Here is a 288358-nt window from a genome sequence, read left to right on the forward strand (position 1 = left end):
TTATACTATTGGGTTGCTTGCTGTTGCTAGACCAAAAATCAAAACACATGATTAAAATAACACAATAGACAAAAGAGGGGTGTTTCGAGTTAAAAGTTTCTAAGGTCCTAGCTTTGTCAGGGAAGTGGTAAAAATGCTTCAGGATATACCTAACCTATTCTAGCCTGATGTCTGTCTTTCTTTTTTTTTTTTCTTTTTGAGTCACACCTGGCGATGCACAGGGGTTACTCCTGGCTCTGCACTCTGGAATTACTCCTGACGGTGCTCAAGGGACCATATGGGATGCTGGGGATCGAACCCGGGTCAGCCGCGTGCAAGGCAAACGCCCTACCCGCTGTGCTATCACTCCAGCCCCCTGATGTCTGTCTTTCAAAAAAAGTAGAAAAAGTATTGTAGTTTGGATTTTTTTCTTTAACTAAGAGCTTATTTTTATTGTATTTTAGGTAATAGGGTTACAATAGAGTTCATTGTGATACCAGATCTTAAGTCACTTAGCATAATAAAATTGTAACTTTATTTGAATTATAACATTATATATAACCTATTTACATATTTACCTTTCTTTCACACATCATTCTCAGAATAAATACACTAATAGACAGTCAGTTGATTATAAATGTTCAACAATTATGGATTTCTTCAAAATTCTGAAAAAGGTCTGGCAGGTTTAGTGATAGAATATATATATGCATGCCAGTGTGTGAAGCCTTGCTTTGATCTATGGCACCACAAAAATCAATAAATTAATCTGAATAGAAAGCAGAACAGACAGATTGAAACTGGCCAAATACCACCCAGGACCACAGTATTTAGACAGAGGAAAGAATGATAATGAATTCAAACAAAAAACTCTACACATAGTTTTAAAAGTAGGGAAGTTTAGAGCATTTTTCTTCATTGTTCTTAACATACATCTTTGAAACAATCTATGAAAAGACTTCCCTTCTGCTTTCCACCCTTCAGTTTTCCATATTAGGCCTGTATTCTTGAAGACTTAGCCAAGAATTTAGCTAAGTCTTGGCCAAATTGCATTTCCGTGGGAGGGAAATGAAGAGATGGAAGGCCCCTCTTGGTGACGTTTGGTTCTTAATGCCAGGGAAGATTAGTTTGGTATTTGGCCCTGACACTGTGCTGTTAGGGCCTGCAGTGTTGGGGCAGGTGACATGTGGTACCAGGGATTCTGCTGGGGGCCTCTCACATGCAAGCCATGTGCTCTAAGCCTTTAAGCTATCTCCTTGGCCTCCAAATCTTTATTTTCTTTTTCCCACCCCAATTTCTGCCTATAAAATAAGTTAGGAAACTTCTCTATCATGGTTTGGGGCAGAGATTATATACCGTTTGGAAGCCCTGAGTCTAAATATTTACTTGGTCTCTCCAAAATCACAACTAGTCTATCACAACTTCCTACTTAGTCTATGAAATTAGTAGAAAATTAAAACAAAAATTGTATGTACTAAAAGTGATGATTATTCTCTTGGTTGGAAGGACTTAAGTATTCAATTACATTTTGTGTCTTTGAGTTTTTCATCTTGCCTATCTATAATATTTTGAATATTCTGACTGGGCATTTTTCCATAGTCACATCCACCTTCTTTGAACCTCGGCTTTCATTCTATAAATTATAAATAAAGATGTTCTTAGTCATTGCAATGGGTGAGCCAAAACTTTGAAATCTTTTTTTTAAGTGAGGAAGATCAAAGTTTTATGAGAAAACAACTGCAAAAATATAACAAAATATCTGTGGCAGTAGAGCATCCTGTCTCATAAATCCAGGATCAGGAAAGTTTTCATCAGTCTCCTTCCCTTTCTGTAAAACTTAGAATTTAGAGGAATTAAAGATGAGGGAAAAGAAAGCCACCTTCCCATTTCTGGGATGACCTAGCTCCTCAACTTGCAGTGACATTTCTGAGGACAACTGAGAGAAATACGTCAAGATTACTAATGAAAAAGTCTTTTGGATCTGAACTTCGTTAGGGGGTAAATACTTCTTTCCCTCTCTTGAGATGCCATCTGAAGAGGAAGTGGCTCTGTTACAGTGGAAGTGGGAGAGGCAGGCACCCCTAAATTTACTATATGGTGGTACCTGATGGCAATCTGAATGGTCCTAATTTTAAAATCAGTCAGATTCTGGTACCTCGTTGAAATAGGGCACAGGCAACCAGACGGCAAAAACAGCTAAAATGGTGGTGGTGGTGGTGGTGGTGATGGGAATACTGAATATATATAAACAGGGGTGAGGAATTGCTGGAATTAACAAATATCTCAGGCCTCTCTGGCTGCTCCTCAGAGGAGGGATAACTTTTTTTTTTTAATTGAGTCACCGTGAGAACAGTTACAGGGCTTTTAGGATCGAGTCTGTCATACTATGCTCAAACACCCATCCCTTCACCAGTGCACATATTCCACCACCAAAAAACCCAGCATACTCCCCCCTCCCAGTCACCCTCTGCCGGTGTGGCAGATGATTTTCACTTTACTCTTTCCTTACTTTGATTACATTCAATTTTCGACAGGAAACTCACTATCATTATTTGGAGTTTTTCCTCCAACAGTCAGACCTGTCGGAATGGCATCATTAGATTGTATGTTTTCTATTGTTGGTAACAAAGAGCATATGATGTTGCACGGTTGCGAAAGCGGCTGCCCAGTTTTGGAATTCTGGTATTAAGTCCAGAGGTATTTCTGCCAGGAGCCGCTGCATTCTGAAATTGGTTTCTATGGGGCTGGGGTCATGGCTATTCAGGAACAGAGGAGCTGTCCATGGGTGACCGCTCGGGGTCTCATTTGGGCAGGAGGCAGGGCCGGTTCTGCCTAGCGGAGGGATAACTTTTGATTATTAAAGTTAAAGGAATAAATTGAGAAGACTGGGGCTGGAGCTGTAGTACAGCAGGTAGGGTGTTTTCTGGGGTTCGATCCCCACCATCCCATATGGTCCCCCGAGCACCACCGGGAATAATTCCTGAGTGCAGAGCCAGATTCCTGTGCATCACCAGATATGCAAAAAAATAAAATAAATTGGAAAGTCTCTGTTCTGCCTAAAATCTGCTCTGGGAGTCTCTAGAGTGTGCCAACACTCTCTATGATTAAATGAAACACAAATATAGGGGATCCTCTCATTTGAAAAAACAAGCTAATATCGCACATTGATCATCAAACAAATGCCATATCTGAACACACATCTAATTCCTTTGTCTTATTTTCCAGTTAGCTCGGAAATTGTATGAGTGTCTTTTCCTCTAAGATCCAAAGGTAGATCTAGGAATTTATCTTACAGATATACTTACATATGCATGAATAAATGGGTACAAACTTCTTTTTGCTGCATTGTAAGAGTGAAAAGACAAATCAGGGCGGGACCATAGTTTCAAGGGCTGGAGCACATGCATGGTAGATATGGGGGTGTCAGGGGGTATGGTGACCCCTTGAGCCATTGTTTGACCTCTAAACTCTGGCGTAGAGAATGCTCCAATAGTTAAAAAAAAATTTTGAGAGTAATCTAATGTCCGTGTCTAGTTCTTTTATTTAAATGCCACTCCACGGGGCTGGAGTGATAGCACAGCGGGTAGGGCGTTTGCCTTGCACGCGGCCGACCCGGGTTCAAATCCCAGCATCCCATATGGTCCCCTGAGCACCGCCAGGGGTAATTCCTGAGTGCATGAGCGAGGAATGATCCCTGTGCATTGCCGGGTGTGACCCAAAAAGCAAAATAAATAAATAAATAAATGCCACACCACAATGGAATACTAGGTAGTTGTAATGCCAAAACAAGGCTCAAGAGTGATTAATACTGATAAACAAGGGGGGATGGGGCTGGAGTGATAGAACAGTGGGGGAGGGTGTTTGCCTTGCACGTGGCCAGCCAGGGCTCGATCCTCAGCATCCCATATGGTCCCCCGAGCACGCCAGGAGTAATTCCTAATTGCAGAGCCAGGAGTAACCCCTGAGCATTGCTGGGTGTAACCCAAAATGCAAAAAAAAAAAAGAAAAGAAAAAAGAGAAAAAAAAGAAACAAGGGGGCGGGAGCAATACTATAGCGGGTAGGGCATTTGCCTTGCACACTGCCAACCCGGGTTCAATCCCGGGCATCCCTTATGGTCCCCCAAGCACCACCAGGCATAATTCCCGAGCACAGAGCCAGGAGTAACCCCTGAGCATCGCTGGGTGTTACCCAAAATGAAAAATAAATAAAAAATAAATAAACAAATAAATAAAAGAAACAGTTAGAAACCAAACCCGGCGTTGAACAAACCCCAGGCCTTCGTGTACTGTACTATTCATTGAATAGGAACCGGAAACGAAGCTGGGGTGGGGTGGAGGCGGAGGGAGCGCTTCCGGTTGGCAGTTCCCTGTGCCAAGAGCTGTGCGCCATGGGCCGCACGACCAAGGACAAACGGGACATCTACTACCGCCTGGCGAAGGAGAAGGGCTGGCGGGCGCGCAGTGCCTTCAAGCTGCTGCAGCTGGACGAGGAGTTCCAGTTATTCCAGGGCGTGAGCAGGGCCGTGGACCTGTGTGCGGCGCCGGGAAGCTGGAGCCAGGTGCTGAGCCGCAAGCTCGGAGCCCCGGGCGTGGGCCACGTGGTGGCCGTGGACGTTCAGGCCATGGCCCCGGTGCCGGGCGTGCTACAGATCCAAGGGGACATTACCCAGATGGCCACAGCCCAGGAGATCATCCAGCACTTCCAGGGCTGCCCCGCTGACCTCGTGGTGTGCGACGGGGCCCCGGATGTCACCGGCCTCCGCGACGTGGATGAGTTCCTGCAGGCCCAGCTCCTCCTGGCCGCGCTCAGCATCGCCACGCACGTCTTAAAGCCCGGCGGCTGCTTCGTGGCCAAGGTCTTCCGAGGCCGGGATGCGACGCTGCTGCACAGCCAGCTGCGCGTCTTCTTTCCCAGCGTGGTCTGGGCCAAGCCCAGGAGCAGCCGCCCGTCCAGCATCGAAGCCTTCGTGGTCTGTAAGCATTACGAGCCCCCGCCGGGCCTCTTGCTGGATCTGACCACTCCTCCGCCCTGCCTTTCCTCCAGCCAGTTAAGCGGGCCTAGCCGCATCCTTGTGCCATTTGTTACCTGTGGGGACCTGAGCCCCTATGATTTGGGCCCAGGTGACCCCCAAGATTTGGGGGCTTGCTCCGAGCACGAGCACAGCTCGGCCACACAGCAGCTCTGCTCACCGAGGGCTGCACGGTGAAGGAGGGCAGGCGGTCATGCAGATGGCTCCTCCAGGCTGGCCCCCCACAGCGGGCACATTAACCCAGCCCCCCTCCCCCTCCCCCCCACTTCTCCACATCTTGCCAACCTTGGAGGTGGAAGACAGTGAAATGAATTTGTTTAACCTAACACATTAAATAAGCGATCAGAAGCTGTTGGCACTCAGAAAAGTGAGATTTTGTATGGATTTTTTTTGGGGGGGTGGGGCTTTGGAGTTTTGGGGGTCACACCCTTTGGTGCTCAGGGCTTACTCCTGACTCTACACTTAGGGATCACTCCTAGTAGGGCTCGGGGGACCATACGTGATGCTGGGACTCGAACTGGGGTGCTAGGCAAGCATCTTACTCACTCTACATCGTTCCTACCCATGAACTTGTTTCAAGTATTAAACTCATCATGTGGTCCAGACATCCCAGCTCTGAGTAGGAACCTGCAATGACTATCACAGAATGTCTGAGCTACAGGAATTGCTGAGTGAGGTCTTCCCTCTTCTCTCATTATGTCCAGGATTTTCACCGCTAGTAGAAATTATTCACCTGGATGAGAACTTGACTCAGGAAAATATTACATCTTTATGCTTACTAATACAACTAAAATTTAGTTTTTCCTCAACAATGTGAATTATAGCAAAAATTCACACAGAAAAGTAATATATTTTCTTGTACATTTATAAAATATTTCATGAAGAAATACAAAGAATTGGGGACCTTATTACATGATTTGTATTTGCTTGTCCTTAGTTCAGAAATATAACAGACAAGGACAAATTTTAAAGAAATAATACAATTCAAACTAGGAGTGAATATCTCTTTCAAACCTGTAGGTGGGTTATAAGTTAAACAATGGATTAGTGCATTGGAATAAATGTAAATTTAGGCATGTGAATTTAGCCATGTAAATTGCAAAGATGACTATATATTGACTTTTTTTAAAGCTTAACTTGCGTTTGAGTAGTCAGTTTCTAGTTAGAGAAATGAAAGTTTCCAGTAAATAAAATAAAAGCTCTAGGTATTGAAATATGTATCGATTGTCATTGTGAGTAGTGCTTTATATCCTTCCCTGGCAGGGGGGGCACCATGGTCATAAAGGTGATTTTCCCAGGGTGAGGCACTCCCACGAATGTGCTAATTCCTGAGGTTCCTCTGCATGTGGGAAGCTCTACTGCATAGTTGGTGGTAGTGGAGGACTGTGTTTGCATTTTCCCCTGAATTTAAAAAAAAAGAGAAAGCTAAAGAAGGTTTGGGGAAATTTAGATCTATACTAAGTTCCTCCCTGTATGGGGAGTTGCTTTTCCTTTTTCCTCTACTTTCCAATAAACTTTTCTACTTTCTTTAAAAATAAAAATAAAAATTTGGAGGGTAGGGTGTTTCCCATGTGTGTGGAAGATCTAGGTTCAATCCTGGCATTCCATGTGGTCCCCTGTGCCCTACCAGGAATGATCCCCTGAGCACAGAGCCAGGAGTAAGTCCTGAGCACTGCCAGATGTGGCCCTACAAACAACAACAACAACAATTTTTTTTTTAAAGTTTTGAGCCAAAGAGATAGCACAGAGATTAAGGAGCTTGCCTTACAAGCACTGACCCTTGTTTGATCCCACAACTGAACCCTGAGTACCACGATTTCTCTGAGCACTTCCTGGTATGGACCAGCTGCCCAAGTACCCACAAACCTGCATGCTTTCATTTATTAAGAAACTCCTCATTGAGAACCTCCTCTGTTCCAGGAGTGATTTGAAAACAAAGAGAGCAGGGAGTGGACATACTCCTGGTTTTTTTTTTTTGGGGGGGGGGTCAAGGGGAGAAAAGGGTCCCACAACTGGCGGTACTCGGGCCTTACAACCTCCCTGCTGTACTATCTCTCCAGCCCCTCCTGTTCTTTTGAGAGTCTCTGCTGGCAGAGCAAACACAGTGATCAGCAAGCAATAAGGGGGTGGGGGGGGGTTATCATTCTAATTGTTGTGGGAGCCACATCTTGTGGTGCTTGGGGCTCATCAGGGTCACACTCAGCTGTGCTGGGAGAGAGGGGAGCCCTACAGTATGGAAGAGTAAACTCAGGGAGCCACATCAGCCCAAGAAGATATTGTTGTTTATTTATTTGTATTATTGTATGTATATGTGTGTTTGTTGCTGGAGATTCAACAACAAAAAGTGAATTTATGAGGGGGGCTGGGGTGGGTGGTGGGGATGGCAGACGACATTGAGATATTGGTGTAAGGACATTGACCACTCTGATACAGTGTTGGAAAGTTAAATGCCTGAAACTTTATTATTAAAAGGAATCGTCTCAATATGTAAATTAAAAGTGAAGGGAGAATTGTGATAGTTGTAAGTGCTTGTGCTGGAGAGGTAGCACAACAGTTTAAGCACATAGTTTGCATGTGGGAGGCCTAGGTTGATCCCTGGCACCGTATAATCCACCAAGCACTGCCAGGAGCAGTGCAGGTATGGCTCCAAAAGCTCCCCTGCTCCAAGAAACATTTAAAAAAAAAAGTAATAGTGCCGAAAAGAAAATAAATCAGCATTTAAGAGAATAGAGTAGCTAGTGTAAGAGTGTATTTTTTTTTCTGAGTTAAATTCTTGTGACAAACAAAATGTACCAAGCATATATAATAAGACCCTCTGTGCTGAGCATCATTTGGGGACACTGGGCATAAAGCCGTGTAGAGAGAAGACACAGCTTTGCTTTCAAGTAATCAAATCAATACATAAAATGCAAAGTCAGATTTCTCACAATGTCCCAGAGAAGATGGGGAATTACTAACATAGTATGTTCTACATGTCAAGTGACAGCCAGATTGCAGCCACTATACATTCTTCCGGGAGGATTTCTGATAAACTCTTTTTCTTTTCTTTTCTTTTTTTTTTTATAAACTCTTTTAACAAAGAAATCTTAGGGTGCTGAAGAGATAGTACAGTGGATAGGGCACTTGCTTTGCACATGACTAACCTGGGTTCAATCCCCAACACTGCCAGGAATGATCCCTGAGCCCAGAGTGAGGAGTAACTAACACCTGAGCACCTCTAGGTGTGGCCCCCAAACACAAACAAAATCTTAGGAAAACAGATCTTATAAAACCATGATAGCAGTAATAATAAGTGAATTTTCAAGTCCACAGTTTGTCGTGATTTCTTTTCACATTTTAAATATTCACTTTTATAATTAATGATTTCTAATTATACTTTTTATATTTAAAGAATTTTTATTGAAGTAGCATAGTTTACAGTGGTATTGCAATGATTGTTGCATACTTGCAGAGCTGCTACACCAATCCCTCTACTTGTGTGACAAAATCTTCCTCCACCATTATTGCCCCCCCTCCGCCCCCGCCACTCCCCAGTCCCCTTAGCCCCTCAGTTCCCAGTGATATTGATCATGTCTCAGGGTTTGTTTCTATTGGGAATTCTCTAATCCCTCCTTTATTGTTGTTGTTTTTGGGTCACAGCTAGTGGGGCCTTAGAATTTACTCCTGGTTGTGCATTCAGGATTCAGCATTCAGGGATCACTCCTGGCAGTGCTCAGGTGACCATATGGAATGCCAGGGATCAAACCCAGGTTAGCCACATGCAAGGCAAATACCCTACTCACTATATTATCACTCCAGCCCCATGCATACATTTGTTTCTGAAAGAAACCCTTTTCCCCAGATTCTATCAGTGTCAGATCCCACATTTATATTAACTCAACCTGGATGTGTCCATAAGATATCAAGTGGTAATAAATTTTATGAAGAAAAATAAATTGGAGGCCCAAGTTAAGTAGAGAAGGTAGGGCACTTGCCTTGCATGCACTGATGCAGGTTCAATCCCCAAACCCACATATGGTCAGTCCCCCGAGCCTGCCAGAAGTGATCTCTAAGCACAGAGCCAGGCGTAAGCCCTGAGCACAGCTGCGTGTGGCCCCAGAGCAAAAATAATAATAAAGAAAAATAAAGCAGGATGACGAAGACAGGGATGAGTGTGAAGCTCATACTTTCTATTTTTTTCTGATTTGGTTTTATTGCATCGTTGTATGCATGGGATTAATGGTGGTCTCCAAGATTTGACCATTTATCTCGAGGGTCAGCAATTGGAGGGCTATGTTGGAGACACCTCTACAGCTGGGTTCATAGTGCAGTGCCACTTGTGTGCCTTGACTTGGACAAAAGGCCATGGTTATGATCACTGGGGGAGCCTGAATTTTCAGCAGTTTGACATCTCTGTGGGGCTCAGTCTTGAGGCAGTGGTGTCCAGCATAGGCATGGCGACAGCTGTTGGGGTGTGAGTGTGGATTGGCCTGCTCCCCCTCCAGAAATCACCCCCGTGGCCTCAGCCTGGGACCTGAGTACCTGAGAAATTTTTGCGATAACTTAATCTCTTTTGAGATTTAACTAGGAGCCTCTAGAGCAGGGCCTGTAGATGAGCTTACATGGCAGTGTTGGTGGTGATGGGACGTGGATGTGGCTGCTGGGCCTCCGGAAGTGTAAGGGGTGGGGGGGGGGCAAAGGGGGTACTTTTGCTTTTTGGGTCACACCCGGCGATGCACAGGGGTTACTTCTGGCTCTGCACTCAGGAATTACTCCTGGCTGTGCTCAGAGGACCATATGGGATGCTGGGAATCAAACCCGGGTCAGCCACTTGCAAGGCAAACGCCCTACCAGCTGTGCTATTGCTCCAGCCCCAATATAGATAGGTGGTGGCCAGCATTGGCCTCTCAGAGAGGATGACATTTGTACCAAAGTCCAAAGGAAGGACTATCACCTTGGAAACAAAGTACAAAGGCCTGAGGCATGTATGCTACTGTGAGTGCTTTTGTACACTTACAATCCAAAAGATATTTTTTCCAAGCTTAAATTATTATAAATGCATGTGTTCATTAAGCAATTTACGGAGAAATGCAAGGGGGTACCTTTTCATTAAAACAAGTTTGTTTGCTTTTTTTCAGAGAAATCTGGAGTTTAGAGTTACAGAAAGTCTACAGGCTGACCCATGTCCACTCTTGCTCCTCCAAGTATGAAACTCCTAAAAATCCTAAAAAAATCATTCATTGAGTTCTATTTCTGTCCACTGCCTTTTCTAACATTCTGACTCTTAAGAATCAGAACAAACTCTTTTGTATCTTCAGTGAATGTCCCAACAGTTGCTTTGTCCAGAGACTAAGGAGGAAGAATCCTTTGAGTTGTTAATTCTTGGCTCTGTTTTTAAAGTAAACACATCCATTTAATGAAAACACACTGTGCACTGAGTGCTATTTTAAGGCAAACAGCAGAGAAGGGAGAGATGGGGGAGCAGACCAAGAGAGATCAAAAGGTTATTAAACAACCTGGAATTAATCATAATAAGCTTTATTAAAAATTTCAAACCAGTGTTTCCTGTTTTTTTTTCCTGTCCACCTTCTTTAAAGATGGTCATTAGAGAGAGGTCTGAGGAATTTAATAGACTCTGATCTAATTTTCTAAGGCCAGAAGCAAGCAGTTTTCTTTCAAGTTCTATTTTCTTTCTTTTGTTTTTGTTTTTGGGCTACACAGAGCGATGCTCAGGAGTTACTCCTGACTCTGCACTCGGGGATCACTCCTGGTGCCTCGGGGACTGTGTAGGATGCTGGGGCTAGAACCTGGGTTGGCTGCATGAAAGGCAAGAGTCCTGCCTGCTGTACTATCTTTTCAGCTCCTCTTGGGTTCAATTTTATAGAAAAGCTTCTTAATGCTCTTTTAAGCTTGTCCATGAAAAAAAAAAAAAGCCAGGAAGATGAAATGGAGAACTCTTTAACAGAAAATGGGAACTTATCTAACTGTGGCTATCACAAGAATTTCAAAGTTCAGAACCTAGAAGTTGGGCCTGGATGGGATGGCTCATTGAGACTCAGGATGGTCAGCTTCTGTGGCAGCTTAAATTTTTTCCAAGCTGATGTAACTTGGGCACAGAAAAGGCAGGGAGACTCTCATCTGATGCTTCTTTGACTTGCTGAATATCCTGTTGTAGGATCAAGATGAGATCAAAGGCAAAATGCATGTCTTGACTGCATAAGACCTGGACTTGTTCCTTTGCACCACACACACACACACACACACACACACACACACACACACACAAATTTTGTTGTTACAAAAGTCTGACCTTGAGACTGGTCAGGCCTTGAGCTGGTGAGGCTCCTGTCTTGTGTGCAGCCAACCGAGGTACAGTCTTAAGTGGACCTCAAGCCTCACCCCAAATGATGCCTGAGCAGAGTCAGGAGAAAGCCCTGAATACCACGGGGTGTGTTGGTGTACAACATCTCACAATCTCAGGCCTAGCTAGGCTTTGATGTAAAAATTGTTTTTCTGTTACTGTTACTGTAATTGACTTTGTTTTCCTTTATGTAACTGACTTTGATACTGTTTCTGTTGACTAAGTTAATTTGCATATTCTGCCTATGTGGCTGAATATTATTGGTTAGAAAGCTGAACAGGCTGCTCTGGGTCACAACACCAGAGATAGTGTGTGATCCTCCTTAAATTATTTCTTTTGCATGCATATCTCAATGCCTCAGGTCGCCTAACTAAACCTTACTGCAACAGGTTGTGTCCAAACAAAACTCAAAAATCCGGGGCTGTGGAGCAATAGCACAGCGGGTAGGGCATTTGCCTTGCATGCGGCAGACCCAGGTTCAATTCCCAGCATCCCATATGGTCCCCCGATGCACCGCCAGGAGTAATTCCTGAGTGCAGAGCCAGGAGTAACCCCTGAGCATCGCTGGGTGTGACCCAAAAAGGAAAAAAATACAACTCAAAAAACCTAGTCTTAACCTTACTTTTCTTACAGGAACAGCCCATTTCTTTGTTCCACTTCAGAGGAAACCTCTGAAAAGAAGTGTAAATCCTTCTGTTTCCAGTTCCTTACTTACTGTTCGTCATTTCAAGTCATCTCAGAACTTCAGCCCTACCACACAACTGGAACTACCATGATTGAATGACCTCTGACTCTCTGGTAGCCCAGGACTATAGCACTTTCCTGACTCTGAACTGAAAATTTTAGGAAGGGAATTTTTAGCAAATTACTATTTGGCTTCCCCTCTAATCATAAAATATTTACCTTTTCTTTCTTCCACTGTTTTGTTCTGTTTTTAACCACACCCAGCCGTGCTAAGGGCTTACTCTTGATTCTGCCCGGGAATCACTCGTGGTGGGCTTGGGGAAATGTATAGAGAACCTTATGGGGTGCCACGGATTAAATTCTGATGTACCAGACACAAGGCAAGTGCCCTATCTGCTGGACTATCGTTTCCGCCTCTTTTCTCGCACTTTTCAAAAGTTTCTCCACAATTAAGATTCCAATGATTCATTCTGAGGTAATGACTCGTGCCACACCCAAACCTCCGGCTGACCCCTTGCTTCAGTATTGCCTTACTTCTCACTGCAGGTATAGATGTGATAGAAAGTATTTTTTTTTTTAGTGTTGATTAGAAAGAATAGAGTTTAATATGTTGTCGGCCTCTGTGCTCCACTGGCTGAAAGTCCACTGGTCCTATTCAGAAGTTTTAGGAGACAGTTACTATCTGAGATAATGCTGCTTAGTGTCTTGGGACTGTTGGACTTGTCCTAGGGAGCCTAATCTTACAACTTGTAGCAAACTAACTGATTACTCTTGGAGATTGTTTGGAAACTCATTATTCTAAGAATTGTTAGGGAGGGGGGGGAAAAGTAAGCAGTTATCTCACTTTTCCTCTATGAACTGTACATGCAGGAAAGCAAGGTGTGAATGTGCTAAACTTAATAATAATAATAATAATTCCAGGAATTAAGGATATGAAGTAGTACATATGTTTAGCATGTGCAAAGCCGTGGCATGGCATGACTTGCAACACTTCTGTGTAGTTTTCACAATAATAAAGAGTTGCAGATAGTGAATGCAAAGGAAATAAGAGATTTTCACTGTTTTGTTGTCTTTAGAAATAATGGTTCTTTGAAATGATTGTCAATAGCTGTTAAAATTGCTAGATAAGAGGCTAATGGTGAGATTAACAATGGTGGATCAGGCTGACAGCACTTTAATATATTTTTATATACCAAAAGACAGACAGACATTATAGCCTCTTGCTGTGAGGCAGTAAGAACACAGCATCACTTAAGAAGTGTTCCTCAGTTACCACAAGGGTGTGGGAGTGGAGAGTAGTTAAGATAGAGGAAGGTCCATTATTACAACATCAGTTGGAAATGATTACTCTGGACAAGAACTGAATGTTAAAAGTAGGTAAAGGTAAATACATGATAACCTTTCAGCATCTGTATTGCAAACCATAATGCCTAAAATGAGAGAGGAAAAAGAGAGAGAAAAGATGGGTGCCTGACATAAAGGCCCGATGGGGTTGGGGGTGATTTCAGGGGAGGGAGGGAAATTGGGGACATTGGTGCTGGGAAATTACATTGATGAAGAGATAGGTGTTGGAACATTATGTGACTGAAACCCAATCATGAACAGTCTTATAATGCTCCATCTCAATAAAATTAAAAATTAATATTATAAAAAATATTCCTCCCTGGACATCTAACTTGAATATGATTAAACTTCTGGATATAATTTTCAGTTTAATAATCACATAAATGAAATATGTATGTGAATAACACTTGGATCCTCATTACATACAGAAATCATAAAAATATTTATGAAATATTCTTTATGTGATGCCTGGGTTCAAAACCTTGGGCTTCATATCTGTGAGGCATAAATTGTATCACTGAGTATGTACTGGGTCTAAAATTGAATAATTTTTGTCAGAATTTTATTTTGTCATCCAAGACCAAGAATTTGTCCTAGCTGGATCACTCCCATAGGATTTTTCACTTATCCTCCCCATTTGTGCATTAGAGGCATTCTCCCAGTAGAAGGCGCTGTTGTCAAAGAACAGTTAAATTGGAGATATTCCCAAAAGCAGCTTTCCTCTTCAGTTTTCCTGGGAGACCTCTGCATGACAGCAAATTTCTTAAAGTAACTTTGCTTCTGTAATGATTTTCCACCGTTTTGCATTCAAATTTGTGAGGGCCAGTGTTTCTTTCAGAATCTTCCAGAACATAATGTAGCCTTATCAATTCCCCCACCCCTCTCTTCTCCTTAGAGTAAGTGTCTAGGCTCCTTTTTTTTTTTTTTCTTTTTGGGTCACACCCGGCAATGCTGAAGGGTTAATCTTGGCTCCTCTGCACTCAGGAATTACTCCTGGTGGTGCTGGGGGAACCATATGGGATGACAGGGATTGAATCTGGGTTGCAAACACCCTACCCGCTGTACTATTGCTCCGGCCCAAGGCTCTTTTAAATATATACCTGTCTTACATGAGCAAGTGCTTTAAGTTCCAAGTTATTTGATATTATTATTGTTGAAATTAGCCTACTACTACCAGCTTTATTGTGTATTCCGAGCAGACTCATCAGATTCCTGGGGCATGGTGCTAAATCCAATTTGGGGACACTGAAAAAAAAAAGTTTATTTCAGTAGCTTTTTTTTCTCTCTCTCTCTCTGGGTCCACCTAGTGATGCTCAGGGGTTACTCCTGGCTCCGCACTCAGGAATTACCTTGAGTAGCGTTCAGGGGACCATATGGGATGCCAGGGATCCAACCCAGGTTGGCCACTGTCACTGTCACTGTCATCCCGTTGTTCATTGATTTGTTCGAGCGGGCACCAGTAACATCTCCATTGTGAGATTTATTGTTACTGTTTTTGCCATGTCGAAAACACCACGGGTAGCTTGCCAGGCTCTGCCGTGCAGGCGAGATACTCTTGGTAGCTTGCCAGGCTCTCCGAGAGGGGCAAAGGAATCGAACACAGGTTGGCCGCGTGCAAGGCGAAGGCCCTACCGCTGTGCTATCGCTCCAGCCCGGCCACATGCAAGGCAAATTTCCTATCCACTGTACTATCACTTCAGCCTTGGGAGGGGGTGGGGGGGAAACACTCTTTAAGAAAAAGAATACCCAACTATTAATATAAAGTTAGATAGGAAAAGGGAATATCTATTTAGAATAAATCATAACAAAGCAAAATACAAAAATCAGAGTTTTCAGGGAAAAAGTAACATTTACATTAAAGAATAGCATATTGGGGTCAGAGTGATAGTACAGCAGTTCAAGCACTTGCCTTACATGCGGCCAGCCGGGGCTCAATTCCCAGCACTACATATGGTCCCCGAGCACAACTAGGAGTGATCCCTGAGTGCAGAGCCGTAGTAAGCCCTGAGCACCACTGGTGTGGCCCCCAAACAAAACAATAAAAACAGCATCTTCTGTTCTCTTCCCCCGCTTCCCTTTATTGTTGAAATGTGTGGGGTTCACATGGTCAGTGGAATGTACCACCAGGGAACCCAGACATCAGAGCATCCTGGTCACATTTGGGCATATGTGCAGTACCAGGGATCAAAATCATGCTGAAGGGGCTGGAGTGATAGCACAGCGGGTAGGGCATTTGCCTTGCACGTAGCCAACCTAGGTTCGATTCCCAGCATCCCATATGGTCCCCTGAGCACGGCCAGGAATAATTCCTGAGTGCATGAGCCAGAAATAACCCTGTGCATCGTCAGGTGTGAGCCAAAACCAAAATATAAAAAATAAAAAAAATAAAAACTTTTGGGCTATACTTCCCTTCCTTTTGAGCTGGGTGCACACCTATTGGTGCTTGGAGGACCCAGGAGGTGCTGGGGATCAGAGTTGAAGATCCTGCATGTATAATATGTTCTCCAACCTTTTGAACTCTAGCTGGCCACAATTTACTTCTTTCTTTTTTGGGGGGAGAGTCACACCCAGCAATGCACAGGGGTTATTCCTGGCTCTGCAGTCAGGAATTACTCCTGGTGGTGCTCAGAGGACCGTATAGGATGCTGGGAATCGAACCCGGGTAGGCCGCATGCAAGGCAAATGCCCTACCCACTGTGCTATTGCTCCAGCTCACACAATTTACTTCTTGAAGTAAAAATAATTTTTGGACCAGATATAGTACAGCATAAAAGGTACTTTCCTTGAGCTTCATTATTGCTCAGGTTTTTGGGTTTTTTTTGTTTGTTTTTTGTTTATTTTTGCAGGGAAGGTTTTGGGCCACACTGGCTGTGCTCAGGGCTTACTCTACTTACCTTACGTGCAGTACTCTCTATCTAGGGCCCCTCCTTTTTTCCTTTGCTCATTGTTATTGTTGATACTGTTGTGGCAATGATGGGAAATATACTGGGAACTGTACACAGCCAGCTGCAGTGCTCATACATCATGAGCTACGGTGCTCACCAGAGGTCTCATATGAGCTTGTGTTGCTCCCATGCTCTGCTATGGTGCTCAGTGAGGTTTGCCCTCTGAGTTGTAGTGTTTTCCCAGTGCTGTCCAAGATTCATAATCTTGGTGGAGGCACACAGATTGTGGTTGTGGTGCTCACCAGGGGATGCTGTGGGGCTCACATACATGCTCACCAACAATAATGAAGCTTGAAAGGGGTAGGGAATATAAATCACTGTATCACTGTCATCCTGTTGTTCATCAATTTGCTCAAGCAGGCACCAGTAGCATCTCCATTCGTCCCGGCCCTGAGATTTTAGCAGCCTCTCCTTACTCATCTTGCCCAATGATTGGAGGCTCTTTCAGGGTCAGGGAAATGAGACTATTATTGTTACTGTATTTGGCACATCGAATACGCCACGGGGAGTTTGCCAGGCTCTTTGGGGAATACAAATAAATACATGAATATAAAAGGTATTTTTTAAAGAGTAACAGGAGATAGAGACATCAAAATCCAGAAGTCCACATTCAGGAATAATTGTGAAGTTGAGGAGAGGTGGGAGTCAAGAGAAGTCATAGACTCAGTAGGGAAGGTATGAGTCCTAGTCTGCTTGACCCACTTCGGTCTCTCTGAGAAGAGCCTGGAAGGTAGGACAGGATTCTGTCTGGAGCCCCAACTTCCAGCCTTACAAGGCTGCAGGTAAGCTGTACTGAAGGTCCACCTGATCTACACTGAATGGAAATTGGCCCCTAACACCTAAGTTTTGGGGGAGCCGTGACCTCAGGCTGGAGCGAGGGATTGCTGAAAAGGAAAAGGAAACTCAGTACTGATTTTAATCCAAGTTTTCCAGGTTCTCAGATTCCCCTTCTATATCCCCAGAAAAGGATTTTAGAGAGAAATGCATATTGAAAAGCAGTTTTATAATTTTGTTTAGCCCCCTCTCCCCCCCCACCCACACACACACAAACACCCTATCAGTTATCTCTCTGGCCCTTCCATTCCTTTTCTAGCATGTTTAGTACTCTATGACAAGGTCTATTGGCTCAACTCAAACCTGCAGGATTTGGAGCAGTTCTCACAGTAAAATCTGTTGGACCATTACTTTTTTTTTTTTTTTTTTTTTTTTTGCATTTAGAGGCCCTCCCAGTGGTCCCTAGACTGGAATGCGGCCACTCAGAAATACTTGACCTGGTGGTGCAGGCCTGAGAGTATGGTGCTAGTGCCTGGTGATAAGGTGCTGTTTGGCCCCAGAGTGCAAAGAGCCACCAATCACTTGTACCTAGCTGTGTGAAGAGAGTGGGAAGGCATGTCGTGCTCTGGAGCAAATCCCCGGGACTTTCAAACACAATGTCTGTACTGCAGCCCTCTCAGCCATCGCCTGGCTCTGTTAGACTTTCTTGAGTTTAAAGCTTCACTTGATTATCTGTGTCTAACAGTCACTGAGACTTTTACTTTGGTTCACAGAGCCTCAGTAATGCACATCTTAAAGTTTTTAACAAGTCATTCTTTGATATTGTTGTAAATCAACACATAACAGAGAATATTTTAATGTTTTGTGCTATATAGTTGGGCTGGAGCGATAGCACAGCGGGTAGGGCATTTGCCTTACACGCGGCTGACCTGGGTTCGATTACTTTGCCCCTCTCAGAGAGCCCGGCAAGCTACCGAGAGTATCTCACTCCCATGGCAGAGTCTGGCAAGTTACTTGTGGCATATCTGATATGCCAAAAACAGTAACAACAAGTCTCACATGGAGATGTTACTGGTACCCGCTTGAGCAAGTCGATGAGCAACGGTATGACAGCGACAGTGCTATACAGTTATGCTATGGGAAAGATAGCAATATAAGAGTCTCCTTTGTGCTTTAATCAAGTAATCAAAACTTTGTGCAGTATTTACTCCCTCCTTTCTTCTCTTCAATGCTGATTACTCTCTGGGGTTAAGGAAAAAAAAAACCCTGAGGCATACACCTTGACATGTGAAACCCCTTCCTAGGGCTGTATCATTGATAGATGGTTTGGCTTTAAACCATCTGGATCAAGAATAGTAGCCCTGTTTTCCTGTTGTTCATCAATTTGCTTGAGTGGGCACCAGTAATATCTTCATTGTGAGACTTGTTGTTACTATTTTTGGCATATCAATATGCCACAGGTAGTTTGCCAGGCTCTGCCATGCGGGTGGGATACTCTCGGTAGCTTCCAGGCTCCCTGAGATGGACAGAGGAATTGAACCAGGGTTGGCATTGTGCAAGGCAAACACCCTACGCACTGTGCTATCGCTCCAGTGATAAACCATTAATATATTTTTGTTAACAGCTAAGGATTCCAAGACCTCAGCTGGAAACAATGGGTCAGTGGACAGATGTGCAAGAGAACCCTTCGAACATTTCTTTTTTTTTTCTTTTTGGGTCACACCCCGAGATGCTCAGGGGTCACTCCTGGCTCTGCACTCAGGAACTACCCCTGGCCATGCTCAGGGGACCATATGGGATGCTGGGAATCGAACCCGGGTCGGCCGTGTGCAAGGCAAACGCCCTACCCGCTGTACTATCACTCCAGCCCCCTTCATGAACATTTCTGAAACACTTCAAAACCCTTCAGAAACCCAAGAGAAAAAAAAAAAGCACGTGAAACTGAGAGCCTCACTATGAAAAACTGAAAAATTATCTAAATGACAAGACAAACAGGAAAAAAACACCCAAAGCAAAAAACAACCATGAAAAAAAAATGAATCGCAGTAATTAAGTACCAGATACCAATAACTATTCTAAATGTGAATGATGTGAGCTTATTGACCAAAAGACAGAATGGCTGTACAGATTCAAAAGGCAGGCTCCAGTGATATTATGCATGCAATAAACTCACATTTTATGTTAAGACAAACATAAGTTCATAATGAAAGGCTGGACTAAAGTATTTAAGCCAAAAAATGCAGGTAATGCAATAATAGATAAAAAGTGGTGTATATCATTGATGGAATATTACTCAGCTCCAAAAAAGGCATAATGTTATGCATTTTCAGGTAACAAGAATGAAACTGCAGATAACTAGGCTAACTAAAACAGCAGAAATGGAAGACAAAAAAGAAGAGAATACAATACCAAAACATTTTATTTCTATATCAAAAACAGTAACAACAAATCTCACAATGGAGACATTACTGGTGCCCACTTGAGCAAATTGATGAGCAACAGGATGACAGTGATACACTGAGTGATATGAAATATAGATAACCACAGCAAATGAACAGGCAAAGCACAAGAAAAATAACTGTTAAAAATAAAAATATAACTGTTACCAGAGAGGAAAGAGAAGGAGGATGAAAGAATAGAAGGATCATTTTAACAGAGTGAAGCAGAACTTTGGCTATGGGATGGTGACATGTACAAATATTTAAGAAGTACGAAACTGTATTCCTTAAGTATTTCAAGCTAACAATCCGAGTGCCCTAAAACAGATGACTGGCTAAAGAAACTTTGGTACATTGGGGCTGGAGTGATAGCACAGCGGGTAGGGTGTTTGCCTTGCACTCGGCCAACCTGGGTTCGATTCCCAGCATCCCATATAGTCCCTTGAGCACTGCCAGGAGTAATTCCTGAGTGCAGAGTCAGGAGTAACCCCTGAGCATCGCCGGGTGTGACACAAAAAGAAAAAAAAGAAAAAAAAAGAAACTTTGGTACATCTACACAATGGAATACTATGCAGCTGTTAGGAGAGATGAAGTCATGAAATTTGCTTATAAATGGATACACATGGAGAGTATCATGCTAAGTGAAATGAGTCTGAAAGAGAGGGACAGACATAGAGGGACTGCATTCATTTGTGGAATATAAAATAACATCACATGAGGCTGACACTCAAGGACAGTAGATACAAGGGCCAGGGGGATTGCCCCATAGCTGGAACACTGCTTCATAAGCAGAGGAGAGAAGGCAGGTGGAATAGAGAAGGGATCACTAAGAAAATGATGGCTGGAAGAACCAGCTGGGATGGGAGATGTGTGCTGAAAGTAGATAATGGACCAAACATGATGACCTCTCAGTGTCTGTGTTGCAAGCCATAATGCCCAAAAGTAGAGAGAGAGTATGGGGAATATTGTCTGCCATATAGGCAGGGGGAGGGTGGGAAAGGGGGGGTATACCCGGGATATTGGTGGTGAAGAATGTGCACTGGTGGAGGGATGGGTGTTTGATCATTGTGTAATTGTAACCCAAACATGAAAGCTTGTAACTATCTCACGGTGATTCAATAAAATTTAGAAATTTTTTTAAAAAACAGTATTTCAAGCTAATCACTTGTATCACTTGCCATCCCAATGCTCATTGATTTGCTTGAGCGGGTTCCAGTAACGTCTCCATTAATCCCTGCTGTGAGCTAGCATAGCCCAATGGAGTCTGCTTGCTCCAAGAACACAAAGAGCCTCAAACCGTTCATTCAGGATCCTTCTTTTTTTTTTTTTGGCTTTTTGGGTCACACCGGCATTGCGCAGGGGTTACTCCTGGCTCTGCACTCAGGAATTACCCCTGGCGGTGCTCAGGGGACAATATGGGATGCTGGGAATCGAACCCGGATTGATCATGTACAATGCAAACACCTTACACTCTGTGCTATTGCTCCAGCCCCTCATTCAGAGTCTTGACGAAGAAGTCTGACCATCTCATAGGTGGGCGGCCAGACATTCTTTTGATATCCCATGGAATCCTGTCAATAATGACTCTCGTCCAGTGGTCGTCTACAAATCACATTACGTGTCTGGCTCATCTGATTTTCAACGCCTTGACAAATGAGACAGCGCCCCTGATTCTCCGTCATCGACGGAGTTCAGAACTCCGGATTCCTTCTCTTACTTCTCTCACTATGGTATTCCAAGCACAGCTCTTTTAATTCCTCTTTGGGAGACCCGAATAGTGTTCTTATCCTGTTTTCATAGGGCCCAGGTCTCTGAAGTGTATGTAAGTGCAGGAAGAATGGTGGAGTCGAAAATATGTGCCCAGAGCCGGAGGTTCTTCATCCTTTTAACCACTTCTTTGACACTCTTGAAGGAGTTCCATGCTGCTCTCTTCCTCCTGCGCAGTTCCGGTGCCAAGTCTTTCTTCATGTTGAGTTCTCAACCCAGGTACACATAGTTGCTGCATTCGAAGATGTTTGTTCCATTGAGACATCAGGGACTAGTTCATTTTTCATGAACATCGTTTTGCTGAGATTCAGCTGCAGTCTGACCTTTCCAGACTCATGGTCGAAGTCAGCCAGCTTTTGTGCCACTTGACTAATGTTTGGTGTTATTAGAATATTGTCATCAGTGATGCAGAGGTGGTGTAGTTGCGATCATCTATCTTCACTCCCATTCCTTCCCATTACAGTCATCACATGACGTTCTCGAGGGTGGCACTGAAGAGTTTCGGTGAAATGGTATTGCCCTGCCGAAACCCCTCTCTTTATGTCGATGATTACTTCCTTGTAGAATGGTGAGATCCTGGTGGTGAATCCATAATACAGCTCAGGGAGGATCCTGATGTAATGAGCTTGAACACCCTGTTTGGCTAGGGCTTCGATTACCACTTCAGTCCCAACAGAATCAAAGGCCTTCTTTAAATCAATGAACGTTAGACAAAGTGGCATCTTGAACTCTCACGAAACCTCAATGAGCTTGGTCACCGTGTGGATATGGCAGATCATGCTGAATCCCTTTTGGAACTCAGCTTGCTCGCATGGTTGTTTTTCATTTAGTGTTCTGCCAATCCTATTAAGGATGACTTGAGTGAACAACTTGTAGACGATGGACAACAGGCAGATTGGGCAATAGTTGCCGATGTTGTGGATGTCTCCCTTCTTGTACAACAGAACGGTCTTGCTGGTTTTCCATTAGGATGAAAACTTGCATTCAGACAGGTAGTGTGGGAAGAGCTGAGCCAGTGTATTGATGAGTACTGGCGGCAGATTCTTCAGGTGTTCATTCTGACCTTGTCTGGACTGGGTGCTGTATGCTTCTTTACAGACGAAATGGCATGTTGGGTTTCAGGAGGGAGAATGCTGGGAACAACATATCCATCCTGTGGAATTTGGTATGTGGGCAGGTGGATGTGGCTATCAAAAAGATCTGAGTAGAAGTTGTGGATAACCTTTTCCATTGACCTTCTGGAAGATGTGATAAATTTATCAGGACGTCGGAGGGCTGTCACCTTGGTCTTATAGTGGTGAAAGACAGGCGGGTGTTGCAAATACTTTTCCCGGCTTCTGCCACATCGGCCAACACTGCTGCTCTTCTGTCTTTGGGGGTCTCCCTTTACTGCTTCTCTGCACAGCTTTGTGAGCTTGGACATTAGCTTGTGATTGCCTGAGGCTCGTGCCAAACCATGTTGGCGAATGAGCTAGAGAGTTTTCGAAGACAGGAATATTTTTGTGGCTTTCTCTCTCTTGGTGTTTCTTGCACAGTCATGGAGGTGCTGAACCAGTCAATCGTATTCCTCGTTGATGTTGTCAACGATGGCATCTTCCCATATTGCCGCAATAGTGCCAAAGATCTCCCAGTTGGTGGTCATTCTGGGAATTCTCTTCTTAAACTCTGCAGCCCTTTCTCCCTGCTCCGTGAAGTAGAATTTCGCACGAAGGAGACAGTGATCTGATCCCGTTTGGGATTTTGGGACAGAAGCAATATTGGTTAGGCAAAACTGTCGATTGAATATGATGTGGTCAATTTCACTGTGTAACTGTCCACCGGGAGACTCCCATGTCAAACATTTAGATTCCGCCTTTGGGAACTGCGAGTTACCATGGATGGTCTTGGTTGACATGATGAACTCAATCTCTCACCCTTTTGATTCCATTGTAGGCCATGGGTCCCGATGTGGAGTTCTTCGGCCGACCTTCTAGGTCCTATCTTGGCATTAAAATCATCGACAATGACCTTGTAGAAGGTGTGGTCTTCTTTATAGAACTTTTCCAGTTCCATGTAGAACTTCTCAATTTCTTCTTTTTTGTAGTTGCATATTGGTGCATAGACGACGAAGATAGAAACTGCTGGCAATGAGCCGCATCTATTCAAATGTAAGCGTCCAATTCGGGTTTTTAGGTATTCGAATGACTCAATGCTCATGGCCAAGTTCGTGTTGAGGAGAACACCGACACCACTGATGCCTCTGTCGCATATTCCAAAGAACAGTTCTTCTCCAAGTGTTTGGCGTGTTTGTCAGCATGCAGATTGTTACAATATGCCACCTGCATGGCAGAGCCTGGCAAGCTACCAGTGGTGATATGCCAAAAACAGTAACAAAAATGGGCCTCATTTCAAGATAATGGTAAACAATAAAGTCAGATTAAAAAAATAAATTTCTTTAAGTAAGTGAAATTATCTGCATAAGGTATACCAACAAGAAAGGGCACTAACAGAGATAATAGGTTTCAGCACTCCAGGAAGTTTAAATCTTTTAAAATCGTGGCTTTTGTTTTAATTAATAGATATGGTTTCTCTTGCTAGGCACACATCCTTGAAAAGTACATGTTGCCCACAACAACTAAATAAAGTAGGCAATATTCATCCCTGGCACCATTTTATGAGGAACGGAAAAGTTGAGTAACTTGCCAAAGGTTACAGAGTGCATAGGCAGGAAAGCCGTTATTTGAACAGTTTAACTTCAGATTGTTTCTCAACCCCAAGATCCCAGGAACTGATTTTTAATTTCACTTTTTCCATTTTTTTAAGAACTACCAGAACATTCTTTAGAGATAAAGTTGTCTGTTTTGAGTGTCTTAAAAAGCAGATAGAAAAGCCAAACACTTCCTCTGCGTGGAAAGCCAAGAACCGCGGGTAGACAAAGACAGCTAGAATCCGTTGGACCTGTTTGTCCCTGAGCACCTACAGCACACGGCAGCAAAGTGGCATTATTATGGGAGAAGGCCCTCCGGGCAGCGCTGGGGTCCAGCCAGGGTAGCCCCCTGACGTGCTTAGAGAGCACCAAGTCAGCTTGAAAAGGCCTCCAGGTCGAGCCCAAGACAGGCACGCGCCGCAGCCCTCGCGTTGCCCGGAGAGCGCCGCTCTCAGCCAATCCCCTCCGAGCGAGGGCGGGACTCCCCGGGCCCTGAGAACCCGACCGGTGCGCATGCCCGGGGCTCCGCGCCGGCGCCCACAGAGTCCCGCCGAGGCCACGCCCACCGGCGCCGCGAGGGCTGTCGGGACGGCCCCGGTCTTTCCGCGCTTGAGGCTGGCCAGCGGCGCTGGGGAAGCCAAATCGTTGCCGTCGCCGTTAGCGTGCCCCTGGCGCGGGACTGGGCCCCGGAAGGTGAGCAACTGCTGGCGGCCGGCGAGAAGATGGTGTAAAATGGGCCTTCCCGGCAGGGTGCGCGGAGGCGCGTTCGCTTCCCTGCTGCTTCTCTCCGGCCGTGGCTGCCGCTGGACTCCCTCACGTTCGGGGCGAGCACCGCGTGGGCCGCGGCCGGAGGCGGCGCGCGGGGCCCGGGAGCCGCGGGCGGCGCGGGGCGGCGCGGGGCGGCGCGGGGCCGGCCTCCAGCGCAGGAGGCTGCAGCTGGGGGCGGGAGCTGGGAAGCTTCCCGCACGTGGCCGAGGCCCGGCGAGCCAGTGGTTGGTTTGGGACTTCCGTGGCGGCGGCGGGAGGGACGGAGGGGCTTCGGGGTGGGGGAGGCTCTGGAACTGAGGCTGCGGCAGACTCACGGCGTGTGGAGGTTTCTTCGCTCCACGACTTTCCATTGTCGCCCCGAGCGCGTGGACCCGTCTTGCGTGAGCTCCTGAGGAGAGGGGGCGCGGGTTCGACACCCGAAGGCTTTTTAACTTGGAGCCTGTGGGCAGGGGGATCCCCACCCGGAGGCCCAAGAATCCCGCTTTCTCCCCGCCGCGGGCGATCCTGGGCGATCCTTGAAGTCTTCGTTCGCTCGTGGCGAGGCCGCGTGTGAGCACGTTTCTTCAAAGGTGTGCATACTATTTCGCTGCCAAGTTGGGGGATCGTCTGAGGAAATGGGGTTCCGGATTTTCTCCCTGGAGAAGTCTGAGAGGGCTGCAGTAGTGTTTTGTTTGTTTGCCTTTCTCGCGGTTCGCTCTATGTGAGGGATCCAGGACCTCAGCGGGGTACATTTTTACCGAAGACGTTCTGGAAGTGTTCAGTGTCCATCCGAATGACTGGCACAGCGATTACAGACGCTGTCTCCAGAGCGTGCCAGTGGTAGTTAAATCGAGGAGCAGGTCACCCGGATACCGTCTTCAAACACGTTTAGGGCGTGTTTGACCTGCAGGTTGAGGGGCGCTTCCCTGGACCAGTCATTTGCAGTCTTTTTTTTTTTTTTTTTTTTTTTTTGCTTTTTGGGGTCACACCCGGCAATGTTCAGGGTTACTCCTGGCTCTGCACTCAGGAATCATCCCTGGCGGTGCTCAGGGGACCATATGGGATGCTGGGAATCGAACCTGGGTCGGCTGCGTGCAAGGCAAATGCCCTACCCGCTGTGCTATCGCTCCAGCCCCAGTCATTTGCAGTCTTAAGATTTGGTGTTTGACCTCTTTCTAGTAAACCAGGGGACCCCCGCCCCCCTGTTCTCCCCTGCAATGTCCCGGTCAGTGATGTGAAGGACACTTGTAAGGCTTCGGGCGATGTGAGTAGAATTCCCACTTCGAGTACCCCAAGGTACTCAATTGATCGTTTTCATATTTTCCTTAACACGCAGCTTCTCAGCCAACCCTGACTGAACCACTTGAATTTTTGTCACCCTAAAGTTAGGATATTTCTCTGATAAGTTTCTGGGGGAGGGCGAGCTATAGTACAGTGGGTAGGGCGTTTGTTTGCCTGGCACGGGTCTGACTCGGCATCCCATATGGTCCCCGAGCACCGCCAGGGGTGGTCCCGGGCACAGAGCCAGGAGTGAGTCCTGAGCACCGCCGTGTGTGGCCCCCCAAAAACGAACAGAAAAGTTTCTGTAAATAGACTGTTGCTGATTTTAAAAGAAATGGGACCCGAGATCCCTTGTGCTGTGCTGACAGATGATTTTCCTTTAAAAGCGGTAGTAGTTGATAATTGGCATGTTTCCACGCAGTTTTCTTTACCTGTTAAATGAAGAGAAACACTGATTTTGTTGAAGATAGAACAGTGGGTTCTGTCTGGAACAGTGAGTTTACTGAAGTGGATGTGGATTATCTTATCAGTTTTTATCACTTAGTCCAAAGTTGTTTTTTTCTTCTTGTTTAGAGTTACGAAGAGTAGTTGAACTTGTAAAGTTAATTCTTTTAAGAAAAACAGTGGGATATTGGTTGGAAAAAAAAGTGTTTTTGGTCTCGTGTTTATGTGAAAGAAGAATAACCTCTTTTTGCCAATTTGGGGGAAATTTACAGATAGCCCACAATGGCTGAAAATGGTGATAATGAAAAAATGGCTGCCCTGGAAGCCAAAATCTGTCATCAGATTGAGGTATGTTTCTTGTGCTGCTAACTGCAAAAAAATGCTCCTTCAAAGGGAATTTAATTTAGGGCCTGAAAACAAATACAAAGACCAGCTAGTGAGTATTTTTGTCTACTTAATGGACATTTGTTTGTTTTTGAATTTTGGAATTAGATGAATGTAGTATTTGGTTTTATATTAGTATTAATATAGTTAAATTAGTATAGTATGTGCTTTTACATTTTAATAATTGCAAGGACTGTAAACATTTCAAAAAATTTTTTTATCTTTTAAATTTGTTGCTATTTTGATTTTGGGGTCACACCAAGCTGTGCTGCTTCCTCTGTGCACAGGGATCACTCTTGGTGATGCTGTCCTGCTGTGGATCAAATCCAGTCACCAGTGTTTGCACAGCAAGCTCTTTACCATTCTGCCTGTTAAATTTTTTTTTAATACATGAGGTGGGGATGGTATTCATGAAGTATTGTCTTCATGAAGTGATTATGAGGTTTTCATTAGTTAATAAATATAAAACATTTAGACTGGGATTTTTAGCTCCTTAGTAAAGTGTATACTCTATATGCAGGCTCTGGGTTCCCTTCCTGCTATAACACAAAAGGTAAAATTTCCAGAAGGATCCACTTGATTTGGGGGAAAAAAAAAAGCCCTGTGTTGGCCTTGGATATGGCCAACCAAGGTTGAATCCTGGGCACCCTTTATGGAGTAACCCAAGACCAAATGAGTTGGCCAAGAGTAAGCACTGATCACTGGGTGTGACACCACTCCCCCCAAATTATACTATATAATTTTGGAAGTCCTAGTAGTCCCCCCCTTTTTAAAAATTGGGGTCCATTCCCATGCCACATGGAAGACATGTATTATACTGTTTGAGTTACATCCTCAGTCCCCTTGTAGTTTTATGTCCACTTTTAAACAGTGCGGTAGTTACAGCATTGATGAGTTGGGGGAAATCTCAGCGGATGTTGAAGGCATTTAAATGTTATTGCAGAACTTGGATTCCTGTACTTTATGTAGCAAAGTCTTAAAAACTGAGATGCTGAGCACCTAAATCTTTCCCATTCCTTGCTGCTTCGTGCTGGCATGGGGACAGATGGTGCTATAGTACAAGCAGAGGAAATCCAGATGGGTTGTTTCCACTTGTCTTGGGACCTGTCTCTACAACTCTGCCACACTTCAAAAGAAAAAAAAAATGCTATATTTAAGTTGAAGGTCTGCAGTGTCAATAATGACTGCTTGGAGAGCTTACCCCTTTATTTTTTGGTCATTACTGAGAAACTTGAGATAGGTTTTAAAAATCTTTTTGCTTTGTTTTTGCAACTTGTTGAACCAGAGCTGTTCTTTTTACAGTTGTACCTCTGGGCTGGAGAGAGTGAAGGCTGTAAGGCACTTACCTTTAATATGACTATTGGCAGTGATTCTGGTCCAATTAGGTCACCTAAGTACAGACCCAGGAATAGCCCCTGAACACCTCTGGATGTGACCCAAAAACAAAAAGTTGTACTTCGACCATTTAAAATTTTCTGTTAGAGGGCTGGAGCGATAGCACAGCGGGTAGGGCGTTTGCCTTGCACGCAGTCGACCTGGGTTCGATTCCCAGCATCCCATATGGTCACCTGAGCACCGCCAGGAGTGATTCCTGAGTGCAGAGCCAGGAGTAACCCCTGTGCATCACCAGGTGTGACCCAAAAAGCAAAAAAAAAAAAAAAAAAAAAAATTTCTGTTAGAACTTTTTGTGTTCATTTCTTTATAGTTATGAAGAAACCTTAACATTCTATGTTTAAAACAATACAAGGAGAAATAGAAAAGGTTAAGAAAGTCCCTCCCACAATCTGTTACCTTTCAGATCTTTCCTTGTTGAGATAATGATACCCTTTCAAACTTTCGGCAAAGATTGTACCAACAGAATGGGATGCACTTTGGGGAGTCAAGTTTTAGTTATCAATAGTTTATTCAATCCCTTTTTTGATATATAGGCTATTTTCATTTCTTTAGTTTTGATAGTTCTGTGATGTCATAGAACTTTATACATCTTGATAAAAATTTTAATTAAGATAAAATTTCCAAGTTTATTAGCCTAAATAGTTTGCTTTTGAGGGTTGGAGGCCATACCAAGATGTACTCCTGGCTCTGTATTCAGGGATTACTCCTGGCTGTGCTTGGGGAATCTCTGTACTATATCTCTGGTCTCAGAGCTACAACTTTGAACTCTGAAAGGTTTGCGTATTTGAAAACATTTTATGATTTGCTGACCTGAGTCTACTCAGGCCACTAGAAGGTATTGAGATTAAATTTTGTATGTTCATAATAAATTTCTAAACTCAACAATTTTTTCCCTTGACCCTTTATCAAGTTTTCAGTTGTGCACCCCTCCCCTCTTCTCCCTCTTTATAGGAATGCCTAATAAGCCTTTTTGTTTGTCTTTTTTTTCTTTTTGGGTCACACCCAGCAATGCTCAGGGGTTACTCCTGGCTCTGCACTCAGGAATTACTCCTGGTGTTGCTTGGGCGACCATATGGGATGCTGGGAATCAAACCCAGGTCGGCCACGTGCAAGGCAAACGCCTTACCCGCTATGCTATCGCTCCAGCCCCTGTCTTTTACTTTTTGTGTTGCCTTTGGTATCCTGGTTATTAGACCTGAATTTTCATATTTTTTCTCCTTTACTTGTACACTGAGAAAATGACTGTGCTTTGATAAAATGTTCATTTTCCTTTTTTTCCAGTTTAATAATTCTATTATTGCACTGATTTGAACCTAGGCTTTTCATGTGCTAAAGTTTTGTTTCTATGTTTTAACGTTTTCTGGACTTATTGCCATAAGTTAATTATATTACTTTAGTAATCTTTATGGGGGGCTTCTCTTTGTAATATGTATTATTGAGCGTTTAGGAGAAAATGTTTGTTGCCTCTTATATTTTTTAAAGAATAGAATTTTTTTAAAGGTAGAATGATCCATTATTCCACAGTGCTCTGAAACATATTGTGATTACCTTCTAGTATTATTTCGGTGACTTCAATTTGCCTCGGGACAAATTTTTAAAGGAACAAATCAAACTAGATGAAGGCTGGGTCCCTTTGGAGATAATGATAAAATTCAACAGGTAAAAAACCTCTCAAAAAATAATCTTCAGGTTTCTTATCAATAGCAGTGCTGCTTAGTCTTACGGTGCTTTTGTGTACTTAGGTTAAATCGTCTAACAACAGATTTTAATGTAATAGTTGAAGCATTGAGCAAATCTAAGGCAGAACTCATGGAAATAAGTGAAGACAAAACTAAAATCCGAAGATCGCCAAACAAACCCCTCCCTGAAGTAACTGATGAATATAAAAATGATGTGAAAAACAGATCTGTTTACATTGTAAGTAGGCCTATAATACATTTAATTTTATCTCACATTTACTTAGAAAGAATATAAGAGTAGAGTGAATAAGGGTGTAGGAATTCAATTTTGCTATTTACCTTGTATTCTCGGACAGTGTTCTTAAGCTTTATGAAAAGGCTATTGTATTTGTTAGAGAAATGTTGGAAATTAAATGAAATCCCATTCAATATTGATAAAACTTTATGCATATTTTGAGCACCCAGTACATACCATCTATTCTTTGTTGCCAATAGCCAAACTTGATAACATTTTTTTTCTAAAGTTTTTTGGGTACTGGGGAGATCCCCTGGCAGCTCCAGGGCACCATGCAGTGCAAACCGTGTGCTCTGATGATTGAACTATCTCCCCACAATTTTCTTGGTAGGCAATTTTCTTGGTAGGCAATTTTCTTGGTAGACTTCATTCAGAAAAATTTCAATAAACAAAAGAATAATTAATCTGTACTGTTATTCAACAGTTATATACACATTAGAATGGTTTTAATCTCAGTCCTCATTGGATTATATTTTGAAGTGATGCCCAGATCAATGATTTTACTTTCATTGACTTGGAAAACAGTAGATTTTAACTAGAAAACTCGAGAGAGGTGTGTATGGCTTCATTTCAAGTGAGACAAATACAAATATTTCTGGGAATCAGTTTTCTGAAAAGTTATTTGTATCTGTCCTTCTCTTTATAGAAAGGTTTCCCAACTGACGCAACCCTTGATGACATAAAAGAATGGTTAGAAAGTAAAGGTCAAGTACTAAATATTCAAATGAGAAGAACATTACATAAAGCATTTAAGGTATGGTATATGACCTTATGTATTTTTTCGAGTTGAACAATTAGATGTGACCTTAAAGAAATCTTTTCTACCTTTTTAAATAGGGATCAATATTTGCTGTGTTTGATTGCATTGAATCTGCCAAGAAGTTTGTTGAGATGCCTGGCCAGAAATACAAAGATACAGACCTGCTAATACTTTTCAAGTAAGTTTTTAGCTGGTATTCTGGCCAGTTTTATGAAATTCATAATAAATTTTATTTCTGTTCTCATAAATTTAACCTCCACATGTTATGTCTTTTAGGGAAGATTACTTTGCCAAAAAAAATGAAGAAAGAAAGCAAAATAAAGTAGAAGCCAAATTACGAGCTAAACAGTAAGTACGTGGAGGTAATCATAATGTTTAGTTCATAGAGTTAGTGGTTTTGGTAAGTAGAGCTCTTGGCTGACTAGCAGGAAGAACTTCTTTTCTACCAGTAAAATGCTGAAATCTTAAGTTGCTTTGGTAATTGGGACTGTATTGTGTTTGTACTGGTATTCGGCAATAAGAAAACCGTAGGTTCTGGCTTCGATTAAGTATTTTAACCTAACATCATGATCAAGAATAAGTATTACTATTAATTTTCTTGCATAGTAATGTTCTTACTACTTTTTTTGTAGAGAGCAAGAAGAAAAACAAAAGTTAGCAGAAAATGCTGAGATGGTAAGTTTATATTATAGAAATTTAAGAAATCTATAATTTGGAGTGGGGATATAGTTCAGTGGTAGAACCTCACTGCCTTGTAATGTGAGAGATCCTGGGTTTGACCCTCTTATTGTAAAAAATGTATTTGCATGTAAGGCTATGAGGCCCTCAGTTTGATCCTAGCACAAAAACAAAAAAAATCCCATAGGACTTATATATAGTTATGTTGGAGAATAAAAAGTGGAGATATTTTAAAACTAATGTTAGATAAATTGTGTATAGTGAAATCAGACGCCATTGTGGAGCAAAGGAAAATGCACCCTAAAAATCTTTTTAGGGGGCCAGAGAGATAGTATACTGGGCAGGTAGGGTATTTACCTTGCTTGCATGGGCTTACCTTAGGGTCAGTCCCCAGTATATCCCTGAGCACTGTCAGGTATAGCCCCAAAATTTAAAATGCTACTCAACATTTTAATTTTCTAGGTTTTTTTCTTGTATAAATTAGAGTGGTAGTTGCTTTTAAGAAACTGACTATCTTGTGTATTCTATAGAAATCTCTTGAAGAAAAGATTGGATGCTTGCTGAAATTTTCAGGGGATTTGGATGATCAGACCTGTAGAGAAGATTTGCATATTCTTTTCTCAAATCATGGTGAAATAAAATGGATAGACTTTGTCAGAGGCGCAAAAGAGGTTTGGAGACAATTCATATGCTTTTTTTTTTTTTTTTAGCAATCGTTCAGATAAACCTTAGAACCTTAACTCTTAGAAAATAAAACAAAGAAATCAATGTTGCTATTTAATAGAAAACTTTTCTACTTAATAATTTACTTTTCACTTCATTATTGCTGTCATTGAATGTGATTACTGTGAGTTGTTGTGAATAACAATGACTGAAAGTTTTATAAGTTTCTTATATTCAGCAAATTTGAGATTTGTAATGGCATGGAAGATTTGCAGAATAGAAAAATCGCTTTTGAGCAAAGAAATGACCTGTGTCATAAAACTTAAAGTTGTGACTCTGAATTTTGTCTTTGGTGTAGGGAATAATTCTATTTAAGGAAAAAGCTAAAGATGCACTGGATAAAGCCAAAGATGCAAATAATGGTAATCTACAATTAAGGAACAAAGAAGTGACATGGGAAGTTCTTGGAGGAGATGTGGAGAGAGAAGCACTGAAAAAAATCATAGAAGATCAGCAAGAATCCCTAAATAAATGGAAATCAAAAGGTCATTTGCTCTAACTTTTCTTTGAAAACTTGGTTAAATTGCCTTATTTGCTAGTGTGAAAAAAAAGTTTGAAAACTGACAGAATTTAAAGTATTTCTTTTTTTCTTCTTCTTTTTGGGTCACACCTGGCAATGCACAGGGGTTACTCCCGGCTCATGCACTCAGGAATTACTTCTGGTGGTGCTCGGGGGGGATCATATGGCATGCTGGGAATCTAACCTGGGTGGGTCGAGTGCAAGGCAAATGTCCTACCCTCTGTGCTATCGCTCCTGTCCCACAGAATTTAAAGTATCTCTTAATCTTGTCTTTCTAGGTCGAAGATTTAAAGGAAAGGGGAAGGGAAATAAAGCCCAAGCTGGGTCTGCTAAAGGAAAAGTACAGTTTCAGGGCAAGAAAACTAAATTTGACAGTGATGATGAACGTGATGAAAATGGTGCAACTGGTAAGTTTTTTTCTGCGTCCTTTGGAACTTAGGTGAAATTAGTTTTTGAGAGAGAATAGGATGATTTCTTAATTATGTATAAATGATCCCAGGTTGTTGATACATAATTACATTGAATTTTAATTGATACTACAAATGATATGGATATAAGGACATCTGGAAAATAATTTCAGGGATAAGAATGTCTTTGAAGGGAAAGCCTTTTTTTTTTTTAATTGTCTTTTGTTTTGTTTGGTGCCATACCCAGCAATAATCAGGGTTTAATCCTGACTGCTCAGAGATCACTCCTGGTGAGGACTAAATTCTAGTTGGATGTGTGCAAGGGAAGCGTCTTACTATCCTGACACTCCACTCCAGCCCTGCTTTTGATTAATTTAATGCAAATGTTGTTCCTCTATAGGACCGGCAAAAAGAGCAAGAGAAGACACAGACAAAGATGAACCTGCATCAAAACAAAAGAAGACAGAAAATGGCGCTGGGGACCAGTAGTTTTAATAACCAAAAATTTTAAAAATCACTTTTATTAGTAATTATGTGGCTTCTGTTTAAAGACTTTTAGAAAGAAAACCGAATTAAGTCCACTTCAATGTCCACCTGTAAGAAAAAAAAATTGTTCAACTCTTTCGTTATCTAAATTTTTTAATGTATAGTTCTGTTTGTGTTATTTCTGTATTCAAATATCAAAAGATTCACTAAATTGCTTTTGTAATATGAAAATTACTACAAACTAATAAAAATATATACTGTATAAAAAGAACCAAAAATTAAGTTTTCTTTTTGTGCCCAAAGCACTTGGTAAAGTATTTGTAAAATAGAAGTACTGAGTTAATTACAGGCATACCTGTTTTTATTGCACAGAACAGTATTGCAGTTGCGGGTTTTACAAATTGGAGGTTTGTGTCAATTTGCATTACATGTAATTAAAGAGTGGGTTTTTTTCAGCCACAAGGCACCTATAGAAGCATAGTGTAAATGTAACTTTCATATGCATTGTTAAAAATGTGACACTATCTTTAAGTTGTTCCTGCTTGTATTCTCCTGGGCTGTTGACTTCCTGTATTTACTAGGACAACTTATTAGCACTAAAAATGCTTATTGGAACTTTTGATACTGAATTGTAGCAAAGACAGAAATGAAGACTTACTGATTTTTTTTTATGAAATTTGTATGATGCTGGCAAGTCATATCGAAGCTCTGTAAAACAAAACCATCTAAATTATATTTCCAAATATTTACCACTCTAAATATACACAGACTTTCTAAGTTAAGGCCTTACTAAGTGCTAGTAAGTTGAACATTTAGGATCTGTTACTTGACTCTACCAAGAATTGACTGGATAGATAACCCATGATCAGCCACTAAGAAAAATTGTTTGGCTTTAGTAATGGTGGTAAATAGCTAGTTATTTTCCTTTTAACCTCTCAAATGAAAATCCAGTTTTAATATTTTTTTCTAAACCGTGCTATCACTCCAGCCCAGGGCGTTTGCCTTGCACACAGACGACCCAGGTTTGATTTCTTCACTCCTCTCGGAGAGCCCGGCAAGCTACCGAGAATATCGTCCCCAAGATTCGATATGCCAAAAATAGTAACAAGAAGTCTCACAATGGGGGCTAGAGCAATAGCACAGCGGGTAGGGCGTTTGCCTTGCACTCGGCCGACCCAGGTTCAATCCCAGCATCCCATGTGGTCCCCTTTGCACTGCCAGGAGTGGTTCCTGAGTGCAGAGCCAGGTGTGACCCAAAAAGCAAAAAGAAGTCTCACAATGGAGACCTTACTGGTGCTCGCTTGAGCAAATCAAGCAATAGGATGACAGTGGCTGAAGAGATAGTATAGGAGTTAAGGCCACTGGGTGATAGCCCAGTCCTTTTATGCACACAGCTGGATAAGTAATGCTGAGTATAGTATTGTCTGGATGAGCCCTAGTGTCTCTGGGTCTGAGCACTGAGAGTAACTCCATATGTGGCATCTGATCTAGGCACAGCTAAGAGGAATTGTGCTCCTGACTTAGACCCCATGTCTCCCCCCAAAAATGTAATAGGGTTTCCCAAACTTAGTGATCGATTTTAGAGGGATGGAAAAGGAATCTATCCTTTGTGTTTTGTAAAGTAATGTTTTGTTTTGTTTTTTAGGCCACGTCTGGAAATGCTCAGGGGTTACTCCTGGCTCTGCACTCCCAGGAATTACTCATGGTAGTTTTCGGGGTACCATATGGGATGCTGGAGATCAAATCCTGGTCAGCAGTGCGCAAGGCAAATCTATATGCTGTACTATCTAGCCCCAAGTGATTTCTTTTTTATTTGAACAAGGCAATAGAAAAACCGATTCTAACCCACTAAACAGGTTTTGGTTTTTGTTTTGTTTTTTTCTGGTGTGGGGGGGCACACCCAGCTGTACTGAGGACCTACTCCTGGCTGGGTTCACTCATCACTCCTCCTGGCAGAGCTCAGGGACCATATATAGTATCAGGGTTGGCTGCTTACAAGGCAGGCTCTTTTCCCACTGTACTCTCTGGCCCCTGCTTTCAAATTTTAATGTGTAACTTCACTCTTGGATCAAAATCTTGTTGAAATAAAGTGTCTAATAAGTAGGTATAACTAGAACCTGAAATTCTGCAAGTCTTTTGAAGGTGTGAATGATGAGCTGAGACCATATCTGGAGAAGCTAAGCTGACCAGAATACTATCGGTACTGTTTTGAGGTATCCCAAGTTATGTATTACAATACATTTAACTACAGAATAACAATACTGATACAATGCCAAGGTTCATAGATCTTTAACACATTAGTTAATGATGTGATAAAATCTCAGTGCATAAACATGGTCAGTTTATTAAATTGTAAAAATACCCTATTGCACTATTGCAGGCATTTCAAAATTACTTGAATTATACGCCTTTCCTATTTTGATGTTTGTGAATATCACCTGACTTACTAATAAAAATGTATCAAAAATGATTTAGTGTGGATGATTATACCTATCCCACTAAAAGAAAAGCTTAATAGTTTTGTTTCAGGAATATGTAGAATATTACCATGGTAATTCAGGCATAATGTATTTTCTATACATGGGTTTTAAATTAAATCTAACGAACTTGAATTCCAAACTTAAATTGCTGTGATGTTATACTGGGTTCTGTTGAACTAAGAGGAATCACTTGGTAGTTATTAAAAATGTCCAGTATGGGTAGAATGTCAGGGTTAAGGTATTTGCCTTGCATGCAGCTACCCCAGTTTGGTCCCCAGCACTACCAGGAGTATGACCAGTGAGCAGTACTGAGCTGGAGGGTAAAAAAAAAATTTTTCAGAGGGCAGCGATAGCACATTTTCCTTGCACATGGCTAACCCAAGTTTGATCCCTAGAACCCCTCATGGTCCCCTGAGCACTACTGGGTGTGGTCCCAAGACCAAAAAAGTATGTATATATTGGGACTGTCTGAAATATTGTCTACCTACCTTTATTCCATTTCCAACCCATTATGAGCCATGCATGTTTTGCCATACTGAATGTTCTATCTTAGTATCTGAAGGAAAAAAAGTGTGGCTAATGCATGTTGGTCTTACTACATTAAAGTTATGTTTTGTGGTGTGGTAAACTTAAGGGTCTTACCTGCAATAATGTCTATCTTGATTTTCCATTCTGCAGCTTTCTTTTGAATATGCTGAATATAAACAACATATTAATGTGAGCGGTTTTAAAAATATCCAGGGCCAGAGTGATTGTACAGTAGAAAAGGTGCTTGCTTGTCTTGCATATAGCCAACCTGAGTTCAATCCCAAATTATTTGTTTTTCCTTTTTCGGGGGGCCACATCCAACAGTGTTCAGAGCTCATTCATGGTTCTGCCCAGGGGTCACTGCTGGTGGGGCTAAGGGAAATCAAGGTGGGGCTGGAGATTGAACCTGGGTATGTCATGTGCAAGACAAGCACTATATCCCTCACTGTATTAGCACTCTAGCCCCTCACAAGAAATTCTTGAAACACTTTCGTAAGGGGCTGGAGAGATTGCTCAAAGGGCTGCAGCACATGCTTTTGTGTATGGGAGGTCTGGGTTCAAACCCTGCACTGTGAAATGAACACTGGAGTGGGGAAGGGGGGCTGTTAGGGGTAGGGGACAACCCCAAAGCAGGGCAGGCTATAGTTCCAAAGCCACAAAACAAGTCTGTCATGAATTTAAAACTAAATGATAATTTTGTGATAATCTGAATTTACCTCTCTAGTTGACGATTTGTGTAAAGAATATACTGCATTTTTTGCCATTTCCAACGCAGTCTTCAGAAAAGCCATATCAGTTCCTGTTATGAGTAAAAGTTACCTGTTATTGGATATTAACCCTAAGTGTTTTAGGCTTTATCAGTGTATTGTTCCTTTTCCTCCCTCCAGAGAAGTTTATAGTGCTCTTACGAGCACCCCTAGTCCCTGGTTATCGTTAACCTTAACCTTTCCTTTGTGTTAGTTACTAAGTCAAACCTGGTGACTCTGGACCTTGTAGTGAATTACCTGCTTTCCTATTTCCCTTTTCGTATAGAGCAATGTTCTTTGCTTAAACATAGAAAGACCGGGCTGGAGCGATAGCACAGCGGGTAGGGCGTTTGCCTTGTACTCGGCCGACCCGGGTTTGATTCCCAGCATCCCATATGGTCCCCTGAGCACCGCCAGGAGTAATTCCTGAGTGCAGAGCCAGGAATAACCCCTGTGCACAGCTGGGTGTGACCCAAAAAGCAAAAAAAAAATAATAATAAATAAAAATAAAAATAAACATAGAAAGACCATTAATGCTATGCTCCTAATATTTGGGAGTTAATTGACTGAAATATATCTACTCCTTGGCATCTGTCATAATTACTTGACTCAGGCTTTGGTTGCCGCAGTTCCTAACTCCCCAAAAAGGCAGGTCCTCACTGTGAGTCTTGGATGGACCCGGGACGAGTGGCGAAATTACTATGGTATCAAAATGGGACAGTCTAGAAGCATAAAAGCACGGTTTTAATGTAAGCAGTTATGACTTAAGAGGACCCCCACTGGGAAGGAAAAGCTAAATCCGCTTGAGGTCAGGGTATGTGGGAGGAAAACTGAATTGGGGTGTGAGTGGTGCTGCAACTCTGTATGCCTAAAACTCAACTATGAATAACTAAGTCATGGTACTTTAAATAAAATAAAAATTAAATAAAAATATATATTAGAAGACTAATATCCACAGCCAGGGGAAACGGGCTACGATTGGTCAGTGGTTGGAATCAACCACAAGTATGTGTGGGGTGGAGGGTAAGATAGAGAAGGGAACTGTATGACAATAATAGCTGGAAAGAATCATGTTGAATAAGAACAGAGCAAAAGTAGGTAAAGGGATATTCCTAGTAACCTTTCAGTATCTGTATTGCAAACCACAATGCTGAGAAGGAGAGAGAGAGAGTGGGGGGGATGGGAGGAGGGAGAGAGAGAGAAGAAAAGTGCCAGTCAGAGGTAAGCTGGGTGGGGGAATAGGGGGTGGTGGGAGGGAACCTGGGGACACTGGTGCTGGGAAATGTACACTGGCGGATGGATGGGTGTTGGAACACTGTATGACTGAAACCTAATCATGAACAGTTTTGTGTCTCTCAGTGAATCAACTAAAAAAATTTCTTTTAAATGTTTGCAGATACAATACAAAAATGATTTTTTTTATTTCAAAATTTAAAATGGCATATTCAATATGCCAAAAACAGTAACAAGAAGTCTCACAATGGAGACGTTATTGGTGCCCGCTCGAGCAAACCGATGAACAACTGGATGATAGTGAAACTGCTTAAATTTCAAAAAGGAATAGAGCTTCCCTATGACCCAACAATACTACTTTTTTTTTTATTTTATTTTTGCTTTTTGGGTCACACCTGGCGATGCACAGGGGTTACTTCTGGCTCTGCACTCAGGAATTGCTCCTGGCGGTATTCAGGGAACCATACGGGATGCTAGGAATCTAACGTCCTACTCGCTGTGCTATTGCTCCAGCCCCAACAATACTACTTCTTGGCATCTACTCCAAGAGTACAAAAACTTTAATTTGAAGAGATAATATGCACACATAATATTAATTGCAGTGCTAAGTACAATAGCTGGAATACAAAAATTCAAATGTCCAATGACAGATGAATAAAAAAGTTACAGTATACATAATGAAATATTACACAGTTAACAGAATAGACTAAATCTTACAATTGCAGCAACTTGGATAGAACTGGCACTATGCTAAGAGAAATAAATCTAAGGGAGAAAGAAAATATTGGATCATCTCACTCATCTACATACAGAGAAGCAATATAAGGGGATAAACACTAATGCATGATGACAAACTCCTTGCATTATAAAACTGAACCAAGGAGTGAGGGGTCAAGGAAGAGACAGACTCAAAGTGAGTGACATAAGGATAGTGGTGGAGGGTCTTGGGCTCTGTAGTGGTAGTGAAGGTACAGAAATCAAAACTGGAAATGTGGGGTCAGCAAGATACTACAGGGCTTAAAGTTCATGTGCCTTGCTTGCAGCTAAACTCAGTCCAATGCCCAACACTGCAGGTGGTCCCCAGAGCACTGTCGAGTCATTCCTGAGTACAGGGCCAGGAATAGTCCTTGAGTACCACCAGGTACAGCTCAAACAAATAAAACTACATCAGTATAATCATAAATGTTACACTACTATAACCATGTAACCTGCAGAAAAAATTTCATTAAAAAATCCATTGGGGTAAACGGGCTAATCTCATGCTTTGCATGCAGCAATCCTAATTTGATCCTGAGTGGGGCATGGTCCAGTCTCCTGAACATCCACGCTGGATATGCACCCCCCCCCAAATAAAATCACCTAGTCAGAATACTAATCAAAAAAAATAAAATTTGCTTTTTAAAAAATATACCAGTGCACTCGATCCTTATTACTAACCTTTATTATTCTTGGTTCCAAAGGGAGGATTCATAATTACTGTATCAAATGACTTAGACATTCTGTTAGATAATGAGCACATATCACACTGAATCATGTCAACATTTGTTAACTCAAACTCTTCCAGATTCCTATTAAATATTTCCAGTGCATCTTCATCTATGTCAAATCCAACACATAACCTGTAAATACAACAAATCACAAAGAATGAATTAATTATTGCTATGTAAATATACAACAATAACGAAGTCCATAAATTTTGTTCCTCCTGTAGTGGGAAGGAACAAACCCAGGACCTCATGCAAAGTATGTGCTCCACCACTGAGCTACTTCTCTAGTCCCACATAACTTTAAAACCCAGTTGGCAAAATAAAAATTAGTGCTACCATTCAAAAGCATGGCTTACCACCCTGGCAAGGGTTAGAAACGCAAGTCTATATAAGAGACAAGCAACTGCCACTGTTGCTGTCTTTTGTTTTGCCCATCCAAAATGTACTCAGATTCTTGCTCCTGTCATCTTATACTGGGAGTCCCATGAACATCACTCAATTGTTCCTATCTATATTTATTATCATGCCATTCCCATACCCAAACAGTATACACTGATCACCTACCCCGCTCCTAACATTGCAGCTCCGATGCTAAGCACTCCACAACCACATCCTAGATCTGCAACCATCTTATTTTCAATGTCATCAAATGTATTATGGATTGTATAGAGCATACACGCTACAAGATCAAAAGACATTAGGGAGTAAGTTGATGACTAAAATCCAATTTGTGCAAATGATTAAAAACAACTGTATTATTTCTCTCAAATAGACATCCAGGTGATGAAAACAGTAACACCTTAAAGTATAACCTGCAGTGTAGTAATAGACAACCCCCCACCCCCATCCCAAGAAGGGTAACAGCACTAGTCTGTTACCCAAAACCTAGTCTGCGGACAATGCCAAGAATACCAAAACCTCGAAAGATAAAATGAGAATAAGATTAAGAAAATCTCATATATACCCTTTGCTATACACGCGTATCATCATTTTCTTTTGACACTGAAATTTTTCATGAAATAATGGCAAAAGTGAGAACTGAAATGCATCTTTATCTTCATATAGACGCTACTTGGCATTTGTTAAGACTAAGTCCTTTGGCTACCAACTCTAGTTGGTATTCATTTCCAGGGTAGAATACACAGTTTGGGAATCTTTAGAATGGCAATTTAGTACAACAGGAAATCGATCCTTACTAAATTAGTATTTCCTAAGCTTCTAGGCATTGGAAACGCAGTGTGAACAAGATCACCAAGAATTTCGTCCTCCGGGATTTCAATGCCAACGAATGAAACAAAGTCATCAAAGGAGACACCTATGCTGAGAGGTGTGCAGGAAACCAGTCAGACAGTACTGAGAGTCTGAGCTGTCAAGGACTGCCTCGGACGTGGTAAGTCATCTTCCAGATGATCTTTGTAGAACTGGAGAGGGAGAGAAAGTGCGCTAGCTCCTAAGCTAAGCAGGGCTTGATCCCTCAGCCGCCCTACCTGCAATATGCGGCCGGGTAGGATACTGTTCTAGTAGCAGCTTGGGCTTTTCGAATCCATCTACTTGTTGCAGGCGACTCTCTAGCTCCTTAAGCTTTAATTTCTTCATTCTTTTCCAACCCCCAGGGAAGTGTGACCTCGCGGATCTCAGCGGTACAGGATCTGCAAAGAAATCTATGGAAACTGGCTTTTCCCCGCCTCTCCTTTTGCAGCGTCGGGTACGGGACACAGAGACACAGAGGACCTAGAACCTAGGGGCCCTTAGTCCCGGGACGGAGGTACGCGGCGCGGGGCTCCGGTGCACGGATGCTGGGCGCGGGGACGCCGGACCAGCCGAGCTCCCGGAAACGCGCAAGGCCGCTCGCGACACCCCCCTCGGCCGGAAGCGCCGCCACGCACGTGTCCGTCGCCCAGCGGTCCCGCGTCCCAGTGCAACTGCGGCCTCCCGCAAACAGTTCCGCGGCAAACCTAAGTGCTTTTTTTGTCTCCCCGCCACCCCACCCCCGCGACCCATCGGGGTCTGGCCCCAAGGAGAGCCCGCCCCGAGCTGGCCCCCTGCCCTCGCGGGCGCACTTTCATCCTCTACCTTTTCCTGAACTACCTGCAGGCTCTCGAAGAGACCGGAAAAAAGGAAGAGGGTCAAAATGATGGTGGAAGCCATTGTCACTTGTTATGGCCCTTCCTGCCTGCTGCCTCTCGAGGCTGTCCACAGGAGTAACCATCTCCACTCACTTTTTCTTGTTCATCTGCTTGCACTCCTTTATTAATCAATTTTGTTTTCCTTCTTTGGTCACTTTGGTCGCTAGCCTCAAATCACAGGGTGGTGATGCCAGAGAATCTCTTAAGAAGAGAGTTTTTAAAAAAATGTTGAAAAGAAAGAAAGCGTACATAAAGGGACAAAAATTTAGGAAATAGAATAAATGTGAACAATTCAGTGGCTACAAAGATGGACATGTGGCTCAATCATAGAGCCTCAGAGCCCGGGTTTAGCGAGTTTGAGGCTCTGGGTTCAGCCATGAAATCAGAAAAAAAAAAAAAAAAGTCCAGAAACATGACTATGTAAAGAGGAGTGAGAATATTTGGTTCTAGGTAAGTCTGGGGACAGTTTCTTTTTGTTTGTTTCTGGGGGCCACACCCGGTGGTGCTCAGGGGTAATTCCTGGCTCTGCACTCAGGAATCCTTTCTGTGGTTTGCTTGGGGAACCATATTGGGTGCTAGAAATCAAGTCTGGGTGGGCTGGCTGCAAGGCCAGCATCCTATCCACTGAACTATCTCACTGGCCCTGGGCATTTTTTTTTCTTGATGATGAATAATTTAACAAATCCCTTCAGATCTTTAAAATAAGCTCAATTGGATTGCTACTTAATACAACATGTATTATTGTATCACTGTCATCCCTTTGCTCATTGATTTGCTCTAGCGGATGCCATTAACATCTCCATTTCTCCCTGTGGCATTCAGGGTCAGAGGAATGAGGCCCATTATTGTTGTTGTTTTTGGCATGTCGAATATGCCAGGGGTAGCTTGCCAGGCTCTGCCGTGTGAGATTCTGCATTGCTCTCTTCCGGGAGCTTTGTTTTATAATCTCTGCATCTTGACTGTTGATGAGATTATATGAAGCTGGGGGCAGTTTGTGGGTGTGGCTGCCAAGCTACTGGAAAACTAGGGATCTGGGTGGAGGAGGCCTAATCACTATCCAAGTAGGCTTAGATCTCAATCATGGGTCCCACATACCTGGGTTCCTCTGTGGAGACTCATCCGAGGTGTGGGGAGTAGCCTTGAGCATGGTTGTGGCTGAGTTCTGGAGGTTTTCAGCTGCCGGTGCTCTGCTTGGGGCGAGGTAGGAAACTCAACCTACCCCCCTTTGAGGGGGGCCCGGGTGAAGATAGCCTGGTGAGGGGGCAGGAGGTTCTGCCAACACAACATAAGAACTGAGGAAATAGCTTAAAGGGCTGGATGATGCTAGAATCTTGGTTCCAATCCTATCACTGAAGAGAGTGACATTCCCCACCACAAAAACATGCTTCTCTGCCCTAGCACACGGTGGCCCCCCAAATAAACAACAAACAAAACCCCACACCCCAAAAAAACTGCAAAGTAAATACATATGTAATTAAATTTATTTGCAAATTTGTGCCCCTTCTTTTTTTGTAGCAGGTTTTAAATTTATTACTTAAATTTTTCTCTTATTAGGGATTTTTTTTGGAGGGGTGGCTGGAGAGGGACACATCAGTTGGTGCTCAGGGCTATTCCTGGCTCTGTGACCCCTGGTGGGGATAATGGTAATAAATGTAGTGCTAGGGATTCAAACTTGCGCAGCTGCATGCAAGGCGAGTGCCTTACCCCTATGCTATCTCTCTGGTTCCTCATAGTAGTTAGGTAGTTTGTTGATCAATCCAAATTTTGGTGTGGAATTGCTGTCATCATAGGAGAAAATAAATACAAGTCTTCCCAAATCAACCACCTTGGCTTCACCCCAAATGCGTCTTTTCTTTTGTGGTTAGTGCTTTTTCTGTACTGTAAAAACTATTCACGAGTAGGGGATGTGCCTTAATGGTAGAGTGCCTTGCCTTGCATGTATGTAGTCCTGGATTCAACACCTGGCACACACAACAACAACAACAACAACAACAACAACAACAACAAAGCATCCCTCTAACTACAACAAAGAACAAAATTAGTAATAATTTTTGGGCTGGCATGTTAGTTGCAATGGGTAAGGCATTTGTCTTGCATGGGGCCAACCTGGGTTCAATTCCCAGCATCCCATTTGTCACCCTGACATATTGAGTAAATTACCAGGAGTAATTTCTGAGTGCAGAGACAGAAAAAAAAAACCTGAGCACTGCTGAGGGTGGCCCCAAAACAAAACCAAATAGCTGTTAAGACAGGGGCTGAATACTACAGCAGGTAAGGCAGTGGTCTTGCATGTAGCCAATCAGGATTTGATCCCGGGCATTGCATTTGGTCCCCTGAGCCCTGTCAGGAGTGATCCCAGAACAAAGAGCCAGGAGTAAGCCCTGAGCACATACTTGTGCTTTCAAATAGTTGTAAGAATAGTTACAATATATTTGTAGATCATTATATAATCTAGAATATGTTTCCAGCAGTCTATAAACTTTATCAGTTTTGTATCCTTTGTAAGTGGTGCTCTTTGGAGTTTGGCCAGACTAGGCCAAGTCATGAGCTACTTTTGTTCACAATGCTATCTTCAGCTCTTGTAAAAAGAAACTAGTAAGTACTCAACATTTTTTTTTAATTTTGTGTGGAATGCAGTGATAATCATTGGGTCTTTAGTAGAGATGCGTATAAGAGAACATTCCTATGGTTTGAAAAAAGAAGGAGCAGGGTGGACAGATGAGTTAAAAAGCTGGGACCCATGCTTCATATGTACAAACTCCAGCTCTGATCCCTGGCACTCTATGGTGTCTCAAGTACTCTTCACTGTCCTCCCACCCACCTAAATTCTGAGTTGGAAGTGGCCCCCTAAACAATGCTGGTTGTGGACCCCAAGTTGAAACAAAAAAAAAGAAAGAAAATAGAATAAAGTATGTATGTGTGTATGTGGGGGGACAAATAAGAGCAGTTGGAAGTGTTATTAAATGAAGAAAAAAACAAGAAAAGTCGAATAGACCAATCTGTAGAGGAGCTAATATAGGTCAGGTCTTTAATGAACAGTCATGCTACCCTCCCCCCAAAGTATTTTAAGGCATGACTTGAGAAACTTACTAAAAATGTTCTTGCTTGAATACTAAACAAATTAGAGGATCACACTAAGTATACTTGCAAGGTCTTGAAAGACTCAGTTATTAAAAAAGGGAGGACAGGAAGGAGTAGAGAAAAGTAGAAAGACAGGCACACACAGGAACTGCTAATACTTCTCTCCGAGGGCTTTCTTAGGCCATGGAATGAAGGATATCATTGCTACTTGTAAAATAGGGTAATAATGACCTTTCAGAGTTGTTTTGAATGGTAAATGTGATCATTTGGCAGAGTTCCTTGCTCAGAGTATTTGTTATGGTTTAACTTTCAATAGTGGCTAGAGCTGCTGAACTTGCTATGCACTTATGAAAAATCTGGTGTATATTTGAAAACCAGGTAGAACTGTAGAAGGTGAAGTTACAGACATTTTGTATGTTTATATTCCCAGCAGCTATCCTGTCCTGTCCCTTCTGGTAATAAGAGTGGCGTGGATTATCAGCTGAGTCAGTTGGCATTTCCCCAGGGTTTTAAGTGGATCTAGCTGAGAAGGGACCTGTTTTCTCTTTTGTAAAGGTGTGGAAATGTTCCCCAGAGTTGGAGTAAAGGGAGACCCTATGTACAGAAGCTGTTGCTGACAATAGAGATAATGGTCACTGTATCCAGGTTCCTTTTCTCTCATTTATGTGATCTGTCACTCAGGGGTCTTCAATCACTGGAGCAGCATGGTCCATAGCTGTCGGAAGATTGAAAAACACTGTTTCTATATGGTTCTTTTTTACTTAGACTAGTTTTTTCTTTTTTTTTTTTTGTATCGAGAGAGTCCAGATAAATACAAAAACCAACTTTGGATTATTAACATAAATTCTCTGTTAAGGACCTCTAATTTTGAAAGCAAGTATGTTATCATTGACAATTTTTGCCTTTTCTGTGAAGTTTAATTTAATTTGGAAGGGGAACTTATAAGTGTCTCTTATAAAAGAATGTTGATTCTCCTCCACATTAGTCAGTATTGGGAATCTCTTAGATATTTATTTACTTGTTTACTTTTTAGGCTACAGCTGTCATACTCACAGGGATCACTCCTTGTGAGGCTCCAGGGACCATATGTGGTGTCGGGATTGAACCCTGTCCAGAAATGTGCAAGGCAAGTGTCCTACACATTGTACACTTTCTCTTGCACAAAGCTCATAGTTTTTTTTTTCCCTTTTTTCTTTTTCGGTCACATCCAGCAATGCTCAGAGGTTACTCCTGGCTTTACACTCAGGAATTACTCTTGGCAGTGCTTGGGGACCATATGGGATGCTGGGAATTGAACACGGGTCAGCTGCGTGCAAGGCAAATGCCTTACCCGCCATGCTATTGCTCCAGCTCCATAAAGCTCTTAGTATTTTAGATATTTTGTAGATATTTAGATTATTTTGTAGCTTTTTTTTAAGCAATATGTTGCATTATTTTATTTAGTATCTTCAGGATAATAACATTAGCACATGTAACTGATTCCTTAAGAGGTAAAAAAAATTCAACTGAATTTCAATGACTTTCTTCATAGAAATATCACTATTGATATTCAGCATGACACCGCAGACACAGTTTAGTGACAAAGAGCTAATTTAAAGAGTTTTTACACTACTCTAACACATGAAAGAGTAAGATGTCATACTTCTGGATCTAAATGATAGAATAGATGTAATAGAAGAGGCAAATTGTTGAGAGCCTATAATATGTACTTAGATTAGTTAACTTTGGCAATGCTGGAAATCGTATGCAGGGTCTCATACATATGTGGCAGTGCTCTACTATTAGCTATTGATGCCCTGTCTCATTGATTTTATTTAGTTATTTTTCAGTTTTGGGACAGTACCCAGTGGTGCTCAGGGGTGCTCAGTGGCTCTGTCTTCAGGAGTGAATCCTGGCAGTGCTTGGAAGACCACATGCGGTGCCAGGGATCAAAACCCCAGTTAGCATGTACAAGGTCAGTGCCTTATCCATTGTACTATCTCTTCAATTTTGACATGAAGTTTTCAGAGTTTATCTTTTTTGCATTACAGATAAGTACTGTGTTCCTTTTTATTGTTAATTTTATGAACATACCAAATGTATGCAGTGCCAGGGATTCAAATGTGGGCAGCTACATGCAAGTCAAGTGCCTTTCCCCTGTACAGTCTCTCTGGGGCTACCCCTGGTAGTAGCTCAGGGCCTAGGCCTGGGTAAAACTCTTGTGTCTGAACCTGGGACTTTGGCATCCAAAGCATGCCTTCAGCCCTTTGAAACATGTACATTGTACTCTTTTATGCATTTTAAAAATTGGATTATTTATATTCTTATTGCTGGTTATTTTTAATGATCCTGATTTTGAAAGGTCTGATATTCTCATGAGCAGAGTAGGTAAGAAATGTGACAAGCATCCTGTTTTCTGTACATGTATTGTAAATGTCCATGCAGTTAAACACAAGGTGTGGTATTAAACATTTTTTTTTTGTTGTTGTTACAGAACAAAAGAGCCACTGGTAGAATTTTGTAGAATTTTAAGAGTATGTGGAATTGTGATAAAGATTACATTTGGCAACACCAGCAGACATCATCATGGTCATCTCCCCAGTAGAGTGGTGGGGAGAGGGCACTGGTCATTCCCTCCACTGCCTTAACCCATAGACACTTATAGGTGAACACACACTGCTTAGCAAACACATGCTATTTATACTCTAGCTTGAAATGTTCCTGGATTTTATCGGGTTTATATTTGCTCATTTATACCAAACAATTACATGGCTGTAGAATGTTTTACTAGAGGGCAAGGATACGCGAAATAGAGTTTCCTTCAGATTCTGTTAATTTACAACATTGTGTTTGGAAAACTCTTATTCTACTTCCTTGAATTGTTCCTACTACAGTTCCTCCCCCATTCTTAGTTGTCCTCTGGCAAGTGTCCCAAAGTTATCTTCATAATACACATAGCTCTTTGGAAGTGAATGATGGAAACGAAATAAGCACTCATTTTTTAGTTTCCTTACTTTCAGGGTTTACTCCTGACTCTGTACTTAGGGATCATTCCTGGCGGTGCTCAGAGACCATAGAAATGCTGGGTATTAAACCCAGGTCGACTGCATGCAAAACGAACACCCTAACTGCTGTACTCTCTTCCGCCCCACGCTTTTTAGCTTTAGATGAATCGTTGATGATAATCCTCCCGCCCCCTATCTTTTGGGCGAAGGGGGAGGCGGGGAGGTGGGGGGCACACCTGGCAAAGTTCAGGGCTTATTCCTGGCTCTGTGCTCTGGGATCACTCCTGGCAGGCTCCAAGGATCATATGAGCTTCTGGAGCGTGAAGCTGGGTCCTCTGGCAAAACAGGCTCCATACCGGTGGTGTTATCTTTCCAGCCTCTGATGATAATCTCTTTCAAGATTCAGATTTTGCTAGATGATGTTGTATAACCTGTAGGGATTTTGATTCTTGAGGCTTGAGATGGTGTCTGGGGATATTTATGAATAGAGCTTTAGCAAATTTTTAGGATCAGGCAAGTTGAAGCAGCCCTGGTATAGAAAGAGCAGGGTTTTGGAGTCAGATGTTCCTGGTTTCTAGTAAAACTTCATTGATTGCCAGCTTTACCTTTTGGAGCACATAAATTACCCTGTGAGTGCTATAATAATAGTATTTAAGTGCAAGAACGATTCACACTCTTGTTGAGAGGATAAAAAATTAACATGCATAAAGAACAGGACCCAAAATAAATATGCACCAACATTTTAGTTATTATAATTATGTTCCGTTTATTCAGATTAATGTCACATTACTTATTGATAATAACAAGCACTCATTCTTTGCTTTCAAGATCTTACTAATTAGTAGTGGTATGGAAATGAGATTTGTAAAACAAAGGCAATAAGTTAATATCATAAATAAATTCAGAGCCATTTATTTTTACAGAAAGTAAATCACTTGGGCAGGGTATTGTTAGAACAGGGTTGTGGGGTAGCCTGTAGGGTGGAGTAGGGTGGATGAGAAACAATAAAGACCCGGGAGCAGGAAATGATAAAGCTTCAGAAAGCAATGGTTCCGTTCATACAGAGACTTTGACTAGTAGTAGTAGTAAAGGAGGGGAAGATAGGTAGGCTTTTGAGAGAATTAGGCATTTAAGTTTTATTTCTACTAAAGATTTTGACCTGGAGAATGAAAGAGGGTACTTTAATCTTCTAAAAATGATGTACTTTAGGAGATTAATCTGAGAGGAAGAATTGATTCAGGGAGAAAAGTTGGAGGTTGTCGCAATAATGGTAACTAGTAATCAAGGCTTTCCTAACAGTGGGAACCTACATCTCAAAAAGACTTGCAGACGCTTAAAGTACTTGTAAAATCTGTTTAATTCCTATAGTCCAGGGGAATAAAAAAAAAATTGTGCCTGTGCAAGATTTTCTGTAAATCGCCCAGATCAAAATAAGTAAAAGAATAAATAAACGAATAGACAGCGAGATAAACAAGCGGATTTCGGACCGTCCCTTATTTCAAGAGGTCTCAAATTTGGCCTTGAGATGGGAGGAGGGGAAGCCCTGGGAAGCCTTCCAGGCGCCGAGAGGAGGGGCGCGGGGGGCCCCCAGCAGCCCGAGGGGGCGTAGGGCTAGGGGCGGGGATGCGGGAGGAGGTGCGCCGCAGCTCGGGATATCGCGAGAGTTGGGCGGGCCGAGCCGTCGCAGCAGTCAATTCCCCCACCTTCCCGGGAGGACCGCCGGCCCTGGACTCCTCCAAATTCTGAGCTCTCATCATGGCGGCGGCGGCGGCGGCGGCGGCCACGGCGGCCGTCGGGGGGCCGCAGCCGCCCCCAGCCGAGCTGCCGGCGCCCGGGCTGGTCCTGGACAAGGCGGCCACCGCCGCGCACCTGAAGGCGGCCCTCAGCCGGCCGGACAACCGGGCAGGTGCGGAGGAGCTGCAGGCGCTGCTGGAGCGGGTGCTGAGAGGCGGGCGGCCGGGGGCCGCGGCGGCGGCGGCGACGGCGGCGGCGGCGGCGGCGGCGGCGGCGGACGGCGACGAGGCCCCGGGGGCGGGCGGCGGCGGCGGCGGCGGCCCGGGGGCGGCCGAGGAGGAGGCCCTGGAGTGGTGTAAGTGCCTTCTGGCGGGCGGCGGCGGCTACGAGGAGTTCTGCGCCGCCGTGCGGGCCTACGACCCCGCGGCGCTCTGCGGCCTGGTCTGGACAGCCAACTTCGTGGCCTACCGCTGCCGGACGTGCGGCATCTCCCCGTGCATGTCGCTGTGCGCCGAGTGCTTCCACCAGGGCGACCACACCGGCCACGACTTCAACATGTTCCGCAGCCAGGCCGGGGGCGCCTGCGACTGCGGGGACAGCAACGTGATGCGGGAGAGTGGGTGAGTGGAACCCTGCACGCCCCCCCTCCCTCCCCGCCCCTGACCCAGCAACCCCCCCCCCCCACGCCCTTAACCCAGCCCGGGGTGGGGGTCAGCGCGGGCGAGCACGCCCGGGGTGGGGGTGACACCCGAGGAGGCCCGGAGAGCGGTGGCTGGGAGCCGGCCCCGAGCTGTCAAGGGAAGGCCGTGGGGGAGGGTGCAGCCACATGGGGATGGAGGTGACGGAGCTGTCAGTGGGGGAAAGGGGGTGGGGAGAGCGCGGAGCCTGGGGAGGGAAGGCGGCTGTGCATTTCTTTTTTTTTTTTTTTCCGGGGACACCGGGGCGAGTGAGTGGTAGCGGTGGGGGAGGGGGAGGGGAAGCGGTGCGTGTGGGTGAAGGGGAGGGTGGAGGAGGGGATGCAGCGGGGACCACGGCGTCGAGCTGTCAGTCGTGCACTCGTCGGGAGGGCTGTGCAGCTCGCCCGGTCCTGGGGGAAGAAATGGACGTGGGGGAGTGTTGCCGGGGAGCGGGGATGGTGTTGGGGTTGAGAGCAGGGCTGAGGTGGTCTTTGCAATTGTCGGGAAGGGCTGGTGGCGGAGGTGGGGTGTGTGTGGGGGGCGGGGGAGGAAGGACCACTGAACAGTCTGGAAGGAGCCCCTGGAGCTGAAGGGGCTTGCGGGAGGAGGGGAGGGGAGGGGCCTGCAGGAAAAGCTACTGTGGCGCTGTCAGTGGAGTATTTGGCTTGCTGGAATGGCCTTGGGAGAGCCGGGCTCCTGAGCAGTCGCTTAGAGAATAGCCCCCAGAGCAGAAGCACAACCAAAGCGCCCAGTTGCAAGGACACTTGAGTCTTGAGTCCGTGACTAATATGTGAACATGTATCTGAAAGTCGACTCTCAACAACTGCTTTTTTTTTTTTTTCTTCCCCTAGGCAGGATGTACCAGGGTTGTTGGGACTGAGTACAACAGACATTTCAGAGGTTGCAGTGAATTTCCGAGTTGATATGTAGTGTCTTGGCTTGAGACACGATGTCAGTGTCAGGCAAAGTACTGGGAAAAGAATAAACTGGATTTTTGGCTGGGCCATAGTTGAAATAGTTATGTGAGCAAATCCAGTTTTTCCAAGATTTTCAGTGTTCAGGTATTAAAATTAATGTTAGAATATAATCTCTTTAAAGATGGTCACTGTTTTCCTCTTGGAGTACTTGGAGCTTATTGTTCTTTCAAGATGTTTGTATGTACTAGGTGCAAGCAAGACTCCTAGGAAGTTAAACATGATAAAGACACTCAGAACCTACCCCCTATGCTTACACTAGAGTAGCAAATGGTAGTTTGGGAGCTAAAAGAGACTCCTAGAGAGCAAAAGAAAAGAGATCTAGATAGGTATTTTGAGCTTGTTGATAATAAGAATAGCTATAGAAATAGTTAACATTTTGGAACTTAAAAATATATGCCTGACACGTACAATTTTTAAAAATTCAATAATTTGGATAGATAAGATATTTATATAGCTAAAAAAGCCATCTATCTAGTTTCTTCCAACCATTATTTCTCATAGTACAAAAATAAACAGGGATGAACATGTTCAGTTACTCTTGCTTAACAAATGTTTCAAGGTTGGAATATATATTCCACAGTGGTTCCAGTAGACAGTGCCTACCTAATTGTATTGTAGGCTACTCTAGGATCGTGTACTTATACTCACACATCGGCCCATTGATGAAATTGTCTAATAAAAAGTCTGTACAAATGATGTATCTCTGTATTTTTATTTTTCAGTCTTTTCATGGGAAAGGTTACATAGCATATGTATTGTTTACACATCTTGCATTTTCACTAAGAGGTCTGTCTAGGTCAGTAAACCAAAATACTAATTCTATTTACAAAACAATAACAAAACCCAAAACTGCTGTACAATGTTCATGTCATGAATTTTCTGTTTTAATTTTAATCATTGGGCGAGTTCAGGGATCGATAGTGCAGTTCATGTAGGAGTCCTGAACTAGGCCCCCGGCATCTCATGGTATCTTCCAAAAGCATGTCTGGAACAGTGCTTCTCCAGCACCAAAGATAAAAATCCACAGGTAACACAAAAAAGTTGTTCAGGTTTACACAAATAGTAAAGTAGGGATGCTGGTTACACACCACTTCTATTGCATTGTTATTGATGCTTCTATTTAATGCTGTATTTTGTCTTTAATAATAAAATATATACATATGTGTGTCGATATATATATTTTTGGTGTGTTACAGTGTTTTGTGTACATATATATGCACCGTTCTTAGTTTTGTATGTTTCTTTTCTATTTTGGGCTATACCTGGTGGTCCTTAGGGCTTATTTTAGGCTCTGTGCTCAGGAATCACTTCTGGCAAGTTCACAGGGAGTTTATGGGGTGCTGGCATTGAACCTGGATGGCTACATACAAAGCAAATGCCCTACCTGCTGTACTATTGCTCTACTCCTGCCTTCTTTTTTCTTTTCTTTTAAACACCTTTTTAAAAACAGGAATTTTAAAACAGGAATTTCAGAACTGAATATCCTCTACTGATATTTAGACACTTTTTGTTGCTGAAGTGCCAGAGATGGAAAGGTGTCCTTGCATGTGAGGCCTGTCCTTGACCTTTGTTTTTTTTTTTTTTTTTTGCTTTTTGGGTCACACCCAGCGATGCTCAGGGGTTACTCCTGGCTTTGCACTCAGGAATTACTCCTGGCAGTGCTTGGGGGACCATATGGGATGCCGGGGATCGAACCCGGGTCAGCCGCGTGCAAGGCAAACGCCCTACCCGCTGTGCTATCGCTCCGGCCCCTGTCCTTGACCTTTGATCTCCATCCACCCCAGCCCTACTTTGTAGGAAGGTTTACTCACACTAGCATTTTTTTAAAAAGTAGAAAATATATTGATATATATATGTAATATATATTAATTATACTCAGTTTTGGAATACAGTGGTAATTACCAGATTCATCTAGATGAGATGCAAGTCTGTCTCTAATTTTGATGCTTCAATACCAGAGTGGATATATATCTGAGAGTTGGATTGAGGATATTCGTACAGGTATAGGGCATCTGCATTATAGGTAGTCCAGATCCTAATTGCCTTTACATTTGACTTTACTCACATTTTGTAGATAATTATTTTCCTGAAGACTGGAAACTTATGTGATTTGATAGTAATTAAAGGTAGTGGCTTTTATCTGAAGTATAGTGCTAATGCCTGTGTATGATAGGAGTGTCTTATCTGATATCAGAAAGGCAAGACTGAATAAAAGTAATGTGATCATGTGATTATTATGAAATTTTTTATAACTCTTTGGATTCGATAGTTATAATGATACTGGGTTACACGGCTATTTGTTGCCTTGAGATACCAATGTTGGCCATCAGTGTACACATTACAAGACTGCCTCTGGAATTGTTTTTTTTTTTCTATAACTAGTTGTATAATCTCTTTATAACCTTTTATAACATCTTTGTAGTTAGCCAATTATAGTAGTATTCAAGGTGGGCAAGGCTGGACAACCCTGGCAGGGACACAAAACATGTTTTTTCAGTTACTGATGTTTCTTCAAATTACATCAGGTTAGTAGAGTTAAAGATGTAGTGATTTAGGGGTTTGCTATTCTAGTTATATTATAAGTTTGTAGATCTCAGTGGTCAAGAAATTTTAAATATTTCACTTTTCTCTGTCTTTATAGAAGAAATCCTCCTATGCCTAAGTGAGTATGATAGTATATGAATTGAAGTGGGGATGGATAGAAGATCTTTCAGAATGTGTATTACTATTTGACCTTCAAATTTATAATTAGAGAAGTTTATATTTTTATTTTTGTGTGCACAGTCAGAAGTATTGAAGGGTTATTTCTGAGTCTGTGTTCAAGAGTGACCATAGGGAGTGCTTGGTTGACCATATGTGGTGCCAGGGACATAAATTGGGGTCATCTGGGTGCAAGGAGGTCACAGAACTATTTTTTTTTTTTTTTGCTTTTTGGGTCACACCCAGTGATGCTTAGGGGCTACTCCTGGCTTTGCACTCAGGAATTACTCCTGGCAGTGCTGGGGGGACCATATGGGATGCCGGGGATCGAACCCGGGTCGGCCGCGTGCAAGGCAAACGCCCTACCCGCTGTGCTATCGCTCCGGCCCCCACAGAACTATTTTTGTTGGATAATATTGTTATAATAAATACAGTGATTTTAGCAGGTTTACAAAACAAGGGAAGGAAACAACTTATAATTCATTTGTTTTATTGTTGTAAGCCCTATGGTGCTTAGGGCTTACAGACCCGTGACTCTCTGCTCAGGGATCACTCTTGGCAGTGCTCAGGGGACCATGTAGGATGCCAGGAATTGAACCTGGGTAGGCTGCATGCAAGGCAGGTACGCTGCCCATTGTACTATCACTCTGACCCCTTTCACCCCCAGTTTTTGTGGCCAATAACATACTTGGTTCTTGGTATGACTAGAAATAATTTTCAGGTCTGGGATGGCAGACTGCAGAGCTTGTAGATTTGTGCTCAGTGGCATACCAGGGATTTGAACTCATGATTACATTTGCAAGACACGTCTCTTTCTCTGGGCCCCTGTTGTGTTTTTGGGCCACACCCAGCAGTACTTAGGGACTACTTGTGGCTCTGTGCCTCTGATTCCTTGCAGTGATCAGGGGACCAAATGTGATGTCAGGGATCCAACGAGGTCTGGCTGCATGCAAACCCCTGTACTATGTCTCTGGCCCCTCACAGTTATTTCTTAATGTCCTTTACATATCTAATGAGTATTCAGCTTTTTCCAGTTGTTTCATAGATGACTTTTTAAACTCCCTCCGCCCCTTTCTTTGTCGTGATTCTCCTCATGGTCATTTCTGTGACTGTTGATTTGATGGACTTGTACTTACGTCTAGCTGTGGTGTTCACGCATTTAGCTGTGGGGGTCACGCATCAGGTGTGGTGCTGCAGCTCTGCAGAGGTGCTCACCAAGGTTTATGCTTCTTTAATTGCAGTTTATGCTTTTTTTCTGGGGAATGCACTCCTAGTTGAGGTGCACAAGGTATGGTTGTGGTTCATGGAGGGCAGTTGTTGCCACTGCTGTGCTCACACATGTGTTTGCCAGGAGTCACACTTCTGGTTATGACACTTGTCCATCTCTTTAATTGTGGTGAATGCTGGGAGTCGTAACCCCCTCCTTTTTTTTTTTTTTTTTTTTCTTTTTGGGTCATACCCAGTGATGCACAGGGTTACTTCTGGCTCTGCACTCAGGAATTACACCTGGCAGTGCTGGGAACATGGGATGCTGGGGATCGAACCTAGGTCTGCAGCGTGCAAGGCAATCATCCTACCCACAGTGCTATCGCTCCAGCCCCCTGTTGTACCCCTCTTTGTGTTGCTTACACACACCTGACTGTGGTGTGGCCATGGCCTGTACACATGGGACGCTGGAGATTTGAACTTGTGACCATGCTTATAAGGCAGGCATTTTGAGACACTGGTCATTCCCTGGGACTCATTAATATTTCTTTTTGCTCAGGGATTATTCCTACTCTGCACTCAGGAATTACTCCTGGCGGTGCTTGAGACCATATGGGACGCCAGGATTGGGACCTGAGTCGGTCATGTGCAAATGGCTTACTTCCTGTACTGTTGGTCTGGCCCCTCTTTCCTTTTTTTTTTTTTTTGGGTGATGGTGGGGGAGGTTGTGGGGCTACACCCAGTGATGCTAAAGAGCTATTTTGGCTCTGTGATCATTCCTGGTGGTGTCTGGGGGACTCTGCAGTGCTGGGACCCAAACACAGGGCCCCACAGGGCCCTTTACATGCAAAGCATGTGCTGCAGCCTTTTGTGCTATCTCCCCTGCTAACACTGCCTTTTAAAGACAGAATTTTCAGTTTTGGCAAAGTTTATTTTATTCATGTATTTTCATTTGGATTCTGTCTTTGGTATTAGGTTCTAGGTCACTGTCACTGTCATCCCGTTGCTCATCGATTTGTTCAAGCGGGCACCAGTAACGTCTCTCATTGTGAGACTTGTTGTTACTGTTTTTGGCATATCCAAAAATATGCCAAAGCAATAGCACAGCGGTTGGAGCGATAGCACAGCTGTTGGTCTTCCGCCTTTCACGCGGCCAACCTGAGTTCAATTCCTCCGCCCCTCTCAGAGAGCCCGGCAAGCTACTGAGAGTATTGAGCCTGCGCGGCAGAGCCTGGCAAGCTACCCGTGCATATTGGATATTGGATATTGGTATTAGTTAGCAGTAAGAAATATTTACCTAACTCAACACTAAGATTTTCTCCTTGAAAGGTTTATAGGTTTAGATCTCCTGAAGGCTTTTTAAAATAGATTTAATTTTATTTTGTTGTTTGTTTTTTTGCTTTTTGGGTCACACCTGGCGATGCACAGGGGTTACTCCTGGCTCTGCACTTAGGAATTACCCCTGGCGGTGCTCAGGGGACCATATGGGATGCTGGGATTAGAACCCGGGTCGGCCGCGTGCAAGGCAAACGCCCTATTCGCTGTGCTATTGCTCCAGCCCCATGCTTTAATTTTAAATAGATTACGTTTTATTGTAATTTATTTTATTGTAATTGTACAATTTAAATACAATCTATTTAAAATTGATTTTTATAAATGTGTTTGCCTAAAAATTCAGGATTCAACTAAAAAGGTGAAAAGTAATACCTGGAGATTTAGCTCAGTGGTAGGGCACTTGCTTTATAAGTGTGAGACTCTGGGTTTGATTATTGGCACTGGAAAAGAAAAAAAAAGAAAAAAATGTTTTATTTTAGACCAAAGAATTGAAATTTGGGATATATAGATTCAGGTTGGAAAGCTAAAATCTACCCCCAAGTAGGGATAATTAGAGTTTTTATGACAGTTAAGAGGAGGGTAAGCAAGGTGGTAAAAGAAAAGAGTTGATTAGTGTCAGTAAGGCTTAAATTTTCACTCTCTGTATAATTGGTTGTTGATTTGATGGAAAGGATGAAAAGGTAATTGATCCTGTTCTTTGAATAAAAGTTCATAATCCTCAGTTTTCAAACCTTTTTTTAAAAGACAGTTTTTAGAAACAATTGCTTTTGATTGGGAAAATAACCCAGAGGACTAGTGTGCATGTGATGGGCCCAGGTTTTGATCCCCAGTTTAGATGAGACAGGCAGTACAGTTTTCACTCATGATCTATTTTGTCATTTAAAATGTCTTCTCAGAAATCAGCATTTTAATGTATGCCATGAAGTACAGATTAAAGTTCATGGTTTTGTATATAGATACCCGCTTGTGGAAAACTTCTGTTTTTTTCATTGAGCAAACATTTGCACCTTTGGTGAAAATTAGTTCATATATGTGAATTTGGTTCTGGATATTCTTTATGCCAGTACCTATTTGTCTTCATTTCTGAAGCTTTATGGTACACTTTGAAACTTGATAGTGTTAGCTTTCTAATTTTATTTTTACATTAAAATTATTATTGCTATACCTTTGTATGTCTATGTGAATTTTATTTTATTTTATTTCAGTTTTTTTACTTTAAAAATTTTTTAAAAAATTTTATTGAATCACCGTGAGATAGTTACAAGCTTTCATATTTGGGTTACATTCTCACAATGATCAAACACCCATCCCTCCACCATTGCGCATTTCCCACCACCAATATTGGGTATATCCCCCCACCCCTGCTCACCCTCCCCCTGCCTGCAGACAGTATTCCCCATACTCTCTACTTTTGGGCATTATGGCTTCCAATACAGACACTGGGAGGTCATCATGTTTGGACCATTATCTACTTTCGGGATGCATTTCTCATCCCAGCTGGTTCCTCCAGCCATCATTTTCTTAGTGATCCCTTCTCTGATTCATCTGCCTTCTCCCCTCTGCTCATGAAGCAGTCTTCCAGCTATGGGGCATTCCCCACCGTGAGAACAGTTACAAAGCTTTCAGGTTTAAGTTTCAGTCATACAATGAACAAACACCCATTCCTTTACCAGTGCACATGTCTCACCACCAAGAACCCCAGTATACTCCCTATCCCACCCACCCCCAACTTGCCTGTGTGGCAGATGATTTTCACTTTACTCTCTCTTTACTTTGATTACATTCAATGTTTCAATAGAAAACCCATTATTATTATTTGGAATTTACCCCCAACAATCAGACCTGCTGAAAAGGCATCATTTGATAATTTGTTTTCTATTGCTGATAATGAAGAGCATATGGTTTTGGATTTCTGGTATTTTAGTAATTAAGTTCAGAGGGATTTCTGCCAGAAGCTGCTTCGTTCCAAAATTGGTTTGTGTGCCTTTGGGATCCTGGCCGTTCAGGAGCAGAGGAACTGTTCATGGGCGGCCGCTTGGGGTCTCGTTTGGATGGGGAGCAGTGCCAGTTCTGCCCCTGCATCCTGAGATTCCGCACGCACCCAGTCACTGCAAACTCATACCTCTGTCCAGTAGGCTCTGAAAGATGGCAGTCACCATGCTGCCGCTGAAGGGAGAAGGCAGAAGGGACAATGCCCTTTACCCCCACCCACTCCCTGCACAGGGCCATAGCTTAGTTCACAGTCTAGAAGCATTTCTGCCAGAAGCCGCTTTGTTCCAAAATTGGTTTTTGTGCCTCTGGGATCCTGGCCGTTCGGGAGCTGAGGAGCCATTTGTGAGCAGCTGCTTGGGGTCTCGTCTGGGCGGGTGAATTTTATTTTATTTAAATCTTGTTTTTCTTTTGGGGCTTGAGTGATAGCACAGCTGGTAGAGTGTTTGCCTTGCACGTGGCCAACCTGGGTTCCATTCCCAGCATCTCATATGGTCCCCTGAGCACCGCCAAGAGTGATTCCTGAGTGCAAAGCCAGGAGTAACCCCTGAGCATCACCGGATGTGACTCAAGAAGCAAAAACCAAACCAAACCAAACCAAACCAAACAAAAACAAAAATCAAATAAAAATCCCAAAACCAAAAAACTTTTTTTTGGTGTGTGGGCCACCCTGGTGGTGCTCAGGGTTTACTCTTGGCTCTGCACTTAGGGATCACTCCTGGGGGGCTCAGGACCATGTGTGGTGCTGGGTATCCATGTGCAAGACATGCAACCTCACTGTACTATCTCCAGCTCCTCTATGTGAATTTTAGAATCTCTCTTTCTATAAAAAAAACCTGCTGGAACTTTGATTGGGTTTGAGTTGAATCTGTAGATTGATTTGGGTAATTGTCATCTTAAAGTTACTAAATCTTCCAACATATGTGGTAAATCTATTCATTTATTTAGGTCATCCTCAGTTTTTTTCAGCAGTGCATATAGTTTTCAGTCCATAGATGTTGCATATTTGTTTATGCTGTTAAAAAGAAATGCCTCTTCTTTCCCATTTAATAAAATTATTAGTAAACCTATGAATGATAAGTAACTTGATAACTTATCAAAACCATAATACAATGTATGTATTTTGGTAAATACTAGTTATGTTTTGGCATTTATACTGTCATTTTGTATGTGTGTGTGTGTGTGCATGTGCATGTGTGTTTGCTTTCTTTGAAGCTTGAATAATTTTTTTCTTATTTTTGCTGTCATGATCTAGTGTAAATATAATGACTTAGTCATTTGAATTCTAGATTAAAAGGTGAGAGGAAGGAATTACTTATGAATGCTTGGGAAAATGGTGCTGCCATTCATTAGCCAAAATAAGGAACCCAGGAAGGGAATGGGTTAGTATCTGTATGTATTTTTTTAATCTCTGAAAGTAATCTAGTCTGTTTTGGTAACTATATTACTCAATTTACTGTTAGCCACCTCATAATTAAGATGTGCAGGATTTTATAAACTTGATCTTTAGCACTTCCTGAGATGTTAATGTTTCTTATTCTGATAATGGTGAGGCTTTGCTTTAAGGTTATTTGAAGTAATATTTAGCTAGCTAGTGGATGTCTATTGTCTGATGCCTAAGGGTCTTCAGCTCCATAGCCATCCATGCTCAGGAAGTCTTATACTGGGGATTGAACTCAGGTTGCATCCTAACCACTGTACTGTCTTCCAGACTTAGATATTTTTTCACGTTTCAAATTAAAATGCACAAGGAAAGTATATAAAATGTAAATGTATAGATAATAGACCTGCTCATCTTGTTTGTTTCTGCTTATTGTGTTTCCTTATAGTTTGTAGACCTTTAAGAGAATTTTTTTAGAATATTAGTCATTTCACTGGGGGCATCCCATTTACACGTGGCTCACTGGGCTGGATAATTCAATGCTAGACCCTGGCAGTGTGGTGCAGCTTAGACGTAGTGATTCTGGGGACCACTGCAGTGTAGTGGTCGGGGTTACCAGCGGTGCTGGAGGGAGGTTGCCATATTGTGTTGGGGATCAGATATATAAAATACGTGCTTCTGACAACTGTGCTGTCTCCCAGACCTTGATCCTAAACACCAAGGTCTTACACATACTAGGCATGTGCTTTTACAACCCTTGAGCCACATCATTGACTTTGAGCTATTTGCCTTTAAGCTTTGGATCTATAATTATTTGTTATTTTAATAATTTAATGCATTATATTTCTTTTGATTTTCAAGTCATTGTATTCTATATGTATTCTGTAAATGAAGTTAGAAACTTATGTTATATATCTTTTTCACACTGGGGGCTCTTTCAGAGTCAGGAGAATGAGATCCAGCTTGTTACTAGATTTAGCATATGAATGCACCATGGGAAGCTTGCAAGGCTGTCCCATGTGGGCAGGAAACTCTCAGAAGCTTGCCAGTTTCTTCCAGAGAAGTAGGCTACAAGATATATAAAAATTTATATATATATATATATATATATGTTTAAGCTATACTCTGTGATGCTCAGGGGTTCCTCCTGACTCTGCACTCAGAAGTTACTCCTGATGGTGCTGGGGGACCATATGGGATCCTGGGGATTGAACCTGGGTCAGTGGCATACAAGGCAAGCAAGCACCTTAACTGCTGTACTTTCTCTCCTGCTCCTCTAAAATTATTCTAGGCAAACACAATTATAAAATAAAGAAGAGAGATGGTGGGAATTGATGAAAAGAAAGTCAAAAAAGGATGGGAAAACACAAAGATTGAAGATGCAATGACAGACAAAACAGCTAAACAAAGGCAGAAAGAGGATTGGCCAAAGGCAGCATGCATAATTTTCTTAGACGCTTTCTCCATAGGAGAGTAACGAATTCAAAGAGCTGGGGAAGATACCTGTGGGAGAGATAGTTTCGGGAATAAGATGCTTGCCTTCATACAGCCCACTCAGGTTTATCCCCAGCGTTATATATGGTCCCTGAGCTCTACCAGCAGTTACCCCAGAGCACAGAGTCAGGAATAAGCCCTGAGCTTTCTGGGAGTGCCCCCAAAACAAAGAGCTGTCGAACAGAGTGAAGAGCAAGTTGAACAGTTTTGATTTGTTACAAGGAGTAAAAAATTTAACCTGGGATTTAAATAACAGCAAAATGGTCTAAGCAACCCAGATACTGGAGTTATAAAAGTGTATCAGATTGTTAAAATTAAGTCAAATACCAAAGAGCTAAACTTAGTGAACTAGTTTAAATAAATGTAGGACTGTATAGTATGAATATAACATACTATAAATTAGTCAAATATGATTTTTCTATTTCAGGTTAGCACAGTGTGGGAGCCTAAAACATCTTAGAGAGCAAGTTCTTTTTTACTGACAAAAATAAAGCCTGAATTAATCTAGCAGAACACAAAATAATTTCAAAAAATTATTAATTTAAGAACAATCAAGAACCCACCAATAATCTCAGATTTTCAAATTTTTTTTTTTTTAATAAGAGCTACCAGTTACTTAGGCCTATGTATAGAAGGGTCTTGATCTCACAGAGCTACCTTCTGTTGGGTAGGAACAGGGAGAGGTACAGGAGAGAGAAGGACAGAGATGAGAGTCCATCCATTATATCATATGTAGATTAGTGCAGGGGAATCTACCCTTCAGCATGAGCCTAAGAGTTGATCCCTGTATGGCCACAACAAAAAGTACAATCTCTGGCTTATACCAGCTAAGGGTGTGCAAATACCACCATCAAAGTGTGATAGCACTGCAACAAAGTGTGCAACCCTGGCATGCACTGTGTGGACTGCACAAATACAGTATCCAAAGTACCATGACCTGACAAACCTGGTAGCCAAGTTTATGACCCCCAATCTGTTGCAGTAACAATAATGAAGGGGAGGGGCCGGAGCGATAGCACAGTGGGTAGGGCGTTTGCCTTGCACACAGCCGACCCGGGTTCGATCCCCGGCATCCCATATGGTCCCCCAAGCACTGCCAGGAGCAATTCCTGAGTCAAAGCCAGGAGTAACCCCTGAGCATCACTGGGTGTGACCCAAAAAGAAAAAAAAAAAAAAGAAACAATAATGAAGGGGAGAAGAGAAGTAAACTTTTTGTTTTATTGTTGTTTTTAGGCCAGCAGTGTCAGGGCTTACACCTGGCTCTGTGCTCAGGGATCACTTCAAGCAGGTTCAGGGGGGCATTAGGAGGTGCTAGGGATCCAACCTGAGTGGGCCACATATGTACAGATGCCCTACCCATGGTACTATCACTCCAGCTACCACCATTTTAAAAAAACAAATATGAGCAGTAAAGGCAGTAAAGGGCGAACAGTACTGAATTATACTGCCAGCAAGCTTTTTGAAAAATAATACAGGGCCAGAGAGATATTGTAGCAAGTAAGGTATGTGTCTTGTAGGTTCCATCTCCAGCATCTCATACGATCCCAGAGCACTGCCGGAAATGATCCCGGAGTGCCAGAGCCAGGAATAACCTCTAAACATTTCCAGATGTGGCCCCCAAATAAGAAAATAATAAATAGGTTTCAGTCCAGGTGGAGGAGCTGTATCAGCAGCACATCTCTGTATGTATTAGTGGCTGATGAGAGACCTCTTTTCGCTCCTGCTCCATCTGAGGCAGGCCTCAGGGTGTGGGATGTGCTGCTTCTCTATGGAGAGAATTCACGTGGATATTGGCCGCAGGCTTCCTTAGGCTCAGGAAAAACTGAAGAGGAACCCTTCTCCATGAATTGGGCATAGAGAGTCACACCAAATAGACAAGCGGCTCCTGGAGCAACAACCTACTTTCCTGGGGAGGTGACCAGAACTCAGGTGCCAGGACCTTACCTGTGGGTTACAATCCCTTCTTTTTTTTGGGGGGGGGGGGGGGTTACAATCCCTTCTACCCTGAGAGGTGAGCTGCAGAATCCTGAAGCTTCCTGGAAAGGGGTACCAGAGAGGGCGGCAAGAATGAGTACCCAGGAAAGGTCACAGGTCGTCTCGAGACCAGCAGTGCCTCCACCTCAAGCCCAGTGAGCAAGGCTTCCTCAGAGAAGCCATGAAGAGTGAAGAGTCACACAGTTCAGTCAGTAGCTCATTTTCTGAGCAGATAGTAAAATAAGCCAGCTAATCAATATGAATAAAAGAACTTGTAAGAAAATACTTTGAGACCATGATTTTTATAAAGGGTATTTAATAGAATGGCTCCTTTAAATAGGATTTGTCCAGAAAGGCATTTCTGAAGAGGTGATATTCAGTTGACGGTCCAAGTGTCAAGGAACTTTGGCATACAAAATTTAATGTCTAAAGCAGATGTCAAGAAGCCTGACAAATGTAACTGCATTTAAAAGAGTAGTAAAGATCACTCTTCCAAGGCTGTAAATGTGACTCACTGGTAACAGCTCATATCTTGTATGTGATAGGCCCTGGGTTCAGTTCCTCAGACAACCACCAAGACAAACAAACAAAAACTTGTTCACAAGTAAATAAAGTAAATAGGATGAGAAAGGTGCGCTCTCTCTCTCTCTCTCTCTGTTTTAATTGAGTCACTGTGAGATACAGTTACAAAGCTTTTATGTTTGAGTTTCAGTCATACAGTGATCGAACACCCAACCCTCCACCAGTGCACATTTTCCACCACCAAAATCCCCAGTATTTCCCCCCCCCCCCATTCTAACCCTTCCCCTGCCTGTGTGGCAGGCAATTTCCCCCATACACTCTCTCTGCTTTGGCTACATTGGATATTTCGACACCAGTCTCACCACCACTCAAACCTGCCGGAAAGGCAATGCTAGACAGTTTGTTTTGTATTGCTTGTCCAGGAAATTCTGTGTTGTTCTCTTCCGGGAGCTTTAGTCTCTGGGTCTTGGCCACTGATGAGATTATATGGTGCCAGGGGCAGTTTGTGGGTGTGACTGCCAAGTTTCTGGAAAACTGGGACCTGGGGGGGAGGAAACCCAGTCCTGATCCAAGTGGGCTTGGAGATCTCAGTCACGGGTTCCCGCATATCTGGGTTTTCCTGCCAGTCTGTTCTCTGGTGAGGTTCATCCCGTTTTGGGTGAGGCTTGTCCAAGCATGTGGAGAGTGGCTTTGGGCATGGCGGTGGTTGGGTTCTGGAGGTTTTCGGCTGCCAAGGTTCTGTTTGGAGCAGGGAGGGGAATTCAACCCGCCCCCTTCCGAGGTGCATTGGTGAAGACAGCCTGGTGTGGGGTCAGGACATCTGCCGCTCTCTTCTCTGGGAGCTTTAGTTTATAGTCTCTGGGTCTTGGCCATTGATGAGATTACATGGCGCCAGGGGCAGTTTGTGGGTGTGACTGCCAAGCTACTGAAAACTGGGAACATGGGGGAGGAGGCCCAGTCCTGATCCAAGTGAGCCTGGGGCTCTCAATCATGGGTTCCCGCCTACATTTGCACTACAGGCCCTAACTGCATCTTTTGATCTCTTTTGAGATTTATGGGTCTCTGAAATAAGGCCAGTAAATGAGTTTATATAGCTGAGCTAGAGGTGGTTTATGGGTGTGTCTCCCACATACCTAACTTTTGGCCATTTAATTTCTTGGTAAATTTGACCCCGAGGTCAAATATATTGAGGTATAGCCAAAGGCACAGCAGCAATTTTTGGGGTATCTGGAAGTCTGAAGGCACCATCAGACTGCTGATGCATTCGCCCCACAGGTACTGACCTGCTGGCAGCACCATACCCCCTTTAGTAGATTTTCAAAGAGGTTTATAAACCAAAAGAAGGTCAAGAATTAATGCAGAAAGGCTAGAGATAGGCCCTTGTCTTGCATGCAACCGATCTGGGTTCCATCCCCTAACACCTTATGTAGTTCCCCTGATCCTTGCCAAGAGTGATCCCTGAACTCAGAGCCAGGAATAACACTGAGCACTGCTGGGTGTGGCTCAAGAGCAATAACAGCAAAAAGAATTAATATGGAATGCTATGGTAATGTAAAGAATATGTTGTATTATAATTAAAGCAGGCATGCAAACCAATGCACTAGAGTTGAAAGTATAGAGATATAGTCACAAATATGGAATGTTAATTTATAACCATGGAGCCAAGAGCATAAGAGAGAGAAATAAAGTCTCTTAAACAAAATGATACTGGGAAAACTGAAAAGCTACAAGCGAAGGAGTGAAATTATATCACTGTCTCACTTCATGCACAAAAATTAACTCAAAATGAATTGAGACTTGGATGTGAGACCTGAACTATGAATATGTCTAAGAAAACAGGCAAACACTCCTTATACTGGCTTCTGTGTTGACTTTGGGACTTTGACTCTCTGAGCTTATAGGTCTAATAGGGCTAGTAAACATGCTTAATGTGCCTTTGTTTGATCCCTGGCTCCTTGTGGTCACCTGAGCACCACAGGGAATGACCCCCAAGCTCTGCCAGGTGTTTCCCAAAAATCAAAATCAAACCAAATCAAAAACAATAAAAAGACCCCTTGCTGGTGGCAAAAAATAATCACAAGTATACATTTGACAAAGGGTAATATTCAATTTGAACACTTCACAAAACAGAACAAGAAAAGAAATAAACCTATTCCAAAGTGGTAAAAACAGCTGAACAGACATCTGTATACCAAAGAAGACATACAGGTAGTTAACAGCAACATGAAAATAATCACTTAGTATCAGGAAAAGGCAAATCAAAATAGGAATGAGATAGTACTCTAGGTCAGTGAGAATAGTCCATAGCAGGGTTCTTTTGGGGGGCGAAGGGGACCCCATGTGACAATGCTCAGGGTTTAGTCCTGGTTCTGTGCTTAAGGATCACTCTGGGTGGGTCTCAGAGAGTAATATGTGGACCAAGGGATTGAACTTTGTTGGTTATATTCAGTGCAAGCACTGTGCCTACTGTGCTCTCTATGGGGCTGTATCAGGACTTTTTTTTTTTTTTTAATTTTTTATTGAGTCACCATGTGGAAAGTTACAAAGTTTTCAGGTTTAAATCTCAGTTATACAATGCTCGAATACCCATCCCTTCACCAGTGCTCATATTCCACCACCAAGAATCCCAGTATAGCTCCACCCCGCCCCCTGTATCAGGACTTTTTAACTTTACCAACTTGCTACTCCTTTTTGTCTGAGAAAATTTTATGCAATTCTGGATACATAGCTGTGCATGATAAGTATATGAATCTAATGTTTACTAATACTCATCCCTAAGGAAATTTATCTTAAAATGATTCCTATGTTGATTTGCATGATCCTTGAGTGGGGTTGTCATCCACAGTTTAAGAAGCCAACATCTATATGAAAAAGACCAGAACTGCAGGTGCTGGAATGGCTGTGGAAATAGGAAACCCTTCTTCTACTGTTGCTTCTGATGTAAATTGGTGAAGCCTCTGTGGTAAACAGCATGCTAGTTAAAAGTATAAGTGAACCTACTGGACGCACAGATCCAAAAGCTTAAAGAGCCTGGTATCCTTTAACCTAGACATAGCAGGAATTCATGGATTATGCAGTAACACTAGCAAGACCAATTGGAGAGACCAGAGCGATAGTACAGTGGGTAGGGTGCTTGCCTTGCATGCAGCTGACCCAGGTTTGATCCCTGGTATCCCATATGGTCCCCCTGAGCACCACTTGGAGTAATTCCTGAGCATCGCCAGGTGTGGCCCAAAAACATACAAACAAAAATAAATGAATATTAGGATTAAAGGTTCTCTGGATGATTGCTGCTGACCAGAAAGTTAGGAAAACAAAAAAGCTTATTTATCCATAAAGAAGTGCCCAGCACAGTTTCATTGGTGATGAATCTGGCAACAGGGAAGTATCTTAATGAACACACCATGTGGGTCTTTGGCCCTATTGATGGAACAACTATGTACATGGATTTCATTTTGTAGCTGTTTCAGTTGGCTTTTTTATAAATAAAAAGATGGAATTTGGACCTATATTCAGTTATGTGGAGAAGATGTTTACTGGCAGGAAAGTAAAGCCACCTATTTTGATGGGAGAGGAGGAAGGCATATCTGATAGTGTCCAGGGAGCACTCATGGTGGAAAGGCACTCCTATTTGTTTTGTTTTTGGGCCACATCGGCAATGTTCAGGAGTTACTTTTGGCTCTGCACTCAGGAATTCTCAGGAATTACTCCTGGTAGTGCTGGGCCATGTGTGTATGTGTGTGTGTGTGTGTGTGTGTGTGTTGCCAGGGATTGAAGCTGGGTCTCCCCATGCAAGGCGAACAAACATCCTACATGCTGTGCTATTGCTCCTTGTTCTGGTACTAAAATGGTTCTTTTTTTTTTTTTTTTTTATGAAAAGGCCCCATTGCATTCCAATTCACGGGATTTGAGGTCTTGGAATAGAAGCTGAATGAAGCTGTATATATGTGTCTTTGTGGATCCCTGTGAAATGGGCATTCACTGCTGGACTTGGAAGGACCTGGCATTATTGTTACTGAAGCTGGTGGAGTGCTGATGGATGTTACAGGTGGACCATTTGACTTCCAAGAATGATTGCTGCAAATAGTAAAGCAATAGTAAGGATCACTGTATCATATATCACTGTCATCCGTTGTTCATTGATTGGCTCAAGCCAGCACCAGTAATGTTTCCATTAGTCTCTGTCACGTGCTACTGTAGCTTGATGGCAAATTGGGAGCTCTTTCAGGATCACGGGAATGAGGACCTGATTGAGGACTGTCGTTATTACTGTTTTTGGCATATTGAGTATGCCATGGGTAGCTTGCCAGGCTCTGCCGTGGCAGAGGATACTCTTGGTACCAGGATACTCTTGGTAGCTTGCTGGCTCTCTGAGAGGGACGGAGGCTTTTGGGGCGGCCTCTAATCACCTTTACAGGTGTTACCAGCCTACCGAATGTAAGCTTTTGGTCGACTGGCATGTTGTAACAATTTGCACACTGACAGACACGTACCTGCCTGTGTCTCTGGGCAGCACCTGGGACATTTGCGACCTCAGGTTGATTTCCTTGAGATTGATGGAGTGTGCCCGAAGATTGTTGAACAGCTGGCAGAGCAGGACCCTATCTTGGAGGGTCTGTGCCAGGTTGAACACGTGCGCCGAGTCCCAGGTCACCCGGTGGTTGGCTGACAGCACCCCACAGTGGATGAGCCACCACGTGCACTGCTGCCACGGCTCTATGTCCAGCAGCACTGTGACTCCGCCAGGCGGGGGCAGGTGGCGACGCCGCCGCTGTGGTTTCTCTGTGTCCCGCTGATGCCATTCTGTCTGAATCTTGCAAAACAGCGGGCGGTGTTTATCAGGAATCATATGTAGTGTTCCAGCATGCATCGAGTTCCATGCCTGGTGTTCTGAGCCTTGTGTTGTCTAAGGCCAGATGGTGAGCTGGGTTTGGCAGAATGCGAAGGGTTTGGATGTTGTCAGCGCCATCTTGCCTCCAGTCAGATATGTTGTGGTAATTATGGAAAATGAGTAGGGAGTGTCTTGTGATGTGTCGTGTGGCTATGCAGTTAAGGATACGCTCACTCATACGTGAAGTTCGGCCAGGCCTGAGCATGTGGAAAGCAGCCTGGAGCATGGTGGTGGTTGGGTTGTGGAGGTCGGCTGCCAGGGCTGGGTCCCTTGGGGTGGGGAGGGCTCTCATAGGAAGGATAGCTAAGGAAATTCCTGATACCTTTTCAAAGAGACAGTGTATATTAATTATAATAGCATCTCATCTTCACAATTGTTTCTCAGATTTGCTGAAATACTGATGATGTTACAAAATCTGTACATCTGTTTCAGATGTATAATATGATTGGTTTAAATGATCATAGATATCTAGATTTAGAAGTTGCAACTTCTGTATTTTACTGAGACTAGGTGTGTAAGAATAGATGAAATGTTTGTTTCATTGTTTTAAAAATGTTGGATGTAAGAGTCACTTTCGGGAATACATAGGCAGTTTATGAGAGGTATAACAACTGAAATAGTAGATTAATAATTTAGGGTTCACTGAGTTTAGTGAACCTCTAGAATGTTTTTAATCTTTTTAATTTAGAAACGTAACCTTATTGGGGGCGCTGGGAATGGTATTTGGGCCATACATGGTGCTGCTCAGTGGCTACTCCTGACTATGCTTAGGGATTGCTTCCAGTAGTGCTTGGAGGGAACCATGTGGTGCCAAAAACTGAACCATTAAAAACATTTTCTATTGTTTTTGGACCGTCCCCAGTATGTTCAGGATTTAGTCCTGGCTTTGAGGTCAGGTATCATTCCTGGTGGGGCCCGGGGAACCATATTGGGTGCCTGAGATCAAACCCAGGTTGGTCATGTGCAAGGCAAGCACCCTACCGGCTATACTATTTCTCCAACCAAGAATTTTTTTGGTCATATTTGCTTCATTTTCTCTTTTCTTCTTTCTGTTACATGTTTAAAGCAAATTCCAGATATGTTATCTCACCCTGGCTTGCTTCAGTATTCATCTTAAAAATATGAATTATTTTTTTCTTTGGGGTTGGAGAGATGGTACAGTGGGTTGAATTCTTATCTTGGAGATCAACTGAGGTTTGATCTCCAGCATTCCAGATGGTCCCCTAAGCACCACCATGAGTAATTTCTGAGTGCAGAGCCAGGAATAAGATCTCAGGTTTGTTGGGTGTGGCTCTAAAGCAAACAAAACACCTAAAAAACCACAAAAATAAACAAAGAGACAAAATAAAAGAACCTAAGCTTTTCATTATGCAGAAAAAAAAAACACATAAAAGCATTGAGCACAGTGGTCCAGCTAATAGGATCTTTTATTAGGGGGAAAAATCATTAAGTGATATTTTAAGTTTAGAGATCATTTAAAACTACAATCTTATCATTTTCTTAAAGCAATGAAAAAAATGCACATTCTTAGTAAATAATCCTTTTTTACTTAGCGGCTTATAAAAGGGTGGAAAGAGTAAAGTTGTACTTGATAATAATAAATTGCAGCTCCTGGAAAATGGCTTAATGGTTTAAGGTGTTTGTCTAGTGTGACACTGTGAATATAAGCCTTGGTTCTGGCCACCAGGGTGGCCACAGGGGGAGGTGATTCTGACTTGCTTTGCTGTTTGGGCTTCCCAGGGAAAGGGAAGTAGTAAATTGCAATTGAAAATTGTAAATTCTGTTAGGAGATTTCTGTTTTATTCTTTTTGAATCTTAAGTTGTATATTCTTTCATTAGGAAGAAATACGCCTCAGCACCATTTCGGATGTAAAGTTTGATTTAACCTATGTTTTTAATTTGGTGTTTAAGAATTTTAAAGAAGTCGTACATTGACTTTGGTATTGGCCCACATTCTATTTAGAGATTTTGTAAATTAATATGTTCTTGGCAGATTAGAAGCATTGTTAATTTTTTTCTCCTTTTTGTATTACAGGTTTTGCAAAAGACATCAAATTAAATCAAGTTCAAATATTCCCTGTGTCCCCAAAGACTTACTGATGATGTCTGAATTTGTTCTTCCAAGGTTTATTCTTTGTCTTATTCAGTACTTAAGAGAAGGCTATAATGAACCAGGTATGTTTAATTAACTCTTTGTTACTATACTTTCTAAGTTCCCAATACAAAGTTTAGCATTAATGAGATGAATTTTCAGTCACTTTAAAGAATAATTGTTTTGGGGCCCAACTGGTAGTGCACAGAGAGCACTTCTAGCTTAGTGCTCTGGGGTCTCTCTTGGTGTTGTTCAGGGAACTACATGATGGTGGGAATCAGATCTAGGCCTCCTCAATACAAGGCATGCACTCCAGCCCATTGAGCTATTTCTCTTACCCCTCAGATTCTGTTCTTAAAGCATGACTATGAAATAATAGGAATTAAAGGCCAATGTCATAATCTTATAGAGGTTTTATTTGAGACACAATTTGGCCATTTCTGTTCTGGTTTTGTAATTTTTTTTTTTTTAAATCAGGCTTATTTGTCTTTTATAGATGAAGAAATACTCATTTTATTGGCTCAAAGTTCTTATGTTTGCAATGTTGTTATACTATAACAATTTAGAATGCTTGGAAATGTTTAAATTTAAGTTATCTCTTTAGAAGAGAAACTACCATTTTAATTTTTTCAGTAATGTCTATTATAATTTTTCTCTATAATTTATTATGAAAGGGTTATATTACTCATTTCCACATTACTGATAAAATGCAGGGGTATAAGCATATGTTAATATTTAAAAGAGAAAAGAAACATGCAGGTAGGGCGTTTGCCTTGCACGCAGCTGATCCAGGTTTGATTCCTCCGTCCCTCTCGGAGAGCCCGGCAATCTACCGAGAGTATCCCACCCGCACAGCAGAAGCCTGGCAAGCTCCCTGTGGCATATTCGATAAGCTAAAAACAGTAACAAGTCTCACAGTGGAGATGTTACTGGTGCCCGCTTGAGCAAATCGATGAACAATGGGACTACAGTGCTACAGTTACAGTTGTGATCAATATACCTTAGTTAAATATTTTGATTTAGACATATCTAAGATTCTCAGTCTATGAATTAGAGGTATCAGTGATAAGAGACAAGTTTATTTACTCTTTTCCAGTGTCTTTTACCATTCTAATGATACTACATTTTATCAAGAGACTTTCATTTATTTATTATTTATGTTTTAAAAATTTAGACAGTAGGATTTGCAAAGTTTTTTGTAATGGAGTTTCAGCATACAGTGTTCCCACCTCCAACCTTTACTTTCAGAGCATTTAATCTAATACTACAAATAATCTTAAATTCAATTATGAAACTATGGCATACTTTTTTAATCTTCCAGTTATTTCTTATTAGAATAGAGGGAATATTATATAACACTTCATCATTTCTAAATATCATGTTATCTTATTTTGGGTAGATGCTTCCTTATTTCTATAATTTAAGGAAAATATAATCTTTACTGAAAACTTACTCCATTGAGTACATACCTTACAAAACAAAGATTATTTTGATTTAATTCCCAAATAATCTCTCTTTGGAATGAAGAAACCAGAGACAAGTATGTTGAATCTGCCCTCCATATCAGTTCTCCTATACTAGTTAATAGACTCTTGTGGTATTTTTATTATGTATTACATGTGTCTTATGTTAGAAAACGTATTTATAGGAATAATTTATTATGAGAACCAAAAACACTTGCCAATAGTTTAATTAAAGAGTAATTTATACAGAAGCATGTATATGTGTGTGTGTGTAATTTTCTTTTTCCCTTTGGGAAAATTTAGCAGTTTAAAAGTTGTATAGGCCCATTATTTTGACAATTATTTGTCGCCATATCTGAAAACATAAATGAATGAAAGTACTTTTTTCCTCATAAGATAATTTCATAAATTATCATATGTTGAATATGAATTTCATAAACGTTTCTTCTATTACCACTTAAAACATTAATTTCTTATGTCTGTGCAAAAAAGAAAATACTGCATCTATCTGTTTAGAGATTTTTTTTTTCTTTTTGAGTCACACCTGGTGATGCACAGGGGTTACTCCTGGCTCTGCACTTAGGAATTACTCCTGGTGGTGCTCAGGGGACCATATGGGATGCTGCGAATCAAACCCGGGTTGGCCACGTGCAAGGCAAACGCCCTACCCGCTGTGCTATCACTCCAGCCCCTGTTTAGAGAGATTTTAAAGATGAAATAATCAAATTCATGATAATGGGACCACATAGATTTTTCGGTTTTATAGTTGTCTTGAAATTCCTTTCTTCCATTTTATATTTCTTAGCCATGTGTGAACTCAAGTCAGCACTTGGAAATCATAAAGTTTTTCTTTTTTTGCAGAGTGCCATCAAGAACAAATATTATTTAAATACATGCTATTACTACATTAGTCATTTGGGGAGAATATACAGTACTAGCTGTCTGCTCTCTGCTTTGAAAGTAGAGTTTTCATTTGGATCCCAGAACTTTTTTTCCCCAGTAGAACTTTAGAATGTAAATCACAGATTGTCTCTGAACAAGCTATATGTTCTTTATTATTATTATTATTATTTTCTAAATTTTATTGAATCACTGTGAGATAGTTACAAGCTTTTATGTTTGGGTTACAATTACACAATGATCAAACACCCATCCCCCCACCAGTGCACATTCCCCACCACCAATATCCCTGGTATACCCTCCCTTTTTCACCCTCCCCCTGCCTCCATGGCAGACAATATTGCCCATACTCTCTCTACTTTTGGGCATTATAGCTTGCAACAGACACTGAGAGGCCATCATGTTTGGTCCATTATCTACTTTTGGCATGCATCTCCCATCCCAACTGATTCCTCCAGCCATCATTATTTTAGTGATCCCTTCTCTATTCCATCTGCTTTCTCCCCTCCGCTCATGAAGCAGTCTTCCAGCTATGGGGCAAACCCCTGGCCCTTGTATCTACTGTCCTTGGGTGTCAGCCTCATGTGATATTATTTTATACTACACAAATGAGCAAGCTGTATGTTCTTTAGAGGTAGAATTTATGGTTTAGTTTTGCTTAGCCCCAAAGTATAGAGGTTCCTAACTTATTTTCCTACCACCCCCATTTTCAGGGAAATAAAAATCTAAGTGCCACCCCCACCCGATCTAATTTAAGCAGACAAACAGGAAATGTTCCCCCAGTTTCACCAGGGGCAAAATCTCTGCCCCTTTCTCCCCTTTTCCCCTGTGCCCCAAATTTCTAGTACCCCCCCCCCCCAGGGAGCAGTATCACCCACTTTGGAAAACAGTGATGTAATAGATGCTGAATAAATGTTGAATAAATTTAATACCTTCTTCCTGGGTACATGAGTCCACTATTAATTCCCTTATTAAGCTAGGCTGAGCTCTAAATCTCCCTGTTCACGTTTACTTTTTAACCTTAGTTTCCCTAAAACATCCTTTCCTATTAATTTTCTTGCATTTGTTGCTGAAATCTTTTCTTTCTCCAAGACTCTGCTAAGTGTATCTTGCTTAGTAATTATAAATTACTTTAGGTTCATGTTTAGAAAACAGTCCTGTCTCCATTTTTCCTTCCCTCCTTACCTTATTTTTTCTGTCCCTTCCTCTAGTTTTCCCTTGCTTCCTCTCTCTGGGCTCTTTACTCAGAGACCGGTGACACTGTGGGGACCACTTGGGATCAAACCCAGTCTTCTGCATGTAAAGAATGTGCTCAGTCTTTTAAGCTCTTTCCTTGCCCCTCTAAAACAGTTATTTTTCAGTTCAGTTCATTTGACCTCCGGCTAACATAAGCCTGTATTTTTGGAATATGACAGAGTATGTGTTATTTCTTACACAGGTTTAAATTTAGAACTGGCATATTTTGTGTAATATTTTGACAATACTTTTGCTATATTTGAATTCTCTTTTATTTTAGGGAGATTGAATCTTTTATACTTATAAATCTTAATGTCTAGGGCCTTTAACATACATACTTCTTAACAAATTAAATGCTTAATACCCTGTGAAGTCATTTTTCCCCTTCAGCCTTTTCTCAGAAGAAGAAATTCTTTAGGAGATCTTCCTGGCTTAGTGATAGACAGATACCTATATATTTTTTCTCATTCTCTTTCAAGATAGATGCCTGTATTTTAAATTGTTCTTTTATTAATTTTTTTGATGATTAAAGATCACCATATAAGTCGTTTATAATTTTTGCTTTTTTTGGGGGGGGGTCACTCGGCGTCACACAGGGGTTACTCCTGGCTCATGCACTCAGGAATCACTCCTAGTAGCGCTCAAGGGACCATATGGGATGCTGGGAATCGAACCCGGGTTAGCCGTATGCAAGGCAAACACCCTACCCACTTGTGCTATCACTCCATCTCCCTATAATTTTGAAGTAAAAATAGTGTTATTCTTTATTTTAAAAAGTTAATTATATATTTATTTTGTCTTTTTGTTTTTAAATTTAAAGCTGCTGAAGGATCATCAGAAAAAGATCTTAACAAAGTGCTTCAGCATTTGGAACCTCAAATTTCCTTTTTAGAAGATCTGACAAAAATGGGTGGGGCAATGCGCTCTGTACTTACTCAGGTTTTGACAAGCCAGCAAAATTACAAAGATCTGACTTCTGGTAAGTAAAATGTTAGATACAAACTTAAATTCTACTATCATTACTGTTATATAAGAAAGTATCCTGTTTTTGGTGTTGGGGGGAGGTGTCTCATCGGTCAGTGCTTGGGGCTTACTCCTGGCCCTGTGCTCAGGGATCATCCCTGGTGGGTGTGACTATGGTAGGGGGACCATATGGGGTGTCAGGGATTGAACCTAGGTCATCTGCGTGCAAGGTAAGCACTTACTGCTGTATTATCTCTCTGGTCCCTCAAAGTATGCATTTGAAAACTTATAAGTAAAATACGCAGTCTTTTTTGTTTTGTTTTGGGGCCATATCCAACACTCAAAGCTTGCTCCTGGCTCTGAGCTTAGGGCCACATTTCTAGCAGTGCTTGGGGTACCATTTAGGATGCAAAGTATCCAGCCTGGGTTGGCCACATGCAAGACAAATGCCCAGTATTATACTATCTTTCTTAATCCCATTTTTCTTTTTAGTAGAATTCTAAAAGTTAAAAGGTATTAATGGTATTTATTTTATAGATGAGCCCCAGAAAAATGAACTAACCTCTTGAAAAAAAATCTTATCGCTAACTTATTGGGAATTGAGACTAAAGTCCTGATCTTCAGGCTTTTGATGTGACATACTCATAATTATATACTACTTCTGCATCTCCAAAACAGTAGCAAAATTCACTTCTGTCTTCATTTTTAGTATTTAAACTTTTGGATTCTTTGGTCTAATGTTTTAAAATAAGATATAATTTAAGTTATAAAGCTTCAGTAGTTAATCACTGTTACCTCAATTAAAACAAAACATATATACACCATATAAAAACCAAAGGGGAAATAAGTATATTTTTACATGATATACTGTTATATAAAATACTTTGGCTTTTATACATTTGTCTTGGCTGAAAGTTTTATAATATCAGTTATTAAAAATCTTGTAGTAAACAGCATTCTTTTTTTTTATTTTTTTTATTTATTTTTAATTAGTGAGTCACAGTGAAGGTACGTTACAGATTCACACATTTTTGTGCTTGTTTTACCCTCATGCAATGTTTGAGAGCCCATCCCTCCACCAGTGTCCATTCTCCACCACTTATGAACCCAGTATCCCTCCCACCCCCCATCCCATCCCCCCCACCCCACTCCACCTCTGTGGCAGAGCATTCCAACTTGTTCTCTCTCTCTCCTTTTGGGTGTTGTGGTTTGCAATAGGGGTATTGAGTGGCCATCGTGTTCAGTCTCTAGTCTGCTTTCAGTGTGCATCTCCCTCCCCGCTCGGGATTTCCAATCACATTTTACTTGATGTTAACTGCATTCTTTTTGCTGTCCCAGGAATAGTATTCTTTGAAAATTGATTTTAGCTTGTTTCCTTAGAGTAATGAAACTTTCGTGTATTTTGCTAGCCATTTATTTTTTGGAGATTTTATTTTCTGACTTTCTGCAACATACACTTATTAAGCAGCCCTTATGTGCATGGCTTTGGTTTAGACACTAGAAGTAGGGGTAGGGAAGATAAAGAATAAACCATGTAAGTATTTCTGTCTCTGTCCTTAAACATTGTATGGTTAGGGGTTAGAGAGATAGTACGGGCAGGAAAGCCACTTGAATTGCTTGGTACCAACCTGGCTTCAGTCCGCAGTATGTGCTGTATGGTTTAAAATATATCCGAGAAAGATATATTTTAAATGTTTTGTGTTGTAGGTTATATTATTTTAGAAGTGGTGTACATCCTGTGATGGTTAATGCCTAGATAGTAGAAAACTTCTCTGAAGATATTTTATATTATTTTTTTAATAGGGATCCTCCTCAATTAAGACATTCACCTAAAATAAAATATGTGTATAAATTAGTTATACACAGATATTGCTTAATTAATATTTTGAATGGATTTTTGAAATTTAAAATTTGTTCTAAATATTAGGTATTGGAGAAAATACTTGTGCAAAGAAAAATCAAGAGAAGTACCTTATAGCTTTGAAGAGCTCTGGACTGACATATCCCGAGGATAAACTTGTATATACTATACAGGAGTCATCTGCTGGCACTAGCACTCTTTCAGTTCAAGGTGAGTCTAATAGTAAGTTAGAGCAGCAGTAGCTTTTGTTTATTGAAAAGAACCCTCAATCTTTACACACTTATATAGGGGAAACTTATTGTGTCATTCTTTGTAAGTAAAAATAATAAACTTAGAAGCAAGAAGGAATACATTTGTCAAAGAAGATAATGAAATTTTCTTAAATAAAACTTGGCTATTCATTATGGCTTTAGTTATAACTTATTAAAAATCTAATGGTCGCTATTTTAGTATAGCCTGAAACTTTAGTTGCTTAAACCACAGTTTAAAAAGAAAATAGCTCTTTGAAATACAGTTTGTGGTGATTAAAATCTTGCTTTTCACTAGAGACTTATTAGAATAAAAATCCATTAGGTACAGATTTATTGAAGATAAATGTTCAACTCTATCAAGATGACTGTGAGAGTGAGGCATCTTACATAACAAAATAATAAGTTGAAAATACCTCAAAAAAATTTTAGTAAAGTAAAGCAATCTAACAACTCTGAGGGACAACTTTTTTTTTTTCTTCCCAAAGGTTTTGCAGGTGCAGCAGGAGCATTGGCACAATTAGAATCTTCAGATGAGGTGAGATTTTAAATTAAAACCTAAAAATTTTTAGAACAGAATAGATGTGTGGATGTAGTTACCTAGTTTAAATTCCTTCGTTGTATACAAAGATATGGAAGTCCAGAGTGGAATAATTTAGCCAGGATTACATAAATTTTTAGCAACAAGGACTATAACAAATCTTAAATTTTTGTTATTGTTGCTGGCTTTTTTGGCCACGTTAATGGTGCTCAGATCTTATTCATGACTCTGTGCACAGGGATCCCTCCTGGTGGTGCTCAGGGAGCACCACTATACAGTACTTGGAATCAAACCTAGACTAAAGCAGATGTCTTAGTATTAACTCTGGCCACCAAATTAAAAATTTTTGTTTATGATTTATTTTTCTTTTCATATTTAAAGACTGCAACATTTTGATTAGATTAGTTTTTGATTGAGATTCAGCCTAGAATTGTATCCCCCAAGTTGTCCAAAGTATTGTCTTAAGTTGGATGAAATCATTATTAAAACTCTCTAGATCTATAGTAATTTATTAAACGAATATGAAATGTATAGTTTCTAATCTAATAATAAAGTTATACCTTTTATGTCAAGGCTTTTGTTTTTAAAGTTTGGGCCACACCTGATGATCTTTAGGACTTACTCCTGGCCCTGTGCTCAGAGTTTACTCCTGGCAGACTCAGGAGACCAGATGGGGTACTGGGGACTGAACCTTGGTCTGCTGTGTGCAAGGCAAGTATGTTACCTGCTGTGCTCTCTCTCCAGGCCTGACAAGAATTATTTTTGAAAAAGCAATGTATTGAGAGACCAGAGAGATAATACAGTAAGACACTTGCTTGCACTTGGCCAACCTGGGTTTGATCCCTGGCACCCCATACAGTTCCCCAAACTCCACTAGGAGTAAGCCCAGAGCATCACGGTGTGTGGCCCCCAGACTTAACAAACCAAAAACATGAAGCCTTAAAATTCATAGTCTGGCTTCACTTCTAATCACTTCTTGGTTATTAGATATTAATACTATCTCTCTAATTTGTTTCTTCACTTATGAGAATAGTAATGATGCTAGGGAGGAGGTTCAGATGGTAGAGCCATGCTTGGTACCAAAAAGCACTGGGTATAACTCTTTTTTTTTTTTTCTTTTTTGGGTCACACCCGGCGATGCACAGGGGTCACTCCTGGCTCTGCACTCAGGAATTACCCCTGGCGCTGCTCAGGGGACCATATGGGATGCTGGGAATCGAACCCGGGTTGGCCTCGTGCAAGGCAAACGTCCTACCCGCTGTGCTATCATTCCAGCCCCACTGGGTATAACTCTTAACTAAACAAAAGAGATGGCTGTACATTCTTTTTCTCAGGCTTGTTGTGAGGGGTTCCTGAAGTACAGTTTTTTTTTTGTTTGTTTGTTTGTTTTGGGCATCACATGGCTGTGCTCCAGGCTCACTCCTGGTGGTGCTTGGGGGACTATATAGGGTGCCAGGGAACAAACCCAGATCAGTCATGTTCAAGATAAGCACCTTATCTGCTGTACTGTCTCTGGCCCCATGAAATATAGTTTTTGATTAAAAAGTATTACATGGGCCAGAGAGATACAGGGGTTAAGGCTCTTTCTTTGCACATGGCTGACTCTGGTTCAGTCCCTGGCACTGCATAGGGTCCCATGAGTGCTGTCATGAATGATCTCTGAGCACTGAATCAGGGATAAGCCTGCTCAGTGTGGTCTCAAAGCTAAAAGAAAAAAAATCGCAAAATTTCATCTATCATTAATGATACAATTACATCACTTTCATTATTTAGAAGATATTTAGTCACTTTTTATGTAGGAGCCTGCGGATTCTGTAGAAACTAATTATGATTGTTTTCAATATCAGATTTCTTGAATGAAGGATGATACGTATTTAGTCTGTATTGAAGTTTCGTAAAAATATCTAGACAGAGCTTGAACACAGGTTTGAAAAACAAAGTCAAACTGTTCTGTTGAATAATTGAAGATAGAGAGGAAATACAGAAAAGCTCAACAAATACTGAAATTCATTTTTGCATTTTTATAGAGATTAAAACATTATGAAATGCTTATGAGATGCCTAAGAGATGTCTTTGCCATGGTAATTTGGCTTTCAAGCAGAATAATTTTTGTCTTTTATACAGCGCTCTCCCCTGCCCCCTCTTCCCTCTCGCCCTCTTGTAGGCTCCTGGCTGCTCAGAGCTTACGTCTGTCTTTGTGCTCAGGGATCACTACTGGCAGTGCTTAGGTGGGACTATATAAATAGAACCTGGTAGGCTGCATGCAAGGCAAGTGCCCTGCCTACTGTACTATCATGCCAGCCCTTTGACTCTCATTTTAAAAAATTTGTATCATCTTCTTTCATATATTAAAAATAGAATAAAAGAAAAATTGTCCATAATTAATAATCTGATAAGTTGAAATGCTACAATGAAAGCTCTAGGATGTGTATAATTCTAGAACTTAAGCTTCTCACTGTTTTTTGAAATAGCTATTTGAATTGATATTTATGCAGAAATAATATTTTCATTCTTTAAGTGTAATAATAAAAATCTTTATAAAGTAGGAATTATGAGTAATTTGAAAATTAACTAAGAGTAATTTTAAAAGGAAATAACTAACTTAAAAATTCCACGTTAATCTTCTCTAGGAAGTTCTTCCTAAGTACGTACTTTGGATAAATCTGTCTGCATGGTATTATGAGAGCACATATTGGCAAGCCACATGCTGAAGTCTGATACTTAATAGTATTCACTGTATTATTTGCAATTCTCACTAATTTTCAAGGTCTCATGATGGGCAGGAATACTGCTTTATTAATTTTTTTCTGTACTTGCATATAAAGCTTTAACCCTTGCAGTGTTTATCTTAAATTTTTTTCTCAAGTATAATAGTTACTATTATACTATTATACTATGTGTATAATATAGTATAAGATAAAGAATAAGATAAAGAAATCAAGATAAAGAAAGCTTATATTTACAGTCATAAGTTTTGGGGCCGGAAGTACAGTGGGTACAGTAGTACAAATGGGTGTGGGGGGGCACTTGCCTTGCATTCTACCTACCCATTTTTGGTCCCATATGATGCCCTGAGCACTGCCAGAAGTGATCCCTGACTCAGAGCAAGGAGTAAGCCCTGAGCACTACTGTGGCTGCCTCCTCCTCCTCCCCAAAATAAAAATAGATCTTAAGTTTGTTTTAAATTTTAACCCCCTTCCCTCTTTTCTTCTCTCTTATTGAGAGGTCTGAATTGCACATTCAGTTGTGGTGCTTGCATATACACTTCGATGTGGTGTGTTGGAGATTGCACACTTGTGGTGCTGGAGGTCACACCAGCAGTGCCCCCTATCACTCTTGGAGATCTGTATCATTGCCGGGGTAGTACCAACTCATGGCTGCAAGGCAAATGCTGTACCATTGAGACACAGCCTTGTGTATTTTAAAATTTTATTATTTGAATCACTGAAGCAGTGCTCAGGGACCTGGGGCCACTTCAGTGACATTTAGCCTGAGTTGCTGGGGAGCTATCGAGGTCTTCTGGTGGTGCTTGGGGAATTGAACCCAGGGCCTCTGCATGCCAACATTGCTGTAGTCCTTTGAGCTATCTCCCTGAGCCATCCAACCATACAGGGTTGTTATTTTTGGTTGATTTTGTTTTATGTTTAAAGCTTTGGGCCAGGGAAATAACAGACTGGAGTGCATGCTTTGCTTGTAGGGGGTCTGAATTTAATTTGGGGTACTGCATAATCCCTAGTAATCCCTGAACACCGCTGATGTAGCCTGCCCCCAGCCTCCAATGAAACAAAAATCCCCGGTGTACTGGGAAATAAATTGTCATTTGAAATGTCAATTTTTAGCATTTATAGTATTTTCATAAATCCTTTATGAATTCTGTATATTTTAATATAATTTACAAGTGAAAGTTTTCTTTCTGCAAAATCACTTAAAATTATATAATCTTGATACTTTAAGATTTATGGGCTGGAGTGATGATAGCACAATGGCAGGGCGTTTGCCTTGCACGCTGCCGACCCGTGTTCGATTCCTCCGCCCCTCTCGGAGAGCCTGGCAAGCTACTGAGAGTATGGAGCCTGCACGGCAGAGCCTGGCAAGCTACCCGTGTGTATTGGATATGCCAAAAACAGTAACAATAAGTCTCTCAATGAGAGACGTTACTGGTGCCTGCTCGAACAAATCGATGAGCAAACGGGATGACAGTGACAGTGACGGCAGAGTCTAGCAAGCTACCCTTGGCGTATTCAACATGCCAAAAACAGTGACAACAAGTCTCACAATGGTGACGTTACAGGTGCCTGCTCGAGCAAATTAATGAGCAAATTGATGAGCAGCGGAATGACTTTCAGATTTATATTTCATATTTTTATCAAATTGTCCATTGGATTGAAAATTTAAAAACTAGGGACTAAAGAGATATACAGGGGGCCGGAGCGATAGCACAGCGGGTAGGGCGTTTGCCTTGCACGCGGCCGACCCGGGTTCGATCCCCGACATCCCATATGGTTCCCCAAGCACCGCCAGGAGTAATTCCTGAGTACAAAGCCAGGAGTAACCCCTGAGCATTGTTGGGTGTGACCCAAAAAGCAAAAAAAAAAAAAAAAAGATAGACAGGGGTTAAGGCATTTGCTTGCCTGGCAGGTCCTGTTTTAATCCCTGATATCACATATAGAACCTCAGACACCTCCAGGAGTGATTAATCACAGAGCTATTACATGAGGAAATATCTTAATGATGCTTATATATTGTAATTTTAATTAAGATTATGCAAACACCTTGAGGTGTGGCCTAGAACAATAAAGTCTGTAGTTTTACATTTGTATTATATGTTAAAATCTTTATATTATTTTTAGCATACCTTGCATTAAGCATCCAATGGTCTTTCTAACAAATTCTACTATATTTTCATGAATTGAATTTGATGTATTGGTATATAGAAAGCTTAATTCCCCAGCACATTACACACACACATACACACACACACACACCCCACACACACCCCACACACATATACGTACACACATGTATGCGCACACACACATCACACAGGCGCGCGCACACATATGCACGTGCCCATGCATGCATGTACACACGCACATCGCACACACACATGCATGCTCACACGAACATCACGCACACGCACACACCAGAGATTTTTGAATTGCTTTGGAGACTTTATACTTTTTTTTTTTTTTTTAAATTTATTTATTTTTAATTAGAGATTCACCGTGAGGGTACAGTTACAGATTTATACATTTTTGTGCTCATACTTCCCTCATACAAAGTTTGGGAACCCATCCCTTCACCAGTGCCCATTCTCCACCACCCGTAAACCCAGTGTCCCTCCCACCCTCCCCAATCCCATCTCCCCCCCACCCCACCCTGCCACTGTGGCAAGGCATTCCCTTCTGTTTTCTCTCTCTAATTAGCTGTTGTGGTTTGCAATAAAGGTGTTGAGTGGCCGCTGTGCTCAGTCTCTAGCCCTCATTCAGCCCGCAACTCCCTTCCCCCACATGGCCTTCGACTACAATGTAGTTGGTGATCGCTTCTCTGAGTTGACCTTTCCCCGGAACGTGAGGCCAGTCTCGAAGCCATGGAGTCAACCTCCTGGTACTTATTTCTACAGTTCTTGGGTGTTAGTCTCCCACTCTGTTATTCTATATACCATAGATGAGTGCAATCTTTCTATGTCTGTCTCTCTCTTTCTGACTCATTTCACTCAGCATGAAACTTTTCATGCCCATCCACTTGACTACAAAATTGGAGACTTTATACTTTAACTATATTGTAACAGTACCATATTTTATGTAGAGTGCTAGTATATTAGGAGGGATGATTGTTTTGAATGTATTGGTGGATGATGGAGCTTTTGAATATCTAGTAGAAGTAATTTTCAGAGGCATTGAAATAATTGCTTTTTTTTATTCTTTTGTTCCATCTCTTAATTTCTCTCAGTCATTTGTTTGAGTAATTTCTGTGCATAGCATGTTTTATAGAATTTTTTTATTAATTACAGTTATCAGTGTGAATAAAATGTATTGAGTACTTTTTAAAAGTGACAGCCTAGGGAAGAAAGGGGAAAAAAGAAAAAGTAAATGACATTTCTTAAGTGCTAATTTTAGCACCTTTTTTTTTGTGTGTGTGTGTGTGTGTGTGATAGCGTAAAAATTTACATTTAGAGCAAATAACATATGTTAAAAGGGAAGTTAGGGCCAGAGTGAATGTACAGTGGATTGGGTACTTGCCTTGTACTCTGCGTGGATCAAACCCAGTTACCCCACATGTATACCCTGAACCGATCAGAAGTTATCACTCAGTGCTAGAGCTAGAAGTAAGCCCTGAGCAGTGCTCAGTGTAATTCAAGAACAAAAAAACAACAAAAAAGAGGAGTTCGGAGTCTCTGATATTTAAGTCATCTCTTTTTTTAAAAAAGAAAAACATTCTTTAGTTTATTTAAAAGTGACTTTTCGGGCTGGAGAAACAGTAGAGCAGGTAGGGTGCTTTTCCTGCATGTGACCGATCCAGGTTGGATATCTGGCATCCCTTATAGTTCCTTGAGCACCGCCAGGAGTAATTCCTGAGTGCAGAGGTCAGGAGTAACCCCTGGGCATTGCTGAATGTGGCCCTAAAACAAAAAATAAAAAAGGGTAACACTTATAGCTTATATATTATGCTTTTTTATTATTTATTTTATTATTATTATTATTATTTGCTTTTTGGGGTCACATGCAGCACTGTTCAGGGGTGACTCCTGGCTCAGCACTCAGGAATTACTCCTGGGGTCCATATGAGATGCCGGGGATCGAACCTGGGTCGGCTGCATGCAAGGCAAGCACCCTATCCGCTGAACTATCGCTTCAGCCTTTATTATTATTTTTTCAAATTGAATCACTGTGAGATAGATCCTTACAAAGCTGTTCATGATTAGGTTTCAGTTATGTAGTGTTCCAACCCATCTCTCCACCAATGTATACTTCCAAGTACCAGTGTCTCCAATTTCCCCCCATTACCCTTCATATATTATGCTTTTTTTTTTTTTTTAAGCTTTTTGGGTCACACGCGGCAGTGCTCAGGAGTTACTCCTGGCACTGCACTCAGGAATTCTTTCTGGTGTTGCTTGGGGGACCATATGGGATGCTGGGAATCAAACCTGGGTCGGCCATGTGCAAGGCAAATGCCCTACCCGCTGTGCCATTGCTTCAGCTCCTGTTATGCTTTCTAATGGAAATAAATACCAAGTCATTTGGGCATTTTAAAAAAAACTTAAAAATTTGAACTAGAGTCGTTTAGCTGGATGTGCACTGAGATGATCTCTATTTTCGTTTTTATTTTAGAGAAACAGCTTTTGATAAGGCAGATCTGTCTGAATTTGCATCTTATATTTCTGTACTTTAAAGTTAAATTCTGGTATATTGTTTTTGGTTCTCTTCTTTTTTTCCCCCTGAGTTAGACCTAGTGTCTAACATGGTTAGACAGTAACTGCTCAGGGTCTACTCTAGATTCTGTGCTTAGAGGTTACTCCTGGCAGTGCCAGGGGACCAGAAGTAAACTCTGAGCACAGAAGGTGTGGCTCAGAACTAAAAACAAATGAAAAAGTTTTACCTTTTTAAGATAAAAGAAATATATTAAACTTCTACAGTATTGATTGCAGTTTAAGGAATAAAATATTGAATTTCACAGTATTGTTATAAAATTATTCTAGCTTTTAACTTCTTGGAATCTGTATCCTATTCCCTCCCTCCCTCCTTCCCTCCCTTCCTCCTCCCTGTCTTCCTCTTTCCCTTCCTACTTCCCTCCCCTCCTTTCCTTCCATAATACTCTTGACTCTGCACTCAGGAATTATTCTTGGAGGTTCTGGGGGAATATACGAGATGCTGGGGATTGAACCTGGGTCAGCAGCATGCAGGGCAAGCTCCTTAACACCTGTACTGTCTCTCTGGCCTTGATACTCTTTTTTTATTCCTTTTTTGGTTTTGTTTTCATTTTTGGATCACATTGAGTGGTGCTCAGGACATACTCCTGGCTCCGGGTTTAGGGATCACTCCTGGAGGACCATAGTAGGGATGGGCCTGGTTGGCTGTATGTAAAGCAAGAGTTCTACCTGCTGTACTGACTCTTGAGCCCATTTGAATATTTATTTTTTTGCGGGGGCGGCACACCCAGTAATGTCCAGGGGTTACTCTGGCTCTGTACTCAGGAATTACTCCTGGCGGTGCCCCCAAAACTGAATGGGATGTTGGGGACTAAACCCTGTTGGCTGCTTGAAAGGCAAGTGTTTTACCAACTACTTTTTCTTAGGCCCCCACATCCCCTTTTTATTTCTTATTTGTTAGTGAGAAACATTGTATTAAGAACAGTGCCCCATATAGAAAAAATGATAATCATACATAGGAAGCAAGCTAACCAATTTTTGTGTCACTTATTTAGAGAAAATATGTCAGAATTCGCTTTCTCACTTCAGAATGAGTGACAATGTTAGTATTTTAAATATGCAGTGCATTTCTATTTCTTGAAGCATTTTTACAGTTTTTTAAATTGCTTAGAACTATATGCTGTAATTTGATAAAGAATGGAATTGTTAAGAGAAGAAAGTAGATAAAGGGAGAAGAGAAAGAGTATGGTAGAAGAGTACAAAATACAGATTCTGTTGAACAGATGCCTATTTTGTATTCAAAAATTCCCTTCAGAGCCAGAGAGCTGCTTGGCAGACTGAGTGCATGCTTTGTCTGCAGGAGGCCTGTGTTGGGTCACTGCTTGGGCTCCGAGCACTGCCAGGTGTGGACAACCTCTCCTAATATTCGCTGCCCCCCCCCCCCCCCATTTTCTTTTTTCTTGATGTTTTTATTGCCCTGTGAACATTTTTTGGGGGGCAATAATAGGTGCAAATGGTGTGTTTGTTTGCTTTTAGTTAAAATTTATATTTGAAGCTTTATGAGAGCTGGATATCCCCTTTGGATTAGAGTTTTTACATGATTTCCCTACAAGCTCATGGGTTGTTTTGACAAGCCCTCTTCATGATTTTATTTTTATAATCTAACAGATTATAAGAAAATGGGGCAAGAGTAAAGATAGCTTAGTTACTATTACATAAAATAACACCCCAAAACCCCAAGTTAGTCTTTAAAATTGTGTAAAAACAAAAGAGAGGAGGTACCAGCGGGGCTCTATCTCTCCCGCTGCCGGCGTTCTGTAGTCTCTAGCCGCTTCCCCCACCCCAGGGAGGTTGATGGCGATGATGAGGCAGGCGAAGGAAGGAAGAAGGCCAAACTGGTTGCTCGATCAGTTTTTTTCATTCTTTCTCTCTGCTTCTCTCTCCTGGTTCTTGATCTCTCTCTGGATCTTCCTCTATGCCTGTCTCTCTGTGTCTGTCTCTCTGCGTCTGTCTCTGCGTCTGTCTCTCTGTGTCTTCTGTGTCTTGTGTCTTCTTCCTCTGTCTCCCTTGTCCTCTTTCTCCCCCCAAGTGCCCCACAGTCTTAGTTTATATAGCAAACTACAAGTGTGGTGACACAAAGGTGGGTTTAACATCAACAAATCAACAAAGAAGGGTAAGACCATATTCTTGAGGAGATTAACAAAATCTCATCTAAGGAAATCTCATCTAAGAAGATCTGCTCAAGGGTGGGGGTCCAAACAAGGGTGTGTCAGGGTGTGAGCTAGTAATCTGCTTAAATAGTTATAGTAAATCAACTTCTAATATTTCTAGCAATGTCATTCTGTATGAGCACAGTAAGAGATATAAAGTTTGGTTTTTCCTGAGGACATCTCCAGACCACAGTCCTCAGGCCAGGTTAATCTTCCTAACCCCAGCAGGATCCAAATCTCATCGTTACTTTTGGATCATGACAGCATTGTTCATGATCATGCCCTCAACTTATAGTTGAGTATTGTGGCCCTTTGGCCTGGCCTATCTCCATGGCAGGGTAGCACATAACTCACCGCTTGCCCTGGATCCGTCCTGTCCCTCGTCGGGACCCTGTTTTTTGGGTGTTAGGAACTTGAAAGCAGATGCCCAGGAGTAAATATTATTGGAGTCAATCAACTCCCAAGTTACAAGCACAATATTGTCTTCCTGTGTCCATACAGAAAGGACATTGCTTTAAGGTAAACTATGTTCCCTAAGGCAAGGGTAAAAGGACAAACCCCATGTTATCCTACAAAAATCAGAAGAGACTTAGAAATAATATACCACTTTATTTTAAATGTGAAGAAATATAGTTGAAACTGTAATAGCAGAAGGATTTCTTTTTGCAGAGTTTTATCTGAAGGAGTGCAAGTGTTGAATGGTCTACTTAATGTTGCTTATATGAGTTGTGTAGATATTTTCCCCACTCTCCCTGGAGTAAAGGGACATCATGTACTCAGCAGTGCTATTTATACACCAAGCATTCTTCATACTACTGCTTACTTTTTTTTTTGTTTAGCTCAAATGAAATAAGAGTAGAAAATGTGTTGATGAAACAAGAAAGAGAAGCAAATTTTTTCTTGATTTTTAAAAGAAATTTAGTCTTTTTTTCCTCCAAGTTTACTACAGACCACCAGATAGTATAGTTCAAATGAAAATTATTTTTAGTGTTATAAGTATATAGCTTGTTAGGGTTTTTTGAAAGACAAAACAATTTAACAATTTTTTTTTAACAAAATTTTTTAAGGAAAGATTATTTTCATTGTGATCATTATATATCTGTGTGTGTGTAATGATCAGACAATTTATCTCTTAGTCATAAGACTTTGATGAACTTAACTATTATTAACAGAAGTGAAATTAATTTATTTTTGAATTTTGGACCATACCTGGTGATGCTCAGGGGTTACTCTTGGCTCTACACTCAGGAATCACTCCTGGTGATGTTTAAGGAACCATTTGGGATGACTGGAATGGAACCTAAATTGGCTTCATGCAGGAAAGCGCTTTACCCACTGTACTGTCTCTCTGAGCCCTAGCATAGTGAAATAATTTTAAACATCCTTCCCTTAAAATTGTGAAACTATTATTAATCTTCCTTGTTTATTTCTAATTTTATTTCCTGCATACTCTTAAATAATTGAGAAATAATCATTTGGCACATTAAGTAGGGTGTAGATCATTATTCTTATCTTTATTTAAGATATTCCAAATGATTACTTGTAACTACAAGTCATTTATCAAAACTTAAAGCAAAAACAGTTACTGAAATTGAAGAGTTGTTTTTCATAAATGAGTAGGTAAAAGAAAACAGCCAAATTTTGTTTTGGGAGGTATAAGGTTTAATTGTAATTTGTTACATAAATTACATTAATGGTTGGTTAAAAGTAGAGATGAAAAACGTATATTGGAAGGCCTTTGAAATATCTGATTTCTTTTCTGTCTCAGCAATTGATTTTACAGCTTCTTCATAGACACTTCCAGGGGTAAGGAGCTATCTAGTTTCCTTAGCAGTTTGTGCCTTTGATATATGTACTTGTTAGGAAGGTGTTTTTTTCACCCTGTTTGATATTGGGGATTGAATTCTGATATGTGCTCGAGGCATGCTGTGCCTTCGTTAGGGCCCAGCATTTTCTGTTAGCCTTTTAATAGCTGTGTCAGACTGTTGGCAGGAGCTCCAGGAGTCAAATGAATTGGCAGTTTCTTGTTTTGATTTTTCGGTTTTAAACCCACCCCTCAAACTTAGAGCAGACATGTAGAACTTCTTTGTGCTTATGATATTTTAAGGTTATTTAAGGAAAAAAAGCCAAACAGCAACCCATAGGCTTATATTTATAAGCTAGGAAAATTTTATTTTTGCATTTTGTGGTGTTTGAGTTTTTCATTAGAACACAAATAAAAATCTTTGCACTTTATTTTGAACTAAATTAGTTTTTTTTAGGCAATATGAAGAGAGGGTAAGGGAAGGAGAGAGGGAAAAAAAGAGGAGAGAGGGAACAGAAACGATAATATAGTGGGTGGGATAGGTATGATTTTTGCCTTGCACGCGGCTGACCTGGGATCATCCCTGGTGTCACGTATGTTCTCTTGAGCACTGTCAGGAGTAATTCCTGAGTGCAGAAGCAAGAGTAACCCCTAAGCATTCCCTGGTGTAGCTAAAAAGAAACAAACAAATGACAAGAGGAGAGGAGAAATGAGAGAGAGGGTGGTGTGCAAGAGAGGATACTGGTTCTCCTGAGGAGAACCCCATGAAGTGAAAGAAAGAAATTACATATCCGCAGTTGGAATGTGGGCTTTTCTAGGTGGGGGGAATAATTGGGGTATTCCATAAAATCAAAAAGGAATGACAGGTCCCAAGTTGAGATGTAGGTGACTACACACTGTAGATGTGCCTAAAGCCTCTTGTATTTTAATGCCAAATACTTTCATTATATTGGGGAGAGATAGTACAGTGGGTAGGGCATTTGCCTTGCACATGGCCGACCGGAATTGGATCCTCAGCATCCCATATGTCCCTCGAGCACTGCCAGGAGTAATTCCTGAGTGCAGAGCCAGGAATAACCCCTGAGCATTGCTGGGCGTGACCCAAAAAGCAAAAAACAAAAAAGACTTTCATTATATGCTGTATAATATGTGAATGCATATGGATGGTTATGTATATACACACATATATACATGTACACATATACATACATATATATAATTTTTTGGTTTTGGTTTTGGGACCACATATGGTAGGGCTTGGGGGCAGGCTGCAGGCTCAGTGTCACTCCTGGCAATACCTAGGGCTTCCATGTGCACATCATGCAATCCAGCTCTTTGAGCTATCTCCCTGGCCCCTCATTATGTATTTTTAATAAAAATAGCATCACAAAGATGTGTTGAGGGCTAGAGGGAGAGTATGGAGGTTAAGTCACTTCCTTGCATAGATCCACAACAGTAGTTTGAATCCCAACACTTAATATGTTCCTCAACCTTGTGAACCACTGAGTATGGTCCCTGATCACTCCCAAGTGTAAGCCTCCACTTTCTCTCTGCAACCCCCCTAAACTGCCCCCACTCTCTATCTTAAGACCAGGATTGTAGTTCAGTGGTAGAGTATATGCTTCATGTAAATAAGACCTTGGGGTTCCCGGTGACTCAGAAAAAATTTTTTTTAAATAATTTTTTTTCTGGGTCAGATAGTACAATAGGTAGGGCACTTACCTTGGAAGCGGTTGACCTGGGTTTGATTTTTGGTATTACATATGGCCCCTGCCAGGTGTGATTCCTGAACTCAAGGAATAAGCCCTGAGAATTGCTGGGTATGGCTCAAAAACCATATTCTTACTAAAACACTGTGATTTATACAGTTATTTGTCAGAGTTGTTTCAGGCATACAGTGTTCCAAAACCAATTCTACCAATTCTACCAATTCTACCAGTTATACATCCTTTTGCCAGTGTCCCCAGGTTCCCTCTCATCCCCTAAGCCTGCCCTCTTGGCAGGCATGTAACATGTTTTTCATATTACTTGCTCCAATAAAACTTCGGGAATGGCAAATGGAATTAGCATGAAAGGAAATGAATAGAAGTCAGTTTGTGATGATTGATTACTAAGACATTTTAATTAATAGAAATAAGATGTTAATTCATTGTTGAAAACTGTATAAAATCCCTTCACAAGGGATGGGTGTTTGAGCATTGTATAACTGAGATTTTAACCTGAACGCTTTGTAACTTTCCACATGGTGACTTAATAAAAGAATTAAAAAAAAAAATCCCTTCACAACTAGTAAGGGCAATCATGCACTGTTAGTGAGTGCCATATTCATTGCCACAAGTTAGGAAGTTTATCATGTCCTTCAGAGCAGCACTTTTTTTTTTTCCTTTTGGGCCGCACCCGGCATTGCGCAGGAGTTACTCCTGGCTCACGCACTTAGGAATTACTCCTGCCGGTGCTCAGGGGACCATATGGATTCTGGGAATTGAACCCGGGTCAGTCGCGTGCAAGGCAAACACCCTACCCGCTGTGCTATCACTCCAGTCCCCAGAGCAGCACTTTTGACGCTTCCTGCAAAACTGATTTCAGGGCGATGAATTCCCTAACCTATTGCCTTTGCATGAGGTGCTGTATTGTATCTTCAAATCTAAATGATATTCTTGCTGGTTAGAGTGTTCTTGGTGAGATGCTCATTTCATTGAAGTTTAGTGTTTTACTCTTCTATATTCTGCTGACTTGCAGAGTTTCATTTGATAAATCTATAAATCTTATGGGCTTTCATTTGTATGTAAGTTCCTTTTTCTTGATCTTGCTCCTTTTAGTATTCATCTCTGTCTTTATATTTTTTTATCATTTTGAATACAGTGTATCTTGGAGTTTTCTTAATTGGATCTATTTTCACTGAGACTTTTTGGGCCTCTTGGATTTGGTGCCTACAATCCTCATGGAAATTCTTACAACTATTGTCTCTTTATGACATTTGCCTTCCTGTTCTTCACGGACTCTAATGCTTCTTGGACTCACCCTATCATTCCCTGGTATCATTTCTTTTCAGAGTATTTTCCAACTTTTGCTGTATCCTAGTGGTTTCCTCTTTTTTATCTTGGAGTCTTTTGATCTTTTGTTCAGCTTTTGTTATTCTGCTATTCAGAACTTCTGTTGACCTTGTTTTCTATCAAATACTATGTTCTTCATTTCTGTCATTTCTGATTGTAGTAGTTTTAAATTTAGACTCATACTTTCTTGGACTTTGCCAACTACCTCTGTTATCGTTTAAACTCGCTTAAAATCTGTCTTCATTACTGTCCCTAGAGACATTGTTTTAGGATTTACTGGTATTGTTTATGTCTTCAGTGATACTGTTTTCACACACTAAGCTTGGTAGATTTCTGTATGTTTTCCCTCTTGGTTTTCTAGTGTTCTTACTGTGCTGGAGTTGAGTCTGTGTAGTAGACCCCCTGGAATATGCTGAGGAATTAAGCTGCTTAAACTGAGGTTGCCATTTTCACCAAATGACAGAAAGAATAACTGAGCAGTGTGTAATCTGTTGAGTAGATTTGTTGCTTGACCACTTCTGTGGCTGCATATTTCAAGAACTGTGGTGTGGGCCTATTTATATGGCTCAGATTAGGTGTGGAGGCTGAGCTGAGGCTAGCAGGGAGCTAGCCGAAAGGGAAGAGAAAAAAATTGTATTTTTTAAATACAGAAAATGCATAAAGGTAAACATGTTGATTAATAATGTGAAGCATATTTATGTTACATATAATGTAATTTATGCTCATATAAAATATATATGTATAGATATAAAGTGCTCATTTTTTCCCCTCCAGGATGATCAGGATGAGAGTCAAGATGTGGGCAAGAGAAAAAGAGTCAAACTAAGCAGTGGCACCAAAGGTATTTATATTTTGTTTTCTCTTTGCATAAATGGCTCCTGAAATGCTTAATCTCTGAAGCATTAATACTTAATCTTAAATTATTATATTTAATGATGGAGAAAATATTGTTGGGAAGTGATTGTGGGGACCACAATGAAAGTAAAGCTCTTACTAGTCAGATTTCGTTTATCGTTTTCTTCATAAAATGTACGTTAACACATTTGAACCAGAAAAAAATGCTAAGTTCATTAATTAAAAATTTTTTTTTGAATCCCATGTTTTTTTGTTGTAAAGTTTCAGTGATTTAAAAAAAATATAGACTGGAGTATGTAATTTCTTTTTTTTTTTTTTTTTAGACTGGGAGTATGTAATTTCTAAAGCCAAATGAAAGACAAGCAAGGGACAGATAGGAGAGGGGATACATGAACTAGAATAAATAACACTTAAATGTGATATGGTTTCAGTCAGGACTCAGTCCATATTAACTCTGAAGGAATATTAGTAATAAAAATGGGTATCACTGTATCACTGTATCACTGTCTGTCGATTTACTCAAGAGGGCACCAGTAATCTCTCTATTACACTTAGTCCTGAGATTTTAGCAGCCTCTCTTTACTCGTCTTTCCCAATGATTGGAGGCTCTTTCAGGGTCAGGGGAATGAGACCTATTGTTACTGTTTTTGGCATATCCGAATACACCACAGGTAGCTTGCCAGGCTCTGCCATGTGGGCGGGATACTCTTGGTAGCTTGCCGGGCTCTCCGAGAGGTATGTTTATATCTGTTACTGTATTTTGTATATGAATACACCCCTGGGAGCTGTCAGACTCTCCCAAGTGGGCAATAGACTCTTGGTAGCTTCTCAGGTCCTCTAAGAGGGAGAACTAGGCTATTAGATGTCGAGCAGCTGCATAGTGGATGTTGGCTGTTGATGGGATTACATGGCGTCGGTGGGGGTGGGGGTGGGTGTGGGGGGGGTGCAGTCTCTGGGTGTGACTGGGATCTGGGTGGAAAAGGCCTAGTCCCTATCCGAGCAGCCTTGGAGATCTCGGCCCCAGGTCCTGCACACCTGGATTCCTCTGCCAGCTCCACCATGTGTGAGGATCGTTCTGAACTTGTGGAGAGTGACCACAAGTGGGCCTATTTATATGGCTCAGATTAGGTGTGGAGGCTTAATAAAAGAATTATTGAGTTGTCCTTTGTATGAACATGGCTGTATTCTGCATGTTGGTACAGGTGATACTGTATTTCCACGTCTTTCATCTTATTCTAGTCTCAGCACTGTCAGTGAGGGGATCCAGGGAAATGGCTTCAGGGGCTGGAGCACATGACTGGCATGTGATTGTCTGATCTGGTTGTTGGTGCTGCTTGGTTCCCTCAGCAACACTGGGATGTCCCTGGTCGCCCCCAGTACAGCTGAACAAATAGCACTGGGCTGAGTAACTCCTCTTCCCTCTGTCCCCGCCTCCCTATACCCCCTCCCCTGTTACTGAATTAATCCATTCACTGCTAACATGTTCTCTTGATACTCAGAGTTCAAGACAATATGATTCTAGTAGAATTTTATAGTTTATTTTTTTCTTCTGGTGCCAGAATATTGAATCCAGGGCCTCACGCTTGTGAGACATATGGTCTACCACGAATCGTATTCCTGGTCCACCTGTAGTTCATTTCTATGAAAAGAATTAGAGATAAGAAAAGAGATAGCCAGCTGTTAAAGGTAGTTTATCATATACCCTTTTGAAACCTTTCTTGACTGAGTTTGAAAAGGGGGCAAAGATGATCAGGATACACTTTTGTCTTCTATCTTGGAAAGAAGCTTCCAACAGATGATTTTAAACCCCTTGGAATATATTTATTCAAAAGGGGCATCCATTTTCTGTCTGAGCTTGAAGAGGCATCTTGAGTTTTGTGTAAGGATACATATTCTAGCATGTTTTATAGCACTGTAGCACATATTCTAGCATGTTCTATAGTACTGTAGCACTGTCATCCTGTTATTCACTAATTTGCTCGAATGGGCACCAGTAACATCTCCATTGTGAGACTTGTTGTTACTGTTTTTGGCATATCGAATATGCCACAGGTAGCTTGCCAGGCTCTGCCGTGTGGGTGGGATACTCTCAGTAGCTTGCCGGGTTCTCTGAGAGGGATGGAAGAATCGAACCCGGATCGGCTGCATGCAAGACAAATGCCCTACCGCTGTGCTATCGCATTTTCAAATTTAAAAAATCTTCACAAAACGTAAATGTATATCAGAGTAAGCACTGTGTAATTATTTCCTGTTTGACAATAGTTATCTTAATTATGAAGGGTGATTTGTAAAGGATGATTGAATCTTATGAAAAAAAAAAAAGTAGGGGCCCGGAGAGAAATTATTGGACTATTACCCTAATTTGATTGCTGATATCATGTACTATTTCTATATTCTCTCTTTGTCCCCTCAATTTTTGAGTTAAGTAATTAAATCAACTTAAATAATTACATTATAACTTTTTCTTATGCAGATCAATCCATAATGGATGTTTTGAAACATAAAAGTTTCCTAGAAGAACTATTATTTTGGACTATAAAGTATGAATTTCCCCAGAAGATGGTAACTTTCTTACTCAACATGCTTCCAGATCAAGAGTATAAGGTATCTAAATTTTTTTCTTTCTTTCTGAATTTTGCTCTTCTTTCTTTTCCTTGATAAATATTTCTTAGCTATAGCTTATTGTAGTGCATTGTCTTGGTGTTAACACTGTGAAAGACCTTTAGCTTTCTCTGTTCCCAACACTGGGAGCTGCATAATGATCTTAAAAGGTCTGAGGGTTGCCTTTCTTTGTGGGACATGGTTCCATGGTAATTCCTTGTGTTTTAGTTTCTGTTTTTGGGCCACATGGGCCATGCTCAGGGGTTACTCTTGGCTTTGCACTCTGGAATTACTCTTGGAGGTACTTGAAGGATCAAATCAATTGGTGCTTCAGAGACCAGATTGAATTGAATCTGTGATTTAATAAAAAAATAAATAAAAGAAATACATCATGAGTTGGAACATCATTAGGCATATGTACTGGAGTTCATTTTAATTTTTATATTTTGGATTTGGGGTTATACCCAGCTGTGTTTAGGGCTTACTCGTGGCTCTGTGCTTAAGGATCACTTTTCTGGAGTTTAAACTTCATAAAGGTTCACCCAGTACCATACATTGTATAGTATTGGAAAAAGGTCATTTATACTGAATCCCTATTGACTGCGGTGAAGGCAAGCACCCTACCCACTGTACTATCTCTCCAGTCTTTGTAGAAATTCTTTTTTTTTTTTTTTTGCATCATACCTGGTAATGCACAGGGGTTACTCCTGGCTTTGCACTCGGGAATCAAACCTGGTGGTACTCAGGGGACCATATGGGATGCTGGGAATCAAACCTGGGTTGGCCGTGTGCAAGGCAAACGCCCTATCTGCTGTGTTATTACTCCAGCCCCTTCATAGAAATTCTTGAGGACATAATTGTACACATAAATACGTAATTACAAATTGTAAGTTCTCTTAAGGAGAGGTACAGTGTGGGATGAAAATGTTCAGTGAAGGCAAGTGTATTCAGATTGTGGAATTAAAGGATTGGAAAAGCCTTGGGTAAGTATCTGGTGGCCATTACATTAATGTGTAATTACTGAGTTATGTACATACGTAAAAACATAAATCTCTTAGGGTGTGAACCTAGCTGTTACCATTGTGAGTTTATGACAAAATGATCTAGTTTGTTTCTTCCTACTTGCTTAGAATATAAGAGGAAATATACCTGTTACAATACAGAGCATTGATTATATTTCACTGCATACTTGCTGCCACTACATAATTGTTGCACCCTAATTATAAGCAATACCATTACTGTATTGCTTATAATATGTATTGCTTATAAAAAACAAAACAGAAATCTTCAAATAATGGTTACACTTTTCCCAACCCCCATTTTTGGGTGGCGGGGGAGCTGGGCACACCCTGGGATGTTCAGGACTTTTACTCTCTGCTCAGGGATCACTTCTGGTGGGATTCAGGAGATCATATGGGGTGCTGGGGATTACCAGGACCCATTTGCTGTATTATCTCTCCAGCTTATGTACTCCCCTTTTTTTAAAAAAAAGTGAAAAAAAAAGACAAAATCTGTGATGAATTATTATGCAGTAAAATATAATAGATTTGTGGTCTTTTTTTTTTTTTTTTTTGCTTTTTGGGCCACATCCAGAGATGCACAGGGGTTACTCCTGGCTCATGCACTCAGAAATTACTCCTGGCGGTGCTTGGAGGACCATATGGGATGCTGGGAATTGAACCCAGGTTGGCCACGTGCAAGGCAGACGCCCTGCCCGCTGTGCTATTGCTCCAGGCCCTGTGGTCATTTTTCAGATTAAATAGAAGATATTTTTTTTTTCTACTGTTTTGCTTTTTGGACCAAAAACATCTGCCACCATTCAGGGAATCTTCCTGGTTCTGTGCTTAGGACATTTCCTGGTAGTGCTGGGGATTGGACCAGTGGCTGCATGCACAGTAAGCACTAAATGTATGGTATCTTTGACCTCTGGAAGTTACTTGTTTTGGGGTAATCACATCTATTTGTTCGGTTATATTAACACCTCTGATAATTTTTAGATCAGACCTTAGATTTCTATTTTTAATTTGTTCATTTATTTCCCTTCCCTTTCCTTTGTTTTCGTGATGACTGAGGCCCACACTTGGTTGTCCTGCTCTGTAGTGAATACACTCTTAAGTTGTGATATCAGGTACTGCTTCGTTACAGTGCTTGCCAGAAGCCTCACACTTTGGAGTTGTGGTACTCACACTCTTTGTTGTGGGATCTGGGAGTCCAAACAATGGAGCCCTGGGATTTTCCCCAGGTGTGTGGGATGGTGCCTGGGATTCACTAAAGGACCACTGGCCTCAGACACAGATGCTCTTTCCATTGAGCTAGCCTTGAGCCCTGGATTTTGGGTAAGGTGCTTTGTCTTGAATGCAGCCAACCAAAGTTCAGTATCCCGCCAGGAGTGATCCCTGAGTATGGAGCCAGGAGCAAACTATGAACATTGCTGGGTGTGACTCCAGCCTCTCTCCTACCCCTTTCCAATAAAATAACAAAGAGACAAAGAAAAGAAAAGAATCTGGAGAGAGAGATAGTACAACAGATAAAGCACTTAACTTGCCTTGCATATGGCTCACCTAGTTCAGTCCCTACCATCACATATGGTTCCCTGTACTCTGCCAGGAGTCATCCAAGAGAAAAGAATCAGGAGAAAGCCGTGAGCACATCGAGGTATGGGCCAAAAGCAATGAAAACAATAAATTATGGAGCACAGAACAAAGATACATTCTATGACATTCATAAACTGATATATTTAAAAGCAAAGTGAAAAATTACTTTTAAGTCATGGTATTTGTAATTGTTTTAAAGCTTAACTGTCTGATTTTTTTAATTAACCATAACAAGTATTTTACTAATGCTAATTAAAATGATAATATTTTGCTAATGCTAATAAAAGGAAAAATATGATTTAAGACTACTCTAGAACTGGGGAGATGGCAGAAAGGTCAGCTCTGGTCACAGGAACACCAGTTTGATTTCTGGCATTGAATGATTCCCTAATCTTTGTTGGTTGTGGCCCCAGTGGTGGCCCCTGAGATCTGTCAAGATGATCCTGGAGGTCCCTGGCACCACAGGGTCTGAACAGTGTCTCATCTCTGGATTTAGGATTGAAGCTCTGGTCCAGTTGGCTGAATGTGGCCGGGAGTGGCTCCTGGGCTTCCTGAAGCACTGCTTGAGAGATCCCCCTCGCTCCCAGCACCATCACAGGAAAAAGTCTGCTCACATCATTGACATTAGCTTTTCAGTTTCTTTGGACATTATTTTGCTCTTAAGAGTGGCTTGAAAATGTTTATTGAGTGTATTGGAAAATGTGTTATGAAACTGAAAATTAAACTGACATGCTTTCTTTCTTTCTATTTAAAAACTTTCACAGGTTGCTTTTACGAAAACTTTTGTTCAGCATTATGCTTTTATTATGAAAACATTGAAGAAAAGTCATGAATCTGATACAATGTCTAACAGGATTGTGCATATTAGTGTTCAGTTGTTTAGCAATGAAGAGCTAGCCAGACAAGTAACAGAAGAATGTCAGCTGCTAGATATTATGGTCACTGTGCTCTTATACATGATGGAAAGTTGCCTTATTAAAAGTGAGCTCCAAGGTAAAATCAGAATTAATTTTCACTAGTTTTATTGCTAGAATACTTTGTGCAACTAGTTCAAAAATCCTTCTTAGGTACTTAATAAAATAGCTTTATTATAAAATACTGCTTTTAGAAGAAATATTTGAAAGTTTTATTTAAAGAAAAACTCGAATATCTAATTTTATTTCCCACAGATAACACTTTGGGATATTTCTTTTCTATATTTTCAGTGATATTAGTAGAGTATATTTACAGGTACATATACATACTTAAAAATAATGTTTCCCTACTCCACATATTAAGAACATGTATTTTTTAGTGATTTCAGTAGTTTCTTTTTTGACATGTTTCTATTTTTTTTTTTCTTTTTGCATCACACCCGGCGATGCACAGGGGTCATTCCTGGCTCTCACTCAGGGGACCATATGGGATGCTGGGAATTGAACCTGGGTCGGCCATGTGCAAGGCAAACACCCTACCCGCTGTGCTATCGCTCCAGCCCCCAATATGTTTCTCTCTTTTTTTTAAATAACATTAGTCTGAGCCATTGTTATAATTCTTTATTTGACATTAATTTTGGGCTGTCTGTTTCTGTTTTAGATGAAGAAAATAGTTTACATGTGGTAGTGAACTGTGGAGAAGCATTATTGAAGAATAACACTTACTGGCCTCTTGTTAGTGACTTTATTAATATCCTTTCTCATCAAAGTGTGGCAAAGAGATTTTTGGAGGATCATGGTTTATTAGTTACATGGATGAACTTTGTATCTTTCTTTCAAGGTATGGATTTTACTTAATTTTTTAAATTAAAACATTTCCAAATTGCCTGGTGCTAAGTGATTAAATGCTAGTGAAAAGATAAAAGCATATTCTTCGGTTGCATGTGTAATGCTTTATTTTAGTTAAGTTATTAGTACCTTCTATTTTTTTCTGAAACTATACCAGGGACTTACGAAAAATGTTAAATTATTAAAAGGAAAACACATAATGCTACCTCTAAAGCATTAAATCTGGGGGCTGGAATGATAGTACAGTTGGTAGGACACTTGTTTTGCATGCAGCTGACTCGGGTTCAATCCCTGGCACCCCATATGGTCTCCTGAGCACCACCAAAAGTGATTTTTGAGCACAGAGCTTGGAATAAGCTCTAAGCATTGCTGGGTGTGGCCAAATAAAAAAATTCCACAAAAAGCATTAAGTCTGTTAAATTAGAAAATTCTAAGCTATCTTCTAAGAAGGGTTCGTAAAATTGTTTTGTTTCAACTAGCATAAATTATTACTGTATCACTGTCACTGTCATCCCATTGCTAATCAATTTGCTCAAACAGGCACCAGTAACATCTCCATTGTGAGACTTGTTACTGTTTTTGGCATTTTGAATACACCATGGGTAGCTTGCCAGGCTCTGCCGTGTGGATGGGATATTCTCGGTAGCTTGCTGGGCTCTCCTAGAGGGACGGAAGAATCTAACCCAGGTTGGCCTCGTGCAAGGCAAATGCCCGACCCGCTGTACTATTGCTCCAGCCCATTTTTGTTATAAAGTGGAAAAAGACCGTCAAGCCTAGGGATAGGAGGCAATGGAAAAAGGTGAAGGTACAGGGGGAAAAGAGAAGATGGGTGAGAGAGTAAGAACAGTCAGCAGGCTGCCAAGTACGCAGAGCAAAGTCCCGTAGACACCTAGTTCCCAAGGCTGGTGGAGGAAAGGTAAGGACAGAAAGAAAACAAAGGTGTTTTGTTCTGAAGGCTTTATTTAGCTCAGGAATGGGGGTAAACCACAATTTATTTAGTGGGAGATAAAGGAGACTGTTGGGGAGGAAGATCTCAGTAAGAGAGCATGAGGGGCAAGAAGGGGAAAGGAGAGAAACAAGTGCACTGGTCAGAGCATAAATTAAAAATTTGAATTTCTTATTTAGTATGCTTAATTAGATTATCTGTTACCATGTCATCCCGTTGCTCATCGATTTGCTCGAGTGGGCACCAGTAACTTCTCCATTGTGAAACTCGTTGTTACTGTTTTTGGCATATCGAATACACCATGGGTAGCTTGCCAGGCTCTGCCGTGTGGGTAAGATACTCTTGGTAGCTTGCTGGGCTCTCTGAGGGGGCGGAGGAATCGAACCCGGGTTGGCTGCGTGCAGGGCAAACGCCCTACCACTGTGCTATCGCTCCAGCCCAAGAATTCATAAAATTTCTAAGAAACACTAGATGTAACAATTTCTGAAAGGACTAGCTCACTGTATTTTTAATAGTTAAACTATTTCTATGGAGATTGTATAATTTTATGAAATTTGTTTGCATGAAAACGTGTTTGAGGCTAGAAAGTGTTTATTTTTTATGTGAATAGTTGCTTTTATTTTGCAAGATTTATGTCTGCTTTAATTTTTCAAGGTATGAACTTAAACAAGCGAGAGCTAAATGAGCATGTGGAATTTGAGTCTCAGACCTACTACGCTGCCTTTGCTGCTGAACTTGAGGCCTGCGCACAGCCAATGTGGGGACTCTTATCGCATTGTAAAGTCAGGGTATGTTCTTGTTAATTCTGTAGTTTTACTGAATTTTAAAATGATTAAGAGAAAGAATTGTATAAACATTGATTTGTTTACTCACATATAGTAATGGTCAGTACTTACATTTGAATTCAGCTCTGTGAAACCTGACCAAGACATATTCTTAGGCACTTTATCTTTTCAGGTCTTTCTAGTCTTATATTGAAAATAGTTGTTGAAGCTTTAAAAATCTCCCTCCCCATTCATCTTGATTGTTTCATTCTACTCATTGCTTGTTCCCTCATGCTGCTTGTCTTTCAAGGGACTGAGAATAGTTCTTACCAACGTTTATATTGTTAATATTCTAAGCACTATAGTAGTATACATTTCATATGATTTCCAGTTGCTTAGAAAAGAATCTAAGATTAGTTTAGCATCAGTGTAACTTCTTAGGATTTTGTAAGAATGTGCTCACTTATAATTTCATTTAGTTTTGTCTTTTCTATATGAATATAAATATTTTAATTTTGCATTTTAAATTGATCTGAAGACTCCCCAGAAGCCTTAGACAGTTTTGGGAAAGGAATTCCCTGACCCTGGACTAAAGTCTTGACTAAAATTGTGTTTTTTGAATGAAATGGAAAAGGGACCATGAAGGCTGCTCTTTCAGGGCTTTTATAAAGCTCTCTTTCATATACTTTTTAAATGTATATGTTCCTTGAAGCTGTTACTTTATTTTATTTTTTATGTCTTCAGCTGTTCTCGACCTGCAAATGATTCACAACTTTGTTGTAGTCTAGCCAGGTTCTAATTTTTAACAGCCATCGTTATTTATATAAATCTTCTTAGAGGTATATAAATTTTTCTCAGGTAATTAACTTAAAAAAATCTCGCATATACATTCTATCGCCTCCCTGTCACTTAATTATGGGTTGTATAATACAGCTATCTAATAAAGATAACTTTCTCCCCTTGTCCAGCCAGTTTTGTCTAACCTATAATCAGATACCAAGAATTACTTCTTCCATTCTGGACATGTCTCCCTGCCACTTGTTTCTTTTACCTTTATATATCCCCTTATATTAAAAAAAATCTGGGTTATTACTATGATTTTTTTTGTGTGTGTGTATTTTTTATTTATATATTTGCTATTTATAAAAAAAGTTTTTATTAGTGAATCACCGTGAGTACAGTTACAGACTTACAAACTTTCGTGCTTGCGTTTCAGTCATATAATGGTCGAGTGCCTGTCCTTCCACCAGTGCCCATTTTCCACCACCAGTGGTCCCAGTATCCTTCCCACCACCCCCATTCCGTCCCCTCCACCTCACCCCGCCTCTGTGGCAGGGCATTCCCTTTTGCTCTCTCTCTCTCTCTCTCTCTCTCTCTCTCTCTCTCTCTCTCTCTCTTTCCCCCCTTTTGGATGTTGTGGTTTGCAGTAGAGGTATTAAGGGCCATATTGTTCAGTCTATAGTCTACTTTCAGCCCTCATTTCCCATCCTGAGTGGGCCCTCCTAGCACCCTTTACTTGGTGGTCCCTTCTCTATCTGAGCTGCCTTTCCCCCAGCATTCGAGGCCAGCTTCTAAGCTGTGAAGTAATTCTCTTGGTATTTATCTCTACTATTCTTGGGTGTTAGTCTCCCATTGTGTTACTTTATATTCCACAAATGAGTGCAATCTTTCTACATCTGTCCCTCTCTTTCTGACTCATTTCACTTAATATTATTATTAGCTTTTTTTTCTGTCTTTAGATTATACCTAGTCTGATCTGTTCCAATACATGTTTTCTAAACCTCATACCAAATCTCTTCTTTGCTTAAAAATCGTTTGGATTCTTGGGCCATGGAGATAGCTGACAGGGTTGTTTGTTCCTTGTACACAGAAAGTCTGGGTTGGATCCCACACACCACCTGGTCCCCTGAGCATTGCTAGATGTGACCCTTCCAATCCCACCCTTCTAGTGCTTTCCAAGAGTAGCTGATTCCCCAAAAAACAAGCAAAAAAAAAAAAATCTAATTTCTATCTTCAGAATAGGACCGGTTTCTTTCTTTCTTTTTTTTTTTTTTTAACAATTTTTTAGCCATTTCACCCAATTTTAACCCATCCTATATGAAACACACTTTATAAAAATTAATTTGTACAAATTCTATTCCCTGTCTTTCTTCTTCTTTTTTTTTTTTTTTTGCTTTTTGGGTCACACCCAGCAATGCACAGAGGTTACTCCTGGCTTTGCACTCAGGAATTACTCCTGGCGGTGCTTGGGGAACCATATGCAATGCCGGGGATCGAACCCGGGTCGGCCGCGTGCAAGGCAAACGCCCTACCCGCTGTGCTATCGCTCCGGCCCTAAGAATAGGACCGGTTTCTTATAGAGACATTAGATTCTTAAGAACTTGTTTTTAATTCTCATTATTCATTTTTTGATATTCACTGTACTTCCATGCTTTTTAAAGTATTACATAGGAAATAGCAGGAATTAACATGAAAATGATGATTATGTGATCTGATGATATTGTAGAATCAGAGAAGGTCTTTCCAAGGAAACAATAGAAGGAAACGGCTATATGAAGAATATAAGTGGGGTTAGTGGTGGTGATAAGTGAGATTGGAGTAGCCTACCTCCAGTGGGAAAGTGATCCTTACTAGGAATTTTTCACAGAGCTCATAGACTAGAAAGGCCAAAGCAGTAGGCCAGATAAGTTAGGTAACCTCTGGTTTAGAGATCAGAATTAGTTTTAGTAGTTTGAGATACCTGAAATCCCTATGTGGAAACAATGAATGGGTATTTGCATATATGAGCCTTATGTTCAAAAAGAAAAGTCTGGAATAAGTTTATAAATAATATTTGTAAGTTTATAAATTTTATACCCTTGGAAATGTAGGTGGTATTTATCACTAGGAGATGAAATAATATTAAGAATGATGAGAACAGAAATGGACTCTTAAGATTGATATACTTAATTTCCAAAGGGGGGGGGAGAAAAATCAGTATATATGCAATACTTATAAGACCAACACCTGGAATTATTCAGGAGGATGGTGGGTATGGTGTTGGATATGGTAGGATGTTGATATGAAAAAGTCAACAGGATTTTTCTGGTGATTATAAGATGCCTTTCAGTTACAATGAAAAATTGCTTCTAGGTAGTACTTTTTGTCTTCCAGCTTTGAAGGCCAGCATTTCAATGTGTTATAGTTTCCTTAAGAGAAGAGAACAGAGAGAAAACAGGCTCTTTCTGTCCTGGTATCATCTCAGAGAATAGTTTCTCAGTTAAAGGACCATGAACCCTATATAAGATGCTCTCTTGATGAACACTTACCCCTTCCCACTTTTTGGTTTTGAGACCACTCTGGGCCGTCCTCAGGACTTATTCCTGACTCTGCGCTTAGGGGTCATTCCTAGCAGTGCTCAGGCAACTATATATGTTCTTGGAGTTTAAACTAGGGCTGGTTGCATGCAAGGCAGCACCTTGATCCTGTACTACTCTCCATCCCTGTACTATTCGACATTTTTTGTCCTCATAGCATCTCTGCTAAGGTAGATAGTATCATCCTTTTCTTTCTGAGGGGGTAGGTAATTTGCTCTAATTCACACAGCTACAAGTGGAAGTTGAGTTTGAAAACAGATCCTTCTGTTTCTGAACCAGTGTACTTTGCTGCTTTTATGTAATTCTCTCTGTCTCTCTGTCTTTACTGCCACCCTTCTGGATTTACCTCAGGGGCCTCACACATTGCAAGGCTTGCATTCTACTACTGAGCCACCTTCCAGGCCCTTTTAATCAACTCTTAGACAAGAAAACCTAAAAATTGTTGGCAGTTTTTTCTTATTTCATAAATTTAAACAAGAAGAAAGGTTTATTTAAAGAAAAGTTATATTTTCTAATTATAAAAATATACGATTAGAAGGCAAAGCGGAAAGCTGTGATAGCTTTATTTCTTTGTATATTTTTCCCAAATGCCACTTGGTTATTGAAAACATGCACAGCTAATCAAGCAATATTAATTCAGTAGTGTATGAATTAAATAAAGGTTGGCACATTTTTAGCATGATAACTCATTTTTTCCCCTCTGCTGAATAGAACTAAGCTATAAAATCTCCATCTAGTGGGAGGTTTTGATTACTGCAGACTTGTCAGAAATTGAGCCTGACTCTCTTTAGAGTATGTCACTGTTAGTGAGTGCTAGGTTGACATAAAGCACTTTGCATACGTTTTCCTTTTATGCTTTTAATGGTACTAGGAGGTGGTTGTATTTTACCCAGTTTTTATTTTATTTGGAGAAACCGAGACTCAAAATTTAAGTAATTTGCTCGATTATAAAACTAATAAGTAGTTAGAATGCATGTTGATTTTATTTATTTTTTTTGAGATGGGAGGAGGTGTTAATGGTAGAAGATGGGGGAGAGAGGGTCTAAATATTGCTATTTTTAAAAGCTGAATTAAGAGGTCAGAGAGATAGCTCAGAGGGGTGGAATTTATGCTTTGCATGCATGAGACCTGCAACTGTCACCTCATAACTCTCCTCCTGGTTGGTGTGGCTGTGGTGGCGTCTAGCACTATGGATCTAAGCAGGACTGGAGAACTGAGCCATCGGGCTTACCCGGCCAGGCCAAATATTGTGAGGGTAGCTTCTGGACCCCTAGGCATAACGAGGATGTTTCCACTCCTCCCCCATAAGTTATATTTTGTGAAACTGCCAGTTTTTCAAAGATAAAATTTTCAAATTGTCTTCTTTCAAAGAACTCAGAGTACCAGGGCATTTTTATATAGTTATGTATAGTGTTTCACAGATAAATATATATATGTATGTATATATATATTATATAGTACAGGGGATTGAATTCAGGTCCCCCTTTCACATATAAAGCAATGTTCTATCATTGAGTCACTTTTGGCCCTAATTAATTATTTTTCAGAAAGCATGTATTAAATTTATACTGTTGTCAGAAATACATAAGGGTCCTTACTTCTTACCTGCCATTTTAGTCTGGTTATGACATTATCTATGGTAATTAAAAATTGCCGTTCAGTTTTCTTCAGAAAGATACAGGGAATAGGGGCTGGAACAATAGCACAGTGGGTAGGGCATTTGCCTTGCACGCGGCCGACCCAGGTTCGATTCCCAGCCCATAGGGTCCCCTGAGCACCGCCAGGGGTGATTCCTGAGTGCAGAGCCAGGAGTAACCTCTGTGCATTGCTGGGTGTGACCCAAAAAGCAAAAAAAAAAAAAAAAAAAAAGAAAGACAGGGAATAGAATTTGTACAAATTAATTTTTATAAAGTGTGTTTCATATAGGATGGGTTAAAATTGGGTGAAATGGTTAGCAGGGAAACTAGAGAAGTGATAGTTGGATTGTATAGTAGGAGAAAGATGGAAATAGAAATGAAACTATGCAGTAATGTCCAGAAAAAAATTAATTAACAAGATTGTAGACTAAGCAGGAAGAAGAAATCAACAAGTATGAGAGATTCAGTCTTCTTTAAAGGACTATGGCAATTTATGTATGATATATTTATACATTTAAACTGATGAGTTTAATCTGTTGGGCATTGATACTACTTGTACTTTTTTTTTTCTTTCTTTTTTTTTAATTGAATCACCGTGAGATACAGTTACAAAGCTTTCGTGTTTGAGTTTCAGTCATAAATAATCAAACATCCATCCTTCCATCAGTGCATATTCTCCACCACCAGTGTCCCCAGTATACTGCCCCTTTTCACCCCTCCCCCTGCCTCTGTGGCAGACAATTTCCTTCATACTCCTCTTTACTTTTGGGCATTATAGTTTGCAGTACAGATACTGAGAGGATATCACGTTCGATCCTTTATTTACTTTTAGCACACATCTCCCATCCCGAATAATTCCTTCAGCCATCACTGTCTTAGTGATCCATTCTCTATTCTAGCTGCCTTCTCCCCCAGCTCATGAGACAGACTTCCAACTATGTGGCAGTATTACTGTCTACTGTCCTTGGGTGTTTCATATTATGTTATTTTATATCCCACAAATGAGTGCAGTCCTATGTCTGTCCCTCACTTTCTGACTCATTTCACTTAGCATGATACTCTCCATGTCCATCCACATATAAGCAAATTTCATGACTTTATCTCTCCTAAGAGCTGCATAGTATTCCATTGTGTAGATGCACCAAAGTTTCCATAACCAGTCGTCTGTTCTCGGGCACTCAGATTGTTTCCAGATTCTGGCTATTGTGAACGGTGCTGCAATGAGCATACAGGTGCACATGTCATTTCTACTGTGCTTTTTTGTACCCTCAGCTACCTGTACTTTTATTATACATTGATTCCTCCCTCCCCCAACATTTTAACTTTCCTTGAGATAAAACCTATATATCATAAAATCACCACTTTATGATAATCATCATTTTAAAGTATACAATTCAGTAGTTTATATTTATAAAGTTGTGTTACTCATAATTTCTTAATTCTAGAACACTCCATTACCCTCTCAAAGAAATTTCATATGTCTCAATTCTTTCTGTTTTGTTTTGTTTTGGGGTCACTTTGGCAATGTTCAGGGCTTACTCCTGGCTCTGCACTCAGGAATCATCGTTGGTGGTACTTGGGGAATTCTATGGAATGCCGGGATCAAACCTGGGTCAGCTACCTGCAATCAAATGCTCTACTGGCTGTACTATCACTTTGGCCCCCTTGTTTTTCCTAGTTCTTATGTTCCCCTCTGGAAAACCCTGCTTTTCCTCTGTCTCTGTGAATTTACCTAATCTAGACATTTCATGTCAGTGGAATCACATGGTATGTGATCTTATGTGTCTGTATTTTTCATTTCACTATGTTTTTATGGCTCAGTACTGTTGTAGCATATATTGTTACTTCATTTCTCTCTTACTAAATAATCCATTTTATTGTCCTTTATTTCTGAACAATAGATACATTCTGAAAAATGCTTCATTAGCTGGTTTTGTAATTGTGTAAGTGTATAATAATAGACGATAGCTTAGTTTATTTATAGGGATCACTATTGTATATATGATTCAGTATTCACTATAGGGACATATGGAACATGGCTGTTAGCACATTTCATTTGTTCATTTGTGGTGTGATTGTATTTTGGCTACTGTGAATAATGTCACTGTGAATATATGTATACTTTTGGTGTGAACATAAATTTTCAGTTTTCCTGTAAAAGTGAAATTTATTTAACTTTAACTCGAAAATGACTGTATAATTTTACATTAGCTACCAGAAGTGTGGGAGTTCTAATTTTCTCATATGCTTGCAAATAATGTTTTTTGCATCTTAAAGGTTGTATCTATACTAGTAGGTTTAAAGTGGTATTGTAGCTTTGATTTGCATTTTTCAAAGACTTAGGGTTGGGATTCTTTTCATATGCTTATTAACCATTTGTGGATTGTTTTTGGAGAAATTTCTGTTTAAATTCTTTGCTACTTTTTGGGTATCCCAGGGGGGCAAAGGTTGTGGAGCCATATTTGGTATTGCTTAGGGCCTACTCCTGGTAGAGCCAGAGATCAGACACCAGTGGGTTGGCCACATGCAATCTCACTGGCTCTGCATTTTTTAAAAAAGAGGCTATAATATATTTTTCATTTAACTTAATATTTATCTATTTTGTTCATCCACTTCTCTATAAAACATGTTTTATTCCACATGCCCCCATTTAAGTGCTAATATTTCTAAAATTTTTTTGTAAGCTAATATAGTCACAGGGTTCTATGACTACATAAGTACTAAAGAGTACTTATGTTGACCTACATTTTTAGTACCCATAATGTAAAAGTTATCACTTCAGCCAGTTTTAGGTATGGAATCTAATAACATTTAATACATAGATAATCTAATCTGTTAAATAAATAATGGTGGTATTTGCATATTAAATACCACTATTATCTATTTAATACATTATCTATTTCCAGAACATTTTCATCTCACCCCTTCCCACTCCTGATAAAATCAGTTCTGTACCTGTTGAATGGTAATATTAAGGAACATAAAATATTTTTTTAATCTCATTCAGGGGAATACAGTTTACATCACATAAAATTATTTTAGCTTATATTCATTTTTAGAAATATTCAGAACATACCATGTTCTTTAGTTTTCATAGTTGTTGGTCTGTTACTACTTGTGGAGGATAATTTCTTCAAAAAGCAGATAGGTATTTTAAAACTGTTATAAATAAACAGTTGAAAATGGCATATATATAACTGTAAAACTTATATGACTTATTATTTTAGGAAACTCAAGAATATACTCGAAATGTTGTGAGATATTGCCTTGAAGCTCTTCAGGACTGGTTTGATGCTATCAACTTCGTTGATGAGGTATGTATGTTTTAAGTAAGTATAAAAACATTTAAGAGAGGTGTTAGATTTTATTTAACACAGAAAATCTATTTTCCTGGGACAAGAGAAAGAAGTTAGAAGAAACAAAATACTATTAGCACTACATAAAAGGCAAGAGCGTTAACACTTGTAGTTTATCTCCAGCCTAGTACTTAGAGAAGATTTGGGAGACCAGTTCTTTGTCATTTAGGAAATTCCACAGTGCATTAATCATGTTTGAATATTTCCTAAAGAAGGGTTTAATTCCTTTTTTTTTTTTTTTTTTTTTTTTTTTACTAAATATGTTATGTCTCAGTATTTCTCAGGTGAAAATTTCATTTGAAGAAAAGTGACAGTGCAATTGTGAATAGAATAGAGGAGATTAATGGGAAGAATATCACAACTTAATGGTCAGTGTTCTTCTATGGGCTTGAGCAATAGTGGTTGTTATTAAAGGTGAACTGAGCGGAGCTGCCACAAGACATGCTCTGTATGAAATATACAAAAAATTGCTTTCAGTTGGTCAGCAACAGAAACCCCTTTTATTCATGTCAAAACATTGGGTCAAAATGTCTTACGCAGAAGGAGACATGTGTCAGATAATTTTAATCCCCATTTGTTTTCTGAACCTTGATGGAATGATGGAACTCTTCATTTATAGAGGTGGAAGGAGGACTTGCATTTATGTATTTTGATTTCTTTGAAAAAATTCTGATGCAAATGGTGAAAAGTTGGAAATACAAAAAACATTCTTTCTTTGAACTATTTGAGAGTTAAACTGTTGACTTGATGTCCATTAGCAACAAATACTAGTGTGTTTTCTAAACACAGATCATTGCCTTTTGTAACAAGACACAACTCTAAAAATTAGTAAATTAACAGTAGATTATCAGTATATGCTCCTTAGAATTGTTCACATCTTAGAAATTAGAAATTATCCGTGATGCCCTTTATTCCGAATCAAGTTGTGCGTGGTTATCGAGTCTCAGCTCTCCTCTGGAGCAGTTTCTTTTCTTTCCTTGTCTTTCAGCACAATAATTTTGAAGAGTACACTCAATGAATTTGTAGAATTTCCTTCAAACTTGTGTTTGTTTCATGAGTAGATTCAAATTTCATTTCGTCTCTTTCACTGGAATATAGGAACATATTACAGGAATGGTAGTGCAGTCTTCATTCTCCTGGTACCACAGGACTTAGTTTAGTTTCTCTAACAGGAAGATACCTGACCTTCATTATCCTAAACATAGTCAATATCTGCCCATTTCTCCACATATGTATTTATATCATATTCTTTTTTTTGGGTGGGGGGCACATCTGGTGGTGCTCAGGGGCTACTCCTGGCAGGCTCAGGAGACAACATATGGTGCTAGGGATTGAATTCAAGTGGCCATGTGCAAGGCAATCCTTCTACCCACTATATTCTCTCTCTAGCTTTTATCATATTCTTTATATAGCCAATATCCTTATTGACCGGTACTTTTAAATTTCTTGGTTCTTTTGGAGGGGGTGTTCTTTGGTTACTGTTTTCTTAATACTGTCATCAACTGCCTGTTAATTACCTTTTTACAAACCAGGTAATTTAGCCATAGAGAGGGTAAATAAAGTTTTACTGTGGATATTTGAACTTATATAATACTGTCACAGGAAACTGAGGGAGATTCTGATTTAAGTAGTGTAGAATATATTACAAAAATAATAACAGGGAAAGTTTATTTTTTAATTGTAGTGTGGCAAAATACATATATTTATCATCTTAATCATTTTCAGCTTATAGTTTAGTTTGCTAAGTGTATTCACATTGTTTTGTATTCTGTCTTTGGAACCTTTTGTTTTGTGAACTGTATCTCTCCCCAGTAAAATTTCTTTTTCCCCTCCTCCCCATTAAACCTTAACACCACCATTATACTTTTAGATTTTTTTTTTGTCTTTTTAATATCTTGCACACTTTATACACTATTTGTCTTTTTTTTTTGTGACTGATATATTTTACTTATAACATCCGTAAGGTTCAATTATGTTGTAACATGTGTCAGAAATTTCTTTAAAGGGTAAACAAGCTTTTAGAATAATTTTTTGTAGAGGTGTATTTACATATTAAGAAACTTATTCTACTTTGTTTTGTACAAAAGTAAATCCAGAGATTGTGATCGCACTTTTTCTAACTCTACAGGATTATTTTATAGCAGTTATTGGAAAGTTCTGGTTAATTTTTTTTTAATAAGAATTTTATTTTAGGGGCTGGAGCAATAGCACAGCGGGGAGGGCGTTTGCCTTGCACAAGGCCGACCCGGGTTCGATTCCCAGCATCCCATATGGTCCCCTGAGCACGGCCAGGGGTAATTCCTGAGTGCAGAGCCAGGAGTAACCCCTGTGCATCGCCAGGTGTGACCCAAAAAAGCAAAAAAAAAAAAAAAAAAGAATTTTATTTTATTGAATCACCATGTGGAAAATTACAATGCTTTCAGGCTTAAGTCTCAGTTATACAATGCTGAAACAATCATCCCTTCACCAGTGCCCATATCCCACCACCAAAACAAACAAACAAACAAACAAAAAACACAGTACACCTCCCATCCCGGCTCCCCCGCCCCCCGCATTGTAACTGATAAGTTTCACTTTAATTTCTGTTTACTTTGGTTACATTCAATATTTCAACACAAACCTCATTATTATTGTTAGGAGTACCCCACTAGAATCAGACCTGTTGTGAAGAAAAATGAGGTCGCACGGCCTCATTTCTGTACTTTAACAACTAAGTCCAGGGAGATTTCTTCCAGCTTGCAATTGGATCATTGCAAGCTTGTAAACCCCATCTGTGGTCGTCATAATATGGCGGTCACCACGCCCTTCATCCCTGGAAAGGAAGAGGCAAGAGAGAGAAATACCTTTCCCCTCCTGGGCAGGCATGGGGCCACAGCTTAGTTCTCAGACTGGAGACATTCTGCGAGGAGCTGCCCATGCCGAAAGTAGTTTAGCCGGGTCTGGATTCACGCTCTTGCAGCTGCGGAGAGGCCACACACATGTGCAACCCCTGGGATCACATCTTGGCGGCCTTGGTTAATTTTTTAAAATTCCCTACCCCTCCTCCTTTTTCTTCTTTGTTGATCTTGCAATGAAGGGTGATGGGGTGGTTGCACCACACACCTGGCTCTGGAGGTCACATCATTTTGCTGTGCTCACATACCTGGCTTCAGTTTCACCAAGGTTTCATTCCTTTAGTTGTGGTGCTTGGGCAACATATTCTCCAGGGTCACATTCTTTAATTGAGGCACACAATTGTGATGCTTGTTGGGGGGCATCACTGTGATGCTCACAGAAACTTGCTAGGAATCACACATCCCGGCTGCAGCACTTGCATATCTTTTTAGTTTGTGGTGCTTACTCACACCTGTTTGCATTGTGACTGGAATCACTTTTGGTACTGGGGAGCACAGGCTGCTAAGGTCACGCTAGGTTGCATGTGGACACTTGTAAAAAGTCACAAGGGGCGGTGCGCGTGTGCACAGAAGGAAGGGGGAGACGCAGTGATGCGTGGTGTCGTTGTTGGCACTCGGGCCAGATCTCTCTCACACGCACCGCTCTCGTCTGGTATACCGCTCTCGTCTGGTGTTCGCGAGACACTGTGTATGGACTGGATCGGGACGGCTCCTCCTTGTGCTCTGCTTCTGTGTGTGCTACTGTACTCTCTTCTGTCTGTCTCTCTGTCTCTGTCTCTGTAGTCTCTCCTCTGGTCTCATCTGACCTCTCTCTGTCTCTGCCTCTGTGTCTTCTTCTGTGTTTCTCCTTTGCTTCTGTGCCTTCCTGTGTGTCTTCTGTGTCTTTTCTTGTGTTGTCTTCTTCTGTCTGTCTCTTGTCTCTTTCTTCTGTCTCCTGTTTCTCCTTCTTCTGTCTCTTCTGTCTTCTTCTTCTGTCTCTCATCAGTGCCCCTGTTTTCTCCTTCAGTCTCAGTTTATATAGCAAATTACACAGGGTGGTGACACAAAGGTGGGTTGAACATTAACAAATCAACAAAGAAGGGTAAGACCATTTCTCGAGGAGATTATCAAAATCTCATCTAAGGAAATCTCATCTAAGGAGATCCACTCAAGGGTGGGGGTCCAAACAATGGTGCGTCAGGGTGTGAGCTAGTAATCTGCTTAAATAGTTATAGCAAATCTACTTCTAATATTTCTAGCAATGTCATTCTGTATGAGCACAGTAAGAGATATATCAGACTTAAAGTTTGGTTCTTCCTGAGGACATTCACTATATATTCCAGACCACAGTCCTCAGGCCAGGTTAGTCTTCCTAACCCCAGTTAGTCTTCCTAACTACTAGTCTCGTCATTACTTTTGGATCATGACAGCATTTTTCTATGACCATGCTCTCAACTTATAGTTGAGTATTGTGGCGCTTTGGCCTGGCCCATTTCGATGCCAGGGTAGCTCACAGCTTGCCCTGGGTCCATTCTGTCCCTCGTTGGGACCCTGCTTTTGGTGTGCTAGGAACTAAGGGCAACTGAGTTGAGAAAGCAGATGCCCAGGAGTAAATATTATTGGAGTCAGTCAGCTCCCAAGTTAAAAAGCATAATATTAACTGTCTTCCTGTGTCCGTATAGAAAGGACATTGCTCTAAGGTAAACTAAGTTCCCTGTGGCAAGGCTAAAAGGACAAACCCCATGTTATCCTACAGACACTGGGAATTTTAACTTGTGACCGCTTGATTTTAAGGCAGGTGCTCTGAGGCACTGTGCTATTCCTCTGGGCCCTGGATAAAAAAGAAACATTGCAATTTTTTTTTGTTTGTTTTTGGGGACCACACATGGCAGGTTGGGGGCTACTCCTGGCTCTGTAGTGGGTGGTAGCTACCAGCTGTGCTCAGGGGACCATGCGGTGCTGGGACAGAACCTTGGGCCTCCTGGCGTGCACTCAGCCTGTGGAGCTCTCTTTGGCTCTGAGTAAAAATTTTTAAATAGAAAAAACTTCACTAAAATTTATAAAAGCATCAAAAGTCAGTATCTTTTAATTTTTCATCCTTCTTAAAGGACAATTATGGCACAATTTTCCCTTTATAGTGATAGCTTAACTCATGGATTCATAGGTTTAAACAGAGTTTTGTAATAAATTCATAAGGTGCCAGTGGTCCTTTACATATTCTGTCCTGTTTCCCTATGGATGAAGGGTGTGTCTTTGCTTATGATTTGGGGAGCAGCTCACGCTGCTTGTGAAGGAACTTAGCCAAGATCTTCACTTATTCCTTACTTTAGGGCTACTGGCAGTTTTTCACCAACAATTAATGTAACAGTGGAGTCCAGACTAGCCCCTTAGTTGTTTTTTGTTAACTTTAGGAAGTTATTTAGGTTTGCTAAGATTGAATTCCTAATTTATAAAGTGGAGACCTTAATTATTCCTATTTCAGCGGATTCTACTAGGATTAAAGGAATAAAGCTCTTAGCTTGGTGATTTAGCTCATAGTAAGTGCTTAGTGAACGTTAGCTATTCTTATTGCTATGTCCTGTTTGGATGCATGCATATGAAGATTCCCAACTGTTCTACTTTAAAGAGAAGTCTGTTTCATCTCTTATTGTGTAAAAATGCTTCAGAGGATTTAAAGTTGAGTAGTATACAATTTCTACTTTCAAGGAACTTGTATTTTTGGTGTTTAAAAGTGTATATTTAGTGATTAAAAAGAACTTTATGTTCTAAAAATGCAAGGGTTTTTTTGTGTTGTTTTTGGCCACATCCAGTGTTGCTTAGGGCTTACTTATGGCTCTTCACTCAGAGATCACTCCTGGAGGTTCTCAGGTGACCATACAGGGTTTCAGAGATCAAACTTGGGTCGGCCATGTGCAAAGAAAGCACTCTACCTGTTGTACTGTTGCTCTCGTAGCATTTAAGAAAAAAAAAAAAGCTTCAAAAGCTTCAGTTAAAACATTTGAAATAAAATCTGGGTGAAAGTATGTGTTTAGAATTTTAAAGCCTTTGAACTTCTGTAAACATTCTTTGACTTTGAATTATTTTCTTTTTTCTTTAGCCAGCACCTAACCAAGTTACTTTTCATTTGCCACTACATCGTTACTATGCTATGTTTTTGAGTAAGGTAAGACTGTCATCAAATATTTGATTTTTATTTTCACATTGGGAATTAAGTATTGAAATATTAAATAATCATTTTATAAATAAGTATTGAAGTAACCTCTTTAATCATAATTTTTAGGCTGTGAAATGTCAAGACTTGGATTTGGATACCGTTATACCAGATCAGGAAATGTTAATGAAGCTAATGATTCACCCACTCCAAATTCAAGTATGTATTTTAGTTTTTAAAAAGTTTTGAATTAATTTCCTTGGTTGAATGATTCTTCTGTATTTTATTTGTATGCCCTAATCATTCTCATTCTACCTAGTGTTGCAAAACATTTTAATTTTGGTTTTGGGGCCTCACTTATCCATACTCAAGGATCATTTCTGGGCAAGGCTTCTGGGACCTTATGGGTTGCTGGGGATTGAACCCTGGTTGATGCCCTACCTGCCATACTGTTGCTCCGGCTCCACATGTTTTAAAACTTGGATTTAAATTAAGTACTTATATTTTTGCCAGGTTATATTTAGGTAGCTTTTGTTTTGTGAGGTTTACATTTAGTTATAATTTACTGAGGATTTGTTTCACTGTTACTTATAGAGGAGTTTTAGCACTACAGCATTGTTTTGGCTCAACTTTAAACCGGGTGCTACTACCACTATTTTATATGTACATTGTTTGGAGTAATGTATGTACTTGTGATTTTCAGTTTCCCAGTTACATTCATTGATCAGTTTGCTTTGTTTATTCCTGTGTTTTTTAAAATTTTATTTTATTTTATTGAATCACTGTGAGATATAGTTATAAGCTTTCATGTTTCAGTTATAATCACAAAATGATCAGACACCCATCCCTCCACCAGTGCACATTCCCCATCACCAATATCCCCAGTATACATATACCCCCCTTTTCTACCCTTCCACTGTCTCCATGGCAGACAGTATTTCCCATACTCTCTGTCTACTTTTGGGCATTATGTTTTATAATACAGATACTGAGATGTTACCATGTTTGGTCCTTTTTCTGCTTTAAGCACACATCCTGACTGATTCCTCCAACCATCATTTTTAGTGATTCCTTCTCTATTCCAGCTGCCTTCCTCCTGCCCACTCTCTCCCACCGCCACTCATGAGGCAGGCTTCCAACTATGGAGCAATCCTCCTGGACCTTGTATCTACTGTCCTTGGGTGTCAGTTTCATGTTATGTTATTTTATACTCCATTTAAAAGGAATTGCATTTGTCTTTTTTTTTTTTTTTTTTTTTTCTTTTTTGGGTCACACCCGGCAATGCACAGGGGTCACTCCTGGCTCATGCACTCAGGAATTACCCTTGGCGGTGCTCAGGGGACTATATGGGATGCTGGGATTCGAACCCGGGTCGGCCGCGTGCAAGGCAAACGCCCTACCCGCTGTGCTATCACTCCAGCCCCTGCATTTGTCTTTTGCAATTAAAAAAAATTGCATTTGTCTTTTGTTTGAGTAGGAAAAAGTTGTCAGTGATTTTTTTCAGGAACTATTTCTGTAAAAATTGTTGAAAATGTATCCAGAAATTATCATGGAAAACAACTTATGTATAAACTGTATAAGGAGAAACTAGAGGCTGTGTAAAATGAACATTTTAATACATTTATGAATGTGTATTTGTTGTGGCTGGAGCAATAGCACAGCGGGTAGGGCATTTACCTTGCACGCAGCCGACCTGGGTTCGATTCCCAGCATCCCATATGGTCCCCTGAGCACCACCAGGAGTAATTCCTGAGTGCATGAACCAGGAGTAACCCTTGTGCATTGCCGGGTGTGACCCAAAGAGAAAAAAAAATGTATATTTGTATTGACTGTTTTTTAGGGGAACCACAGGCAGTGGTGCTCAGAAGACCATGTGGCGCTGGGCAGCAGAGGCAGCTCCTTCCGCATACAGAGCTTGTGTTCCTCTCCTTAAGTTCTCTGGCTCTGCACTGGATATTTTAAACTAACATTAGCTAGAATGTCTGGTTTATACGAGGGTTAAGTTACAACTTTTTTTTTTTCCTTTTGGAGGGGGTATGCATATCTGGCAGTGCTCATGGCTTATTTCTGGCTCCGTACTCAGGGATCACTTCTGGTGGGTTTCGGGCTTCTGGGAACTGAATCCTGGTCTGCCACATGCAAGACTAGCACCTTACCCACTGTACTCTCATTCTGGCCCCAGGTTATAAAATATCCATGAAATAATTTTTCAATATAATGTAGTTTTATAAACTTGTTTAAATGTCTTATTCTTTGTCTAATTTGCTTAATTTCTATTTCACTAGGCGAGTCTTGCGGAAATCCACAGCAATATGTGGGTGAGAAATGGCCTGCAAATCAAAGGACAAGCCATGACTTATGTCCAGTCTCATTTCTGTAATTCTATGATTGACCCTGACATTTACCTATTACAGGTAAGTGATCTTGAGAGTGCAGATGGTGCACTTTAGATGTGTTTCATTTGTGTTTATAGGATTGATTAAATGACGCAGGGAATATTGAAAAATAAAGGATTGTTTTTGTCTTTTAAAGGTTTGTGCTTCTAGACTTGACCCAGATTACTTTATTTCATCTGTCTTTGAAAGGTAAAAATACATTTATTAAGATACCTATTAGGAAGTACATGGAGTTTATGATAACTTTGTTTCAACTTAAAAATTTGTCTTGAATATTCTTATTATAGATTTAAGGTAGTGGATTTGTTGACAATGGCTTCACAACATCAAAACACAGTGCTTGATGCCGAGCATGAGAGATCCATGTTAGAAGGCGCTCTTACATTTCTTGTGATTCTTTTGAGTCTTCGTTTACATTTAGGTAAAAACCACTAGTACTACTTGGATATTAACCACTTTAATACTTGGGTATTAACTATTCTCCCCCACCCCTCCTGGTCCCTGTGGTAACTATTACATGTAAGGCAATTTGATAACACAAATGTACTTTAGAAGTGTGTCATTAATGCCAGTATGATTTTAATTTATAGATCTGACTAACAGTTATTAGTCTACAGAGCAAAGGAAAGATTGTATATACTTAAACATTGTTTCAAACTCTTGGTAATGTACAGTTTTGCTTTTCAGACTATCTTGAAAAAAACCTACTTAAGAGAATGGCAGATAGTAAGATAAACTGCAGTTCTGCTTAGGCATTGTATTATTTTCTCATTAATATTTGAAGCATATCATATTTTGGGTAAAAGCAGCATAGCAAATCTGTGCTAGGTTGTTTCTGTATATTTTACATATGTACGTATTAATTCTGTTGTCATTCTTTTAGGAATGTCTGATGATGAGATTCTCAGGGCAGAGATGGTAGCCCAGCTCTGTATGAATGATAGGACGCATAGTTCATTGCTGGACCTTATATCCTTTTAAAGGCTTTATTTTCTGTTAGTTGGGGGAATGAAATGATGATTTTTACAGATTAAAGTTTTACCGATTTCTAAATTAAATTATTTTTTGAAATTGAAAAGCGGTGTAGAAAATAATTCTAGGTGTTTCTAATTGTTTCTAAATTGTCTCTTACAACTCCTTGCTAGACCTTGGTTAGACCTCAGGGCTGATGTTGCTGGGCACCTCATGGTCTGGCCTAGTGTTAGTGAAAGGAAGTTGTATGCTCTGTATATGGCAACTATGTCTGTTGTAGTTCTGTAGTTCTGGTAAAAATGGAGAGGTATATTATAATTATTATAATTATTCTGATCAAGTTTTAAACAGTCTGAAGATTTTTTCCTTAGAACTTGATCTTTAAAAAGTCCTAAATGGTCAAGTTACTTTTAAAATAATAAACTTTAAAAACTTCTGATTTTTTGGTATAGGACTGAGCATAGCTTGAACACTATTTTCTTTTTTTTCTTTTTTCAGTTTTTGGGCCACACCCACTGATGCTCAGGTTACTCCTGGCTCTGCACTCAGGAATTACTCCTGGCGGTGCTTGAGAGACCATATGGGATGGTGGGATCAAACCTGGGTTGGCTCTGTGCAAGGCAAACGCCTTATCCATTGTACTATCTCTCCAGCCCCATGAACACTATTTTCTTTTTTAATTAGTGAATCACTGTGAGGTACATTACAGACTTACAAACTTTTGTGCTTGCATTTCAGTCATACACTGATCGCGTATCCATCCCTCCACCTGTGACCGTTTTCCAGCACCAGTGATCTCAGCATCCTTCCCACCACCCCTACCCCTTCACCCCCACCCCACCCTGCCTCTGTGGCAGGGCATCCCTTCTGCTCTCTTTCTCCTTTTGGGTGTTGTGGTTTGTAATAGAGGTACTAAGTGGCCATCATGTTCAGTCTATAGTCTACTTTCAGGATGCATCTCCCATCCCAAGTGGATCCTCCTAGCATCATTTTCTTGGTGATCCCTTCTCTAACTGAACTGCCTTTTTCCCCAGTATGTGAGGCTGGCTTCTAAGCTGTGGAGTAATCCTCCTGGTACTTATCTCTACTATTCTTGGGTGTTGGTGCCCCATTCTGTTACTTTATATTTCACAAATGAGTGCAATCTTTCTATGTCTGCCCCTCTCTGTCTGACTCATTTCACATGATACTTCACATGATACTCATTTAACATGATACTTTCCATGTTGATCCACCTATATGCAAATTTCATGACTTCATCGTTTCTAACGGCTGCATAGTATTCCATTATGTAGATGTACCAAAGTTTCTTTAGCCAGTCATCTCTTCTCGGGCACTCGGGTTTTTTCCAGATTCTGGCTATTGTAAACAGTGCTTCAATGAACATATAAGTGCAGATGTTGTGTCTACTCTTCTCTTTTTGCATCTCCGGGATATATTACCAGAAGTGGTATTGCTGGGCCAAATGGGAGCTCAGTTTCTAATTTTTTGAGAATTGTCCATATTGTTTTCCAAAAGGACTGAACCATTCGGCATTCTCACCAGCAGTGAAGGAGAGTCCCCTTCTCCCCACATCTACGCCAACACCAGTTGCTTTTGTTCCATCAACACTATTTTCAAAGTTACTACTAATGAAATTTCAGACAAAGATCATGTTATTTTGTGTGAAAGTTTAACTATGACAATTTATTTTGTGATATGATGTTATTATATATTTATATGCTAACATATTTATAATACATAATATTTATATTACGGGTAATTGACTACAGTTTTGTAAAATGATTCCTTTCGGAATGCCTGTTTGATTTCAATACCTTGGAGATTTTTATATGCATTATCAATTTGATTTTGTTTGGTGATTTCATTCAGTCATAATATATGGTGTATAGGTATTGTAATAACAGAAGCATTCTTTGTAACTTTGTATTGAAAAAGAATTATATGCTTTAATTTGTAACAAATGGGAATGAATTGTAGTGTTTAGTGGTATTTTTTAATTTGTATGTAGTCTTTCTTTTTTTCTTGAATATTTTGTGTTTTGTAAAATCAGTTTTTGTTCATAAAATCTTGGCTAATTATTAGCATATTCTCTAACTTTTAAGAGGAAGTAAAATGTCAAATACCAAATTTGCAAAATGATAAAAATGGACGTAATTTAAAAAATATTTCTTTTCTATTTCCTCAAGTTTGGTTTTGGGGAAAATGTACTTGGGAACTTCTATTAGCATCCAATGTTTAGATTTGAAATACTATAAAAGTAGTGAAATATTTTTGTTGAACTGTTAAATAACCTTCTTGTGGTCAACTTTATATAATAATTACTATTTGAACAAAAAACAAAATCTAGAGTACTTCGATAAAATTATAGGACTGGCTTTTGATCACTGAAATAATTTTTTCTTGACACCTATATCATATTCCAGAAAATCCAAATCCCAAAAGTGGCATTATTCCAGGCAGTTATAGCTTTGAATCAGTACTGTCAGCTGTAGCTGATTTTAAGGCTCCTGTTTTTGAACCTGGGGGTTCTATGCAACAAGGCATGTATTCTCCCAAAGGTAAGTTTGTATAGACACACACACACACACACACACACACACACACACACACACACACACACACACACACATTGGTTTTTGGGCTACACTTGGCAGTGCTTAGGGGTTACTACTGGTGCTCCGTGTTGGTATTGCACTCGGGTATTTTTTAGTCAGCTATTATTCCTGGCAGTGCTCAGGGGACCATATAGGATGCTAGGGACTGAACCCAGGTTGACCTTGTGCAAGATAAACATTCTACTCACTGTAATTTTTCTCTGGTTCTATAAACAGTTTTTAAAAAACACAATTTTTTTTAAGAATTATTGTTTATGCTGAAAGAAAATTGTTCTTATTTATTCAGCTTTGCTAGCCTGACTTTTAGATTTATGTCTTCACTGTCATCCTGTTGCTCATCGATTTGTTTGAGTGGGCACCAGTAACGTCTCTCATTGAGAGACTTATTGTTACTGTTTTTGGCATATCCAATACAGGTAGCTTGCCAGGGTCTGCCATGCGGGCTCTATACTCTCAGTAGCTTGCCGGGCTCTCCGAAAGGGGCGGAGGAATCGAACACGGGTCGGCTGTGTGAAAGGCGAAAGCCCAACCGCTGTGCTATCGCTCCAGCCCAGATTTATGTCTTATTATGGAGAATAGTGGTATTATACCAACTTGTTAAAACAATTATTATTATTATTTTTTGCTTTTTGGGTCACACCCGGTGATGCACAGGGGTTATTTCTGTACTCCTGGCTCACGCACTCAGGAATTACTCCTGGAGGTGCTTGGGGGACCATATGGGATGCTGGGAATTGAACCCGTGTCCGCCGAGTGCAAGGCAAATGCCCTACCCACTGTGCCATCATTCCAGCCCCCAAACAATTATGATTTTATGTTATACAGGTGATTTTAAATTAGAAAATGAAGTTTGCGTATGAACTCATTAATTTTTAAAGTGATTGAACAATAAACTGGAAATTTATAGTATATAAGCTTCAATTTTGTTTTACTATGTGTTTGCACTCTACATTTAATTTCCAAATAGGACTCCCCCTGCAAATCTTAACTTTAAATAGTTAAAATTATAATCTCTAAATTGTGCTGGTAATATAGCTTATGTTTTCTATGTAAATACATATAAAACTAACTAAAAATGTGGGGGTGGAGTAAGGGGGGTAGTTCCACTCCTTATTATGCTTGGCCTGCTGGTGAGGGCTGAAAGTTGAGAGCTTAAGCCCTGAGTAACTTGGGGCTGAACCTTTCAGTCCTGGGGTGGGTGCTTGCAGGTGTTGGGATTGTGCTGGGGGCCTTGCACATACTAGGCATGTGGCTTTTACTTGAGCCATCTCCCTGGCTCCCTTTAAAAGTGATTTTTCATTTTTATTAAGATAAAAATTTTGAGCAAGCTGTTGACTCTTTTAGCTTTTATTGTTATAAATGATAACCTGATCTGTACTTTAAAGTTGTAAGTAGCATGCAATGTGTTAGAGGCAAAATAGAACAGAATAAACCTCATCTGGAAATTTTCAGGAAGTTAACAACGGCAGCAAGATTACTTTAGAATCTTGATTGGAATGTATTCTATTAAAGAAAAGATAGAGGATAGATCATTTTGTATCCAAAATCTAGATGAACTTTGAAATGAAAATAGCAGGCTGGTGCAGTGCAGTGTTGATCAGAGTATAATATTGAGATGTACTTGGTCAGACTTACTTTCAGTCCTCATTAAAAACACAGGTTCTTATGTCTCAAATCTAATTTGCTCCCATCCAGATCTCTGGGGACAGATTTTCAGAATCTACTTTTTATTTATTTTTATTTTTTTATTTAAAAAATTTTTTTTTATTTCCCAGCCCCGCACCCCTGGAATCTACTTTTTAAATAAGCTTGATTTGCGTAGTTACCATGCACAGTAAATACTGAAACACTGAACTGGATCACTGAGCATTGGAATCATGAAATTACGGGTCATTTAAATACAGTACTGAGTTAAATTTGTTGTTTGATAGTGAGAAAGTTATTTTTTTTTTAATTTTTGGATTTATATGTAAAGTGAGGAAGTTGGAATAGATGAGTGATTTTAAGCTTTTTAACAAGAAGTTGAAATAGGGCCCGAGAGATAGTAAGGCGGGTAAGAGACTTGCTTTGCATGCGACCAGCCAAGTTAGATCCCTGGCACTGCTCATGGTTCTCTGAGACCGCCCAGTGTGATTCCTGAGCACAGGGTCAGGAAAAGGTAAGCCTTGAGCACTTACGGTTATGGCCCAAAAAGCTGAACAAAAAATAAAGTTGAAATAAACCTTGAATTTTGGGGGAACTAAAATGAATCTGTTATAAGAAACAATAAGAGCAACCTTACTCCTGGTAAAGTGGGTGTAGGAGGTAGATAGACATTGTTACTAGGCTCTTTTGCCATCTCCTTGCTCCTAAAGTAATCCCTGCTATACCCCCATGAAAATCCAGCTTTGTAGAATACTGACTGCTTGAAGCCCGCTGGATTAAAAAACTAAAGTTTATTCCATTGCCACAGTTTTATAATTCTGATAAAAGCATTGGTGTTTTAATTGTACAATTGAATAAGTTTGGGCTGGAGCGATAGCACAGTGGTAGGGCATTCGCCTTTCACACAGCCGACCCGGGTTCGATTCCTCTGCCCCTTTCGGAGAGCCCGGCAAGCTACCAAGAGTATCTCGCCCGCATGGCAGAGCCTGGCAAGCTACCCATGGCGTATTGGATATGCCAAAGCAGTAACAGTAAGTCTCACATTGAGAGGTGTTACTGGTGCCCGCTCGAACAAATCGATGAACAGCGGGATGACAGTGACAGTGACAGTGAAATGAATAAGTTTAAAGTGACTAGCAGAAAATAATTAGAATAATAAAGATCTTTGAGAGGATCTGTCAAGCTTAGAGGATAATTTAAGTTAAATAGCATGCACATTTAAGATGATTAACCTGTGACATTAAAAAGGGCATAACTGTTATAGCTTATTATGCCAAGAATTTGATTATAATAATGTACAGGACTACCAATTTTTCAAGTGTTATGAATTCTCTTGAAATGCAGTGGGGAAAACTTAATTTAGGAAGAAGATACTTTTAAAGAAGTGGTTTCTAAAATTAGTACCCCTTAAGCTAAGTTACAGATTTTCGCTATATCTAAACACTATCTCTACTTTGATATACTTATTATTTTATGTTTTCTTTATGTTTTTTTTTTTTTTTTTTTTTTTGCCACAGTTGGTTGTGCTTAGGGGCTATTTGTGCTCTGTGCTTGGGGAGTTGCTCCTGGCTGTGCTCAGGGAGCCTTGCAGTGCCTGTGATTGAAGCCGTGCGTGCAGAGCACTCTCTAGCCCATTGAGTTCTCTTCAGTCCTATTTTACATTTTCTGAGTGGAATCCACTTTTTAAACTTCCTGTCATTCTAAGCTTATTGGTGAAGTCCTGGACTTTGTTTATAAAAACATACACATTAAAGTTATTATTAAAATTAAAGGCACTGGGTCCATGGAGCTGCTTCAAAGAATCCGAGTTTGTGCTTTGCATGTGGGAGCCCTGGGGTTGATCCCTGGCACCATTTGGCCCCCTGAGCACCATCCAGAATGACCTCCCAAGCACTATGCTGAACAGTAGCCACTGAGCACAGCCAGCTGTGTCCATTATTGGGGGCAGGGTGAGGGGAGAGTGAAAGCTCAGCACATTTATTGCTTAAAATCATCTTGCATTCTACTAATTATATACCTGCTATGCATAGTAGTTTTTTAGGAGATGCTAAGAGATGAATGATTTATGATTCATTTTTGAAAAATAGCAAGATACTTTGTGAGCAAAAGGCTATAAATAAGACGTAATAGCATATTAACTCTTTTTTTGTTTTGGGTCATACCCTGCTACACTTGTGCCAGGGATTGAATCTGACTCAGCCTGATGCAAAGCAAGCTGCCCTATTCACTGTAGCCCCTAACTTTTAAGTTAGTTTTTATTTGAAATAGCACTGCAGCACTGTTGTAACACTGTTGTCCTGCTGTTCATCGATTTGCTCGAGTGGGCACCAGTAACGTCTCTATTGTGAGACTTGTTGCTGTTTTTGGCATATCGAATATGCCACAGGTAGCTTGCCAGGCTCTGTTGTGCGGGCGAGATACTCTTGGTAGCTTGCCGGGCTCTCCAAGAGGGATGGAGGAATTGAACTCAGGTCAGCCATGTGCAAGGCAAACACCCTACCCACTGTGCTATCGCTCCAGTCCTTATTTGAAATAAAGTGTTTTTATTTTTGAAAATGTTAAAAATTCTTAACTTTCTTACTTTGTAGGTGGTTTGTTTCTCTTTTTTTGGTTTTTGTTTCATACCCGGGGCCATCTGGGATTCTAGGGATTGAACCTGGGTTGACTGTGTATAGGGCAAATGCCTTAGCCGCTGAACTATTGCCCTGGCCCCTCTAATTGGTAGCACTGTAGCACTTGTTGTCCTGTTGTTATTGATTTGCTCAAGCACTCACCAGTAGCGTCTCCATTGTGAGACGTTACAGAATATGCCACGGGTAGCTTGCCAGGCTCTGCCGTGCGGGCGGCATACTCTCAGTAGCTTGTCAGGCTCTCCTAGAGGGACGGAGGAATTGAACCCGGGTTGTCCTCGTGCAAGGGAAATGCCCTACTCACTGTGCTGTCGCTCTAGGAACAACTGGTACTTTTACAAAAGAACTTCAGTTGAACAAAAATTTTTGTGAAGCATTATGACATTATAAAACTTTTTTTGGTTAGTGCTTGCTGAATTTAGAACATTTTTAATAATGACATTAATATTTTTTTACTTAGAAAGCTAGCCAAAACCTGAAGCTTATTAAGGCAGTAGTAGAGTGAAAGAAAACACTCCCATGATTTACAATATACTTAAGCATAAATAGTGATTAGAGATTGATTTTATTTCTGAGAAACAAGTGTTCTGTTTCTACTTTCTTTTGTAATAGCTGAAGTCTGGAATCAGGAGTTTGACCCTGTCATGGTCATTCTTCGAACAGTTTACCGCAGAGATGTGCAGTCTGCAATGGACAGATATACAGCATTGTAAGTTTGTTACATTGATTAGTATAGTAATAGCTATTGTGTGTTTACCTAGAAAAATTTAAATAATTCTCTGATTAAACTGTGTGCTCTTTCAAGGAGAAAATACTGATTTTGCATTAAAAAGGACATCTGGCTGAGCTTTGTGTTTTTCAAGTTTGAATCAGAATTTGATGTTAATTCTTGTCAAAAATAGATTCTATAATACATGATCACAAATATCAATGAAAAACTTACGTGTTTTCCATTTTTTGAGCTTGGTTTTCTGGAGTTCTACTTTCAGACCACTAGAGGAGGCCAAAAGTAAAGAGAATGAATTGTTTGACATCAGATAATCATTATCTACATCAAAATGTGGTCAGATTGTTATGTTCTTTTATAGCTGGGAAACATTCAAAACAAATTCATTTTTAAATAAATATTTAGCAATGTAATAGTAGTTTAAAATGTTGATCACTGTAGGAAAAAATGTTCTGACGGTTATCTTGTTTTATGAAAAATTCCTTTGGATATTCTTGTAGAATATTTTTTGTTTTGTTTTTTTTTTTTTGCTTTTTGGGTCACACCTGGCAATGCACAGGGGTTACTCCTGGCTCTACACTCAGGAATTACCCCTGGCGGTGCTCAGGGGACCATATGGGATGCTGGGATTCGAACCCGGGTTGGCCGCGTGCAAGGCAAACGCCCTACCCGCTGTGCTATCACTCCAGCCCCTCTTGTAGAATATTTTTAATGGATTTTTTTTAATACAGTTTCAAGTCTTACTAGTAAATAAATATTCCTGAGTATCATTAGATGGAATTTATTTGTGTTTTTCCAAATTAAATTGAATATTATACAGACATGTTTAGATAATGCAAGTTAGAATAGTGCAGATGTCTTTGATCATGAGAAAATAGTGCAGATCATTATTAAGTATAAATATAGAATATAGATACTGGATGAACTTGAAACATCTGTTTTTGACAAGACAAAGCAACAGTGATTTGCTAAATCACTGTTTATCAGTGATTTATAAAATAAATCCATTATTATAAAATAAATCCTATAAAATCCACCATAGAAATAGCAGAGAAATTTATGATAAAAAGTTTTAGTATTTTCTTCCTACCTTTCTTTTTTTTTTTTTTGCTTTTTGGGTCACACCCAGCGATGCTCAGGGGTTACTCCTGGCTTTGCACTCAGGAATGACTCCTGGCGGTGCTTGGGGGACCATATGGGATGCCGGGGATCGAACCCGGGTCGGCGAACCCGGGTCGGCCGAGTGCAAGGCAAACGCCTTACCCGCTGTGCTATCGCTCCGGCCCCTCTTCCTACCTTTCTAACCCCAACAAGGAAAACAAAAAAAAAAAATCTAGGTCAGCTGTCAGCAGCTCTCTTTATTTTTTTCTTTAAAACCATTCAGGAAAATACTCTAAGGTTCTTCTTTCTTACCACACTCTTCGTGTGCTTTTCATGTGGCTTTGTAATTTTTTGGTTTTTAGTAGACTTTAATTGGAGTCTAACGACCTGACTGAAGATACATATTTAAAAAAAAATCTCATTACTCTTTTTTGTTCCTATTATTGTGATGACTGGAGGTCATACACACTTGGTTTGGAGTTAGCATGTGCTCTGCAGTTTGCACTCTTTATTTGTGGTGCTTGAACACATTCTGGCTGCAGTACTTGCCAGAGATTGTATGCATTATTAAAAATTGCTTTTGTCAAGGTATCGTAGTTTACAATAGTATTAAATCACTTTAATATTTGCAGTTCAATTCCAGTCCTCCCACCAGTGTCGAGAGCACTATGGCACCTCCCATGGCCCCTCAGCCTCCTCAGTTCTCAGTTTGTTGCTCATGTCTCAGGCTTGGTTTCCATTGCTGATTGTCTGATCCCTTCTTTTGTTTCCTTATATTCATCATGTAAGCAAGATCATCCCGTATTGGTGTTTGTCTTTTACTTCTGACTTAAACTCACCTACCATGACCTCCAATTTCTTTCTTTCTTTTTAATTTATTTTTAATTTTAAAAAAATTTTTCATAAAGTTGTTCACAATAATGGATTACATTCAATATTTTGACACCAGTCCCAGCACCATCACACCTTCCCACCACCACTCAAACCTGCTGAAAAGGCAGATGTGAGATAATTTATTTTTATTGCCTGCTATGAATAACATAGCATGTCATGTAACCACCGGAGCGTCCATGTGTGCACTCCCAGAAATCTAAAATTTTAGATAATTAGGGTCTGGAGAAATCTCTGCAGTGAGCTGCTTGGTTCCGAGATTCTTTTCTGTGTCTCTGGATCGTGGCCGTTAATGATTTTAACTAGTCGCCGGACATAACATCCAAGGTTCCAGGGGTCAGGAAGATGGAAAGGGCCGGCCAATCCCCTATCCCATAAGGCTTGGAGTTTGCCAGCACTAACCCTGAGTACTTGGGCTTTTCATTGGATTCTAGAAGATGGTTGCCGCTGGAATTCCTAGAGCGCAGTTGGAGGGACAATGCCTCCTCCAGTCTTAGGCATCCCGGTGAAATTGGCCTGTTGCAAGGTCCAGAGGCATCTCTGCTGCGAGCTGCTAGGTTTTAAGATTCTTTTGTATGTCTCTGACCTCCAATTTCATCCAGGCTGCAGCACACTGCAAAATTTTCTCTTTTCTCACAGCTGCATAGTATTTCATTCTGTATGTATCACTATTTCTTTATTCACTCATCTTTGAATGATGAGTTGGGAACTTGGGTTGTTTCCAGATGTTAGCTATTGTAATTAGTGCTCTAATGGTCCTGGGTGAATGTATATTCTATGGATTACGTTTTTTGTGTTTTTGGGGTAGATGCCCAAGAGTAGAATCGATGTATCATGATGGAAGTTCTGCTTATAGTTTTTTTTAAATTTAAGGCTCCAAACCATTTTGTATAGATGCCAAATCAGGCCACAGTCCTACCAGCAGTAAGAATTCCTTTTTTACCACATCCAGCACTGTTACCAGACTGTGATGTAGATGACTCTCACGGGTGTGGGGCAATATCTGTCATTTTGATTGGTTGTACACTTTAGTTGCAGTATTTGCACACACCTGTTACTGATGTGTTGGAAATCACACACTTTTGTGGTGTCGGGAATCCTAAACAGCTGAGCTACCACAACTATGCTTGGTGCACATGGAAGGTGCCATCTTAACACTTCAAGATTTATGCTTAAATCTTAAAATCTTAAAAGTTCAAAATTTATGCTTGCCAGGCATGTGTGTTGGCCACTGAGTCCCCTCAGTTCTTCCTAGAGCATAACTGGACAGATAATCATAAACTAAAGGGATTATTGATCATTTTCTCTATTTTTATTTTTTTTTTAGTTTTAAGAGACAGTGACTTAAATTAATTTCACTGAATTTAATTTTTTTGGATTGTCCCTTTGGATTTTTTTGGATTGTCCCTTTGAGCACACGGTGATGCTCAGGGCTTACTCCTGACTCTGGTCAGGATCACTCCTGGCAGGCCCAGGGGACTGAGCATGAGAGATGCCAGTGATCAAACCCATGTTGTACACAAGCAAAGCAAGTACCCTACAGCTAGCTATACTATCTATCACTCTATCACTCTGGCTCCTGAATTATCACTCTGCCCCAGGATGTAAGATTTTTTTGTTTGTTTGTTTGGGGGCACAGCCAATGACATTCAGGGCTCTGCACTCAGGAATTATTCCTGGCTGAGCCTGGGGGACCAAATGGGATGCTGGGATCAAACCCAATCAGCCACATGCAAGGCAAGCTCCCTACGCACTGTACTGTCTCTCTAGCCCCAAGTGATTCTTTTCTGTTTGCAACAAGGGAATAGAAAAACCTCTTGAAGACTAATGGTCAAAAGTGTTTGGACAGATAAAACATACTATCCCCTCAAAATCTAGCTTTGCAGTAGGTACCTGCTATGTAGGCAGTCAGTAATTTCTAAATGACCAAAAGATAAATTTCTTCAACTTTTTGTGTGGAGAATTTAAGTGTAATTAAGCAACTTAGTCTGATGTAATTTTTAGAGGTTTAGGTTAATGCTGGTAATGTCCTTCAGGATCTTTTGGGGTGTTTTTATGTTTATCTTTTGCCATGTCAGGGGTTGAACCTTGGTCTCCTGCATGCAAGGCAAGAAGTTTACCATTGAGCCACATCCCTGGCCAGTCCTTCAAGATCTCTTACCCATGTTCTATAGAAGTGGAGGGCCTTCTGGAGAAGATTTGGGCAATAAAAAGAGGAGGCCTTAGAGAATGGACACCACCTACCCTGTTTCCTGCAGTCATTATCAGATACACTGAATGAACATGGTGACTCGTAACAGAAAATGAAAAAAAGACAATAGTAACAAGGCTGAGTGATAGTATAATTGGTAGGGCGCTTGCTTTGCAAGTGGCTGACCTGGGTTCAATTCCCAGCACCACATATGATCCCCAAAGCCTGTGAGGTGTGATCCCTGAGCTCAGCCAGGAGTAAGCCCTGAGTATCTGTGGGTGTGGCCCAAAAAAACAAAATAAAACAAACAACAAAGCAAACCAATAGCATAGTTTAGGCCATTTCTAAAAAGACAAATGAGATTTTTTTTTTAAAACAGGGTATCTGTTTTATATTCAACAGCAAAGTAAGATTTTTGTGCTATAATTGTTTTTTCTCTTATTTCCCATCTCTCAATTTTGGAAGGCAGCTATGCAAACCTCTATACCACCAACGTGATGGTTCCCATCTCTCATTTTTGAAGGTTAATGGTTGCTGCCCTGTGTTTGAAATTTTGATGTATTAGTTTATATATATCATTTTTTTCTCAAACTAGTCAATTATTAGATGTCAGTTTAAGTCACTTATTTTTTTGTCATATAACTTTTCATTTGCATTATTCCATTAATACTTTGAAAAGGGCAGTCAAAATGATGTATTACCTGTTCCTTTGAACAAATATATAACCTTTATTTCAGAACATTTCATTATTCTAGGTGTTTTATTTTTAGAGGCTAGCTCTTAAAGAAAACAAAAGTACAAAATAAAACTAAAAATGCTTTTATTGAAAATAAAATAGAATAGTTGACATCTTATCCATCATGAGCTGTTTAGGTTGTTTGAAACTTAAACATATCTAACCACTATAATATTATATTAGAAGCCAGTTTGGTTTTTAATGAGAGAATTTTATGGTATTCTCTTCTTTTTCAAGGCAGTCTCTCAAGTAGTGCTGAGGGGGCCTAAGGACCATCCCTGGGAGCCCTTGGCCTGAAGGCTCTCTTGGACCTCGCTCACTTGTGTCCCTACTCAGACTGAAGGTGCTCATGGCCAGCAGGGTCACGTCCAGGAGTACTTGCAGTGCTGTATGGCACAGTGCTGGACCCAGGCCACCTGAATGCAGGCCTTTGACATCTTCCTTTCCCAATGATAATTTTTTAAAAGTCCTCCCCCCCAGCCCCCCACCCATAAAGTCTATCTGCTACTTTCTAGTTGATTTTTCTATTATTTTAAGACTCTAGAGTCTGTTATAGTGGCACTTTTTAGATCTAGTTCTGGCTGCTTGCAATTAAACATTCAGTGCATTAATGGAGCATCTTGACTCTGAACTTAAATGTAGGGTGATTTGAGTGGGGAGAGATTTGTTGAGAAGCTTTTTGTTTCTTTAGAAGTTTCTTTTGGTCTGGTCAGATTAATATTTAAAGATCGTCGTTTTCAGTTGTTGCTCAGAGGTAATGTTCTGTGTGCCTTTTCCCCCTATAAACTGAATTAAAAATGCATGTGATGACTTTCTGGTTAATTTTTTAATTGCAGTATCATCCTTTACAATAGTATTGAAGATATTTTATAGTTGCAATATTGCGATGCCAGTTCATGCATGACATTTCAAGATCCCTCCACCATTATCCCACTGTCCCTCTACCGGCCTTCTTCCTCTAGCCTCCTCAGTGCCAGTTCTGTAGATCTTGTGTCAGGGTTTATTTCCACTGGAATTGTCTGATCCCATTCTTTGTATTTGCATGAGTGAGATCATATTTTCTTTTGTGGTTTTTTGGTTTGTGGGCCACATGCAGTGGTGCTCAGGGCTTACTTGTGGTTCTGTGCTCAGGGATCACTCCTGTTTATTTATTTAGTTTAGTTTAGTTTAGTTTTAGTTCATTTATTTATTTAGTTTAGTGGCAGAAATGGCCACACTCCAGGCCGCTTTCTGGACACATTATAAGACACTTCCAACCCATTTTTCATAATTACCACACCATATTTGATGGAGTTCAGAGAGCAGGCAGCAAAACATAGAATAATATATATACATACATATATATAAATATATATATGTACATATCACTGTCATCCCGTTGCTCATTGATTTACTCGGACGGGCATTAGTAATGGCTCCATTGTGAGACTTGTTGTTACTGTTTTTGGCATATCGAATATGCCACGGGTAGCTCGCCAGGCTCTGCCGTGTGGGCGAGATACTCAGTAGCTTGCTGGGCTCTCCGAGAAGGGCGGAGGATCGAATCCGGGTTGGCTGTGTGCAAGGCAAACGCCCTACCCACTGTGCTATTGCTCCAGCCCCAATTTCTCTTTTATGAGTATAGGTATGCATTAAAATGATATATTATTTTGCCTTATTTACCTTGTCGTACTATTGAAATGGAAGAATTTTTAGGTTATTTTGTTCAACTGTTTCAACTGAAAATTTCTTTGTTTACTATTTGATTTTTTTTATTTTAAATTTTTTTCTACTTTTTAAAACATTTTCTTTTTCATATGTCTAATTTTTAGGTTGGAGCAATAGCACAGCGGGTAGGGCATTTGCCTTGCACACAGCTGACCCGGGTTCGATTTCTCTGTCCCTCTCGGAAAGCCCGGCAAGCTACTGAGAGTATCCTGCCCACACAAGCAGAGCCTGGCAAGCTACCCATTGGTGCATTCTATATGCCAAAAACAGTAGCAACAAGTCTCACAATGGAGATGTTACTGGTTCGACGCTCGAACAAATCTATGAATAGTGGGACGACAGTGCTACAGTGCTACCTCTCTGTGTCATTTTTTTCTCATATATAGGAAATAATAAATTATTGTGGAGAAAATAGTGCTCTGTTTGGCATTTTTAAACAATTTGATTAAAAAAATAAGTACTGCATAGAAAAGTGTAATAAAATTAGTTGTTACAAATCACAGTTTAATTTCAAGCCTGTCATCTAATTTTAGTGTATTTTATTTTCACAGTTTAAAGCAAACTGGGAAATTCCCCGGAAATCCCTGGCCTCCCTATAAGAAAAGAACACCACTCCATCCCAGCTATAAAGGTCTCATGAGACTTTTACACTGTAAAACTTTACACATTGTGCTGTTCACTCTGCTTTACAAGGTATGTAGTAATTTGAATGAAAAGACTCAGATGAAAATTTTTTTTCATAATTTTCAAAAGATAATATTTATATGTAAAAGTACCGCTTTTAAAGCTAATTGTATCTATGCAATAAAAATAAGAATATTATGTAAATTGGAAATATCAGAATAATACACTATTCTTTTTGGAAAAAGTCATCATCAGTTTCAGATAGGAATTTTCATTAATGACTTATAGAAAGAAGCAATTGAATTCTTGTGGAACTAGAGGAGAAATGGAATGAACAACCGACCAAAATACTACAAAATCTACTTAAATGACAAAATTAAGATGTTATCATGAGGGTCATTGACAGTGCCATGAGGGCAGTAGCTTTTAGTTTTAGGATTATTATCTTGGTTTTCTCCCTCTGACTAGTAATGTGACTTAGAGAGATTTAATTGGATCCCTATGTGGCAGCATTAAGGACTTGATTTTATTAAATATCTTAGAAACTCATAACCTCAGGGATTGGTGAGATTTATAGCGAGTAGGGTGCTTACTTTGCATGCAGCCATGCCTGGTTTGATCCACATTATCCCATATTATCCCTCCAGCACTGCCAAGAGTGATCCCTGTATGCCAGCCAGAAGTTACCCCTGAGTATTACCAAGTGTGACCGAAAAACAAAAAAACAGAAGAAAGAAAGAAACTCAAAATAGGACACTTTGTTCTCCCCTTGAAATTGTTTTATTTTTAGGGTATTTTCATTCTCACTTGTCTGTTTGGCTAACATTAATTGCCTGTTTAGAAGTTGCATACATACTATTGTAAAATGTGTGCGTAGATATATAAATATGCTAAAAAGGTATGTTATATAATAGATGAGTTAGAAGACCATATACTGTACTTAAGTTATACAGATAAAATAAACAATAGATACAAATACAACTTGATACAAAGATAATTTAATATTTCTTCCTAGCTAAGTTTGAATATTTACAATAAATGAAAATCATTTGTAAGGCAGATTTTCGGTAGCACTTTTTTTCTAAAATTTTATTCTAAAATTTACTTAAAATATAAATCTAGTTAGGTGGGCATTTATTTTAGTCTTTTTTTAATATTTTCTGTTAAGTGAATATTTTAGCATTTTTTTGTACTATCCTTTTCAGCATTATTTTATGACCAATTTCTCTATTTACTTATAAAAGTTATCTCTGTTGAGATTTTTGACACATGTTTCACACAAAGAAAATTCCTATCTTTATTTTCATTAGTTACTAAGATGATACTCAGCAAAAATATTTAAATCACTCTTCTTTCTTCATTTACAAAGTAAGATAGGGGCTTGAATTTCATTCTTGGACACTAGCATTAAACTGTTAGCCCTGACCCGGGAGCACTGCTTGGGCAGCCTCATCCTCCCTTCATACCTTTTCCCCCCCAAGTAGCATGTATTTTTCCTTAATAAAAGTGTATTTGTATTTCTTTTGTTTTCTGAGGGGGCCACATCGGTGTTTCTTATGGGACCACGGGAGATCTCTCTTCTGTTGAGACTTGGCCAACTCAGCGATTCTCTGCAAGGGCCCAAGGAAGCAGTGCTGGGAAGGCACTGAGGTGTGGGGATCACCGCCACCGGCAGTGCTTGGAGGCACATGTCGTGCTGGAAACTGAACTTATTATGTGCCTGATTGTTGAACTATCTTGACTGCCCCTTTTTAATTTCATATTTAGTTTCAATTAATTTAATTTTTTTGCTTGAGATTCTATGGTTTATAATACTATTAATAATTTGTCATGCACATGTATTTATTTTTTGATAAACTAAAAAATCAGATTATTTTTTAAATAAACACTGCCTTAATTTTAGAAAAAAATCTTTGTGAATAAAAATTGTTACTATTCTTGGGGCCGGAGTGATAGCACAGCGGGTAGGGCGTTTGCCTTGCACGCGGCCGACCTGGGTTCGATCCCCGGCATCCCATATGTTCCCCCAAGCACCGCCAGGAGTAATTCCTGAGTGAAAAGCCAGGAGTAACCCCTGTGCATTGCTGGGTGTGACCCAAAAAGCAAAAAAATAAAAAAAAAAAATTGTTACTATTCTTGTGCTCACTTCGGCAGCACATATACTAAAAATTGTTACTATTCTTATTTTTGTTTCTGAGTTTTATTTTTTAATTATTACTATTTTTATTATTATTGTTATTATTATTATCATTGCTTTTTTGGGTCACACCCAGGAGTGCTCAGGGGTTACTCCTGCCTCTGCACTCAGGAATTTCTCCTGGCAGTGCTGGGGGGGACTCTGTGAATTCCAGGGATCAAACCTGGGTTGGCCGAAGGCAAGGCAAATGCTCTGTCCACTGAACTAATCGTTCCAGCTCCAGTTGTTGAGTTTTAAAGGTTAAGTGGTGTTCAGATGGTTAATCTGAGTACTTTTATAGTAAATGATAGGTAAATGATGTATGATTTAATAATCAAATGCTGAAAATTATTTTGGTTTTCAGTTCATATCTTCTTAACCATTTGTTTAATATTGTCAAAAGAAAAGCAGTCATTTGTCACAAACTTACAACATGATTTTTTATTGAATTTTAAATTATTTAAATTTTTATTGAGGCATCATAATTTCTCATAATATTAAAGTCAGTATTTTATAGTTGCAGACTAGTTGACATATTTATAACACCCAGTCCAGAGTGACCTTTTCCCGCATTCATTGTTAGAGTGGTAAAATCTCAACTTTATTATAGCTCTCCTCAATAGAAAAACTTTAATCACATTTAACAAACTTTCTAAAAATCAATTTTAAGTAGTCATGTAATGTCCTGCCATATATAGTGCTTAAAAAAAAAGCTGCGTTAATACAGGAGTCTGTAGTGAGGTGAGTTGGCTTAAATGACAGAGCATGCACCGAGTATGTGCCAAGGTACTCAGTTCACATTCCTCACGCTACCCCATTCCCCAGGGTTGGTTCTGGTGGCCCCTGAGTACCACACTGTTGGACTGAGCACTCAGCTGTCAGGTATCTCTAGGAAAGGCCCCTGTACATATAAAAAGTTAATATAGGTTATATTAAAGGAAAAAATAATCAATAAAACCTTTTTTGAGTAAAAGCCTATTTAAAGCTGCCAATTTAAATGTGACCAGTATTAAGTCAAATTTCATTTGAATTATAATGATGACAATGAGAAGTCTAAATTATGACAATGAGAAGTCTAAAATCTGTGTTCTGGGTTGAGTCACATACCAAGCTACTGACTGACTGAACCTTTGTTTACTCTTTGTAAAGTTGTGGACTAGAAAGAATCACCTCAACACCTGTCAGCCTTCAGTTATCTCCGGTGGCTATTCCTACTTCTCACACCATCTCCAATCACTTTTATACTGTCGAACATAAATGCTAGACTCTGAACTAAGCAAATTATAGATAATAACTTACATAATAATCAGAGTAATTCTGAACCAGTGTTCATTTTTTTAGGTCAGAAAACTGAGATCAGGGCCTGGAGACATAGCTCAAAGGGCTGGGTGCATGGTTTGTTTACAGGAGGCCTCAGGTTGAAGTCTAGTACTACACCAGGCACTGATCCAGAACTAATCTCTGAGCACTGCTGAGCATTGCACCGGACCCCCCAGTAAACAGAAAACCAGAACTAGAGTCTGTTGCTCAAGTTCAAATAGCTGTAGCTATTATGGACAGAATTTGTATTAAAAATTAGTTTTAAAAATGGAAAGTTTGTGTTTCTCTCTGCTGTACCCCTCAGAAACGAATGGAAAAGCCCTCTGTGCTGTCAAAACAAACACAAAAAAGTCCACGAATTGAGTCTTTATTCTTGAGTCACAATAGATTAGGTCTTAAATCTTTGCTATCTTCCTCGAACCTTTGTCCAGTTTTTGTGAGGCTCAGCTTCTGTGATCCTCTTTCCCCACTACCTGCAGCTGACAGTGCCACGTCCTCCAGAATCTCCAGAGTTCCATCATTTGGCCAGGTGGCATTATTATTATTGTTACTTTGTGAATGCCACACTCTGTAGTATCAGAGGCTTGGGAATTAGAGGGCCACGTGGCATTGGGGATCAAATCAGGCCTCCAGCATACAAAGCATGCACTCTACCCCTTGAACCACGTATCAGGCTGGCTTTTTTTTTTTTTTTTAATACATTTTGGGTCACACCCAGCAATGCTCAGGGGTTACTTGTCGAGGTGCTTGGGGGACCATATGGGATACTGGGTATCGAATCTGGGTCGACTACATGTAAGGCAAACGCCCTACCTGCTGTACCCGCTCCAGCCTCTCAGGCTAGCTTTTTGGTAATACCTACCAAACTAGGTGATTTCATTTGATAAATTAGGTGTCATCTGTTTAGTAATGTCTCGTATCATGCATATTTTGGTGGGGTGGAGCTCAGAAGTTGTATTCAGGATGTCTGAGGGCCCCACTGGTGATTCTTGACCAGGTATTTATCAGTTCTGGTGAATCCCAGCACTACTGGACCTGAGGAGCACCACTGCTTTGAGGTCTTTGAACTGTCTGGCTTAGTTGGCCGGGTACCACCGGGAGAGGCCCCAGACTTCCTGAGCGTTGTGTGGGAGGCCCTCCTGAAAAAAAATAGTACATTATAGGGCAGTCTTCAGATGGAACCCAGGTTTTGGTTTTAGTTTATCTTTGTACTGAGATCTAGCTTGACTTACATGATTTTGTGCTACATACTTAGAATTTTATATGATATTAAAATATAAATTTAAATATATTACTGTTATTTTACTATAGCATTTAAATGTTTTGGATATCTAAAATAAAATATATTTTATGAAAACATTTATGAGCTTCTTTTTGTTTTTTTGAAGATTTTGATGGATCACCAAAATCTGTCAGAACATGTACTCTGCATGGTTTTATATCTGATTGAGTTAGGACTTGAAAATTCAGCTGAAGAAGAATCAAATGAAGAAGTAAGTAGTGTCTTATTTTTAAATATTAAAGTTATGATATGCCGTAATAAAGGTAGGGTGTTATTTTGTTTTATTTTTGGGGGGCCATGTCCAGCAGTATTCAGGATTTACAGGCCTTGTATGTGACTGACCTGGCATAATATACTTTCCCCTGAGCACATCTAAGTATAGCCCCCCAAAACAAAAGCCAAAGCCCCCCCAAAATTCCTTAATCAGATTTTTGGTTGATGATTCAGATATTCTTATACAGTTAGTTCAAATTAGTGTTTTCTTACTGAAATTTGAGGTATTACTAATGAAAAATGTTAATATAGAGTTGTGTTTATTCCTAGATTGAAAAATGTGTTTATATGAAAAATTTAACCAAATTTCATTTAGTTAAGTGAAATATTGTTAGTATTAAGAAACATTTCTGTATTAGGGTTTGAATTTGCTATTTTCATTTTTTTATAATTTATAAATGAAACTAAGGGATTTAGAAATTAACATTCAATAGATGATTATTTGGACTTGTCTTATCTTCATTGTACTTTAGATCTGGCTTGACAAGTTTTGATAATTATTTTGTATGCATTTTAGGTGCCTGTGTGTGGACCAGAACGTTGCCATGACAGTTGGTTTCCTGGTAGTAACTTAGTATCAAACATGCGCCACTTTATAAACTATGTTAGAGTGAGAGTTCCAGACACTGCTCCGGAAGTAAAGAGAGACTCCCCTCCAAGTACCAGCGCCGATAGTATGGCTGCCTCTCAAGTAAGTATAACAGAGAGAAATTACAAATAGAGAAAAAAAGCACATTGTGATGAGATACATAGCTTAAATCATCTTCTAATATCCAGAACAAAAGTGATTGTGATTATAGATAACTTTAAATTGTCTTTTATTTCCTCTGATACATCTACCCAACTTCTGCCTCACCAGTCTTTTTCCTTTAATCTGCCAGAGTTCACGACGGCCTAAAGTTCTTCAAAGAGAGGTAGATGTATTATGACATTTGCATTAACTCGCAATATGACTTTAACTGGAAAAGGGGCAAACAATGAAGTACTTGTGTGTGTGCTCAATTAATATGTTAAAAAGTTTATGTGTGTGATTTTGTATATGGTAATTTAGATTTTAAACAAAATTTGTATTATTGAAATTATGTTAATACTCATTATTTAATGGTAGGTTTTAAAAAATTGGTGTTAGAAAAATTTTTGGTCAGTTATAAGCGACACATTTGGGTATGTTTACATTTAGCATTGTTACTAACATTTTGAAAAGGAATGACAGTTCTTTAAATCAAAATAAATATAATCTTTAATCCTGGCAGCATGCCTATTTATAATTTTTTGCTTCCATGGCAAATAATTATGAAAAAATAAGCCCACAAATATTTTCTACTCCGTATTTGCATATTTGAATTCATTTTGAAAAATCAGCTCTCATTGCATGTAGCTTAATTAACTAATTTTTAAAAAGGAGAAGTGAAATCTTGGAATAACTATCAAGTAGCTATAGCTAATAAGCCTCTTTTATTTTTATTTTGTTGGCCACACTCAGCAGTGCTCAGGGGTTAGTCCTGGTTTTTCACTCAGGAATTATTCCTGGCAGTGCTTGGGAGGAAGACCATGGGATGGCAGGGATTAAACCCAGGCCGGCCATGCACAAGGCAGATGCCCTACTGCTATATTATTGCTCTGACTCCAGGCTTTTTTAATTTTTGCAGTTTAGTTTCGTGTGTGTGTGAATAGAGAATGTTGAATTTTCCATTTGTAGGCACACCTTTTGTCTTTGACAGTTTGCTTGCTGTGAATATCCTCAACAGTTTTGATTAAAATGTTGTAACCTCTGTAAGGGGCAGATTTTCCTCTAATGCTGCTATACAGTACTTTGAAAAGCAGATTGACTGTTTAAAAACAGTATGTAAAAAAATTAGCTCATAAAGTTCAACTGGTACTAAGTTACCTTTTCTATTCTTTAAAATTTAATGAAATGCAGATGGGGATGTGGAGCATGTTTTGTATGCATGAGGCTCTGGGTTAAATGCCTTGGGCCCACCCCCCAAATTACCTAAGGGACATGGCTCAAAGGCCTGACACACATGTTTTACATACCGGAGGTCCTGATGTGATTCTTTGGCACTACATGGTCCCCTGAGCAGAGCCAGGAGTAGCTCCTGCGCACTACCAGGAGTGTTCCCTGCCCCCCTATAAAAAAGCTATTTAGAATATAAATTACTGAGGAAAAGAACCTGTTTCAAATTTGTTATGAAGTAACAACTCAGTTTGATTTATTTTCATCTTTTGTTTTAGTAAATTTAAGCATTAGTGTTGGAAATAATTTTCAAAACTTTGCTTATTCTTAAAAACAAGTGAATTAATTCAGATTTATTGACATTGAAAACATTAATTTATAATTTTCTTAAATAGAAAACATAGTAGCTTCCCATAAGAGATGAGATGTATTGTTAATACATCTTCAATAGAATAGTTTATCATCCTTTAAACTGATGAGTAACTTAATCTTTTAAAAACATGACTGTATGTACTCCTCATATTTTGTCTCTCACTGTTGTTTTGGGACTGAGTGAGACTAAGTATATTTGGAAAGGGAGATAAAGACACATTTAAAGTGTAAATGTATTGAATAAATAATTAAATAGAATCTTTGAACATCCCACTTATAAAATGTACTACTAATATTTGATGTTGAATAACTTATTTGGATTTTTCTTTCTTTTTTTAATGGTAGAATTCTGGCACAGCCCAAGTTTTCAGCTTAGTAGCAGAGCGTAGAAAGAAGTTTCAAGAGATCATCAATCGCAGTAGCACTGAAGCTAATCAGGTGGTTCGTCCCAAATCTTCAAGTAAATGGTCTGCTCCTGGCTCAGCTCCACAGTTAACTACAGCCATTTTGGAAATTAAAGAAAGCATATTGTCTCTGCTAATTAAACTTCACCACAAACTCTCAGGAAAACAGAACTCCTATTATCCTCCTTGGCTTGATGACATAGAAATTTTAATCCAACCAGAAAGTCCCAAATACAGTCATGGAGATGGTATAACTGCAGTAGAAAGAATTTTATTAAAATCTGCATTGCAAAGCAGAATGAATAAACGCATCATTGAAGAGATATGTAGAAAAGTGACCCCTCCTGTACCACCCAAAAAAATCACTGCTGCAGAGAAGAAAACATTGGACAAAGAAGAAAGGTAGTTTATGTATTTGTAGTGTTTTCAACTTGTATGATACAGTTGTGAATTTGCTTTTTTCCTCCCTGTTTTTGGCCACCTGAGACCAATCACCTATATTTGTTGCCTATATAGAATGCTTGAGTTAATTATAGCTTGAGAGGAACAGATTTTCTAATCCCAACATTATATTTACTGCTCTAAACTTGGGGAAAAAATGCCTATTAAAACCATGGGGGTTGGATAATTCCTCTGCTATTTAAAATTATTTCTTTATTTATGTGTACATTGATAGGTCTTCCCAAGGAGTTTCCGAGGGTCCAGGGGTACTCTGATGCTGTAACTTGGCCTGGATGTGGGAATGTGAAGAGTCAGTGTTTAGGCCTGGTGATGAGCTGGGGACTTCTGACTCTCTCAGCAATGCTCATAGTTTTATGGTGCTGGGTTTTAACTTGAATCACAGTGAGACAGTTACCAGTTACCAAGTTGTTCGTGATTGGATTTCAGTCATATAATGTTCCAACACCCATCCCTTCACCAGTGTACATTTTCCACCACCAATGTCCCCAGTTTCCCTCTCGTCTCCCCGTACCTCTCCACCTGCCTTTATGCCCTGTGACAGGTACTTTCATCTTTTCTCTCTTCCTTTTCCTTTTCCCCTTCTCCTCCCCCTCCCCTTCCACTTCTCCTCTCCCTCTCTCCATTCCCTGTTTTTTTGATTATAAGTCAGGTACTTTTCTAGACATAGAATATAGAGCTTTTGGAAAAAAAAATCAAATAATTGAATTAAAAGTATCAATGTGCCACAGCAAAATAATGCTCATATTTAAACCACAACCTCTAGTTTATTTTTATTTATTTATTTTGTATGTTTGGAGTCAGGGATTGAACCCAACATCTCACTCTTGGAAAGGTACTTTCCCATTTATTGGGAAAACAAAAATTTACATTCGTCAAAGTTGAATTTTTCTTCCTTACTAAGAATAAAATGTGTGTTTGTGATAACACTTAAAATGATATTTTAAAAGCAGTATATTCTCTTTAAAATAATTAGTTATTTTGTATTTGCCTGTTTAATATAAAATTTGGTCTTTGAAAGTGCCAGCTTTATTGAGGTATAATTGGTGTAAAATATAAGATATTTAAAGTATATTCTCTGACAGTACAATAAATATGTACAAATTGTGAGGGAGTCTTTAATAATAAGATAATGAATACATCCCTCATCTCACATTTTCACTTTTTGTGTTTTCTTTGTTTTGGTTTCGTTTTTGGTGTGTGTGTGTGTGTGAGAGAGAGAGAGAGAGAGAGAGAGAGAGACAGACAGACAGACAGACAGACAGATACAGAGACAGACAGAGAGAGAATTTATGTTTGAAATAGGTCACTCACAGATGTGAAGTGACAGCATTCTGATTTTCTGATTTGTATTTCCCTTATTTTCTTGTGCACGTGGCATTTGTATGTGTCCGTTAAAATCTTTTATTTAAAATCTTGTATATATATATTTTTTAGGTAGTAGCAATGATATTAAAGTTACTAAACCCTAAGTCCTACCATCCCGTAGTGGCCATGACCCTCCACCACTCTCTCTATTCTAGTCTGATCTTCTCTCCCTCCCTGTTGTCTCTTGCCTCTTCCCCCTTTCTACCTTGAACCCTTTTCTCCATTTTTTTGTTTTGGTGGGGGGACGGAGGACAGGGTTGCTTGTTTCTTGTTTTTGTGCTGCTCAGGGGGTACTCCTGGCTCCCTGCTTGGAGTCTCTCCTAGTGGTGCTTTGGGGACTATGTGCTGTTTTGGATCAAACTGAGGTCAACTACCTGCACAGCCAGCACCTTAACTCCCTAGGCAGTCACATCTTAGGTGACATTTAAGGAAATAGAAAATAAGTTGCCCTCAGATGAGTGTTCCTGAAAGATAGTAGGTAAATTTTAGGCACATCTGGTCTTACCACTTTATTTATTTTTAATTTAGACGACAAAAGGCTAGAGAGAGACAGCAGAAATTGCTTGCAGAGTTTGCTTCACGACAGAAAAGCTTCATGGAAACTGCCATGGATGTTGGTAAGTCAGATTTAATAGTATATACCTCTCATAATTATAATTACTACCTTAGGCATGACCTAGTCTAATCTTAAATTAGTTTTCACCTTTGTACACACAATATCTATTTTTTATTTAAATGGCTTATGGAAAACCAGGCCTTTATTGTTGACAGTGCATTCAGTTGTTGAGTAGTACAGTAATTAGAAAGTACTTACTGATGGTAGCAGTGAGTCACTGTCACTCTCGCTGTCCTTTAGATTCACGACGTTTACCAATATGTAGTGACTTACTCAGATGTTTTCCTTTAAATTATCCTAAAATTCTTAAAATAGTTTTAAAATATTTTCAACAACTTCTGTCACTCAAAATCTGGAACACGTTCTTACTTCCATCAAGAAACAAGAGTTTGTGCAGTGAGAGCTATTGATACTTTCCTGTATAATGAGAGATTGCTACAAATAATCTTTTACAAACATTAAAGACTCAGGTAATTTCTATTTTTGGTTATTCCGGATTATACCTCTCCTTACTGCTACTTGTGTTTAGTGAATTTTATTCTTTAAGATAAACTGCTAACAACAGTAAGCTAAAGTCACGTATCTATTTACATATAAACACACAGGTACTTTCTACCGTATATATAGTTTTGTACACTTTTGTTTGCATAAGCACTCATTATCCAGGAGGTGTGGAGAGGGCATTGGTTGAGATTCAGCCTAGTAACTCTGGAGTCTATGTTCAGTATGTAATTTTGAGGTTAAAAAAATTAAATTAATGGTTATTATGTTTCTTTAATATTGGTGGTTTTCTCATAAGAAAGATAAAAAGTTATGGTTCATTGACCAAATAATGAGATATCATCATTTACAATAGTATTTTTGTTTAGGCATAGCGTCACTGCATTGCACTTCGCAGCAGTACCCCCAGGAGTCTGGAGATGTGTCTTTTCTTTGGAGATATATCAGCTCTTCTTCCCATATATACATATATTTTTGGATGGGTTTATTTTTCCATTTTTGAGTCTGAAGAGGGCATGATATATCTTGGATATTAGTCCTTTGCCAGGAGTGTAGTTTGCAAATATTTCTCTCCCATGCAGTAGGGCTTCTTATTTTAGGCTTAGTTTCTTAGTACAGAAACTTTTTATTTGAAGCAGTGCATTTGTTTCTTTTTGCTTTACACTCTTTGCTGATGGAGTTGAATCATTGAAAATGCTTAAGAAGTCAGTATCATGGGAAGAGTTCTGCCTCACTTAGTTTGTGGATTCCAGTCTAATATCAAGGTCTTTAATCTCTTGAATTGACTCTTGTGTGTGGTGTGAAGTAATGTTCCCAGTTTTTTTGGCTAATCAGATCCTAGCAGCGTTTATCAAAGAGGCTTTTTTTCCCCCCCGTCCACTTTCCCTTTTGGATCTTTTGTCATAAATTAACTGTTCTTACATCTGGGTTCTCACTTCTATTTCTTTGGTATTGGCTTTTATTTCTGTACCATACAGTTTTGATTTACTTTAGCTTGGTAGTGTGTTAAGGAATGTAGTGCCTTCCATCTTCTTAATTTTTTCTTTTTTGTTTTTTTTTCTTTTTTTTGTTTTGTTTTGGGGTCACACCCAGTGACGCTTAGGGGTTACTCCTGGCTCTGCACTCAGGAATTACTCTTGGCGATGCTCGGGGGGCCGTATGGGATGCGGGGGATTGAACCCAGGTCAGCCGCATGCAAGGCAGATGCCCTACTCACTGTTGGTCCTCGCTACTTATTTCTTACATCCATTTATAGTGGTTTGGGTTTAGTCCCTGAAACTACAAAAAAAAAAATGCTATCTGTAAATTACAGTGGGTTCAGTTTATTGCTTGCTGTTAATGATAATTTGAGATTTACTATTATTTTCTAAAATATGCTTTATAATAATACATGACCACATGTGAATGACATATGTTAATGACTATATTGATATTGTTAAGATATAATTACTGGAATTGAAAGTAAAGGTGAAATTGTTCCCTTTTAATCTCATTGCTCTTTCTTTCCGAGAACTACCCTGTTAATAGAAATTTTCCTTTTGAGGGGCTGAAGCGATAGTACAGCAGGCAAGGCTGTACATGGCTGACCCCGGCATCCCATATGTTACCCCAAGCTCTCCAGGATTAGTTTCTGAGTGCAGAGCCAGGAGTAAGCCTGAGCACCGCTGGGTGTGTCCAAAAACAAAAACAAAAAAGAGAAAGTTTTTTGAGGTACTTAAAGAAAGTTAAAACAAATCTCCTGCTTTTTCCCTTCAATTATTTATTTTAAAGTTTTCTCTTTGATACAATGTTATTGCCTCTGTTTTGGTTTTCCTTTTATATGTGAATGTTACCATCAGAAGCATATTTAGTCATATTAAAGAGATTCATTATATTCATTTATATTCTCTATTTGTAGTTTCCATCTAACTTTTCCAGAGGATTTTGTTTTAATGAGTTACATTTTTCCCTACTAGTATTGAAGTTCAATATTATTTATACTTGATTTTTGGGTCACATTTTCATAAAATGTTTTGTTCTTTAAGATTAAAGAACTGTAATTTCCCCCCCTCAGATTCTCCTGAGAATGAGCTTCCTATGGAGATTACTACAGCAGAACCACAGGTTTCTGAGGCAGTCTATGATTGTGTTATTTGTGGACAGAGCGGCCCCTCTTCTGAAGACCGGCCTACGGGATTGGTTGTATTGTTACAAGCATCTTCAGGTAAGATCAGAACAGTAATTTCAGTGGGAATATATATTTTTTTCTTTTAAAATATTTCCATTAAGGCATCATGAATTATGAAGTTATTCAGAATTTCAGTCATACTGTGTTCCAGTACCAGTTCTACCACCAGTGTCTACTTTCCTCTACCAATATGCCCTGATTCCCTCCTACAATCACTCCACACTGAGGAACATTCTGTTGTATTTTATTTTGTTAATTGTTTTGGTCACACCTGGCGATGCTCAGGTATTACTTGTAACTCTGCACTTGGGAGTTACTCAGGTATATATGGTGCGCAGGGGACCATATAGGACGCTGGGGATCGAACCTGGGTCAGCACCATGCAGGGCAAGTGTCGCCCCAGTCCAGAACATTTTATTTTTAATTTCATTTTTTTTTAGTTAAAAAATTATGATTTGGGGCCACACCTGGCTCTGCTCAAGGTAATTCCTGACTCTGTGCTCAGAGAACACTCCTGGTTGGGCTTTGGGGACTGAAAATAGTGTCAGGAATTGAATCTGGGTTGATTGCATGTAAGGCAAGTACCCAAGTACCTTACCTGGTATACTATCTCTCTGGCTCCTTTCAGTGGGGGAACATTTTTTTTTTTTTTTTTTTTGCTTTTTGGGTCACACCCGGCATTGCACAGGGGTTACCTCCTGTCTTTGCACTCAGGAGTTACTCCTGGCGGTGCTCAGGGGACCATATGGGATGCTGGGAATCGAACCCGGGTCGGCCTCGTGCAAGGCAAACGCCCTACCCGCTGTGCTATTGCTCCAGCCCCAGTGGGGGAACATTTTAAAGACAAAAGTTTATCCAAAATAGTTCAATAAATATAAGTAAAAAGTTAACTTTTATTTTATAGGTAGGACTGCATAGATTTAAATAACAAGGATCGATTAGGTCTATATAACAAAGGTATGTTGAGGAGGTAGCAGCTCCCAAGTGATATTCAGGAGGTTCAGGGACTCTGTGATGCTGGGAATCTAACTGGCATGGAATACTATCTCCTGTCCTGGTATATGGTTAAATCTTACTTTTTTGGACATGAGTGTTGTAAGAAATTCTTAAAAGAAAGGTCTCTTTATTATTACAGCACATGGTCCCTCAAGCAATGCTGGACTAATGCACACATACCCAGCACCCTCCCGTCATCCACTGCATAGAACTGAACTAGCCCCTGAGCACTGCTGGGTGTGATACTAAAATCTGGAAGCATTTTAGTCCAGAAATATTGCCAACTTAAACATTTCATTATATATTATTTTATATAATTGAAGTATTTTAGTTATGTAAGGAGATAGCTTTGCCCTCATTTCTTTAGTTACTAGACATTCTTTCTTTTAAAATTTTATCTTAGGCACTCTACTTTACAGTACTGTTAAAGATGGCTTTTCATACGTACAGTGTCACAGTACCACACCCTCCATCACACCGAGTGTTTGGCCAAGTGTGTGGCCCCAGGTCATCCAGATACTACAGCATGGGAGAAAGGGGGAAGAAAGATGGTCATTGTTCCCACCAAAAAAGATCCCCCCATCCCCCATCATTCAGAAATCTCTGGCTGTTTCCTTTTTACCCCTTTACATACCCATTGACCTCTTCCTACCTGCTACTGTGTGCTTGCTTTTGTTTCGGGGGCTGTATGTGATGGCTCTGGGGAAGTTCTGGCTTTGTGATTGGGTTCACTCCCAGTGGTGCTGGGGTTTGAATTCAGGCCTTCTGCATGCAAACCTGGCTCTTGTTCCTTTGCGCTATCTCTCTGATCCAGTCTGCCTTTTTCTCATTTTTGATTTTGATTTCTCATTTTCCTCTGTTCTCTCTCGCTCTCTCTCTTTTTTTTGGGGGGGGTTTGATATGGGAAATTTTTACCATGTAGAAGAAACCCTGTCCCTGTCATTCTTCAACTGTGATTAACTTCACTTTTTTTTTGCCTGAATCAATGAGTGTTTTTGCTGTCATCATTTTTCTTTTCAATACTTAAATTCAGCCGATTAGATGTTCTTTAAATCTTAATGACCTGCCTTATCAGTGTTTGTTCCTTCTTGCTTCTTTATTACACTTGTACTTTTCTCTATCCAGTATTCAGTTTTTTCTCCAAGATGTTTTCATTTTGTGAGAAGTTGTGTAAAAACACAGAAAAGAAAAGACGGGACTGGGGGGCCACTCGGGGCATAGCACCTCGCACACAGGGCAGCGGTGCTCTGTCTCTCCCGCCGCCCGTATTCGGTAGTCTCTAGCCGCTTCCCCCTCCCCGGAGAGGTTGATGGTGATGATGAGGCAGGTGAAGGAAGAATTGGAGGCCAGGCTGGTTGGTCTCAGTTGCAGTTTATTCCATTCCCATCTCCATTCTCCTCTGATTCTCCGGCTTCTCCTTGCCCCATGCTACTTCACTCTCCTTCTCCTCTGGATCTGGATCTCGATCTGGCTTCTCCAGATCTGGCTCTGGGACTGGCCCCCAGCCCACTCTTTCAGCCTAGTTAAATCCCCCAGCATGAGGAGTTGGGGCTTACACATAGATGTGGTCACAATCAATAGGGGTAAAATTTTTTCCTTCAGGGGATGCTTGTTCTAGGACAGATTCTCTTTCAGCAGGACACCCACCCAAGAGCAGAATCCCATTGGTGTGTTTCTCCTCTCCTTGTCCAACTAACATATAAGTAATCATAATATTAACCATTTTGTATGGGCATAGCAAGAGATGCATTAAGCTTATAGAATTGCTTTCCTGGAATCATCTCGATCTCAGATTACAGTGGTCAGGCTAGATTAGTCTTTCCTGTGCCTAGCAGGGTCCTAGTCTCGTCGTTGCTTTTTGGATCATGACATGACATGTCCATGACCAAGCTCTTAACATATAGTTAAGCATTAGGCACTTTGGCCAGGCTCATCTCAATGCCAGGGTAGCACATAACTCACTGCTTGCCCTGGGTCCATCCCGTCCCTTGTCGGGACACTGCTTTTAGGGGTGCTAGAAAGTAAGGGCAGCTGAGGCTTAAGTCGAGAAAGCAGATGCCCGGGAGTGAATAATATTCGAAGCCAATTAAACCCCATGTTACCAAAGCATATTAACAACTGTCTTTCTTTGTCCATACAAAAAGGACATTGCTCTAAAGTAAACTATTCAAAAAACATAAGGAGAGGAGAAAAGGCAATATTAACTTAGAAGTCCACTGTCCTAGCAAGCTCTGACCTTACAAATTAACAGAGTGATTAGGGGAAAAGCTGATTAACTAGTTGGGGAAGAGAGCATAGAAGTGACTACATATAGACAAAGGAGTGGGAGTGACTCAGGAGCACCTTGATGGGCATGACCGATATACCTAAGCTCCTAGTGGCAAGGGGAGCAGGACATACCAATGTAGTCTAGAATTGTTTAGAATTATTACCAGATAAGCACAAACTCTGTGGCAAGGGAGAAAGGACAAATCGATGATATCCTACAAGAAGTAACATATTTATAAATGAGATTCATTACTACTGCAAACTTAGTTTTTATGGTTTTTTTCAGGACACAGTTTGGGTGTTCCTATTCTCTTTCCCTGTCCTCCCCTTCCCATATATATTCATAGTTTAACGTTTTTAGTTTTGTTGCCTCTCCTGGTGATACTTAGGGTTATTCCTGGCTTTGCACTCAGGAATCACACCTGGTGGGGTTTGGAGGACCATATAGGATGTTGGGGATGGAACCCAAGTTGGCTGTATGTAAGGCAAGTGCCTAACTGCTGTACTATCTCTCTGGCCCTGTTATTTAAAAAAACAAATACCATATATGAAGCTCAGTATACCTGCAGAAGAGAAATAGAACACTACTTCTTTTTTTTCAGTTCATCAAATGTTTTCTAATAGTAGACCAGTAAGTATTGCTTGTGGTGATTCACTCTGCATTGATGAATAATAGGTCTATATGTTGGTCATTCAATGAGCTCTTATCTCTGTTGTTAATGTAGTTTTGGGGCAATGCCGTGACAACACTGAACCAAAAAATTTGCCTATCACTGAAGAGGAACAGATTTACCCTTGGGATACATGTGCAGCAGTTCATGATGTGAGGCTTTCATTATTACAGCGTTATTTTAAAGATGTAAGTATACTTTTTTGCGTAGTAGTATATTTGTTTGTGAAATTGGTGACTATATTCCTTCAGAGTTTCATTTTATATGCTTTTCTTCTACCAAACGTATGACTTAGAATCTGAACATTTATGTTTAAAAAAGGACTTGATATATGAGTACTAAAGGATTGGAATTGTTGGTATGAGGGTAACTCATGGTAGAAGGCATGCTTTGTATGTGTGAGGACTGGGATTGATCCTGACACTACCTCTACATTCCTACCCCCAAAAACCCTTTTAAAGAAAGGAAATGTTAATAAATAAAAATTTTAATTTTTAACTGTTCTTTGTTTTAAATGTTCTTTTTTGAAGGGGCAAGGATTGAATTAAATATAATTATTTATAAATACATATAGTAAAAAAATTATGAAGAATTTTGCTTTTTTTTTTTTTTACTTTAAGGTATACGTTAAAATGACCAGTTTGATGTTTTAAACTTTAAAGTTAGGACAGACTTAATTCTTAGCTTTTATTCTGGCTTTATGAATTTGGTTGACTTTTTTTCTCAACTCTAGGGAAAACTCTGGTACCTGAGCACTTAAGGTACCAGAAATCCTGGAAGATTCACTATTTATCTAAATAAATACCAGCAGCATTGTTAACTTCTTTATAAAAGTTACTAAGTTAATTTAGTATACCTGAGCAGATTATCAGATGGAGTTTCCTTTTACCTTTTTTTTTGATCTGGATCTGTTATAACTTGAAATAGGTAGACATATCATAATTTAAAATATAATGAAAAGGAGCATTATTTTTAGTTAGCTATGTGGATAATTATTTTGATAGATTTCCAAGTATAATTTTTCTATTGCCTATAATACTCTCATTTAATTAAAGGAAACTAGTAGGTTGGGTAGACAGAATGCTTAATTAAAACAAACAGTAAGTATAGTGAAGAGTCTGATGTAGTTGTGATGTGAAGAGTCAGAGTGGAGTGTGAATCAGAGGTCTGGACTGAGGAGAAGGTTTCTGGTTAACTCTGAAGAGACAGTTCAGAGCTGTGGTGAAGTAGGTATCGAGCAGGGGCTGGGCAGATAATATAGCAGTGAAGGCACTTGCCTTGCATGTAGTTAAACGGGGTTCAGTCCCCGGCACTCCATATGATCCTTGGCCTAAAAGCAAAAACAAAGCAAAACTAAAATACGCAAAACAAAACCAAAAAATTATAATAAAAAAGGAGGTTAAATGTTCAGACTGGAAACATAAAGAGATCAAGAGAACTAGAGTTTGGTATTAATTCTGCTATTTCTTAGCAATGAGAGCTTGGCTATCTAAATTCCCTAAGACTCAATTTCTTCATCTATAAACTAGGACCCATCATGTTCTATCATAGTCTTTCTCATAGTAACTTACCAGATGAGACTTTTTAAAAACCACTGTGCTCATAGTTCATATAATACATTGTGATTTGCATGTATAATTCACCATTATTTTCATCATTTTTGTAATTATGTTATAATATAATCATATTATAGATGTGGTATTTTTAATATTTACTTTTTTCCATGTGGGAGAACTTAAAATTAGGTTTCTATACTATAGTTTGGGTAAAGTTAGTGAGGATCATTCTTTCATATATCTTTAGAGATCTTAGCATACAGTTCACTGTCAGTGTCATCCCCATTGCTCATCAGTTTGCTTGGTGGGCACCAGTAATATCTCCATTGTGTGACTTGTTACTGTTTTTGGCATCTTGAGTATGCCACGGGTAGCTTGCCAGGCTTTGCCGTGCAGGTGAGATACTCTCGGTAGCTTGCCAGACTCTCCAAGAGGGACGGAGGAATTGAACCTGGGTTGGCTGTGTGCAAGGCAAATGCCCTACCCGCTGTGCTATCTCTCCAGCCCAGTAGAAAGTTATGATTATTTTATATTTGGGTTGTTTTTTGTTTTCAGGCCACACCTGGCAGTGCTCAGGGCTCACTCTTGGCTCTGCTTAGGGATCACTCGTGGTAGGCATGGGATAGAACCCGGGCCTGTCACCCAGGCCTGTTGCATGCAAGGCAAGCACCTGACCTGCTTCACTGTCTCTTGGGCCTGAAATTATGGTTATTGGTAAAGAAATCTATGTATTTGTACGTGTATATGTATACACATAACACATATATACTTTCATGATTATTTCTTTATTCTTGAAGGTTCTTTGAAATTTTTTAGTCTTCCTATATATATTTACACTTAGATATATTTTACTTTATTAATCAGAGATCATTAACTATTCATTTAGAAGAAAATGACATAATTATGCTATTTTGCTTTCATAGATGTTATTATCTAAGTTTATTTTCTTACCATAAAGCTGATTTTAATTTTATCATTTTAACTTACTTGAGAGGTGATAAGTAAAGATGAAGACTAAAGTCAAATAGAAAAAAATATGACTTAAGGGCCAGGAATGTGGCTCAGCATTAAAGCACATACCTCTATGTGTGAGGACTTGTGTTCTGTCCCTAACATAGCACATACTCACGCACACCTTGCTTCAACCAAAATATAACCTAGACATAAGACTAAAATAATTTTGAGAAGGAGATCTCATAAAGAAGGGAGAAAAACGGGTATCTTTTTGCTGTCAGGTTATTCATTTCTAGGAAGAAAACCTTGTAAAAAGCCAAAAGTCTGAGCTTGAATAAACCTGTTGTGTTTCTGTACTGGTTATAGGATTTTAATCCTATATTAATGTAGCATACTTTCATAGTGGTTATTTTATGTATATATATGGTCTGTTCCCTGGACTGTTTTCTAGGACCATTTTCTTTTATAGTCCCCTCAGAGAGTAAGTAGTTCATATTTAGGGATTTCTTCCTAAATTGTTCTGCCACAGAGCATGAATTTTTTTTTTTTTATTTTCTTTTTGGATCACATCCAGCAATGCACAGGGGTTACTCCTGGCTCATGCACTCAGGAATTGCTTGTGGCAGTGCTCGGGGGACCATATGGGATACTGGGAATTGAACGTGGGTCAGCCGTGTGCTAGGCAAATGCCCTACCCATTGTGCTATTGTTCCAGCCCCGAGTATTAATTTTAGAGCCAGATAATATAGAGCAGAGGAGTTAACATTCAGAGATACTGATAGTGATTATAGAATTAAAATTTTGATTTCCTACGACCTGACATAGAAAATTTAGATCTTATAATACCATATTCCTCAATCTGAAGTATTATGCAGATCAGTGCTGGTCCACTGGAAGTTCCTGCTGGTCCACCAAAATTTCCCAGCAGTCATGTAGTGACTAAGTAGCAGCAGATATTGCACTATCTAAAAGTTAAAATTTTATTATTGTGGATTTAATAAACACTATTTACATTGAGTTTGGCCTCCAAAATATTTTTTCTGTTTTCTGTGGTCCACGGGTGTTAAAAATTTGAAGAATTCTAGTATTAGTATATTTACTACTGAAACTGGTAGTATTTTTTATCTCTGTCTCTGTCTTTCTGTCTCTGTCTCTGTCTCTCTCTCTCGACAGAGACAGAGAGAGTTACATAGATGGAGGGGAGTGGGGCGGGAGTGACCTGAATTTTGGTATCAGGTTTGAGTTTGAACCTCCAGCTCTACTTCTGCTGAGTATTATCACTCTTGATAACCTTTCCATTTTATTTTGTTAACCAAATAAACAGCACTAACTATGTGATGTTTTTAAACATGGAAGTTTCTGCTGACTCAGTAATAAGCACTCTGCATGGTGGTGGACGCACAGTTTACAGAGTTGAAGTCTTCCGAACACAGTCTTACACTAGGACTGTTTGTTCTCCTGCTTCCTTCCCCAACCCCCCAGTTGATTAAAATAAAACATCTAACAGTTACATAGATGACTTAGTATTCTTAGTCCTAAGAGATAACTACTTTCATTAAAAAGAAAAATTAATTACATTTTAATAAAACATTGCCAAAGACCAACAATTCTAAATGATCCAGTACTAAAATCTGGTTCTGCTTCAAATGACTCCAAAACATAAAATAGAGATGAGAAGGCCCCCTGTTGTTTTCTTATTTGTCGCAGTAGAAGCAAGCTCTCCTGCTGGGAGGATTTGGTTTGTGCTGCTGCACATCTTTAAGTCAGCTAAGAAGGATTCTACACTGTGTTAATATTTCCCTCTTCCAGATGCTTATCAAGAAGTCTTGATTTAACATTGGAGTTTTGTTTGCTGTTAAAGAAATTTGGTCATCTTGTAATTTGTTAATTTCTTTCCAATGTAAGAATAATAATTTGTTCACTTGGAATGTCTCTCAGGCCTTTGGTCTTGTGCCATCAATCCTTAACTTGGGCATAATGTTGCTCTGGTTTTGTCATCTACCTGCTACAGACCCTAGATAGGGAAGTTCTGGCCCAGATTATATTTGATAATGGCCAAATGAAAATTCAAAGAAGGTTACTTGTCTATAGGTCGAAGGGAAGAAATTGATAGGAAAGAGAAAGTTGAAAATACAAGAGAAAGATGAGGTGAAAGTAACTTAAAAATTTATATCTTTTTGGACCATGGCTGTTCAGGCTTACTCCTGGCTCTGTAGGGATCATTCCAAGAGAACATACTTGCGGACCATATGCAGTGCTTGGAATCAAACCTGGCTTGTGCATGTCAGGCAGACATATTACTTGCTATACTCTTCTCTCTGGCCCTGAAAATAACAATTTTTGGCCACACTCTGCAAGATTCAGGGGTTACTCCTGGCTCTGCACTCAGGAATTACTCCTGGTGCAAGGCAAGTGTGCTACATGCTGTACTATTGCTCTGGCCCTCTGAAACTAACATTTAAAACATTTCATAAGGGTGTGTGATTTGCTTATAATGTGGATCCCCTTTTTATTGTATGTTATATTTAACCCTTGCAACCATTCAGGCAACTTTTAGAATTTTCCTTACAATTAAATTGGAGAGAGGAAATTTGTTATCAAGTAAACCAATTAAAAAACTTTAATAACAAATGATACAGTGAATGTTATAGTGAGAATAGTATGGTGAGAATGAAGAGAGATCACAATCCTGAGTTATTTAGGACACAAAATCTGGGAATAGATACTACTGTGTGAAGGAAAAGGTGTGAAATAGAACAACTCTTAGCTTTCTAATTTAGTGACTCAATAAACTGGGAGTCTACAACAAATATAAAAGAATTATTGGGGAAATGAAAAGTTTTTGATACTGATTTGTTTTTGTGGTGGGGGGAGGTATCTCATGGATTTCTTATTTTTTTGCTTTTTGGTTCACACCCGGCAAGTCTCATGGATTACTCCTGGCTCTACACTCAGGAATTATTCCTGGTGGTGCTCGGGGGACCATATGGGATGCTGGGAATTGAACCTAGTTTGGCTGCGTTCAAGTCAAATGCCCTACCCGATGTGCTATCACTCCAGCCCGTCATAGGGATTTCTGATGGCAGCTGAGCATTTATTTCTGTCACGTCAGTTGGAGAATAGTTAAAAATACTGTTTAATCACTAATGAGAACCAGTTTTGATGAGAGGAGAATTTTATTTTTTTTAGAAGAGAATTTTATTCTTTAATTATTTAATTGAGATACTGGAATTTACAATACTGTTAATCACACTTCTCATGCATACATCATTGCCACACCAGACCCGGTCACCAGAGAGCCCGCTCCTCTCCACCCTCACATCCTGCGTGGAAGCTCAGCTGGATGAACAAAATCTACAGTTTCAAAGACTTTTGACCGTCTATTGTTCTATTGCTATATTTCCCCCCCGCCCCCCCCCCCCACACACATATAGGGGATCTCTCTCTCTCTGTCTCTCTTTCTGTCTCTTTCCCCACCTCTCTCTCCTTCTCTCTTTCTCTGTCTCTCCCCCTTTCTTTCGTCTCCCCACCCCACACACAGATGAATAGAGCGAATCTCCCGGAATTCCACAGACTTGTAAACCAAAAATATTGTTTTCAAAAGCTAAATCATGTTTCTAGAATTACATACATTTAAAGAATATTTAAATTAGTGCCAGAGCACTAATACAGTGTGTGTTTGTGTGTGTGTGTGTGTGTGTGTGTGTGTGTGTGTGTGTGTGTGTGTGTGTGTGGAGGGAAGCACTTGCCTTGCACACAGCCAACCTGAATTCAATCCTTGGCAACCCAAGTTCCCCGAGCTCGCCAGAAGTGATCCCTGATTGCAGAGCCTGTAGTCAGCCCTGAGCACCACCAGGAGTGGCCCCAAACTAAACCCAAAACCAAAATGAACATTATGGATAATTTTGTGCAAAGAGAATCCTGAGAAGTATAATTATTAAAGGAGCAGGTGAAGATAGACAAGTGTTAAAAGAAGGTCTGAACCAAATAACTTGAGATATTAGAGGCAAGTTGGTGATGCTGTGGTGTGGAAACAGTGTGTAACTGAAAAGTATAATTAGCATGCTCTAAATCACATTACTTCAATAAAAATGGTAAAAAATAATGGCCCCCGTGCTCATTGAAACCTGTTCTTGAGCAAAGCCTCCAGTGTTCCTGGAATAGCTGCTGATTTTGTTGTTTCACTGATTTCTCTAATAAAAGGTTTATGCAAAAGAAGGGGGGGGAAGGAAAAAGGAAACCAAGATAGTAGTATGGAAAGGAGAGGGCAGCATTCATTTTCAGAAGGAAGCATCAGATAATGCAGAGATTAAGTATCTCATAGAAGAGGCATTATAGTCAAGTGTAATATAATGTATCGTGAATATTTAGAAAATAATATTTAGAAAATAATACATATTTTATGAAATGGGAAAACAGTAATAATTACATTTTTATTTTTTGATTCTTGAGTGCTAAATCATCGTGTCATTATAAGTCCAGAGATGATTCTTAGAGCTGTTTTTAGACGTTGTTTTATACCACAAAAGCATAAACCTTATATTAGTATAGCAGTTACAGTGCAGAGCTTATGTGAACATATTTAAATACATTTATACTTTTTTAAAATTAATTTTATTTTGTCTTTTTTTTTTTTTAAGAGTTCGTGTCTCTTAGCAGTATCAATTGGCTGGGAAGGAGGTGTTTATGTCCAAACATGTGGTCATACGTTGCATATAGATTGTCATAAATCTTACATGGAATCATTACGGGTAAGTTGATTGAATGTTTTTGAAGATCTATGTATTTTTCCATATAGTAAGTATTTTAATTGTGTATGAATGCCAATTCATTTTGAGTGAATTTTGACTACCACCTGAACTATCTGGTCACCCAGTTCCCCTTTTTTTCTTTTCTCATCTCCTTTTCCTTCATTATTTGGCTATAATTTTAGGCTTTGCAACTCTGGCTCTATAAAGTATTAAATTTGAATATCTTTTTTTTTTTTTTTTGCTGTTTGGGTCACACCCAGCGATGCTCAGGGGTTACTCCTGGCTTTGCACTCAGGAATTACTCCTGGCAGTGCTTGGGGGACCATATGGGATGCCAGGGATTGAACCTGGCTCGGCCTCTTGCAAGGCAAATGCCCTACCCGCTGTGCTATCGCTTTGGCCCCAAATTTGAATATCTTGCTGTTGATAATGTCATCATCTTATCTGATTATTCTTCAGATTTTTCTTTTTGTTTTTGAGCCATACCTGGCAGTACTCAGGGCTTACTCCTGGCACTGGGCTCAGGGATCACTCCTGGCAGGGCTCAAGGGGCCATATGAGAGGCCAGTGATTGAACCCTGCTTGTCCCCCAAATTTTTGTTCTCATTAATATGATTTGCATTGACAGTAAGAATTTTCATGCTGATCTCTCTTTTTATTTTTTCCTCGTGTATTATCTGTTTAGGGGGGTGTGGGAGCCACGTCCAGGCAGTACTCAGGGGTAACTCCTGGTTCTGTATTTGGGGATCGTATGGGATGCCAGGTATTGGACCCAGGTCAGCTGCATGTAAGGCAAGTGCCCTACCTACTGTACTATCGCTCTTGCCCTGCATTATCTCTTTTCTAACCTCACTTTCTTGTCCAATGGCTGTTCTGTTCTTAATACCAGTTGTTTAATTCTCCTGTCTTCTTTTTTTTTCATTTTTTAAAAAAATTTTATTTATTTTTTAATTAATTAATTTTTGCTTTTTGGGTCACACCTGGCTATGCACAGGGGTTACTCCTGGCTCTGCACTCAGGAATCACTCCTGGCGGTGCTCAGGGGATCATATGGGATGCTGGGAATCGAACCCGGGTCAGCCGCATGCAAGGCAAACGCCCTACCCTCTGTGCTATTGCTCTAGCCCCTTAATTTATTTTTTAATTGAGTCACTGTGAGAACAGTTACAGGGCTTTTAGGATCCAGTCTCAGTCATACTATGCTCAAACACCCATCCCATCACCAGTGCACATGTTCCACCACCAAGAACCCCAGCATACCCCCCTCCCACTCTCCTTCTGCCTGTGTGGCAGATGATTTTCACTTTACTCTCTCCTTACTTGGATTACATTCAGTTTTCGACAGAAAACTCACTATCATTATTTGGAGTTTTTCCCCCAACAGTCAGACCTGTTGGAATGACATCATTAGATCGTATATTTTCTATTGTCAATAAGAAAGAGCAGATGATGTTGCACGGTTGCGAAAGCGGCCACCCAGTTTGGGGATTCTGATATTAAGTCCAGAGGTATTTGTGCCAGCAGCCGCTGCATTCCGTTATTGGTTTGTGTGCCTCTGGGATCATGGCTGTTCAGGAGTGGAGGAGCTGTTCATGGGTGACCACTCGGGGTCTCATTTGGGCAGGAGGCAGGGCCGGTTCTACCCCCCCCCCCACCCCCCCATCGCAAGATTCCTCATGCAGTCCATCACTGCAAGTTCCTACCTCTCTGTCCAGTTGGTTCTGAACGGTGGTGGTTGCCATGCTGCCGCAAAGGGGAAAAGGCCAAGGGACGGAAACCCTTCCCCTTTCCGGGCTGCACGAGGACATAGCTTAGTTCAGAGTCCAGGAGTATATCTGCCAGCAGCTGCTGCATTCTGAGATTGGTTTCTGTGCCTCTGGGATAATGGACTTTTTGTATATCAGGAAAGGTTGCGCGGCTGTGTAAGTGTAAGCGGCCGTGTGGTTTGGAGATGTCCCAGTCCCGCATACCGGAGCCGTGTTAGTAGAAGCTCAGTGTTGCTTCAGTGTCGCTGGGGCTCCATCTGGGGAAGGCATGCTGACTGTACCTTCTCCGTCTGGCATCCCAGTGTTGTTGGCCCGGTCTGGGGTCCGGAGCACTCTCTGGCTTGTGCTGCCTGCTGGAATGGCCCGGATTTTCACTGTTGGTTATGGCAAGTAAGTCTCCCATCTTTGATTTTAGACCCAGGCAGCCAGAACTACAAGAATATGCTTAAAACGAAACAAACTGCTACTTTCACAAATTCATGGTTTGCTTTAATAGTACCATAGGCATGACTATGGACTGTAGATGTTAGCAATTCACTTGCCTGTCTTTGATTAGGTCCCTCTTTCACTCTTCTCAGCAACTGTTCTAAAATTGCATTTCCATTCCAGACTTTTTCCTTAAACCCCAAAACTCCTTTCCTCTCAAATTCTGTGTCTTCTTTTCTATGTCACCAAGAAAAAAACATGGCTGTCTTGTACTACCTTAGGTTCCTGCCTTGCTTTACTTACCTGTGACAAATGACTCTCCCTACCTTAATTTGCAGCTTTCTGGGTTATTAATTCTTCTGTTTAGGGACTCTTTTTTGTTGTTGTTGTTCTAATATTTCTTTCTCTTTATCATTTCAGAGACTTACTTTAGTAAATTCTTCCATCTTTATCTCCATTTTTTTCCCCAGCCTCTTTTTTTTTCCAGTTCCTAAAGACACTCAAGTGTCTGCCATTCAGAATTTCTCATTGAATTCTCCAAAACTATTCTAGAGCTGGCGATAGGACTCAGTTAGCGAGCACATACATGGCCTCCCTGAATACCACTAGAAGTGATCTTCATAGAATTAAAAAATAGTTGTGGTCTAAGATTCCTAACTTAGAAGCATTCAGTTTCCCCCATTATTATTCCTACTTATAATTTTTATATATACCTTAGTCTTTCTCTTGACTATGCAATTGCTTTATTAGTCTCTTTGCTGTAAGTCTGATTTATTCACCACATTAACCTTTCTGAAATGTAAATTTTATTACATATGTCTTTGACTTAAACTCCTTAACTGATTTCTTCCCGATGGGATAAAATTAATTCTTCTCTGAATGGCATTTAAGGCATTCTGTATTCTGCACTTGCCTGTTGCTTTGACTTTATCTTTATTAATGCGTAACTCTCAGTTAAATATTAGTAAACTACATTACTTTTTTTAACATACTTTGCATTTTAATACTTCAGTTCATTATTTATTCAACAAATATTTGATCAGTGCCTTCAGTTTTCCAGATACTCTGATATTAGGACTACATCAATGAATAAGATAGTTCTTTTCCTCAATAAGTTTACTATAAATTGATTGAGGCAAAGAAAGTAATACACAGTAAGTGCTTATATTATTAGATTTACACAGATGTCTTACTGGAATATCTCCCAAGTGCAGAATATTTTATGAAGTAAAGTTGCTTTAGTGATGTGGCATAAAACTGGAGATATAACCAAGGATCATACTGTAAGGGATCATGTGATATCAGGAATTTTGTCTTGAGACAGATTCCTTAGAGAATTTTAAAAACCAGTGAAAATGAAAGCTTAAGAAATGACATTCTTCATTGACTTTTAAATTTAAGCAAAGAAATAACATTCTCAGAGAAGTATTGTTACTTCTAGAGAATAAAGAACTTCTATACTCTAGAAGTTGTGTAGGGAAGTGGTCTTCAGCCACCAGTCCAAACATAGGCTATTGCTGGTCTGCAGCAATAGAAAGGTTGAAAACCACTGGTCTGCCTCCTTGGTTATCATGCCAGTCTGCACTGGTGTGCAGGACAGTCTGGTCTACAGATATAAAAGACTGAAGAAGCTAGTGTCAACTGCAGAGGATTGATACCGAATTGCAGGAGAGTAATAATCAATGTGGTTGTCATTTTAGAGCTAAGAGATGGTAGTAGCTTGCACTTAATCTTTGCCAGGGTGATGGAGAAGTTTAGCATTTGAAGTACATATAGAAGAGCCTTGTAGAGCTGGTGAGAGAGTGCGTATTGAGCATAATGGGGAAGAGGGAAATAAGAAAATGATGGTGATCATGAAAGATTTTTAGTGGCCACAAAGTCTCACAGTAAGCAGATCACACTGGTTCTTGTGTGGTTGGGAGACCAGTTAGGGGAAGGTAGCAAAAAAATCTCAAGAAGGTAGAACTTCTCTTATTAGTTATCTGTGTGCATTTATTAATTAGCAATGTGTGGTGGGAGAAGACAGAAAATGAAGAAGCTTCCAGGACACTATTCTTTCTGAAGGAACTTTAAATACCTAGAATGACAGGATAGTTGAAGGCACTTGACTAGGAGGTGCTTTGGAAAAAACATTTTTGAATTAGGTGAGAGCATGGTTCATATCTGTTGGAGAAAAAATGCTAGGGGAGTACTCAGGGCTTAGTTGATATTGGAAACCATTTTTAGCAAATGCTTATTTCAGTTTCCTCAAACAGCTCTCAGAGTACAGATTTGGAGAAGTTTTGCACCAGATTAATTTCAGATAAAAGTTTTATTAGGTGTATATTATAGAAGAACATGGGTCTGTGGATAAAGAGTGTTTGCTTGGAAGATTTTGAAATAGTGTGTAGGCGTTGGTGTGTAGGCAGGCTGGGAAAGGTTTGATAAACTGGTACATACTGTAGGAGTTTCAGAGATGGGATTTAGAAATGAAAATGTAAGATGGTTTAGAATGTTTTCAGATATGGATGGCAATGGGTCATTAACAGGACAAGAGTATTATGACACACAGGTGCCGGAGCAGAGTCCCAAGCCAGAGGAGCTGATGAGGTCAAGGTGCTGACACACTGGTAAATATATAGGAGGACATCATGATTTGTAATGGTGAGAAAACTCATATAGATACCAAAGTCTAGAGATGTGGGGGATGGATGACAGAAAAAAGGAAGGAAAAGGATGATATGATATTACTAATTGAGGTGAGCCACAGAGAGAGCATACTGCAATAGTCTTGATCTTGAACCAGCTAGAGGTGAACACTGAATATTGAGGTGTGAGTGATACAGGAAAAATTATTTGATAAACTGTAACATATAATTGAGAGATTTCGTTACAGGTTTTTATTATATATATGTATTTTATATACATATATATATGAGAGACGCCTTTTAAAATATAGTTCATTTCTTTACTATAGATTGTGAAACAAGTTTTAAGGTTTCATGTCATATTATCATCTCTGTTTGTTTCATCTTTCAGAATGACCAGGTTCTTCAGGGCTTCTCAGTGGACAAAGGAGAATTCACATGTCCTCTCTGTAGGCAGTTTGCTAACAGTGTTCTTCCATGTTATCCTGGGAGCAGTATGGAAAACAACCTCTGGCAACGTCCCAGCAACAAAAGCATGCAAGACCTCATAAAGGAAGTGAAGGAGCTGCAAGGACGGCCGGGAGCTTTCCCAGTAAGCACCAGTGTAAGGCAGAAATATCCTAGTTAATTCAGCTTTCCTTCCCAGCTTTCTTTTTTGTTCTAAGCTACTCTGAAGTGTAATTCATTTAGGGAAATTACTTTTAGAGATTTTTCTCTTCTGTTGTGGTTATAAGCAAATTGAGAGTAATAGAACAAGTTATTACCATTATTACCAAAGGCTATACTTAATGTAAATGAATATAGTTATAATAAATACTTCTGTATCATGAAATCCTATAATCTTTAGGGTGTTGAATTATTTTAAAACAAAGTCAAACAAATTATACATATATATATACTTTGAAACATAAAACAATCTAATCATTTAAAAATATATCCCTTAGGAACATTTAGGAATTTTGCGACAATATATTAATACATGTAAACACACACATACTTTATGTAGCACTGTAGCACTGTGGTCTCGTTGTTCATTGATTTGCTCGAGTGGGCACCAGTAACGTCTCCATTGTGAGACTTGTTACTGTTTTTGGTATATTGATTACGCCACGAGTAGCTTGCCAGGTTCTGCCATGTGGGCCGGATACTCTGAGTAGCTTGCCGGGCTCTCTGAGAGGGATGGAGGAATCGAACCCGGGTCGGCCTCATGCAAGGCAAACGCCCTACTCGCTGTGGTATCGCTCCAGTCCACATACTTTGTGTATATGGAATTTTTTATTTAAACACACGTGCGTGTCCATGTGTATCAGATAAAGTATTGTATTATATAATTGATTAAACTGATAACTGTGTCAGTCTGTCTTAAAGTGTGAATTGTTATAAGTCAATTCATTATAAGTCAAAAAATAACCCAGTCAATTCATTATAAGTCAAAAAATAACCCAGAGCTTTCCTTATCCAGTAAAATTTTGTTTTTTAAAAACTTAAATGTTTCATTTTCATTACAGATTTATAATATAGTCCCTGCAAAAGAGTGATGGCTATATCATGGCAGGGGGATAGGAGGGGAATTTCAGTTTGGTGGGGAGTGGGGCAGGGAATGACAAGTGGGCAGTCTGGTGGAGGATGCGGTGCTGGACTATTTTGTTTATGAAATTCTACCATTAACCATGTTGTAAATCATGGTACCCCTAATAAAATAAAAAGTGATAGCTGTGTCTGGTTTATTCAGTACACTGATGGAAACTATGAATAGTTGGCTTTTGAAACACTAATTTGTAGTTTAAGCCTAAGCAGAATGATTCATCTTCTGGCAGTTTCTTTTCTCGGTTGAAGACCAATTAAAGAATCCATGTGTCGCTTTTTCTTTTGTTATCCCTATCTGTTGAAAAATGTATAAAGAGACATTGATATTAGTCTTTGAAAAATAAAAGTCAGAAAACTTCTAAAATATTTTTATGACACCTATTCATTTGCTTAGGATTAAATTGGCTATTTCATGGATGATTATAATTTAGTCACAATATAGAATTGGGATAAAAGTTTTCTACAACTGGAGAAAATATTTATTTGTCTATTATATCTTTGTGCACTAAATATAGCTGATAGCTAATGTATATCTGTTTTGACTTTTTTAATTGTCTAGTGTCCTCAAATATTGCAGTAATAGATTGTTATTGGAGAAAATGAATATAAACTTTCTATATTTTTCAGTCAGAAACCAATTTAAGTAAAGAAATGGAATCTGTAATGAAAGATATAAAAAATACCACTCAGAAGAAATACAGAGACTATAGCAAGACTCCAGGCTCACCAGACAATGACTTTCTCTTTATGTATTCTGTTGCAAGGTAGGTATATATTGTATATGCTTTCATTAAGTAATTACTTAACAGTTGGTTTTATTTTTCCATTTATATTTATTTGATGAAAGGATGTATACCACTCTTAATGTCGATTGAAATTATAACTAGTGGAACCTTCTAGAAGCATTTTAAATGTAAATAGTTTTCCTTTATCTTCTGAGGTTTTAAGTTGAGTGATATTTTAGAATATTTTTAATGATTAGTGTATCTGGAGAAGATACATTATTAACATTTGGGACAGATATATCCTCCAAAGCATGTGAATTTTGCATATAAAAGATATGTGTTATTAAAAATTGTGTTCAGGTGTTCAGTGATATGTGTTCAAGTTCTGAGAAGTAAATTGTAGCATGTTAAGTACTTTATAGAAGAGCACTTTATAGTAAAATAAGAACTTGTTTGTTTTAAACTAGTGAAAGGTCTAATCATATTCTAGAAGACTCAAAGCTGTTTAGAAAATCAGATAAGAAAGAGGAAGCTGGAGATCAGGCATGTTCTAAGTCTCTCAGTAACTAGCAAGGGGCTCAAGAAATAGAAGTAAAGACTTCTCATCTTTCAGGTAGGACCAATCTAACCAGCTGAGTGTTCATAACCTCAGAAATAGTTCCAAACAGATGTTTTGTAAAACTTAGTTGAATGAATATATATATTACTATAAAAGGAATAAGTTAGAGGAGAAGTCGGCATATCGAGAAGTTACAAACACATTCTGTAGCAAAGATATTGTAGATTATTTGTGTGTGTGTGTGTGTGTGTGTGTGTGTGTGTGTGTGTGCGCGCGCGTGTGTGCGTGTGCGCACGCGTGCTCATGCTTGCTTTTGGGGAGTATTTTATTCAAGTAATACTGTAATAAGTAAGATTAGAGAGATAATGTGGTTTTAAAATTATATAGCAGGTTAGTGTCAGAGTATGACTACTGTTCACATCTGTGGTTATCTAGACTTCTTTCAGTTATTGTCTTCCTTTTATCTTCGTCTGAGTTCACCTTTACAGGTCAGTTACACATGCAGCTCATCATTGCTGTACTCTGTCCATTCCCAGAATAAAGAGTAATACAAGGGAAGTGAACTCTGTGTAGTCTTTAGAACCCAGGAAAATAGAGCTAAACTTAGAAAAATTGCAGGAAGCAAATTACAGGAAGCTCAGGATAATGAAACATTAGTCCTTGGTCTGAGAATGAAAATGCTGATCATGGATTGATGTAAAAGAATTTAATGAATTGGGAAGTAAATTTCTGGTTTGTATGTTTCTAGACTATTGTTATTTATCCAGAATACCTTGGAGGATGATATAGCAATTAACATTTTTGTCTCTAGGGTGCTACCAGTTATTGCATTCTACAATAGAATACACTGTATGTAAAAGCTAAATTGAATGTGGTTCAGATTTGACAAGGTTTCAAGATTTTACAAAACTTCTGTAGTTGTTTTATAGGCTGTTGGGATAAATGTAGGAATTCGGTATGCTCTGTATAAAATTATGTTTTATGTAATATATGTGTATGCTTAATTATACTTAGTATATATACATGTATACACACATGCATATATGCATTTATGTCTCTTATGTATATATACTTTTGACTTCATTAGGTGTGACCTTCTAAGGAAATCCTGGTCAGATGGAGATAATCTAGATATTGAATTTTGCTACTGTTTGATACATATTTTGATTCAAATTCTGTTTATTGTTAAACTTAGATTCCTATTTATTGAGTTAAATATGTAAATAACATTAAAGCATGCTATAATAATTGGAGACTTTTTGAACCAACACATTTTTAGTTTTGACAAATTATTGGTAGATAAAGAATATTAATTTTTGTATTTGGAGAAGAAGTAAGATAAATTCTCTTCTGCTCTTGTCTTTGTCTGATCCCTGTTAAACTTTGAAGCAGCAAAGTAATGATTATGAAAGTGAAATACACCTCATTACCCTTTATTTCTATTGTCTAGGCTGGTAAAATTCTCAGTTAGATTGCATGTCTTTTCTAAGTTTTACTTTGTCATTAACAAGAAAATAAGTAAGGCATGCAGAGGTAGCTCAAAGGGCCAGAGTTGCTTTGCATGCAGGAGCCCTGGGTTACTAACACCACAGTACCATTATTTCCTCAGTACTGGTGCAGAAATAGCCTCCTCTAATCCAAACCCTCGCCCTGCTGGGTGTCACCAAAACAAAATGAAACAATAGTTGCCCCAGAAATTAATAAAAAATATTAAGTAAAGGAGAAAAGTATATTGTGTTGTATTTGTATTGCATGTAATTGTTTCAGGGTAGGAAAACAGGCCTTCTTAATTATATATATATAAGATACGAAGAATTATAGACTTGATTATTTTTAATGCTTAAGAGACACATTAAAATACATGATACTAAACATTTTTAAATATTCAAGCAAAATATTTAGAAATGAACTTTGAATCATTTAAATTTTGAGTTATATGTATGGTTATTAAATATGCTGGAACATGTAAATTTATTTTTATTTAGCCAAATTAATTTTTTAATTAGTGAGTCACAGTGAGGGTACAGTTACAGATTCACACATTTTCGTGCTTGTTTTTCCCTCATGCAATGTTTAAGAGCCCATCCCTCCACCAGTGTCCATTTTCTACCACCCATGAACCCAATATCCCTCCCACCCCCCCAGTCCCATCCCCCCACCCCACCCCGCCTCTGTAGCGGGGCATTCCAATTTTAGCCTAAGTAATTTTAAGTGGAACCCAACTTTAGGATTTTAGGGCTGAGTTTCTCCCAGCTGAGTAAGTAGTTTTATCTGGTCTTTGGGGAGCTTAAACTTTTTTGATGTTTTGAAACAAAATATTTCTGGTAGCTTTTAAGCTGTTACCCTTACCTTTAATAATTGTTTTATAACCTTTTTTGTTGTTTTACTACATATATGTCTTTGTTTTTAATTTTATTCACATGGTGAAGTCTTGGAGAACTTTTTGAGGACGGGAAAGAAGAGATTGTTGGAGTGATACCTTATTTTTGTTGAATTAAAATTAATCACTATATTCAAGTTTTAGTGCATCAAAAACTTTCTATTGAAAGTTGAAAGTATTAGTTTAAAATTAAATATATAAAGTTCAACTTGGGTGGAAAAGCTATTTATTTTAATATTAGTTCATTTTTTATTATCGAAACAAAGAATGACAATAATTTTACTAATCAGTTTTATTTCCCAAGAATTTTGGAGCCAAATTATATGTAGCCTAGAGATATTATTAAGTAACATTTGATTTATTTGTAGTAAGGACCATCAAAATGAAAGAAAATAACATGAGTAACAGACTTAGATGAAGAGACATTCTTGAATTATAAGACATATTTGACAGGCTTTTTTTGGTTTGCTTTTGGTGGTACTAGTGATAAAACCTAGGACCTTGCACATGCAAAGGAATCACTCTGCCACAGTTACATCCCTGCCCTCAACTCAAGACACTGTCAAATCTCGCTTTGTTGTGCTTATATTTCTAGTTGCATTATAAATATAAACATTATAAACTTGTTTTAAATAAAAGGAATATTTGCTAAAATACTAAATTAGGAATATTTTTAAAGCATTCTTTCATAAAACTAATAATTTGCCCTTTGGGTGGTTTACTATTGGGTTTAAAATAATAGGATGCTCAGCAAAAGAAGAAAGAATAAGCTTCAGGGACTAAAGATAATCTCAATCATTGGTTGCACATCCAGACAGAGAGGTCTTCAGTTCTTAATTATGTTTTAAGCACTTTAACTAGTTCTCATCAGGGGTTTAGAAGGCTTATTGGAAATGATTCCAGTTCTTCAGGAATTAAAATTTTAGTTTGAGAGGAAAAATAAATAATATATATTAATCTGTATAAAAGATAGTTTGCTTAATTAAAAAATAGCATAGAACTTCAAAAAGGGAGATGAGTAAAGCGAAATACAGAAAATATAAGGTAGTGCTTCTTTCCCCTCCCAAGCCAGCTCTTAACTCCCAGAGCAGACTCAGTTAAGCCAAGTCTTGTACAACGGAGCTTCTTAAACTTTTTTTCCCTCGCTATCCCTTTTTGCCCAGGGATTTTTCACATGACCCTGGAGATACAGATTATAAAATTGGAGTGATTATAAAATCAAGAAAACATTTATTAATATTAAATCATGGATAAAGTTGTTTTAAAACAAAATTTTAAAAAGTTACTTCAAATAAGGTCAGACCAGAGTTTAAGAAGCAACACTGTGGTATGGACCAAGATTTTTTTTTTTTCCTTCGTAGAGAAACTGCAGAATTCTCAAATTGAGTTAAGTGGTAGGCTCAGGACTTGAACCCATGCTACACCAGTAGGTGTGTGTGCACCTTTCAAATTACAGATCTAAAACTAAAGCTAGTGCCAAGGGTGAGGGGAGGAAGAAAAGAAGGGAAAGCAGAGCTTGCATAAAGAAGCTAGAGCCCAGTAACAGGATTTATATCCAGGTGGCCATGATGATAGATTTTAGCAACCTATGAATTATTCTTTCAGTGTAGAATATTTCACAGTTTTTTTTCCCTTCCAAACTAATCTGAGTGTACTTTGCTAGAAGACATAGAAAGGAGTTTATTTTCCTTGAGGACAAAAAGACACTTTTTTTTCTTCTTGTATTATCCCTTCTGGAAGATAGAAATAGAATACTGTGCTGTGATTTTTTTATTTTTAACCTGGGGGAAGATTGCATATGGCCCATTTGCAAGTTTTCTCCAGCAATTCTCAAATTGAAGGCCGAATTTTGATATAAATAAAGAAGAAGTCAATAGTTAGGGCTTCAAAAATGATTTTTAAGATCTGATTTTTAAGATGCTAGATACTATTTCCTGATTCTAAACCTTTGGAGAGGTAGTTTTAGCTTTTTTTTTTTCTTTAACTTGGAAAAATTGTTGTATAGGAGATCTTCCAACCAAACTCTGAAAAAATTACTTTTAGTAGTCCTCTTTAATGTATTCTTTAAAACTCCTGGTAACACGTTTGTCATCCTTTAACGTATCTTATTTGATAAAGGAATAGCAGAGTTGTTCTTGTATTTTTACGAATTATGCTAAATAAAAGATGACGTTCTGATTCTGACATTTGTTTGTAAGAATTGACAGTGTTTTCTGGTTGGTGCTTTAAAAAGTACTGTCTAGGAAATCTTAGTTTTTATAAGAGAATATAGCCATTAATTTTTTTCTACAGATTAGGCAACAGAAGATTTGTGAAAACAAAATGTATTGATATCATTTATATTCCCTTGATGAAGGAACACATGCTGGTCTCCGCTCGCTTTCTGTCCACTAATATGAAATCCTTGTCCCTGCTTCCTTGCTGGTAGGTTTTTAGAAGTTCAGTGAGCAATGCAAATTGCCTGAAGGGTGGAAAATTCCCTTGTCACACAGATGCCCTTATCAGCAGCAACCAGATGGAGTTCTGAGCAGGAACATTATCAATGTTAAATTGCTTCTCCCCCCCAGAGTAGAGAGGATTAAAAGCATTCCTTTAGAAATGGATGGCAAACATACAGATTTAGGAATATTAATATTTTTAAGTTTGCATTTGTAAGTGAATGTAATATATGAAAATAGCATTTCAAAATATTTTGTGTCCATTTGATACGAAAAGCAGTTCAAAATGTTTTAAATTTTTTAAAAAGGGTAATATTCTTTCTTTAATTGACTTGCAAATAATAAGTTTGAAATTTTGCCTTTTTTTAAGACCTGCACAGTTAGTGTGATATGCATATCTTGAATATAAACTAGCTTAATTCAGTTTTAGTTGTGGCAAATAAGGTGTGTTTAAATTTGATACTATTTTTAAATACAGTTTAAATGATCACAGGATTTTTGTTATTTGGGCAAAATTGATTGGCTGTTTTGCTGTTCTTATTTTTGAGTGAATCTTCATCAGTTGATAAAGTGTCAGTTTACTAATTGCTATTCTATAAATTAGCGATTACTGAATATATTATATTTTGAGAGCTATATTAAATGGTACATTGATGTTTAGCAATGTCAATACACAATGCATTTTCATCAAATTGTAATTTTAAAAATCCATAAAAATTGCTGTTAATTGCATGTGTTTTTCATAGTCACTTCAGTGTTAAGTGATTTTGATTGCTAGTATTGGTTTCTAGATACCATCGAAGCTCTAATGAGTGATAACCATTTCTTCAAAAAAATTGGTATGCCCTTGTATTACATATAACTATTCAGTTGCAAGGTATTAGAATACAACTTCTTTTTATCATATGATGGTTTGTGAAATATGGTACATTTTCCCCCAAGTCTGAGATTTTAAATATTTGCCAACAGTCTAAATTTAGCAACAGATATACTGCAATATGTGTGATGTTTTTCAGGAATAGATACATGAATAATAATAGGAAAACGTCTATGTTTATTTTAATATTTGATAGAGTATGATTATTACTGACACTGTATAAACTTTTAAATAATAAAGTTTTTCAACCTTATTATTTAGGATGATCAAACAATAAAATCAAAGTATCACTTCAGCTTAATGATAAACTGAGGTAATTTTAATGCTTTCTTACAGAACCAATTTGGAACTTGAATTAATTCACCGAGGAGGCAATTTATGTTCAGGTGGTGCAAGCACATCTGGAAAAAGATCTTGTTTAAGTAAGTGTTAAACAATGCTAATTCAATTTTGAAAATGATAATTCATTTAAAATTCTAAAAATTATATCATTTATGAAAGTATATGCATATAATGTAGTCTTTTGTTGTGCTTTCAAATTACTTTCTGTCAGTTTTGATAGTGATTAAATATTTTATATGGTCATTCTTGTACTTAGAAGAATCATATAATCATATATTTTGTTCTTTATGCTCTGATAACTTGGTAAATGTCGTACTAATTAATTGAACTTACACTGGTTCAAAATTAAGATATGTTATAATTATTAAAATAATCGTTAAATTTAAATTCTTTTAAATGATTTTTCAGGGGTTGGAATTTAAGGAAATCTTATAAGGACAGTTTGTGTTACCTATAGTTTCATATATATTATATATAGCTGCTATTTATGAAGTTATTTATATTTTGATGTGAAAATTAAAATAGTAGATGTTTACTTTTTTAATGGATATTCCTTATTTTGTAAAATGAAAATCTTTCCCCAATATGCTTTATCTGGGTATATTTGAGAGAAATACAGTTTGGAACTTAAAGTAGATTTTTTCATATGCTTGATTTGATGCTATCATTGCCTAGTCATTGTTTGTATGTTTATTCAGAAGTAGTGAATGGTAGAATTAGTGTTATTTAAAGTTATGGAGATCTGATTTTTGATCCCAGATCACTGGGGTTAAAAATCTTAATATGATTGGTAAGAAAATGAAAATTGTTTGAAACAAATAATGAAGTCTTTTGAAAAAAATGTTCTCTTAAATGCTAAAAGCCTTAATGATTATGAAAAATTATCACTCCATAGTGGGATTTTCAAATTACATTATTACATGTATATATAATATGACTTCGAAACAAAGACTGAACTATTGGGCGAGGAAGATAGTTCAAAGGCTGGAACCCAGTCATGCTGGAGTTCCAAGTTCCACTCTCCCGCCCACCCACCCACCACCAGCACTGCACCTCTGGGAACCATCCTTGGACACTATGGAGCTGGGATTATTCCTTGAGCGTTGTCAGGAGGAGCTCAAAAGACAAAAGCTATCAATAACAAAAACCAACACTGGGAAGTTTCTTTTTTTTGTAAAAAATTTTTTTTATTACAACACTGATTTACCAAGTTGTTCATGATACAGTTATATCAGGTATTAAACAGTTCCAGTACCAGTCTGACCACATGTGTGTCCTTCCCTCCACAGTGTCCCGGGTTTCCTACCCATCACCCTAGACTGCCCCCTAGTAGGCACAAATAATCTACTTTATATTGTTTTGTTTCAGCACAAAGGCAAATGGAATGATCAAAACGTAGATCAATGAGTTAATTTGTGATCATTGTTATATCTCACAGTGATGTTATTAAAGTCATTGTCTGAGGATCTATTGTGCTGGTTGGTGCTAGTTGAGCTTCTGCAGCACTGAAGTTTCTTACATAAAAATAGCAAACTATAATGATTGATTTTTTTAGCTTTTATATAATTAGTATTTAATTGTTTATTCATTGTTTACCATAATATTTATGGACGCAGCTTTTTTAGTGTATATTGTATATATTAAAAATATATATCTATATCTAATACATAGCATAAAATGTTTTACATATATAAGACAATCTGATTTACGATCATGAAATCCCATTGATTGTCGAGTGGCTCGAGTGGTCTCAGTAACCTCTACATTCATCCTGTCCCTGAGATTTTAGAAGCCTCTAAGGGCTTCAAGGTCAGGGAATGAGATTCAGCTGGTTACTGGCTTTGGCATATAGATAGACCATGGGAAGCTTGCGAGGCTGTCCCATGTGGGCAGGAAGCTCTCAGTAGCTTGCGAGTTTCTCCCAGAGGGAAAGGTAGGTTATAAGATAATCTCGAGGCCGCAGAGCGGCCACACACTTCTGGCAGCTTGCTTTTAAGTCTCTGGATGTTGGCCGTTGATGGGATTACACACACCTGGGTTCTTCTGTCAGTACCTTCATGTGTGAGGCCTGTCCGAACCTGTGGAGAGGGGCCTTGAGCATGGCTGACTATGTTCTGGTTGTCTTTGGCTGCCGGGAGCTCTGCTCGGGACAGGGAGGGAAGCTGGAGCCCATCCCCTCCGAGGGGGCCCCCGGGAAGACAGCGAGGAGTGCGAGCAAGAGACTCTCTGATTGTTATAGCTAAATTAAATGCTAGAACACAAACAGTGGTGTTTCATAAAATGTTAGAGCTAGGGGCTAGAGCAATAGTATAGCAGGTAGGGCATTTGCCTTGCATGTGACCGACCCTGGATGATCTCTAGCATCCTATGGTCCCTCAGGCACTTCCAGGAGTAATGCCTGAGTGCAGAGCCAGGAGTAACCCCTGAGCTCTCCAGGTAAGACCCCAAAAGCAAAAAAATAAATAAATAAATAAAATTCAGTATATTATTATTTTCATCTTCTAACAAAACTAAAGGTATCATTAAAATGTTCTATCTTTTCCCCTAGAATATTTTTCACTATCCTTTTTCCTCATGTCAGTATTTTTCCTTCCTCAGTCATTGTTCTGTTACCTATTAAATTGCTTATTTTTAAAATACTCTTTCCTGTAATACTTTGTATAATGAAATAATGCTCTTCTGATGAAGCAAATGATAAAGGAAAGTTTTATTTTTAATACTTTTTAAATACATCACAGTTTTGGAATAGTGTTAAGTCACAATTTCTTGATGACAGTTATGTAGGAAACAACAATAACTTTTGTCTAAACAGCTGTAGTAATATTTGATAATTATATACATAAATATAAACACAAAGAGACACAAGGCCTGAGTGATGGGAAGAATAATGTTCTTAGAAGAATAATGTTCCCACATCTACAGAATCAAAATGTTACTGGTCAAACTTTTTTTTTTTTAATGTAGGAGTACTGTAATTTATTCAGCCATTGATAAAGCTGATTGAATTGGACATGAACTCCACATTACTTAAATTTTTTTTTTTTTAAATTGGATATCTGTGAGATAGCCCATTACAAAACTGTTTATAACTGGGTTTCAGTCATACAATGATCCAGGACCCTTTCCTCCACCAGTGTACATTTCCCACCACCAATGTACTCCATTTCCCCACCACGACCCCCCAACCCCAACCCTATCCCCTACCCCTACCCCTATCCCCTACCCCCAGTTGGAATGGGCTTCCTCCCCCCAATTCATGGAAGCACCTCTTCTCAGTACTCATGGAAGCACTGGCTGTCACCCCATGAACCAACTCCAGCGGCACCCTGTAAGCTCTACTACTGGCCTTGCTTCAGAGACCCATAGATAAGTCTCAAAAGAGATCAAAAGCCATTTTTCTTTTTCTCTCTCTTCTTTTCCTTTTACGCATTATGGTTTGCAATACAGGTGCTAAGAAGTCATGGTGTTTGTTTAGGGCATTCAGTATTATTATCGGGATGATAAAGCTGGAGTACCTTTTCAATTGGGTGGCAGCTTTGGAGTGTGGATAAGACTGCTGAGGCTTCCGGAAGTACAGGGAGGTGGGGGGGAGGTAGCCCACCCCAACCCTGAGAAAGCCTGGAGATTTCAGTCACAAAACCTGCATACCAGAATTTTCAACAGATTGTATCTTGCCCCATCCTGCCTGGGGCATGGAAGCGATTTTGGATTGTGTAAGCAAGTGCTGCCAAGGGCTAGGCTTGGGTGGGCCACCAGGCCAACCTGCTCCTCTCCTATTTACCCCAGTCTCTTCAGTCATGTGCAGGTCCTAGATTACCTGTGGCCTTTGATCTCTTTCGAGATTTATCAGTGGGTCTCTGTTTGTAACTTTAAAAATATTATTATAGGTACTCCTCGTTAATAAATTAATAAATGCACAATATTTAATACAAGAGGTATTTTTATTACCAAATAAATTTTAGGATTCATTCCCACTGATAGGTCTTAGAGACCTTAGTTTTGTAACAAAACAAGGTGAATTTTATAAACAAAGTGAAAAATGCTGTTATTTGCCCAACTTTAAGTTTCCTGTTGAGGTTATGTGTAATTATAAGATTTGACTTTGAAAGGTAGATATATCATTAGATATGTTATTATTCTTCAGTTCTAATTGAAGATAATGACAAAGACTTGTTATATACTAAACGCTTTAGAAGATGTTCTAGAATTATAATATCAATTACCTTTTTTTTAGGAATGGAAAGATATGTGTGTAGAAATGAATAATAAAAACCCCAAGGAAATGTGGAATGGGAAAAATAACTAGCAAGAAGCAAATTTCACATTCTGTTTGTAGCTTTTTCTATAAACCGTTGGATGTCCTAGCAAGATGCTTCCTATATCCCTACCTATTTTCTGATTTGTAGAGTGAGCAACTTTTAGATAATAGAAGAATTTTCCAACATTTACATTTCTGTAATTATAGTAGAGGTTAGGAAAATAGGCTTATTGCAGATCCATTTTTTTTTTAATTGAATCACCATGTGGAAATTTACAATGCTTTTAGGCTTAAGTCTCAGTTATACAATGCTGAAACAACCATCCCTTCACCAGTGCACATATTCCACCACCAAAAAAACCCCAGTATACCTCCCATTCCCCTCCCTCACCTGTGTAACTGATAAACTTCACTTTACTTTCTCTTTACTTTGGTTACATTCAATATTTCAACAAAAAACTCACTATTATTGTTAGGAGTTCCCCACTAGAGTCAGACCTGCTGTGAAGAGATACGAGGTTTTGGATTTCTGTATTTTAGCAACTAAGTCCAGGGAAATTTCTTCTAGAAATTGGATCATTGCAAGCTTGTATCTCTCATTAGTGGTCCTCATAATATGGTGGTTGGTTGCCATGCCGCTCCCCCAGCCCCCCATCCCCGAAAGGAAAAGGTGAGAGAGAAAAACCTTTCCCCTCCTGGGCAGGCATGGGCCACAGCTTAGTTCTCAGTCTGGAGACATTCTGCAAGGAGCTGCCAGTACCAAAAGTAGTTTAGCTGGCCTCTGGAATCATGCTCGTGCAGCTGCGGTGAGGCCACACACGTGCGGCCCCTGGGATCACATCTCCGAGGAGAGCAGGGCCGGTGCCGCCCCCAGATCCATTTCTATACTGACCACAGATGCAATACAAAACAAGTTACTGATAGCAACTTTTGTGCTTTTTGAAGACATCAGATAAATTTCAGGGTAATGGACTTTCATTTTGAAAGGAGGTATTTTATTCAGTAAGCATCTACATGAAAAGAATGTAAAACTTCTTGCCTTGCCATTTGGCTTAATCTTGATATTTCCCTGTAGGAGAATTAGTTTTGGTCCTGGAGCGATAGTACAGCACGAAGGGTGCTTGCTTTGTATACAGCATCCCATATGGTCCCCCAAGCATCGCTAGGAGTAATTTCTGAGTTTAGAGCCAGGAGTAACCCCCTGAGCATCACTGAGTGTGCTCCCAAAACACTACAAACAGAAGAATAATATCAGGATCTATAGAGATAGGAGAAATAGTACAGTAGGTAGGGTGCTTGCCTTCCACATGATTGATCTGGGTTTAATTCCTGGAATCTCATTTGTCTCCTGGGCATCACTAGAAGTAATTCCTGTGTGTAGAGCCAGGAGTAACCCCTTAGCATTTCCAGGTGTGGCCTAAAAAATTAGTTTTATTTATTTAAATTAATAAATTTGACCAAACAAAGAAGAATTAGTTTTATTTATTTAAATTAATTTTTTTGGGGGGTGGGCAGGCCTGGTGATGCTAAAGGTTTACTCCTGTCATTGCTCTGGGATCACTCTAGGCAGTGCTCAGGGAACTGTATACGGTTCTAGGAATGGTCCAAGGTCACCTGTGTAATGTAAATATCCTACCCTCTGTACTATATTTCTAGCCCTATTTATTTTTAAATGTATTTTGGGGTTCTGGAGCTTTAGTATAGTAGGTAGGGCTGCCCTGCACGTATCTGACTTGGATTCGATCTCTGGCACCCCATATGATATCCTGAGCCTTATAAGGAGTGATCCCTGAGCGCAGAGCTAGGAGTAAGCCCTCAGCATCATTGGGTATGGCCATTATCCCTTCCCAATATTCTTTTTTTATTTTTGCATTCCCTTTGTCTTTGCTGCAGTGTCTAGGGTTTGGACACTGGTTTTGGCACCAGGGCACACATATTTAATTGGGGTACTTGCACGCACTTGATTGTGTGTGCCAGAGGTCATACACTTACTTTGGCATAGCCCTGGGAATGCCACCAGGAATTGTACTCAGCATTGTATGTGAGGTGGTGTCAGGTATCAAACTTGTGACCTCATAATGCAAGTCAGGTATTCTACCATTGAGCCACTACACTGGCCTTGACTTGTTTGTTTTTTGGGTACACCTAGTAGTGCGCAGGGCTTATTTCTGGCTTTGCACTCAAAGAACAACTCTTTGTGTCTCTTGGGGACCATATAGAGTGCTGGGTATTGGACTTGGGTTGGCTGTGTGCAAGGGAAGCACCACACTTGCTGTACTATTTCTCCAGCCCCATACCTCGTGTGTGTGCATGTGTTTTTTGTTTTTTAATACCTTTGACACTTTAGAATTTTTAAAATGTGCACTTAAAACAATCTGTTAGATTTTTTAAAATTTATTATTATTATTCTTAAAACAACCACATGTTTCTTAGCTTTAAAAAGTTGCCTTATTTCAGTGTTATCAGTGAAACCATGTTATTGGAAATAATGAAAACTTGAGAAGCAGTTTAAAACCAGGGTTAACAATGTTACCTACCTGGTAGAATTTTTATACAATGAATTTTGATCTATATAAAGTGATTTTGCTTTTTTTGGGGGGGGTTGGGAGGGTTGGGGGGCAGAGCACACTTGGCGATGCTCTGCTCAGTGCTTGGGGACAGTTTCTAGTTGTGCCTGGGGGGCCCATGTGCATCAGGAGGTGCCTATTGAGTAGTCTCTGCAGATCCTGTCAAGTGATTATTAACATAATATTTGACATGCAGTATGTATTCTACTGGTGTGCACCATTAATAGGATAAAGTTGAGAGTATTTAAACTGTGTATTGACCTATAGACAGGAGTTGAAGGTGGGATAAAGCAATTAGATTCTTCGTTTGGCATAGGAAGATGAGATTGAAGTTGACAGAAATGTATTTAGTACAGAGTATTTGGGTTTAGCTCCTCTTACTTTCCCTGCCTCACTGAGTAGAATACTGCTTTTCTAATCTTACCACCTTTTCTGTATCTTAGAATAGCTTCCCAAACAGTAACAACAATGTTTCCTGTTTTTCCTCCTCTGCTCCCATCCCCACAAGAATCAAACTGGTAAACATCAGTGCAGCAAAGTTTTAGCTTTCATTAGCTTATAAAATCACTGACAACAATGTTTGTGTACTTTGGCTTTCATTTTTAAAAATCAATTTAAGTCATATCAAGAAGTGTTTCCTGACTTTCTAGAAAATGACTTTTGATTGACCAATACTTGGGCTATATGTAGCAGACTAATCCAATCAAATTCTTTTAACTTATGCCAAAAAGGACATTTACATGAAAGCAAAACAGGATTCTGTTGAGTAATTTAAAATTCTTAAATGAAAGTTTTTCTTCTAAATGCCGTGAATAGAATTTTGTTGGAAGCTTTAATTGGTAGACTATTTTTGTGGTATAGATAAAAGGAATGAAAATAAAATAGTTCTAAATGAGATTTTTGTTTTATTTTTCTCATTTTGAATTAAAAAAAATGTTAAAGTCAATTCAATTTAAAGAGGACTTAGGGATAAATATTTGGCAGAGAGAGAACTTTACCTAATGATTATTTGTATGAATGCTGTTGTCTGTATGAGCCAGACTAGTGTATTAAAGGTGATAACAAATTCTGTTTAAATGGAAACCATAATTTTGGGTAGCAAAACCTGGCAAGGTTGAAGCATAAAATGGAGAAAGAGCATGTTTGTGAGAAGACTTGAAAAGTTATTTTTTTATCAAGTTTAGAGCATAAGTGCAGTCTAGATTCTAGCAGAAATATCTATCTGTATTTCAGAGTTTGCCATAAAAGAAAACATAAAGTTGGTCATTCTTAAACTTGGTGAATTGTAAATATAACATGAAGCATTTTATGATAAAATTTTGTCAGAATTTTGTTCTGGAAGAATCATGTGAACTTTTTGATTACTCTTTTCTTTATTTAGATCAACTCTTCCATGTATTAGCCTTGCACATGCGGCTTTATAGCATTGATTCTGAGTATAATCCGTGGAGAAAACTTACACAGTTAGTAGAAGAGATGAACTCACAGTAAGTACTGAAAGATTAAAATTCACTAAAGTATTTTTGAAAAATATTTTAAGTATAAGCATAGGATTGAAATTCCTTCTTTAAAAATTTTTTTTATTAGAGAATCACTGTGATGTACACTTACAAACTTATGAACTTTTGTGTTTGCATTTCACTCATACAGTGATCGTTTACCCATCCCTCCACCAGTGCCCATTCACCTCCACCAATGATCCCAGTATCCCTCTCACCACCCCCACCCTATCCCCCACCACCCCACCCTGCCTCTGTGGCAGGGCATTCCCTTTTGTTCTCTCTCCTTTGGGGTGTTGTAGTTTGCAATAGAGGTATTGAGTGGCCTTCATGTTCGGTCTGTAGTCCACTTTCAGTTCGCATCTTCCAACCTGAATGGGTCTTCCCAACATCCTCTACTTGGTGTTCCCTTCTCTATCTGAGCTGCCTTTTCCCCCAGCATGTGAGGCCAGTTTCCAAGCGGTGGGGGCAGATCTCCTGGTCCTTATCTCTACTACTCTTGGGTGTTAGTCTCCCACTCTGTTATTTTATATTCCACAGATGAGTGTGATCTTTCTATGTCTGTCTCTCTCTTTCTGACTCATTTCACTTAACATGATACTTTTCATGTTGATCCACTTATATGCAAATTTCATGACTTCATCTTTTCTAACAACTACATAGTATTCCATTGTGTAGATGTACCAAAGTTTCTTTAACCAGTCGTCTGTTTTTGGGCACTCCGTTTTTCCCCCCAGATTTTGGCTATTGTAAACAGTGCTGAAGTGAACATCTGCATAGAAATGCAGATGTCATTTCTACTATACCTTTTTGCCTCTCTGGGATATATTCCCAGGAGTGGTATTGCTGGGTCAAATGGGAGCTCAATTTCTAATTTTTTGAGAATCGTATAGGATTGAAATTCTTTATGAATCTATTTTTTCTTGTGAAACATAGAAATATTTAGTGAAAATGACAAGTTTACTAGCAATCTCTGTGGACTCTTGTCATAGTTCAGTATTTCAGATGTAGCAATATAGTGATTAAAATATACTTTTTCTAAGAATTATTTCCTGGGCAATAATACAGCAGGTAGGGCACTTGCCTTGCACATGGCAGACCTGGGTTTGATCTCTGGCACCGCATGTTCCCCAATCACCACCAGTAATGTTCCCTGGAGCCAAGAGTAATCCCTTAGCACCAATGGGTCTAATTCAAAACTAAAGATAAAATATTTGTTTTCTAAATGTTTTTTAGAATGGAAAACTTCTCCATATGAACTATTTGGTTGCCCTGAAATATAGTTATACAGGATGAATGCTTGAATACTGCCATTTATAAATTTTCAAAGAAATGAATTGATGCCTTCACTGTTGTTAGAAGTGGCCATTAAGTTATGGTTATTTATTTTATGTTCTCATGTATTTGTATGTATTGAATTTTTAATTTCATTTTAGTTGTTCTTTTTAGTGAACATTAATCTCTTTTAGGTTAGTGGGATTCCTTGTAAGTTGGTGCTGTCCTCTGACATTTTCCGCATAGCTTTTGGGTATCTCTGCTTTCTGCCGTAACAAATTAATGCAAATTAATTTTGTACATTTCCTACTCTATACCCTGAATTAACCATTTACCCATATAGTTATATTTTTTTAAAACTCAAATATTTGTTTTACATTATAACAAATCTGATGATAAAGATTCACTTTTTAAAGAAATAGAAATCTGAGAATTACTGGTGGTCACTGGTTAATATATCACTGCTGCACATTCTTTTTTTTTTAAATTTTTTATTAGTGAATCACTGTGATGTACACTTACAAACTTAAAAACTTTCGTGTTTGCATTTCACTCATATAGTGATCGCTTATCCATCCCTCCACCAGTGCCCATTCTCCTCCACCAAAGTTCTCAGTACCCCTCCCACCATCCCCACCCCATCCCCCACTACCCCACCCTGCCTCTGTGGCAGGGCATTCCCTTTTGTTCTCTCTCCTTTTAGGTGTTGTAGTTTGCAATAGAGGAATTGAGTGGCCTTCATATTCGGTCTATGGTCTACTTTCAGCATGCATTTTTCAACCCGAGTGGGTCCTCCCAACATCCTCTACTTGGTGTTCCCTTCTCTATCTGAGCTGCCTTTCCCCCCAGCATGTGAGGCCAGTTTCCAAGCTGTGGGGCAGACCTCCTGGTCCTTATCTCTACTACTCTTGGGTGTTAGTCTCCCACTCTGTTACTTTATATTCCACAGATAAGTTCAATCTTTAATGGGAAAGGATATTTAGAAATCATAGTCTGAGTGCTAAATGGGTACACTGAATTATAAGAAAGTTGTGTAGATCATTTCACTAGACAGAATTAGGGACTTTTGGAGGTTTGTTTGTTCATTTGTTTTTTGCTTTTGGGTTGAGTCATACCCAGCAGTGCTCGGGGATTACTCTTGGCTCTGCACTCAGTAGTTAGTCCTGGTAGTGCTCATAGGACCATATGGGATGCTGGGATAAAACCCAGTTGGCCCTGTTTAAGACAAACACCCTACCTGCTCTACTATCCTTTGGCCCCAGGAAGTACTTTTTAAAAGGAGGATAAGATCTTCAATTTTAGTTATTCAGCATAAGATCGCAAGGTTATGTTTTTCCATTACTTTTATTTTTCTGGTGTTGCCATTTTTAGTACGGTGCTGGGGAGGGGCCACTCCTGGCCTTTCTGGGGGCAGGAAGGACAGGGGCCACAATGGGTGGTGTTGAGGGAGGCATCTACCAAGGCCCTACACCCAGCGGAGATCTTTAACACAGGAGTTGTCAGAATTGCCTCAGTCAGTGCTAGTGACATTGGGATTTGAACTCAGAGCTATATGCTTGCCAGGAAAGTGCTTTAGGCCACCAAGCATCTTCTGGGCCTCATTGCATTAAAAAAGATATTACTTGATTGAGGACCTCACAAATGTGAGGCATGTCCTCTACTGCTGAGCACAGATCCCTGACCCTTGATTTGACTTTACCACATGATTAATGATGTTAAATATTTTTTCTTGTTCCCGTTAGCTGAACGATTCTACATGATTTAAAATATTAAATCCTACTTTGTCAGAGTTAAATTTGTTCCCCAGTATTAAAATGTTTTCTTTAAATTTTATAATGACTTTTAAAAAGCTTTTAAACTTTTTAATATAAGCCCACAGAGATCCTACAGGGATTAAGGTTCTTGCCTTGGGTGCAGCCAGCGCCACCTTAGTCCCCGGCACTGCTTATGGTGAACACTGCCAGGAGTATTCCCGAGCAGCTGAACATCCTGTACCCCGCCAGGAGAGATCCCTGAGTACACAGTCAGGAGAAAGCCCCGAGTGTGGCTCCAAACTATCAGTAAATAAAATAAAAGTCTTATGTAAACAAATTCTTTTTTTCCCTGATTATTTTCATACTCTGAATATCTACCTATTCCAGGCAAGATCCGATGCTTACATTTATCACCACTATATAAAATCAAAGCTAACATTTCCTGGGGCCCAAGAGATACTACAGGGATTGAGGCCTTGTGCATGGCTGACCCCAGTTAGATCCCTGTATATGGTCTCCCTGAGCACAGCCAAAGTCAGGAGTAAGTCCTGAGCATAGCTGGGTGTGGCCCAGAAATCAAACCAAAACATTTTTCTGTTGTTTACTTTAATAAAACCTAACTTTTTCTATGTAATATTTTTATATTTGGGGAGCAAAGAAAATAGTCTGAGAGATTATATTTTTGACAAGATATTTGTCCCCTTTTCAGTTTTTCTCAGTTGCTCTTGATAGTGATTTCTGTTCCATATACATATAAGTGAAATGAAAACTGAATTAGGTTATACAATACTGTCTAAAGTGATTTTGTTTCTTTCTTTTAGACTGGGAAATGAAGAACAGCAACCTGAAGTTCCAATTCTTTATCATGATGTTACATCCCTTTTGCTCATCCAGATCTTAATGATGCCTCAGCCCTTACGGAAAGGTATGTCCTTTATCATTATTCTTCGGTTATATGGAATATTTAAATAAGCATTCAGGAATTGTTGACATAGATTGACACAGCATTCAGTCTGATGGTAGATCGTTTTTATCTATTCCTAGTAAATATCAGTCATAAATATCTAAAGAAGAGGACAATGAAATAATTGTTTTTTGTTTTTCCTTTGAGATGCAGCTTTATAGTAAAAAATCAGATGCTGATATGGTTGATTACCCTGAGAATCTTTGTTAAAAAAGAGTAACAAGAGGCCAGAGAGATAGTACAGGAGATCAGGTGTTTGCCTTGCATGTGACTGTGCCCAGTTAGATCCGTGGCACTGCATATGGTCACCCAAACTGCCAGGAGTGACCTTTGAACATAGAGCCAGAAGTAAGCCTTGAGCACAGCTGAGTGTGACCCCCAAACAGCAACATCATCATCATCATTGGGTTGGGGTGATAGCTCAAAGGGACTAGGGAGCATGCTTTGCATTCTGGCATGCTCTCCAGTACCATGTGGTTTAATTCCTAGTACCACATGGCCCCCCAGGCTTCTCTAGGTATAACCCAGGTGGCCTCTGGCACTCTTGGATTGGCCCTGGTAGTTCCAGTCCTGTTGGATCCCATCAGCACCACACTGCCAGGCATGAGTATTGAACCCTCTGGCCCAGTTGGTTGGGCTGACTGAGAATCCTTGGAGTGGCCCTATGCTTCCTGATCATTGCTTGGGAGCCCTCCCTCCCCCATCTTCCCCCTATCCCCCCACCAGATGATATTCATATAGAGATGTGAATATAGACCAAAGTGTCAACCTAAATTCCTTTAGTCTATTTACATGTGTACTTTTTCGTTTGGGGGCCACACTGAGTGGTGCTCGGGGCTTACTACTGCCTCCCTGGTCAGGGATGACTCTTAGCAGGGCTCAGGGTACCGTACATGGTGTCCGGGATCGAACCTAAGTAGACCGGGCAAGGCTAGTTCCCTACCTGATGTACTGTCACTCCAGCCCCAACATGAGTACATATTTTTGACATAGTAATAGTTATTCAAAATGTGTTGTCTTACCCTTTTTTGTTTGTTTTGGGGCCACGTCCAGCAGTGCTCAGGGTTTGCTTCTGGCTCTGCACTCTGAAAATGATCCCAGAGAACAGCTCAGAGCACCATCAGCTGTTTGAATTAAATAAAATAGAAGTAATCTTTAGACTCTGAGATTAGTTAGTGGTTATCCAAAAGGAAGAGGGGAAAGGTAAATTAGAACAGAGAGCAAATTGTATGGTAGATAGAATTGGACTTATATACATGTATTGACGTTCAGTGATACACACATGAAACATTATAATGTTAAAATGCAGTGTTACTTCAGTAAAGTAAATTTTATTCGGAGTACCAAAAATATTGGGGCTTCTATTTTTAATTGGACCTTATATATTATATTACATATTACATTATATCATGTTACGGTGTATTTATACTGTTATTTTAAGATAAATATTATATTAGAGGTAGATGAAATATTAGTGCTAAATATGCAGATATTGTTGTAAATACCTGATGTTCAGTAAAGGGATTTGCTGAGGTAATAAGGTGTTTCAAGGTGGAATGGCATTAGCACTCTGGTCTTCTAAAACAGCACGCTTTTTACTGTGACAAATGCGTCTTATTTACTTAATTCTGAATAAAGCTACTTTGTTTTCACAATTCAGGTTTGTTGGGTTGCAAGTATAATTTATTATCTTATTTAGTGTTGGGAAAAAAATCAATTACATTTGCCTAAAGAAGGCATACTTTTGAAATTACCTTGAGTATACAGTATTTATATTTGAAATAAATAATGCTCTTCTCTTTCTCTTGTAGATCACTTCACTTGTATCGTGAAGGTGCTTTTCACCCTGCTCTACACACAAGCTCTTACGGCACTTTCGATTAAATGCACTGAGGATGATCGGTCAGCCTGGAAACACAAGGGAGCTCTCAAAAAGGTTAGTGTTTCATTTTGTTTTGTTTTAAATTGAGGCACTGTGATTTACAGAGTTTTCATAATTGAAGTTCAGTCATACACTGTTCTGACACCAGTCCCTTCACCGGTGTACTTCCCTCTACCAGCAATCTGCCCAGTTTCCCTCCTACTCTCAAGCCTACCTCTATGGCAGGTATTTTCTTGCTTCCTTCCCTCCCTTCCTCCCCACTTCCCTTCTTTCTTCCCTTCCTCTGTGGTTTAATGTTATTGATAGGATTTATGTATAACACTTTACCACCTTTCAGCACCCCCTTTTCCTCCAGAGTGACCCATTTCCTTCCACCATTGTTGTTGTAGTCCCTTACCCACTACTCCTTCCAACCCTCCAAGTGGCAGGCTTCTTTCTGAAGACCAGTTCTCATGTTCTTTATTTCTATTGCCTTTGGGCGTTTGTTATTCCCCTGACATATTTCTTCATATCCCTCATATAAGAGATCATTCAAAGTGTGGCCCTCTGACTCATGGAGAGTATTCATTCAGCATGATGCTCTCCATATCCATCCATGTAGCAATAAGCTGCACGGTTTTGTCTTTTTATGGCACAGTAGTATTCCAGTGTGTGTATGTACCATAGTTTCTTTATTCAGTTACCTGTTCTTGGGCACTCCATATGACTCAGCAATTCCACTTCTTGGAATACACTTCACAAACCCAAAGGTTAGTGTCTTGTCTGAATTTGTCATGTTATAATTTGGTGATTTCATTTAGTTTGTGAGATGAGTGAGAGTAAGATGTTTGAAAGACTGAACAACATTGTAATTGGAAATGGAGCTTCAAGCTAAATAAAATATTTTCCTTATACATTTTATGAGGTCTTCTTATTCCTTATCCCATTGAATTTGGGACTGTTTTGATTTGATTTTGCTGCTCTTACAAGAGTTGTGCCAATACTGGGATCAAGTAAAAAGAAAGTCTCCAGACATACTTTTTTTCACTTCTCTGCTTTTCTTCCAATCTTTTTCTAATAAGTTTTTTGGTTAGAGGACTTTCTGTTAAGAGTCTTTTATAACCAAAATTTCTTAGTTTGTGTTCCTTTCCTGTGGTTTTCTTTGTTTTATTCCCCAGTAAAGGATCATTGCATATGTTTTGTCACCCCCACGAAGTTTAAGAATCACTATAATTTAGATGGAGCATGTGTTGCATCACTCAGCTGTGATCCTTTTGCTGACTTAATTCACACACCTTTGACATCTCTCCCAAAGTCCTCTCCTGATCTCATTTCTAGATTTTTTATTCATTGGATTCAGAAATACTCTTGAACTCTACAGCCTACTCTGGTTTATTGCAAAACATGCTTCCCCAAGACTTCTTCTGTATGTAATTTAATTATTTTCTTCTTAAATTTTATTTTTATTTTTGAGCAATTTTTTGAGTAATATTAATGTGTATGCTTTAGGCACACAATTGTTATGCACCATTACCAGCACCAAAGTGCCATTATTTTTCCACCACTGTCCATTCCCAGAATCTGCTCTATCTGCTCACAGAGTCTTTGTCTGCGACTCCTTCTCCCATCTCACTTCTGTTGACAGAGTCTAAGAGTTTGATTTCATTGACTGTTGTCTGTTCCCTTGATTTGTCCACTTGTGATTGACATCATCTGGTATTTGTTTTCCTCCTTCTGACTTACTTCATTTAACAGGACACTGTAGTTTGATCTATGTTGTAACAAAAATACAAGATTTCATCCTTTCTTATAACTGAGTAGTATTCTATTATGTATGTAAACTGTAACTTTATCTAATTACCTGTTAGGCACTTGATTTGGTATCATACTTTTCTGATGAGAAGAGTTTTTGATATAAAGTGCTTAATACTACATTTCATTTGATTTTCTGTTCTGATAGATTACCTAACGAGTGTTACTGCCTGGTAAAGAAATGTTGATAGTACTTATTAATAATGATTTAAAATGACTTGCTTAGTTAATGGAGGAAAGTATTTTTTCTTGAAATACTTTTCTGTTACACTTTTAAATCTGTTCAAAAAATGTATGTTTAATTTAAAAAGTTTTTGATCAATAATGCTACATTGATTATAATTGTGATATCTATGGTGGTATTTTGAATTTAGATGAATTTTTTCAAATCAGCTTATCCCTGACTATATTTTGTTCAAGTAAATTTTGTCAACTTAAGAACTATTCTGATTCAGTTTCACAAGCAAGCATTGCTTTTATATTCAGTGGTACATACATCCTTCCAAGTTATATATAATGTATACATCATGTCTGATAAGCGATCATCCTGCTAATTAGTCTAGAGAGGGTCACAAGATGTATGGAAAATAGCTTTCAAGTCAGGGTCCTTTTTGTAGTTTTGAATCAAGAATTGATCATATCACATGACTTGAACGTGGTAGGGAGGGGAGGTGCAATTGATGCAATTGATTATCAAAAGAGATATGTCCAGGCAAATTCCAAGACCAACATTTCTTTTTTTTATTTGCAAAAGTTTAATGACCATGACTATATGCCAATACTGAAATATAATTTACTTGAGTTCTTAATAGTCATTGGAGATGACTAATGTGTTGTTAGAATGATTTTTTAAATTAATTAATTAATTTATATTTTGTAATGGATCTGGATCTGTGAGGTGCAGTTACAGACTTACAAACTTTCATGGTTACGTTTTAGTCATACAATGCTCAGCACCCATCCCTCCACTAGTGCCCATTCTCCACCACCAATGATCCCAGGGTGCCCTCCCCACCCCCACTTCATCCCCCTCCCCCCTCCCTGCTTCTGTGGCAAGGCATACCCTTTTGCGCTCTCTCTCTCTCTCTCTCTCTCTCTCTCTCTCTCTCTCTCTCTCTCTCTCTCTCATTTTGGGTTTTATGGTTTGCAATAGAGGTATTGAGTGACAAGACCAAAATTAAAAAATAAATTTTTTTATTATAACACTGTGATTTACCAGACTGTTCATAATACAGTTATTTCAGGCATTAAATTATCCAACACCAATCACCACCTATGTGCCCTTCTCTCCACCAATAACTCCAGTTTCCCACATAACCACCTTAGCCTGCCTCCTTGAGGTACAAATAAATCTACTTCACACTATTTGTTACAATTCAAAGGCAAGTGAAGTATCAAAACTTTGATTAAGAAGAGTCAATTTGGGGCTGGAGTCAATTTGTACATCGGGTAGGGTGTTTGCAGCATCCCATATGGTCCTCCGAGCACTGCCAGGGGTGATTCCTGAGTGCAGAGCCAGGAGTAACCCCTGTGCATTGCCAGGTATGACCCAAAAAGAAAAAAAAAAAGAGTCAATTTGAGATAACTGTTATATCTCACAATGATGTTACTGAAGTTATTGTCTGAGGATTTACTGGACTGGTTGGTGCTAGTTGAGCCTTCTGTGTTACTGTTTAGACTCACTAACTTTGGTGGGCCTCTGTGCAACTTTCCAGTCAGATATGCTGCAATCCTACTGGGCAGAAGGTACTATGGAATTTTGACTGCTGCTGGGCTATGCGGTTTAGTAACTGTACTATTTGGTGACTTTGAAATTTTGATGAGGTTCAGTTACAGATCTAGGCCTTTTTTTTTTTTTTTTGGTCAGAGGGTATAGGGTATGGCTTCGGGTTGTTGAGCCTTCAGGCAGAAAGGGGAACCTGCCTGCCCCATTCTTAGAAGGCCCCAGAGTTCTCAGCTTGGATCAGTCTACCTGGGAAGATTCTGCAGTATCACGTTCCTTAGGAGATAGGATGCTGGGCAGTTTCTCTGGTGGCAAGATGGTAGGTATGAGTCGGGGTGGAAAGGGGTCCAAGATAAAAATTTCTAACATCAATTTGTTGCTCAAGTTCTTACTGGGAAAGAAGTGATAACGTGCAAAATAGAGAACACAGTTTTTGACATTTTAGAATTTATAGCCTAGTTGGAGAGACCGAAACACCATGAGAGCAAGTGAGGGAGTACAGAAAGATCAAATACTATCAAATAAACTCAGTGGTTTGGACTACTAATGTGTAAAATATCAAGACAAAGTTACAATCCATGGGGCTGGAGCGATAGCACGGTGGATAGGACGTTTGCCTTGCATGCGGCCGACCCAGGTTCGATTCCCAGCATCCCATATGGTGTCCTGAGCACAGCCAGGAATGATTCCTGAGTGCATGAGCCAGGAGTAACCCCTGTGCATCGCCGGGTGTGACCCAAAAAGCAAAAAAAAAATAAAGTTACAATCCATGTTTGCTCGATTCTTATATTTTACAACTTAAAAGGGAGAACTGTACTGAAGAGGTAGCTCAGAGGGCTGGATGAAGGTCTCGTGCACTCAAGGCCCCAGGTTTGATCTCAGCACCACATGCCTCCCTCCAACACCAGCTGTGGCTCTGGTGTCCCCCTGTACTACCAGTCAAGTTCCTAAAGCTCCCGACCATCAGGACTGCACTGCCAGGCTTAGTTGCTCTGGAAGAGCCTCCCAGACGCCGGGAATTACAGAGGAGCCCCCGTCACCCAAATATTTTAAAATTAAAATAAAAAGTAGGGTTAATGGGTAGAATAAAAACATCATAATTAATCGATTACTTTATCTCAGTTTATACTTTATTGTAATATATAGCAACCTCTAATATCTCAGTTTATACAAAAAGAGACATTTCTTTATGTGTAAGGATTGTGTTGAAATAAATTTTACAAATAACTGTTACTTTTCTTTTTCTATAAAAAATATGGCTGCTAAACCTAATTAAATTGCATATTTATGTAATTATCTATAAAATTATTAATCAGTATATTGACTTCTTTTAACATTTGAATGTTAATTAATCATATTTAAGGAATTTGGAAAATTGTAAAAAAAAATCATGACCCATATGTTCTTCTATTTCATGTATAAGTTTTTTTAATCACAATAGTGATTTGATTGTGTATATCCTTTTGGTGGCTTTTTTAACGTTATATTATAAACATTTTCATTTAGCTCAAATTTGTCATACTCATTGTCTATAAAATATTGTGCTAATATATCTTAACTTAGGTTCTATTGATCATTTCTGTTTTTGCAGTTACTATGTACTCCATTGAATGTATTGGTCATATATCTAATATTTTTCTTTTGGATTATTTCTCTTCAGGAAAAATTTTCTGGAGTGAAGATTACATGGTCAAAGGATATTTGCTTATTTTGATTTGTGCTTCCTTACTTAAGAAAAATTTAATCTGCTGATATCTGTTTTTGTTTTAGAGCCAGATCTTATAGTGCAGCTACTAACTTGGCACTTGGGGGTCACTCCTTTGGTGCGTGACGAGGGTGATGTAGAGTGAGGGATTGAACCTGGGTTCCTGTGTCTAAAGCATTGGGCTCTAACCCATTGTGTTATCTCTGTGGTCCCCTAAATGTTGTCTTTTAAAATTCTTATTTCATTTTATTCTGTTTTAGGGTCAGTGGTTTAAAAACTGTTATTAGTCGGGTGTCATACATGAAATTTTCCAGCACCACACCCTCCACCCACCCAAGTGTCTATGTCCATCTACCATTGTCCCAGTAAGCTATCTTTTTAAAGAAGTATTTGAATAGTTTCAGTTACCGTACATAAGTTCATTATAAATTAAGAGAAATACTATTGTATACAGATTTGGGGAATTGACATTTATATATTTGAAAATAAAAGTGTAATATTATACTGTGTTCATTAAAAAGTGCTCTTTCAAATGTACATTTTTTTATGACTGGTGAAACATATATTTTAATTTTTCCAGAATATGTGTGATGCAGAAAAGTCTCATGAAGTGTTGTTGAGTTTCGTAATAACCGAATTGTCAAAAGGAAAGTTATATAATGAAGAAGGAACTCAGGAATGTGCAATGGTATGTTCTCTTTAAAAACTGAATACAATGGTTATTTAGTGGTTATTTAGGAAAAAATTTATTTAGTGGTTATTTAGTGGTTATTTAGGAAAAAATACTTATATATTATCTTAATTGTGAACATAAAGTTTAAGCTATTATAGAATAAATTATTCAGATTTTCTTTTTCTTTTTCACTTTAGGTTAGTCCTATTGCTTGGTCTCCTGAATCCATGGAAAAATATTTACAGGATTTCTGCTTACCTTTCCTCAGAATCACCAGCCTTCTTCAGCACCACCTTTTTGGAGAGGATTTACCTAGCTGCCAGGTATAATTTGGAGTAGAAAGTAATATCTATACTTTTATAATTAAAAAAACTGTTGAAGGAAAGGGACAGATGCAGGACTTCATTCATTTGTGGGATGAATGAATTTCATACTGGTTTATAACTGGTTTATAAATCAGTATCCAAGGCCAGGGAAATCGGGCCAGGAAGACTGGTGAGTGGTGTGGAAAATGGAGGGTAGTTAACATAAAGGTGGGTCCATTTTGACAATTCTAGTTGGAAGTAATCACTGTGGACAAGAACTGAGTGTGGAAAGCAGGTAAAGGGATATAGTTGATAACTTTTCAGCATCTGTATTGCAAACCATAATGCTTAATGAGAGAGAAAGAGAGTGAGAGAAGAGAGGTACCTGCCATAGAGGCAGGCTGGAATGGTGGGGTGGCAAGGGGTGGAAGGGAAACTAGGGACTCTGGTGCTGGGAAATTACACTGGTGGAGGGATGGGTGTTGGAACATTGTGTGACTGAAATACAATCATGAACAATTATGTGATGCTCTATCTTATGGTGATTTAATTAAAAAAAATACTCATACTCAATATTTAAAAAAAAAACACACAGAAAAATAGCTTAGACTATGGTTACCAGAGGTGAAGTTGGGGAATTGAAGAAGCGATCAAAAGGTACAAGCTTCCAGCTGTATGATGAATAAGTACTTGGCTGTAACATGATGACTAGAGCTAACATTCCTGAATGATACATGGGAAAGCTAAGAAGAAATTTTGGTTGTATCATAGAGAGATACAACCCAGCCCCGGCAGCCGACCTCCACTACCCTACCGCTGCCACTCTCCAGGCCGCTTTCCACACGCTCAGGCCGAGCCTCACGCATGAGTGAACATATTTCTGGACCACAACACATCATCATAAAGGGAAATATATATATGCCTCTTGGAGAGCCTGGCAAGCTACTGAGAGTACCCCGCCTGTACGGAAGAGCCTAGCAAGCTCCTCGCGACATATTCGATATGCCAAATACAGTAACAATAACAGGTCTCATTCCCCTGACCCTGAAAGAGCCTCCATATGGCACCTTTGGGAAGGACGAGTAAGGAGAGGCTGCTAAAATCTCAGGGCTGGGACGAATGGAGACGTTACTGGTGCCCGCTCTAATCATAGAGAGATGCTGTTTTTGTTTTTTAACATGCAGTCAGCCGATTTCTTTTTTAAAAATTTTTTAAAGTTTTTAAAATTTTCAAAACTTTGGGCTCTTCTATCATGCTCGAGCGGCAGCCGCGCCAAAAGGGACGCACACGTGGGTCAAGTGGGTTTAAGTATCCGCGGTGGGCGGAGGTCACCGCCCCCCCGCCCCCCTGAGGTCTCCTGCGCGTCCCTTTTCAGCTGACTCGGCGTCTTCATTTTGTGCTCAAAAAGCGGTGGAACCTGTGCCGTGCTCAGGAGGAAGGGGTTGAGAGAGAGAGGTTAAAAAAATTGGGGAATGCCCGGCTTCCACTGTCGCAGCCCGGCGTAAGGTCTCAGTTCCCATTCTGGAATTATTTCAGTGGGCTGCTGGAGTCCAAGGGCACTCTTTTGGGCTCTTCTATCATGCTCGAGCGGCCGCCACGCCAAAAGGGCAATTTTCAAAAATTTGGGGCTGGAGGGGTGGAGCAATAGCACAGCGGGTAGGGTGTTTGCCTTGCACGCAGCCAACCCAGGTTTGATTCCCAGCATCCCATATGGTCCCCCAGCACCGCCAGGAGTAATTCTTGAGTGCATGAGCCAGGAGTAACCCCTGTGCATTGCTGGGTGTGACCCAAAAACAAACAAACAAAAAAAATTGGGGGCTGGAGTGATAGCACAGCGGGTAGGGCATTTGCCTTGCACGCAGCCGACCCGGGTTCAAATCCCAGCATCTCATATGGTCCCCTGAGCACTGCCAGGAGTAATTCCTGAGTGCAGAGCCAGGAGTAACCCCTGTGCATTGCCGGGTGTGACCCAAAAAGAAATAAAAAAGGTTTTTTAAAAATTTTATTGAATCACCGTGAGATAGTTACAAGCTTTCATGTTTGGGTTACAATCTCACAATGATCAAACACCCATCCCTCACCAGTGCACATTCTCCACCACCAATATCCCGGGTATACCCTCCTTTTCCACCCTCCCCCTGCCTCCATGGCAGACAATATTCCCCATATTCTCTCTTTGGAGCATTATGACTTGCAACACAGACACTGAGAGGTCATCATGTTTGGTTCATTATCTACTTTCGGCATGCATCTCCCATCCCAACTGGTTCCTCCAGCCATCATTTTCTTAGTGATCCCTTCTCTTTTCCATCTGCCTTCTCCCCTCCGCTCATGAAGCAGTCCTCGAGCTATGGGGCAATCCTCCTGGCCCTTGTCTCTACTGTCCTTGGGTGTCATCCTCAGTAATCATAGAAAGATGTTTTCCCTCTCTTTGTTTAATCACATAAGTATCAGTAGATGTTAACTGAATATTGTGGTAATCACTTCAAAACATATAAAATAAAATCATCTTTCTATGCCTTAAAAAAACTATTGTTAGTATAATACTTGTATCTGTGTATACAACTGTCATACATATTTGTGTTAGTCTAAGTCACTGGGCATTTAAAATATTTACTATTGTTAGGTCAAGAATTTTGTAGTTAAGTGGATGGGCATGAAAAGTTTCATGCTGAGTGAAATGAGTCAGAAAGAGAGAGACAGACATAGAAAGATTGCACTCATCTATGGTATATAGAATAACAGAGTGGGAGACTAACACCCAAGAACTGTAGAAATAAGTACCAGGAGGTTGACTCCATGGCTTCGAGGCTGGCCTCACGTTCCGGGGAAAGGTCAACTCAGAGAAGCGATCACCAACTACATTGTAGTCGAAGGCCATGTGGGGGAAGGGAGTTGTGGGCTGAATGAGGGCTAGAGACTGAGCACAGCGGCCACTCAACACCTTTATTGCAAACCACAACAGCTAATTAGAGAGAGAAAACAGAAGGGAATGCCTTGCCACAGTGGCAGGGTGGGGTGGGGGGGACATGGGATTGGGGAGGGTGGGAGGGACACTGGGTTTACGGGTGGTGGAGAATGGGCACTGGTGAAGGGATGGGTTCCCGAACTTTGTATGAGGGAAGTATAAGCACAAAAGTGTATAAATCTGTAACTGTACCCTCACGGTGATTCTCTAATTAAAAATAAATAAATTAAAAAAAATAAAAAAATAAAATAAAATATTTACTATTGTTAAATTTTTGTATTTGTTAGCCTCCATCCACTTTACACTATTACTAACATTTGATATTTGAGTATTCTTGTATTTGTAATGGTTAGTACATGAACAGCAAGGTCATGGTATTCATAATGTGAATTATCACTATTTGGCATATTTATCACTGTCTACTTTCAGCATTTCTTTTTGTTTATTTTTGTTTTGGTGTCACACTTGGCTGTGCTCAGGACTTATTCCTGGCGCTATACTCAGGTCACTCCTGGTAGTGCTCCTAGGACTGTATGGGATGCACCAAGCCTGGGTTGGCCCCATACAAGCCAAGTGCAACGCAAGGCAAGTCTTACACACTTGCCCTGGCTCTGCACTCAGGGGTCACTTCTGGTGGTGTTCCTGGGGATCATATGTGGTGCCTGGGATCAAATCCATGTCAAGTGTATGCAAGGCCAGTGCCTTATGTGCCACGAAGCATCTTTTTGAAGGTTACAATAGTTAAAGACCTTGTTGTTTGACGTAATGATGGAATTTATGTGTTTTTTGAATAGCAAGATGTTTGATTTTATATGTATCTTATATTTTATTTTTACGTATTACCCAGTTATATTCAAAGTTGGGTAAAAAATTATCATTGATTTAATCTGTTTCATAAAACTATAGTTCAGTGTAATTAGGCAAGAGGTAGGAAATCAGAATGTAGTAAACCAAACTATGCCTGTAAAATTATGATCCTGACATATCCGTCATTCAGTTTCCAGGGAATTTGATGTCAGAATTAAGATGTTTATGATAGTAATGGTTTTTCACCCCTAGTATATTAGAATCAAGTAGTTAAATTTATCATCTCTTAAGTAATTAATCATTAAACAGTTTTAATTCTTTACTTTATCACTTAATTCAAGATAATTTCTGCACATTTGTCCCTCAAAAAAAGGTAGAAATACATAAAAGCAACTATCTCGATATCTGTAGCACTGTAGCACTGTCATTTCATTATTCATCGATTTTCTCGAGCGGGCACCAGTAACATCTCCATTGTGAAGCTTGTTGTTACTGTTTTCGGCATATCGAATACGCCCTGGGTAGCTTGGCAGGTTCTGCCGTGTGGGTGGGATACTCTTTGGTAGCTTGCCGGCTCTCTGAGAGGGATGGAAGAATTGCACCTGGGTCGGCCGCATGCAAGGCAAATGCCTTACCTGCTGTGCTATCGCTCCAGTCCATCTAGATATCTACCTTATAAAATAGAAATAGTGCAAATTGGACTCAAATCAAGTGAAAGAAAGAAAATTACAAAAATAAGAACAGAAATCAATGGAATGGTGATTGAGAAACAGTATAGAAAATCAATGAATCCAAAATCTGATTCTATATAGTGATCAATCAGATGGATAAGTGTAAAATTGAGATGCTCAGCTGGGGTGAGAGAAATAATTGATCTGTTGATAGTTGATTCAAGTAGGAAAACTGGAAGTTAAACCTGTGATCTGTTACTGTTTTGGTATAGGCAGGACTAAATGGAACTGGTAGTCTATGGTCAAGTTAAGTGATATCACGGAAGGTTGCTCTAGGAAGCTGAAATTGGAAAGATGATATGAATTAAGTTGTCTGACAGGGAAAAGTGAAAATATCAGCCATCTAAGTGGTTCACTTTAATAAGTGTTTGTGACACGAACATATTCCCTTTAATATCATCTTTAGAATATACTTGGATCACTGATTTCAGTTCTAACATTACTAAATTGAATTTTGGATTACTTGACACTTAGATCCCTTGAGTTTTATAAAATTCTATCCCCTTTTTAAAATAGACTTTATTTCATATTTATTTAGGGTCTAGGCATATTTTTAGCATTGTCTCGAGAATTTTTTTAATTCCATACTGACAGCCTATGTGTTTCAATTTTTTTTTTATTATATTTCTTCTGCCCCAGGTTAACATTCACTTTAATAGGTTTTTTTGTTTGTTTTTGGTTCATACCTGGCAGTGCTTAGGGCTTACTCATGACTTTATACCCAGGGATCACTCCTGCTGGTACTCTTGGGACCATATGGGATGCCAGGGTTCAAACCTGGGTTGGTCCATGCAAGGCAAGTGCCTTAATTGCTATACTATCTCTCAGGCTCTTCACTTTCATTGTGTTGCTTGGTTCTATGTACTGTATTCACAAGATATGTAACAACACTATTAAAAAATTAATAGTGTAAAAGAAACTTATAAGTACTTAAGAAACTTACACTTAGAAGTTTCTAAGTACTATGGTACTTAAAAGTTAAATTTAAATGAGAAATATTACAGGGGAATTTGGATATATCAGCTTGAAAAACTTCCCCTATTTCTCCTTTTCTTTTTCCTACCTGCTCTCTTCCATCCGTCCTCCCACCTCCTTCACTTTAATTGACTGGGTTAAGAAGGTTTTCTTACTGTCTATAAGTAAGGAGAATAAACCTTAAAATATCTGTATTTGAGAAAATGTATTGAAAACTTATTATTTCTTGTTTAAAAGGAAGAAGAAGAATTTTCAGTTCTTTCCAGCTGCCTGGGACTCTTGCCAACATTTTACCAAACAGAGCATCCATTCATCAGTGCCTCCTGTCTGGATTGGCCAGTATCAGCATTTGATATTATATCTCAGTGGTGTTGTGAGATAAATTCTTTTACTGAAAGACATGCAGAGCAAGGAAAGGTACGTAAAAAGATTGGTGCTCCCTTGCCGTGGTGGTGGATGTTAATTGGATTTTTTTTGGTAGCTTAAACAGGGCGGACGCCAAGAAGTGAGGCCGGGTGGGGACGTGGGCCTCTACCTTGGTGGGATGGCCCGGGGAGTGCGTGCACACACGCACATATACACACACATATACACAGGACACAGACACACATGCACACACAAACAGACACACATGCACGTGCACAGACAGACGCACACATGCACTCACGCACAGACACGTGCACATGCACACACATATATACACACACACGTACAAACACATGCACCTGCATGCACACATAAACACGCATGCACACACAAAAGCACATGCACAGACAAGCACAGACACGCACACATACACACAGCCATGCACAGCTATATGCACATGCACATAAACACATGCACACACAAGCAAACATACACACTGGACATATGCACACATGCATACACACACATACACGCACATGCACACACATACACATGCACACACGTACATACACGTGCATACACCTGCTCATGCACATGCACATATACAAACACATGCATGTATGCACACATAAACATGCAAGCACATACACTGTATACACACATGTACACACACATGGCACACACATGCGTGCATGCACACAGTCTGCCCTCAGGAAACATGCATGTACTCACGCACGCACATACATGCACACACACACACGCATACATCCCAGTGGAAGCACTGGGGCATTATAATGTGCATGTTGGATGCCTTGACTCCCCAGCATGTCAGGGGCAGCACGGAGTGGGGACCTGAGGGATCTGAGTGAGCGCCCCCAGAACCACCTCCCTCATTTCCTTCTCCCCATACTGGTCACTGCAGTGCACTTAGACCCGCCTCAGGAGTGCAGCTCGAGGGCTCCTGGATTAGCGAATGTTGAGGCCTGAGTCTTGGTGGGGGTATCCCTGAAAGCCGGGTGGCCGCAGGAGCTGGCAGCAGCCATGTGTTTCCAAAACCGTTTGGTATCTGGAGGTTGCACATGTGCACCGGACTCAGGGCAGCAGAGACCCCCCAGAGAGGTTTATGATTTTATTTATTTAGTTTTAAGGGTTGGAGCGATAGCACAGCGGGTAGGGCATTTGCCTTACATACAGCCAACCCGGGTTCGATTCCTCCGTCCTTCTCGGAGAGCCCGGCAAGCTACCGAGAGTATCTCGCACGCATGGCAGAGCCTAGCAAGCTCCCCGTGGCATATTCGATATGCCAAAAACAGTAACAACAAGCTTCACAATGGAGATGTTACTGGTGCCTGCTTGAGCAAATCGATGAGCAACGGGATGACAGTGCTACAGTGAGGCTTAAACAGGAATGGAGAGATGTGAGGTGGGGGGCGCTGTATAAATCTAAGCTTGAAACACCAAGGAATTTAAAAATAAACAAGGAAATTTGTAGGCTTAATGGAAAGAGAGCTGTCATATAAAACTCTTAAAAATTGAGTAGTATGTTGAAAAGATCATGTCTTTAATTTAAATTTTTATTGGATCTACACATTGGATTGGCTAGTAGAAGGTTTTGTGTTAGAGATCAATGAATTGAAAAGGTAGAGTAGGAGAAGCAGCAGATGGAGATGATAGTCAGACTTTGTAGGTTGAACTATAGTTTCTGATAAATGGGACGATCTGATTAAAGTACTATTTTAGGGAATTCGTTCTTGTGAACTTCTAAATGAGGCAAGTTGAAGTGAGGAGAGAGAGAAGTCAGAGATGACTGAGGTGGTTATGAAAATCTGGACTCTGATATTGATAGTAGAAATCAGAAAGATTATAACCAATATAAGGTGGACTCTAAGATGAAACCCTGATCACAGCTTGAGAGTCTTCCATATAATAGATTCGTACTATATTTTATCTTTTGTAAATGTAACATCTAGAGGGGCCAGAGTGTTAGTACAGCAGGTAAGGCTCTTTCCTTGCACACGATCAACTCAGCTTCAATCCCTGGCATCCCATATGTTTCCTCGAGCCTGCCAGGAGTGGTTTCTGAGTGCAGAGCCGGGAGTAACCCCTGAGCACAGTCAGATATGGACACCTCCTACCTCCCGGCAAAAATATAGAAGTTGTAAGCATAACAGCTAAGAAAAAAGTTTATGTTATAAAACCAGTTATAATTTTTTTACAGTGTCAGGGATCAAACCCATATGCAGATAAAGTGCTCTGCTACTGAGCCCCATCCCTGACCATAAATATTTTTATAAAATTTAAAATAATAAATAATGTCCAGGTTCAATCTCTCACACCCCGTAGGGCCCCTGAGCCACACCAAGAGTGATCCCTGAACACAGAACCAGGAGTAAGCCCTGAGTACCACCAAGGGTGTCCCAAAAACCAAAAGGAGAACAAGGACAAAGAATTGTAATCCTAGCATTTATAGAATTAGAACATATTAACAGCTGGGTGTTTAATAAATTGTTTATTTTAGAGAGGTAAAACTACATATTTAAAAAACAAATTTTACCTCTAAAATAAACAATTTATTGAACTATTCTTTAGCAAAGATTACAGCTGTAACTCATTATTTTTATTTCAACATGCAATAATCTAGAATCTCTTTACTATAAGATCTTCTTAAACATGCAGCTGTTAAGATGTTCTAATTCTATAAGAACATGCAGATTTGTTTTCCATTCATATTTAGTCTAAAATTTTTCTTTCAAAGTAATGTTTAAATGTAGGTGCCTATCTAAAAGAATATACTGTATTGTATTTGGAAACTATATTAAAATTGAGAATGGTTATTTAAATACAATTTTGGTCTTTTGTAAAATGGAAATGTGTTCATAATGTGTTCAAAGTGTTCATAAAGTATATAAAGCACAGTTTTTGAGATATGCTTTTCCTTTCTTTAATGCTTTAAAAACAGTTTTCTGGGTTAAAACAAATAGCTTGTGTTAGTGATTTAAATGTATTGGACTAACGATAATTTCTGGAAAACATTTTAGGCCTTGCTTATCCAAGAGTCAAGATGGAAATTGCCACACCTCCTACAGTTGCCTGAGAATTATAATACCATTTTTCAGTACTACCACAGAAAAACCTGCAGTGTCTGCACCAAGGTGCCAAAAGACCCTGCTGTTTGCCTTGTTTGTGGTACTTTTGTTTGCCTGAAAGGACTCTGCTGCAAGCAACAAAGTTACTGTGAATGTGTATTGGTAAGCAATAGTAAATCATACAGTCTATACAACTTGAATCTCTGAGCACATGGAATTGTAGTTTATATATTCAACCCAGATGTTAACTACTCCTTGAATTAAATACACTATATACACAGTAATTCTTTGCTTTTTTGTTGTTGTTGTTTGTTTGTTTTGTAATTTTGATCCATTAGAAGGTTTTTTAAGTAAAGTCTCTCCTACACTTTATACATATAAATACTGTGGTTTACAAAGTTGTTCATGATGATTTGTCACAGGCATTCAATATTTCAATACCAATCCCACCACCACTGTCATCTTCCTTCCACCATTGTCTTCAGTTTTCCCTACCACCCTTTATGAGTTCTCCCATAGCAGGCCCTAAATAATTTGTATATTGCTTGTTATCAATTTATTTTATATTGCTTGCTAATAGAATGATTTAAAAAATGTTTCCTTAGAAGAACTGTCACTGTCTCTGTCATCCCGTTGCTCATCAATTTGTTCGAGTGGGCACCAGTAACATCTCTCATTGAGAGACTTATTGTTACTGTTTTTGGCATATCCAATACGCACGGGTAGCTTGCCAGGCTCTGCCATTCGGGCTCCATACTCTCGGTAGCTTGCCAGGTTCTCCGAGAGGGGCGGAGGAATAGAACACAGGTGGGCCTTGTGAAAGGCGAACGCCCAACCGCTGTGCTATCGCTCCAGCCCCCTTAGAAGAACATTAGTGTAAATTGTTGTGTCTCACCATGGAGACAGTCCTTGTATAAGAGATTACTACAATTTACAGGTTAAGCCTTCTGTGTTTATGTTTTGTTAATTGAGATTGGTTGCCTTCTTTTTTTTTTTTTTCTTTTTGGGTCACACCTGGCAATGCACAGGGGTCATTCCTGGCTCATGCACTCAGGAATTACCCTTGGCGGTACTCAGGGGACCATATGGGATGCTGGGATTTGAACCCGGGTCGGCTGCGTGCAAGGCAAACGCCCTACCCGCTGTGCTATCACTCCAGCCCGAGATTGGTTGCCTTCTATATTACATAGGTAGACCTTACCTATTACTTGTAAACTCCAAATATGTTACATATGTAGACCTGATCTATTTTCCCGCCTTGGGTTTTTTTTTGGGGGGGGGTCACACCTGTTGAAGCACAGGGGTTACTCCTGGCTCTGCACTTAGGAATTACCCCTGGTAAGGTTCAGAAAATAGGATGCTGGGAATTGAACCCAGGTCACCCGCGTGCAAGGCAAATGCCCAACCTGCTGTGCTATCGATGCAGCCTCCATAGACCTTACCTATTTATAGATGTAAATGCCAAAATATATTGACAGAATTGCTTTAAAAGTTTTATTAATAATAGGTGAGACATGATTATTACTATAGCAAGATCCAAGTATAGAATAAAATCTAATGCAATATACTTTAGGTTCCAGAGTTGAAAACACACACACATATGTATAAATGAAAATAGGCATTTTATTATATTGTATTAATTGGTTGTAATTTTCTTATTTGCATCATAATTGTAATTATATGTGAGTTTCAAGAAAGCCTGGGCATGCGGGACTTGAGCATTAGGTGGCCGAGAACCGTTCCACTGGCCGGCCCGCTTCGATGAATGAAGGGCCTTCGGAACAGAGAAACAGGGCCCCAGGCTTTTTAGTAGTCAGTTTATTTCTCTGTCCTTCTCAATGTAGTTCAAGCTCTCCCTTACAGCACAGTTGTAATCATAGGTAGTCGTAGACCTATAACAATTTTGGTTGTAGGTCCAGTCATCATAGTTCCATCATCCTAGGCTCCTCTTTCCCCCTTACAGCATAGTTATGTAGAAATCATGAAGGCCGGGAGTACATCTAGATGGAGTTGAACATGGTCAACAAACAGAGGTAAACCCACTCCTTCAGGGGAAGTTCTAGGAGATTAATTCAAGGTCAAGACCTCATCTGAAGGTTCAGCACTCTAGATTACTAGGAGATCAGCTCAAGGGTGGGATTCCATCTAGGGTGTATTGCTTTCTCCTTTCCCCAGCTAGTAATCTATATAGCCAATCATAGTAAATTTGCTTCTTACAATATTTCTAGTCATTTTGTATAGACACAAATACAGTAAGCTTAAAGGTTGGCTCTTCCTAGGGACATGTTGCTATATATCCCAGACTACACTCCTCAGGCCAGGTTAGTCTCTCCTAACCCCAAAAGGGTCCTTATTCAGGTACTTCTTTTGAGGCCATGACAGAGTTTGTTCCATGACCATGCTCTTAACTTTCTATATTTATGGCGCTTAGCTTGCCCCCTTGCAATGCCAGTGTAGCTTACAGCTTGCCCTAGGTTCATCCTTGTCCCTCGCTGGGACCCTCCTTTTGGGAGTGTTAGGAAGTAAGGGCAACTAAGGCTTAAGTCAAGTAAATATGATGAATGCCCAGGAGTAGATATTATTTCGGAGTCAATTAACTCCCACATTACAAAAGCATTGCATCAACTGTCTTCCTGTGTCTATACAAAAAGGACATTGCTAAACCAAGCAAGTGACATAAAGAAAAGACAAAAGCAATATAGGATTATTAGTGTCTGATGGAATTGGATGTGCCTCAGGAGCACTGTTATAGGAGTAACTCAATAAACTTAAACTCCTATGGGAGAAGCAAGGACAACCCAATGTTATCCAACAATTATATAAATAAGAAAATATTTTACTGATTTATTTTCTTATCATCCTATTTTCCATTTCTTAAAAGTTTTATTGGAATAAGCAATAGAAAGTAAGTTTACTATGTACCTAAGGGAGCAGGTTTGGAGTGGGAGGGAAACTGGAGATATTGATGGAGGGAAGGTCACACTGGTGGTATTGGAACACCAACTGCTTGAAACAACTATATAATGAACAACTTTGGTGTATGATGGTGTTTTTAATAAAAATCAATTTTTTAAAAAAGAAGAGTTTTTAAAAGCCTTAAGCTTTATTTACGTGCATAAAGCCTCCTTAAGTGTAATCCCAGTTTCTCTCTTAGCCTCTCTAGTCTTCATTGGCACATACTTTTAAGTGTTATGCTATGAAACAACAGTCATAGATACTGTTGTACATACTGGCTTCAGAATTATGTTTTGGTAGGCTCTTAATTGCATTACTATATAATCACTACCCAAATTCCTCCTTACAGATAATTAATAAGTGTTACCAACGAGATTATAAATTTTACTTGGGGTTCAAGCCATAGTACAGCAGGTAAGCACTTGTCTTGCACGTGGCTTGACCCAGGATCTATACCCCAAAACCCCAGATGGTTCTCCAAGCCTGCCAGGAATGATCCCTGAAGAGCAGAGCCAGGAATAAGCCCTGATCAGGTGTGGCCTCAAAGCAAAAACAAATTAAGAAAATAAATTTAACTTGGAATTCATTAAAATTCTTTAAAATTCCTGTATTTAGAAGATATTTAGTTAAGGTATTTGTGGTTTTCTTGACAATGAGGTTCATTAGTATATTTTTAATATTTTAGCATGCTCAGAACTGTGGTGCTGGAACAGGGATTTTCCTTTTGATCAATGCGTCAGTGATTATCATCATCCGAGGCCACCGCTTCTGCCTATGGGGTTCTGTGTATTTGGATGCTCATGGAGAAGAAGACCGGGATCTGAGGTCAGTTGTGCATGCATATAGTTCATTGAAATTTTGTCAGAAACAGCAGTGTAGATGCAGATTTATCTGTAGATAGAGAGATATAGAGCATTTATATATGGGGGAGGGCACAAATACGTAGTGGGGGGATTCCTTAAAAAAAATCAAAATTTGCCATTTCAGTTGAATGAATTACTAGAGGTGGTAATAGAGATCAATCAGAAGACTTGAAAGTATCCACATGGCAGGCCTACTGATTCTGTGCATGCCCACCTTTTATTAACATACACACACACACACACACACACACACACACACACACACACACAGTTGTGACTTTAGAGCTGGTTGTGATTTTTGAAATATTTTCTCCATAGCACACTAAGGAAGCATGGGGGGGCAAACCCAAATTACTATATGAATATTTTTCCATAATCTGTATTTTAAGATGTATGTATACATGAAATCTTCATTATATTATGTTATTTTAATACTTTCTTTCCTTTTAATTTCAGGCGAGGCAAGCCTCTCTATATGTGTAAGGAACGATACAAAGTTCTTGAACAGCAGTGGATTTCACATACTTTTGATCACATCAATAAAAGATGGGGTCCACACTACAATGGGCTGTGACTCACCACGTCAGCATTGCATTATATCATCATTTTTCATTAAGAATTTCAACAATAAGCTTTAATTTGGGGGATTAATGCTTTTGCTGAGGGGAAAAAGATATATGTTATAAAGCCTTTCCAAAATTAGGTGCTTGGTAATCATATTAATGGTATAATTTGTTTTTAAGTATCTGGAGAACATAACAAGTAACAAGTTAAATCATTCTTTAGTGGTCATTTTCGTGAGTCCACAATTGATAAGAAGCACAACTTGTTGACGAAATCATTTAAAAATAATTCTCCCAGCAAGGCATATCAGATAATTCATTGATTCTGAGTGGGTGTGATTTATTTAAAGTTTTACTGCTTCTTTATATCTGTGTGTTTTAATTTGCATCTGCTAAACATAATGCATCTTTCTCCCCTGCCATTCTTGTGTTGATTTGAGATTTTTGCTGTATGTAATTAGAAAAAAAATGTAAAACATGATTTATGTGAAATACTGTATAGTAAAAGTTGGTCTAATAGTAGAAGTTTAAAACTTTTTCTTATTGTGAGGAATCTGTTAAAAGTTTAAGGCTTTGCTGAAAACTTAATTCATTCTCAGGAATTTCATAAATATTTTCCCCAGGTAAATAATTGAAATAGTTGTAAAATAAGTAGAGAGCTGCTGTTAATATAATACAGTACACTGAGGGGGAGGGCACAAATGTGTAGTTGGGGGGGTCCTTAAAAAATCAAAATTTGCCATTTCAGTTGGATGAATTGCTAGAGGTGGTAACAAATCGATTTTATGATCAATCAGAAGATTTGAGAGCATACACATGGCAGGCATATTGATTCTGTGCATGCCCACCTTTTATTACAAACCAGGTTTTTATTCAGATGATTAGATTGGAAATGTTCAGACTTCTCTTCTAATGAGGCATAATTTTGGAACTTTCCCATCAGCTGAAGAGGTTCATCTGTAGTGCATTTGTGCAGTGTAATCATTGCTGTTTCTGCTTGGTTTCCTGAAGGGGGATAGCCTCAGTGGCGGTGCCCCTAATGGATGAATTGTAGTGCGTTTGCATTCTTAGGAGCTGATGGGAAAAACAATTTATGTTTTGTAGGGGTTTTCAGTCTGTAAGAATGTGGAATGATTGAGCTGATAAAATTCATCCACTCTTTAAGTCGAAAAGAAAGATTACAGAAGAGCATGTTATATATTGCTACCAAGATTTTCCTTTCAAATGGTTCAGTAATTTGATGATGACTTCATATATAGTGCTATCAAGCAATTCCCGGTACTTTGGACTTCCATGGCTTGTTATATAACGTTGCATTTTTACATGTAAAAAATAAACTGAAGGACATCTAATGACAAAAATAAAGTCAAATCTATGATCTAAAAATTATTTGATAACATGACATTATCAAATATGGGATATTCCATGTAGGAAATGAACATAAAAGAATGACTTTGCATTAAACTAGAGAGAACAGCAAATATTCAGATGTGTTCAAAAGTCAAAAAATTGCCTGTAGTACTACAATAAAATACATGAAAATAGCTTGTTATTTTTATATACATTTCCAAAACATTAAGATAACTTTCTGAAAGACTAAATTGATTCTGTTTAACTACATAGCTGTCTTTTCCAACACATGGCTACTTTTTAAATTAATGTATCATAAGTTGAGCCTGTCATTTTTTGCATTGGTCTTTATGGATACCAGGCCATTTGTACGTGTGGTTGAAGAACAAAATGCTAATTTACATCTCTAGTACATACTGTTACAGGACTCATGAACTTGAATAATTCTACAGTTTGAAATTCTGATGCTATATGTACATGGTATAATGTATTCAGACTTTGATTACTACATATTTAAAATGGAATGTTTTATGGTTGTGCATATGGATGTGAAGTGAAAATATTAGCCTTAACATTAAAGAAATTTGGGTAGTGTTTATTTTGGTATTGGTGAATTAGTCACCAGTAAATTTACAAAAGCACTTGGTTGAAAATTGTACTTGAATACAAAATACATGCATGCTGCTAAACTAGAACTTTAATTTCCCTCCCATAACTTTTATAAGTCCCATTTATAAACCCACTTTTAAAATAACAGGTCCAAGTTAGAGTGATGTGTGTATATTATTCAAAAAAATGTACTGGTGTGGTATCTTGTATGAATGATCATTTAAATACAGTACATTACTGTAGAAGCTAAATCAGTCTTTATAATTAAGCAGAAATGACAAAACTAGGAATAATCAACATTGTAAGATATGTTAATAAAAACCTACTGTCATTGGTTTGTGAAAAATCTTTAAAATGTTTAATACTTACCTGTTTCTTTTTTTCCCCCCAGAGATAGTAACAGTGCTATATAACTGACAGTGCTATATAACTGAAAAGCAACTATTTGCATTACAACAAATAGTTGCTTAACGTGGAATTAAGTATACAGGGTTTGCTTTCCTTTAATATTAAGTTTCTTTTTCTTCTATCCTTGTTGCAAAAGTAATGCAATACTTCAGGTGTTTTTGGCAAGAAAGGGGAGAAGGAAATGGGTATATCAGATCTAATGAACATTGTTAAGGTTCTTGACAGTTTCCGAAATTCCTAGTTAGATTTTAGAAGTCTAAAGTAGTTCATTAAAATGTTTGTTTTGTGTGGTCTGCAAAGTTCTTAGAATTGACAATCTTTGCCCCAACCCTTCCATTCTCCAGTTCACCACCCAGTTTTCAGCTAGGAATCCTCTTTATGTTCACAAATCTTTCTTTCTTTTTTATGTGTTTTTTATGTTGATTGATTTCTGTAACTTAGAAAAGATGCTGACTAAACATACTAAAACTTAGAGGTAATAGTTTGAGCGGAGATATGACCTAATATCTCTACTGTACCCATGATTCTTATTTCTAATTCTCAAAGTCTCTGTCATTAACTTCTATTTGAAGTCATGTTTGGGAATAATAAAAAATAATAACATGGTTTGAATCTCTAGAATTCAGTCACCAAGATGATATAATACCCCGTGTTACACTTGACACATGCTGGTGACTGAGAGAGTGGGTTATTTGTCACTGTCTCCATCCCATTCACAGCATAAAGTTCTTTAAAATTTTTTTGTATAGTCTGTTCAATTGGAGTGGGCAGAAAAATGGCAGCATGATGACTTCTTTATGATTTCAGCTCCCTTGATAATGCAGCATATTTAGTATGAGTATGGAAGAGCTGTTTTCTCCAGTACTCGGCCAGCTGTGGAGTGAATATAACTGTAGCTAATGCAACCCAGTGAAAAGTTATAACAGAACCTTATGTAAAATTGCCTTTTGTGACTTAAACTAATGTCAAATGTGGCAGAGCCCAAGACCAGGCCAAAAGAAATGGGTATGAAAGCAGAAATAAAGAATTCAGGGAAAAAAGAAATGATAAAGGAAAAACAAGTCTGAAATAGAGAAGATTTCCCTTTATCTTGACAGAGGAGAAGTTCAGAAAGAGCGGGTCTGCTCTGTATGGGGTCTTGAGCTAGGTGGTAAAGGTTTAGGCATATGGTAGAAAGAGTAGAAATGAGTATTTCAATCACAGGCTCATGGTGAGTACCCAATGTGGTTAGAAGCCATAATATTTAATGGTGCCTGAGCTCAGCAGTTTAGGACCTGAAGGACAGAAATGAGACTACTAAAGGATCAGAGAGATAGTACAGGGATTAGGTTGCTTTCCTTGGATGCAGCTGATCCTGTTTCAGTCCCTGGCACAGCATAGTTCCCTAAGTGCTGCAGGGAGCAACCCCTCAAGCACTGCTAGATGTGGTTCAAGCTCCTCTCCCAACAAAAAAAGAAATTAGGGACTAGAGAGATTGTCCAGCAGGAAGGCAATTGCTGCTGCATGCGACCAACCTGACTTCAATCCCCAGCATCCCATGTGGTCCCCCAAGCCCTTCTAGGAATAACCCCTGAGCACTACTGGAGATGGCCCCCAAACAAACAATGGAGATTAGAATACTAAGGTACTTCTTGGTCTGAATATTAGGTGTCTGTTGATATAAAGTTGGAAGAGAATTAGTACTGCATTGAATGTGAGAAGTCTTCGAAATGAATCATTATTAAGTTAATAAAAATGCAGTTTACAAAATGTTTTGAAATTTTGAAAAATTGCATTAGTTTAAAAGCATTTAATTTATTCAATTTATCAAGCTATGTGCTAAATTCTGTGTGAAGTGGAATTGCAGCAGAAATGAACCTAGATTTGTCCCTTCTTTCATATAGCTTTGTGTGTGACTAATGCTGTAGCCAGTGCATTTTGTGGAGTGGAATAGAGAGAGCACTCTAGTCCAGGCTTGAGGCAGGTAAAGAGACTGAGGAAGCAGAGATCACAAGATGCTCTCCAAATACTGTATGGGACACCTGGGTGCAAGAGGTGTGTAGGGACAGGTAAAAGGGATAGCAAAGATCTCAAGTTGAGTGAGAACAGGATTTAAAAGGGAATTGTTCTTATTCTGGAATTTTGAGAGATGGACAAAAACTCAAGTAGAAAGTTTGTAAAATAAGTTTCCTCAGGGTTTTAGACTTTGTTCAGAGAGTATTGAGAAGCCTTTCTAGAGTGACATTTGATTTGCATATTAGAAAAAAGTCAGTCTGGCAGCTTTGTGGGGGGAAGTCCAGAGTGTCAGCATCAGCTCAGTCTTACTGAGAGACTTCGGACACAACATGATATTTAACTCAGTGTGCAGGGAGTTGTGGCTCAGAGGTGGACAGCATCAGAAGAAACCTGACAGAATTCAGGGAGGGTGAGGGAGAGCAGGTTGTATTTATTAACTGCCTGCTGTGTGTGAGAGACCAAGCCAAATGCTGGGCACACTCAACGAAACCAACTAAATACTGACAGTCTGTGGAAAACAACACTAAATCCATAATTGTAAGAAAATCAGCAAGTTAGGTGGGGAACCAATGTATTCATTTGGTTTGGGAAGTTAAAGGCTACATGGAGGAAGCAAGGTCTTTATTTTTTTTTTTTGCACTTTTATTTATTTTTTTATTTTTATTTTTTTAATTGAATCACCATGTGGAAAATTACAGTGCTTTCAGGCTTAAGTCTCAGTTATACAATGCTGAAACAACCATCCCTTCACTGGTGCCCATATCCCACCACCAAAAAAAAAAAAAATAGTACACCTCCCATCCCGCCCCCGCCCCCCGCCTTGTAACTGATAAATTTCACTTCACTTTCTATTTACTTTGGTTACATTCAATATTTCAACTCAAACCTCACTATTATTGTTAGGAGTACCCCACTAGAATCAGACCTGTTGTGAAGGGATATAAGGTTTTGGATTTCTGTACTTGCAACGAAGTCCAGGGGGATTTCTTCCAGGTATTGGATCATTGCAAGCTTGTAAACCCCATCTGTGGTCGTCATAATATGGCGATCACCACGCCCTTCACCCTCGGCAAGGAAAAGGCGAGAGAGAGAAATACCTTTCCCTTCCTGGGCGGGCATGGGGCCTTAGCTAAGTTCTCAGTCTGGAGACATTCTGCGAGGAGCTGCCCATGCCGAAAAATTTAGCTGGCATCTGGAGTCACGTTCATGCAGCTTCGGAGAGGCTGCACACACATGTGGCCCCTGGGATCACATCCTGGTGGCAGGCCAGAGGAAGCAAGGTCTTTAAAAGGGAAGAAGTTTTGATTCACATTTCCCTGATAACTGATGCAGAACATACCTTTTAGCCATTTGTATGTCTTCTTTGAGTGAGTTTCTGCTCGTCTCTTTTATTTTTGCTCTTTTGGGTCACACCCATCGATGCACAGGGGTTACTCCTGGCTTTGCACTCAGAAATTAGTCCTGGTGGTGCTTGGGGGACAGTATGGGATGCTGGGAATCAAACCTCGGTTGGCCACATGCAAGGCAAACGCCCTACCCGCTGTACTATCGTTCCAGCCTCCTATTCTCCCCATTTAAAAATTTTTTTACTTGCAAAATTCTGCCAGGGCTTTATGTATCTTGGTTCTAATACTTTTATCAGATGAATGGTGGGCAGATAGTTTCAGCATATGGGTGTCATATTATTCTGAACATCATTTCTTTTGTGTTGCAGAAGCTTCTTAGTCTGATGTGATTCCATTTATTTTTGATTCCATTTGGTTGGCCAGTGGCATTGAATCATTGAAGATACTTCTGGATTTAAAATGATAAAGTGTTTACGTACGTTTTCTTAGTTTATGGATTCAAGTCTAATGTTGAGGTCTTTAGTCAATTTTGATTTTACTTCTGTGCATGGTGTTTTCTCAATTTTTTTTTTTTTTGCTTGTGACCAAACCCATTTTTCCAACATTGTTAAAGAAGTTTTCTTTACTCCATGTCATATTTTTTGCCCCTTTATTGAAATGAAATTTTATAACACAAGGATCTGTCTCTGAACTCTCAGTTCTGTCCATTGGTATGAGAGCTTGGCCTTCCAGTGCCACATTGTTTTGATTCCTGTGGCTTTGTAGTAAAGCTTAAAGTTGGGGATAAAGAAACCTCCCATCTTTTTCCCTTGTGATTGCTTTGGCTCTTCACAGGGAAGGATTATTACTCTATATTAATTTCAAAAGCATAAATAAAAATTTAATCTATGTCTTAAAAATGACACATGTTTTTATAGGGACTGCTTTGAATCTGCAGGTTTGGGCAAGGTTGTCATTTTGACAATATTAATCCTTCTAATCCATGAACAGGGGATTTGTTTCCATTTCCTTGTACGCTCTCTTCCATTATTTATTTATCAGGAAAGTGCAAATCAAAACATGGAGGGGCTGGAGAGATAGTACAGCGGATAGGGTGTTTGCCTTGCAAACAGCCACAGGAATGGAACCATTCCATATGGTCCCCTGAGCGCTGCTAGGAGTAATTCCTGAGCACGGTTGAGTATAGCAAAACAAAACACCCCCCCCCCCCGCCTCCCGCCACCACCACCAAAAAGAACCCAACAAACAAACCCAAACCAGCAATGGAATATCCTCCCACTCCAGGGAGACTGGGTACATCACGAAGAGCAAAAACAACCAGTGTTGGTGTGGATATGGGAAAAGGGGACCTTCATTCACTGCTGGTGGGAAATTTAATGGGCCCAGCCTTTCTGGAAAACAATATTGACACTTTTCAAAAGCTGAGAATTGAGTTTCGTATGACCCAGCTATTCCACTTCTTGGTACTACCCTGGGGGCCTTATGTTTTCTAGTCATAGAAAACATTTACACTTTTTATGTTTATTGTAGCAGTATTCACTAAAGCTAAACCTGGAAACAAATGCCTGAGAACAAATGACTGAATAAATTATGGTACATATCCAAAATGTACATACTCAGCTATAAGAGAAGATGAAATCATACAATTGCTGCTACATGGATAGATCTGGAGAGTATTATACTGAGTGAAGTTAGGAGATGGGCGGACACAAAAACTGACTCTGGGCCATAATTGTCAACAGTTGATATAGAGAATGAGCAGAGAACAACAAGATTTAAAAAATAAAACAGCAAGCCAGGAAAGATACAAAGATGGCTTGTGTTAGAGTAATGACAGAAGCTCACTCATTTTCTGACTTCATGGTTGGTGGTATTTTACATGTTAGGAAAAAAGTGGAGGATAATCAGGTGTAAAGCTGAGATTTTGACATGTTGAATGTGAGATTCCTATAGGTTATCCAAATGTGCATCTGTCTCAACAGTTGGACCTTGAAGTCTGAGAATACAGGATAAAGTTCTGGAATGAAGATGTAGGTTGAAGAGTCATCATCTAACTTCTATCTGAAGCCATAGGAAAAAATGTGACAACTTACAGAAAGAAAAGTCCTTCATCAATGACAGAATTGCACTTGCGGAAAGATCAAACAAATCAATAGCCAATCATTCCAATTAAGAATTTGGATAGCTTACTGGCAATAAAATCCAGATCTAAAAAGCAATTATCTCTTCAGAAATACAAATTATTTCTAAAGCAGGTAGGTAGGCGGGGCCCTCGATAAGGAGGTCTGGAAACTTGTAATACCAAGATCTGCTCCTAGGCAGAATTGCTGCTGCCAGCCGCCAGCCCCCAGCCCCAAACCATAAACATTTACCAGCTCAAGCCTGAGGTGAGGACCTTGAGGTGCTGAGTCCCAGACGTCTGGTGGTGACACTGCCCTTTCCCTGACAGTGCCCTTGTGTGGACTTGGAAAGCTCCGGGCCAGAAGAGCATATGGGAAAGCCAATAAAACCAGCTTTGAAAACCCAAGTGGGGTGCACTCCTCTAGGAGTTATCTGTATCCTCGCTTGGGGTGTATGAAAGTTTCCTTTTATTTCATGCGGTTCTCTCTTCTCTCTGGAGATGTTTGCATTCCTTCTTGAATCCTTTTGTTTTCCTCCTTTTTATTTAGGCACAGTGGTTTTATTTTTAAAATCTTTTTATTGATTGAGGTTCTGTGATTTACAATACTGTTAATGATGATTTTCCTGCACATGATTCCAACACCGTAATCATACCAGTGTACCCACCTAACTCCCCTCAGGACCCTAATGTCCTTCCCTTTCAAACCTTGTCTCCAACCTGACTGATCCACATCTCAGTTGTGTATCAATTCTCCTATGTGTTGCGTTTGGTCCTTGCTGTATATCTTCAGGTGCCACACATGGGTGAGATCATCCTATATCCCTTCTTTTGACTGATTTCCCACAGCATGGTATTCTCTAGTTCCATCCACGTCACAGCAAATTGCATAGTTTTGTCCTTTTTTAGAGATACATAGTATTCTACTGCAGGCACTGTGATATGCAATACTGTTAATAGCAGCGTGTCTGACTCACAATGGTCTAACACCACATGCAGCACCAGGGCGCATGAACAAAAATAAACCTAGTGCTTTAATTTCACGGTGTAATTTAATTTCATGAGTTTAGAAAATCCTTGAAAAAATGTAAGAGAAATGGGGTACTTTGCCACCAAAAAAGTCATGAAAGGTGGCAATTGTTTAAGAGTGTATGGAGGAAGTAAGAGGGGGGAGAGAAAGAGAGCGAGTTACACTGAAACGGAAGGTTTTAAAGAGCCATATTATCTAGCAGCAAACTATTTGTTAAACTATTAATGGCAATAATTTATGTTTTACTTGGGGGTATGGGAGGGGTCCACATTTAGTGGTGTTCAGGGGCTACTCCTGGCTCAGTGCTGGGGGTGTCCCTGCAGTGGTTGGGTGCTGGGTGTTGAACTAGGGATTGCCACATGTAAGACAATGGCCTTACTCTTCACTACCCTGTACTCTCGCCCTATTTAATAATTAGGACAGAGGGGTGGGGAATTGGGACGCACCTGACTGTGCTCAGGGCTTATTCCTTGGTCTGTGCTTAGAGATCACCCTTGGCAATGCTCAGGGGACCATGTGTGGTACTAGGGATTGAAACATGGTTGGCCACATGCAAGGCAAGAGCCTTACTCCTGTACTCTCTTCTCCAGTTCTATATGCAGTAATTTCTAATATAAATAGCACACCCAATGAATTTGTAGCCATAGGGCATGGGTTGGGAAATGGAACGTGCTGCCTGCCGTTGACATCACTCAGGGTATGACAGTGAAGAGATGAGTTTAGAAAAGGTCATGCTGTATTGGTAATGGAAAGGAATATAGTTCCCAAATTTAATATATTGAAGAGCTGGAAAACATAACTGCTCTCAATCACAATCTCTAAAAGATAAAGCTGACAGATTTGAATAACAGAGAATGAGAACTCAACCTAGTGGCAAAGAGAAAGCTTGGAAATGCCTTTGTGAAGGCATTTTTCACTTGTCTCCAAGTGAAAAATGAAGTGTGTGGGCTTGTGTTAAGTATGTCCTTTCATTAGGATAAAATGGTTTAAAGGAAAAGAGACTAAAAATATGGTTGCCCCCCAAGCCAATCTGGTAAGCCTAAGGTACCTGTAACTTAATGAGAAAAACTCTTAGAAGCCAGAGAGAAAGTGAAATAGCAAAGTTCAGATGTCTGAAAAAAAATCACTTGGTAATACTTTTGAAACTTGGAACTTACTGGACTCCAGCAGATAAAATGTCTTCAAGAAAGTTACAGTGTTAAACGCCAAGAATAAATCTGGATATTAGAAGTCTGTGGCACTCTACACAACTGTAGATGAAAGGGAAGTAGGTTGTCAGAAGTGTCCTGAAGAAAAAAACTCTCAAATGTCCACTTCAGTGGGAATGTGGTATAATAGAGAGGCAACACTTCTCAGGGCATGGAGTCATGGGCCACAAAGCAATGGACAGGGATGCACCCTCTCCAAAGGCAGAATCAGGACCTAATTAGGAGTTCTACACACCTCTCCAGCAAAGCTTTCCTTATAATTTCAAAATGGCTATGAATGAATGAAAAACAACTTTCATGTTCCTGTTTTGTAAATGGAAGTATTTATTGTGTTGATCCTACCCCTTTACCTTATTAATTTACATTATGCTTTTAAAATATATAGTTAGGATGCGAGCTAAAATCAGTATTTCTCAAAAAGTTTTTAATAAATATGAAGTCTTAAAATGTATATGAAATCACTTCATATTTGTATTTTAAAATGTTCTAAAGAGGGAGGGGAAAGAGTACAGAAAGGAAGGTGCTTGCCTTACATGTGTTGCAGTGGAAACAACCTTGATTCATGGCCCAGTACCACAGAGGGTTCCCTGAGCACCTCTGGGCATCACTCCCAACAAAGAGCCAGAAACAACCGCTGAGACTGCTGGCTGTGGCACAATCCCCTTTCCTCAAATATCCTAAGAGAAAATAGCCATCAAATCCCCCTTCCCCAGAGATTATAGACTTTGGATATAAGGAAAAATTGCCAGAGTAAAATATCACAGTTTTTAAGTGATAATGTGTGTATGACATTTACTACAGTTAGAATAATAATTTGGGGGCTGGAGCGATAGGACAGCAGGGACAGTGTCTACCTTGAAACAACCCACCTGGGTTCGATTCCCACCACCCCATATGGTCCCCCGAGCACCACTAGGAGTGATTCCTGAGTGCAGAGCCAGGAGTAACCCCTGAGCATCACCAGAGTTACATTGCCAAAAAAGGCACAATAAACATGAGTTCACTGATTTTTTTTTTTAAAGAAATAATTTGCGACTGGAGTAATAGTACTGTAGGCAGTGTGCTTGCCTTACAAGCAGCTTGCCCAGGTTAAATCCAGGGCATCCCATATGGTCCCTCTGAGCCTCGCCAGAAGTGTTTATTCCAGGAAAATAGCCAATCTGTGTAGATTTGGTCTCCAAGTATTGGAATCATTCCTACGTGATTATTCATCATGGATATTTCTTCTAGTACAACAAAAATGAAGAACACTGATGTGAATAACAGTAAAAGTCATTGAAAAATATGTTAAAAAATTTCAAATGTCATCTAAGGGAAGAAAAGTCTGAAAGTAAATCTATATAATTATGATTCCTTTAAGTTATCAATATAACACAATTAGTTTAAATAACTTAGAAGCTAGAGTTTACCGCCTAAAATATGAGTTAATATAAACAATAAAATAAGTGAAATAAACTACTGAAACTCAGAAATTCTCAAACATTTTAGAGAAAAGACATTTTTTTTCATCCAAATATTTCAATGATCTTCAATGTTTGATAATTACTATAATTTTTTAAATTTTGTTCTTTTTTGGGGGGTACATCTGGTGTACTCAGGGGCTTTCTCCAGGCTCCGCTGTGCTATCGCTCCAGCCATGATCCAGATACTCACAAATAAATGTTGGAAGAAATCAACAGGCTGCAGAGATGTTTCCAGACCCCAAAGTCACCATCCAGTTAAAACTGTAACTCCAGGTATATCACCTTATTTAAAATTTTAGAATTCCTGAAGCAGCACTCCACATTGGATGGGGTGTAAAGTAGAAGGCAATCAATACCAATTTTAAAAATATTAGCGTGCACGTGCACACACACACACACACACACAAACACACACAATCATTATCCTAAAACACCAAGTAGAAGAACCAAAAGTATCCTTCCTTAAGAACTGGGCACCAGAAGAAAGTGATGTGCATGATGCCCTCTCTGTAACAGCATTGTAAACCACAGGGCCTAAAGGGGAAAAAGAAAAAGGAAAAAGTACCTGTCACAGAGGCAGCCTGAGGAAGGGTGGGGGTGGGGAGGAGAGGGAAACTAGGGACATTGGTGGAGGGAAGTGGATACTGAAGGGATTGGTGTTGAAATATTATATACCTGAAACCCAATCCTAAGTAATTTTGTAACTTTGTAATTCATGGTGATTAAATTAAAAAAAATTTTTAAGTGTCCTTCCTGCAATAGATTGGAAAAGAAAAAAATATGTAATTTATTAGCAGCAGGGTTACTATAGGGTAATAATATACTATATAAAATATACTTATTTTCACTTACAATAATTTTAATTTTTATAAGTAACTGTCACTATCACCCTGTTGCTTATCAATTTGCTCAAGCGGGCACTAGTAACGTCTCTCATTGTGAGATTTATTGTTACTGTTTTTGGCATATCCAGTACGCCACAGGTACCTTGCCAGGCTCTGCCGTGCGGGTGCGATACTCTCGGTAGTTTGCCGGGCTCTCCGAGAGGGATGCAGGAATCGAACACAGGTTGGCCGAGTGAAAGGCGAACACCCTACCCATGTGCTATCACTCCAGCCCTATTTGTAAGTAACAAGCAAAAAAAAAATCACAGAGACAAGTAATCTTTTGGAAGTAACTGATCCTTTAAACAATCAAAAATGTTTAGGAAAAATTTCACAGTGGGTAGGGCATTTGCCTTGCACGTGCAGACCCGGGTTTGATTCCTCCGCCCCTCTTGGAGAGCCCAGCAAGCTACCGAGAGTATCCCACCCGCATGGCAGAGCCTGGCAAGCTGTCCGTGGTGTATTCAATATGCCAAAAACAGTAACAACCAGTCTCACAATGGAGACGTTACTGGTACCTCCTCGAGCAAATCAATGAGCAATGGGATGACAGTGATACAGTGATACAGTGATCTGGATCATGGCCCATTAATGAGCTTATATGGTGCCAGAGTCAGTTCATGGGTGTGACTGCCAGGTTCCCGGAAAAACGGGGATGGAGAGAGGTTTCCCATCTCTGACTTAGTGAGAGCCCCAAGACTTGAGAACGATTTGGTCTTATAGAGAAAAACAAACAAGACAAGTCATAGACACCCTGGTGGCACGAGGGGTGTCTATTGTATATGTCATCAGGCATTTCCATCCAGTTTTCTAAGATCACTAATAATTAAATTTGGTAAGTTGGGGAAATTTTTACAACACAAAGATGCTTATCTTTTCTTTGGGGGTTACATCTGGCAATGCACAGGGGCAAGTTCTGACTGTTCAGGGGGTTACTCCAGTGGTCCTTGTGGGATCTGCAGTGCTGGGGATTGAACATCTCACCTGCAGAGAACATACTCGGCCCCATGCACAGTCTCTCCAGCTCCAATATTTATCCTAACAGTGAAATGTGCCTCCATATCTCAACTCCCTTCACCTGAAAAGTGCAGAAGAGAGAGGCTAGAACAAGACCCTAAACTGAGGAAGGACAAGGCTAAACCTGTGAATGAATTAGATACTGGAAAAGACATTTGTGAAAGTTCTAGTGCCTGTTGCAAATCCTCTGAAATGCATCAGCAAAGAGAACTGGGTGAATTTTCCAGGGTTCTACGTTTTGACGAGACAGAAAGGTCAGGGAACTAGTGAAAATATGGGCACAATTTGAGCATGTACCTCAAAGAAGAAATTGATTGTATCACTATTGTTGGTGTTTGTTTGGAAAATTACAGACAGCTTCACACAGCCCTTTCTTCCAGGAATTTCTGATTCTTTTTTTAATTGAATCATAATGAGATACACAGTTAGAAAGTTCTTCATGATTGGGTTTCAGTCATATGGTGTTTCATCCCCTACTACCAGTGTCCCCAGTTTCACTCCTTTCCCCTTCCCCCCAGTCTGGCTTTATGGTAGGAACTTTTCTTCTCTCTCTCTCTCTCTCTCTCTCTCTCTCTCTCTCTCTCTCTCTCTCTCTCTCTCTCTCTCTCTCTCTCTCTCTCTCTCTCTCTCTCTCTCTCTCTCTCTCTCTCTCTCTCTCTCTCTCTCTTCCTTTATTTCCTTTTGGAAATTATGTTTTGCAATATAGGTACTGAAAGGTTATCACATTTGTCCCTTTATCTACTTTCAGCATTCAGTTCTTGTTCAGAGTGTTAATTTCCAACCATTCTTGTAGTGGTGGTTCCTTCTCTGATGATCTATTTTTAATTTTCCCCTTCCTTTCTGCTTCTGCTTAGTATCTGTCTCTGAGTCTCAGGATGTTTCCTTCCTTATCCTGGGAAGAATTCTGGCTTGGTTGATTTTTTTTTTTTATTTATTTTTTTTTTTGCTTTTTGGGTTACATCTGGCTCTGCACTTAGGAATTACGCCTGGCTGTGCTCAGGGGACCATATGGGATGCTGGTAATCGAACCTCGGTCAGCCTGGATCGGCCTTGCGCAAGGCAAGCGCCCTACCCGCCATGCTAATTGCTTCAGCCCCCAGGCTTGGTTGATTTTTTTAAGAAAAAAAAATTTTTTTAAAAGTCTGTTTCCCTCTGCGTGTTCATGGAAACACACCTGGAGGAGCTGCTGGGGGCGGGAGTCCAGCCAGGCAGAGTCAGCTGGGGCAGGCGGGCGCGCCTGGACCATCCCTCAGACTCCATTCCATCCTTAAGTGTTCAATTGCTAACTACCACGCTCCTCCAAGGACCATTTAACGTGTAGAGTTTTGCAGAGATAAATCTGAGTGTTAATTCTACCCCTCGGATTAGCTCTTTCAAGCTGGTTCCTCTCCCTTGAGCACGTATCCTTCAAAGCCTCTCTGCTCGCTGGCTGGCTTGCTCTTCCAAACTCTTCGTCTTGTGAACACGAATTTCTTTCCTTCGCCTTTCATCTCCATGGGGCTTAGTCCTGTGCTGGTCGCCAGCGCTGCAAACCCCTGCACCAGCCGCGGTGAACTACCTGGAGACCCCGGGGGAGAGTTCTTGGTCTTGGGCCTGCCTTTCTTACCTGTAAAACGGGACTTACCTGTAAAGCGTCCCCGCTTCTGTGGTCCTGGGGAACAGGAACTGAGTGAGTAGGACCAGACTCCTAGGATGGTTTGGAAGAAACTGTGACAGTGTGAGGATTGTTTGCTCTGAATTTGCCTCCGGTGTTATTCATAGCTGAGAAGCACTTTGTTTTTATGTCAAATCTTATCAGTTGTTTAATTTGTAGATTATACTTTACAGAAGACTTGTTTCTGTCAGTAAAAAGTAGCTGGAAGGCAAAGAATAGTAACAGGAATTTCACAGAACAGAAACTTAAATATATTTTAGGGAAAAAATAGCTTAACCTCACTAACAGGAAAATAAAAGTCAAGAGTAAGGTGCTGAAGACATGGTATAGAGATTAAGGCATTTGCCTTCCATAGATTTAGTCGACCCTTGATCCTTTCTGGCAACGCATACAGTCCCCTTAGCACAGAGCTAGGAACACCCACTGAGCACTGCTGGGTGTGGCGCCAAGACCCTTCTAAAGTCCCCTCCTTTTCATGCCCCCCCCCACCAAACCAAAAAAAAAAAATCACTATTCTAGAGACCACTGTTCTGGCAGTACTTAGCCAATGTAAATATATATTGTTCATGACCTATCTACCCCAACCCCGGATTTATATTCTAGAGAAATGTTTGCACTAGAGATAGGTAGGAACTTTGCTGAAATATCACAGAAGAAAAAAGAATTTTAAAAAGTACTTGGAACAAAGGGCTGGAGCAATAGAGCAGTGGGTAGGGCATTCACCTTGCACATGGCCTACCTGGGTTTAATTCCTCCACCCCTCTCAGATAGTCCAGCAAGCTATGAGAGTATCTCACCCCCCATGGCAGAGCTTGGCAAACTACCCGTGGCATATTCGATATGCCAAAAACACTAACAACAAGTCTCACAATGGAGACATTACTGGTGCCCACTCGAGCAAATCTATGAGAAACGGGATTACAGTGATACAGTTGGAACAAAATGCCTGAAATCAGAAATGACAAACTAGATGTTCACATAGCAAGAGCTAATTGTTCAAAAACAGGATGTTGAGCAAACTGAGATGTAGGCTAGTGGTTCTTAAAATTGACTGATCACTGGAATCACTGGAACAGACTTAAACATACTGAGCCAGGGTTCTCTCCCAAATTATTCGATGTCATGATCATGGTTGTGGTCTGACCCTCAACCATGTGTTTCACTGAAGTATAATTAAGAAAAATCGTACATACAACAGTGTACCAGTGTTATTTTTATGTAAATCATGAAATGCTGAGCACAATCATGCTAGTTAACAGGTTATTTAATTCCCAGTTATCTTTTTAGTGTGTGGCAGAAACATTTAAGATCTACTTTTTTTAATAAAAAAATTCTTTTTAGGAACAAGAAAATGTTGTTTATTCAAGACTTGCTATACCAAGGGAATAAATTATCTCGGATCACATTCCATAGGAACTCACGGGTGGATTCTAGTAGCAAATGGATGATTTCAGACATGCTGGGATTGGGTGCAGTTGCCTGGGGAGGCTAGAGGTCAGCTAACTAGACACAGGATCACCTATGTGCTTGGTTACACAAAGGTGGTATTTAGTTTCTTCAGAGTTGAGGCAGATATGTGTAAACATTAGAGATTCTACCAATTATTCTTTTGTAAATTTCAATACTGTACACAGCGCATTATTATTATTATTTAAAATTTTTTACATTGAGATTCTGTGGTTTGCTGTAGGATGACATTAATTTGTTCTTTCCCCACTTCCCACAAGTTGCTTTTCCCAATTTATCCTGGAGCTTAGGTTTATCCCGGTCACACCCATCAAGGTGCTCCTGAGTCACTCCCATTCCTTTGTTTAGCTGTAACCACTTCTCTATGTTCTCTTCCCCAAACAGTTGATCAGCTTTTCCCCCTAATGAAATTGTTAATTTGTAAGGTCAGATCTTTTTAGGACACTGAGTTTATATTATAAGTTAATATTGCCTTTCTCTTCTCCTTGTGTCTTTTGAATAATTTACTTTAAACCAATGTCCATTTTGTACAGACACAAAAAGACAATATTATCCTTTTGTAACTTGTGATTTAATTGGCTTCGAATATTATTCATTCCTGGGCATCTGCTTTCTCCACTTAAGCCTAATTTCCCTCAGTTCCTAGTACTCCAAATGCAGAGTCCCAACGAGGGATGGGACACATCCAGGACAAGAGGTGAGTTATGTGCTACCCTGGCATCGAGATGGGCCTGGCCAAAGTGCCTAATTCTTAACTATAAGTTAAGAGCTTGATCATGGATAAATGCTGTCATGATCCAAAAGTAATGATGAGACTAGGACCCTGCTAGGGATAGGAAAGACTAATCTGGCCTGAGCACTGTAGTCTGAGATCGAGATGGCCCCAGGAGAGCAATTCTATAAGCTTAATGCAGTTCTTATTGTGTCCATACAAAATGATTAATATTATGAATGCTTATATGTTTGCTGGATGAGGAGAGGAGAAACACACTCATGGGACTCTGCCCTTGGGTGGATGGTCCTGCTGAAGGAGAATCTGTCCTAAAAGCAGCATCCCCTGAAGGGAAGGAACTTTACCCCTATTGATGGTGACCACACCTATGTGTAAGCCACAACCCCCTAATGCTGGGGGGATTTAACTGGGCTGTAAGAGTGGGTTGGGGGATGAGATCCAGAGAGAGATCCAGAGCCAGGAGAGAAGCTGAGGGAGAAACAGGAGAGAATGGAATAAACAACAACTAATCAAGCAACCGGTTTGGCCTTCTTCCTTCCTTCGCCTGCCCTTGACCAACAGCCACACACAGCGGTACCAGAGCACCGAACATGGGTGGTGAGACAGAGTTGCCCAGAGAGCCTGCGAGTACACACGCCCCTCGGCGTGCTTAGTTTTTTACAGTTTGCAGTGCTATTCGATAATGGTTTCTCATGCACACAATTCCAACACCACATCCATGACCATGTACCCTCTCCTTCTCCCAAGAATCCCAATACTCCTCCCTCCCAACTTCCCCCAAACGCAAGTAAGTGGATAATTTCTTCCACTTTATTGCTTTAGACTTGTGTTACTACTACCTTGTGTATCTTTAGGTCCCACACAAGAGAAAGATAATTCTGTATCTCTGCCTTTCCTTCTGACTCATTTCACTCAGCATGAATTCTCTAGGTCCATTCATATTGCATCAAATTTTTATTTTTATTCTTTCTTAAAGAATGATTTCATTCTTTCTTAAAGCTGCATGGTATTGTATCATGTATGTATGCCATAGTTCTTGATCCATTCACCTGTAATTGGGCTTTTGGGTTCTTTTCATATGTTTGCTATTGTACAAACTGCAGCAATAAAATAGCTGTGTATATATGCACTTTCAAATCAATGTTTTACAACATAGAATTATTAACTGTCATCTCCCTTTTGCACCTTAGATCTCCTGAGCTTATTCTGAGTAACTGAAACCTTGTCTTCTCATAATTTTAGAGAATATACTAAATTTCAGGATAATCTCAAGGACATTTTGCAGCAGTGGGGAAGACAAGGAAGAAAGAGAAGAATTGGTGGTTCTGGAACCAGCAGAACATTGCTCTGATGGAAATGTGTTAACTCTGACCTCAAGATCACTGCTTCCAGAAGAATTTTAGAAGGACAATTAGTGTCAGCCACTGCCTGACTCTAATTGTTTTTAGTGTCAATTGTGTCCTTAATATCAATGGCTGCAGTGGGTAGGGAATGTTGTGGGGGAAATAAGGAAAAGGATGCGAATTTCATAAAACAGAAATTATTTTTGGTTATCTAATGATTTTTGTAAATTAGACACAGTCAAGTTAACATATATCTCAGATCGATCCATTTGTGTTTGGTTGGTTAATGTCAAATGCAAACCACAGTTTTAAAATGTAGCTTTACAAGTATTTCATATGAAAGAATGCTATATTCATTTCTATTACTATTATAATTGTAATGTACAACATTCAGAAAAGAAAACAGTTCATAATTGTTTAGTGAATTATCACCAAGTAAACGTACCACCCAAGTCAAAAAATAGAATGCTACTGGAGAAATCAAATTAACCCTTTCCATAAAACTTTTTGCTCTCTGACACCATAGCTTGCTTGTATCTGTTATTAAACTTCAAAATGCTTGAATGTGGCTTAATTAACATAAGTGATAGCACCAGTGTCAATGTGCTTAAACACTTGGTACAAAAGGAATTTACTTAATAACCAAGAGCTGGAAGTGGCTCCATGGTAGATGTATGAGAACCTGGGTTCAATTTTTTTTTTTTTTTTTTTTTTTTTTTTTGCTTTTTGGGTCACACCCGGCAATGCACAGGGGTTACTCCTGGTTCTACACTCAGGAATTACTCCTGGCGGTGCTCAGGGGACCATATGGGATGCTGGGATTCGAACCTGGGTCCGGCCGCGTGCAAGGCAAATGCCCTACCCGCTGTGCTATCGCTCCAGCCCCCCTGGGTTCAATCTTAACAGAGCTCTTTCTACAACAAGAAGTGAATATTGGATTTACACCTGAGATGTCATTCTACAGGTGATATTAATATTTTTAAGCTTCTAAGTATTTTTGGCTAGTATATAGAAACCAATTTTTAAATATATGTTGGGGCAATAGCACAGCGGGTAGGTCATTTTCCTTACATGTGGCCAACCTGGGTTCGATTTCTCCATCCCTCTCGGAGAGCCTGGCAAGCTACCAAGAGTATCCCACCCGCATGGCAAAAAAACAGTAACAGCAAGTCTCACAATGGAACTTGTGGCGAGGTGGCGTTGAGCATGGCTGTGGCTAGGCTCTGGAGATCTTTGGCCCAGGGAGCTCTGCTCAGGGTGGGGAGGGAAGCTGGAGCCCACCCCCTCCAAAGGGCCCCGGGGAAGACAGCCAGGCTCTCAGGCAAGAGGTTCTCTGTGTCGCTCTCTTCCGGTAGCTTGGTTTTAAGTCACTGGATGTTGGCCGTTGGTGGGATTTACATGGCAATGAGGGCAGTCCCTGGATGTGACTGCCTAGCTACTGGAAAATGAGAAATCTGGGGGGAAGAAGCCCAGTCCCTATATGAGCAGTCTTGCTAATAATAAACATTTGCTAATAATCATAAATCAATTTTGAAACAAATGTTTTATGACCCTCTATATTCAATTAGTATATGGGGTCTTGACCACAGTTTAGGGTTTTAATTTTTTTTTTTTCATACCCAACATCACTCAGGATTTACTCATGGCTCTGTGCTCAGGGATCACTCCTGGCAGTGGTTGGGAAATCATATGTTGTGCTGGGTACCAAATCCTGGTCAGCTGCATGCGAGCTGAGTGTTTTATCCATTATGCTATCCCTCAGTCCCTTGACCCATAGTTTAAAATAGGGGCAGTTTAAAAACTAGTCCTTAAGACTAGACCCATGAACCTACCAGGAATGGCCTCATAGCAGAAAATGAAAATATAAAACAGTCTTGAACAGAATGAATATTAAATTTTTTAAAAAATATTTTTCTCCATCAATGGATACTGTCTATAGACTGCGTTGGTTGAATTTTTTAGGGGGGCTCCCAAACAGTGCTCAGGTGCTTCTCATGGCTAGGTCCTGCTGTGTGGGCCTCATGGTTCAGTATATGTACCCCGAGATTTATTGACTCTGTACTGCTCTGGCCCAGTGGTGCTATGGGCCACCAGGGCTAAATCCTGCATGCTTCAACTTGGGTCCTTATGCTTACCAGGCTTATGCTCTAGCCCTCTGAGCTTTCTCCCAAGTTCCGTGATTGGAAATTTTGGCAACATAGTTGAATTAATTGTCTATGGGGACTAATATAGTGACCTACCTCCTGGACAGTTTCCTCACAGAATAGACATGTAAAACTTACATACAGACACACGATGAGGATGTTTTTGGACTATCATTCTCATCACAGGAAGAAAAGGGGTTGAACCTCATGATGTTTGCGGTCTCTTCTGAGTCCAACATTGTGATTCAGTGAAGGGATAGAATTTGCACACTAACTTGTTTTTCCATCTCCACAGAGAATAGAGCAAGAGTTGATGAGTCTTGCAATGAGAGAATTGATTAAATACAAAGAACTTCTTAATGGAAGGGCGATTAAACACTGGAACACTTTGGAATCTTACTTTCTTGTCATCTTTACAAAGACACTACAACTGTTTAGGGGGAACATAGATTCACAGTGGTCTCTTGGAGTGAAAAAAATTGAGTCACATGCCGTTTGAGGGTCCAGATCCTGGGAGTGATTCCTTTGGGGTTTGGAGGAATAGAGGCAAGTGGTTTCTCTACTCTCTTAAAATTTGGGATTGATTCTTTGAGACTGTCATATTGATGTGTAGGATAACGTTGGTTTGCCCTTCCTCCATGATTGCTGGGAGCTTGTGTTTATCAGTTACCTTTGTTTTCTGATCAGACTCTGACTTGTAAATATTTTCTCTCTTCTCCTTAATGTCCTTTGCATGGTTAGCTATTTCAGAGCAATTGCTTTTTGTTTGGATATAGGAAGACAGTTAAAAAGACAAGCCTGTGACTAGGGAGTTGATTGACTCCAGATAATATTGCCTCCTGGACATCTGCTCTCTCAACTTAAGCCTCAGTTACCCTTATTTCCTAGATTCCCAAAAGCAGGGTTCTGACGAGGGACTGGATTGCCCTGACCAGGGCAAGCGGTGAGCTATGAGCTACCCTAACATCGAAATGGGCCTGGCCAAGTGCCCTAATGCTTAACTGTAAATTAAGAGCTTGGTCATGGACAAATTCTGTCATGATCCAAAAGTAATAACTAGATTTGGACCCTGCTGGGGTTAGGAATGATCGATCTGGCCTGAGCACTGTAGTCTAAGTCCATAGCAAGATGTCCCCCCTATAAGCCTAAAAGTGTCTATTACTGTGTCCATAAAGAATGGTAAATATTAGAAAGTAGAACTAAAGATGTTAATTAAGTTGCAGGTCTAAAGAGAGGAGAAACACACCGTAAGGGCTGTTTTGCCCTGGTGGGCTGCAGGTGGGTGGGAAGACTGGAAAAACATTTTTGATCGTGCTTTCCGTGGGGAGGTGTGGTTGGGGAGGCATGGTGAGAGGATTAAAAAGAGCGGCTGTGAGGAGAAAGGGATTGATTGATTGAAGGAGAGGGGACTGAAGGAGAAGGAGAGGAGAAGATTGAAAAAGAGACAGACACAAAGATAGAAGAGGACAGGAGATTGGGGAGAGACAGCAGAGAGAGAGATAGAGGAGATGGATACAGCAGGGAGGAAGAATTGCATGGTTAGAGAGAGATAAACACATACAGAGAGAGGGTTGGAGAGAGCTGGGAGACAAGAGATTGAATAAATGGCAGCTCATTAGCAACCAGCTTGGCCCTTGTTCTTCCTTCGCCATCTAAGGCAACATCTGTCGTGGGTTGAGAAGTGGCTCGAGAGCACCAAATGAGGGTGGTGAGAGAGGGGTGGCGAGAGTGGGATGCCCGCCCGGAGAGCCCATGAACATCCTTTCACGTGTAATCCCTGCACGAGAGGGGTTTCCACAGCCCTCAGGCAAGTAGGTTTTACACATTGGTGTAGCCCAAAACCAAATGATAGAATGGGCTTTTTTTTTTTAATCAAAAGTACTTAGAATGATATTGAAAAATTCAGTGTCCTCAGCCGGAAGGAAAAACTCTAAAGTGTGTATTTTAAAGAAATTCCCCCAAGTGCTCTACGTACATATGCTGTTTAAGAACCATGGTCGGGGCTGGAGAGATAGCACAGCGGGTAGGGCATTTGCCTTGCACGTGGTCGACCCAGGTTCGATTCCCAGCATCCCACATGGTCCCCTGAGCACCACCAGGAGTGATTCCTGAGTGCAGAGCCAGGAGTAACCCCTGTGCATCGCCAGGTGTGACCCAAAAAGCAAAAAAAAAAAAAAAAAAAAAAAAAAAACAACCCTGGTCACTGAGAAACAAAGACCTTTAATGACCTTCTTTGGTTTACACGCTGGGATTGAGGCCCAAGGCTATGTGGCTTTCCTGGACGGGAGATGCATGTGCTAAGAATAGAACAAAAGAAGGGGCATAAAGGATTTAAGAATAATTTTGGTCAAGATGTGATCTCCCAGTGGAGGAGAGGGAAAGAAATTAGTTTCCTGGCACCTAACGTTTGCCAACACTCCGACTGCAACACTAAAATAATGTCCTGAAAGCATTTCTGTTTCACATTTTATCTTCTTGAACTTTTCTACCACACGTTCTTTAAGAAAAAAAACCTTAAAGATATATTTGTTAAGCCCGAAGATAATTTTTCCCCTCCATTTTATAGTTAAGGTAAGCTGGGGACCAAGAATATCCCATTTAGCCATGGAGCTGACTCACATCTTCACTGTGTTTGGAAAGAAACAGTGAAGCCGGGGAAAATAGAACAGAGGAAGAGCTTAGCATCATCTGGGAGGCAATGTTCAGGGCATGTTAAGATTAGAAAAGGAATCCAAAGGAACCTCGTATCCCCACATTCTCTTTTGACCCCTTATTTCAAGGGTTGTTACACAACAAGTCCTTGATGATAAAGAACTCTAAAGGAAGGAGGTTATTGGTAGACCCTTCAGGCACCTCCTTCAAGGTCACCACAGAGTGGGTTGGAGCAGGTCCCCCCAGCCAAGTCTGTGTGTTACATCTTAAGGAACAATGTTGGATTCCACTTCTTTCTTCTGCTAAGCTCTGAGTTGCTCATCCCCTTCTTCCTCTCAGCGTTCACACACATCTCTGGTTTAAGTCTGTCCCTCAGATGGCCTGCTGCTAGTGGATGACCTTATGTTACAAAGGGGACCTATACCTTTTCCTTTACATATGTAGTTTCAGAACCATGGTCACTGAGAATCAAAGACCTTTAATAACCTTCATCAGTTTACATGCTGGGATTGAGGCTCAAGGCTATGTGGATCTCCTGGATCAGAGATGCATGTGCTAAGAGTAGAACTGTAGCACTGCAGCACTGTGGTCCTGTTGTTCATCGATTTGCTCGAGCGGGCAACAGTAATGTCTCCATTGTGAGACTCGTTACTGTTTTTGGCAAATCGAATGTGCCATAGGTAGCTTGCCAGGCTCTGCTGTGCAGGCGGGATACTTTCAGTAGCTTGCCAGGCTCTCTGAGAAGGATGGAGGAATCCAACCCTGGTCAGCCGTGTGCAAGGCAAATGCCCTATCTGCTGTGCTATTGCTCCAGTCCCATCATTGACAGTATTGCAAACTATGTGCCTAAATTTTTTAAAAAAGGTCTATACCCTTATTCTCACATAAATGTCAATTAACACCTCAGTTTTATCTTTTAGTTTTAAATACAAAAAGATTGGGGCCAGAGAGATAGTACAGCAGGTAAGGCACTTACCTTGCACATAACTGACCTGGGTTTGACCTCAGGCATCCCATATGATCCCTGGAGGACCACTAGTAGTGATTTCTGAATGCAGACCCAGGAATAACTCCTCAGCACTGCAAAGTGTGGCCCCAAAACTTCCAAAAAAGATAAAAAGGTACTTATACAGTGACAGGTTTTTATTACTGAATGAACTGAATGAATGTCATTTCTGTATATTTTCTGGTAATTAAGATTAACCATGATTTTTGGAATAAAAAAACCAAAGGATTTAAGAACGATTTTGGTCAAGATGTGACCTTCCTATCGAGAAGAGGAAAAGAAATTAGTTTTTTCAAGGCATGTTCAGTCCAGGTAACTGGTTTCCTTGGTCTTAGTTTGTTTTGCTTCGATACAGCCTGGCCGTATCTCGATGTGTGGACATTGGCTTAAGGTCAGGAGACTGGTCTTTTTGTAAACTATGAGCTCTGAAACACTCCAGTGATTACAGTTTGAGCAACTCAGCAAGTGATTTCAGCCATAAAGGGGGCTAGCCAACCCCCTGAAACTTGTCCCAGGGGAGGCGATAGCTAGTTTGTCTGCAGTGATTCCAAACAGATTCCAACAGTGTCTTCCAGCAGCCTCACATGAGAGAGTTTTCCCCCAATAGAGCAGCTTGGTTTGATTTGGGTTATTTGACTACAAAAGCCCAGAGGCCACACATTTATTTAGAAATATTAGGAATCAGCAGCACAAATGAGGTTGAGTTTTTGCAAAAAAGTTAAAGATTTTACACTTAGGGAGGGAGTCTGTGAAGACCCCATTAGACAAGCCTCCCCAGTAATTAGTCTGACTTCTCAGGCAAGAGGCAGGCTAATTGTCTGCCATCCATTCCCGAAGGCCTAGAGACGCTTTAAAACCTACCACCCATTGAAAAAATGTGGTTGGAGAATTTCATGCTGCTTCTAAAATCTTTTTCATTAACTAAATGTTCACATTGAGATCAATATATGAAAATGACTAATTTTAAGGCTGTCTTTTTGAATGGCAAACCCTGAGCTTATTTACTTGGAACTCTCAATTATAGAAGAGTGAAAAAGAGGCTGAGATATAGTAAGCAACATGGTAAGATACATCGTTTTTGCTTTGGGGGGCGGGTGGTCTGTAGCTTCCATATGCTGGAGGCTAACCTGACAGTGCTCACAGGCTGTGTGGTGCCAGGGATGAAACCTGTGCATGCCACTTGTGTGTGAGAGCATCCAGGGGTTGTCTTTCTCTTTCTAACTTACTTTGTTTAATATGACACTCCAGTTCCCATCTGTGTTGCAGTAAAAGACAAGATTTCATCTTTTCTCTTAGAGTATTCCTGTTACTATCACCGTCACTGTCATCCCATTGCTCATCGATTTGCTCAAGTGGGCACCAGTAACGTCTCCATTGTGAGATGTGTTGTTACTGTTTTTGGCATATTGAATATGCCACAGGGAGCTTGTCAGGCTCTGCTGTGTGGGTGAGATACTCTTGGTAGCTTGCCGGGCTCTCCGAGAGGGGCAGAGGAGTCGAACCTGGGTCAGCTGTGTGCAAGGCAAACACCCAACCACTATTCTATCGCTCCAGCCTGTATATATAGTGCATCTTTTTTTTTTTTTGCCATTTTCATTGTGGTACCAGGATTTACAATACTATTAATTACACTTTTTGTGCATACATTACAAGAGTGTCCTTTTCCCTCCTTTAGTGTCCCAAGGACCCCTCCTAACCACTATCCCCTCTCATGTCACCTCAGTTCTATAAATGAATTCTCTAGTTTTAGTGAGTTTGACCATTTGTTGTTCACTTACTGTTTATTTATATCTCTCACATGAGAAATAATCTTTTAAAAATTTATTCTTGAGGTGGTAGCACCTACACCTGTAAAGAAGAATAAAGCTAATCTCTTGGAATTCCACAAAATTGTAAATCAATAAATAGATCAATTTTCCCCCAAAGCTGCCATATCTTTTTCTTTTTGCTGGCATAAATGAGAAAATTAATAATATAAATAATTTAGTGCTAATATATTTTAAACAATGATTTAGTAGAATGAGAAAGGAAAATTAAGGAAATTTAAGGGGAAATTTGAATAGGCCTATAAAAGTGTTTTTTTTTTTTTTTTTTTGCTTTTTTGGGTCACACCCAGCGATGCTCAGGGGTTACTCCTGGCTTTGCACTCAGGAATTACTCCTGGCGGTGCTTGGGGGACCATATGGGATGCCGGGGATCGAACCCGGGTCGGCCGCGTGCAAGGCAAACGCCCTACCCGTTGTGCTATCGCTCCGGCCCCCTATAAAAGTGTGTTTAATACTAAAAATGGAATATTGCCTTTATGTTAAAAATATTGCACTACAGGTAATATTTTGTATCTGCATTAAGATTATACTAAAAATACCAGTAGGTATAAAAGCATCACTTGACTAAAAATGACACATTCAATATGAATTAATAAAACATTAATTTATTATTGAAAAAGTATAAGATCCACAGCAAGCTAGGAATAAACAGACCTTTCTTAATCTAGTAGAGGCAACCACAAGCACCATGAGTGAGTACCATGCTTAATGGCGAAGTGCTGAAAAGTGTGTCTTGTCTTTTATTATTTTTATTTTTTTTATTAAATCACCTTGAGAAAAGTTACAAAGCTTTCAGGTTTAAGTGTCAGTCATACAATGATCAAACACCCATCTCTTCACCAGGGCACATGTTCCACCACCAAGAACCCCAGTATACTTCCCATCCCCTCCCCCACCACGCCTGTGTGGCTGATGATTTTCACTTTACTCTTTCTTTACTTTGATTACATCCAATATTTCGACAGAAAATTCACTATTATTATTTGGAATATTCCCCCAACAATCAGACCTGCCAAAAAGGCATCATTTGATAATTTGTTTTCCATTGCTGAGAATGAAGAGCATATGAGGCTGTGTGGCCACGCAGTTTTGGATTTCTGGTATTTTAGTAACTAAGTCCAGAGAAATTTCTGCCAGAAGTTGCATCACTGCAAGCTCATACCTCTGTCTCATGGACTCTAAAAGGTGGCATTTACCACGCCGCAGCCACCAAAAGGAAAGTGTGAGGGACAAAAACCTTTCCCCTCCTGGGGCGGCATGGGGTCGTAGCATAGTTCACAGTTTAGAGGCATTTCTGCAAGAAACCAAGGGGTTCCAACATTAGTTATTTCGGAATCATGGGATCATGGTCGTTCAGGAACGGAGGAGCTGTTCGTGTGGGGCCCTTGTCTTTTAAAAGAAGCTCTTCAACAACTCTTGCAAAACTGGTTTCAAGTCTGTGACTCTCCCCTGGCTTAGGAATCTCTCGGGAATGCTGGACTCGTGGGCAGATCTGCAGTGGTGGATGCTGTGATGAGGCAGCTTCAGATGGAACTGGAGCGGAGAGAGAGGAAAGAACACATGTTAATGGGGAGCTCTGCTGAGAGGGGCGATGGTCTCCAGATGCCTGGCTGGGCGCCAGCTGCGGTAGAAGCAGATTGAAGGGCCCTGGAGTCCAGCTCCCACCTGCTCTGGGAAATGGAACCTCTGGCCCCTGACACTCTGGAAATCAGCATCTTGTGCTCTTGTCTTTGAAGGGTCGCAGCAGGCAGTTGCATCCTGGCTCGGCCAAGGAAGGATGCTCTCTAAATGTAGCCTGCGACTGCTGGGACTTCCCCAAAGCACAGAATCAAACAGTCTGCTGACAAAGAACGAGTCCCAGCTTTGTTTCAAGAGCCAGGAGGAGCCCTAGAAGCCTTGGGTCCAAACCCCTGCTCTGCACAATCTTTCCAGGACCAAGTGGGTCTAGGGAGCCAGGCTTTCACCTAGCTCGTCTGCAAAACAAAAAGCAATTGAAAGTGTCTTTATTGTTAAATTCTATTGTTAGTTAAGCTTGAGAGACCTAATTGGTCGGTGGGTTCCAGAAGAGCTGTCAAGCAGTTTGGGGGGATTCCCTATCAAGTGGGGAGGTGCCATAGAGAACAAAAATGCAGAGAAATGTTTTTCAGCCACCCATCCATCCATTTACATTTTCAACCAATTGCTATTTCTTTCTTTCTTTTTAAAGATTGAATCACCTTGAGATACACAGATACAGAGCTGTTCATGGTCAGGTTTCAGTCATACAATGTTCCAACACCCATCCTCCACCAGTGTACCTTCCCACCGCCAATGTCCCCAGTTTCCCTCCTGCCCCCCTACCCCCCTGCCCAACACTCCTATCTCTATGGCAGGTACTTTTCTTCTTTGTCTATGTCTAGGCATTATGGTTTTCCAATTGCTATTTCTTGAGCAACTATTATACATCAAGAGCCAGAACCCCTGAGCAGGAGATGGAGAAAACTCCCTAATAATAGAAGAAGAAGTAGGTCTGTCTTGATGAAGAAGATCTTTAAAGCAGAAAAAACCTCTAGTGCTCCTTATTAATACAGAGTCTCGAATCTACTAAAGGAAAAGAACGTTCTTTTTCTCTTATTCCAAGGGAAGAAACTCTAGAAGCAGAAGGTGATCCTGCTCTGTAGAATGGACAGTAAGTTGGAGCTAAGGGGCTCATTGCTTTTCTAACCTGCCACAAGGCAGACCCCAGCTTGACTCAGCACTTTCCCACTCTTCGTCCTACACTGAGAGAAACTGGGTCATGTAAGCTGGAAGCTGCCCGAGGGAAGAAACTGGAAACCAGCGCATAGGCTGGTCTGTTTGGGGACTAGGGGGTGGGGACTTGAGAGGCTGCTGCTCTAGGATGGGAGCCCCTTGTCTCCTGAGGGGACATACCCCCCCAAAGGTCCTGGGGATCACTCTTTGCCAGGGCAACACTTTGGTGAAGAGGGATAAACGGGTGCCTGGCAGGTGCATGCCAGGGGGCTTGGGGGAAAGGGAGCAGTAAGGTTTTTCTGGGCGGATGTACGGACTGCTGGGAGCAGCTGAGATTTTTGCAGTTGAAGGAGTTACGGAGTTGGAGGTTCAATAACCCATTGAAAATGCTCCAGAGAACCCCATGGAATGGTTAGGCAGGGTTTCTCCTGGTGCTGAGAGATCCCCGGCCAGGTGGTACGCTGCAGGGAGAGGTAAAACAGAGTTGATCCCCATCAGGAGGCATTTCTGCAGGGTCAGATTCCGGTAGCCCAGTGTTGTCTCCTGGGGAACCAGGCCTCACCAAGGGAGCACAGTTTCTTCTTCCACTCAGGCCCACTCTGGCTTTTATTAGTTCTTTTAAAAAACTCTTTTAAAAATTAATTCAAAATCTTATTTAGGTCCCGTGGTTTACAAATATGTTATAAATGCAGTTTCAGGCATGTTCCGACACCACATCTACCATGCTGACATTCAGCATCCCTTTACTGAGGGCTTGTTCTGCCCCCCACATTGGAAAACTCAATTATGTACCAAGAATGAGAAAAGTCACCTTGCAACCTTTAAAGATTTAAGGAGGTGAAGTCTTTAGGTGGGGAATGCTGCAGGCAGAGAAATAGGGAAACCCTGTACTGTTTTGTCTCACAATGGAGACATTACTGGAACCTGCTCAAGCAAATCGATGAACAACAGGACGACAGTGCTACTGGGAAATAATAAATACAAGAAATTGCCTAGCGCACTGTTTACAGTAGCCAGAATCTGGAAAAAACCCGAGTGCCCGAGAACAGATGACTGGTTAAAGAAACTTTAAACTTTTAAACAGTTAAACTTCCTTGGTACATCTATACAATGGAATATTATGCAGCTGTTAGAAAAGATAAAGTCATGAACTTTGCATATAAGTGAATCAACATGGAAAGTATCATGCTAAGTGAAATGAGCCAGAAAGAGAGGGACAGGCATAGAAAGACTGCATTCATCTGTGGAATATAGAATAACAGAGTAAGAGACTTACATCCAAGAATAGTAGTGTATGATGTTGGCTCCATAGCTTGGAAGCGGGCCTCACATGTTGGTGGAAAGTCATTCCAGAAAGAGAAGGGAACACCAAGTAAAATGTGATTGGTGATCCTGCACGGGGAGGGAGATGCATGCTGAAAGTAGATTAGAGACTGAACACGATGGTCACTCAATGCCCCTGTTGCAAACCATAACACCCAAAAGGAGAGAGAGGGAATAAATTGAAATGCCCTGCCACAGAGGCGGGGTGGGGTGGGGGGGATGGGATTGGGGGTGGGAGGGATACTGGGTTCATTGGTGGTGAACCCAGAATGGACACTGGCGGAGGGATGGGCTCTCAAACATTGCATGAGGGAAAAACAAGCACAAGAAGGTGTGAATCTGTAACTGTACCCTCATTGTGACTCACTAAAAAAAAAAAAAAAGAAAGAAAGAGAGAAAAAACATAAAACACTAAAAAAATAAATAAAGAACACCTACATTAAAATTTGAAAAAAAAAAAAGAAATTGCCTAGAGGCTGGAGAGATAGTACAATGGGTAGGGTATTTGCCTTGCATGCAAATGACCTGGGTTCAGTCTTCAGCACCCATATGGTCCTTGGAGCACCGCCAGAAATAATTCCTGAGTGCAGAGCCAGGAATAGCTCCTGAGCATCACTGGGTGTGACTCCAAAACTAAAAACAAAACAGGGAGATGCTTCATTAGAATCAAAACTTTGTGATATGACTATGAAGGACCATCAGTGGCTAAGGTCTTTTCCTTGGGCATTGTGAGAATGCCCAGGGGGAACTTTTTTTGTGTGTATATAGAGAGCTTCAGACCAAGTATATTTGGAGAAGCCTCACTACAAAACCAACTTTGTAATGGCATGAGGGGGCTCATTCTCTGCCCTAGAGGTCAGCCCACTTTTTAACCTGAGAAGTTTAATCTTGACTTTTTCTCTCTGGAGAAACCTTTGTTTTCTCTTGAGCACATTTCTTTCTCTCTTTCTTTCCCCTCACATTTCTCTAAATTTCTTGAAATGGAATGATTTTAGTTCATTCAAAAATGAAGAAATCTTTATGAAACTAACTTTTCTGGTGGTCTCTAATCATTCTTCCTGGCTACAACCATGAAAAGTTTTTCCCCGGGATATTTTTGACTGTTTGCTGAGCCAAGTGACTGGTTATGTTTCCAAGCAAGTTGATTGCCGTGAGACTATTGATTGAATGACGCTTAGCTGAAGCCTGTTCTCCACTGTGGGAGGCCTGCCATCTGTCATCTTTACAACTGGGGACCAGAGCCAAGAATCACCAAGTTAGACAAACAAAATACGACAACAAAACTTATCTGAGAACTCAGAGCTGATGTCACAAAATGTCCTTTTGTTTTATGTATATTGCATACCTATTTTTTTTTTAAGGGTCAGAGTCACTTCAGAGATTTGTTGACACATGAACTCTCTCAGGATCATCAGAGTCCTTTTAGACTAGATTTATAAACAATCAACAGTGGACGTGGAAGAGGCCACTAAGATAGACTAACCCATCACAGCAGGAAATGACAGGTGTCAATAAGAGAGGATACAGGGGATGGAAATAATAGCCCCAAGAACACAAACCATAGGGACCCATTAAGAGTCTCAATTAGATAACACCTTGAAGCTGAAATATCTCTAGATGTGGCCAGTTACTGATGTTTTTTATGGATGACTCTAAATCCCTAAGAGAAGGTGAAATTATGGTCATTCTGCCTTGTTTAGAAAATAGGGATCATTTTCTTAAAAAAATAAAAAAATCATCGATTTTTTTTTTTTTTTTGCTTTTTGGGTCACACCTGGCAATGCACAGGGGTTACTCCTGGCTTTGCACTCAGGAATTACCCCTGGTCATGCTCAGGGGACCATATGGGACGCTGGGATTCGAATCCGGGTCGGCCGCGTGCAAGGCAAACGCCCTACCCGCTGTGCTATCTCTCCAGCCCCAAAATCATCGATTTTTTTGAGAAGATTTTTTTTTTATCTCACATCTCTAAAACTCTAAAGTTTTCTACTAAATGATTAAATATTGAGGTATTGGAAGATGTGGTCATCTGGAATTGACTCGGTTATTGAGGTTCAGGAACCCTGGGCAGCAACTTTACTGTACATGCACAGCATCTTGGGGATTTGAATCAGCATTTGGTACAAATTATGCTTCTCACCTTGAAAAGTATAACTTGGAGCTAAACTCAGGACTTTGCAAATAGCACTAATATGTAAATAGCACTAATGTAAAGATGAGTCAGAACTGCAAGAATAGTTTTTTACTTGGACTCCCTATGAGCTTATAAGCAAATGACCAAATGAATTTAGGGCCTCCCCATATTAGAAGGAAATATTAGAAATATGCTTGATATACTCGCTTCATGTATCTTTTCAGTGTGTTTGGTTATGTTCTGGGAACCTATAATTATATATTACGCTGACCACTCATCTTGAGATGTTAAGAATTCAGTCCTGTTTTTAGCTGGAGGAAGTCCTAGTGAAAATCTGGGGTCTACTCATTCAGAAACTAGAGCAGCCCAAACATCTTTCCTCAAATTAGAAGGGTGTGGTCAAGTTTCTCAAAGGATTGTTATTATCCTCTGAATGTACAGTGAGTGCTAAAGTATATCACTGGTAAAGTATATTATTTTAATAAGATAGGAGAAAAGGACTGCTCTGAACAAAAAAAAAAGAGGTGCCTTCTGGTGTAGGGGGATAGGAGTGGGGGATGGAAGAAGGGAGATGCAGGGAGAGAAAGAGAAAGAGAAAGAAAGAGAGAGTGAGAGAGTTTAATTATGGGTGATAATGAAATAGAGGCACCAGAATAAGAGAATGGTTGAATCTAGTGATGCAAAAGGTTCACATAGTGTTGATAACAGTAATTTTTAAAAAATGCTTTATTTTTAAAAAAGACTTAATAACTAAGGAGTTGGCATGAATTATCTCCTTTACTATTCTGTAACACTCTAGCACTGTCATCCCGTTTTTCATCGATTTGCTCGAGTGGGCAACAGTAACGTCTCCATTGTGAGACTTGTTGTTACTGTTTTTGGCATATCGAGTACACCACGGGTAGCTAGCCAGGCTCTGCCATGCGGGCAGGATACTCTCGGTACCTTGTCTGGCTCTCTGAGAGGAACAGAAGAATCGAACTTGGGTCGGCCTTCCAGTCCCTTTACTACTCATTCTAAATATCTGTCGTGTTGCCTGTTTATGTCTCCAATTTACAATTTTAAACCAGATTAACCGTTTCTTCCTTTGGAAGTTTGCCTACTTTGATTCCTATATGATTTTTGTAATTCTGTTTAGTCATAAACCTATTTCCTTTTGTGATCAACTCCACCTCTGTTTTTTATCACTATGTAGAGATATTCAATTCTAAGTAGTCTCTATGTATGACTTCATAATTTGTTATACTACCTATTTATTGGACAGGAGTGGTAGCACAGCGGGTAGGGCATTTGCCTTGCATGCGGCAGACCCGGGTTCGATTCCTCCGTCCTTCTTAGAGAGACTGGCAAGCTACCGAGAGTATCCCGCTCCCATGGCAGAGCCTGGAAGACTACCCATGGCATATTCGATATGCCAAAAACAGTAACAAGTCTCACAATGGAGACGTTACTGGTGCCCGCTCGAGCAAATCAATGAACAACGGGACGACAGTGCTACAATGCTATAGTGCTACCTATTTATTGAGGCTGTTCAAATAATAGAAACTGAGATTATTGGATGATTTGGGCTTGAAAAGTGGTTTGCATGGAATATCTCACACTTGGTATTAATAATCAATACTATTAGGGGGGGTCTTATTAGTTCTGGTTGTATAAAGAAACTCAGGTACAAGGTCACAATGCTTATAAGTGGTCAAAGCAGAACTTCTGGTCCAGGTCTTATATATGGGGCCAGAGGTCACACAATGACTGTTAATTGGTTTTATCTCTTTAAGGATCATATAACATTGCAAAAAAAGGGTAAAAGTTAATATTTGTTTAGAATGTGGCTCTTCTCACAGACCATTTGCTCTGTCCCAACCCTTCTAAGTGCACCCCAGTTTAGGGGTAATGCTGATTCTGTCAGTGACCACCTCTGTGCTACCTTAGTGCCCCCGTCTTTGCTTTTTCTGTTCTCTTGTACTTAGTTAACACAGTTATATGAGATACTCACTGTGAAAGTCTTTGATGTGGTTTCTAGTTCCCAAACTGACTCAGCCTGAAGCTGGGAGCGCGTGAGTGACAGAAAGCACAGATTTGCCTCACACATTATATAAAAGGCTGGCAGCTCTTTAGCTGCCTGTGAGACAGCACAAGCTCCCCAAGAGAGACGAGGAATACACCATTGCCTCTGTGGGTTTTGTTAGGAAGGAGTTTGTGCTGGAGAGAACAATATGGAGGCCACCAGCATAGGTGCTGATTTATTTAGAAGTGTATTTTTTTAATGGATGTGATATTGCATTATAGGATTACGTTTGTTTCCAGTGTATCATTAAAAAGCAACATGTAGCATCTCCATTCATCTCCCCTGTGAGAGTCTGACACACACCCTCTCCATCTACTACAGAGGAATTTCCAGCCACAAGGTGGGTCTGTCTAGAGATGTTTCAGAAAAGAAAAAAAAAGTTTCCTTTTCCTCTTTGGTTTTTGGTGCTCAGATCTTACTTCTAGCTCTGTGATCAGAGGTCACCCCGGGTGGTGCTAAGGGGACCACATATAGTGCCCGGGAGTGAACTGGGGTCGTCCCCATGCAAGGCAAGTGCCTTAACCTTGTACTATCTCTCTAGTCCTAACTTTTCTTCTTGGACTCAGGTTTGGCACAGAACTGGCTGGAGAGAGAAGCTTCATAACTATTTGATAAACAAAGGATTTCTGATAATAAGAATCAGTGAATGACTGTTTGAAATTGTGCTGGCAATGGTAAACTGTTTGAAAGAAGAAAAGGCAGCTTCTTAGCATGTGACCAGGAAGACCATGGAAGGCTCCCTCAGCATCCTTGTTTATGTGGCAGCAGCTGCGGAGGGCAGGGTGACCAGCTCCAAAGAGTGCATCTCTCTTCATAGCAAGTGTCCCCTGGGAATGTTTTACACCCAAATTATGGCTTTACTCAGGCCAACACTAATACTTGGACACAAAGGCTTTGCTGCCTGGCCCTTGAACATGGACCTGCCCATGTCTGAGTGTCCTTATGAATAAAACTTGGCCTTTCATGGGGCTGCTGGTATTCACCCTGGCCCCAGACTTAGCATCCGCTTCAAGTTCCAGTGCATTATTAATTATTTGTTTCTTCTCATCCTTTATTCCTGGGAGCTCAGGGCTAGTCTCACTTTGGGTGGGTTAAACAATGGCAGGTAAGGCCCTTCCTCCTCCAGCCAGGAGCTGAGTGGAAATAATGCCCGAACCCTGGGCTGTGGTGTCAGGTGGCCGTCACCTTTCTGCTTGTTTCTTTTGCAGCAGTGGCAGAAGTGAGCAGTGGAACCGCCGAAGGAAGCAAGGCTGGGTAAGAGCGGGAAGTCTGTCTGTCTTGTATGTCTGAGGCACAGTCATGCCCCTTCTGTCCTGTGTTAACTTATTTTCATCCTGAACAGTGTTGTCTTTTGAACAATAGACCTACCTCCGCTCATCACATTGGCGGCTGCAGAGTGAAGAGTAGGAAGGTTTAAGTAAATTGTGATGGAAAATATGACTGAAAACTCTTCCCTGTGTATATTCTGGTCGATTGTGTTGGTCAGGAAAAAAGCTTGACCCAAAGCTGAGAGTGTCTGTGCAGCATGAGGTGCGTGTGGATGGTAAGGAGGAAATTTCAGCGCTGGAATCTGCCTTTTGGGCGAACAGTGTTGGCTGCAAACTTCCCTTCCTTCTCTGGACCCTCCACACAGACCTGGGGTTACGGACCTGGCCCTGCAGAGCAGGGACTCTAGGACATTGCTGAATTGCTCACATCCTTATTTTCACTCTTTCTTAGGGTGTGGAGTAAATAACTGACCTGATTTTATCCCTCGACCCAATGCTAGGATGCTGTCAGTCCTGTGACTTTCAGGGAAAGAGGCAATGGAAGGGGGGCTGCGGAGTGGGGGGCGTTTATCCCTTATTCTGGCCCTGGGAGCTTCCCTCTTAGGCCTCCGGAGACAGAGGAACAGCTGATGTCAGTATTATCAGGAGATGAGGAGATTACAGCGTGTAGGGGGGTGGAGAGAGACCCGAAGCGTGTGGCTCTCCTTTCCTCATCCTCACTGTTCTAATATTGATTTCTGCCTTCTCAGCAGGAGGCCCCTTGCTGTCTGGCTATATAGATGGGGCGATAAGGGAGATCCTCAGGATGCAATCAAAAAGCATTTCAGGAAAATTGCTTGCCCTCCCCGTGTAATGGATGTGTTAGGCTGACAGTAGCCCGGAGGCAGCCACTGTTTACCTTTTTTGAGAGTTTTATTCTGATTCAGAGTGGAGGGGATTTGGGCTGTACCTGGAAGTGCTCAGAATTTACTCCTAGCCCTGTGCTCAGGACTCACTCCTGGCAGAGCTCACAGGACTATGTGCAGTGTCTCGGATCAAACCTGGCTCAGTCATGTGCCACTATCCGATCTCTGTGGCCCTTTATTATGGTTATATATATGTATATATTTATGTACATAAAAACGTTTTTGTTTGTTTTGTTTTGGGGCTACACCCAGCAGTGGTTTGGCTTACTTTTGGCTTTGCACTCAGGAATTACTCCTGGCAGGGTTCAGGGGACAATATGTGGTGCTGGGGATCAAACCCGAGTTGGCCACATGCAAGGCAAGCACTCTACCCACTGTACAATGGCTCTGACCCTCCTTGTCATGATTTTTAAGGGACTAGAATACGTGCCTATCACCAAAGACACATCACGAACTCACTGTGTTCACCTTCTCTCTTGCTTGTTAGGAAGGAGGTGGTTGGCCTGAGGGGACAGTTAATTTCCTGTGGTGTGACAAAATGGGTTGAGAGGGCATGTTCTTTGGAGGCTCTGAGAGGCGTAACTGAGTGCTGTGGTGGTGGTGGAGAGGGGATGGTTGGGAATGATGGGAGTAGTAGTCCAGAAGTGGCACTTCCCCAGCACAGCACATTTCTTTGTGGACAGAGAAGTTGAATGTTCTTGACCTCTTGTGCTCTACCACCCCCCCTCACTTCCCCACCTCCCATCCCCCCTCCCTTGCCCCCCCACCATAATTCCCAGGCTCTCCTCATTGTGACCTTCCTTCCTTCCTTCCTTCCTTCCTTCCTTCCTTCCTTCCTTCCTTCCTTCCTTCCTTCCTTCCTTCCTTCCTTCCTTCCTTCCTTCCTTCCTTCCTTCCTTCCTTCCTTCCTTCCCTCCTCCCCGCCTTCCCTCCCTCCCTCCCTCCCTCCCTCCCTCCCTCCCTCCCTCCCTCCCTCCCTCCCTCCCTTCTTTCTTTCTTTCTTTCTTTCTTTCTTTCTTTCTTTCTTTCTTTCTTTCTTTCTTTCTTTCTTTCTTTCTTTCTTTCTTTCTTTCTTTCTTTCTTTCTTTCTTTCTTTCTTTCTTTCTTTCTTTCTTTCTTTCTTTCTTTCTTTCTTTCTTTCTTTCTTCCTTCCTTCCTTCCTTCCTTCCTTCCTTCCTTCCTTCCTTCCTTCCTTCCTTCCTTCCTTCCTTCCTTCCTTCCTTCCTTCCTTCCTTCCTTCCTTCCTTCCTTCCTTCCTTCCTTCCTTCCTTCCTTCCTTTCTTTCTTTCTTTCTTTCTTTCTTTCTTTCTTTCTTTCTTTCTTTCTTTCTTTCTTTCTTTCTTTCTTTCTTTCTTTCTTTCTTTCTGTCACACCCGGCTATGCACAGAGGTTACTCCTGGCTTTACACTCAGGAATTTCTCCTGGCAGTGCTTGGGGGACCATATGAGATGCTGGGAATGGAACCTGGGTCAGCCTCGTGCAAGGCAAAAGCCCTAGCCAGTGTGCTATTGCTCCAGTCCCGTGGGTATGTTTCTTAGCACTGTGGCACTGTCGTCCCATTGTTCATCGATTTGCTCAAGCGGGCAACAGTAACGTCTCCATTGTGAGATGTGTGGTTACTGTTTTTGGCATATCGAATATGCCACGAGTAGCTTGCCAGGCTCTGCTGTGTGAGTGGGATACTCTTGGTAGCTTGTCGGGCTTTCCAAGAGGGATGCACCCAATGTACCCTTGTACCCGATTCAGCTGCATACAAGGCAAATACCCTACCCACTGTGCTATTGCTCCAGTAGATTAGTGAAGAATAGAACTATTTTGTGGACTGTGTGCTTGGGAAGAGAAGAAGGATAGCGGCATTTGACTCATTTATTGACCAAACCGAGGACCCTGAGGCTGGTTATTATTCCTGGAATGGAAGAAGGAATTTAAGGGAAATTATCATTTGTCATCTCCCTCTGACACCTCTTCCCTGCCTCAGTCAGTCACCCATCTCTGCTTCTTTTTGTTTCTCTCCCTCTCTTTTTTAATGCTCTCTTCTATCCTCTCTTGTACTAAAGATTTCACAATATCAGGACTGAAGAGATAGTACAGGGGTTAAGGCCCTTGCCTTGCAGGCAGAAAGCCCTGGCTTGAGTCCAGTAACGCCCTGAGCACCATGAGAAGTGACCCTTAAGTATTGGTGAATGTAGCCATAAAGAGACAGAGACAAAACCCCACATATTAGTATATATAATTCACTGCATACACACATTAAAAATTCTGGATATTACGTGCCACCCCCCTTGCCCTCAATAGTTTTATTTTAGGTGGAAAGCCACCTAAAATATTTTGGTGCTTGGAGACTCCTCCTGATTCTGATCACTCTTCTTGTTGGTTGGTAACCATGTGATGCTAGATATGGAATCCAGAGTGTACCACATTTGAGGAACGCTCAAGGCTGAACTCTATCTCCAGTTCCCTGGACACATTAGGAGTTACCTTTGAGGGAGAGAATTTTGCATGATTTTACTTGACTCCACTTTTCCATGTTAAACATTCTCCCCATCCAACAAGTGTACATATTTTTCATAATAAGAGATTTCTAATTAGAAAGAAATAAAAGACACAAGATGAAAGGTTTTCACAGCTGAAAAAAGAATTTTAGCTTTCTTTATAATGTGAAAATACAGATTTCACAGAATTCCCCCTTGGTTGAGAGTCTTCCCTATGAAATAGGGGATGGCTTCCATGATGTTTGGACTGGGCTTTGGTATTTGGGTGTGTGATGGATAATGAGAGAAGGGTATATGGTGAGAAGAAAGCAGTTGTGAAGGAGATAACTATTCAGTTTGCAAATAGTGTGATCAAAAATTCAATATCCTTAGTATGGAGTAGAAAGAGAAGTGCATCAGAACTAAAATGTTCATCCTGGCTACCACAGACAGGATTTGATAAAAACTTTCATTTTAAATGGCAGTCATCTTTTACTAGTGAGAGTATTCCGGAGAGAAAAATAGTTTTGGCATTTTTTTAACTGAAGGAGTCATCTAGTGAGGATCCTAAATACTGGAATTTGGTCATCCACAGAAAATATCTACAGGAGCAATTGGGGATGGGGAGAAGTTTCATCTTTCCTGCCTGTCAAGCCTGTTTCTAAGCAAAATAATCATTGAATTTATCTGGTGCCAAATCTGCTTGTAGAAGGAAAAATCTGACCTTACAGTCTCCCCATTCCACATAATCTGGGTGCTCAGTCAGCCGGGACTCGAGGTGTCTGCCTGGCTCAGCTTCACAAAGTGCCCTTGTGGTTTCCAAACTCTGTGGAAGCAAGTGCCACGAGTGTCAGGTCTGAAGAGGACAGAAGTTCAGAAGGTTAGGAAAAGCTGGACAGTTTCAAACAGGACATTCCCTTTTTTATTGGGCAAAATGAAATCTCTGCCAAAGGGATGTTTCTAGAAGCTTCAACTCCAAAGTGGGGCACTCTGGGCTATTAGTGGCCGAGACCACACTGAAGCCACTTACCTAATTGTCATGTCTCCTCAGTACTCATTTCCATCACTCTGATGTTTTGGGAATTTTTTTCTGCTAAGTGAGTTGCGTAGGAAAGAAGAAGCAATCCATAATAGCTAGGAACTTTATTTAAGGACTCAAGGTGCAAGTTTCCCTTACCAGGTAGTCTTACTTACTTGGTAGAATGAAAACCATCTTTGTTTGAAAATATATTTATTTGAGTCCAATAAAAAGATCTTAAATCTGCTGTTTTAAGCTAATTAGAGAGAGAGAACAGAAGGGAATGCCCTGCCACAGTGGCAGGGTGGGGTGGGGGGGAGATGGGATTGGGGAGGGTGGGAGGGACGCCGGGTTTACGGGTGGTGGAGAATGGGCACTGGTGAAGGGATGGGTTCCCGAACTTTGTATGAGGGAAGTATAAGCACAAAAGTGTATAAATCTGTAACTGTACCCTTACGGTGATTCTCTAATTAAAAATAAATAAATTATAAAAAAAAATCTGCTGTTTTACTTTTTTCTAGTGAGATCAAAACCTATATATGTACTAATCTATATCTATATCTTTATCTTTTTTTTTTTGAGTGTTGAAGATCAAACTCAGGGCCTCCTACATGCAAGCCAAGTGCTCTCTGGATGAACTATAGTCCTGCCCCTCCCGTGTGTTTTAATGTCAAAATTATGTGAATAAGAAACTGGGATTTCAAAAAGAAAGATTTCTCAAGCACACTTTATCTTTGTTATCAACTAAATGTGCTTCCTTGTAGTTGGATCTTCTATAGAATACTTTGTCAGCTGTGGTAGGGTCAAAGATATTACTAGTACTCGTGGGCATAGGACTGTTATTACTATTATTACAGCTATTATTATTTCTAGCACCTATGAACATAAGACTTTTTAATATATATATATATATAATGTAGGAGTACTGCTATTTATTCAGCCATTGATTAAGCTGATCGAATTGGGCATGAACTCCACATTACTTCACTTTTAATTCAGAATGTTAATTTTATTTTATTACTTTATTACTATTCTTACCCCTCTCCCCCCTTTTTTTTTCTTTTTTGATTCACCATGCAACAAAGCTTTCATGTTTGAGCTTCGGTCATACAATCATCAAACATCCATCCCTTCACCAGTGCACATTTTCCACGATCAAAATTCCCAGTATCCCCCACCCCACCCTTGTTCCAACCCTTCCCCTGCCTGTGTGACAGAAAATTTCCCCTGTACTCTCTCTACTTTGGTTACATTTGATATTTTGACACCAGTCCCACCACCATTAAAACCTGTCGAAAGGCAATGCTAGATGATATGTTTTGTATTGCTTGTTATGGATAGAATATAATGTCCAGGAAATTTTGTGTCATTCTCTTCTGGGAGCTTTAGTTTATAGTCTATGAATCTTGGCCATTGATGAGATTACATGTCACTGAGGGCAGTTTGTGGGTGTGACTGCCAAGCTACTGGAAAACTGGGGACCTGGGGAAGGAGGCCCAGTCCTGATCCAAGTGGTCCTGGAGATCTCAGTCACAGGTTCTAGCCGACCTCTGTGTTACAGGCCCTAATTGCATCTTTTGATCTCTTTCAAGATTTATGGGTCTCTGAAATAAGGCAAATAAATGAGCTTATATAGCTGAGCCGGAGGAGGTTTGTGGGTGTGTCTCCCACATATCTAACTTTTGGCTGTTTAATTTCTTGGTAAACTTGGTCCCAAGTTGTTGGGGTCTGGCCAAAGGCACAGCAGCAATTTTGGAATATCTGGAAGTCTGAATGCACTCTCAGGCTGCTGATGCACTCGCCTTGCAGGTACAGGTTTACCTGCTGGTTGCACCATACCCCCATGGACATAGGATGATTGATTCTGGTGTTTCTGCTGAAGACAGGTGCCTGCTGGGACCGAGCGCATCTTTGATGTTTTTCCCTCTGGATTTTTCAGGCCCATTGGACAACCAGATCCCTCAAAATAAAGACTGTTCTAGTAAAACTTTGCCCCTTCAAAGCCAGAGTGACCACTCCTGACCTCTGTGAGCTGTGAAAGGATGTCCATTCATCTGCCCTACCTTCCCAACTCTCTCCGATTCTTTCCTTCACAGGGAAATTTGCTAAAATGGTTAAAGAGTAAGTCAGAGAAGGCAGCCTTGCTTTCAGAATAAGAACTACAGGGGAATTGTGATGAGGATCATTATTTCTTAGCTGCTTGGCTTGGTGTTATATCATCTTTGCAGTCTGTTGAGCCACCTTGATTGGATACTGGGAGGAAATTGTTTTTGAATGTAATTTTATGCTTAATTTATAGATTTGATGCCTATTTTAAAAAATCATTATTTCTGCTAGCTTTGAAAACTCTATTAATTCTTTAATTATGAGTTTTCTGTGTTTTTCTAGCCTGGGGCAACTTGATGGGCAGACAGACTTTGATAAGTTAAGTAAGTAGATATGGTTCACTTACAGAGAAAAAAAAGTAATCAGAGGGGGTAAACTATTTGGGAGAGTGATTATAATATATTCCCTCATTTAAACAAAGATCTGTCCACAGAGACTTGATGAGCACATAGCTCTATGAAATAATGAGGTCTCTATATTGTACTCTTTCCCATCCCCCAAGAACATAGTGCTTTAGACACAAGAATATTACCAACCCTCTTGTATGTTTTATGTGCAAAAATGAAATGAAAGGTGCAGACTATGAAGGCTACAGATGTTGGTCTTGACCTTTAGTATGAATGTGAAGCTGTCAAGTTCTTGACCTTCTCCAACCCTCAGTTTCTACATGTCTAAATGTGTCAACAATAGAATCTGCTTTTGTGTTGTTGTCATAGGGCCTTTGTAAAGGAGAGTGATATAATGGATATAAAACTGTTTGGTCAATTATGAGGTATGAGATGTACAAAAATAAGGCAGACATATGCCCGCAATTCCCAGGCCAAATGGTACACAATGCATTTTTATTGGCCAGTGTTGTATTTTGATACATTGATTTTCTGGATTCTCTTGCAAAACAAAGCTATGTGGCAACCTGGGTCCTGTTTCTGTGGCAATAATTGGCTAGAATTGAGACAGCGCCTTCAGATGTATCATGCAGTTTCACCTCGATGAAGTCCTCTGAATCACCCCTTCCCTGACAGTTCCCTGCCAATGTGGGGTCCATGGCTATTGGAGTGATCTCTCTGGCTTTTGGGTAATTCAGACGTAGTGATACTTGGGAAAAAAAACACTAGCCAAATGGCAAAACTATTGGGTTTTGAGTATGAAGACATAGCTAAATTTCCTGCTCTGGCATTTTTCATGGAGTAACTTGAATGAGTCAATTTCTAGAGTCTTTTGCTTATAAGTAAAGTGGAAATATGGCATGTGCCTTATCAGATTCTGGAAAGGTTTTACACAAAGTTAAAACTTCAGCTTATAAATAAGAATAAGTAGGTACTTATATAAGTAGATAGACTTTTATTGCCAAGATTATGGGCTGAATAACAATCATAACATATCTCTGTGGCCTAGGGGACCAGAGAGATTGTACAGTGGATTAGGTGCTTTCCTTGAACAGTCAACCCCACTTTAATTCCCAGCACTGCAGAGGGATTTCTGAGCACAGCCAGGTGTGATCCCCGAGTACGGAGCCAGGAGTAATCCCTGGATGAAGCCAGGTATGGAATTATAACCAAACCAAACAAACAAATCTCAGTGGCCCCTAGCAAAATAAACATTTTATTTTGCTTCTAATATGAACACTTAACTTGCTGACTGGAGGGGCAGGTGCACTAATCTTGGCTGGACTTTCCGCATCTTGTATCTGGGGACTTTTACTGAAGCAACTGAGTCTTGCTTGTTTGTTTCCTGAATCTCATTCTCCAAGTACACCAGCCTAGTTTTTATGGCAAAGTTGGAAGAACAAGAGAGAGGAAGCAAAGATATTCACTTCTGTCAAGTCTTAGTAAACATCCCTCTGGCCATAGTAGTTTTCATGGCTGAATCCAGAATCCTGGGTTGGGAAGGAAAGCCATGTCCACAATGGAAGGCAATTGTATTATATTGAAAACAGCCAGGGACAAGTGAGGATTTGGAGCCATCACTGCCACCAGCCCACCAGAGTAGGTCAGGCTATATCAGCAAAATATTTCCAATGGCTCAGACAAGACTCACAGCTAATTTAATGCATCTGATAGCCAAGTCTAGGTGGGTGGGTGATTGTCCTCACAGACTCAGGCCTTTAAGATGGCCCCCAGGTACCTTCTACTCTAGCCCCAGTATCACCTGGGTACCATTGCTGACTCCCTCAAGGGCTGACAAATTTCTTCCCAAAGAGATAGGCATGACACATTTGCTTTGCTTTTGGAGGCCCCCAGTTCAATCCCCAGCACTGCATGGTCCCTTGAGCACTGCTGGGAGTGGCCCTGATGGCCCTCAGGCCTGAGCAATGCCATGTCACTGGTCCAGACCTTAAAGCCCATACAGTTGGGCTGAATATCACTGGGCCTCAAGCACTAAACAAACAAATAAAACCCCAAATAAATAAATGAAAGTGAGAAAGAGCCAAGCAGTAATATTTGGGGAATGGATGTCTGAGTTCTCTTTTCACTCCTCAACGCTTCCCTGGTAATGCAGAGCATCCATAGAAGAGATGCGGATGAATGGGCATGATTATGTTCTTATGAGTTGATCAAGAGAACCGACCACAGGCTGAGTTTGGCCCATGGGTTTGCTGACCCCAACCCTGGAGCTGTAGACTTGATAGGCAGGAGTCAATCTCACAGATAAACCTAAAGCTGTACCCTTTTATCTGGTATCTTATGTGGTAAGAGAAATTTCCAGCCCTCCCGCTGCTATGTTTCTTTGCTCTATGGCTCTAAGCCACTTCATTGATCCTTACGTGTTTTTTTTAAACATCAGTTTCCTAGTTTAAGACACTACATTTCTGTGTCAATGAGGGTAGCCTAAGTCCTTTTAAAAAGCCCCACCCTGTGGATCAGCATATCGTAACAGGAAAGGTGGAGATTTGGGACCAGAGAGTGGCTCCATTCTCCTCCATCTGGAGACTAAGGAGAGCGCATCTACTTCTCTGTCTTTGGGTCCTTAGCCTACTTTCTTGCCATCCACCTTCCCATGGTGCTCAGAGGGATGGTGCTCAGAGCTTACTTGAGCTGGGTACTCAGTGGGTCAGGCAGTGCTGGGCTTGAACCCGAACCTGGCATCCAGAACACGTGTCCTAGCCCTTGAAGCTCTCTCTCTCTCAGCCCCACCTTATTCACATTTTTGGCCTGCACCAAATACACAGAAGAGAAGAGTGTGTAGCAAGCACATTAGCTTCTATGGGCATAAATGGAGCCCGTGCTTCTCCTTTTCCACTGGGGTAATGCAGACAACTGGCCACACATCACTACAGTGGAAGTTGGGAGTTGGGTTTAACACTGTACCCAGTTACAAACATATTCTGTATCTGGAGTGATAGCACAGCGGGTAGGGCGTTTACTTTTCACACGGCCGACCTGGGTTCGATTCCCAGCATCCCACATGGTCCCCTGAGCACCTCCAGGAGTAATTCCTGATCGTGAAGTCAGGAATAACCCGGGTGTGATCTAAAAAGCAAAAAAAAAAAAAAAAAAAAAAAAAAGACAGCATGGCTTCAGGCCCAGAGGAGGAGCGCAAGGCTTGGAGCACCTGTTTTAGTCATATCTGGCCTCAATTCACATCCCAGTGTGCCGCAGGTGCTCACTGCCATACTGGCTGCAGTGTCCTTTGAGTTTGAGCCTGGCGGCTCTGCTATCTGCACTCACCAGTGCCAGCGGCACTGCAACCAGATCTGTGAGGCTGTCCTTCCAGCTGGGGTACCCCCAAAAGCTGCAGAACCGAAAACAAGAAGTGTGTGACAGGGCCAAGAAGCCTGATCTCAGGTGAGCCTGTGTGAGCCCTGCAGCAGATGTGGAGCCCTCACCCATAGTGCGTGCTCCTCAACTCCAAGTGAGACCCAGGTGAGCACTGTGCAAGCATCTTGACTATAGGAGTTCACATCTTGGTGAGCCCCACAGCTGAGCATGTGAGCAATGCAGCTTGATGTGGGACCCAGCAAGCAACCCAGCTAACAGTGTGTGAACGACTCTTAACTCTTGCAACACCAACCTCCAACCACAGAAACAATAATAGTAGGAATGAACCAGACCAGGGAGGACAACTTGGGCTTCTCATCAATATACTCCAGGTAGCTGAGTATAGCTTCTCATCAATATACTCCTTCTAGGACCAGGTTGGACAAGCTGCATATTCTGCTTCCAAGGGTGACCATAGTGGGAATGACATTGCCCATTATGCTCGAGATCTGGCATTCGGGTGATGACTGTTGCTCCAGGTCTGTTTGGCAACCCACTGCTGACAGCCTCCCAGAGAAGGTACACAATTTTCTGGCCAGCTAGGTGTCCTTCCCCAGTCAACTGGGTGACCCTGCTGAATATGCTCATTTAATACAGGCCATCACGAGCACCTATTCATTAATTAAGAAGTTCCCCATTTAGGTGGGGCCACCCAAATGCAGCCTTGAAAAGAGAAGGCAGAGGAAAAATCATGCTCCTCTGGACCTCCTTTCCATAGACTACTACACTCCAGGTTGGGAGGAAGCCCAGCAATAACCCCCAGTCACCCTCTGTGCTTAATAAAGTTCTATTTGTCACAGGAAGGGAGGAGGAGGAGGGAAGAACAAGAAAAGATTTTTTAATCATCATCATCATCATCATCATCATTACGTTGACTGTCAAATTTCTCGAACAGTCTTAGTAACTTCTCCATTCATCCTAGCCCTGAGATTTTAGCAGCCTCTCTCTACTCATCCTTCCCAATGATGCTGCATTGGAGGCTCTTTCAGAGTCAGGGGAATGAGACCCAGCATTATTACTGGTTTTGGCATATGAATACGCCATGGGGAGTTTGCCAGGTTCTCCCATGTGGGCAGGAAACTCCTGGTAGTTTGCTAGGTTCTCCCAGAGGAGAAGTAGGTCATAAGATATGCCGCGCCCTTCTGGGAGTTTGCTTTTAAGTTTCTGGATGCTGGCCATGGATGAGATTAAATGGCGCTGGAGGCTGAAGGCAGTCCATGGGAGTGACCACCTAGCTACTGGGAAATGGGAAAATCTGGGTGGAGGAGGCCCAGTCCCAATCTGAGCAGGCTTGGAGGTCTCAGCCCCAGGTCCCACACACCTGGGTTCCTCTGCCAGTACCTTCATGCATGAGGCTAGTCCAAACGTGTGGAGAGGGACCTTGAGCATGGCTGTGGCTAGGCTCTGGAGGGCTTTGGCCGCTGGGAACTCTGCTTGGGGTAGTTTTAACAACAACAAAATAAATAGCTTCGATGAACAGTTGTCTTCTTTAATAAATGGGAAATTTATTCTTTGACCATGAATATATCATTGCCTAACATAGTGCCTGGAATGGAGTAGTTGGGAAATGTTTATTGAAGGAGTAAAGAAGAATAATACAGGTGGAGGCATAAAGGGAAAAAGGGAGGGAGGAAGAAAGGGGAAAGGAAAGAAGGAAGGGAAGGAGGAAAGGAAAAAAGGCAAAGGAAAGTAGGTAGGAAAAGAGGGAGTGAAGGATGGAAGGAGGAAGGGAAGGAAAGGATGAAAATAAAGGAAAAGGAAAGGAGGAACAGAGGGAAGAGAGACGATAAGGAGGGCTCAGTCTGATTGCGCTGGCCCACTTGCAGATAGGCAGGACTATCTGAAAAGGATTATGTCGCCACAGTTGGCATCACGGTTTCATCTTTTTAGTGCTAAGTAATTACTGTGTTCCCTGGATTCTGTAAATGGTGTATCACAATTCTACACATGTCCTCTTTGACTTTTATAGTCCTACAGGGGGAAGAGAACTAAACATTATTCATTTCACTTACCTAATTAACTCATTTATCTTGTCACTTAAGTCTAAGTCACTGGAAAGGACCAGGAAGAAACAGTGTATGATCAGGTGGACCAGGTCTCCCTGGGGTTAGGGTCAGCGTGGCCAGAGGCCCGTGTGCCTCTCTGCCTCCCACCTCCCACCTGGAAGAAAGTCTAACTGGACTGGATTAAGGTCACTCTGTCACTCTCCTGGAACGGGCTTGAAGTGACCCTAATGATGCTGGCCGGGCCCTGCTGCAAACACTACTTCTCTAGACCTTCTTCTCTCGGTTGGACCTTCTCTCTGGTCACCTTCTGCTCTGCTGTTAACTGGTGGGACTATTTGTGTCACACTCTCGAGAAATCCTGCATCACCACCAGCACAGCGCTGAGCACGATTGAAGGAGGGAGAGAAATGAGGAAATCAGGGTGCTGCTGGACAGGAGAGGAGGGTGGAGGGGCTACAACTGGAGTGGGCTGCTCTCTGCTCCACGCTGAGGGGCGCTGTGGGGCTGATTCAGATTGAAGGTCTGACCCAAGCTCGACTCATTCTCACGGAGATGACTTCAGTTGTAGGTGTGAAGGATCTGTGAAACCCAGTGAAAAGTGATCAGTGATGAAATGGGCTTTGGCTGGAAATTCCAACCAGGAACTGTGACCCAAGCCCACTGACTAGGCTACTGGTTCAGGGAATGGAGAATAATGGAGGAAGTGGAAACAAACATTAAAGGCAAATCCAATTCCTAGATTGTAGAGTAACATTGGTTTGTTCCTTCTGCCCTGCCACCAGGAGCTTAGGTTTATTGGGTTACTCCCACCACAGTGCTCCCATTCCTCTGTGTTTATTTGTAACTTCTTTCTTTGTGCTCTGCTTCCCCAACTGGCCACCTTTATCTCCGAATCAGACTCTGTTAACTTGTAAATATTACTTTTCTCTTCTCCTTAAGTCCTTTGCATAGTTAATTCAGAGCAATGTACTTTTTTTGTATAGACACAAGAAGACAATTAATGTTATGCTTTTGTAACTTGGGAGTTAATTGACTCTGAATGATATTCAGTCCTGGGCATCTGTTCTCTTGAAGATTAAGCCATAACAGATTAAGCCTCAGTTGCCCTTAGTTCCTAGCACCCCAAAAGCAGGGTCCCTACGAGGGACTGGATGGACCCAGGACAAGCTGTGAGATACCCTGGCATCTAAATGGGCCAGACCAAAGTGCCATAATACTTAACTATAAGTTAGGAGCATGGTCATGCACAAATTCTGTCATGATCCAAAAAGTAACATCTGGATTAGGACCCTGCTAGGATTAGGAAAAATTAATCTGGCCTAACCACTGTAGTCTGAGATCTATAGTGAGATGTCACCAGGAGAGCCACCCTACAAGCTTAATATATCTCTTACTGTGTCCATACAAAATAACTAATATTTAGAAGTAGAATTAAGATGTAAATTAAGTTATTGGACTAAGGAGAGGGGAAACACCCATAGGCAGTATTTCTGCCCTTGACCCTGATCACAATCAGGAAGGGCTTTGATATGTTGATTGTGCTACTCCCAAGGTGGAAAGTTGGGGAGAGATGAGAGAGATGAGGCTAAGAGAGAGCAGGAGAGAGATGAGTGGGAGAGACAGGAGGAGGTGGGAATGAGAGGCAGCGTGAGACTAGAATGGGGAGCTTAGTGAGACGAAAACAGGTGCCTGGGGAGAATGAAGTAAAAACTGTTCACCAACCAGCCTGGCCCTCGTTTCCTTCTTCTTCTGCCCATGGCATTGGCCGTCCCGGTTGAGGAGCCGTGGGGCTTTCCCTAGCCACCAGGAGATTGCACACCCAATTCCTAGATTATATAATTTTATATAAAATCTGACCAAGAAACATAAGAACTAGTTTATTATTTGAGATAAATGGTCTAGGAAAGAATTCAATATTTGTCAATCTAGTAAACAAAAAGAAATTTTATTTTTGAGCATTTCAACACTGACATCTAGCTTCAATTAGAACATTGGAACACTCTCTCTTTTTTATTTAGCTTCTTTCCATTCTGTTATTTGCTTTCTATTTATAATCCTGATCCATAGTTAATGTGTTCTAGTCTGTTTTATCATTTCAAGTGGAATGTTGGTAAAGTTGTAATCTCTAAAACAATACTAAAAAATTACACAAAGACATATTGTTAGAAGGGATAAAAATTTATTTTTTAAGCTCTAGTAAGAAACTCTTAGAAACAATTGACCTATACAGTAAAGTCGCAGGCTATAAAATCAATACCCAAAAATCCATGGCCTTCCTATATGCAAACAATGAGACAGAGGAAAGGAACATGAAAAAAGCAATCCCGTTCACAATTGTGCCCCAGAAAATCAAATACCTTGGAATCAGCTTAACGAAAGAAGTAAAGGACCTCTACAAAGAAAACTGTAAAACGCTACTCCATGAAATAAAAGAGGACATGAGGAAATGGAAACATATCCCCTGCTCATGGATAGGGAGAATAAACATTGTCAAAATGGCAAGACTCCCAAAAGCATCATACAGATTTAATACGATCCCTATAGGGATACCCATGGCATTCTTCAAAGAAACGGAGCAAGCAATCCTGAAATTTATATGGAACAATAAATGCCCACGGATAGCTAAAACAATTCTTGGAAAAATGATGATGGAGGCATCAACCTCCCCAACCTTAAACTCTACTACAAAGCGGTAACAATTAAAACAGCCTGGTACTGGAACAAAGGCAGAGCTGCAGACCAATGGAACAGGGTGGAATATCCCCCCACACAACCTCAAATGTATGATCATCTAATCTTTGATAAAGGAGCAAGAGATGTGAAGTGGAGCAAGGAAAGCCTCTTTAACAAATGGTGCTGGCACAACTGGACAACCACATGCAAAGAAATGGGCTTAGAACTCGACCTGACACCATGCACAAAAGTCAGATCAAAATGGATTAAAGACCTCAACATCAGACCACAAACCATAAGGTACATTGAAGAAAAGGTCGGCAAAACCCTCCACGATATTGAAGATAAAGGTATCTTCAAAGATGACACGGAACTAAGCAATCTAGTAAAAACAGAGATCAACAAATGGGACTACATTAAACTAAAAAGCTTCTGCACCGCAAAAGATACAGTGACCAGAATACAAAGACTATCTACAGAATGGGAAAGGATATTTACACAATACCCATCAGATAAGGGGTTGATATCAATGGTATATAAAGCACTGGTTGAACTCTACAAGAAGAAAACATCCAACCCCATCAAAAAATGGGGCGAAGAAATGAACAGAAACTTTCCCAAGGAAGAGATACAAATGGCCAAAAGGCACATGAAAAAATGCTCTACATCACTAATCATCAGAGAGATGCAGATCAAAACAACCATGAGATACCACCTCACACCACAGAGACTAGCACACATCCAAAAGAACAAAAGCAACCGCTGTTGGAGAGGATGTGGGGAGAAAGGGACCCTTCTACACTGCTGGTGGGAATGCCGGCTAGTTCAGCCCTTTTGGAAAACAATATGGATGATTCTCAAAAGACTAGAGGTTGAGCTCCCATTTGACCCAGCAATACCACTGCTGGGAATATATCCCAGAGGAGCAAAAAAGTATAGTCGAAATGACATCTGCACTTATATGTTCATCACAACACTGTTTACAATAGCCAGCATCTGGAAAAAACCCGAGTGCCCTAGAACAGATGACTGGTTGAAGAAACTCTGGTACATCTATATGATGGAATACTATGCAGCTGTTAGAAAAAATGAGGTCATGAAGTTTGCATATAAGTGGATCAACATGGAAAGTATCATGCTAAGAGAAATGAGTCAGAAAGAGAGAGACAGACATAGAAAGATTGCACTCATCTGTGGAATATAGAATAATAGACTATAAGACTAACACCCAAGAATAGTAGAAATAAGTACCAAGAGGTTGACTCCATGGCTTGGAGGCTGGTCTCTCATTCTGGGCAACTCAGGGAAGGGAACACCAAGTAAAATGTGGTCAGAGATCATGTGAGGGAAGGGTGATGCGGGCCGAATATAGACTAGAGACTGGACACAATGGCCACTCAACACCTTTATTGCAAACCACAACACCTAATCAGAGAGAGAGAACAAAAGGAGATACTCTGCCACAGTGGCAGTGTGGGGTGGGGGGAGACAGGACTGGGGAGGGTGGGACGGATGTTGGGTTTACTGGTGGTGGAGAATGGGCACTGGTGAAGGGATGGGTTATCGAACTTTGTATGGGGGAAACATGAGCACAAAAATGTATAAATCTGCAACTGTACCCTCACGTTGACTCACTAATTAAAAATAAACTATTAAAATTTATTTTTTAATTTTAATTATTTTTGAAAGTTTTTAATTGAATCGCCATAAGATTTGGTTACATAGCATTCATGATTGAGTTTCAGTTATACAATGATTGAACACCAACCCCTCAACCAGTGCTCATTTTCCACCACCAATGTTCCCAGTATCCCTCCTGCCACCCCCACCCCATCCCATTTCCTGCCTCTGTAACAGGCATTTTCCTTCTTACTCTCTCTTTTTTGGAGCATCATGGTTTGCAATACAGATACTGAGAGACCATCATATTTAGTCCTTAATCGACTTCTTGCACACATCTCCCAAACCGAGTGATCCCTCCAACCATCATTGACTTAGTGGTCCTTTCTATATCCCAACTGTAGAAAGTCAGCACACGACACAGGTTTCCAAACTGCAGAGTGATCCTCCTGGCCCTTGTCTCTATTGTCCTCGGGTGTTAGTCTCATATTATGTTATTTTATATTCCACAATTGAGTTCAGTTGTTCTATGACTGTCCCTCCCTTTCTGGCTCATTTCACTTAGCATGATACTCTCCATGTCCATCCACTTATAAGAAAATTTGATAACTTCATCTTTTTTAACTGCTGCATAGTATTCTATTGTGGAGATATACCAAAGTTTCTTTAACCAGTTGTCTGTTCTTGGGCACTTGGGTTGTTTACAGATTTTGACTATTGTGAACAGTTCTGCAATAAATATACAAGAGCAGGTATCATTTCTACTGTTCTTTTTTGCATCCCTGGGATATATTTCCAGAATTGCTATTGTTGGGTCATATGGAAGCTAAATTTCTAGTGAGGAATGTCCATACTGTTTTCCAAAAAAGTTAGAACAGTTGGCATTCCCACCAACAATGAATGAGAGTGAAGGGATGAAAACTTAAACAGGATAAAAATGTGCAGATAGCTCAAAAGAAAGTAAAAAATTGATGTATAATAATAATAATAATAGTAATAATAATAATAGCACTGCACTGTAGCACCATGGTCTCATTGTTTATCGATTTGTTTGAGTGGGCCCCAGTAATGTCTCCATTGTGAGACTTGTTACTGTTTTTGGCATTTTGAATATGTCATGGGTAGCTTGCCAGGCTCTGTCGTGCGGGCGGGATACTCTCAGTAACTTGCTGGGCAATCCGAGAGAGATGGAGGAATTGAACCTGGGAATTGAATTGGCCGCAGGCAAGGTAAACACCCTACCCACTATGCTATTGCTCCAGCCCAATAATAATAACAACAATAATAAATTTTATTTATTAATAAATATTAATTAAAGCCATTAAATATTAATTTTATGGCTTAAATATTAATAAGCCATTTTCAGTCACATCTTGGATATTTTTATTTCTTATTTTTCTGCTATTCCTTTAGCAATTTAGAATTGTTGCTACCACTAGAGGGAATTTTTTTCCCTATGATAATTAATAATCACATGAATTCTATAAATGCAGTTTTGCCTCAGTTTTGTGTGGTGGTAGTAAAATAGAATGTAATCTTTATCACTTATTAATATTTATCATTCTCACTCTTGTTGGTTTTGTTTTGTGCTTAGAGCCTATCTGAGAGCTTCTGGGACTGTGCCCAGCCAGGGACCTAACCCAGACTCCTACGTGCAGAGCACGTGCACCAGCCCTGTGGGCCCTAAATACTGTTTTTATCTTAATTTGTTTACCTATTTTTCTGTTTTGTCATTTTGATGGAGTTCAGACAGTAGGCAACAATTTATAGAGATATGATATATCTCATAGATACCTCTCTCGGACATCCTGGCAAGTACCGAGAGGATCCCGCCCGCCCGGGCAGAGCCTGGTAAACTACCCAAGGCGTATTTGATATGCCAAAAACAGTAATGATAGGTCTCATTCCCCTGGCCCTGAAAGAGCCTCCAATCATTGGGAATGACAAGTGAGGAGAGGCTGCTAAAATCTCAGGGCTGGGAGGAATAGAGACATTACTGGTGCCCGCTCGAGTAAATCAACGAACAACGAGATGACAGTTATATAGAATAATAATAAAAACAGAGATCCAGTATCATGTTGGACGTGAAAGTCCCTAACAAAACATTAGCACAGAAAATCCAGCAATATAAAAAGTAACCTTATACAGAGCCTATAGGAGTCTATCCAGGGAGCAGGGAGCACAGGCTGTTTGAAAATCATTCTTTCCCAGTAACAGTCTAAAGAAGAGAAAACCCAAGATCCTATCAATTGAGGTAAAAAAAATTATTTGAAAAGAAAATTCCATGTTGATTCATGAGAAAAAAATAACAAACACCAAAACCAAAACACTTGCAGCAAATTAGAAGGCACCTTCTTCTGCCTTCTAAGAGGCACCTACAAAAGCCATCCTCAGGACAAAGCCAGTGAAACCCAGGTCACTCTTAGGCAGTATGGCATGACAGTCGCACTCCTGGTCCTTGTCTGATCCTTGAGAAAAGTCCAGGCACCCCGTTTCCCAAATCAGGCTCAATAGTCCTGACAATCCAGAGACGAGGAGTTGGTGAGAGTCTAAGTGCAGCATTGGCAAGCTGAGCTTCATGCACTGTGTGGCCCCAGCAGCTGGCCCATACCCCGAGTGTCCCCAGGTTGACATCCTGCAAGAGCGGTGCTTGAAAGAACCTGCTGTTGGTGGAGAAGTTGTTTGCTGAACAAGGTTGGAGTCTCTGAGAACCAGGGCGGGAAGCTGGTGATTCAGCTAAGCCTGGGAGCCTCCTGGGAACTGGAGCCTACTGGCAGCCTCATGGAAGAAACCCACAGGGACCTGGAGAGCCAGGAAGTAGCTGGCATTTGAGTCAGAGCTGCAGAACCAGCTGCAAGGAGGACACATAGTGCTGAGCCTGGCAGCGAGAGTCCATGACAGAGACCAGGGAGAATTTAAAACAATTCTAAATTAAATTAATTTTTTTTTCAGGCATTACCCAGGTTGCTCAGGGCTCACTCCTGACTCTGCTTTCAGGGATCATTCCTAATAGTTCTTTGGGGGACCAATTGTGACTGGGAATTGAACACAGGTTACCTGCATGAAAAGCAAGTACTTTAACCCTGGTACTATCACTTGGTCCCATTTTATTTTATATATATTTTAAAGCACAGCAGAGCCTGGCAAGTGATCCGTGGTGTACTCGATATGCCAAAAACAGTAACAACGATGGTCCTCATTCCCCTGATCCTTAAAGAGCCCCCAGTACACCATCGGGCTACACTAGGGACTAATAGAGACGTTATTGGCGCCTGCTCGAACAAATTGATGAACAGTGGGATGACAGTGATACAGTGATATATTTTAAAAAGGTACTCAGAAATAAAAGACTTTGCTTAATTAATGTTCCAGCCTGGCAGAAGATTTCAAACAGTCATAAAGAGAAATGTCTCGTGAAGGTTATTCTTCCATTGCAGATTACTGCACTTGAACCTGTGTGTGGTCAAAGCTATCTGCCTCTGAGTCTGCTTCTGTCAATCAGACTTCCATCCCTTTTTTCCTTCTGACCTGGAGCTCCTCACTTGCCCAGATGTTTCCATGAGAATCTCAGAACCCCAACCTGTTCAGGCAGAAAGAACAAAACCAAAACCAAGCCGAAAGTTCTGAGGTTTATTTGGGGATTCTAATATTCAAGAGCAGCCTTCCCACGAAGGCTTTTGCTTTCCTGGCCCTGTTAAAATCGCTCCTGAAATGCCTTCCTTTAATTGCTCAAAGAATGCGTTGGCGGTAGAGAAGTATGCATGTTGTCTGAAGCAGAGCTGTTCTGGCCCTTCAGATGCTCTCTGTGTGGAAAAAGGAACGGTGTGGCAACATCTCTAAAAACCCACTCTTTTCAGAGAGAAAAATCACTGGAGTTTTCTGAGGTTGACAGAAGAACTTCAAATCCTTCCTTGGGAATTACAGCCTTCAAGACAGTGTGGGGTAGTGGGGAGGGTCCCAGCCTGGAAGTCAAAAAGGATCAGGGAACTGAGAGACACATCTGTGCTGGGTATGGGAGTTAGTGGTTCTCAGAGACTCTGAAGTTAGACCATCGGGTACAAATGCTGTGCCTGACATTTGCTTGTTGATGACCTCAGATGACTTAATTCATTCTCAGTGCCCTAGTTCCCTCATCTGTTTGCTTGTATAAGACATCAGGGCCTGGACCTTCTCATGAGTGCCACATTCTGTGGCTATTGTTAAAATGTGGTATTGGGCCTTGCAATTTCCACTCTTGCTTCAGTTTAGTCAGTTGCAAAACTGGAGGGCTGAAGTGGAACTATTTCTTAAAATGTTGTCGAAAGAGTTCTGGCATCAAAATAACCTAAGCTAGCAGTTTATTACTTGATTTTTTTAATTGGTATATTAACATTGTATATAGCCACCTTGGCTAACCCATATTTGATTTTGATAATATTTGTCTTTATAGTGTATTGCCTATATATTTATTTCTTACACATTGGGTTTTTATAATTATAAATATACCAACATATATGAATTGGTTTTTTTATTATACTATCAAATTTTCAACAAATAATGATAATTTTTTTTCCTTAAGCACATGACTTTCCTCTGTTGAAGAGAAATGATGATCATGAGTATTCTTTTCTAGTTAATGATTTTAGGGTAGAAGCATTTAGTATTTAATTAAAAACTAGTCTGTATTAAAACTTTTTAGAAATATGTGAAGATTAAGCAAGAGAAAACTATGTGTTTGACAGAGAACATGGTTATCCAGAGTGGAAATAAGCAAAGAAACACAGAGACAGGTAGGCAAGACATGTGTTCAAGGCCTTGAAGAGCAAGTCAGTATTTCTCTATTATTTATGGATCTCATTATTATTTGTTTAAGATGATTGTCTTTGATCAAATTAGTCAACTTTCTCTCATCACAAGCAGCTTTAAAGTATTTTTAGATATCTTTTATTGTTAAAGCTTGTTTGGAGGTTCTAGCAGGGGATAGCACAGCGGGTAGGGCGTTTGCCTTGCACGCGGCTGACCCAGGTTCGATTCCTCCATCCCTCTGGGAGAGCCTGGCAGAGCCTGGCAAGCTCCCCATGGTGTATTCGATATGCCAAAAACAGTAACAACAAGTCTCAAAATGGAGATGTTACTACTGGTGCCCGCTCGAGCAAATCGATGAGCAATGGAATGACAGTGACACAGTGATACAGTGATCTTTTATTGTTGTGGGGAATCACACAAGGTGGTGCTGATGGGGCTATTCAGTGCGTGGGATTGAATCAAAAGGGTCACTTATACTAGCAGCTTGAGTGAAACCTCTTAGAGTGGGGTCTGAACAGGGCTTGAAAGTTTGTTGTAAATTAAAAAAAAAACAGGAGATAGTACGGGAGTGTGTGCTCAGCATTCGAGTCCCATCACTGTGTAGTCCCCTGAACACTGCAGGGTGCGGCTCTAGAGGCCCCTGAACACCGCTGGGTGTGGTCTTGGAGCCCCCCAGCACACAGAATGCCCAGATTGCCTTGACACTGCAGGCCTTGAGCTGCACTGCCTCCTCAGGCCCTTGCTTTTCTTACAGGTTGGCTTATTGGTCAGGCCCCTGGACCATCTGAGCACTGCTTGGGAGGCTCAAAAAAATTAAAGTTATTTTTATGCATGTTTATTGAATTGTAGCAGTACTTCTATAATTAGATGAGTGGTTGGCAATGAGTTGCTGAGGAGGAAGGAAAAGTTATGCCCTGCCATGTACAGATGCTGACCAGAGAGGGATAGTGAAATCTAAGCTAAAGGTTACACTGGCCCTTAGCAGTTGGAAATCAGGACTGGAGCTGGAGGAGATGGCCTCTTTGTTGTTTGTTTTGGGCTATATCTGGCTGTGTACAAGGCTGACTCCAGGCTCTGTGCTCAGAGTTCACTTCTGATGGTTCTTGAAGGACCACATCCATTGCCAGGGTCATTGAACCTGGGTCAACCTTGTGGAAGGCAAATGGCTTAATCTTCTGTACTGTCTCTCTACAGAGCCTAGACAGGGCCTCTTTAAGAGTGGCCAGACTGGCCAAAGAGTTACTGATTAAAGTCTGCTTTCCAGTCATATGGTCTTGGGGTAAACGGTTGAATTAGTGTGACAATATGCATTGAAAAGGTATCTTGAAAATCTCATTGCTCCATCTTGTGTGGTTTCATTCTCAAGATTCTGTTCTATAATTTGCATCCTAGTACATTCTTGAGTGCCGTGGGAGAGTGTCTCAGTAGGAAACGCCAAATTTCAGCAAGTCAGTGCAATGTCTTAGGTAGAACAATGTCTCAGATATTCCTTTCTCTCCTGCTCCCTGGCCCTGGCACCTGACTCTTTGCTTCGCAGAGGATTGTGCTTTGATAAAGGTTGGGTGAATGAGTCAGCAGGAGACCTCATTTAAGCTGCACCTCTGGAACCGTGTTTACAAGCTTGCAATTGCAGAGGTTGTGCTCTGTAACTGATGAGACCCGTGGACACATAGCAGAAAAACCCTGCCTCCAAAAAAAGTACAATCGAAACAACATCTGCACATGTATGTTCATCGCAGCACTGTTTACAATAGCCAGAATCTGGAAAAAAACCCGAATGCCCCAAAATGGATGACTGGTTGAGGAAACTTTGGTACATCTATACAATGGAATACTATGCAGCTGTTAGAAAAAAGGAGGTCAAGAATTTTGTAGTTAAGTGGATGGGCATGAAAAGTTTCATGCTGAGTGAAATGAGTCAGAAAGAGAGAGACAGACATAGAAAGACTGCACTCATCTATGGTATATAGAATATCAGAGTGGGAGACTAATACCCAAGAACTGTAGAAATAAGTACCAGGAGGTTGACTCCATGGCTTCGAGGCTGGCCTCACGTTCCGGGGAAAGGGCAACTCAGAGAAGCGATCACCAACTACATTGTAGTCGAAGGCCATGTGGGGGAAGGGAGTTGCGGGCTGAATGAGGGCTAGAGACTGAGCACAGCGGCCACTCAACACCTTTATTGCAAACCACAACAGCTAATTAGAGAGAGAGAACAGAAGGGAATGCCCTGCCACAGTGGCAGGGTGGGTTGGGGGGGAGATGGGATTGGGGAGGGTGGGAGGGACGCTGGGTTTACGGGTGGTGGAGAATGGGCACTGGTGAAGGAATGGGTTTCCGAACTTTGTATGAGGGAAGTATAAGCACAAAAGTGTATAAATCTGTAACTGTACCCTCACGGTGATTCTCTAATTAAAAATAAATAAATTATTAAAAAAAAATTGAATGAATCTATAAAAAAAAATTTAAAATTAGAATTCACATCTGATTGTCAGTTTTGACGAACTGAAAATCAGTTGTGTTATTAGTTGTTCATTAGTTGTGTTAAGCATTGTATTAGAGTATGAAAGGAACCATTTTTTGACATCTTTGATAAGCGGTATAACTTATCTACAAATAAAATAGGAAAAAATGCATCAAGATTCAGGGTATTTTAAAACTCATACTTCTGTCACTAATTTTGTGAACGTTAAATTATATAGAGTACTTAGATGACTTATTTATGTTTTTAAAAGAGCGCAACCCCTGTAAAAATGCTTTTTTTAATATAAATTTACCACAACAACAACAAAAAAAAGAAAAACCCTGCCTCCATCACAAAGGTCTTTGCAATATTAATACCAAGGATGATACAAATCTTAATTAGTGGCAGTAAAAGTGATGACGTGTCCAGGTTCTCCAAATGTCAGCTGGTGGCAGGGCCGTCAATTCATTCAGTCACTAAATTGTATTGTGATACTGAAACCAATACTGCTAATTAAAGGCGTAAGGATAATCAGCCAGATCGCTGTTAATTGATGCTGATACTTCAGTTACTTGTTTTTATGCCAGTTGAATTTAATAAATAGAGGTCAGAGAGTGCAACAGAGTTTATAATATTAAATTGATTTACTTATATTAGCTTTTCTATTTCCAAAATTTAAGTGAGATTATTTGTACTTACATATAATTTGCTCCTTAAAGTCATTCTAAAAGTGACACTTTTAATTTTGAAAAGTTTATTCTCTTTTGTTTGGGGGATCACACCTGGTGGTGCTCAGGGCTCACTCCCAATCATGCTCAGGGGGCCACAGGTAGTGTTGGTGGGCCAAATCCTGGTCAGTTGCATGCAAAGCAACTACCTTACCCCTGTACAATCTCTTCAGCTCTTAAATATGTTCTTTTAAATTTTTTCTTATTGTGGAAGGTCACAAGTGTTTTGTGACGCTCTGTGTCTGTGGTTCTTGGAATGGCCAAGTGGCCCAAGATCAAACCCAGGACCTCATACATGAAGCCCCATACTCACTCCCTTGAGTCCATATCCCAACTTCTTGAAGTTAATTCTTAATGATAAATAGATATAAACATATCATCAGCCAGAGGAAATTTGGCTGGGAATATTATTTATTGAAATAGCATGTTTCATAAACATAAGGTCCTATTCTACTTTCCAATACCATTTAGTAGCAAGATTGTACTTACTGTTTAAGATACTTTAAAATCTTCCAACCCAAAGGTGGAGTGGCATAAGAATCTGTGCTCTAGGTTAGAAGTTAGAGTGGACTTTTGCTGCTAAACACTCTTGTGGATGGTGTCGCAGCACAAACGAGGCAATTTGCAGAGATTTTAGTAATAAAAACATATGTGAAGATTTTTAAAAAATAAGATAGAATGGAAAGAGGGAAGGGGGATGAAATGAATAGTTTCAATTCTAATAGTGGGGCAGGCTGCCTTCCTTATAAACGATCTTCTTGATCTTTTTCCTATGCTGAAAAATTCTAGATCTTGAGGTTCTTTTGTTTGATAATTCTCATTTAGACCCTCTCTGGTTTCACATTCAACTTATCTATAAATGAGTTTCTGGTGCCTAGAGCTTGTCCTAAGGGAAACTTTCTTCACTGGAGTCTCTCTCCCCTCTCCTGTAGGAGAAAGGGGAGTTTTACAAAAAGTAAGGGAACCATCAGGCTCTATCAACTGTTCTTCCTCAGCACTAGACTATATCATGTGCAATCTTGTCTCAGATCAGACTTTAGTCAGTACCAGTAAAAGATTGCCTGCACTTCCGGGGAACTGCTCTTCAGGGCTCTGGGAGTCAAAGAATGTAGAATGGACTACAGGAAAAACATGGCTGAGAACAGGGGAGTCTTAAAGACTATGAGTCCAATCTTTTTTTAATGAATATCTGTTGTTTCTGTCCATGTAGCATCCTTTTCCTTTTCTTCTGGGACTATGTCTTACCCAATTGCTTTCTTCTGGGAATGTCTTACCCCATTGCTTTCTTCTTCTTCTTACTCCATTCAGCTGACTAGGGTGAAGCCTGTCCCCATTTCACAGAGTGGGCACACCCCTAGCCCGGTCACTGCAGAGCTCCTTTCCCTGATGTGCAGTGCTGGTTCCTGATGGCTCTGTAACCCAGACCAGACTAGTCAGAATCTGCCCTGGAAACTGGGAGGGAAGAAAGGAGACAGACCGGGTGAGGAAGAGGGAGATTCTTGAAAACTATCTATCCCTAGAAACTTCTGGAATGCAAGCCAAGAAGCTTAAAAAGAAAGTGTTTGTGTCAGAGAGATAGTACAGGGTGAAGGCACTTGCTTGCATGCGGCTGACCTTGGTTCAATTCTCACCATCATAGATGACTCCCTGAGCACTGCCAGATGAGACCATTGAGCACACAACCGGGACAAAGCTTACTGCTAGGTGTGACTCAAAAGTCAAAATAAAAAGCTCGTTTGAAAAAGTTAGTTGAAGTCATGTTCTGTCCCTTGTAGACTGTGTCTTTATACTTACTGATTGTGTTTTGATGGGCTCATTCCTTACTTCATTCCTGGGACAGAGAAATGCCGGGATTGCAGTGGCCTCTTCATAGAAACCTCAGGCTACCCAAGTTGGGATCGCTCCACAACCACCTCCAGACTACCGCGTCACCTTGCTCTTTGGTGCCAGTCTGTTCTGTGCAACCCAGACCTTGATTGTGTTCTGTGCGCTTTAGGAAACTGTCCATTCTCCAGGTGCCTTTGCTGATACAGCTGCAAATTTTCTAGCCTGGCACAAGTGCCTTCAGAGTCGGGGATGCCTGGGCCCACAGGTCCCTGCTTTTGCTTCATGCTATTCATGCTCCAGCTATGCCAAGAACTTCTGACTCCTGAGCAATGCTCTGACATTTCCAGAGGGGTCAGAGCTGACATTTCCAATGGCACCTCCCGGGGGTGCCATTCTGGGCAGTTTGGTGCCCAGTGGCCCCACAGGGCAGATCAGTTCTCAGACCCAGAGGCACTCTAGGTCCATCACAGAGGTGCTTGGAGGCCACCTGGCAGTGCTTGGAGGGCAGGTGGTGGGAGTAGGCTGAGAACTGTACATCTGCTCGTCATATGCTCTGCCGTTGGAGAGCTCTCTCCCGGCCTCTGTCATGCTACTTTAGGCTTCCTTTTCTCAGGTGGGGAAGCCTTCTGTTTGGTTAGGTCCATGCAAACTTTGAGCCTTTTATTTGTCGTGTGTGTGTGTGTGTGTGTTTGGGGGATCGAGATTTGGGCTTCTTACCCTTGCTCTACTGCTGACTCACATCCTTTATGCTAAGGTCAGAAAGATTGTTCAATGGATTAAGCTCAGGTTTATTCGTGCAGGGGGCCCAGGTTCCATCCTCAGCACTGCTGAGGACAGGAGAAGCCTTGAAGCACTAACGGGTGTGGCCCCCAAATGCAAATTTTAAAAATTAACTCAATAAAAAAAAATCAGCCCACACATTTTCCTGAAGGGGCAGGAGACCTGATTTTGAATTCAAGTGACTTGCCCGAGGTGGTGTGGCAGGCAGCTTGCAGCAGAACGGAGTGTGCTGACAGCAACCCTGGTCCTTGTGCTCTGCGCTGATTCTCCTCTGAGAAGGGGCCATGGATCCTTCCTTCTGCGGTTTACAAAGGCACAGTGGTCTCACGGGGTCTTCCCCAGCCAGGCCCACCCTGGCCCTTGTGATGGGAAGAGCAGACGTCATCAGGCAGAGCTTTTAATGTGCGACCAACTCTGAGCTCTCTTTCTAGCTTCTCAAGTACATGCTGCAGCTCATTTTCCTCTGATCTGCTTGTGTGTAGTGGTAGCTGCCGGCTCTAAGCATCTGGCCTGCTGACTGCATAGTAAATAATGGTTAAACAGGAGGCAACTTTTTTTTTTTCTGCTGGCGGGTGAGGCGGGTGTGGGGGTCTCCCAAGAAATGCTCAGAGAGCCCAGGGCCACTTCCAGTGATGCTCAGCCAACCAGGCCAGATGGTTCAATGAAGCACTTACTCAGGCCCAGTAGTGCAGGGCTATAGCCTGCGGTGCTCAGGGTACCATGCGGTGCTGAGAATTGAACTTGGGGCCTCACACGTACTAAGCATGTGCTCCAGCTGTTTGAGCTATTCCCCCAGCTCTCTTGCTATAAGTCTCAACAAACTACTTTTATAATTAAGATACTATCATTACTAATAGAATCAGTCACTGTAGCCAGATTCTAGGTCCCTCACTAGCCCAACTAATAAAAAAGGCTGAAGATAAAGGCAGGTCTTAGATTTTTAAAAGTTTCTATGGTGATTCTAGCAGGCATCAGGATTGAGAAACATTGGGTTGGTTGATTTTTTCTTGAGGGGATATCTAGGCAGGATTTGCACATTACTAGCTATAGACAAAAATAGAAGATAATGTGACTTATTCTAAAGAGCTATAAAATCACCTGTATCACCTATTGTCATGTTGCTCATCAATTTGCTCTAGTGAGTGCCAATAATGTTTTCATTTGTCCCTGTCATGTTCAGGGTTTGGGAAATGAGGCCCATTATTGTTACTGTTTTGGGCATATCCATATTTGGAATATGCCATATTTGGAATATGCCACGGTAGCTTGCCAGGCTCTGCCATGCGAGATTCTGCATTGCTCTCTTCCTGGAGCTTTGTTTTATAGTCTCTGAATCTTGGCCGTTGATTAGATTACATGGCGCTGGGGGCAGTTTGTGGGTGTGGCTGCCAAGCTACTGGAAAATTGGGGATCTGGGTGGAAGAGGCTTGGTACAGATTCGAGCAAGCTGGGAGATCTCAGCCACAGGTCCCACTTACCTGGGTTCCTCTGTCAGTTTCCTCATGGGTGAGGCTCATCCAAGTGTGTGGAGAGTGGCCTTAAGCATGGCTGTGGCTGGGTTCTGGAGGTTTTTGGCTGCTGGGGTTCTGTTTGGGGCAGGGAGGGAAACTCAACCCATCCCCCTCTGAGGTGCCCTGGTGAAGACAGCCTGCCTTGGGGGCAGGAGACCTAGGTTCAGAACACCAGAGGAGCCTTGGGAGGTCACAGTGAAGACATGATTGAGGGAAACTTTGAACCAGAGACCTGTAGTGATGCCATAAAATGTGTTTACTTTTTAATTGCTATGGCTGTTTTGTTTTAATATGTTTAGCTATAAAATGTTTACTTTTTAATTGCCAAGGCTAAGTTTTGTTTCTATCCTCAATACTGTTTTTTTATCAATTTAATTTTTTTCTCATTAAAAAATTATGATAAAAGAACTGGAGAGACAGTCCAGTGAGTAAGGTGCTTGGCTGACATCTGATTTGTTCCTAGGTACCACATATATTTCCTTGAGCATGTCCAGAAGTGACCCCTGAGCACTGCTGGGTATATTGCCCTCCCCAAATATCACAAAGAGATGCCTTTATTGCCAGGGCAACCTATCATGGTCATCCACATGGTTTCACTTGACCCAAATGTTGTTCTACTTGATTGCACTGTGCCCTTGGCTCTATTCATTATTCCTGCAGCAGGAAGAATGTAAAAATCTCTTTGAACTCTTACTTTCTTTTTTTCTTTTTAAATCCTTTTCCTTTTACTTCTTCAGGGTCTCATTGACCTGGACAGTTTTATCTAAATGTGCATGTGAGCTGAACAAATTTCATTTTTACATTAACTTTTATTTTATTTCTAACATCCCCCAAACTAAGGGGGATCTTCTAGTTTAGGTTCAAATATCACTAATATTTTAAATGAAAAATAAAAAAAGTTAAAAGTTGACCTTGTGGGGCTGGAGCAATAACACAGCGGGTAGGGAGTTTGCCTTGCATGTGGCTGACCTGGGTTCGATTCCCAGCATTCCATATGGTCCCCCGAGCACTTCTAGAAGTAATTCCTGAGTGCAGAGCCAGGAGTAACCGGGGTGTAACCCAAAAAGAAAAAAGTTGATCTTGTTTGCTGTGCTTATGCTTTGAATACTTGGAGTCTCTGTATGTCCTGGCAAGTGGAACAGGGCTTTCCATGTATGTAAAACCAAACTCCTCAGATTAGCTCCTGGGCTTCTGAGTGCTGGTCTAAATTTACCCATTCTCTGTTCACAGATGCTGGCTTTCACTTCTTCATTTTCTCTTCAGGGGGTAAATGGATCCAGCTTCAACTCTTGCACCCCTCACCCCCAGACCTCAGAGCCCAGGTCATAAAGATGTCACAAAGGGACAACAAATTCAAAAGTCCCTCCAGAATTGTAACTCAAATGCAATAGACACAGTTCTAGTGCCTATGTGGAATAAAACAGGGAGGCTGAGGCTGTATCTCAGTAGTAGAGAACATATTTTCCGCATGTGAGACCCTGGATTTGAGCTCCAGAACCCTGAAAAAGAGAATAAAATAAAATCTTGCTTTAAAAATTAAAGATACTATGGCCAGTGAGATAGCTTAATGGGCTGGAGCTCTGCACGGGCAAAATGAGAAACATGCTTTGCAGGCTGAAGTTTAGGTTTAATTCCCAGCCCTGCAGGTTCCTTTAATCATTGCCTGGAGTGCCCCCGAGTACTGAACCAGAAGTATCCCCTGGCTGCACACACACTGTGTGTTGTGGCCCCAAACCTAGCCACCCCACCCTATCCCAACTTTAGTTACCAAAACCATAGTAGTTTGTGAATAGGTGCTTCTTTAACAATGGTGAAAAGTATGTTATGATGGGAGGTGGGGAGAGAAATTTGGGAACTTTTTTGGCTTTGGAATGTGGGTCTCTACTTGGCAATGGTGGGGTCATTGATGTATGTCAGGACCCAGCAGAGAGGCACTTTATCCATGTCTGTGTCCTCTCATCCACATGCTATGATTACTGAAATCATGAGTCTGTTAATTGGGCAATAACACATTGCCCTCAAAGATAGGGGTTTCTCTCTGCAGTGATCCCCAATCAGGGCTCATGGTCTCCTAGGGGGCATTGGAATCTGAAAGGATATGGAACAATGCCTGCATGGCAGAACCTGACAAGCTACCCGTGGCGTATTCGATATGCCAAAAACAGTAACAACAAGTCTCACAATTGAGACATTATTGGTGCCTGCTTGAGCAAATCGATGAACAATGGAATGACAGTGCTACAGTGCATGGGACAGAGAGGAACCTGGCATGTATGACTTAAAAAGAGCCCAATCAAACTAGAAACGGTTCATATGAGTTTTTCTTTCTTCTGGGTTTTGGACCACTCCCAGAGGTGCTCAGGGCATATTCCTGGTTCTGTGGTCAGAGTCACTCTGGCAGGGTTCAGGGGACTGGATGGGGTGCTAGGATTGTATTCACATCAGCTGCATGCAAGTCAAGTGTCTTACCCTCTGTACTATCTCTCTGTGCTATCTAGTTCACAAGACTTTTCAGGAGAACAGACACACTATGAAAATTAGAAAAGGAATAGCACTCAGCAAAACAACAATGGTGAACTATTGATAAGTGTATCAACATGGATCAATACTTAAAAACATGGAGACCGAAAAAAGCCTAACGCAAAAAAGTGTATATTGGGGCTGGGGTGATATTGCAGAGAGTAGGCAATTGCCTTGCAAATGGTTGGTCCACGTTCAATCTCTGGTACTCCATATGGTCCCCTAATCCCACCCTGAGTGATTCCTGAGTGCAGAGCCAGGAATAAGCCCTGAGCACCTTCAAGTGTGATTCAAAACCAACAACAATAAAATAAACAAATTAACAAAGAGTTTATGCTATATAATCCCATTTATATAAAAACTTGAAACTGGTAAAACTATGGTGATGGAAAATGAATCTTTGTTGCTTTTGAAGTGACTGGAAATGGGCATGTGGATAGGCTGGTAAATATCCTATGTCTCTTGATAAAGGAAAAAGATGGGCAGGACAGTCAGGAGATGGGGTAGTGAGAGGTTTGAAGGTGTTATGCTTTGAAGATAGAGAAAGGGCTTCAAGATAATGGATGCTGCACCCTCTAGAAACAGGAAAAGGCAGTGAAATGATTCTGTTAGAACCTTCAGCAGGAACTCAGTCGGACACCTCAAATTCAGCCCAGCAAAGCCTATTTCTGACCTCCAGAAATATTAGGTATTAATTTTGTGTTTTAAAATGACTAAGTTGATATAATTCGTAGCAGGAATAGGGAACCAACATAGAAGGCTAGAAGCAACACATTATCTTCGTTTGACACTTTAAGAAGAAAAGAATTTTCTTTTTCATTAGCTTTTATCTTGGCCAGAAATCCTTCTGACTAGAACCAAGTGAAAATATGCTTGTATTAGGAGAGTTTTAGTACCGTAGAAGAAAGCCAGCCTTGTCAAGATTTTGAATAGAAATGGCAATAACAAGGTAGTATACACTGAAATCTCTAGAGATGCAAATGATCTGGAGTTTATTATTTTCTCTGCTATTGTGAACACTGACTTGCCACCCTAATTCACAATATTGATTACAGTTATTAATCATTCATTTAACAATTAACAGGTGTCTACTATGCAGCAATAATCATATAGGTATGTGTGTCGGAGATAGTAACTAGACACACAAATTTTGTTGTGTCAAAGCTCTGACAGGCAGATTTTCATTTTCAGTATTAATTCACTTACCTTCTTGGAATTAGGTGATGTATAAATGTTTAAAAGTTTATCAGGTATCTGATTACAAGAGGATATAAATAATTCAATATAGAAAATTACTCCTGTAGAACTGATAGAAGTGTCAAGTAATATGAATTTAATATAAAATAAAGGAGGAATTCCAATTTTATACTAAATTGCTTTGGCGATTAATCTTTATTTTTTTTCAAAAATGGGTTAGAATGTCTGCCAGAGAAAGAGTGCCCTGACATCCATTAGATCTTATAAAAGCTTGATTTATTTCTTTTCTATCAGAGTTCATTTTGAAAGTATAATGTCTTGATGTTAAGTGATAGGAAAACTCACTCATGCAATATAGCCTCCCAGCTGGAATTCAAAGTTCCAATTGAATAGTAAAGTGTCTGGTCTATATGGTCTGACTTACCATTAGACTTGCCTTAGCTGGGTAGATTTTTCCAGGTGTGAGAGGCTGTTTAGGGTCTAATTCATAGAGAATTTCATCTGTAAGTGACTTGGGCTGAGAGTACTGTCCTGAGAATACAGTAAGATGATCTCTCTGGGCTTCTTTTTCCCAGTTAAATGAGGACATGTTTTCTAAATTTGCTTCAATTACTGAGATGATATTGGAACCCAAAGAGTGAACAGTATAGTTCTGATGTGATTTCTCCCTGTCAGAGTAATATTAATAATGTTATCCATGAATTATCAATTAATAACATATTCGCTCACCTCTGTTGTTCTATATTGATGGAGTACTATCATTTTTGGTTTTTGCTTATTTTCATTTTGGCTTTGGGGGTTTACACTTGGTGGTGCTCAGGACTTACTCCTGGCCTTGGGTTCAGGGATCAATCTTAGTGGTGCTGAGGGGACCATACATGGTGTTGGGGAACAAATCCAGATTGACCAAGGGCAAGGCCGTACCCTGCCCACTGTACGCTCTCCATTCCTGAGCATCTGTCATTTTTCTTAAATTTTATTTTCATAAAGTTGTTCACATTGATTGATTACATTCAATATTTCAATACCAATCCCATCACCATTCAAGCCTGCCTGCCAGGGGCAAATGCTAGATAATTTATTTTCTATTGCTTATTATGAATATCATGAGAGGTCACCGCCGCATGCTTCTGGATTCTAAAATTTTAACTGGTTGGGGCCCAGAGACATCTCTGTAGGGAGTTAATCCATTTTGAGATTCATTTGGGCTTCTCTGGATCAAGGCTGTTGGTGCGCTGAGGTGGCGCCCAGAGGCAGATCATGGGTATGACAGCCAGGACTTTAAGTGGGTGGGGAGATGGGAAGGGCTGGTCTGTCTCTGTTGCTGCCAACATGTGGCCTGGAGTCTTAGTCCTTGAACCAGCATACCTGGGTTTTGCCTCTGGAAACTCGTGGCCATCAGGGTTTCATCTAGAGCAGGTGGAGAGGGTACACCACTCCATCTCAGGTGTCCCAGTGGAACTGACTCAGTACAGGTCCAGAAAGATCGCAGGCGAGCTGCTGTCTTCCGGGATTCACTGCTGTGTCTCTCGCATCTGTCATTTTTTAAGGGCTTTTGTTACCTGCAGTTGAGAAATATAATATGATACATAGAGGCCCCTGTCCAGTTCAATTGCATGCATTATGAAATGATGTGCAACCTGGTGAATGGCTACCCTGTGGTATTTAGCAAAACAAGATTTTCCCTGGGTCCCAAACTGTGCCCCAAACTGGGGTTACATGAGTTGGGGCACGGAGCCAGGGCTGCATTTCAATTGTCCTCATTGCTGGGTGACCATGGGTAGAATCCAAACTCCCCACTCTGACTTAGCTATTAAATAGGGCAAGATCAGTCCCCACTTTGTAATCTCGCTGGGAGAATAGCACATCTATTCTGCTTTGGAGTTCTTACAAGCTAATTCAAATGTGCACATTTGTTGATTCAGTTCCGAGGAACTAGGATATTTTCATTCTTAGCAAGTCCTGTGAGCAAAGCACCATATGGCTGTTTGCAAACTGTTTTGTCAAGTTTGTTTTTAAATATTCCAAGTGCTTATGAATGTCACAAGTCTTGCATATGAAAGGGAGGTTGCTGGCTCTCATCCATTCATTTAGCAAACATGTTTTGAGAACAATTGTCAAATGTTGGGAGATGAGTAGTTGATGGGAAATAAGATAGTTCTCATACCTGCCAGTGTGTAGAAAAAAGTAAAATTGAGGGAGCTCAGTAAGACTTACTAAGAAAGGAGATTAAAGTAAATGGTTGGGGCTGGAGCGATAGCACAGCGGGTAGGGCGTTTGCCTTGCACTCGGCCGACCTGGGTTCGATTCCCAGCATCTCATATGGTCCCCTGAGCACCACCAGGAGTTAATTCCTGAGTGCATGAGCCAGGAGTAACCCCTGTGCAGCGCTGGGTGTGACCTAAAAAGCAAAAAAAAGTCAATAGTTGCCAATTGGAAAAGATATGGGTCTGTGGGTCTGTGGGTCTGTGGGCATGCTTAGTCTTTCTATTCTGACTTCAAAAGGAGAGGAAGGTCCCCCTGGAAGAGATGGGATAGGTAGTGGTAGTTCGAAAGCACCAGAGGTACTTAGGAGAATTTAAAAGGCTAATTAATTGGTATTCCTGAGAAGGCATAAACAGGTTGTTAAGACTCCAGGGTCGAGATCTTTCCTGGGAGTACTGGGTCTGCAAGAGTGTTCCATGAGCTAAGCAAGAAAGACAAATGTTGATAGTTTTCTTAGAAGAACTAGTGACCAATACCCACTCATTCACTGTGAAAAATAGTCTAATGTATCTAGGTCATTTCAGCTTCTCTGTTTGTTTTTATCTTGCCACCAGTTATTTACCATAGCTTTCTTTGAGAGGATCCGCATAAACTTTAAACATATTCATGTCCTATGGATCAAGAATTCTCCATGTAGGATTTTAACCTAAAACCAACGGCTATGTATGCAGGAAATAGTACAAGGATGTTAAGATGTTGATTGTAACAGTTCTTAAAGGTGAAAAACAACAACCAAATATTCATGGGGAAATTAGAAGTTGAGGTAGAGTCCCACAGAGAGAGAAAGAGTTGTAGCAATCAAGTTGTAGTCTGATGATTTTTCAGCTGAGAGGTATTTAATGTTCTCACTCATCCAAATAGCGCCAGGAAGCCTTAATTTAAGGATGGAGTGGGGTTGGATTGTAGTTTGGATGCCCACAACGAGTGGTGCTCAGGGCTTATTCCTGGCTCTATAAGCAGGGATCACTTCTGGAAGGCTTGGGGGAGTATGTGCCAAGTGGGTTGAGTGCCAAGGATTAAACTCTGGTTGACTGCATGCAAGGCAAGGGCCCGATCCATTGTAGTCTCTGATCCTCAAAACTCATCCTTGAAAAAGAGATTCTATTGTCTCAAGAATGAGCAGTTCTACTTTTAAGAATTACTTATAATTAAATTATGTAGAAACCTACCAGTGTCATATTTTTTAAAAAATCAAATGGAAAGCAGTAGACTGCTAACACCAGTCCCATACATTTTCAAGAAAAAGCCTGAAGGAAGGAGAAACACTATCTATAGTGATGAGTTCTGGGAGAAAGATTTTATGTTGACTTGTGCCTGTTTTTGTATTTTCAAACATTTTGCCTACAAATATGCAATGCTTTATAGTTAGAGCAAGGGAAACGGCACATTCTTGGATTTTTAAAAGATGGAAGATTTAAAATAGAAGTCAATCTTTTCTAAAGAGAATTTGAACAAACAGAAGCCCAGTAGAGGGCCGAATAGATAGTATAGTGGGTAAGACATTTTCTTTGCATATAACTGGCCCTGGTTCAAATCTCAGCACGCACCGCATACGGTTCCCTAAACTCTGCGAGAAGTAATTGATGAGCACAAAACCAGGAGTAATTCCTCAGCACCATTGGGTATGGCCCCCAAACAAAAACAAACCAAAAAAAATTCCAATAAAAAATTCCAATAAAATGTTAAGTTAAAAATTTTTTTAAAGTTAAGTCCCTTTATATAGTTTATTATACTTGAACCAGGAGGTTAAATTCTTAGGTTCAGAGTTCTGGTCCCTCCATTTGATGTTTTCATTGTCACCAAAACAAAGAAATAAGTATCAGCCCTTCTTACCTCCCAAGATTTTGTTAGAGTTTGGTGAAATTAGAAAATGTTGGAGTCAAAAAGACAGTATAGTGGGAAAGGTGCTTGCTTGCCCTGTATGCAGCTGCCGCAGGTTCGATCCCTGGTATGGCCCCCAGATAGAAGATGATGATGACAAAGAACATATTTGCAGAAGTATTAAAAATGAGAGTTATAAAATGTCCTATCCAAGTCAGGTACTATTACCTTCTAATAGTAAACCAGCCTGGATCTTTCATAATCTGAAACTTCAGGGGTCCATCACTGGTACAGATGCTGTTGCCCGTCAGTTCCTTCTGAGTGAAATCCACCAGTAACAGGTACAGGTCTTCTCAATCCTTCCAGTCTTAACTTGCAGGACTCTCTGCTTTCTCTCTCTCTCTCTCTCTCTCTCTCTCTCTCTCTCTCTCTCTCTCTCTCTCTCTCTCTCTCTCTCTCTCTCTCTCTCTCTCTCTCTCTCTCTCTTGTATACTGGGTAACACCCAGTGATATTCAGAGGTTACTCCTGGTTCTACACTCAGGGAATCACTCCTGGCATTGCTCAGGGGTCAGGGGACCATATGGGATGCCAGAGATCGAACCCAGGCTGGCCGCATGCAAGACAAACACCCTATCCGCTGTATTATCATTCCAGCCTCTCTCTCTGCTTTATAAACCCTGACCATACCACTGAAATTTCCATTCCTCGGATGTTTATTTACCCTAGTGATCTCTCCTCTTGGGTCTTTATGGAACATTCCATTCTTCTCCCTTTCCGTCCTCACCACTGCTTCACGAGGTCCCCACAGTGGTGTTTCTCACAGCATGTCTCTGTCCAGAACAGCTGTGTCTCCCAGTGACGCAGAGGAGAAGCACAGTTTGGGCCTCTTCCTCCCAACTGATGCTGGGTCCAGAGCACCCCCGTCGTCGTCACTTTTACATGCACTCTGAGGGCTCCTCCTGATCACCTAGAGCTGTCTAACCATTGCCTGCTGCATTGAATTTCGAACTCTGGCATGTTAGACTTTGGGAAATTTATTTCAAGGGGCTACACTTGACTTAGGGGCAGGGGTGCTATGTGGTTGTCAGAGATTGAATTCTGGGTTTTGTACATATTTAGCTTGGGCGCTATGATTCTAGCTAAATCCCTAACTCCTAAGGGGAGTTTGTGAAAGGGTTGGAGCAAACTTCCAGACCAGTGCAATTAGAATCTCCAGGCTGAGATCTAGAAAACATTGTTTTGAAATTTCCCCTGGTGACTAATGTGCAGCCCAGCTGGAGAACCACATGGGGGCGGACTTAGCTCTATTTATCAGGTGCTCCCGCAGTGCCCTATACTTTTCTGCAAAAACTCATGAAGAATGAATTCTGCTTTATGCTCCTGGACTCCGCCACATCCTGGTACCCCTCAATGCTGACCAAATGGACCCTAATTGATGCTCTGAATACCAAATATTTCTTCAAAATATTATATAGAACTATATTTTCACAATATTCAGGATGAAGGAGAATGGTAGTTTATCAGAAGAACAATGGAAGTCTAGGACCAAGCCTGAAACATGACCACAGTCCTCAGTCTCTTGGAGACACTTGTTTGGTCACAACTAGTGGTTTCCAGGGGCTACTCCTGGTGTTGTTTGTGGGATGAATGTGGTGCTGGACCGCAAATCGGGGTCAGCTGTACACAAGGCAAGCACCTTAGCTTTTGTACTATCTTTATAGTACAGCTCAGTCTTGTCTCTTTCAACCATTCTTTCTCTCATCCATTTTGAGATACAAATGAGCAGTGTGTATAGTGTGTGCAAGAGCATGTATGTGTGGTGTGTGTGTGTATGAGAGAGAGTGAGAGAGAGAGAGACAGAGAGAGACAGAGAGTGAGAACAGATGAACTCTAGACCTTCCAACTTTTAGAATATCAAATCAGGGGTTGGAGAGATAGCATGGGAGGGTAGGGCATTTGCCTTTCATGCGGCTGACCTGGGTTCAATTCCCAGAATCCCATATGGTCCCCTGAGCACCGCCACAGGTAATTCCTGAGTGCAGAGCCAGTAGTAATCACTGAGCATCACTGAGTGTGACTCAAAAAAAAAAAAACACCAAATAAAATCAAACACATTGTTTGCCTTGATTTTTGATTACTTCTACATTCAAGACAAATTTAACATCCAAAAATCTTGTTCCCTTTTGCCATTAAGACCCCCCCCCTCCATTTTGATCATGGCATGATTGTAACCCAAACATGAAAGCTTGTAACTATCTCATGGTGATTTAATAAAATTAAAAAAAAGACCCCCCCTTCCTTTATTTATTTATTTTTTTAAATACCAGCTGATGACTTTGGAGAAGTTTTCATTTGACTTAGAATGTCATTTGGAATTGAGGGATAAAAACCATGAAATGAAACTGTGGATACTAAATTAGAGCAGAAAATGGATTATTTTGTATTGCCAAAAATGCATCTGTTTAGAGAAAAACTTAATAAGATGCTCTTTGGAAAAATTATCCAGGGAATGGGGAGAGACTCAACCATCAGCCTGATTTTTCCTTTGAAATCCTCCAGTCATCAAGTGCAGAGCCAGGTCGGTCTTCTGGAAGTGGGTGAAGGAGACTAAAAGGTTAGCCTGTGGGGATTTATTTAAAAACATGACAAAATGCTTTGGTAGTTTTGAAATATTTCTGTTTTACCAAAGTTTTTAGATTAAAGCCTTTTAAAAATATTATTATTACTTTAGGGGAGGGTTTGGGCCATCTCATGTGGTATTTGAGGGCTATTCCCTGGCTTCGTGCTTGGGGGTTGCTCCTTGTAGTGCTTGGGGGAGCAGGGGGTGGGGATCAAAGTAGAATATGCTGCATGTGATGTGCCTTAACCCCTGTACTACCTCTCCAGACCCACAGATTTTTTTTTATTTTATTGAATCACCATGAGATAGTTACAAGCTTTCATGTTTGGGTTACAATTTCACAATGATCAAACACCCACCCCTCCACCAGTGCACATTCCCCACCACCAATATCCCAGGTATAACCCCCCTTTCCCACCCTCCCCCTGCCTCCATGGCAGACAATATTCCCCATACTCTCTCTCTACTTTTGGGCATTATGACTTGCAACACAGACACTGAGAGGTCATCATATTTCGTCCATTATCTATTTTCGGCATGCATCTCCCATCCCAACTGATTCCTCCAGCCATCATTTTCTTAGTGATCTTTTCTCTATTCCATCTGCCTTCTCCCCTCTGCTCATGAAGCAGGCTCCAGATATGGGGCAATCCCCCTGGCCCTTGTATCTACTGCCAGACCCACAGATTAAAGTCTCTTTTTTTTTTGTATGAATATCTTCTGAAGATTGTTTTCAGTTGATATGTGTGTACTTGTGTTTATAGTGTGGGCATGTACTCTATTGAATAAGCATATTGAAATATTTACTATTTCTAGCTATTTTTTGTACAAATATTCATTGCTTTGGTTTAAAAAGAGAATTCCTTTCTATTACTCATCTAACTGGTCATTTCTTTCCACCTTGTATGTCCACATACAGGCCCTATGCTAAGAGTCTCCTTGGGCAGAGAACGTTGGATCTGTTAGGCTCCATTCTCTCCTAGTATTGCTGACCTTGTATTGATGTTGGTATTTGCAGATTTTATCCCTGACATATTTTTGCTTCTCAAGTCATTGCTAACTTGATGTATCTGTATCTTTTTTGCTCTGGATACTATACAAATACTGATATCACTACTATCTGTGTGCCATTATAATGTATATGTATACATTATATAATGTATAATGTATATAATACATTATAATTTATATGTATATAAATATTCTAGATATAACTTTACTATTATTATTATTATTTTTAATTGAATCGCCATGTGGAAAATTACAATGCTTTCAGGCTTAAGTCTCAGTTATACAATGCTGAAACAACCATCCCTTCACCAGTGCCCATATTTCACCACCAAAAAAAAAAACCCAAAAAACCCCCAGTATACTTCCCCCCCTCCCACCCTCCTCACCCCCCAACCTGGATAGCTGATAAATTTCACTTTACTTTCTCTTTACTTTGCTTACATTCAACATTTCAATAAAAAACTCACTATTATTGTTGGGAGTTCCCCATTAGAGTCAGACCTGTGGCGAAGAGATATGAAGTTTTGGATTTCTGTATTTTAGCAACAAAAGTCCAGGGAAATTTCTTCCAGAAATTGGATCATTGCAAGCTTGTATCCTGTGTGCTACCTCCCCTCCCAGGATCACATCTTGGCGGCAAGCGGGGCTGGTGCCGCCCGCCTTCCCCAGAGTACCCTCGCATCCCTTTGCTGCTGCTTGTACCTCTCATCTGTGGTCCTCATAATATGGTGGTCACCACGCCCTCCCCCACCCCTGCAAGGAAAAGGCTAGAGAGAGAGAAATACCTTTTCCCCTCTTGGGCAGGCATGGGGCCGTGGCTTAGTTCTCAGTTTGGAGACATTCTGCATGGAGCTGCCGGTATCAAAAGTAGTTTAGCTGGCCTCTGGAATCATGCTTGTGCACATCTCCTAGTTATCACTTTTTTGCCATTAATGGGTGAACTTTCCAACTTTATCAGTGTTTTCCCTGAACAAGTGAACAGCTCAGGACCAGATTCCCCCATTGTGTCCACTGGGAGGAATGAACACACTGAACACCAATTATGTCAAATCCCATCCCATGGCTCCTTGGAGAGAATAGTTAATAAACCACATAGCCCACAGTTTTAACATCTTTCCAGTTCGTTCATTGTCAGCTCCATTAAAGACAGCAGCTCAAGAAAATTTAAAAATAATAGAGTCTATCTAGCTTGTCTACTGTTAATGTTTGATGTCTGTTACAGAAGAGAAATTACACAAGTGACTGCGAGGCTGTTATATTGTACCTCCACTGGACAAGCACTAGAGCTTGTTTCTTAGATGAAAATACTTCTCTGGAGCCATCAGGCTCTCAGCCAGCTGCAGAAGCATGTCCATTCATCAGTCCATCTTGAGCTAATAAGCAGTGTGAGGGCTGGAGTATGGATTGGGGAAGGAAGGCAGCTAGCGTCCTTCCCCAATCCATCGGCATTGTCAGCCTGAAGAGACTGGTAAGGATATTGTATCTGGGGCATGAGAAGGCTGCCATGACCTTTGAGACCATATTCCCTTGGCCTTCCTGTTCCAATCTTTTCTGAAAAGAACTGCTGGAGCAATCTCTCTAAAAGAAAATGTTCATTTTTATTCCATTACTTAACAATCTTGTGGGTTCCCTTATCATGTCTGGAATCAAGTTTTTAACCTTTCATGCTGTCTGAAATTTCTGCCTCCAACTGGCTGATAATTATTGTTTATGTCTTTGATCTTCTACTGGAACTTGATCTTGTTTTTATCTTGTTCCTTTATTCATATTCGATTTAGCAAATAGATGAGATGATCAATAGGTTCAACACAACTGTAAGATGTTATGATCTATGAGCCTTAATGTGAGCACTTGGTAGTGTGAAAACTGGAAGGTGTGGTATTGGAGTGATATAGTACAGTGGTTAAGGCACCACTGCATACACTTGATTCAGGCTCAGTTCTCTGTACCACTTATGGCACCCCCATCCATGACAGGAGTGATCCCTGAACACAGAGCCAGGAGTAAGCCCTAAACATGCTGGGTTTGGCCCCCAAACAAAATAAAACAGGAGTGGGGGCAGAGTTACATAGGACACATCATTTCCATTCTTCAGCATCTTGTGACTGTAGATGGAAACACAAATTGACCAGCAGTGATAGCATCTTCATTCTCCATGCTAGGGTTTCATAACTAGGGGTTATATATCCTCATTGGCCCTCAGAATATTACAAAGGGCCACAGGTAAAAGTTATGTAAATGAAGGGGTGCCCAGAGAAGAAGCTAGGTTGTAAGGCAGCCAGAGTTGTAAAAAATTGAGAAACACTGTCCAAACCATACTCATATCTGTATCCTTTGAGTGTAGTTTCTTGACCCGGTTTTCCCTGTAGCTTCATTCACTTAAACCCTTTTCTCTTTTTCCTTCAAACTCATACTTGGCCTGGAGTGACAACTCAGAGGCTGGAGAGCATACTCTGCAGGTGACAGACCCGGGTTAGTTCTACAACACCATATGCTCCCCTGACCACTGCACTGCTGGGACCAACCTCCCATATCAAACTGGGGGTTTCTCCAGCACCACTGGGGTGGCACCCTACTTTAAATGCACATTTAGTAGGAAGCATTAGTCTTGTCTCTGAATAGACGCTGTCTTAGAACTTAACTTAAGGCTTCAGGAAATGAAAGGCTGTTTGGGTTTGTTGCTTGCTGTGCTGCAGCTTTGGCTTTTTCACATGGGCCTGTGTGAAACCTCAGTGGGTCAGAAAGAAGCCACTGCAGGCTGGCAGGCAGGCCCTGCCCTCCTGCCCTTACTGTCCACTTTTAGATCAGTGCTATGCAACATAGCCCAAGCATGTGCTGGATGCCTTTGGACAGTCACTTTTCTTTCTTTGAGAATTAAGACAAAACCCAAGGTGCAATTTGCTTCTCTACTGGATAGATATGGAGGGTATCAAGTGGAGTAAAGTCAGCCAGAAGGAGAGGGACAGATATAGAATGACCTCTCTCATATGTGGGATGTAAGGAAGCATTGGGGGGCAGATAACAAAAGGCCAAGAGCAAGAGAATCTAAGTACTGGCTATTGAACTGAACTTATCATGGCCAGGAGAAATGGGAGGGAGGTCTGGGGGAGAGAGGGGACCCTGAGATGATCAGGTGGAAAGTGTGGTGTTGGAATGTTGTAGTTATGTAACCCTATCACTGATATATATATATATATATATATATATATATATATATATATATTTTGCTTCTTGGGTCACACCTGGCGATGCACAGGGGTTACTCCTGGCTATGCACTTAGGAATTACTCCTGGCGGTGCTCAGGGGACCATATGGGATGCTGGGAATTGAACCCAGGTCGGCCGTGTGCAAGACAAACGCCCTGCCCGCTGTGCTATTGCTCCAGCCCCTCACCGATAGTATCTTAAGAAGAAATTAGAAATGTAAAAAGAAAATTTTAACAGAAAGTTGGAAATGTAGCTGCAGTACTTCTGAAGATCAGGAAGCAGACAGGCTCTGACTGAGCCCTTGGCTCAAAAAGACAATGAGTTTAATTGCTCTGGAGTAGAGAGGCATTGCCTCCTGAACTGGAGGGATATAAAGTTAAACTAATTAAAAATGAAGTATAAGATAGTAAGTCCTTTGTACACGGAGCATGGAAGGATGGTTTGGATTCTTCTGTTTGTCCTGGCAGAAGCCACTTGCTAGCTCAGGTTCCTGATCAGTTAGCATCACGTCCTCTTAGTGGGGGAGCAAAGCCATCATGGATTTGGCAGATTTAGCAAACCTCCCCCAGAGCTGTCTGGAGCGAAGACAACCTGAAACCTGGGTCAGAAGGAAATTCTCTTGCAATCAATCGTGTGTCATACATTCTGGTCCATGCTCTCCTCCAAGACACTTTTTCCCCCCTGGGACAGAAGTATTCTGCTGGTTTTGTGAGACCTAAGAATCCAATCTCAGAGAAGCCAGATTCAGAAACTAGGTCATCCATGTGTGCTGCGGCTACTTCCTGCCAGTTCTCCTCAGTGTGGGCTTTCGATTGCTTCTCTGCAAAGGGCAGCTATAGCTGTGGAGGAAGCTGATGCCCTTCTCATCTTGTCAGGCACCATAATCTGAGATCCCCACAGCTTGCAACTGCCTTGGGTTGCTAAATTCCTATTACAGTGGTACAGGAACACTCTCTCTAGTTTTGATTTTATACGCACACTCACACACACACACACACACACACACACACACACACACACACACACACACACACACATACACCATAGTTCATAGCCACTTGATTTGCCACCTGCAGTTTATAATGAAATGTACCTGTGGGATTATAAACCACTTTATTTCTGCAGAGTTTCTCAGCTTGAGGCCAAATTGAAGGGCATTAGTCATCAGTAATTTGCAGTTGTTTTTAATGTTTTTCACTCGAAGAGGTTTAAAGCAGCTAAAACTGAGATAAATTTTTCCATGCTTTGGGGAGGAAGTGAAAAATCTGCTCATTTAGTTAATCATTTGTCATTGCCGTGGGCGTGCATTATTCCTTGGTGACAGCAGCGTCATGACTGATTTGTGATCTGGTAACATGGCAATCTGAGCGATATTAGATAAGTTCAATTATGCCAGCACCCCTCCCCCACTTCAGTATTTGTGCAGGTTTGAGACTCAGAAGGTTAGAGAAGAAAATTGAGAGATGAACTTCCTTGAGGTCCCTGGAGTCCTGTCTTTCACCCTAGAGATTCAGTGTCACTGACTTTGAGCTTGAACCCTGAGGGCTACCTGGAGCAAATGTGGAGAAACCATCTCACTTTGCAGATGATATAACTGGAGCACGAAGTGGTTAGGAACCATGAGGGATGTGCACAGGTATACAAAGCTGTTGCGTGAACGTTCTGCAATCGGAGGCGCTGAGATAGGAACGCGGAAGAAATAATCACTGATTGGAGGACTAAGGCTCGCTCTGGCTCTTAGCAAAGGCAGAAGGCCTCATGGACCTCCTTTTATTGATCATGGTACCTCTAAAGGGCGCAATATAGTGACGTCACCAAAGGCATCAAAAAATGTTACAGGGAGAACATTGAGACAATGGAAACATATTGTTTCCTTGTATGGGTAGGCCTATAGCCTCGGGAAAAGAATACAGAACTCAGAAGGGAAAGATACAAAACCGAAACTGAAACCTTCTTCAGGCACCTGGATTTACATCCCAAAGACTAGGCTGTGCTTGCCACTTCAAATACAAACTGGGCAGGCACCTGAAATCTGCATCCCAAAGACAAAGCTGGGCCTGCACCTGAAATCTACAATTTACAATATCAAAGGTCAGGCCTGGCTAACACCATCTGCATGTCAAAGACCAGCCAGGCTTCTGTGAGAGAAGGAAAAACTGCTCTTTTCAGTATTCTGAAATTATTTTTCTGAAGGCAGCTTGAAGGGGGAAAATGTTCAGCTTCATCCAAACCAGTCAGGACACACGAGAAGTCTCGCCCATTTTCATGGGTCCCTATGTTCCTGTCCGTAGCACGGTACAGTATACATGGGCTCGCCCTGATAGCTCAGTCCAGCCCCAACACAAAGCCAGTCACTTCCCACCTGGTGTCCTGGATTCCAATCAGTGCTTTTCCCACCACCCCAGAGAAGGCCTTAGATGCCTCTCTCTGACATTCACCCTGCAGTGCTGCCTAACCATCTAACTGTCACTAACCATCGATGCAGATATGCAGCAGAGACCTGGCTCCCCCGCTGTGTCCATGGGGACTGCTGGTGCCGAGAGAGGAGGCAGTCCACT

At 40.4% G+C, this 288358-nt stretch overlaps 4 protein-coding genes and 2 non-coding genes across 11 annotated transcripts; 5 read left to right on the forward strand and 1 right to left on the reverse strand.

The window, feature by feature from the left end:
* Positions 1 to 4367: 4367 nt before the first annotated feature.
* Positions 4368 to 5186, forward strand: LOC101541134 (putative tRNA (cytidine(32)/guanosine(34)-2'-O)-methyltransferase). The gene has a single exon (XM_055121249.1). It carries the CDS (start codon positions 4368 to 4370, stop codon positions 5184 to 5186), a length of 819 nt encoding a protein of 272 aa, XP_054977224.1.
* Positions 5187 to 6257: 1071 nt separating this feature from the next.
* LOC129400267 (U1 spliceosomal RNA) lies at positions 6258 to 6413 on the forward strand. Its single transcript, XR_008627573.1, has one exon. It is a non-coding gene; the product is annotated as a U1 spliceosomal RNA (small nuclear RNA).
* An 18124-nt stretch (positions 6414 to 24537) lies between these two features.
* On the forward strand, positions 24538 to 34444 carry SSB (small RNA binding exonuclease protection factor La). Its single transcript, XM_004601142.2, has 12 exons — positions 24538 to 24680; positions 26732 to 26807; positions 29794 to 29897; positions 29981 to 30155; positions 30859 to 30966; positions 31050 to 31150; positions 31249 to 31320; positions 31605 to 31647; positions 32181 to 32321; positions 32672 to 32858; positions 33172 to 33300; positions 33701 to 34444. Exons 2-12 carry the CDS (start codon positions 26742 to 26744, stop codon positions 33787 to 33789), a joined length of 1215 nt encoding a protein of 404 aa, XP_004601199.2. The 5' UTR covers positions 24538 to 24680; positions 26732 to 26741; the 3' UTR covers positions 33790 to 34444.
* LOC129400707 (small nucleolar RNA SNORA55) lies at positions 27839 to 27972 on the forward strand. Its single transcript, XR_008627892.1, has one exon. It is a non-coding gene; the product is annotated as a small nucleolar RNA SNORA55 (small nucleolar RNA).
* METTL5 (methyltransferase 5, N6-adenosine) lies at positions 33776 to 42107 on the reverse strand. 3 transcript variants are annotated; one of them, XM_004601141.2, is made up of 7 exons: positions 41748 to 42107; positions 40825 to 40939; positions 40211 to 40392; positions 37511 to 37593; positions 36909 to 36960; positions 34445 to 34494; positions 33776 to 33894 (listed from the first exon to the last, which is right to left on the reverse strand). In XM_004601141.2, exons 1-7 carry the CDS (start codon positions 41854 to 41856, stop codon positions 33856 to 33858), a joined length of 630 nt encoding a protein of 209 aa, XP_004601198.1. In that variant the 5' UTR covers positions 41857 to 42107; the 3' UTR covers positions 33776 to 33855. The 3 variants fall into 3 exon arrangements, with proteins under 3 accessions (XP_004601198.1, XP_054978392.1, XP_054978391.1); XM_055122417.1 differs by lacking the exon at positions 41748 to 42107 and adding an exon at positions 41457 to 41740; XM_055122416.1 differs by lacking the exon at positions 36909 to 36960 and having other exon boundaries at positions 33832 to 33894.
* An 8006-nt stretch (positions 42108 to 50113) lies between these two features.
* On the forward strand, positions 50114 to 209022 carry UBR3 (ubiquitin protein ligase E3 component n-recognin 3). Of its 4 annotated transcripts, none has more exons than XM_055123540.1 (40): positions 50114 to 50805; positions 71367 to 71506; positions 75843 to 76001; positions 76979 to 76993; positions 77913 to 78056; positions 78583 to 78632; positions 93846 to 93912; positions 96400 to 96530; positions 99886 to 100114; positions 100697 to 100876; positions 102485 to 102618; positions 110815 to 110901; positions 116914 to 116979; positions 117097 to 117186; positions 119253 to 119381; positions 119500 to 119552; positions 119651 to 119784; positions 120247 to 120331; positions 122754 to 122896; positions 127840 to 127936; positions 135132 to 135273; positions 140089 to 140193; positions 140773 to 140946; positions 142930 to 143390; positions 145344 to 145432; positions 147986 to 148135; positions 152089 to 152222; positions 159185 to 159295; positions 164506 to 164718; positions 166329 to 166465; positions 173017 to 173102; positions 181229 to 181334; positions 185197 to 185300; positions 187151 to 187275; positions 193021 to 193128; positions 193311 to 193436; positions 199137 to 199316; positions 202304 to 202513; positions 205992 to 206131; positions 206626 to 209022. In XM_055123540.1, exons 1-40 carry the CDS (start codon positions 50207 to 50209, stop codon positions 206741 to 206743), a joined length of 5751 nt encoding a protein of 1916 aa, XP_054979515.1. In that variant the 5' UTR covers positions 50114 to 50206; the 3' UTR covers positions 206744 to 209022. The 4 variants fall into 4 exon arrangements, with proteins under 4 accessions (XP_054979515.1, XP_054979517.1, XP_054979516.1 ...); XM_055123541.1 differs by having other exon boundaries at positions 50115 to 50805; positions 164506 to 164706; XM_055123542.1 differs by lacking the exon at positions 76979 to 76993.
* Positions 209023 to 288358: the final 79336 nt, after the last annotated feature.

Source organism: Sorex araneus, chromosome X (assembly GCF_027595985.1).
Source record: "Sorex araneus isolate mSorAra2 chromosome X, mSorAra2.pri, whole genome shotgun sequence".
Taxonomy (NCBI): domain Eukaryota; kingdom Metazoa; phylum Chordata; class Mammalia; order Eulipotyphla; family Soricidae; genus Sorex; species Sorex araneus.

What these genes read in the sequence shown, in the direction of transcription:
- LOC101541134 (XM_055121249.1), top strand. Translation starts at nt 4,368, where the DNA reads ATGGGCCGCACGACCAAGGACAAACGGGACATCTACTACCGCCTGGCG.
- UBR3 (XM_055123540.1), top strand. Translation starts at nt 50,207, where the DNA reads ATGGCGGCGGCGGCGGCGGCGGCGGCCACGGCGGCCGTCGGGGGGCCG. An exon ending in TAGCACTCTTTCAGTTCAAG is followed by an intron (nt 78,057 to 78,582) that starts GTGAGTCTAATA and finishes TTCTTCCCAAAG; the next exon opens with GTTTTGCAGGTGCAGCAGGA. An exon ending in TTCACCCACTCCAAATTCAA is followed by an intron (nt 117,187 to 119,252) that starts GTATGTATTTTA and finishes CTATTTCACTAG; the next exon opens with GCGAGTCTTGCGGAAATCCA.
- METTL5 (XM_004601141.2), bottom strand. Translation starts at nt 41,856, where the DNA reads ATGAAGAAATTAAAGCTTAAGGAGCTAGAGAGTCGCCTGCAACAAGTA. An exon ending in GCTGCAATGTTAGGAGCGGG is followed by an intron (nt 40,393 to 40,824) that starts GTAGGTGATCAG and finishes TTGTATTTACAG; the next exon opens with GTTATGTGTTGGATTTGACA. An exon ending in ACAAATCGTCAACTAGAGAG is followed by an intron (nt 36,961 to 37,510) that starts GTAAATTCAGAT and finishes GTTTATATTCAG; the next exon opens with CATATTCAAAAGAAAGCTGC.
- SSB (XM_004601142.2), top strand. Translation starts at nt 26,742, where the DNA reads ATGGCTGAAAATGGTGATAATGAAAAAATGGCTGCCCTGGAAGCCAAA. An exon ending in GACCTGCTAATACTTTTCAA is followed by an intron (nt 31,151 to 31,248) that starts GTAAGTTTTTAG and finishes TATGTCTTTTAG; the next exon opens with GGAAGATTACTTTGCCAAAA. An exon ending in TTGTCAGAGGCGCAAAAGAG is followed by an intron (nt 32,322 to 32,671) that starts GTTTGGAGACAA and finishes TCTTTGGTGTAG; the next exon opens with GGAATAATTCTATTTAAGGA.